Raw genomic sequence first — 288,358 nt, 5'->3', positions numbered from 1 at the left:
TAGAGAAGGGCATTGTAGGCAAAAGGGAAAAAATGTGGAAAAGTATATAGGAAGCAACATCAAATTTCAGGAAACTGCACACAATTCAATGTCTATCAATAATAACGATTACTACCATTTATCAAGTCCCTGCTTTATGCCAGGAATTGTATTAAATTCTCTTCAACAATTCAACGTGGTCCAGACTCTATACCACATCCATTTCTAAGAAATAACAGTCTGACTCCAGAAGTTTTGGAGAATGATGCAGATCTTTCCTGAAAGTATCTTTAAAGGAGAGACATGAGAGTTTTACATAGCACCTTATAGAGGGAACTTTTTCATTAAATCCTTTTAAATGGTTCTCTTATTCCACAGATCCCCAAACTAGGAAGCTACTAAATTCTCCTCATTCCCTCTCTGCTGCTGTCTCCCTACTATGCTGTCCTGGCCTCCATTTCCTGTCTCCCTGTGTCATTCTGGACACAGGCTGTCTCTGGTGAGTGTAGCGACCTGGACTCCTGCCATCTTCTGTCTGCTGATCCAGATGCCCCCAGAAGCACTGCAGGATCTCATGATTCCACATTCCCTGTGGACAATGGCTTTTTCTTGCTGAGAAAACAAGCTGAACCCTCACTCAGTTCTTCTGAGGGGAATCAGTCTATCACCCAGAATCTGCACAGCAAGAATGAGCTCCAGAGTTTCCACAATATGCAGAAGACTTATTCCTTTGAAGGTATAGTGGGTGTAGGTTCAGAGAAGAGAGGTTGTGATAATTTAAAAATATTTATTTAATATATTATTTAAAAATAATATATTTATTTCTATTATAAGTTACAATAGAGGTAATGATAGATTACATCTATCACCTATTGAATGTTATATGCTGAGCATCCGTCTCAGTATCTCATCTCCATGAGTTAATTCAGTTCTAACAAAAGTCCCGTGAGGTAGGTTCTATCCCCTTCTACATATGAGGAACCTGAGGCATAGCAAAGTTAAGTAATTTTCCCAAGGTCATACAACTCATGAGTGGCAAAGCTAGAATACAAACAAGCCAGCCTTGGTTCAGATTCTTTCCTCTTAGATATTCTGATACCTCATTTAATCCTCACAGGAAACCCTGGAGGTTAGTACTATTATCCCCATTTTCATTTTACAAATAAGAAAACTGAGCCTTCTTGAGACTCATCAACAGGGCCCACAATTAGTGAATGACTAGGATTCAAGGTCATATTTTTCCCTTTGCAAAGCCCACACATCTCTGATCAGTTTGAGGGCATATGATGCTAACCTGAGAACCATCCTGAGTTTAGGCTCAATGAGGAGTGGTATTACATATTATTAACGTCTTCCAGGCATGGCAGAAGAAGAACAAGAATTATGATGCATAGACTAGGTAAAGTATGATGAGGGAAGAGTGTGAAGAAATGGGCAAGCTACAGATTTTAATTATCTTATCCATCATATTAAGGAGTTTTTGTTTGATTTAAATGCAATGTTGAAGTCATTAAAAGGGTTTTATCTGGGGATTAAAGGTGTAGGTTATGTTTTAGAAAAATCCCGCAGGAGTAGGTTGATGTACTGACTTAGGTGTGTGCTGACTTGTTACATTTGTGGATGAGCAAGCCCAATAGTTCCTAGACCTGAAATAACTTGGAATTTTGCTGAGGTATGAACTGAAATCCAATACCATATGAAACTGAAATGGAAGTAACCAATAAGAAAGCCTGGAGTATATGAGTGCTGATTTACTGATCCTACCCACTATACTCACCTCAAGGATCTACACCCCCAGTCTTAGTACACACCCAAATCGTGTCATACCTGTAATAATGCAGTACTTTTGCTGATGTTTTTCCTAGTTCCAATAGCTCTTTGAGCCCATCCTACATTCCACAGTCATATTAGTCTTCCTGTAACTGTATTTAACTTAGAATAATAAGGCTGTAATTTTCATTGCAGCTCACAATTTTCAAATAATTCATACTTTCATTGTATGATTTTTGCCATATAACAATCCTGAGACACTCAGAAATAGTACATGGTTTAGTAAAAGTTTAGAAATGTTAAGTGGCAAATGGATCAAATAGCTAAGTTGTGATGGAGTCAAATAGAATCTATAGTTTATCTTGTAGGCATGGCATAATGATGGAAATATTCCATATCTTTATTGGTGTGCTACTTCCTCAAGCATGTAGATCTGTTGAAAGTCATTGCATTGTATTCTTTAAACAGATGTACTCTATCGAACATAAATTTGAATATCTCAATGAATTTCATTTTCAAAAGCAGTTCCATGTTTTTTTAACCTTAATCTGAAACTGTTTGGATTAAAATCTATTCTATCTTGGAATTTACTTACCAAAAATGAAACAAAATTAAAACACTTGCAAAGTTCTGCATTTTCTATAGCATTAAATTTAAAATTAAATGTTCTTCATATCTAGTCCCATATTACTTTTTCAGTCTAACTCCAACCTGTCCATCCTCTTCCACTCCCTATTTCTACCCCCATTACTCTCCTGCATAAACATTCTGCTGTATATAGCCAAGCTACTCCACTAGTCATTCTCCAAATCAAAATGAGTTCTCTGTGCTTTGGTCAGGTCAGGCTCTGCCTAGAGGAACTCCGCTCTCCCCTTCTTACACACTCAGATTGTTTATATACTATTTTCTTATTCCTATCCCTCATGATTCTTCTGATAGCCTTGCTTTAGTGATTATTCTTTCCATGAATCCATATAGTATTTATTGCCTTTTGCTAATTTGGCACTTAGCTCATTTCTTTGGCCATACATTTATTGAAAGCCTCCTATATATCAAGAAGTTTGTAAACATATACGTTTGCCCTTCCTTTTCCTGTCAATATAATTAGATCATAAGTTCTTCAGTCATATGAACAATGATATTCTTGGTATCCCCAATATATGTTAAACAATGGGTACCTACTTAACAGTGTATAAAATGGTGTGGAGAACATTGGACAGGGAACCAGAAAACCTATATTGTGGGCTCCAGTGGACTAGATGTGTGACTTGAGATATTTGTCAAACTTTCAAAAGTTGAATTTCCACATTTGTAAATGGGAAAAATATATTAACTATGCTACTCAGTTCTGAGAATCTAACGAAGTAATATATATGTAAGTGTGCTATAAATCATTGTGGACTTTATGAGTTAATGCAATTTTTAAATGATTCTTGGATATATTGTTGATGCTTTCTTTTTTAATAGTGGAATAGCTCATCCTCCATCTGGCTGTGTGTTCATTTGTGCAGTCTGTGGTGTAATCTTGTGTCAATCCTTTCTTCAACTTTTACTGCTTCTTTAGATGTTCAATAGATCAGTCATATGTTAAAGATAATTCACACATATTTATACACTGACTCATACATAATTTATCCCACAAAGCTGATACCCTATTATGCTCAATAACTTAATTTATGCAGTACATTTATGAATCCCCTTACTTCACCGATTCTAATTGATAGGAACGATCCTCCTAAGAATATTGCAAGGAATAGGGCAAAATTTAGATAACTGAGCACTTCTGCTTTCCAGTGGTAAAACTGCAATCTTCAAAGAAATTCAAAGAAGTTACCTAGGCCTAGCTAGCTCTGACCAAAGCTTCAGCAATACCACTATATATATATACGTGTATATATATATTATATATATATATACCACTATATATATATACGTGTGTGTATATATATATATATATAATTAATGAAAATGTTGACAGAATGGATGGGGTCCTCTTATGATTCTTTCTAATATGCATTTGTTTAATATAGATAATTGAATAAATATAGTAGTTTGTGAGTTTTGCTGAAAATAATTTTAACTTTTTTAGATTAAATATATTCTCATTTCATTTTAAAGCATAAAGTTATTGTATTCTACTCCTGAAACCAGTATTGCACTATGTTAATGAACTAGAATTTAAATAAAATTTTAAAAATAAAAAAATTAAAATAAGTATAAAGTTATTATAGACTTTACTAATGTGTACTAATTTTCAGGATACTCCAGGACATGTTATTTTCTTAGCTAAATTTCTGCTCTCAATCTATTTCTATTAACTTTCTCTTTTAAAAACACAGCATACATATTTGAATTTACAGAGTTCAGTTAGCTGTGCCACTCTTCTCCAATAGTGGTATGCAATAGTATGTGATACCACTACACATAGCACTCCAAGCTTAGCAGGTTATTCCACAACTTCATTCATTTGGTCCAGGTGAGTCAAACAAGTGGTCATTTGCTTGAAAAGATTCAAGTGACGGTGGGATGAAATAAAATTGTTTCACTGATGTGAACTGTTGACCAAGTAAAACCATCAAAGTGGTAGTCCTATGAATTGCCACATAAGACCAAGCAACACAGCCATACTTGCTAAAGAAACATGCTTCCCAAGAAGAACAGTAAGAAAATCCTCTCTATGCAGTCACAGGTCAGATACGGGACAATTCACTGTGCTCAATAAATCTGTGTGGGCTACAGAGAGGGCTTTCCTAGATAGGGAACACACTGGACCTGCAAAGAATACTTGTAGGGGGATGAAGTGTAACAGAGAAAAGAGAAAATACAGTACTCCACCAGTCAGGAGACCAGAATTGGATACTGACATGGCTGTTGACCAGTGGTGAGAATATGAGCAGTCCAATTGTCTCAGTTTTCTCACCCCCCACTTAAGAGTAATCACACTTGCCCTTCCCATCTCAGGGGCTGCTCTGACCCTCAAATGTGGTCATACACGTGAGAGAATGTTGAAAAATATAAAATACTATAAAGGTACAAAAAACATAATTTTCTGTTTCTGTCCCCTCACATAAATAGTGGATGGCATTGAGAACAAAGGATGTGCAAGAGCTGCTGAGCTCCTGGCACTTCAGATAAAAGATTTTTTGAGGGAGAAGAGATTTAAAATTTAGTTATAACTCCTCTTAAATTTAAACGTGTATTGAACAACGATATGTGCGCGTAGAACATTATGAAGACTCTTACAAGGAATAGAGGATGTAAAGGTGATTAGGTAGACCTCCTGTATTCAAACAAGCTTACAAACTAAGTGAAAGAAACACTGTGGATCTGGAGAGTTGCAAGTAAATTCTCTGAGACATTAGCACATGTCTTCAAAAAGCAAATGCTTCAAAAAGAAGACTTTTTGAGCAGTCTGAAGGATGAATAAGAGTTGGAGAAGTGGAAAAGGAACAAAGGAAATGATCATACTAAATAAAGGAACAGCATAAGCACAGGGATAGAAAGGTGAGTGGAAAGTTCACTGGAAGGATGACAAAGACAATGCTGAGACCTCAGATGCAAAGAGGAACTGTACAGAGAAATTCAGGACATTGGGGTGAGATTGGAGGCTCCTAAATACTTTCTTGTGTGCACTTGCCAATCAGACAAGCAAAACACCAATACTTTGGTCCAGATATTCTAATTCTAGAGTCCAGTCTTTCCACATTAAATCCTGCTGATGGAGCTACATATCTGACAGCTCTGGGGATGTCTGGCACCTCCCAACTTCCTAGGAAATGTTCAGAGCCAATGCATCCAAATTAGATATTACTTTCATCAAACTGCCATTAAGCTCAATAAAAGGTTGCCTTCAAGCTCTGTCATCCAACAAAACAAGTATCAAGCCAAAAATTACTTGTGAAGAGAATGTGAAAAAACTGGACTTGAAAACAATTTCCAAAAGCTTATTGCCTAAAAGCATTGAAGAAGTCCTTGGAAATTTTCTGAGAAGGCATTGTTTCCATACACATGTGATTGAATATCATGTGCATGCTGAAATTATGCAATAGAGACATGCTGCTGAAACGTAAAATTGAGATGCTTATTATCACTGTCAAATGGTTGCTGAGAATGTTTCACTTTACATTTACATTTACTAGCAACTTCAGATTTTTCTTCATAAACTTGGTTTAGTCCAAGTCTCTAAAACTAAAAATGGGTGAATCTCATTATATTTAAAATCAGTGTCACTTTTATTAAAGATATATGATTTGACCAGACCTCCATACATAGATCACTTCAACTTACTCAAAACTACTCATTTCCACCAAAAAACCTGCCTCTGCAACGTTCTTGCAGTATCAGTCATTTCTTCTCCAAACTGTATTTGTGAAAATTGTAAGACTATATTTATTCTTGAAAAGTTGTTTTTTTGCACCAGTAGTGTTACCCTACCAAACATGTTATCATATGAACTAATATATTTCCAGCTTTGACCTATGTTCTTAAGTGTATTCATTTGTATACAAGGATTATATTTCTTAAAACTTGATAGAAAAGAAATGATCCTCCTGAATCAAATCTATTGAAATTTCTTCAAAGCATAAAAAAGCCAATACTTCAACCACTTTTGACCTCAGTTCTAAGCTGCAAAACTATCTTCCTCATAAGTCTCAAAATGTCAGGATTTTCTAAAAATACTAAGAGTATAAACATCTAAACTTGAATTTTTCTTCACATATTAAATTTAGATACAGCTGACTCTTGAACAATATGGGGATTAGGGGAGCCAAACCTCCACGGAGTCTAACTTTTGACTCCCCCAAAATTTAACTACTAATAGCTTACTGTTGACAGGAAGCCTTACCAGTAATAATTAACATATATTTTGCATGTTATATTTATTATATCCTGTATTCTTACAATAAAATAAGCTAGAGAAAAGAAAACATTATTAAGAGAATCATTTAAAATATTGTAAAAAATCTGTGAATACACTACACCTAGCAGTACCCAATCTGTCTTTTGCTTCAAAAATGGACAGAATGGACCCAGGGGCACCACTTCTTCCAAATTCTAACCACTGTCCAACCTATTTTGTAGTGGCAAACTTTGGAACCATCTTATCAGCAATCCTCTGCCTCCAGGACCAGCCAACACCATTTTATAAGTTTCGCTCCTTATTGCTGATCAACCATGAGTTGCAGATTGGTCAGAATTATTCCACCAAAGTGGAGGTACCAACCACCTGATCTGTGGGCCTCCTACACCTACCTCTCTTTGGGCTCCTATTTTCACCATGGGGGTATGGCTCTGGAGGCGTGGGCTGCTTCTTTCCTGAGTCAGCCAAAGAGAAGCAGGAGGGCACCAAATGCTTCTTGAAGATGCAAAACCAGCCGGGCAGTCATGCCCTCTTTCAGGATGTGCAGAAGCTGTCCCTGGAGAAGAACCCGAACCAAGCCCTTTGTATCTGCAGGCCCTGGGTTATGACTGCGCAGACTTCCCCTTCTCTGTGACATCCGGGAAAGCCACTTCCTAGATGAGCAAGTGAAACTCATCAAGAATATAAGCAATTGCTTGACTAACCTCCACAGCCTGGCTGGCCACCTGTGTCAGGCTGGGTGAGGATCTCTTCAAAGCCTCACTCTTAAGCACAGCTGGAGCCTGCAGAAACCAGAGGCCCTTAAGCGGACCGTCTTCTTCCCCCTGGTGTCAGGACTTCTGCCTGAGCCTTTCCCTGCTGTCAGTAGGCAGCTCTGTCACCCCCCAAGAGCCCTCTCCCAAGTGGTAGACCAAACGGAAACAATAAAGTGTTTTGCAGAAAAAAAAAAATCTGTGGGTAAGTGGACATGAACAGATCCAGTGGTGTTGTTCAAACATCATCTGTAACTAAGAGATTTGATGTAGATTCTTATTCTTATCAGACCAAAAGGAGCATAGACATAGAACAAAGACAAATGGAAAAACAATGGTAAAATCAGAAATTTATACTGGTTCGCTGAGTTAAGGTCAACTAGGGTGTGATTGATAGGTAGTGAAAGGTCAGTTTAATCTGAAAATATTTTTGAGTGTTTTTCCAACCCACTCAAAAATTTATTTCTCAAAATTTATTAAGTGCCTTCTTTTTTATCAGACTCTCAAGATAGAGAATATCAGAGATGGTCACTGCTTCAAGGAAAATAGTCCCTGGAGTGGAAAGAGTAGCAGCCATGTTAATACATATGTTCACAGAGTATCAGAGATGATGAGGTGAAAGAATGGCTAGCAATGGAATAGTCAATTCTACCTGAGCAGTCAGAAAAAGCTTCATTGAAAGGCAACATAAAAGCATTCTTGGGACACCTGGGTGGCTCAGTCAGTTGAGCATCCGACTTTGGCTCAGGTCATGATCTCACAGCTCATGAGTTCAAGCCCTGCGTGGGGCTCTGTGCTGAGAGCTCAGAGCCTGGAGCCTGCTTCGGATTCTGTGTCTCCCTCTCTCTCTGCCCCTAACCCACTAGCATTCTGTCTCCTTCTCTCTCAAAAATAAATAAACATTAAAAAAAATTTTTTAAACATTCTTAAAGGATTAATAGGTGTTCATACTTTGAAAACTTTGAACTCTAGGGGAAATAGGACTATTAATTGTCCTGTTGCATAGAGCTAATTGTGTGCATTTGGCTTGTATAATTAAAATGGAATTTAATAAAAATCTCTATTTTTAGATATTTCACTATGCCACATTTCAAGTTCAAATTACTTTGTTGTATTCAAAAAGAAACTTAAGTTTAAACATTGATTCATAATTTAAACTGGTTTGGCTATGTAGGAAAAAGACTGGAAACATGATGTCAAGATTTCAGACCATAAACCATAAAATTTAGTTATTGATCCTTTACTACCAACTGAAATATTCCCCCAGTTCTTCTTACCTGCAAAGAACCACTGTGGGTCCCTTTATTGGACTGGACAAGCAGACTGAGGCCAGAGTTTACATTCTAGAGGGTTAAAGCTGGACTCATTGGTCCTGAGGGAGATGGCCAAGCATGAAGTGAATCATAGTCTTAACTAAAGTGTACACATACCATGAAGCCTAAGCCAGAAAACCAGGATCTGTCAACAAGTTAAAAAGGACAGGCTCAGGGTCAAAAGCAGTATACTAAGATAGTAGTAAATCGCCGGTTGTTTTAGACTGCCTTAAATGGAGCTGAAATGTCATCAACATTGTGCTTATGGTTAGAGTGTGTTGAACTAGTTTAAGATTAGAGAATTTGGTTGAACAGTTTTCTATAACATTTGTTTATCTAGTAAGGATTTTTTTTATTTCAATAACAACAACAACAACAACCTGTGGTATATAAGGCAAACAAAAATAGAATTTATTGAAAGAATGCTAGAGTAGCTATTTTTTTTTTCCTGTTTTATGTTTTTATTGTGGTTATAGGCTTTGATCAGCAAAACAGATATCTATAGTCACCATATTCTTGTTTGGTGACTTACACTAGGCTCTCTATGCATTTGCTTGTTGCTGTTTTTCTTGTTGCTTTTAATAAAGAATTAGCACTGAGACTCATTTACTTATCACAGTATCACAGTAAGCACTTAGTAAGATCAGTTATGACTATGATTATGATTTGAAAGTTTTCTCACACACAGAAAGCCAAACATTGAGGTTTTGAATAGTATGCGGAATTCTAGAGAGAGAATCAAAATTGGGTCCTATTTCAGGTTTTCAGTGCTGAGATCAACAAGCTTTGTAATGTACCTACTATATGTCAAGCATTGTGCTAGATATTTTTCTATGCCATTAATATCCATATTTTAATAATTAATTTACTCCTTACATGAAAATAACATAGGGATGATTAACAACTCAGTAAGTTGAAAAGAAAACACCTGGGAGAGGGGATAAAGTATTGATCATCATTTCTTGAATGACCAACTAACTGAATAAACATAGGACTGTGTATAGCTGTGCTCATTTACTTACACAACACACATTTAAAAAGCACCAATAATGCACTTTCCTAACCATGCTGCATAAATAAACCCTATCTCTCTCTCCCTTATCCTACTTTACTTTTTCTTCTTAGCACTCATTATCACCTGCCATACTGCATACTTATTTCTTATTGTGTCTTCCCTCACAAGACTGTAAGTTCCACGAGAGCCCAATCACCATTGGTTGTTTCCCCTGCACCAGGTACATAGTAAATGCTCAGTAAATTTTTTTTAATTTATTTTTATTCAATTTATTTAAACTTAAAAAAAAAAACAGTTTACCCATTTTTCCCTCCCCCCATCCCCCTTTTCTTGCATCCACTGATCTGTTTTCTGTATCTATGAGCTGGGGTTTTTGTTTTCTGTTTTTTCTTTTCTCTTCTTTTTTTGTTTTTTTTTTATCTCACATATACGTGAAATCATACAATATTTGTCTATCCTGTCAGACTTATTTCATTTGGCATAATGTTTTTGAGGTCCATCCATGTTGTTGTTCATTCTTGTTTATGACTGAATAATATTCCACTGTGCATGTATACCACAATTTCTTTATCTATTTATCCACCAATGGACACCTAGGTTGTTTCCATATCTTGACTGTTGTAAATAATGCTGCAATACAAAGTACAGATATCTTTTCAAATTAGTGTTTTTGGGTTTTGTTTTAAATTTACATCCAAAATAGTTAGCATATAGTGCAACAATGATTTCAGGAGTAGATTTCTTAGTGCCCCTTACCCATTTAGCCCATCCCCCCTCCCACATTCCCTCCAGGAACCCTCTGTTTGTTCTCCATATTTATGAGTATCTTCTGTTTTGTCCCCTCCCTGTTTTTATATTACTTTTGTTTCCCTTCCCTTATGTTCATTTGTTTTGTCTCTTAAAGTCCTCATATGAGTGAAGTCATATGATATTTGTCTTTCTCTGACTAATTTCACTTAGCATAATACCCTCCAGTTCCATACACATAGTTGCAAATGGCAAGATTCCATTCTTTTTGATTGCCAAGTAATACTCTGATATATATATATTTTATATATATATATATAAAATATATATATATATACACACACACATCTTTAACCATTCATCCGTTGGTGGACATTGGGGTCCTTTCCATACTTTGGCTATTGTTGATAGAGTTGCTATAAACATTGGGGGGGGGGTGTCCCTTCAACACAGCATACCTGAATCCCTTGGATAAATACCTAGTAGTGCAATTGCTGGTCATAGGTTTAGTTTTTTGAGGAACCTCCATATTGTTTTCCAGAGTGGCTGCACCAGCTTGCATTCCCTTTTGGGTTTTTTTGATAAACATTTAGAAGTGGAACTGCTGGATCATAAGGTAATTCTATTTTTAAGTTTTTGAAGAACATCCATACTGTTTTCCACCATAGTGGCTACACCAATTTACATTCCCACCAACGACGTTCACATCCTCACCAACACTTATTATTTCTTGTCTTTTTGATATTAGTCATTCTAACAACTATAAGGTGATATCTCATTATGGATTTGGGATTTTCATTTCCCTGATGATTAATGATACTGAGCACTTTTTAAGGTATCTGTTGGCTATCTGTGTGTCTGTTTTGGAAAAATGTCTATTCAGATCTTCAGCCTATTTTTCAATCGTTTGATTTTTTGTTGTTAAGTTATATGAGATCTTTATGTATTTTAGATATTAGCCCTTATCAGACATGTGATTTTCAAACATTTTCTCCCATTTAGTAGGTTGCCTTTTCATTTTGTTGATGGTGTCCTTTGCTATATAGAATCTGTCTAGCTTAATATAGTCCCACTTGTTTATTTTTGCCTTTGGTGCTTTTGGTGTCAGATTCAAAAACATCATTGCCAAGACCTGTGTCAAGGAGCTTACTGCCTATGTTTTCTTCTAGGAGCTTATGGTTTCAGAGCTTGCATTCAAGTCTTTAATCAATTTTGAGTTAATGTTTGTGTACAGCATAAGATAGTGGTTTAGTTTTGTTCTTCTGTATGTGGTGGTCCAATTTTCCCAGCAGCATTTATTGAAGAGACTGTCCTTTTTCCATTGTATATTCTTGACTCTTTTGTCATAAATTAAATTTTTTTTCAACGTTTTTTATTTATTTTTGGGACAGAGAGAGACAGAGCATGAACGGGGGAGGGGCAGAGAGAGAGGGAGACACAGAATCGGAAACAGGCTCCAGGCTCCGAGCCATCAGCCCAGAGCCTGACACGGGGCTCGAACTCACGGACCGCGAGATCGTGACCTGGCTGAAGTCGCACGCTTAACCAACTGCGCCACCCAGGCACCCCTCTTTTGTCATAAATTAATTGACCATGTATATGTGGGCTTATATTTGGGCTCTCTATTCTGTTTCACTGATCTATGTGCCAATACCATACTGTTTAATTACTAGAGCTTTGTAATATACTTTTAAAATCAGGGAGTGTGATGTTCCCAGCTTTGTTCTTTCTCAAGACAGTTTTGCTTATTTTGGGTATTTTATGGTTCCATAAATATTTTAGGAGTTTATTTTGTTTTTGTGAAAAATGCCAGTGGTACTTAGAAGAGATTGCGTTGAATCTATATATTGCTTTGGGTAGTATGGACACATTAACAATATTAAGTCTTCTAATCCATGAACACGGTATATCTTTCCATTTATTTGTGCCTTATTCAATTTTTTTTATTAATGTCTTGTAGTTTTCAATATATATTCAATATATACTATTAATAATATAACATTTTAATAATGTTACAATAAAAGGAAGAGCTGAATAACTAAGATTCATTATAAAGAGGCAACACATAGGTCTAGGCACCATGATAGAAAGGATTCATGAACTTGTAGAGTCTAAAGCACTCCTATCACCTTGATACAGTTCCACAGGTCAAGTGTCTTCTGCATCAGTAAACTGTGGCCAGTAGGTCAGAGTCATGTATCCAAAAGGAGAATGGATATGGGCTAAATAACCCTAAAAGGTGGCTACCATGTCTTCTCATAGCTAGTGATTGAATACAGATGTGAAGGTAACATTTGGTTATAGAGAAAAAGCCACATCCAAGCTCAAAATCAAGCAAATGAAGTAAATACTGTATAACACAGAACCTCTCAGATGATGAAGTTAAGCCAGTAGATTTCCCTTATCACTCTGCTTTTTTGAGGTCAGTATTTGCTTTAATGACTCCCTAAAACAAGCCAGTCTATAGCATTAGTTTATGCTATGTATGCAGTAGCATTATGAAGTCAGAAAATGGCATTGAGAGATACCTGGTTTTTCTGGATTCAAGTACCCAGAACAGTGCCTGCACAGAGAGGCACTTAGTATTTGTTGGATAACTTCAAAAAATAAAAAAAATAAAAAAAAAAAAACACTTTCTCTGGCAATTTATAACTTTCAGAGATTCCTAGAACACAACAGCCTTTTGATTGGACATTATTAGTAGTGAATACAACTATCTCAAGACAACCTTGCAATGGCTGGTACAAAATCAAATAAAGCTTATGATTGTCTACAGGAGTCTAAGTGCTCCTGGATGAGAAGCATATCAACTAAGAGGAAGCCAGGATATCTTCCAAGATCCAATAGAACCCCTAAGTCATAGGTTAAGATACTGCTCTATAGAGCAAGGAATCACTATAAAGTCAATTGCATGACAGTTTTATCCCTTATTATTATATTTCCCTTTGCCTAGGGCTTTATTCTAAAGGCATTCTTTTAGAAAATCCAATAAGATTATTAGTTCTATTTACTTCCTTTACTTGGCTGTAATACATATTTGGCTTTGTTCCTGTACTTTATCAGCAACTGGCCCTCGGGCACAAGAACTTGTATAGCATAACACAATAAATAGTGACCAGAATAAGCCAGGGCCTATAGGGCACAGCCAGTAAAAACTTAATAAACATCGAATTTTTGTTTCTGGACAGCCTCTCTTACAATGCCACAATTTAACTCTTAATATATCCTAAATAGAGAAAAATCCTCACTATTCTACAGAAAATTTGTTAGGGATACAAAAGAAGCTAAAGAAATTAAGCCACTTTTCTGCTATAAAAGAATAACAGCATCAAAATCAAAGGGAGCTATAGTAAGAGCTCAAAGCTTGAGCATTTACCAATATAAGCTTGAGCACATAAACCTTTTTTTCACCCAAGGTCAAATTTTTCCATTTGGAGAATCTCTTCTAGTTAAACTACTTTCAAAAATTGACTTAAGTAAAATAATGTACCTCTAGGGAAAAACTCTTTCATTTTGAACCCATGGTGTCTACCCAGAGGGAAGACAGTAATCAATTAGTCAATTTGTTAAGTTGCTTCCATATCCTCACTACTGCTCTTTTGAGTGCCCTCAAAGTTATTCTCCCAAAAGGCATAGGTGACTAGATAACTGTGGAACAGCATAGAATAGAACACTTTCCCCATGAGATATTTCTTAAAGGGGTTTTATGGTCATCTTCTTTATAATATGGGAATTCTAAAAACTCAAAAATGGAAGAAATGCTTTGACTATTAAAAGCCTTAATAAGTCATACAGTAAATAAACTCATTTGACCCAGCATTTTCCAAAGACATTGACTATGGAATTGTTTCTTATAGAGCATGTCCTGAGGAACATGGTGCATCCTTTGGAAAATGCCACTGTGGAGGACTGGGAGTACCTATTGGATGGCATACTGGTGGTGCTCTCCCTTAAATACATTGAGCGACAGTTTATCAACGAGTTACTTTTTAAAGCTATTGTCATGAATATGACTCCCTCTATCCCCATCCCACCAGGTCTGTTAGTATATCATGACTTAGAAATCAGCAAAATTTCAATTGGACAGTTGTAGTTTCTAGTGAAACTAAAACAGTTTCAATAGCATGTCCCCTCCTGAGAGATGCAGAATGTATATGGAGCTAGAAATCCCTTGTGATAACAGAAATATATGATTTGCTTCTTAGGAAAGTGAAAGAGACCAAGAGGATGTACAATCAATTTAATCAACTATACCCCACAGTTGGGGCCTATCAAGCACATTAGCAAAAAGCATAATTTAGAAAATGAACAAAGAGGAGGAAGGGACGGAGGAAGAAAGGGAGAAGGGAAATGAGAAGGAGATTTTAAAAAAGAAGCTGAAGAGAAAAGAAAAAGATCATTCCAAAGAAACCCATTGAGAAAACTTTTATTGGCTTGAATTTAGAAGAGTACATGTTTTGGCAATTGAGCATTTGGGACATTAAAAAGAGAGAGAGAGAGAGAGAGAGAGAGAGAAAGGTTTCATTCCCCAGGATTGAGAGAGTTATGGGTCCTTTCACCCTGGGAGACCTCAGTCCTGAAGTTCATTAACATTATGGAGGCTTTGGAACACTATTGAGGCTGAAGGAAACATTTCTACCCTGCAGTGATAATTACCCAATAAGGAGGTTAATTTACAGGAGGGATCAGACTAACAATGATAGCTTGAAGAAGGCTTTTAGTCAGAGTTATACATTTCTAACAAGTTCTGTACAGACTTTTGTGGGTTGCCCATCTGCAGAGTTACATGTCCCATATACATCTGAGTAACACCAAAACATTACACAACTATCCTAAATCACTTAGAGTCAAATAGAATCTTGCCCACTCCCACAACCCACATTCTATGTGGTAATCAGAAATAAAAGGGTATTTTTGGAGCACGCAGTCTGAGAAATGATTTTGGTTGTGACTTGCATTCTGCTCCTTTCATTCAAGATCCTGAGCCTTGACTTTAGGCACTTAGGGATGATTTCATGGGAATTCCCCAGACACAAGGCCACTAGGAGTTAGATTCCTGTATGCTCACTCTGACAGCATCTACAAAAATGTGTTTTTTATAACAATATACTTTATTATACCCATAATGACTTTTAATTCATGATTCGATCCATCAGCAATTTCTATTAGTTTTACCTTTAAAATATATTGTGTATCTAAATGCCTCCTACCATTCTAGTCTATATCACTATCATCTGTCCAGCAGACATCTACAATAACTTTCACTGATTTCTCTCATTCAGTTTTCCCACCATTCTTAGCCCACAGTCTATTTGTTGAATCATAAACTGGCCCCCATACATGGAGGACAAGGAGAGATCAAAGAAAGAGTAGACCACTCGGGATTGGTAGGTAGCAGACTTAATGAATAGGTTGTTAAAAATAAAACAACAGGAATGTGAGGGTGCTCTGGCTGTGACATCTGTCACCCCATTGATCACCAGGGTTGATTTTCAGCTGATCTGGCTGGCTGGGCAGGTGTTGCCTTCCTCCCTAACAGCTCCATGTCTGTCCCTCCAGAAGCTGCATGCTCACTTAAAGATGATGACCTTATAGAGGAGGACCCATTCTTCCATCAAGTGTATGTGAGTAGCTGTACTCCCCTGTTAGAATCTCCAAACAAGCTCTCAAGGTCCATTTGTAGGAGAATATAGGGTAGTCAAACTTCCAAGATTCCAGACATATCCAAATGAGGTGCTGCATGTGGCAGTCTGCATTTGTTAAACAACAACAACAACAACAATGAAAACCAAAAAAAGAAAGAAAGAAAAGAAAGAAAGAAAGAAAGAAAGAAGGAAAAGAAAAGAAAAGAAAAAAAAAAGAAAAGAAAAATAAACAACCTCAAAATGGAGTCATTTGCTCTGCCATGACAGCAAACCAATACTTAATAACAGTTTCAACCTCTCCTAGATGTGAACAGGAATGTGAACTTTTAACAGTCAATCTGAAATTTCCCAATCAACACTAGCGAGGTAATTTGCGTGATAAAAGCCCTAGCTTTCCCAGAAACAGATGCTCAGGTCTGAAACAATCCTTTCTTTTCTTGTGCTAATAACTTCTTTGGCCCACCCTCCTTCCCATAAAACCTTCCATTTCAGTACATTGCCTTGGAACATCTCTCTACTTGCTGGATGGGATGCTACCAGTTTCATGAATTGTTTGAAAAAACCCATTAGATATTTAAATTTACTCAGTTGAATTTTGGTTTTAACAAAGGGAATTTAGGAGGCTTGCTTGGATAGCCTCAAGATGAGTAGATTTCTATACCCACCCACCAAAATTTTTAAAGGTTTTATAGAAGTTTTAACTGGGTTCAGTCACATATGCCATCCAGATATTCTCAATAACACATTGTTCTCTCAAGGCTGTGTTTTGAAAATGGCTCTGACTGTGGGAATGGTGGCCGGAAAGTACATTCCAAAGACAAGTCTTCACAAACACTGAATTAGCAAATACTGAACCACTGTTCCTAGAGGAAAACAGGGTTAGGGTCTTGTGAGGACATGTGGACAAATGGTGGCCAAAAGTACATTCCAAAGACAAGTACATTCCGGGAAGCCTCTCATTGTCCAGATCCAGCTCAAGGTCAACCAGTGGTCATGTCCTCTAGATGACCTCCTCCAACACCATTCTCCAGGAAACAAACCAAATGGAGTTTTTATGTCCTATCTTCACTTTCTTTCAATGGTTTCCTATTACAATTAGAGTTAAACAAAACTGGAGTTTTTATGTCCTATCTCTTCACTTTCTTTCAATGCCTTCCTACTGCAATTAGAGTAAAACAAAATGCATTTTCATAGCCTGGAATATCCTAGCTCCTGCCTATTTCTTTGAATTAAACTCCTACACTGTCTCCCTTGCTCACTTCACTCTACCTACACTGGCCTTCACCTTATCTCTGTAGTACACCAAATTGATTCTCTTCCAAGATGTTTGCCCCAGTTGATCCCTCTGCCTGAATTACTCTTGTGTGCAGGTCTCCTTATAACTGCCTTCTTCTCATTTTTCATGTTCAAGTTCAAACTCATTTTCTCAGAGAGGCCTTCCCTGATTGTCACCACATCCACCCCTAGTCATCACTCTTATTTATCTTGTTATGTGTGTATTTTCAGACTGCTCAATTGGAATGTAAACTTCATGCATACAGGAATCTGGTCAGCTTATGCACTGATGTATTTTCAGTGTTTTCAACAGTGATTGACCCAAAGTAGGTCCTTTAAAAAAAAGTTTTCTTATATAGATGAATGAATGAAAAGATGCAATCTCTCTCCTTGCCCCCTCCTTATATGTGATTGACAGGGTTCTCAGCAATAATGAAGACTTCATGGAAGCCTATGAGTCAATAATGTGGTCTTGGGTATCAAAGTGAAGGGACTGTTCTGGGGAAAAAGGAGTAGTCACTGAAGGCAAACACAGAATGGATCCCAAGGATACTTTAGGTTATATATGTATTTAGTCTCTATAAGGTTTGCTCTATCGTGCTGGATTCTGTTCCATCCTCTTCTCTGCCGGTGGCATAATACATCACAACCACAACCAATCCTCTTTCCTTACATATTTGTGCAAATAGCACTACTTCTATTGTCATTATTTACTGAGTCATATGATATTATGTGCTGGAAACCATGCAAGGGGCATCAGGTACAAGTTTTATTCAATGCTCATAACCCTATAAGATAATACTAGTGTTGTCCACATTTTACAGATGAGGAAACTGAGACTCTGAGACTTAAGTAATCTGTCTGAGGTCACATAATTTAAGATTCAAATCCAGGTCTTCCTGACTCTAGAACCTGAGCTCTTAATTACTACACTTATTCCCTTCACAGCAATAAATATTCTTAAGTGATTACTTGAATAATAATTTGGTACAAAAAAGAAAAAAATAAAGTTTTATTTAACTGAGTTCCTTCCTTATGTTCACCAGTGGACTAGGTGGTGGAAATAAAAGGATGAATTGTCATGGTTCTTGCCATAAGTTATTTATGGTTTAAATAAAGAATCAGGCATATACACAAGAAGTATTTTACAGCATAGTACATGTCATAATAGTGGTAAGATGCCTACAACCAAATTATAGTAGTCCAGATTTAAAAGTTGCTTGGCATGATTAATGCTTGTGCAAAGTTTTTAAGCTGAATCTATCTTAAAACATGAACAAGTTTCATAGTGGTTAAGAGTCCAGACATAGGGAAAAGACAGATTGGTGTTGCTACAAATGTCAGCCAAGTAACATCTAATGACATATATTTCAAACCCCCATTAGACATCTTGCAGAAGACCACATGCTTTTCAAAATATCTGTGAACTTCTGGGAGCTTTACATGGTCAACCTCCAGCTCAGAATTTCTGCTCCTCTTAATTCTCTGTCTTCTTTCTTGAGCCTATTCCTTTATCTTAGTTTGGACACCTGCCCAAATCTAAAACTCTGCCTTGTCCCCACCCTCCTTTTCTACCCATCAGAACAAAATAAACCATGAAAACAATTTTATAGTTAAATGTTTGCTGAAGTTTTGTGAATCATGGTGAAGAAGTTATACCATCACGTTATACTGCAAACAAATTTAAATCATATAGAGTTGATTCTCATTGTTTGCAGTAGTTATATTCTACAAAGTCTCCACAAACAATAAATTAGCAAGTACTGAACCACTTCTTCTATGGGAAAACAGGGTTAGGCCCTATGTTTGAGTCTTTGGTTATAACATTTTCATCAACCAATCAATACTTACTCTGTTTTATGTGTGTTCTGTTGAAAGTCACCTTATTTAATATTATATTGCTGATTCATTAACATTGAACTCACAACTAACAACTCTATAACTCCTGCCTGAAAGCTTATCTAGCACATGTATTTTTTTCCATAAGGCATTATCACAGCCTTTTTGCACTTAGGAACACCAGATAGCACTTCAGCACTGGTGCTTGGGGCCCATTTTAAAGAGCAGAATTACAAACAAAAATGTAAAGAACATGACGTTAAAAATACTGCACAAAAAACACTTGTTTACCGTATGAGAGCTAGAACAAGGCAGCTGAGTAGCTCCTTGTTCATTGACCTCAGCTAGGAATATGCTAGTTCAATGATTCCATTTTTTTTTTGCTACCCTGGAATGTATGGGAATTACTGAAAAAGCACCACAAGTATTGATTTGGGGCTTACAAATAAATTTTACCAAGTAAGCAAGTTCACAAACACAGAATCTGCAAATAATTAATATCAACTGTATGAGACACTTCCTTACTAAAATGGCCACTAGCACTCGGTTGCTGGCTTTCTCCCCACACCTATCCCTGACTGCCTCCACCTCTTACCATCTTCCTGATTGATTTCACTCCCTTCAATTTCCCATCTTATTTTCTCATCCAGTTCCCCACATTACCACTTTGGATCTAAATTCTTGTCATTCGACTATGAGAAGTGGTATGTCCAAAGCTATCTTTGAAGACATACATCTAACAAATGATTACACGGAGCCAGCAATGACTCTGAGATTATAGTCTTTCCTATAATGTATCGTATCAGTTTGCTAGGGCTGCCGTAACAAAGTACCACACACTAGGTGGCTTAGAAAAACATAAATTTGTGTCTCACAGTTCTGGAGTCTAGAAGCCCACAATCAAGGTGCTGGCAGGGCCAGGCTCCCTCTGAAACCTGGGAGAAAGAATCTTTCCTTGCATCTTTCTAGCTCCTGGCGATTTGCCAGCAATTCTTGTCATTCTTTGGCTGGCAGCTTCAGCACATCAACCTCTGCCTCCATCATCAACTGGCATTTTCCCCACATGTGTCTGTGTCTCTGTATCTCTGGCAACTTTCCTTTGGAGTGGTTTTTGACTGAGTGAAGGGAGGCCAGTGAGACTAGTAGACTTTTGCAAGCTGGTGAATATTTTATCAAATTTCTGTAGTGACTGTGTATAGACAGTCAGGAGGCATTATACATTCCCCATACATTTTCAAGTATTATACATTCAGGATTAGTTTACTACTTTCTGCTCCATTGTCCCACTTGAGAATTGTTTTTCTATCTGACGGTGGGCCCTCATCAGAAGGTGAACAGAAGTAGAAAATATTTGTTAGAATCTCTCTTCAGCATGTGACCTATCCACTTCACTAAGAACTCTACTTCTCTCCAAAGGAGGGAGACTTGACAGCCAAATTTACAGTAACTGACACTCCTTGACCATATTTTATTGGACGAGGTGTGCACTAAGCAGGACCATTAACATTATCTTTCCCAGAAATTTGTTTTAATGAGATATAGATGCTAGTTTCTGCTAGTTAGTTAAATTAAGAACAGCTAAATTTGGCAGCTGTAAGGAAATTATATCCCCAGAGGACCAGAAATTGAAAAATCAAACAGACTTGAAAGGAGAAGCCAAGATGAGAGACCATGAATTCAACAAAAAGAAAGGTCAAGGCAGTGGCTACCCCTAATATAATACTGCATGTTAACTAACTGGAATTAAAATAAAAACTTTAAAAAAAAAGATAATGGCTATCTTGGAAGCTGCCAATTCATATTTCCATCCTACTGGAGTCTAAAGTGCACTCTCTACCACGTGTTCCATGGAACACAACTATGTACAAGTAACAAGCATTTCCTCCTGCTTTTTTGCACTAGCTTATTTGTCAACTAGTGCAAAAACTATTTTTTGCAATTAAGTAGCTTTCATTAAAATGAAATTCAGTTAGACTTTTCCATCACTTGTTGGGCTCCTGTTAAAGACAGTCGAGCTAACATGAGGGTGGCAGGAGAGAATTTTTAAATCTCAAGAAAAGTTATCTGGCCAGCAATGGTGATACATAAATGACTGAACTGCAATATTTTAAACATGTGAGAAATGAGATTATTCCTAACCATACATGATCAAACTGGCATAGGTACCTATCCATTTTTAGTGAAATATACACTCCCTGTTCAACAGCATTAATAAATTCAGGGTCAACTCTACATTTTAGTACACTGCAGATGGAGGGGTTAAGATGGCAGAGGAATAGGGAGACCTGAGGCTCGCCTGGAAAGAGCTGAAGAAAAAAACCACCATATCGTGGAAGTTAGGGACAGCAGGGAGTTGATTTAGGGTGCTGCTGATTGTGGAGAAAATGAGAAAGAGTGAAAGTGCAGGAATTGTAGTACTCTGCAATTAAAACTGATTCCTATGTGCCTGTGATACATTTCTATGTTTTTTCCCACAGTCTACCAACTTTTTACCTCCTACCAGAGGCTAGAATACCTTAAAACTCTTAACACAGAACCAGTTTAATAGTTCCATCCCAAATTCTATAATTTCACACCGGCGTTGAGCTTAATCTGTTTCACTTGTCATCACGTTTTGTTAAAACACAAACTTTGTGTTCTATTTATCATTGCCTTTTTTTTTATATAGTGACATTTTTAAGGTTTTCTAAAATTTTATGACAAATACGACACAGTTGCTCTGGAGCATTTTACCTTCGTAACACTCAGGTGCTGACAACTAAAATGCTGTAATCATGTTCCACAACTAAGATATTCCTTTGTTCATTTACACTCCAAATGTTGTTGAACATTTGCCAAAGGCAAAGTCTTTGTGAGACCATCGGTTCTGCTCCAAGAATCTTACAAATTAGGGGGTGCCTGGGTGTCTCGGTTAAGTGTCTGACCCTTGTTTTAGGCTCAGGTCATGATGTTCAGGTTTGTGAGATCCAACCCCATGTTGGGCTCTGCACTGACAGCATGGAGCCTGCTTGGGATTCTCTCTCCCTCTCTCTCTGCCCCTCCCCCACTTGTGCTGGCTCACTCTCTCTCAAAATAAATAAATAAACATGAAAAAATTAAAAAAGAATCTTACAACTTAGTAGGAAAGTTAAGAAATAAACACAAATTAATATAATTGAGCTAGAATACATAAGTAACTTAAGAGAGAACATTTAGAAATAAAGATAGTATTACTTCTGGATAAGTAGAAGTTCTTTTGTGAAAGAATACAATTGGAAATATGAGAAATTGAGAAAAGATAAAACTGGAAACAAGATAAACACTGGGGGAAAAAGTAGTAGAGATTTAGTTTCTTGACACTTTAAAAATTAAAATAAATATTTTCTTTTAAACACAGTTAAATATATATATTATATATTTACGGATCGCTTCAGTACTTTTAGTAATCCATCATTAAACAGCAAATTCCATGTTATTTTCACCTGAACTCAAGGTCTTCTCTAATGTAATCAAAAGTCTTCCCATCATCATAAGGCAATGCAGCTTCTTCATAGTCAACATATCCCTTTATTAGGGTTTGATGAACCTTTTGCTAGGCCTTGCAATTCCGTGACAATTTTGCAAAGCAAACAGCTACCTATCCTTTGTATGTCCTAGTCATGAATGAACCCCAGTGAATAGAATCCAGCATGAATCAAAATGTATTTATCAAAATAAAGTCTCATGGAAGAGAGGTATGCATTCCAATGAAAGACATTTGTTTTTACCCAAAGTATTGGGGAAAATCATTTAAGCTCAGGTAAGAATTCAATCAACATATCATTTCATGTGTATGTTATTTTCACATGACAAAGAATGATCTCACTTAATATTTTATAAGTCTGAACTGAATACTAGCAGAAAATCCAAGAAAGAGGATGGCTGAATCCCCAAATTTAAGATATATGAAATTAAACATTTTTTGCCTCACAAAATCTGCAATATTTGAGGGACCAAAAGAATGGTGTTCTCTGCATACTGAAACAAAGTCTGCCTTGATTTATAGGTAAACTCATAAGTCTGGAACTTAAACACCTTTGTTTCAGCAAGACTGGGGCTGTGATCCAGACCTGCAATGTAGGATTTTGCCATTGTTAACTGCACAAAGGCATCCAACTAAGAGGACAAGAGGGGGCTAACATTCAGCCTACAGGGCAGGTTCCTGACATGCTTCTGCAAAAAGCAACATGTTTTTCTAATTCACACAAAAGCATTTTCCTCTTATAAACCATGGCCCTAAAGGACTTCACCCACTCTGATGGAATGTTTTCCTAATTCCCATAGAGGCATGATATAGTCTCATATTGGCTTGGAAACAAATATCAAAGTAAAGTTATTTAAGGGATAATTTATTCCTACTAAGTGATAAAATATACTAAATATGAAGTGCTAATAATATAATGTCTAAAACATTTACTATGCACCTGGTACTCTACTAGTTGTTTTTATGCAATCTCATTAAACCCTTTCACAAATTTCATAAGGTAGATGTTATTCAAAGAACCCTCTTAAACATCTTTCACCTAAAGGACTCCCTACATTTATAGACATTCTCCACCCTCTCAAGAAAACATAATGAGCAATGCTCATCATATGCTGAAGACTTATATTTACCAGGCTATTCTTTAATACTAAAGATTACTGAAGAGTGTTCATTTCTTCATCCAAAGTTTGAGTTCCATGCTATGAAGAATCAATTGAGTTGGATCCTGAAACTTTTAAGGTCAGTTGTCATTATTTTGAAATTACGTTATTTAAATAATTTGTAAACCAAAAAGTTAGAAGTTCCTAAAGAAATAAAGTTGTTCTCTAGATTTTCTATAAACATTAAGTTAAATATTTGGGGAGCCAAATAAAATGAATTAGTAATCAGAACTGCTGTTGAACTGTGTTTACACAGTCACTGTTAAGTGCTAGGAACAATAAAAATTGAGAAAGACTGTGCTTCAAGTATCTAAGTTCTCACTAATTTTAAAGAAACTAAGACTAAGAGTCATAGAAGAAACATAATGGTGTGGTTTATGTCAGACCATACCAGTCTGATCAACAGATTTATACTAAAAGAATTTTTTTTATTCTTCAACAAACTATTGGCAAATGAGTATTTGTTTAAGTTATAATTAAAAGCTTAAGATTCGTATATATTACTTTTTATGATTAGCTTTTTAAGAGAGTTTCTACTGTATTATTAACAGTTCAGAGATGATGGCAATGGGTCAGCTTGTTATATAAGTTGCAAAAAATAAAAATAAGACATCACAACCAAAAGATGGACTGAAATCTTAGTCTCTACTTTTACTGAGTCTATATCCAGCCCTGAGACATATCTTAAGCTCTTGATGATTTGACCTCTGCTCAGATCTGCAGACTCATCTTTGCTAGCACCCCACTCATGTTCTAAACTGTAGCCTTGATAAATTGCCTTGTGTTTCCCAAATGCCCTATGTTCTATTATTCACTCTGACTTCTAAGCCTTTCACTTATCCTCCTATCTTAACTAGGGCATATGTTCTTTAAGCTCAAGTTCTCAAGTTCATCCTTGATATATGGTACCAAAACTAGTGCCTGGCATGTAATTGATGATCAGTATATATTTTCAGAAGGAAATCAGATACTCTGAGGGGATCTTAATTAATCTTTTCAAAAGATAGGAAAATCAGAGTGTCACCCATCAGATTATGAACTACAAGAATGCCAGGCTGGTAGCAAAACATAGTGCTAGATATCCATGATCTTATCTTGAAGATTTGCTGTATTTCAAGATCAATTGATATTCACATTTTAAAAATCTTTTTTTATCATTCTATGATTAATACATTTAAAATTTTAAAAGCAACATGCTGAAAAATGAGCTAAGACACTCAGAGAACAGCTTTTATATACTAAGCATTTTAAGATTTCAGTTTTACTACATGAGTCACATTATTTCAGACTCTACTAATTTAAAATGTATAATTATTCAGTCATAGACTAGGGTAAAATTTACCTTATAAATTTCAAGGATAAAAAAAATCAAGTTTCAAAACCAAAGAAGAGTATGGAAAAGAATAGCAGGGGAAATATTTATCTAATTTAAAAGAATTACTTAAAGCTCATTAGAAGCATTTATCTGCATAAAAGTAAATCAATAGTATAATTGCAATTCATTGTCTTCTGTTCTTTAAAGCTGTTTCTTTAGCAGGTTTTTTATGCAATTCTTTTTTAACCTAGATTAGGTACCTAAAAGTAATGAAGTTCATTTTTAAAAGCATAATTTTATATTTTGATCAATTCAAACTATCCTTCTATCTATTTCAAGCAGTTCTCAATCTTTTTTCCTAAAATAAATATAAGGGACAATCATTTATCTAATTATTTATTTATTCAATGAGCATTTATTAAGAGGATACTATTCTCCAAGTTCTTTCCTAAACACTGTGAATATAGCAAAGGATAAACAGATATGATTCATCTTCTCATGGTACTTATATGACCCTGGAGACACAGAAAATAAACAAATATTTGAAGAAGAGACAAGTGCTCTATGATGAAAATAAAAGAGTGTGATGTGACATGCAGTTATTTCAAATTGAATAATCAGAAAACATTTTTCAGAGGAGATATTTAAACTAAGACTGAGTATTGAGGAGAAACCAACCATTCAAAAAATCTATGAAAAGCATTATAGGCAGAGAAAATAGCTAGTCCAAGGTCCTGGACAGTGAGTAGAAAGGAGCTAATATGAGATAAGATCAGAGAGTTAGCAGGGATTGGATCATGTAGGGCTTTATAAGCTAAGAGTGTAGATTTTATTATAAGAGTAATTGTGTATCACTGGATATTTTTAAGGAGATAAGAGATAGAATGTGATCATGAAGGTTTTGTACATACTATGTAGAGATTGGTTTAGCAGAAGCACAGGTTGGATGGAGGGGAACAGAGTGGAAACAATGAAATTAGTTAAGAATCTATTCCAGTTGTCAACATGAGACAAAATAATAGCATTAGAGACTGAAAAGGGTAGGCGATTTTTGGACATTCTTAATGAAGAATCTATAGAACTTAAATATATTCATCAGAATTGAGGGAAAGAGAGGAACAAAGTTTGATTCTTTTGTTTTTGGGTTGAGATAATGAATGGTAATGGCATTCAGCCAGGTGGGAAAGACTGAGAACAAATAAGCTGGGATGGAAGATCAAGACCTTTGTTTTGAACACTTAATAAGTGAGATAGTTTACTAAATATCCAAATGGATAAGGTACAGAGAGTTGGTCCATGAGCCTAGATTTTAGAGAAGAGATGGAGGTGAAAATAATTGAGTTAGGATTCGCCAGCAGAGAGAACAAATTTAAAGCCATAAAACTGGATGATATTACCAAAGAAAAGAGTAAAGATTAAAAAACAAAAAACAAAAGAAGGAACAAAGCAAGCTTAAACAACAAGATATATAGCATGCCAGTATTTAAAGATTGTGCAAAGGCATTGAAAACAGCAAAAGAGATGCACAAGTAGTTGGGGAAAATGAAAGGCAACAAGATTTAGTACCACAGAAGTCAGAAGAAAAAAAAGTTTCAAGAGGAAGAAGTCATCTGCTCTATCAAATTTTTTTTGAAATCTAGTACAATAAAGTGAGAAGGGTGGACTGGACCACTGACTTTGGTAAAATTTTGGTTGTGAGAGACCATATGAAGAACTGTTTGAGTAGAGGGGTAGCCATGGAAATCTGATTATCCTAATTTGAGGGAAGGATGAAAGTGGAGAAATACAGAGTATATAAATGGATAACTTTGGAAAATTTTATATAGAAATAAGAACAACAAGATGAGATTACAGTTGAAATGTGATATGACCTCAAAAAAGCATTAAAATTGGTAATATTAAGGCATGTTTGGATACCAATGGTAATGTTCCAGTTAAAGACAGGTATCAGGGGCGCCTGGGTGGCGCAGTCGGTTAAGCGTCCGACTTCAGCCAGGTCACGATCTCGCGGTCCGTGAGTTCGAGCCCTGCGTCAGGCTCTGGGCTGATGGCTCAGAGCCTGGAGCCTGTTTCCGATTCTGTGTCTCCCTCTCTCTCTGCCCCTCCCCCGTTCATGCTCTGTCTCTCTCTGTCCCAAAAATAAATAAAAACGTTGAAAAAAAAAATTAAAAAAAAAAAAAAAAGACAGGTATCAACAATACAGAGAAGAATCAATTTAAAGACTAAAATTCTGGAAAATATCTGAGACTACCCAGAGCACATATAAAAGAGGTAGCTTTAGATTACAGCAGGGGTACTTCATACATTGTTACAGAAGGGAAGGAGAGGGTATGAATCAGACACAGATAAGTTGGTAAGACTGGTACTGAGGATAAAAGAGTTCCTTCCCAATTGTTTTTATTGCTGTTTTTTTTTCATGAAGTATGAGGCAGAATCATTTCTTAAGACTGGAGGAAGGACGTGGGGTATTTGAGGAAATGAGCTAAAGCTATAGAATGGTCACCTAAAGAGATGAAAATAGATTGCATTAGGGATACCAAGCAATATCAGGTGTCTACTTGGTTTTTGTGAACATGAATTTAAAGTTAAATATTGTGACACCTAGGCCACTCAGTTCAGCTAGATATCCAACTCTTGATTTTGGCTCCGGCAATGATCTCACAGTTCGTGGGGTCGAACCCCATGTCAGGTTCTGCAGACAGTGAGGGACATGCTTGGGATTATCTCTCTCCCTCTATCTCTCTGCCCCTCCTCTACTCATATGCCCCCCCCCCTCTCTCTCAAAATAAATAAACATTTTTTTGATGAATAAAATGAAATGTTTACAATCAATGCGGTATAAATTTAAAAAAGATCATAAGTGACTGTTATGAACAATTATATGCCAACAAATTGGAAAATCTGGAGGAAACAGATAAATTTCTAGATGTATACAATTTACCAAGATCAGTATCCAGAAGAAATAGAAAGCCTGAACAGACCAGTAACAAATAAGAAGATTGAATTGGTGACCAAAAGCCCTTCCCCCAAATCAGAATTGGATGCTGTCACAGGTGAATTCTAAAAAAACCATTTAAACAATACCAATCCTGAGGAAGATGGTGGCGTAGGAGGACCCTGGACTCACCACGCCCTGCTGATCACTTAGATTCCATCCACATCTGCCTAAATAACCTAGAAAACCGCCAGAAGACTAGCAGAACGACTCTCCAGAGCCAAGCGTAGACAAGAGGCCCACGGAAGAGGGTAGGAAGGGCGGAGAGGCGGTGCGTGCTACATGGACTGGCAGGAGGCAGCAGGGAGGTGGAGGGGCAGCCTGCCCGACAAGGCAGAGCCCCCGAGTCTGCCTCACAAAAGCAGAGGGGCCGGACTGTGTGAGTTCTGACAGCCAGCAGGAATTAACATCTGGACTGTTAAAAGTCAACAGCTCTGCTCTTGGAGAGTGGGGAGGGTGAGAGGACACCAGGAGGGAGAGTTGTTGAGCCCGGGAAGCCAGAGCTCAGCTCAGCAAGGGAACAAAAGTGTTGACAAGCACCATCTCCTTCTCCCATCCCCCAGCCAAAATTCCAAAGGGAACCAGTTCCCATCACCGAACTTGCTTTCACCGTGCAAACGCCCAACACCGTGCTTCTGTGGATCTATCCCTCTGATGGGTCTGCCTCTCTCCTGGTGCTGCACGGCCTCTCCCGCAGGGAACCACTGATGGCAAAGTGAGCTAACCCTGCCCCACCCACCCCTGTGCACCTTGCAGATCCACCAGATCCCATCGAAGCAGCACCACAAGCCTGGCAGTGTGCAAGTAGCTCGGACAGGGGCCACACCAGTACACTGTGAGTCCTGCCCCTGGGAGAGGGGAAGATAAGGTACACACCAGTCTGACTGTGGCCCCAGTGGTGGGCTGGGGACAGACATCGGGTCTGACTGCGGCCCCGCCCACCAACACAAGTTACTCCAGACAGCACAGGGGAAGTGCCCTGCAGTTCCGCGCCACTCTAGAGACTATCCAAAATGACGAACGAAAGAATTCTCCTCAAAAGAAACTCCAGGAAGTAGCGACAGCTAACGAATTGATCAAAAACGATTTAAGCAAAATAACGAACTATGAATTTAGAATAATAGTCACAAAGTTAATCACTGGGCTTGAAAAAAGTATAGAGGACAGCAGAGAATCTATTGCTACAGAGATTAAGGGACTAAGAAACAGTCATGAGGAGCTAAAAAGTGCTATAAATGAGGTGCAAAATAAAATGGAGGCAACCACAGCTCGGATTGAAGAGGCAGAGGAGAGAATAGGTGAATTAGAAGATAAAATTATGGAAAAAGGGGAGGCTGAGAAAAAAGAGAGATAAAAAATCCAGGAGTATGAGGGGAGAGTTAGAGAAGTAAGTGATGCAATCAAGCACAACAATATCTGTATAATAGGAATTCAAGAAGAGGAAGAGAGAGAAAGGGGCTGAAGGTGTACTTGAACAAATCATAGCTGAGAATTTCCCTGATCTGGGGAAGGAAAAAGGCATTGAAATCCAAGAGGCACAGAGAACTCCCTTCAGACGTAACTTGAATCGATCTTCTGCACGACATATCATAGTGAAACTGGCAAAATACAAGAATAAAGAGAAAATTCTGAAAGCAGCTAGGAATAAATAAGCTCTAACATATAAAGTGAGACCGATAAGACTAGTGACGGATCTATCTACTGAAACTTGGCAGGCCAGAAAGGAATGGCAGGAAATCTTCAATGTGATCAACAAGAAAATATGCAGCTGAGAATCCTTTTACCCAGCAAGTCTGTCATTCAGAATAGAAGGACAGATAAAGGTTTTCCCAAACAAACAAAAACTGAAGGAATTCATCACCACTAAACCAGCCCTACAAGAGATCCTAAGGGGGATTCTGTGAGTGAAATGTTGCAAGGACCACAAAGTACAAGAGACATCACTACAAGCATGAAACCTACAGACATCACAATGACTCTAAACCCATATGTTTCTATAATAACACTGAATGTAAATGGACTAAATGCGCCAACCAAAAGACATAGGGTATCAGAATGGATAAAAAAACAAGACCCATCTATTTGCTGTCTACAAGAGACTCATTTTAGACCTGAGGACACCTTCAGATTGAAAGTGAAGGGACGGAGAACTATCTATCATGCTACTGGAAGTCAAAAGAAAGCTGGAGTAGCCATACTTATATCAGACAAACTAGACTTTAAATGAAAGGCTGTAACAAGAGATGAAGAAGGGCATTATATAATAATTACAGGGTCTATCCATCAGGAAGAGCTAATTATAAATGTCTATGTACTGAATATGGAAGCCCCAAAATATATAAAACAATCACAAACATAAGCAACCTTATTGATAAGAATGTGGTAATTGCAGGGGACTTTTATACCCCACTTACAACAATGGATAGATCATCTAGACACAGGATCAATAAAGAAACAAGGGCCTTGACTGATACATTGGACCAGATGGACTTGACAGATCTATTTAGAACTCTGCATCCCAAAGCAACAGAATATACTTTCTTCTCAAGTGCACATGGAACATTCTCCAAGATACATCACATACTGGGTCACAAAACAGCCCTTCCTAAGTATACAAGAATTGAGATCATACCATGCATACTTTCAGACCACAATGCTATGAAGCTTGAAATCAACCACAGAAAAAGTCTGGAAAACCTCCAAAAGCATGGAGGTTAAAGGATACCCTACTAAAGAATGAATGGGTCAACCAGGCAATTAGAGAAGAAATTAAAAAATGAAACAAATGAAAATGAAAATACAACAATCCAAACGCTTTGGGATGCAGCGAAGGCAGTCCTGAAAGGAAAATACATTGCAATCCAGGCCTATCTCAAGAAACAAGAAAAATCCCAAATACCAAATCTAACAACACACCTAAAGAAAATAGAAGCAGAACAGCAAAGACACCCCAAACCCAGCAGAAGAAGAGAAATAATAAAGATCAGAGCAGAAATAAACAATATAGAATGTAAAAAAACTGTAGAGCAGATCAACGAAACCAAGAGTTGTTTTTTTGAAAAAATAAACAAAATTGATAAACCTCTAGCGAGGCTTCTCAAAAAGAAAAGGGAGATGACGCAAATAGATAAAATCATGAATGAAAATGGAATTATGACAACCAATCCCTCAGAAATACAAGCAACTATTAGGAAATACTATGAAAAATTATATGCCAACAAACAGGACAACCTGGAAGAAATGGACAAATTACTAAGCACCCACACACTTAAAAAACTCAAACAGAAAGAAATAGAAAACTTGAACAGACCCATAACCAGTGAAGAAATGGAATCAGTCATCAAAAATCTCCCAACAAATAAGAGTCCAGGACCAGATGGCTTCCCTGGAGAATTCTACCAGACATTTAAAGCAGAGATAATACCTATCCTTTTCTAGCTGTTCCAAAAAACAGAAAGGGAAGGAAAACTTCCAGACTCATTCTATGAAGCCAGCATTCCTTTGATTCCCAAACCAGACAGAGACCCAACAAAAAAAGATAACAATAGGCCAATATCCCTGATGAATATGGATGCAAAAATTCTGAGAGCTTTCCCCCTTAGATCTGAAACATGACAGGGATGTCCACTCTCACCACTGTTTTTTAACATAGCGTTGGAAGTGCTAGCATCAGCAATCAGATAACACAAGGAAATCAAAGGCATCAAAATTGGCAATGATGATGTCAAGCTTTCACTTTTTGCAGATGACATATTATACATGGAAAATCCAATAGACTCCACCAAAAGTCTACTAGAACTGATACATGAATTCAGCAAAGTCGCCGAATACAAAATCAGTGTACAGAAATCAGTTGCATTCTTATACACTAATAATGAAGCAACAGAAAGACAAATAAGGAAACTGATCCCATTCACAATTGCACCAAGCATAAAATACCTAGGAATAAATCTAACCAAAGATGTCAAATATCTGTATGCTGAAAACTATAGAAAGCTTATGAATGAAATTGAAGAAGTTATAAAGAAATGGAGAGACATTCCGTGCTCATGGATTAGAAGAATAAATATCGTTAAAATGTCAATACTACCCAAAGCTATCTACACATTCAATGAAATCCCAATCAAAATTGCACCAGCATTCATCTTGAAGCTAGAACAAGCAATCCTAAAATTTGTATGGAACCACGAAAAGACCCTGAATAGCCAAAGTAATTTTGAAGAAGACCAAAGCAGGAAGCATCACAATCTCAGACTTTAGCCTCAACTACAAAGCTGCAATCATCAAGACAGCATGGTATTGCCACAAAAACAGATACATAGACCAATGGACTAGAATAGAAACTCCAGAATTAGACCCACAAAAGTATAGCCAACTAATCTTTGACAAAGCAGGAAAGAATACCTAATGGAAAAAAGACAGTCTCTTTAACAAATGGTGCTGGGAGAGCTGGACAGCAACAGGCAGAAGAATGAAACTAGACCACTTTCTTACACCATTCACAAAAATAAACTCAAAATGGATAAAGGACCTGAATGTGAGACTGACCTCAGCCGCAGCAATTTCTTACTTGACACATCCCCAAAGGCAAGGGAATTAAAAGCAAAAATGAACTATTGGGACCTCATCAAGATAAAAAGCTTCTGCACTTCCAAGCAAACAATCAACAAAACTAAAAGGCAACCAACGGAATGGGAAAAGATATTTGCAAATGACATATCGGACAAAGGGCTAGTATCCAAAATCTATAAAGAGTTCACCAAACTCCACACCCGAAAAACAAATAATCCAGTGAAGAAATGGGCAGAAAACATGAATAGAGACTTCTCTAAAGAAGACATCCAGATGGCCAACAGGCACATGAAAAGATGCTCAACGTTGCTCCTTATCAGGGAAATACAAATCAAAACCACACTCAGATATCACCTCACGCCAGTCAGAGTGGCTAAAATGAACAAATCAGAAGACCATAGATGCTGGAGAGCATGTGGAGAATCGGAACCCTCTTGCACTGTTGGTGGGAATGCAAACTGGTGCAGCCACTCTGGAAAACAGTGTGGAGGTTCCTCAGAAAATTAGAAATAGATCTACCCTATGACCCAGCAATAGCACTGCTAGGAATTTACCCAAGGGATACAGGAGTACTGATGCACAGGGACACTTGTACCCCAATGTTTATGGCAGCAATTTCAACAATAGCCAAATTATGGAGAGAGCCTAAATGCCCATCAACTGATGAATGGATAAAGAAATTGTGGTTTATATACACAATGGAATACTACTCGGCAATGAGAAAGAATGAAATATGGCCTTTTGTAGCAACATGGATGGAACTGGAGAGTGTTATGCTAAGTGAAATAAGTCATACAGAGAAAGACAGATACCATGTTTTCACTCTTATGTGCATCCTGAGAAACTTAACAGAAGACCATGGGGGAGGGGAAGGGGAAAAAAAAGTTAGAGAGGGAGGGAGGCAAACCATAAGAGACTCTTAAAAAGTGAGAATAAACTGAAGGTTGACGGGGGGTGGGAGGGAGGGGAGTGTGGGTGATGGGTGTTGAGGAGGGCACCTGTTGGGATGAGCACTGGGTATTGTATGGAAACCAATTTGGCAATAAATTTCATATTAAAAATAAATAAATAAATAAATAAATAAATAAATAAATAGATAGATAAATAGATAAATAAATAAATATTGAAAAAAATAAAAATAAAGAACACCAATCCTTTTCAAACTCTTCCAAAAAATAGAAGAGAACACTCCAAACTCAGTTTGATGCCAACATTGCCTTGATAACAAAATTAGGCGAAGACACCACAAGAAAAGAAAACTACAAGCCAATAACCCAGATGAGTATAGATCCAAAACTTTAGCAAAGTACTAGCAAACCAAATTCAACAGCACATTAAAAAGATAATACATCATGACCAAGTGGGATTTATCCCTCAGATGCAAGAATGGTTCTACATGCATAAATCAATCATTGTGCTATATAACACATTAACAGAATAAAGGATAAAAAGCACATGATCATCACAGTAAGTGCAGAAAAGGCACTTCATGAAATTCACATGTTTTCATGATAAACACTCTTAACCAATTAAGTATAGAAGGAAATTACCTCAACACAATAAAGGCCATATATGAAAAGTCCACAGCTAATATTGAATAAATGAAAGCTTTTCCTCTAAGAACTGGAATAAGATAAGGATGCTCATCTTGCCACTTCTATTCAACATAATACTGGAAGTCCTACACAGAGCAATTAGGGAAGAAAAGGAAATAAAAGGAATTTAAGGAAGAAGTAAAATTATCTCTGCAGAGGACATCATCTTATGTGTAAAACCCCCAAATAATTCACAAAAAAACTGTTAAAACTAATAAATGAATTCAGTAAAGTTGCAGTGATTTCTTGAATGTAACACTAAAAGCACAGGAGACAAAGCAAAAATCAACAAGTAGAATAATGTCAAACTGAAAAGTTTCTGCACAGCAAAGGAAACAATCAAAAAATAAAAATGCTACCTACAATATGGGATAAATGTTTCTAAATCACATATTCAACAAAGGGTTAATATCCAAAATATATAAGGAACTCTTATAAAACAATAGTCAAGAAAAAAAAAGAAAAAAAAAAACAACACTAAATAATTGCATTTAAAAATGGGCAAAGGAGGGGCGCCTGGGTGGCTCAGTCGGTTAGGCGTCCGACTTCAGCTCAGGTCACGATCTCGCGGTCCGCGAGTTCGAGCCCCGCGTCGGGCTCTGGGCTGATGGCTCAGAGCCTGGAGCCTGCTTCCGATTCTGTGTCTCCCTCTCTCTCTGCCCCTCCCCCGTTCATGCTGTGTCTCTCTCTGTCTCAAAAATAAATAAACGTTAAAAAAAAAATTAAAAAAAAAATGGGCAAAGGAACTTAATACACTCTTCTCCAAAGAAGAGATACAAGAGGTCACCAGATATATAAAAAGGTGCTCAACATCACTAACCATCAGGGAAATTCAAATCAAAATTACAATAATATATCACCTCAACCATGTTAGGATGCCTTTTACAAAAAATACAAAACAACAACACTAACAAATGTTGGCAAGAGTGAGGAGAAGAGGAACCCTTGAGCTCCACTGGTAGAAATGTAAATTGGCACAGCCACTATGGAAATCAGTATGCAGGTTCCTCAAAACATTAAAAATAAAACTATCATATGACCCAGCAATCCCACTTCTGGGTATAGATCCAAAGTAATTTAATCAGGATCTCCAAGACATACCTTTACATCCACTGAAGCATTATTCACAATAGCCAAGACACTGAAGCAATCTAAATGTCCATCTATGGATGAATTTATATATGTGTAGATAGGTAGATAGATAGATAGATAGATAGATAGAAATATAGATATAGCATAGTGCTTATAGTTAACAATATTGTATTGCATACTTAAAAATATGCTGAAGATAGATCTTATGTCAAAGTTCTTATCACACGTAGTAGTAGTAATAATAATAATAATAATAATAGTAAGTGGGAAGAAACATTTGGAGATAAAGGATAGGTTATGGCATAGATAGATTACAGTGATGGTTTCATGGGTGTATACTTATGTCCAAACTCATCAAGTTGTACACATTAATTATGTAAAGTTTTTGTGTATCAAAAAATGAATTAATACTAAAAACAGTGAAATGCTTATCTTTTTTTTTCCAGAAACATTTGGCTCCTCTGGAGCAGGCACCAAGTAGACAACAATTTAAATGGGACTAGGTTTTTCTGGGAAAGTGCGAGCTGGCCAAATAGGAGCACTAAAATGTTTGTAAGGGAGTCATTTTTGGAGAGTCAATGTAAGATATAACCAATGTTCATTAACAAGAGAGGATATAGAACTTTAATTTTCAGATATTTGGATTTTAAAGACTTTTTCTCACGCTAGAAACTCACAAAATGTTGTATTTTCCCTTTCCAAGTAAATATACTTAAAAAAATAAACAAAATTCTCCATGTATTATCACCATCATTTCATTACATCAAAATAAAGACCAAAAGGTAGGAAGGATACAACCTTGAATGAAGGACAGCACTTCAAATTAAATTAATTTTCTGGAAAATTCACAATGTTGTTCTTATTTTCTGATTTTATCTCAGTGAAAATGTGCTCATGGACCACCACAGTGTCACTGACCTATATTGGCAATCATGGTGTACAGCATCGACATAGAGTAAAGAAGACCTGACCCTGGACCCTAGTTCTGACTACTATCAACAATATGATTTTGGGAAACTTGCAGACTTTTTGTGACTCTATGCAAAATGAGATATCTCATCTGTACACTGCAGGAATAAGCACTACTCACAGAGTTTTTATGAATATCACATTTGATCACATACGTAAATTGCCTTCTATAATGCCTGGATTGTATTAAGCAGTCTTTTATGATAGTTGTTGTTATTATTTTCCTCTTTTCCTTCTATGGAATTGCTATTAAAGATTTTTTTCTTCCTCATCTTCAGAGTCTCTTATTAAAGAAATCAGGCAAAAAATTCTAACTGACGTCAATTCTAGTTAAAGCAGCAAAGGTCTTTTATTATTAAGACAAAAGAGACTTAGGTAACATAGTATGGTAGCTATTTTATATTTGCTTCCAAAATGGTAATAACTCAATGTAATATTCAGTTAGAATTATATAATCCTAAATTTGGGTTATATCTCTTTTTTTAATAGACTTTATTTTGTAGTTATTTTTAAAAACAAAATAGTGCATATTTTTCTTTTAGTGTGTTAATTATAATTTATAATTTTAAATTTATAATTTATCCAAAGATAATAATTAGAAAATCTAAGAGCTGGTCTTTCACATATCAGTAAGAAGTCTAGTTGGTCCTAAGATAGATTTTGACATTCTCTTGAATAAAAGTCTTCAAAAGGTTTTCACAAAGTTAGAGTCAACCCAATATATACAAGAAATGTAAATATTAATTTGTTCATTTGAGGATGGAGATTAGAATATTTTATGTTGCCTTAGAATTGCAGCCAAATTCTGAAAGCTCACTCAAAAGTAAGTCACCAAACACATGCTACCAGGACCTACCCAACCATCACCCCTATGCAACCCCCTGTTTACCTACTCAACCAGAAGCCTAGGGAGTCTGATAAATTTCTCCAAGTAGTAGTTATCCACCAAGAGAAAGAATGCATTGGGAAGGAGATGCTTTCACAGCTGATTGAGGAGATGCTTTGAGAGAAACCATTCACAGAGACTCAGGTTGACTGCATGTATGGCTTTTTCTAATATCAAAATAGTGTGTCTTGTGTAACACCAACCAACTCTCTAATTCTCCAACAGCAACTGGGTGTTCAACAATTCAACTCAATTCTTGCAGTAACTGCCCAGTGCTAGCACAATCCCCCCTCACCCCCACTCCCAGGTTAAACTTAGTCTCATAAAACTGGCTTCACTTCAGATGCCAGCCCAAAATGGGAGTACCTTGGCTACTCACACTTCTGCCCAGCTGACTACAAATTTCAGGGTTGTCACAACTCCATCTTCAGGTTTGATAATTCAGTAGAATGACTTATAGAACTCAGGTAAGCACTTTACTTACAATTACTAGTCTATTATAAAAGATAACTTAGAAAAAGACAAATGGAAGAGATGCATAAGGCAAAGTTTGGGGCGGTGGGGGGGGCAAGCTTCCATGCCGACTCTGGGAGTACCACTTTCCCAGCACAGTGATGTATTCACCAACCTGGAAAGTTCCCTGACCCCATTATTAATAGTAAATGGAGGTTTCATTATATGGACACAATTAATTAAATCACTGGCAATTGATGATTGAACTCATTCTCTAGAGTCTTTCTGATCCACAGAAGTTAGGGAGTAGGTCTGACAGTTCTAACCCTCTAAACATGTGGTTGATTTTTGGGAGACAAAACTTCACCCTAAAGCTACATAGGGGTATACCAAAGCCATTAGCATATGAAGACAGTGGATTTCAAGGGGCTGTGTGCCAGGAACTGGAGAGAGAGACCAAATATTTATTACTTACTATACCACACTTATTATTTACTATATCAAGTAAAGGCAACTTGGCACCTTATCCCCCTTGGATGTTGGCTAGGCTGTATGACGTGATGACTGCCCTCATGTCACTTCCAGATAGAGGCAGAGAGAACAATAACAACAACAAAACAAAAAAAGCAGAGAGAACAAAGCTTGTGTTCTTTTAATATTTGTCAGAGACTTTCTTTGGGGGTGGGGGAAGCAAGAATTAACATAACTCATTTAAGGACAATGAATAGAATTTATTCTTCAATAAATTGGTTATTTATTCATTAAATATGTATATTTTTGAGTGCCCTTAAACCAAACACTGTTCTAGTTGTGCCAGACAGAGCTGCAAACAGGACAAAGACCCTGCTCTGTTTACGGAATGTATGTTGTGATGGAGGAGACACACAGGAGACAAGTAAGCTCATATATGTAATAGTTTCAAAGTAAGTGGTATATAGAAAAAGAGCAGGGGCACCTGGGTGGCTCAGCTAGTTAAGAGTCCAACTCTTGGTTTTGGCTCAGGTCATGATTTCACAGTTTTGTGAGTTCAAACCCCACATTGGGCTCTGCACTGACAGCATGGAGCCTACTTAGGATTCTCTCTCAATATCTCTCTTGTCTCTCTCTGCACGTCCACCACTTGCTGTCTCTGTCTCTCTCAAAATAAATACATAAACTTAAAAAAAAAAAAGAGGGATGCCTGGGTGGCTCTGTCGGTTAGGTGTACGACTTTGGCTCAGGTCGTGATCTCACAGCTGGTGGGTTTGAGCCCTGTGCTGGGCTCCGTGCTGACAGCTCAGAACCTAGAGCCTGGTTCAGATGCTCGGCCTCCCTCTCTCTGCTGCTTCCCTGCTCACACACACACTCTCTCTCTCTCTCAAAAATAAATAAACATTAAAAAATATTTTTTAAAGAAAAAGAGCAGGTAAGGGTACAGGGAGTTGGGGTAGTGGTGTGGGGTTATTTTAGAGAAGCCCTCATTGTGAAGATTATATCTGAGTAGAGATTTGAAGGAAATGTGGAAGCAAGACACAGGAAAATCCAGTGGACTTATTTTGCTATTTCTCAGAATGGAATGAATACAGACAGTTTAAAATAACTAAAGAAGAAATTCAGGTTATAATAATGATAGTCCAAAGTAGAAAAGGAGAATTTATATCATGTAATTATCTGATAAGCATGTCTTGTTTATATTTTACCAACAACCTTTCTTTGTGTAGCAATCTTCACAAAAATGAAGAAAACTCATATCCAGTCTTCTGACTCTCACACAGACTAATGCTTTACAAGAAAGTATTTTTTTTAAATCATGAAAACTGTATATTGCCTTCTAATCAATATGTGGAAATCAATGATCCAATGATACCTAATGAGATTTTAGGAATGTAATGCTTCTTCTAGTGTTTTAAATGTGAAAGTTTGAATTGTACAGATCAATAGACAATGATCTAAATGGCCCTATCTGGCAGGCAGGCAGGTATCGCCAAGGAAAAAAACTAGGCCTTGCAGACACTTGGTACAATCACTTCTTTCTTTAAAACCACAAAACAAATGCTCATCTTTCTGTAATATTTCTCTTATTTGAATTATATTCAGCTTGGGATTTGGTTTTTGATCCCTACCACACTTTCTGCACTTTAGAACAGGAACAGTGCTTTAATCATTGTTCCAATGATGAAACAATAAGTTCATGGTTAGGCTTCTGACTCTAAACCTTTATTTCCACCAATTCTTACATAAAGATAAACACAACCCTATACTGTTTTTCTTCTAACATTTTTTTTCTAATTTAATAATGTGCCTTCCTATATCAGAAAGTCTATACTTTTTGTTGTACCTGCATAGTATTTCATCGTGTGGCTGTACTTCCACTGTCATTAATAACTTTGTGCTTTGTGGTAGGCAGAATTCTAAGATGACCACCCATGACCCCCACTCTTATATAATCCCCCAGCCTTTGACTGTGGGAGGTACCTGTAAATATGATGGAAGGTCACTCCCATGATAAGGTTACGTTATATGGCACAGTTGGCCTTAAGAAAGAGATTATCCTAGGTAGGCCTGATCTAATTAGTTCTTAAAAGGGACCAGGCTCTTTCTGAAGAAAGGTATTCAAAGTAAGAGAAGATTCTCCAAGGTTGGTTTTCAGGATGGGGAAAGAAACATGACAAGCAATGTGGGCAATTTTCAGTAGCTGAGAGCAACCCACAGCCCACAGCCAGTAAGAAAATGGAGGCCTCAGTGCTTTAACTGCAAGAAACTGAATCCCACCAACAACCTGAAGGAGCTTGGTAGAAACCTCCAAGCTCCAGATGACAAGACAGTTTTGATTTCAACCTATGATGCCCTGAGAGGAGAATCCAGTTATGTCTTTGGCTGGCTTCTGACCTATAGAAACTGTGAGATAATAAATTGGTGGTGTTTTAAGCCTTTAAATTTGTAGTGATTTGTTACATGGCTCTTCTTTATCAGGTTTCCCCTGGTTATAATTACTAGATTACTTCTTTTCCATATAAACTTTTTAACATCAACTTCACAGTTCCAGAAAAATAAAATCAATGGTTCTCTGTTGAATTAATTTAGGGACAACTGACATCTTCCTTTAAGCATTTTTTTTAGATCTTAAACATTTATGTTTTAAGATTATCTTAATTCTTTCCATTTTTTATGACTACTTTTATTAAACAGGAAAATATTCACTGAGGTAAGTTGGATTTCCTGTTATTTAGCATAGGTTTCTTCCCAAAACAATTAGGCTTGGGCTTTCTAGCAGTTTCCCAGGGATGCCATAGAGCCACAAATTGGATGGCTTAAAAAAAGTAGACATTGCTGCACAGTTATGGAGGCTAGAAAGCCAAAATCAAAGTATCAGCGAAGTTGATTTCTTCCGAGGCTGTGAAGGTGAATTTGTTCCATACCCTTCTCCAAGCTTCTGATGGCTTCAGGCATTCCTTTGTTTATAGATGGCATTTTCCCTGTGTCTTCCCTGTATTTATGCCTATTGCTGGATTCAAATTTCGCCTTTTTATAAGGGCATAGCCATATTCGATAGCCCCACACTAGACCTCATTTTAACTTGATCATCTGCAAAGACCTTATTTCCCAGTAAGGCCACATTCACAGTCACTGGGAGTTAGGACTTCCACATCTTTTAGAGGCACAGCTTTCAACCCACAGTTGGCCTCTTCAGTGGTCCGTTTTTTTTTATGTTTATTTATTTTTGAAAGAGAGACAGAGAGTCGGGGGTGGGGTGCAGAGAGTGAGGGACACAGAATCTGAAGCAGGCTGCAGGTTAGACCTGTCAGCTGTCAGTACAGACCCCAGTGCCGGGTTAGAATTCAGGAACCATGAGAACATGACCTGAGCTGAAGTCTGACACTCAACTGAGCCACCCAGACACCCCTTCTTCAGCGGCTCTTACGGACAATAAGAACTCTAATAAAAAATATGGAGAGTGATTTTTTAAAAATCTTTTCTAGCTCTGCAACCTTATAACTAAGTAACTTGTGATTTTTGTAAAGCAAAGATAGTAAATATAATAAAATGTTAAGCTTTCCTAAGCCTGAGACTTCACAATTCTTAAATGATAAGTTCAGCTTAAAACTAAAAGGGTCATTCTTTTTAAAGAAATTTCTGATTCATCAGATTCTTAAGGAGAAAAAACAAACCAACTAAACTCAAAATCTGTCAACTATGAAGATATTTGAAATAAAAAAAACTTAATTTTACTTTATGGCATTACTTGAAATTTAGTTCGCATTTCAGAGGGAAGGTACACTTGAATTTTTATGAGTCCTCTCAGAGTTTAATGAGTTTTATTTCTTAAGTAAACCTTTATTGGAGGAAATTAAGATCTTACAAGATCTTAAATGGAGCAAAAGCTAAATCAAAAGCCAGTGGTGGGGAAGGTCGTAACCTTAGACACAATCGCTTAATCATTTGTTACCATATGTTGGAAATCCATTATACCTCAGCTTGCAGCCTTTGAGAGCACACTTAACCTGGGTCTGAAAGTAAGGAAAGACTTGTGTGCCTGGAAGTCAAATATTAGTCTGGATCAGATCTAATGTGACATTTACCATATAGATCTTCCTTGACTTAAAACGGGGTTACAATTAGAAAAAAACATCATAAGTTGAAAATATCCTAAGTCAAAAGTTCATTTAATGCACCTAACCTACTGACCATCAGAGCTTAGCCTCACCTATGTTAAATGTGCTCTGAACACTTACATTAGCCTACAGATGGGAAAAAATTATCTATCATAAAGACTATGCTATACTAAAGTGTTGAACATCTTTTGTAATTTATTCAATATTGGACTGAAAATGAAAAAAAAATGGTTGTATGGGTACACAATGTTCTTAAGTGTATCTGTTGTTTACCCTTGTGGTCGTGTGGCTGACTGGGGGTCATGAGGCTCACTGCCAGTGCCTAGCATCAAAGATCGCGAGTCCAGGAAAAGATGACAATTCAAAATTCAAAGGCTAGGTTTTGCCAAATACATATGGCTTTCACACCATTGTAAAGTCAAAAAATCATAAGTTGAATCATCATAGATCATTGTCTCTACTCTGTTATTTCCACCTCCTTATGTGTGTGTATGTGTGTGTGCACACATGCACACATTTGATAGTGACGAACATGGTAGTCAAGGTTTGAGGGAGGAGTGGAAAGAAGGAACGAAGTTGATCCAAATTCCATTTTTCCTCTTGTTAACTGTAATTCTACTCTTCTCCTCTGTATGCATGCATAATATCTTTGCTTTTTTTTTTTTTTTGTATTTGTGAGAACAATTGGCTAAATGCCATTGAAAATAGCCTTTTCTCTTTCTCCTTCCTTTCTTGCTTCTCACTCCAGCTTTGCCACTGTCTTCCACTATTGTATCAAGTGGCCTTGCCACTGGAGCTAGCAATCAGCAATGGAGACTATGCATACTGGAATCACCTCTATATTTAGAATATCACCCTGAATTCTACCCTTCATCTTTGGAAATGTAGCACCCTTAAAGCCATAAAAATCTAACCAACTCACTCAGCTCAGGAAAATCATCTATTGTTTGTTATAGTTGATGTTGATGTTCTTATTTTTATCTTTGCTTAGCTTTTATCTTTTCTTTTTCCTTTTCACATGAGTGGATTTGTAGAGTGTTGAGACAAAAAGAGGAGGAGAATCAAGATAGCCGGGGTGAGCAGGCTTCTTGATGGACAAACAGAAGGAGAGATGAGTGCTCAGATATCCTATCAAGGTCAGTCGACATAGAAGGATAGACTTTACTATATTCTTAGTGTAATTATAACATATCACAGCAAAGGAACCACAAGACCTCTGGTTAGGTCAAACCTCCACAGATAAGTAACCTGAGGACACAATCTTGCAAAGAGTGGCTGTTGAAGAGTTCACTGATTACTCCCAATACACATTCTTTCCTCCTTCCTTTTAGCAGTACATTTTGGTTTCATAGCTAGAGACTATATTTTGAAACTTCCTGAATTAGTTTTCTATTGCTGCCACAACAAATTTTCAAAATTTACCAGCTGAAAATAACACCCCTTAATATCGCACAGTTCTGTAGACAAGAAATGCCAGAGGATCCAGCTGAGTTATCAACTCAGGGCTGCACAAGGCTAAAATCAAGATGGTGGCTGGGCTGGGCTCTTACCTGGAGATTTCGAGAAAGAATCTGCTTCTAATCTCAGTAAAATTATTGGCAGAATTCAGTTCCTTCCTATTTTTAAAGTTGAGGTCTCTGTTTGCTTAATTATATAGCCTTTCATATTCAAATGAATAATGGCTCATTGAATCCGTCACACTAAATCTCTGACTTAACACCAGAGAAAGATCTCTGCTCCTGGAGTTATAGTAGGCCCAATCAGATAATGTAGGATAATCTACCTATCTTAAAGTTAGCTCATTAGTAATCTTAGTTACATCCCTTTTGGTATATAATTCAACATGTTCACTGGAGGAGGGCAAAAGTCATGGATGGCCAAATTCTGCCTACTACACTTCTCCTACAGTAGATGGCCATTACAGAGCCACCACTCTGCATAATACCAAGGGGCATCATACACATAAAATTCACTGCAAATGATGCCCCTTGGAGGTACACAACATGGGAGAAATACACTATATAACTAGGTTTTAGATAGTGGGATGTAAATGGAAATAATGTGTCTGACTTCCAATTATTTTAAATTTTATATTGAGAAAGAAAGAGAGTGAGTGAACAGAGGAGAAGGGAAGTGGGAGAGCCCAGCATGAGGATCAATCCCACGACCCTGAGATCATGAATTGAACTGAACTGAAATCAAGAGTTGGAAATTCAACAGACTGAGCCACCCAGGCAATTCCTGATTCTTTTAAACACAAAATATCTTGCCCTGTTCTTTTTCCTTCTCCTTTTTTTCTAACTTGAAAATGGCAATGTGAGCAATGTGGGAAGCTGTATATTAAAAATGACAAAGCCATCTTGTCATTCCTGAACATTCATCTATGACACATTAAGTAAAAAAGGAAAACAATTCTATCTTGTTTAAGTCACTGTATTTTATAGTTTTTTTTTTTAATAGTAGTTTAGCTTGCTAAGAGGTCGCAGAATTAGGATTAAAATCCAGGCCATTTAATTCCTAGTCAGGACTTTTTATTGCCATATTGTCTCTCTTTATTCACATATGTGTTTAGTTCTAAATACTGCCACTAATCATGGAACTTATTGTTTCAGGTTGCTTCTCATTTGGTAGGTCTTTCATCCTTTGGCCTCAAGTTCATTATTATCCTCTTATGTTCTCTAAAACTTCTGTAAGAGTCTGATATTGGGGAGAGATGGCAGGCCTGGATGGAATTGGAAAAGGCATGGTTAGGGTTGGTAATAATGAGGGTGAGTGACAAAGTTAGGTGAATCTGGCTTATGGAACACCTCAAGTCCCTTTATAAGAAGTCTTGGAGTAAAAAATGAGTTTCATTATTTATACAAATTCCTGAAAAGTGGTGGATAATTCCAGCACATAATAAAATGTATCATAATAAAGGGAAAGCAATAAATGTCATAGTAAATAGAAAAAAGTCAGCATGTCCATTTTTCATACAACATCAATATGAAGAGTAACTAAATAATTTATAGAAAAAAGCAGGTATCTAAAATTATGCATTCATAAAATAAAAAAAAAACCTTACTGACAATGCCTAATCAAGCACTAGATAGCATTTGTCTATATCCAATAGATCTATTTTTCTCCACCTTCTTCATTAAATGGCATTCAAAGTCTTTGTCATATTCCAGATTTAGCAATTTCATTCATCTTGGCAGCAGTGTGAGTATTGTTCTGGATGAAGCCTTCTCTAAGGAGAGAATGCAGCCAATGTCTGTGATCCCTTAGTCCTTTTCATTCTGGCTTATAACTTTCATCTTGACTCCAATTGCTTCAATGGCTCTGAGCCTCCCTGAAATATTACTGATGATTTTAGGCATTATTTCTATTTTTTTAAAAATTAACCCTCAGAAAACACATAAGTTCACAGAGTACAGTCTAAGACAACTTGCAGAGTACAATACCAAAAGCAACTGGGATTTTCCCAGCAGATGTTGGCTGGGAAATCACTTTGCATTGTACTGAGTACTTCTATATCAGGCTTTACCTTGACACTTAGAAGCACTTTTGAACCAACTAATGGATTACCGATAGTATAATCTCCACCCTGAAGAAAATTTCTTAGACATTTTAAACTGTATAATTGTATACAATTTATTCCTATTTATTAACAAAGGTGCTATTTTTTCACTCTATTCTCAAAAAGTATAAAATAATTATGTATAAACTGGGTTGCCAGTTGATCTGCCACAGATATTTGTTATTTGCTCTAGTGACAGCTGAGGAATGAAAGGTGGATGTTTAGGGAAGGTAAACGTGACATTACAAGCAGAGAGGAGACAATAAAAGTCAGCAGGGCCCCTGGAGATGGGCTCTTGATAACCTACATTGTCTTTTCCAAAATTACTAAGTATCTCTGCATCTGTTTCCTTGTATAAGACATCGGGAGCCAGTACCTCCCTCTCCATGTATATTTGAAGATAATATGAGGACACAATAGAAAGCCTCTAAACATAATTCTTGCAATTTAGTTGGCCTCCAAGCATGGTTCCCTCTCACTACTCCCACATACTCTTAGCCCTGATAGAGGAGACTCTAGCAAGGAACAGATTTGAAGAGTGAGATATTCTCTGGGTACAAATTCATTAAAAGCCTCTACTATCTGAAATTGCAGAGGTAGATAGGATCAGTATCCTCGGCCAAGCCACTCCCAGTTAATAGTTCCCTTTCTTAAAGGAGTATGTTATACCTAAGTTTACCCCATGTATTAATTTCCTCTGGCTCTGTAAAAATGAACCAGAAATTTAGTGGTTTAAAACAACACAAACTTGTTATTTCACAGTTTCCATGTGTCAGGTCGTCAGAGTATGGTTGGATGGGTAAGGAAGACCTTAGGGTCTTCCCAGGTTATAAGCAAAGAATCCTCTGGGTGTGTGTTCTCATCTGTAGTTTGCGGTCCTCTTCCAGGTTGTTGGAAGAATTCAGTTTCCTGAAGTTTTTGGACTGAGACCTCTTTCTTCATGGCTGTTGGTGGTGGGCCACTCTCTGTAACTAGAGGCCACTGTCAGGTCCTAGTAAAGCTGCCACAACATTGATACTTACTTCTTCAAAACAAGCAGAACCTTCTATAGTATGACCTAACCAAGAAAGTAATTGCCCTATTAGATTCTCACATCCCACCTACACTCAAGGGGACAGAATGAAGTAGGAAATTTAGGCCAATTTGTGGAAATCTTGGACACCATCGCAGAATTCTGTCTGCCATACTCAACCCATTTTGAAACAAGATAATCTGATTCTTAGAGTCAGGTAATACTGTCCCACTGAAAATACATAATCTAAACTACATCCATGCATGATTTCTTTCCTTTCTGTATCCTGTTTACCCTGCCCCTTACAGGTTTCTCCTGACACATTCCTTTAATAAGTCACTTGTACATGAATACTCATATAGGCTCTGTCCCTAGAGATCCCAAATAAAGACACCTTACATTCTTGTCTAGTTACATACTTTATAATGATTCTAATGTAAGTTCTGCATTTTTCTTTTGTCTTATTTATTTCTGAAAACTGTTCCACAAGAATTTTTAGATAATTTCATCAAGTTAAATTCTAATTGGAACTTGATTTTAATTACATTAAACCTACAATATAAGGTTAGACAAGCTGACATTTTGACAACATTCAGACTTACTAGAAATATGGCATATTGCTTCATTTACTCAAGAATTCTTTCATGCCTCTCAGTAAAATATCACATGAATTTCTTATTAAAGTTAGTGTATATGTTTTACATTAGTTGTTACTGTGAATTGAAATTTTTTACCATGATTATTTTACTTTATGTTTGTTGTTACTATAGAAGTGAGGGGGGTGCCTGGGTGGCTCAGTCGGTTAAGCATCTGACTCGATTTCAGCTCAGGTTATGATTTCACAATTCATGAGTTTGAGCCCTGCACCAGTCTCTTCACTGTCAGCACAGAGCCTGCTTGGGATTCTCTGTCTCTCTCTCCCTGCACCTCCCCTGCTTGCACTTTCTCTCTTGATCAAAAATAAACAGTTAAAAAAAAAGAAGCAGTGAACATTTTATCTTTATAAATGCTTTCAAAGACATATTTAGGAATAAAACCAATGCATTTTCAGATGATGCCAAGTAGAATTGCTAATATCTTAGGAATAGGTAAAGAACTGTAAGTTAACCAAAAGCAGATGGAAAGAAAATTAGGATCAAAACACAAGTGTGCACTGGGGCGCTTGGGTGGCTCAGTCAGTTAAGTGTCTGACTCTTGATTTCAGCTCAGGTCATGATCTCAGGATCATGAAATAGAGCTCTGCATCAGGCTCTGTGCTGACAGCATGGAGCCTGCTTGGGATTCTCTTTCTCTCTCTCCCTCTGCCCCTCCCCAGCTGGTGCAGGAACTCTCTCCTTCTCTCTCTCTCTCAAAAAGAAACAAACAAAACACAAAAGTGTGCACTGAATGATTTTTTATAAAAAAGACTATAAGGAAAGACATTACAGGATAAAACAAAAGAAGACAAAATGGGCTGAGATCATAGTAGCTCATAAGTTAAGCAGAAGCGGAAGCTGTATAATGCTCTCTGAAAACAAACAAACACTGGACAAGATGCTAGAATGTTAAAAAAGAAAAGGTCAAGCAAGGGCCTACAAATAGTCATCTTTCTTTATTCAGCACTAACTGGGCCCCTGTTATAATACTGCATTGTTGAAAGCCAATATTTCTACCCATAATATATTCTTTCATAGCAGTTTACTTTCTTTTACTAATTGTTTTGGAATCATCAAATCATAAACTGTTGGATCTACCTGACAACTTAGAGACTTCCTACTTTATCTTCCTTATTTAAAAAATAAGGAAGTTAAGCTCCAATTAGGTAAAGTTAAGCTCTAATTAGACAAAATTATTTTCCCTATGATTTCTCTTTTTAGTTAGAGGCATCAGAATTCATCCAAACCAGAAATCTAGGTCATCTTAAAATTCCTCTTCTTTTCATCCTATATCCAATCAGTGATCCAAGTGCCTTGTATTTTTGTATCCTGAGCATCTCACTAACTCATAGCCACTGAGGTAGTTCAAGTCCGCATCATTGCCTTCACTCTTTCATGCCACAAATATTTCTGTGCACCTTCTGCAGACACACACTGCTCCAGATGCTACAAATACAGTAGCAAAATTTTGTTCGTTTCTGTATTAGGTTCTCCTGTATTCCTGATTTTGATCCACTTTCAGTATGTTTACTGGAGATTGCTTTACAAAACACAAATCTTACTATGATTTGCCTTGCATGAAATTCTCAGTAGCTCACCACTACCATGTGGGATGAGCATGAACCCCATTAGCTTTCCTCGGTGTAATCCTTCCTCATGTTTCAGCTCCCTTTCCTGCTTTATGTACGTGTTTGTGGTCTGCCACCCCCCACAGATCCTGGGCTATTGCCACACAGAAATATTAACTTTTAACACAAACATGACAGGTAGTTTCATATTATGAAGTTAGAATGTGAGCCCCTATTTGTCTAGTATATTTGGGGAAAAGTGAAAATGCCTTGTCCTAATTCTGAGTCATCCCATTGGCTGTTGCTACTTTATGAGATATGGCTTCCCGCCTACACTCAGCTCTAACTCTGTCATTCACTCTGTGGCTGGGTACCACCTGATACTACAGGATGCTGTGTTCCTCTATGTAATGTTGCCACTGCAGTAATAACTGCACTGAAAATGATATGGGGACAGCCATTCCTTCCTTTATGTACCCATCCCTTAATTCTCCATAACAGTCACTACAAAAAGTCTTGTGTATGTAACAAACTTTATTGCAGTGTCCATAACTGGAATAGTTAAAATAAAGAGATAACAGGTTTAGAAGCTATGTATAATGGTTCCTAGTTTCTGAGGAAAAGGAATCCTTGATGCCTTTGTTCCTAGCCTTGCTTCCCAACCTGAAAGATTTTTCTCTTCTCTCCCTCTGAAAGAATTGGATTCTTCACTGTGCCCCGGGTAAGTATTCACCCCACCGTACCCCAGCCCTAGAGACACTGGCCCATCTGTAGTCATTGAAGTTGCTCCAGCTTTCAAACCATGAGGCCTTAGCTGTAGGGAGTACATCAGAAAAGCTCCAAGAAATGCGTTGGCCCATCATATGTATTCTTCTGTACAATCTGCATGGCAGTGTGAGATACCAGTATACCTCCTAAATCTTCCTGTAGGTTTGGGGTGAGTAACTGCTGAAACACACCCACCCACCCACACACACACACACACACACACACACACACATATATATACACATACATACATTTATACACACAGAGATACTTATATACCTACACACCCAGAAGCCTTTTATAACGGCATTGGAAATAATAGAATAAAACCACTTTAAGGCAAAATTTTTTTTCTATATGCAATGTATAAAGCCTGCTTTATATTCCCTGGCTACAATGTATATAGAGCTGAATGTTTTAATAAAGAAAAAAAATTTAGCTTCTTTTTACCTTCTTTTGGTAAGTCCCAGATAATGCCCAAAGGATTCTTGGATTTTTAAGAAGTGAACCATAATGATACCTTGACAAACACCAGAAGTACCACTGTATGCCCCTGTCCAGAAGAGAAAATAAAAAATAAATAAAAATAAAAAGAGAAGAGAAGAAAGAAGACAAGGAAAGAGAAGCTAGATATGTCAGAGTTAAAGAAATAAAAGGGATTGTCCTTTTATGTAAAATATTTTCATATGTCATTCCTCCTGCTGAAAATGCCACCTTTTTAAATAAAAAGGTTCAATTTGAAATGTCTTCTCTGTGATGCTTTCCCTTACTCCCCTGTAGAGCGAGCCAATAGTCTCCTCTGGGCTTCTCGTAATAACCTGCACTTACCTCTACTATACCTCTTAACACATTTCTATATATTTTTAATCTGTCTGTCCCATGCAGCCTGTGAGCTCTTATGAGGGCAAGAACTATGTTTTATTAATTCTTGTCTTCTAGCAGTTTGTCACAGTAGGTGCTTAATAAACGTTTTGTGAATAAATGAGAGAAGGAATAATTCCCCCCAATTATACCAGTTAATGACAGAGTAAATAGCAAAACTCAGACTTTCTGACTCCTAGTCTAGTATTTTTCACAATCATTATCTAACTGAATCTCCAAGTAACAGTTAATTTCCAAATTACAGGCTTGAAATCTAAGAGATTTAATGAATTTTTCAAGGTCACACTGATAATGTTGTGTCATTTCAGTCAGGATAGGTTAGGTTATGCTGTCTTAATAACCTCAAGATTGAAAGACCTAAAACAAAGGCTTGTTTGTTGTTCCTGCTACAGATCCACCGTAGGTTGGGGTTGGGGGGATCCATATCTTTATCCAAAGACAAAGTTTGGTAGAGCAGCCACAGTCTTGAACATTGCTTATGTCTGTGCTAAAGGGAAAAAAAAGTGTTCTGGAACAATACTAGCTATGCCCTGGAAGTAACACATGCTGCTTCTACTCACAAGTCAGTGAATAAAACTAGTCATATGACTATCTATAGATAGTCCCCACCCATCAAGAAGTAGATCACGAAATGCCATTCTGCCACGTTACTGGAAATGTAAATTGCTTAAGACTATTACCAGACTCACATGTAATAAATAGGTATACCACAGCTGTTGGAGTATAATTTTTATTTCCAGCCTAATATTCTCTCAACCAAGCAACTCCTCATTTTAGAAAAGATACAGTAGATACAGGATGAATTTTAAGAGGATTCAGCTAAGATAAAATAAATGTGAAGTAATTCAAGGAATTATACATTTTAGCTTAAAATCAAGATATGAATGAAAACTAGCTGTCTTCATCCACAGAGCAGGTGATTATAAGGAAAAACCATGACTAGTGCTAGTTGTTCTCAGGTCATTCAATATAGAGAAATGGGCTTAAAGTCAATTGTAAAAAGTTAAATTGGGTGATTTACACAAGTGTTATATTAAAATGTCATAACATACATACACACACACTTAAAAGGACATTGTAGTAGGAAAGCCTAGGATTCTAGGCCTAAGTTCATCACTAATTAGCAATGGGTCCTTGGGTCTTTTGTAGGCATATATCTTGCTGTATAAAATAAAAATTTGGAGAGATACATAAGGTTCCTTGCAACTTAAAATTATTTGGCCTATGTAAACTAACTTGTCATAATGCAGTTTGGAGTAACTACTATAGTCATTAGTGTGATAATAACTGCTAGAGCAAGTACATTCCCAAATTTCAATGGCTTAAAATAGTTTTATTTTTTACCTGCATAACAATATTCCTATTGGCAGAGACCTTTTTTCCACACTGTGATTCAGGGATGTATGTTCCTTCCATCTAGTGTCTTCATCATCCACTGGGGCCTCAGAGGTTTCTGCTTCTAGTCAGTAAAAGCAAGAAGAGTGGAGAGACCAAGCCCAGAAGTGGAACACATCACTTCTGCTCACTTTCTGTTGGGCAACCTTCTTATTGGTGAGAACACTTATTGGTGAGTCCCCTCTGGATGCAGAGGGGACTGGAAAAAGCAGTTCCTGGCTGGAGACTCCTCTCCCAGGACCTACTTCATGCTGTGAAAGTAGGGATTCAAATTTTTTCAGAGAACGTCTAGTTGTCTCTGCCACAGTCTTTCTTGACAGCTACCTTCTTCCTTTGTAGAATTAACCTCTCCTCTGTTGCTTACCTCGTACTCAGAATACCATTAGGGCACCACTACTTGGTTCCTTTATATGCTACATATTCAAGGGACCACTTTTTTTTCAGCCTTGCACTTCCCAGCACATAACCCTATACCAGGAACCGAGCAATTATTCAATAACAAATTTTGATCAAATTGATTTACTCAAAGCTCTCTCTGCCACCACTGTGGGGTCTATTTAGTTTTTTGTTTGTTTTCCCACAGTTAGGTGAGCTTGGGAAGCTATCTTAAATCTTTAATAATTTTGTTACAGAACTTTAGCAGAACCCAGTGATCCTACATAATTGTTAAGGGTGTTATACGAAAAAACATATACTAAGTGTCTAAATATGCATGATAAATCCCAGGCTTTCATTCTTCGCTAACAACAGCTCCTTTGTAAGTAGATGGCAGGAAAGGTTCTTCCTGATCTTAGGGCCAGGACTTGAAGTATTCTTTCATTCTTTCAGTTTATGTCTATAAACCTTGGTTTTTAAGTGAAAAAGGTATAAATCATAATACCTCTATAAGACAGAGTAAGTAGAATATGTAAGCTTAAAAGTATGTGCACCCTGAAAAACATTTACACTTTATAAAGAACATCTGAGAAGATTTTATAAGTAACAATGAAACATTTTGGGAAAATTAACTCTTGGGTCAAGTCTTATTTAGTCTGGATCAAATATGTAAATATATAATTTTATGTTTAATGTAGAATTCATTCATTTATCCAACAAACATTTATTAAGCACCTACTTTGGCTTGTTAACCTAGATTATTTAGGAAAAAAATCTCACCATTCATCCAAATCACCCGGATAATTATCAAATGCCCTATACTGGATATGCAGTAAGGTCCATGGGGAGTTTTTAATTATAGCTGGTAGCTCTCTAAGGATAAGAGCCCACAGCTACCCATTGCTTGAATTCCCAATAAATATTTAAGGAATAAATTACTATCAAAATAAATTATCTGCACAGTTTTTCAATCCATATTAAGATTTTTTATCTATGACAATGATGAAAGTTTACCAAAATCCAGTGATCCTGGAAAAGAGCAATTAAAAGAAAATTCTTTTGTGTTCCAGGCTTTACTGCAAAGAGACAACCTTCTCCATCTGAGTTTGGTAAAGACTCACAGATGCTCTCCTATGTGAGATGCTTTCTTACCTATGACAGGACCAGACAAAAACTCCCAATTCCTTTTTTTTTTTTTTTTTTTTTTTGCCTATTAATGATGAGCTGAAATGCTTCTCCTCACTGATCAATCAGAACAGATGCTTACAAATCAAAGTTATGTTAAACTTCCCTCCTTCCCCCCAAGCACCTGAATTTTGACCCACCCTCACCCTGAGCCAGATAAAACTCCTTAACAGTTCTGCCTGACAATAGGACCCTCAAGATAAAACATTCTTATCTACTCTTGAATTCCACCCTTTCATCCCATTTCCCCACATTTTTTTGGTTCTTTTTAGCCTTGTTTAATCCTCCCTATAAAAGAAGAACACTTTTTGTCTCATCTTGGAATGCTTACAGATCTTAGGTCCATTGCAATAGTCTCTGTGCCCCCATTATAATAGACCCTTTCTCCCCTTTTAATAATGTTTCCAAAACCTCTTCTTAGCTACTTCCAGATTTGTTTTTTTTAATTTGATACCTACTTTATAGAGAATTACCCCCCTCCATACAATCAGTACACAAATGTGAACTAAATCTCTATATACTAGATTCCTAACTTTATTTTTTTTAATCTGACCTGATAGGTACGGTTTTCTGATTCCTTGAAATGAAAATATTTATTAACATTCAAATGAATAAAGGCAAATATTTAGAACCTATATCAAATAAATGTGGTTTTGCAAATAGAGTTCTGGATTCTGTCTTGGGGTTTGGGGAGCACTAAAAGAAAGACTTCCTGGATGTTAGGGGCTACTCTTTTTAATACATAAATTTTCTTCCCAGAAGATTGAATACGTACTGCCATCTACTGGTAAACTCTGCAAAATCAAGTTAAGACAAATGGCACTACTTTCTTCTACAGAAGTATGTGAACGTATTTGTTGGATAGTCTTCTCAAATATATAGCATACTTAAAAACAAATAGTTACATTGTATATGCATTATTTGTTGACACACCATGTTTAAATACTCTTTTGTCTCAGATTTTCTCAAAAATATGTTAGTTGCCAAAACATTTTTAAATGATTCAGGGTTAAACATCCAAGCAAGTGTAATCACTGCATAAATTGTATAGAATAGCATAGTTTGGTATAGTATGGAGCTCTGACACACAACATGTGGTCTGCAGGCTGGCAGCCACAGTATCATGTAAAAGCTTGTAAGAAATTCAGAATCTTAGGTCTCTCCCAGACCCACTTAAAAAGAATCTGCATTTTAACAAAATCATTGAGTAGTACATATGCCCATTAAAATTTGAGAAGTGCTGGTATATTGTATAGAGTTTATAGATTACAAACAAAAACAACAAACCCTAGTCAGAAGCTCTTTTTAAAAAAAAAATAAAAGGGCAGCTCTCAAGATTTTTGTCATGGTCCTAGAATCATTTTTCATTTTTCAATCTTCAAATGGATTTCATCCTGCAATTAATTTTTTTTTGAATCACTGTAAGATCAATTGAAGCAGTCTTGAAATAAATTATACCTCTGTTAAAGAAAGACAATTAAAGAACAATACCCTCAAGCTATATGTTAATATTATACATTTGTGCATATTGAGATTCATTATTCTGTTCAGCATCATTGATGAGACTTTCCTTAAGATTAATTACTGACACAGCTATGCCAGCAGCCTCTCAAGAAGGTCAAGGGATAGATAGTCAAGGAAAAGATACAAACAAACCAAGGCTTTAGAGTTGAGAGTAAGATCACTTTGGACAGTAAATCACCCACACATGCACATACTCATGCACTGTAAGTCACATGCACATTCACAGACACACACTCACACGTACACACACACACACACACACACACACACACACATACATACAAGTGCACACTGATGATGAAACCCCAGCATCAACTTAACAGGCCTCAGAAACCAAACTTCAACAGCTTCCTGGCTTTTCACAGATCCCACAATACCTGTATTAGAAGGGAATGCCACTGCCTCAAGCAATTTCCTTTAGTGTGCAAGATGCCTCGTACTTGAAAAAGGAACACAGATAAAAGAGTACATTCTACAGAATAAAGGGCACAGTCTCAGTTTTTCATGAGTTATAATACTGTTTTCTTTTAAATTTGTTAAGACTTTCTTCATGGTCAATTTTTTATTTTTTTGTGTATGCTTGAAAACGTGCATTTTTTAGTTACTGAATGCTAACTAGATAAATGAATCAAAATAGTTGTTAATTGTTTGTATTTTTTATATCATAGTTTTTCTTTCTCTGTCTGATCCATCAATTAGTATATTAATTTCTCCCAGGATAATAATGAATTAAAAAATATAACTTGTCAGACAGGTTTTGTTTCCTATATTTTAAGTCCATTTTTACTACACTGTGTATATTTTCCTAAGAAATGTATTATTTTATAATTATATTGTGACCCTCTTCATTCTTAATAATATTTTTTCATCTTAATTTTATATGATTTAATACTACCTGCAGTAGGCCAAAATTCACAAGTTAAAGACACAGCCTGCTCCCAAGACAGCTTTGCCCTCACTTTAGACACTAGCCACAAATTCAGGGGTCCCTAGAGCTACCTTCACTTTGACTAGTTGGCTATTATTTTGAGCTTTCTTATATCACCCTCAAGTTCCATTACTCAATAGACTCACAGAACTTATTGAATGTGCTATAGTTCAAATTGCTTAAGATTCTCTCTCTCTCCCCTTGCCCCTTTCCCCTGCTCACAAACTCTCTCTCTCAAAAAAAAAAAAAAAAAAAAGTTCATAGAATGAAATATAGGTTTCTAAACATGAAGTGTTTGTTTGTCAACCTTTCAGCATTAAAGTATGACAATACTCAGATTACTACCAATGAGGGAAGCTCACTGAGTTTCAATGTCCAGATGTTTTATTGCAGCTTAAACTTGGTAGGCAATTGTGACTCAATCTCCAGCTATTCCTTGACTCTTCAGAGGTCAGGCTGCTATCATGTAGCTCAGAGCCTCAATCTTTAAGTCTCATGATTGGACTTTCCAGCATAGTCAGCTCTATCCTGAGTTACCTCATTAGCATAAACTATCATTTGTAGTCTAAGGGGTCCATGATGTATATTAAAGACATTTCAATTACTTGGAAAATTCCAAGTGTTTGGAGGCTACCTCACAGGAGCTGGGACAAAGGCCAGTCTTCTCTTTGAGAAGATTAATTTTTCACTACACAAATACTAATATGGCTACCCAAACTTTTTTTGGGGGGGGTTACAATTTGCCTGCAAAGCATAAAATAAAACAGTAGAAATATCTATACAGTTAAATAATCACAATAAATGTAAATGGATGAAACTCAGTAGCAAACAAAGTTTGTTATATTGGAACAAAATAATTTAGATATTTACTATTTGCAAGAGATAACCTAAATCATATGGACATATCATCAGATAAATTCAAATTAAAACCCCAGTGAGATACCACTACACAGCCACCAGGATCGGCAAAATTTAAAAGACTGATAATACCTAGAGTGTTAAGTTTATGGCACAACTAGAACTCTCCTATATCACTGGGGGAGTATAAATTGGTTCAATTACTTTGGGAAAAATGTCTGGCAATATATAAATAAGCTAGATATATGTATACCTTATGTCCCAAAATTCTGCTTCCATGGGTATATACCCAACAGAAATGTTTAATAAAGGGCATGTACAATAATGTTCACAGCAGCTTTATTCATGATAGCAAAAAATCTGAAAACCTAATGTTCATAAGGAGTCAAAATGGTATTTCACAGCAATGAGAAAGGACAAGTTACTCATGTAATGACAACATTGATAAATTTTATAAAATAATTCTGAGGGAATGAAGTCAGACACAAGAGTAAAACTTGTATGATTAAAATTAATATAAAAATTCAGGGTACCTGGGTGACTAAGTCAGTTGAGTGGCCAACTTCAACTCAGGTCATGATCTTGCAGTTTGTGAGTTCGAGCCTCATATCAGGCTCTGTGCTGGAAGCCTGCTTCAGGTTCTGTGTCTCCCTCTCTCTCTCTGTCCCTCCCTGGCTCTCTCTCTCTCTCTCTCTCTCCCACTCAAAAATAAACAAACATTTAAAAAAATCAATATAAAAAATTCAACAAAAAGCAAAATATATCTATGATGATAGAAATAAAATGGTTATTCTTAACGTGAGTACCATCTGAGGAGGGGCATGAAGAAGGCTTCTGGATTTCTAAAAATACTCTTCATCTTTATCTGAGCTGTGGATACATGACAGTACATATGTGAGTATACATGCAAAAATTATCAAGCTATACACTTACAATGTATGCATCTTTTGTTTGTCGTATTCAATAAAATAATAGTTATAAAGGTATAAGGATATAGAAAGATCTTGCAATTATTGGATAACAGTAACTCCTTTTCTTCTTGGAGTAGAATAGATGGCAAGACTTCTTCAATTAAAAAAAAAAAGAAAGGGGGTGCCTAGGCGGCTCAGTCGGTTTGGCGTCCAACTTCAACTCAGGTCATAATCTCACAGTTTGTGGGTTCAAGCCAAGCCTCAGGCTCTCTGCTTCAGATTCTGTGTCTCCCTCTCTCTCTGTGCCTCCCCTGCTCATGCTCTGTCTCTCTCTCTCAGAAATAAATAAACACTAAAAAAAAAAAGAAGAAGAAAGAAAGAAAGAAAGAAAGAAAGAAAGAAAGAAAGAAAAAATAAAGATATTTGCTTCCAGGGCAGCCTCACCTTCCAGCCTTCCAGTTTCACTCACCAATCTGTTTTAAATTCATGGACAGAAGATGATTTAAATTCATGGACAGAAGAATACAAGGCATTTGGTGGAAGGAAAATGAGCCTGAAACACAAGGAGAGATATTGACATTACCATCCTAAATTAATCTAAGTAAACAAAACATCTCAGAGCTTAGAATGAGAAAAGAAGATAAGGAAAAAGATAAGACATGAATAGAGGAGCCAATGTCAAATGCAAGAGTCCTATAAAGGAGAATTAGGAGAGCTAGCAAATCAATGCTCTGCTTTGGAATCAAGGTCTAGTTGTTTAACACAGTTTTATTCCTATAAATCAACAAAGTAATATGAGAAGACACCCTGAATGCTGACAGATATGTTGCTGACACTTTGGACTCATTTCATGTGGTAGAATGGCCTACTGGGAAACAGTTGCCTGTGGAAGACTAAGGTGGACTTCCCCTTCTAAACAACTCCACCATCTAGCCAATTCCCATATGTGTGTAGCTGGAATCTTCCTTTTTCTAGTTGTATTAGCTTTCTTGGGCTGCCATAACAAAGTATCACAATTGGGAAGGTCAAAAAAACAGTTGTTTTATTATGGAGCCCAGGAATCCCCAAATTAGGGTGTCAGGAGTGCCATGCTCCCTCCAAATGTGGTACTTTCTCCTACTTTCTGGTGGTTCCTTGTCTCATGACAACATAACTCTAATATTCACATGGTGCTCCCTATGTGCAGTGTCTCTGTGTCTAAATTTCCTTTTTTTTTTTTTAAATAAGGATACAGTCATGTTGGATTAGTCCTTCCCTAATGACTTCATTTTAACTTGATCATCTGCAAAGACTCTATTTCCAGATAAGGTCACATTCATGGGTGTTGGAGGTTAAGACTTCAACATCTTTTGGGAGGACACAATTCAACCTATAACACTAGTCTCCAATGTTGTTCATCTTAATACTAATGAACTTTTAATTGTCGAAGACCACGACCTCCTTCCTAGGATTTCCTTTGTGCTACATTTGTGGCAGGATTGAGATGACATCATTCATACCCACAAATAAATCCCCTGTTCATTCTCCTCTAGCAGTGTTTCAGCAATTGCTCATAAACTCTTAGAAAAGTGTCCTTGTCTAATATCAAGAGTTCTAAGGCTTCTAGAAGTCCAGGGATCCCACCATAGTATAGATATAGGTAAAATCTCTAGTCAATCCACATTACACAAAGCCAAGTGGAGAGATAAAATTGCAATGGTAATGTTTCTTCAACTGTCCACCTTATTCATCCCCTTTTCTATTACCTACCTTCCAGCCTCACTATCTTCTGCCTGGATTATTTTAATAACCTCCTAATGGGCTTCTTGCCTCCAATCTTGTCCCACTCAAACCCATTCTCCACTTTAGATCCAGAATGATCTTTCGAAATCACCCTTTCAATTACATCACTCCTCTCCTCAAAGCCCTATAATGGCTTACAACTGCTGTCAGGATAAGGTCCCAAGTTCTGATGCCTTTCAGGCCCTTATTTAAATGAATTTCAATTCTTTTTTTTTTTTTTTGTTATTTTTTTTTCAAAGAGAGAGACAGAGTATGAATGGGGGAGGGGCAGGGAGGGAGAGAGAGAGAGAGAGAGAGAGAGAGAATCTGAAGCAGTCTCCAGGCTCTGAGCTGACCCAGGGCTTGAACTCACAAATTGCGAGATCATGACCTGAGCCAAAGTCAGAGACTTAACTGACCGAATCACCCAGTTGCCCCTGAATTTCAATTCTCTACATTCACCCTGTTTCTCTGTCTTCAGATCATTGCTCTTAGTTTTGTTTCTGCCCAGAATACACTTTCCATATTGTCCCTTTATTTCATGTGGTTAACCCAACTGAGCTATTAATTCTTGCATAATACTTTCCTGACTCTCCAAAGGCTAGATTAGGTGCTGCCTTCCACTACCATAAAGTATTGCCACAGCATTCAGTGCTTAATTCTTATTGTAGCACTTACCACTCTATTATATTTACCTGTGTACCCTTCTGTTTTCCCAACTACTCTTTAAATTCCTTGAGGGCCAGCATCATACATTATCTTGTTTGCTGTTCTATTCTTAACACCTAGCAGTGCCCCCTTCACAGAGTAGGTACTTAGCAAGGCTTTTCTGAATGGGTAAATTAGTAAAATAACCAAATCTTTCAAAGGAAGATATTTATTTGGTCACTCCTGATATTTAATTCCTATCAACAGAACTGTCCCCAAGCTTATTTTAGAGAATAAACTTCACTAATCTCAATTCACTGGAATACGGCTCTCAAGTTACCAGATACCAAAAAAGTAACATTTTGTGTAAGGTAAACTCATGTTGGACTCCATCCCAATACCATTAGCTGCCGATGCCTCCAAAGCACCTCATTACAAGGTGGCCAGTCTTTAAAAGCTTGGACACCAAAGATGCATGACTAAAGTAGATGTCTCCCTCAGAAGGCAAACCTTCCCAGCACAAGAAATACTTCTGTGCTTTGCTTCAGAACACAGAAATGCCTCACATACACAGAAAACACATGAAAGACAACAGGTATTCTGAGATATTAAAAAAAATATATAGAATCGAGGCCTTTGTGCATAAAATAGAGCTCCTTAGTTTGGCAAATCAAGTTTAATTCACACACACACACACACACACACACACACAAATACACTATTCATTGGAAAGAAAAGTGTGAAAAATAAAAAAAAATAAAAAGAGGAGAGAAAAAGTCTGCACTTTAAAGGATCTTATTACTCTATCTTGTCAAACTAGAATCATGAAACTGCATAGTTTTCCACAACCTTTATGTCACCTTGCAAGAAGAAAATCAAAACAAAACAAAAAGCTAGTACATTTTTTTTGTAAAATAAAGAAGCACACATATGATAATTTGGCTTATCACAAAATGCAAATTTTGAATGCTTCAGAGAAATACAACATTGTTGTAGGCTAATGGGTTCTTCCTTGTAACTATACATCAGGACACCTATCAAAATCATGTCCAGTCAAGGGTTTGACATAGTTTCAAAGCCAGGCCATTAATCTGGTGACAGCACTCCATTAAAGTAACTCTGCAAATCATTTTATTGGAGGAGTGAAATATTGGAGAGAGAGTAGGACCCCTGTTTACTGTTGTTATTGACTGATTACAACATGATTGCTTGGGGACAAGCCAGTTGTTTGCATCCTGTAGAAAGATAACAAAGATAAAGAAACTCCCATTTGGAGCATTTCAGCTTTTTAAGGGGATACATTTCTCTTATTGACTCTCCACAGTAAATAGAAAGAAATCATGTTTTTCTATTTTAGGTGGGATGGAGAAGGGCAGATTTCATTTAACGTGTAATTAATATATACATTTTGTTCTATGAATAAACTGTATGTAAACTTCAACAGAATTCTGGATGCTTTGTTATCTAATATCCTTACTTTGTACATAACTAAAGTTAAATATTTGTTCCTCAAAATATATAGTTTAATTCCAGACATGGAACTGATTGTGAACTCAGGTTTGGCTGCTCACTGCTCAAAAATCAACACTCAAAAGAAAAGTGATGTTGGGAAAGGAAATATTATTTTATTCAGGAAGCTTGCAACCTGGAAAGATGGTAGACAAACATCTCAAAGACCATTTTCCCCTTCCAGGTGAAGTCAGAGAGTTTTAAAGGGGAAGACATGGAAAAAGGGAAGGGGGCTATGTGCAGGAGAAGCAGGTGCCCAGGTGGTTACTTGTATGTGGACATGACCCTGAACAGACTTGCTGGCATCATTGGCAGCTGTTTTCAATGTAGTCAGGCCTTATCTTCTGGGAAACTCTGGTCCTTCACTCCTCAAGGCCATTGGTCTGCAAATCTAAAGGAAAGTAGGATGGTTCTGCTGCAGGCCAAGGGATTTGGTCAGAAAGCAAGGAGTGCATAAGTTTGAACCAAGTTAACCCTTAAGACCAGTTAGAATGTTGCTACACTTCCTCAGATTTTGGTTTTCAATAGAGATATGACAATAACAGGTAGAAAAATATCAATCTAACTAGATGAACTGAACATCTCTAATGGTTGCATTTACCAGCTTTTTAATTTAATCTAAGTTTGACACTAGGAAAACTCATGAGATTTATTTGGGGCCATTCCTCTCAGGTACATACTCAATGCTGCATTATATAAGATAGCAGAGTGAAGGAAATAGCAAAGATAACTTAAAAATCAGTCCCTTCCCTAAACCTCTACTAACACATTTCACAAAGCAAGTACACTTCAAGTATTAATGATCAAGAAAATGGCCAAAAGATGAGTAGCTAAAGAGAAAAACAGAAACAAGGACCCTGGAAAATGTGTTAACTGTATGATTAATTCTCAAAATACTCCTTTATTAGGCAGAGTGGGGAAAAAGGACTGTTCCATGGAAGAAAATGCAGGCCCAGATTTCTCCTGCTTGGTGTAAGTAATATACACATAGATGTATAACATATTAAGAGATATAAACAGAGAATAAACACACCAGTTTCATGGGGCAGTGGAATAAAATATTAGTTCTGTAACTTTAGAAGGAGGCAGAAATTGGTTAAGCATCTTTCGTTCATTTATAAAATATCCCAATATCTATAGATACTATGCTAGGTTCAGGAACAGTGGTCGGTAAGACAGGTACAATACTGCCTTCATGAATTTATTAGGAAACACATAGTAAGTACATGACTAAAATTAATTAATCAATTAATTAGTTAATATCTTTAAAAGTCTGTCAGAAAATAAAGGATGATATGAAAACTCAAAACAAGGACCTAACTAAGTCTGAGAGAGAAGTATCCTCTGAGGAGGAAAATTTAAAGGTCACAAGAGAGTAATTCAATTTAACAAACATTTATTGACTATATGCTATTTGTAAGCTAACACATGTGGCATACACTTTTGTGTGTATAGTATTACACTTTGTGATAATAAAATGTGGTCATACAATGAAGCCATTCATAACTATAATAAGAAGTAGAAAGTGCTGTCACCTAAGAGAAGTACTGATAAGTTTTAGGAATATTAGACAAGAAATTCCTACTGCTTCATTGTCTTATAAGATTAGTTAAAGGAGGAAAGACATTCCATGCTCATGGATTGGAAGAACAAATATTGTTAAAATGTCTATACTACCCAAAGTGAAATACAGATTTTCACAGAATTAGAGAAAACAATCCTAAAATTTGTATGGAACCACAAAAGACTCCAAATAGCCAAAGCAATCTTGAAAAAGAAAAACAAAGCTAGACGAATCACACTTCTAGACTTCAAGTTATAATATAAAGCTGTAGTAATAAAAACAGTATGGTACTGGCACAAAAATAAACACACAGATCAACAGAACAGAATAGGAAACACAGAAGCAAGCCCACAAATACATGGCTTATTAATCTTTGACAAAAGAGGAAAGAATATGCAATGGAAAAAAATAGTCTTTTCAACAAATGGTGTTGGGTAAACTGGACAGTGACATGCAAAAGAATGAAACTAGACTACTTTCTTACACCATACACAAAAATACATTCAAAATAGGTTAAAGACCTAAATATGAGACCTAAAACCATAAAACCATAAAAATCCTAGAAGAGACCAGAGGCAGTAATCTCTTTGACATTAGTGATAGTAACATTTATCCAGATGTATCCTGAGGTAAGGGAAACAAAACAAACAAACAAACAAACAAGCAAACAAAAAGTGAAGTATTGGGACTACATCAAAATAAAATGCTTCTGCACAGCAAAAGAAACAATCAATAAAATATTTGCAAATAAGATATTTGCAAATGATATATCAGATAAAGGGTTAGTATCCAAAATATATAAAGTGATACAACCCAATACCCCAGAAATAAATAATCCAATTAAAAAATGGGCAGAAGACATAGACAGACATATCTCCAAAGACATACAGACAGCCAACAAGCACATGAAAAGATGCTCAATATCACTCATCATCAGGGAAATACAAACCAAAAGTACAATGAGATATCACCTCACACCTGTGAGAATGGCCTGTCAGAATGGCTAAAATCAACAACACAAGAAACAACAGGTATTTGCAAGGATGTGGAGAAAAAGGAACCTTCATGCACTGTTGGTGTGAATGCAAACTGGTAAAGTCACTGTGGAAAACACTATGTAGGGTCCTCAAAAAGTTAAAAATAAAGCTATCCTACAATCCAGTAATTGCACTACTGGGTATTTACCCAAAGAATACAAAAGCACTAATTCATGGGGTACATGCATCATGTTCATGCAGCATTGTTTCCAATAGCCAAACTATGGAAGTGGCCCAAGTGTCCATAAATGGATGAATGGATAAAGAAGATATGGTATATATATATATATATATATATATATATATATATATATATATGACATATTGTCATTTGCAAGAATATGGAAGGAACAAGAGGGTATAATGTTGTCATTCAGAGAAAGATAGATACCATGTGATTTTACTCACATGTAGAATTTAGGAAAAAAAAACAGGGGTTCCTGTGTGGCTCAGTCGGTTGAGCACCCGACTCATCTTCAGCTCAGGTCATGATCTCACAGTTCATGAGTTTGAGCCTTGGGTTGGGCTCTGTGCTAACAGCACACAGCCTGCTTGGGATTCTCTCACTCCCTCTCTCTCTCTGTTTTCTCAAAATAAATAAATAAAAAATAAATGAAAGAAATGAATAAAGGAAAAGAGAGAAAGAGAGGAAGAGAGAGAGAGAGAGAGACAAACCAAGAAACAGGCTCTTAATTACAGAGTACAAACTGAAGGTTATCAGATGGAAGGTGGGTGGAGACATGGGTCAAATAGGTGATAGGGATTAAAGAGCACACTTATCACAATGAGCACTGAAAAATGCACAAAATCATTGAATCACTATACTCTACACCTGAACTAACATAAAACTATGTTAACTATACTGAACATAAAATTAAAAATCTAATAAGAAATAATAACAGACAAAAGATTAATTAAAAGAAATTGAAAATAGACAGCAATCAGATTAACTGAATTACAGTGGTGAAAGGTATACCTCTCACTGACTTCCCATGACCAGGAAAGGACAACTAAGCCTGAGTGAACAGCTTGCATTCTGTATACAATAATGCCTCGCCCTAGGAAAAGTTCTCTCAACACATCTTCTAGGACCAAATCCTATAATAACATGAGAACAATTGTTCCAAGGGGCCTCCAGAGCTGAGCTTTCCAGTGGGCCATGGTGGTTATAGAGCTGTTAATTTGGGGCTACACAGTTCAAATTCTACTGGTTTCAAAGCTTCCATTTTATGTCTCCTTATTCAATAGGGCTAAATTAATATTATCCTTATGATCTGAGCTTTTATTTAGGAAAACTATTAGAAACCTGCCACTCCTTTTATTTTCCTTTATATCAGTAGAAATCCCGAGCCCCATATAAATCCAATAGTATTATGTGTATGAATGGTACTTCAATGAATGAGTCAACTGGTAATGAGTATACATGCAGAGCAGTATTGGCATTTAGGCAAGTTAATCTCAGTTAAGTGTTTGCTCCTTTCTTTAAGAAGAAATCCGAGTGGAGGGGAGTAGTTAAGATGGCAGAGAAGTAGGTTCTTCCTTGTCCCTCAAACACAGGTGTATTGAGGTCAGATTACTTACAAAACCCAGGAAATATATCTGTGAAACAGCAGAAAGATGTCCACAGTTGGAGAGAGACAGCTTGGCAGGACTGAGGTGCATGTATGTGAGTTGGGGGAGATAAAAAGGTGGAGCTATGACAGCAAGGGGACCCTTTCTGTGGAGACACAAAGGGAGACAAAGAGAAATGTGTTGTAAAAGTGCAGCATCAAGTTAGCACAAGAGGAATACCTCTCTGGGCCATGGACTAGGGAGTGAGAAGTACTGAGTGTCCCAGTTCTTTTTTTGCAAACAGCCTTTGGAACTGAAACTCCGAGGTTTTGGAAGTTTGTGACTTTATATGGAGCAGAGCCTTGGCACACACTCCTGGGGAGGAGGGAGCTGGCCCCAGAGTACATAGAATGTTGTAACGATCTCTGGGGCACACTGGGAAAGAAAAGTCCCCTTCCTGGAGCACTCTGGGAGGAGGGTTGATTGCCTCCCCAAAGACAAAAGACCCTGCAGGTGCCAGCCAAAGGCCTTTCATCAGCAGGGTGGAGAGGCTCTACTCCAGAGGAGAGGAGTAGATCTGTACCATGCAGGGTCCTTAAGACTGCAGGTTTTGAATCCCAGCCATGCACCAAGGAGAAGGCATGGGAAAACTGTGGTGCAGGGCAAGCTGACTGCCCTCACTAGTCTGTGAGGGCTGCCTGAACAGTGTGAGTTGAGATCCCCACTGGGGAGGAGAGATTGAGGTGATGCCATTATTCCCCCAACACCAACACAGTGGGACTTCAGAGAGCACAGTGGTCACCAGTGGAGGCAGAATACGCTTACACAAAACCCTGCCCCTCTGTGCCTGGAAACTGCTTATTTATTGGAGCAAGACTGACTGACCCAATGCAGTTGCCCTCTCCTCCAGACCAGCACAGCCACTACCCCCACCCCAGGCACCAACAGACAACTCTTCTTTTTTATTTTTTTCCTCCTTCTTATTTTTTTCTTTTGGAATCAGGCTCATAGTTTCTGATTCGTTTTTTGTCATTTCTTATTATATATATACAACTCTTATTATATATATTTGATCAGGCTTTTGTAATCTATTATTTTTCCTTCTTTTCTCTTCTGCTTTTTTTTTAAATTCTCTTTTTCCCTTTCTTTTTTCCTGGGATCAGCCTTATAGTTTTTGATTCGCTATTTGGTTTTCTTTTCTCCCCTCTTTTTAATTTTTTTTTATTTTTAAGGGGATCGGGGTTTCCTGACCTTTTTTTCCCCAGGGTTATTTCAACAAACAAATCCAAACGCATTTAGTAAAAGTTCCAAATTCTCTACAGCTGCAAGCAAGGAGGAGCTCTACAGAAGACTGAGCAAGTGGGATACAGCAGCAAAATATAACAGCAGAGTGCAACAGCATACACCAGAAACACATGCTGAAGTACCAGGCACTGGACCATGTATGACCCCTTGTAGTATAGCATGACTCTCAGGTACAGGGAACATAACAAGCTTTCAAAACATTCAAAAGACAGAAACTCACCCAGAATGACAAGATGGAGGGATTCTTTGAACAAGAAAGGTCAAGAAAATATTATAGCAAGAGACTTGCTCAAAACAGATATAAACAATATACCTGAACAAGAATTTAGAACAACAGTCATAAGACAAATAGCTGGGCTTGATAAAAGCATAGAAGACACCAGAGTAACCCTTGCTGCAAAGATCAAAGACCTAAGAACTAATCAGGAAGAATTAAAAAAAAAAAAAGCTATAGCTGAGATGCAAAAATAAACTAGATACAGTGACAGTGAGGATTGAAGAAGCAGAGTAGAAAATAGGTGAAATGAAGATAAATTTGTGGGAAATAAAGAAGCTGAAAAAAAGAGGGAAAGGAAACTATTAGATCATGAGGGGAGAATTAGAGAACTAAGTGGTTCCATGAAATGAAACAATATCTGTATCATAGGAGTCCCAGAATAAGAGTGAGAAATGGGGGCAGAAGGTATATTTGAATTATCCAGCAAGGCTGTCATTCAGAATAGAAAGAGAGATAAAGACTTTCCCAGATAGACAAAAACTAAAGGAGTTCATGACCACTAAACCAACCTGGCAAGAAACTCTAAGGGGGACTCTCTGAGTGGGAAGCAGCAAATACTACAAAGGACCAGAGAACGTCATCAGAAACATGAAATCTACAGATAGCACAATGGCACTAAATTCATATCTTTAAATAATCACTCTGAACATAATAGACTAAATGCCCCAATCAAAAGACATAAGGAATCAGAATGGATAAAAAAATAAGGCTCATCTATATGCCTCTTACAAGAGACTCATTTTAGATCTCAGGACACCTGCAGACTGAAAGTGAGGGAATGGAGAAGCATCTATCATGTTAATGGAGGTCAAAAGAAAACTGGAGTAGCTATACTTCTGTCAGACAAACTATATTTTAAAATAAAGACTATAACAAGAGATAAGGGCATTATATCATAATTAAGAGGTCTATCAAGAAGAGCTAACAATTGTAAATACTTACGCCCCAAACTTTGAGGAACCCAAATACATAAACTAATCACAAACATAAATAACTCATTGATAATACTACCATTATTGTAGGAGACTTTAGTACTCCACGTACAACAATGGACAGATCATCTAAGCAGAAAATCAACAAGGAAACAACAAGTCTGAATGACACACTGGGCCAGATAGACTTAACACATATATTCAGAATGTTTTATCCTAAAGCAGCAGAATACATATTCTTCTTGGATGCACATGGAACATTTTTCAGAATAGATCACATATTAGGTCACAAATTAGCCCTCAATATGTACAAAAAGATTGAGACCATACCATGCATATTTTCAGATCACAACATTATGAATTGAAATCAATCATAAGAAAAAATTTGGAAAGCTCTCAAATACATGAAGGTTAAAGAACACTCAACTAAAGAATGAATGGGTTAACCAGGAAATTAAAGAAGAAATTTAAAAATACATGGAAGCAAATAAAAATGAAAACGTGACATCCAAACCCTTTGGGATGCAGCAAAGGCAGTCCTAAGAGGAAAATACATTGCAATTCAGGCCTATCTCAATATTTGTGTATTGTATCCCGAATACACAACTTAACCCTATACCTAAAGGAGCTAGAAAAGGAGCAGCAAATAAAGCCCAAAGCCAGCAGAAGAAGGGAAATAATAAAGTTTCAAGCAGAAATAAATGATACAGAAACAAAAAAAAAAAAACCCAGTAGAACATATCAATGAAGCTAATAACTGTTTTTTTAAAGAATAAACAAAATTGATAAGACCCTAGCCAGACTTCTCAAAAAGAAAAGAGAGAACCCAAATAGATAAAATCACTAAAGAAAGAGGAGAGATCACAACCAACACCACAGAAATACAAACAATTATAAAAAAAATACTATGAAAAATTATATGCCCACAAACTGAACAATCTGGAAGATATGGAAAAATTCCTAGACACTCTCACACTACCAAAACTGAAACAGGAAGAAATAGAAAATTTGAACAGGCCCATAGCCAGCAAAGAAATTGAATTGATTATCAAAAATCTCACAACAAATAAGAGTCTTGGGCCAGATGGCTTCCCAGGGGATTCTACCAGACATTTAAAGAAGAGTTAATACCTATTCTCCTCAAACTGTTCCAAAAAATAGAAATGGAAGGAAAGCTTCAAACTCATTCTATGAAGCCAGAATTACCTTGATTCCAAAACCAGACAGAGGCTAAAAAGAATTATAGGCCAATATTCCTGATGAACCTGAGTGCAAAAATTTCCAGGTAAGATACTAGAGAATCAAATTCAATAGTACATTAAAAGGATTATTCACCATGATCAAATGGGATTTATTCCTGGGCCACAGGACTGGTTCAATACTTGTAAATTAATCAATGTGATACACCACATTAATAAAAGAAAAGATATGAACCATATGACCTTTTCAATAGATGCAGAAAAACCCTTTGACAAAATACAGCATGCTTTCTTGATAAAAAGTCTCAAGAAAGTAGCTATAGAAGGAACATTCCTTAACATTATAAAAGCCATATATGAAAGGCCCACAGCTAATATCATCCTCAATGGGGAAAAATGGAGAAACATGACAGGGATGTCCACTTTTGCCACTGTTGTTGAACATAGTACTGGAAGTTCTAGTCTCAGCAATCAGACAACAACAACAACAAAAATAAGAAAGAAGGCATCCAAATTAGCAATAAACAAGTCAAACATTCACTCTTTGCAGATGACATGATACTGTATGTGGAAAACCCAAAAGACTATCAAAAAACTGCTAAAGCTGATACATGAATTCAGCAAAGTTGCACAGCATAAAATCAACGTACAGAAATCTGTTGCATTTCTATACACTAATAATAAAGCAGCAAAAAGAGAGATCAAGGAGTTGTTCCCATTTACAATGGCACCAAAAACTATAAGATATGTGGGAATAAAACTAACCAAAGAGGCAAAAGATCTGTATGCTGAAAACTACAGAAAGCTTATGAAAGAAATTGAAGAAGACACAAAGAAATGGAAAAACATTCCATGCTCATGGATTAGAAGAACAAACATCATTAAAATGTGGATATTAACCAAAGCAATATACATATTCAATGCAATACCCATCAAAATACCAGCAGCATTCTTCACAGAGCTAGAACAAACAATCCTAAAATTTGTATGGAACCTAAAAAGACCCCAAATTAGGCAAAGCAATCTTGAAAAAGAAAATGAAAGCTGGAGGCATCACAATTCTTGACTTTAAGCTGTATTACAAAGCTATAATCATCAAGACAGTATGGTATTGGCACAAAATCAGACACATATACAAATGGAATAGAAGAGAGAACCCAGAAATGGATGCACAAATATATGGCCACCTAATCTTTGACAAAACAGGAAAGAATATCTAAAGGAAAAAAGACAGTCTCTTCAGCAAATGGACAGAGATGTGTAGGAGAATCAACCTGGACCACTTTCTTATACCATACACAAAAATAAACTCAAAATGCATGAAAGACCTAAATGTGAGACAGGAAACAATCAAAATCTTACAAGATAAAACAGGCAGCAACCTCTTTGACCTTGGCCACAGCAACTTCTTACTAGACATGTCTCCAGCATGGAAATAAGCAAAAATAAACTATTGGCACCTCATGAAGATAAAAAGTTTCTGTATAGGGAAGGAAACAATCAGCAAAAGTAAAAGGCAACCAATGGGATGGGAGATGATATTTGCAAATTATATATCAGATAAAGGGTGAGTATCCAAAGTCTGTAAAGAATTTACCCAACTCAATCCCCAAAAAGCAAATAATCCAGTGAAGAAATGGGCAAAAGACATGAACAGACATTTTTCCAAAGAAGACATCCAGATGGCTGACATAGGAAAAGATGCTAAACATCGCTTATCATCAGAAAAATACAAATAAAAACCACAATGAAATACCACCTCACAGTTGTTACAATAGCTAAAATGAACAACTCAGGCAACAACAAATGTTGGTGAGGATGCAGAGAAAGGAGAACACTTTTGCACTGCTGGTGGGAATGCAAACTGGTGCAGTCTCTCTGGAAAACAGTATGGATGTTCCTCAAAAATTAGAAGTTAAGCTACCCTATGATGCAGTAATTGCACTACTAGGTATTTACCCAAAGAACACAAAAATGCTGACTTGAGGGGGTGCATGCACCCCAATGTTTATAGCAGCACTATCAACAATAGTCAATTTATGGAAAGAGTACAAATATTCATTGCCTGATGAATGGATATAAAAGAGGGTGTGTGTGTGTGTGTGTGTGTGTGTGTGTGTCTGTGTGTGTGTGTGTGTGTCTGTGTGTGTTTAATGGAATATTACTCGGTGATGAAAAAGTATGAAATTTTGCCCTTTGCAACAACAGGGATGGAACTAGAGTGTATTATACTAAGAAAAATAAGTTATAGAAAGACAAATATAATTATTTAACTCATATGTGGAACTTAAGAAATAAAAGAGATGAACATAGGGGAAGGGAAGGAGACTCTCAAATACAGAGAATAAACTGAGGGTTGCTGGTGGGGTACTGGGTGGTGGGATGGACCAAATTGGTGATGGTCGTTAAGGAGGGCACTTTTCAACATGAGCACTGGGTTTTACTCCTGAAGCTATGCCAACACTGTATGTTAACTAACTTGAAATGGAAGGAAGGAAGGAAGGAAGGAAGGAAGGAAGGAAGGAAGGAAGAAATCTGAGTGCCTTCCTAGGTAGATGATAATGAAGATCCACCGCCCTCCTCTTACAATAACAAGCTCCCATTAATTAAATGCTTACTGTGTAGCAGACCCAGAGTAAATTGTTTAATAGTAAACGATTGAGTTTCCCAGTAAATCTATGAAGAATGCTATAATTATCTTACTGATGAGGATGAGGATGTTAGTTCACTTATTATCATTCAAAACATATTTTATACTGGCACATTTTCCAACTCTGGGAAGACACATCAGAGAGTTTTTTGTAAAGTACTGGAGGTTGGACCCAGGATTTGAACTCATAATCTTATCTATGATTCCATTATTCGCTCATTGTTAATAGTGGTTAATCTTCAAAACTTTCATGAAATTTCACTTTTAATTAAACTCTGACTTGCAAGTTCAGAGATAAGAGGAGAAAAGAGTTCTCTTCAGGTGAAATATGTTTGTTGGTATCCAAATCACATTTCTTACACCTACAGAGAATCCTACCTGCAGCCATGGGCCCCTATCCCCTGCTGTGCAGAGAATGTGCCATGCAAGTTATGGTCTATATGTGCACTTTTATTTTAAATTTAAAAGGATTTTTAAAGTGGCTAAATACTAAAAATCAAGTTAAAAACATGTTTTAGGTTTTTTTTTCTTTTAACCAATTCATCTGACTCAGTAGACATTTATTAATATTCTTATATCTCCTCTTTGCTGATTTCCTGGAAAGTAATTTCATTTTCTTTTTTTTTTATTTATTTACTTGCATCCAATATGGATAGTCCCACTCCCTAAATAGTTACATTAAATCTGTAAGAGTTACTCCTCTACTGATTCAATGATAACATGCCAGAGTTAAATAAGTTCACTATGACTTAAGGTACCAGAAACGTACAAAGTAGAAATGAACAAAGTAGAATCATTGGTATAAATCTTTCACTTCATTAAGGAACAAAAAGATATAATATATATGATGCAGTAGAGTCCACGAATGACTAATCTGATTTTTAGTTGCTCTTGTGATTGATAGCTGCAGAATCCCACCTTTCTTTTCTCTATTTGTGCACAATGTTCAAACAAATCAATTCTTTATTTATAGAATTTTTTTTCACAACTTTAAAACTGAGAGAAAAAACTAAATGTATATGCCACTGTGCTGTTGCTTTACCATTTAAAAATTTTTTTTTCAACGTTTTTTATTTATTTTGGGACAGAGAGAGACAGAGCATGAACGGGGGAGGGGCAGAGAGAGAGGGAGACACAGAATCGGAAACAGGCTCCAGGCTCCGAGCCATCAGCCCAGAGCCCGACGCGGGGCTCGAACTCACGGACCGCGAGATCATGACCTGGCTGAAGTCGGACGCTTAACCGACTGCGCCACCCAGGCGCCCCTGCTTTACCATCTTAAATACATGTTTTTCATTTGGAAATACTCAGCATTATGGGCTAAAACCTCTGTGGATATTTGGCGAATGATGCCAAAAGTCCAAGACAAATGAAACCTTTCTGTGTGATCCAGTTTTGCATACAATGGAGAGAAAAAAAATTATAGGAAAACAGATCATTATCTAAGTCTTGTATATTACTTGTAACAATAAGATTTGTGATTTTTTTAACTATACAAAAGATGCATTACTGTGTTTTTCTGAAAATGAAAAGTCCCATAGATACTTTTATAACTTCAAGTAGGACAATGTCATCTGAAAAAAAAATGTTCTTATGATAATTTCTAGCCTAGCCATTTAGCTAAGGTTGAAAGTGAACAATACAAGATATTTTTATGTTTATTGAAGTGCTGCCTTTTCACACATGAATTGATACAATTTACTTCATATTGCTTACCTGTTTTAGCTATTTATCATAGTTGGTCAATTCATTTCAAACACAAAAAGTGCTTTTCTCTCTCTGCTCATTTACAGTCTGGGAAACTTATAGATGGTATGAGACACAAGTTGATACAGTTGCTGCTGTTAACAACATCGGTCAATTGTCAACTGTGTGCACAGTATCAGATTGCATTAGGTACCCTGGAAACCTGTAAGAAGATGGATATTGTTTCTGCCCTCAATGAAAGTGCAGTCTAATGAAAATCATATAGCACACTTTTGGAAGCTTAAGATACACTAGAGAAACACATTACAAATATTTCAAGAGCTATAGGCTCAATTGTTAGGCTGATACATAGAAAAATGTCTCTATTTCTTTTGTTCAAAAAAACGTTCATTGGGATTCCATTCCTAATAACCAATAACATTAAGGACAACAGATCATGAAAGACAAAGATGGTTGGCAATGAAAGACTCAATCATCTATAATGATAACATGGTAGTGCAACTTTACAGAAAGCTTAATAAGCCCTGGAACTTTATACACATTGTCTCACTTAATCCTCATGATAACCCTACCCACAGAATTGTCCCCATATTCCACATGAAGTAACCACGGCTTAAAGAAAATCAGTAATTTATTCAGCTCATATAGCTAATAATGGCAGAACTGAACTTGAAAACAAAATGTTCTAACTCCAAATCCAAACTTTATTTCCACACCCAGTCTCTCAGGCCTCTTCACCAAGTCAGTCTAATTATCTGGATTATTTCTCCTTGCTACATTGCCTAAATCTACTCTCTGACTTCGGCCAATTATTATTATCTCCTCCTTCTTCCTGCTAGTCTTTCCCCCCTGTGCTAAACTGTGTGTGATCAATAACCACCACTTCCACCAGATACTGCAGCCTCTACCTTCTGCATGGGCACCAGCCCTGGGCACCTGTGCTTCTGGCTGGAGCACTCAGGGACTCGTCCAATCCTCCAGCTCTGCGTTTCTGGCCTTCTCTTCCTCGGCTCCTCCTAAACTCCCTTTACTCACCAAATACATTTTGAAGCTGAGACTGATACAATCCCCAGTCTATAAAACTCCTCTTTCTCACCTTTATTTGTATAGTTGCCATCAATTTTCAAGGGACAATTCAAGAGAAAGGGAAGGAGCATTAATCGAGCAGCTTCTGTGCCTGTGAACTAGCATTAACCAAGACAACCTCTGCCGGGTCTTTTGCATATTACTTGGTTTTATTTCCAGGAAATCTTTTAAGTTTATTTATTTTGAGAGAGAGAAAGAGAGAGTGTGTGTGCACACAAGTGGGGGGAGAGGCAGAAAGAGAGGGAGAGACAGAATCCCAACCATGTTCCCCACTGTCAGCACAGAGCCCATCATGGGGTTCCAACCCAAGAACCGTGAGATTATGACCTGAGCCAAAATCAAAAGTCGGACACTTGACTGAGCCACCCAGGTGCCCCTGTTTCCAGTAAATATTTAAAACTTAGGTAATTGCTCACTCTCCTGGGTGTTTATGGTATTTATTGATTCGATTTAACCAATGTTTGTCTAGTGCTCATTTTATATCAGGCACTGTGTGGGCTGCTGATTAGAAAATGATGAGAGGAAGGGTGACTGGGTGGCTTAGGCCGTTGAGCGTCCCGACTTTGGCTCAGGTCATGATCTCAGGGCTCGTGGGTCAAGCCCCACAATGGGTTCACTTCTGTCAGCGCAGAGCCCACTTCAGATTCTCTGTCCTCCTCTCTCTCTACCCCTCCCCTGCTCATGCTCTTTTCTCAATAATAAATAAAAACACTTTTTAAATTTTTGAAAAAAAGAAATGATGAGAGGAAAGGTCTCTAACCTCATGAGCTTCACAGCTATGAGAAGAAAGTCAACAGGCAAATATATCACTGTGTAATAAGAAATAATGACAGTTATGTATAGGGCCATTAGCACATATGGGAGGGACACCACACTCAGAAGGGAATAGGAAGGGTAGAGTGAGAGACAAAATTTTCCAAGAAAGTTATATGTAGGCGGTCTCTAAATTAGTAATATGGTAAGCCAAAGCATGTAGGTGGTGGGGCAGAACACTCTAGGCTAAGTGACACCATCTTCAGAATGGCTGTGTGTATGGGGTGGGGTGCCTGGGTGCCTCAGTTAAGCTCAGGTCATGATCTCATGGTTTGTCGGTTCGAGCCCCATGTCACGCTTTATGCTGACAGCTCAGAGCCTGGAACCTGCTTCAGATTCTGTGTCCACCTCTCTCTGTTCCTCTCCCACTTGCAGTCTCTCTCTCTGTCTCTCAAAGAAAAAAAAAAAAAAAGAAAACTCTTACGAATGGCTGTGTGTAATTGGAACACAGAGTGGTAAAGCCCAGATGGAAACAAGGTGGGAGGCAGAAGGAGAAAGGAAGTTTTAAGGGGCTCTCTGTGCCATGCAAAGTGCTTAGATTTTAATCTCAAGGCAGCTAGGAGGCATTAAGAATTTATTTTTTAGCTAAGCAGGTCTGGATTTATATTTAGGAAGAGGTATGGAGACAGAAAAGTTGGAAGAGGGTTTTAGGCAGATACATTGCAGTATATCCAGGGAAAAGATGACAAGGGTTTGAACTAGTGATAGCAAAAAGTACTTTGACTTAAGAGATAGATTTTAAATATTTTAAGGAAAGAGTTCATTCATTTTTAGATGAAGGGAAAGGGGGACTGTGGAGTAGTGGGATCCAGACTGATGCCTTGGTGTCTGCCTTGAACAGAAAGAATCAGGAAGAGTAGCTTTGGTGGGATGGAGAAGGGTGCAGCAGGTTATAGCTTGAGGTGCCTAGCAAGCTTCCAAATAGGGATACCCAGTATACATATGGGTATGAATCAGTTGGGAAGGATCACATGTTCTCTAGTATTGTATTTACCATTTCATGGGCACCTTTTACCTGACCAAGATTTTTTTTAATAATTATTTCTTTTTTAAATTTTAATTCCAATATAGCTAATATACAGTGTTATATTAGTTTCAGGTGTATAATATAGGGATTCAACAGCTCCATTCATTACCGGTGCTCATCACAAGTGCCCTCCTTAATCCTTATCAACTATTTCACACATCGCCCCATGCACTCCCCCCCCATACCAACTTTTTGTTTTGTTTTGTTTTGTTTTAATCCCTTGAGCAAAGAAGGTATTGTCTTACAATTCTTTGCGTTCATCACAGGCCAAGCACAATATATTTTGTATAAGTGGGAGCTCTGCAAAGATTTGTTTCTTGACAAATGGATTGACTGATTGCTATGGGTTGAGTCTCATACATATTAAGTGAGGTTGGATAAAGTTTGCCCCGGAAGGCTTTTATAGAGGTTTTATGTGGGAAGGTTAGAAGAGCAGCAGCATAGCACATTTATGTAAACCTTCTACTCTAAGTATTTATGTGTACCCTAAATACTTGGTATCCTGGAAACTATTACTTATATATTTTTGAGACTAAAGATTCTGCTGCACTCCATTTTAGCCCCAGTTAATTTCATGGTATATGGTAGGTATTCAACAAATACTTGTTGAATAAATGTACAAATTACAATCACCAAGTCACAGTTTATGTATCACAATCACTAGGTTATAGTTTATGTAAACAGTTATGTGCACAGTTTATATACTACAATTGTAAATCTTGAAAGCCCATATTTAATAACAGTTACGTTAAATAATAGATGGAGTTTATGTAATTTTTACCATCCAGTAATCACAAAGTATCTTTGTTTGCTATCTTTGTGATATATTTGTAGTTGGAGTCTGTCCCTTTATATCTGAGCAATTCTGCCTCCATCTGCTAGTGATACCAGATGGAGGAGAGGCAGGGAGACCAAGAGATTAATGAAGCAACTCATCAAGTTGTGCGAAAGGCAAAAATATATAAGAAAATAAAATCTGTTGAAATGCCCTTTCCAAAGAGTGATAGTTGCATATTGTATAAGTTTAAAGTTTCTGGAGAAAAAAAAAATAGAGGAAACTTCTGGAAGATAAAATTGCTAATGACTTATAAAGATGTCCATTTTGAAAAAACACAGGGTATCATCTCCCCAGTGTATATGTTACAACCTGGTAGCAAAGGACATTAACTCTTTCTGACCATAAGGGTGAAATTAACTACACTGGGGAGTACAGAGTCCATTAGTGAAAATGGTTCCCCAAGGCTCTTAGTTGGTGATGGACGCAGACACCATGAAATAAGGGTGCAAGCGGGGCGCCTGGGTGGCGCAGTCAGTTAAGCGTCCGACTTCAGCCAGGTCACGATCTCGCGGTCCGTGAGTTCGAGCCCCGCGTCAGGCTCTGGGCTGATGGCTCAGAGCCTGGAGCCTGTTTCCAATTCTGTGTCTCCCTCTCTCTCTGCCCCTCCCCCGTTCATGCTGTGTCTCTCTCTGTCCCAAAAATAAATAAACGTTGAAAAAAAAATTAAAAAAAAAAAAATAAGGGTGCAAGCTAGTTTAAAAAAAAAAGTTGGTACTTCCGAGCAGGGATATTACTTGTAATTTATACGAGGAATGAAAAGGCAAAATCAGGTGAATTCTGCTGGATCTTTCAATTCTTTGGAAAGCAGTAGTAAAAATGGGAGGTGGGGGGATCCCATACACAATATTTTAGGGTAGTACCATACCTCAGCCAGTGGGAAGCAAAAAGGAAAATGTCCCTCAAAGAATGCTCTAATGCAATAAGCTATATAATACAACCCACCATACAAAATATATTCCAGAAGAAATTAATTCATTTAAGATGGCAGTAACTTATAAAATTCCATGACAAAGAAATGATATTGGTAATATTACAAATAAAAAATATGGAATGAGAAGATATGTTTAAGTAACAATCATAAGAAATGAATAAATCTGCATATCAGCCCAAACAAATGTCATTAAGAAAGTAATCATGGAAACATATTTATTAGAATCAGCGGACTCTCTAAAGAAAATTCCTATGTGCTTGGCTCCTTCTAAGGCAAATGCCATGTAGACGTGTAACTGGCAGTCAAATTCTCCCTGGGCCTAACTTTACTTTTCTTTACATTAAATTTCTCAAGATCAATTTCTTGTTTTTGTTAAAAATATACCAATCCTAGTAAGAATTCTGAGTTCAAATTCTTTAGTGAGCCTGGCTGAGTGGGCAGAATATAAGATTTTTGATATGCAAATAATTTTATTCAGTAACAGTCACAATCAGGTCAGACCTGAAAAGAGATATAGGGGGGAAAAAAGCACAGAGTTAAGGTATGGTATTAGGGCTTTCTTGCTGGATATTTTAGGAACACATTCTTGCTTTTTTGCTTCTTATAGGAATTGGAGTCATTATGAATGATCTGTATTCAGATCACTATGTATCAGTCATCATGCTTATTAATAAATATATGTAGCTTAGATCTTAAGTTTTCATATCTGTGTAAAGATTAGAAAGGAAGTCTTCTTGTGGATGATTGGGCAAAGAGAGTGTCCAAATATTACCCATATTATAGGTAAGTACGGCTGTGCATGTACTCAAAACTTTTTATCTACTCCCCAGAATTTCCCAAAGCCCTTGTGTTAGGCATGTCCATGTGAAAGTTCTGGAAAAAAAGCCTGCAAACAGATGTGGCATATATCATTTCGGAGCCAACGCATTTAAGTGCTGTTGGACTACCTTCTTTCCACCGTGCTCTCTTTCTTGCTATAACAGACTTGGAGGCCATGTGTAACAGATGCTGAAGCTATAAAATGGTGGCACCTTCCTCAGTCCCACTGGACATGTAGTTTCAGTGAGAAATGAACTAAATTGGGATAAGCTGCTGAGATTCAAGCATCTGTTACTGTAGCTTGACAATTTCTGGATGTCAACCAGAGATTATCCTGAAATGATAGAGGAGGTGTTGATATGAAATATAGAGGTTATTAAATATCAGTTCAAACATTTCTTGACTTCTAGGAACCATGCATATCAATTCTGAAGTATTACTACATATTATACAAATTTAACATTCAGTTCCTACCTGGTTGGTGACCACCTCTATTCATGAGAAGATAAATGAAGGTTCTGTAGCTCCAATAGTGACATTTTCTCATGAATTCTTTCCATTCTCTTCAAGAGATTTCTAGTTTTCCAGGCTGCAGAAAAATCTAGAGTGAAGATAATGAGGATTAAGGTCAGTACCCCTTGTTTTTATAAGCCCTGAGGTGGCTAACTTCGTATCTATAATTTCAGATAGTTTTTCTAAAAAATGACTCTCCCAAGTTGAATAAACCTCAAGTCTCACAAAAATCTGAATCCAGTCCTACAAAGTCTTTCATATTACAACCTCTTAACCTCGCACTATCCATTAGTTTTTTTTTGTTTGTTTGTTTTGTTTTTAACCACTTATTTATCACACTCTCCAAAAGTAAACTAGATAAAAAGTCCTTCTGTTGTTAAGGCCTGGGAAATAATGTGTATTTTTCTCCTTTAGGCAAGTTAAACTCAAGAGACGTCTCTTGTGGTTGAGTGTCTGAGCCACTGCTTTTCCTATCTGTAGCCATTTTTAGTAGCTCTTATTTACACATACAGACTGGCACCTTTGTATTTACGTACACACGGAAACACATGCACACACCCATAGACTTATGAGTATACACAGGAAGTACATTTTATGATGTGTTGTGTTTTTTTCCATGTACTAGGATGATTTTGTAACAGAGAACTTTATTACATCTCAATATCAGGTGAATGAGGCCAATAGCTACAGATTTTCTGACATACAAGTCAGCCATTTTCATGAGGTCCAGCTCATCTCACAGGCATGTTGTAATCTGAGGGAAATTAGCTAACCACTTAAAAAAAACCTGTTCTGATGGGTTTTTTTGGAGTTCCAAGTCCCTGACCCTTCAAATAGAAGGAAACCAATGTCTGTATGATAACAGTGGCTTTCCTCTTTTCCAATGTATTTTACTTTGTGAATCATGAGGGTTGTATCATGACAGTGGCTGACACTTTCACAGGGAGACTGAGCTGCAATGTGTATTCTGGCTAGCAGAAGAGCAGCAGGAGGGGAGAGAAGAGGCCAGGAAAAGTATAGTTGATAATTATGCATGCAGGTAGTATGTGAGGAAATCTTTCCAAAGCTATGATAAAGTACTTCATTCTTTATTTAAACTCTCATAATCACTCTTCTTCTTTATCTAAAGAACCACATTTTTAGAAGAAGCAAAATTCTAAAAAAAAAAAGTCAGCTTTCAAGTTTGTTTTTTATCCCCTCTAAATGTGGGAAAGAAGGGAGAGTAGGAGGTTTGAAATTACTATAAATGGGGCTTTTAACCTAAAAGTTGATTCCTCAACAGAACAGTTGAGATAGTTAATTCAAAGTATAAAGCAGAAGATTGTTTTCTTCTTGAAATTTTAGTGGTACTGAATGCCTGTTTCTCAACTTTATCAGTCTGTTAAATATATTCATTAATATGTTGCCCTACACAGGTCAGAAAATTTTATAAGAACAAGTATCTTGAGAGGTAATCCTTTGTTCCTGAAACTATTTGAAGGAATAAATAGTATACTCAGAAAATTAAAAATATCCTTCTCTCTTGACTTTTCTTAGCACCAGGGATACAGAAATTAATAAAATACAGGGAATCTGCAGTCAAACAGATGGAACAGAATGTAATCAATCTGTTGTAATGCTATGTAGTAAGTATTATAATGGAGCCATGCACATAAGCAATGTGAAAACTCTTACAGAGCATGCTCCTTTGACTCTAGAAGGCCATTCAGAAATTCTGCTGGCAGAAAAGGCGATTAGGGCACACCAGGCGGAGGAATTTGAGAATTGTGAGTCGTCTGATATCTGGAAAATTGGAATTGGGAGTTTTGAAGGCAGGAGAGAGCTGGAAAAGTAGGAACTGGCAAAATGATTAAGGATTTTTTTTTTCCTATTAAGTGAAAGGATTTTGACTATCCTATAGGAATGGGAACCCAACTAAAGAGTAGATTTGCATTTTAGATTTACAGCTAGGAACAGAAAGACGGTGACACACATTTCTGACCCCAAGAATTTTATAAACTAACTGAGGAAAATAAACAAGTAGACAGATGATCAGGATATAAGGTAAGATGAATGTAAAAGGGCTGTACACAAAAACTACCATGACTGATGTTTAATTTGTGACTTTTGATTACCAGCCTCTGAGGCATCCCCTTCCAATTTCCCCCAAAAGTTAAAACATGACAACACTGAAAATGAATAATATTAATCATTTAACATAAATATAAATTAATATAATAATCTAGCATGTCTTATGGCTCTGGCACCATTCTGGGTGATTAAGACAAAAAGTCTATTGTGTCAATTTCAGAAATAATCATTTACATTTGAAAATTAAGGTCTATTGAAATGAACTAAGTGTATAAGAATTCTTATTCTTCTTACATGCAACTGAGAACATTGCTAGTGAGAGCACTAAAAGATACTCGCTGTAAGGATATTAGGTAACTTATGAATCAACAGGAAAAACTGGGAATCAGCTCAGTAAATGAGTAAAAACCAAAGGAGGCTAGGTAGCAAGAGTCCAGGCTGAGCAATGCCTCAGAAATTATCTTTTGGATTGCTAACACTGAAAATTTGCTGCTGCCACTATTGGACTCTTAATGCCACTGTGAATGACTTACTTGTCTCTGGTGCATCACTCTTACAGAATTAAAAGTACTAGCATGAGCATCAAATGGCTGACTATATGCCAGAAACTGGGGTGAAACTTATTTGATTCCTCTAAATTTTGTGTTGGGACATGAGTCCATATCTCAAAGCATGACTTGGCCAAAGGTTATTTCCCCAAGAAAGGGCATTCAGATGATTTAGAGACAAAAGCAAACATAAGAACCTGACAAATGTTCACCTACATCCTTTTTCTGATACCAACACTTCTTATTCCCACCAAAAGTGGCTCAATTCTAACATAAGTATTCTTTATAACAACCAGAAAAAGTATACATACAAATTTCTAAAGGAAATAATTCCAAGTCTCATTAGTTACTACATCCTACTTGGAGCCCAGGATTACTGTACAGTGTGCATTACTCTGTAGTTCTATAATGATATTACATTAATATTTTATATATAAGGACTAGGGGAAATGGAGAGGAAGGAAAGACATATTAATGAAACTATGCAAATATATTTGTGACACAACAATGAAAACAATATGGGTAGAGGTTATGATCTTTATTTTTGCATGCATAGTTGACTCTCAAACAATGTGGGAGTTAGAAGGACAGACCCCCTACAAAGTAAAAAAATCCCTGTATAACTTTTGACTCCCCCACAACTTAACTTCTAATAGCCTAGCACTGACCAGAAGCCTTACTGATAATATAAATAGTTGCTAACATAAACAGTTGATTAATACATATTTTGTATGTAATATATACTGTATTCTTATCATTAAGTAAGCTAGAGAAAAGAAAATGTTAAGAAAATCATAAGCGAGAATTCATTTGCAGTACTGTACTATAAACAATCTGTGTATAAATGGACCCACACAGTTGTAAACCATGTTGTTCAAAGGTCAACTGTATTTATAAGGCCATAGTTAGAATGTATGACTGCTTCCTATACCACCTATAAGTGTACCCTATGTCTTCAGCTAACACATCACTAAAACAGATAAGACAAATTTAGGATAAAACTGGTCACAAGAGGGTCGTCTGGGTGGCTCAGTTGGTTAAGCGTCTGACTTCAGCTCAGGTCACAATCTCATGGTTTGTGAGTTTGAGCCCTGTATTGGGCTCTGCACTGACAAGGCACTATCCTCAAAAAAAAAAAAAAATGACCACATAATCCAAAAATTCCACTTCTAGGTATTTATAATCAATCAATCAATCAATCAATCCATCATTATATCCAAGAAATATCCACACCACCATTTCCCTTGAGGCATTACTCACAATAGCCAATAACATGGAAATAACCTGAATGTGTAAGACATAGTTGATATATAGTTGATACCTCTTTCTCAGCATCAACATTTCAGAAGAAGCAGCTATTAGTTTCTTACAGCAACAGTACCAGAAGTTTTTACTGAATTTTTCCTCTGTTTGCCCCCTTTTTGTTTCATGCTGCCGAGATTTCTCCCATGCGTTAAGCTGGGAATCTCCAAACTTCCTTTGGTTAATAAGTCTCCATCAAGAGGAAACAGAGCATCGGAGAATATGAATAGAGTTCCAGTCATCTCTGGAACATCTCCATATAGTTCTATGTGTAGGGCTAAAGTTAATGAAAGACTACTGCAACATTTTACAAGCAGGAAGTTGTGTTTCTTGGGAATGAATGTTTGGGTAAACCTACCAGGTGAAATGTCCATATTTTCATTCTCAATGTTCGTTTCCTCACTATCCAGGAAAGCCAACAACACATATGCTGGTATTTTGTGATGACAGCACTCTTACTTTGGGTAGCAAGCTCTTTATTGACTAAATCACTATTAACTGATAGCCTGGCATAATTGGTTGGGTTACAAAGCCTTTATTTTAACATCATTGAATTTTCCTTTGGATAATATAAGGAACAAAACAGGTCTTTTTTTTTTTTTTTTTCCAAAACAGGTGTTTTTGATCACAGTACAAGCAGTGATTCAGGAACCCATGATGCTCTTTTCATCTTGTGGCTCAGCCATTTTTAGCATATGTTTTCCAAGGTGGCCAAAGAAGAGAAAGATCATAGGACAGTGCATGGTACACACCTAAGAGTTGGCAATCACTTTTACTCAGATTTCATTGGTCAAAATTCAGTCCTGTGCTCCAATTAACTGTGCAAGGGAGGCTGGGAAATATAGACTGTGTCCTAGAGAAACAGGAAATAGGTTTGGTGAAAAGCCAGACAGTCTCTGACACAGAGACTTTCTGCAAATAGAATTTATAGGGTTTCATATTTCATAAGATGTACTGGGGTAAGAGAAAGCAATAAAAAATATCTTCTAAACTTTTAATATGGAAAACCATTTAGATGGTAATGAATCTATGGACGTTTGGGAATATAGAAAAAGAAACAAGATTGAAGAGAGAGGAAATGGTAAATAAAAACACAGTGAATTCCACTTTAGTGTATGATTTAAAAAAATATTTTAGGTCTTCCAAGCCTAGCATGCTTTTGGAAATTTAGGAGGCATATTGTATACTTAAAGATATAACTTAGAGGTATAGATTTTTTATTCTTCAAAACAGTTAGTGGCAATAAAGGTCATTAGATTGACCTGGGACAGAGCTTAAATAGAAAAAGAGATAAAAAACAAAACAAAACAAAACATTGTGTGTAATATAATATCTGCCTTAGTACAAACTAATAGAAACACAGAGATGAGTATAAAAAGTTTTTGCTTCAAGAAGCTCACAGGTGGATAGATAGAAATGATCAAGGATATTATTGAGTGATAAAGGTTATAAAAGATAAATATGAAATGGGAAAATAAAGGAAGGTCAACATTCAACAAATTTTACTGATTGAATGTATAAATTATATCCAAATATATCATGCAAAAAAATTCTATTTCTTAATGGCATTTGTCTCTCAACTCTTACATAAAAAGGTGACAAATCCTCCTGTAATTACACAGAAAAGACTTCTGTCTCCATTACTACACATTTACCTTTATTAAGTGCATACTATGTGTAAGGCATCGTGTTGCGTTATGTGTTTTCTTCTCATTGAAGTCTCATAATAATATTATATGACAAGGATTGTTCTTTTCATTAAATTCACCAAAGATATGTATTGTTTCCAAATACAGAATGGAAAACTGGGGTAGCAGAGAGATTATCTAACTTGTCATGGGAACCTATATCTGTCATGCTTTTTACCACCTCACAGTATCTAGCTTTGTTCTTTTTGAAGAATAATTAGAAATATCAATATGACTTACTCATTAGTTATCTGCAAATTAACAGGAAAAGTGAGAGCTGGTGCCATGGAATTAAATAGACAGGTATATTTTACCAAAATTAGGAAAATAGTATAAGCATTTTTTGGCAGCCCAGCATAGAAGCACAAGTGAATAACTGCTGTTGTAAAATACTTAATATTTGCAAATTTACCATAGACTAATAAAATAAGAGAATTTTAAAAATAAACACTTAAAAATTTGCATATATAACTGATGAGTATTAAAGAGATATTAAAAAATTTTTTTTTAACATTTATTCATTTTTGAGACAGAGAGAGACAGAGCATGAATGGGGGAGGGTCAGAGAGAGAGGGAGACACAGAATCTGAAACAGGCTCCAGGCTCTGAGCTGTCAGCACAGAGCCCAACGCGGGGCTTGAACTCACGGACCATGAGATCATGACCTGAGCCGAAGTCAGACGCTCAACCGACTGAGCCACCCAGGTGCCCCAAATATTAAAGAGATATTTAAATGGCATTAGCTACATTGTATTAAGTGAGAATGTCAAAATAAATCTGAGGCATTTATTTTTCTAGAAAAATGAAAAACTATTGAAAATTAACTTAAATTTTACAAAAGATTTTATATCTTCTTATATCTCTATTTTTTCTAATTTTATACCTGAATATACATTAGGCTTAAAATTTATATATATATATATATATATATATATATATATATATATATATATACTAGTTCTGTATACTTTATAAACACAATTATATAACTATGTGTCTTTTGTCTCTGTCTCTCCTTTCTTCTCTCAAATATATGCAAAAGGCAAATACATCAGGTAAATGTACAAAAATCTTACAATCTCTAAGAAAACCAAAAAGAATGTTTAATTTCCCTTTTATATCTTATATTTTTTAAATTATTATAAGAATGTGAATCACTTATATAAGGTGAAACTTTTATTTTGAAGTAAAAAAATTCAGATACTGTTTTAACAAAATAAAGAAGATATAATTAAATATGTGAAAGTAGGTAATGAAACTAATGAAAGTACACAGTGTCTTAATAAAAGTCAGCAGCTGGGGCAGAAATTACCATGCCAGAGAAACTGAAAATAGCTTTAGGATTTCTATCCTTGGGATATGAAACAATATAAGTAATGCCTTTGCACTATTTCCTGCAATTAATGAAATAAGTTTTAATTGTTCCTTGGACATCTGGATATATAAGGCACCTTTGGGGGTGTCAAGTTAACTTGATTTAAATTAAATTATGATCAAGAAGAGAAATGCTTTATTCTGCATATTTTTAGAAGATTTATATACAAATACATCTTGTTACATACAGTATTTCTTCTTTAATAGTATTATTTCAAAGTCCTTTAACTAAATATAATAGCCATAATTCAAAGTGACCACAGATGTGGCATGGCATTGGTTCATTTTGTTGTTCCATTGGGAACTTTAAAGACTAAATTCTTTCTCACAAGCGCAACTTTTGTTTTAGCATCTTGAAATCTTTCACATGCTTTTTGAAAGATAATCATATCAATAACAAATTTTTCTTCACAGTGTTTTTTATATGTTTCTTGAGCCCTAAGAGGAAAAAAAGTAATAGAATGAGATATTTTTAAATGACTAAAAGTATAACATTTATTCAGGGTGTTAATATAAAAGTAGATGCCTTTAAAATAGACATATACAAATGGGAAAAAATTAGAACTCCACTTATTTCATAAAATTTTATTATATCAATAATATCCATAATTTATTCAATAATATGCATATCAGGCTAATGTTTCTAAGATTTCTCTTGGCTGTAACATAATTCCCATAAGCCCTGGTATAGATTCCCAAAAAAGCATCGAAATCAGACTATGCTCTGATTTGCAAAACTTTTACTGAAGGCTCACTAAATCCAAGCTTCTTCTAGGACTCCATTATGGACTGAATTGTGTCCCCATTTCCAACCCCCAAATTCATGTTGAAGTCCTAAACTCTAGTACCTTAGAATGTTTCCGTATTTGGAGATAGGGTCTTTAGAGGTAATTCAGTTTAAATGATATCATTCAGATGGTATTCCACTTTTCAGGCAGAAAGTAAAAGGGAAGAACATTTTGTTCACATATATTTGTTTAGATAGCACGAACAGCGAAAATAAAGGCAAAGATGACAGCATAGCTTGGCATGCTCTGAGAAGTGACAACACTCTAATTTCTGGGTCATGAAGTTCTGGGAAAGAGAACAGTGGAACAGATAAGCCTGGAGAAACAGACTTAGAGCAAGCAGATCATGGAACCCTTCATTTGTATTCAGATATACTCAGAAATCTGGACTTGACGAGAAGAAAGGCAAAGTCTACAAAGTCTGCCTTATTGACTATGTGATTTTTGCACAAGTTATTTAAGTTCTCTTTGCCTCAATTTCTTCATTTTTAAAAAGGGGATATCCAATTCACGGGGGTTAGTAAAAGACTAAATGAGTTAATACATATAAAATCCTTAGAACAGTGTGTCATTTAAGAATTCCTTTTTGTAAAAATTTTTAATGTTTGTTTGTTTATTTATTTATTTATTTATTTATTTTTAATTTTTTAAAATGTTTATTTATTCTTGAGAGAGAGAGACAGAGTGTGAGCAGGGGAAGGGCAGATAGAGAGGAAGACACAGAATCTGAAGCAGGCTCCAGGCTCTGAGCTGTCAGCACGAGACTAACGCAGGGCTCAAACTCAGAAACTGAGAGATCATGATCTGAGCTGAATTGAAGTTGGACGCTTAACTGACTGAGCCATCTAGGCACTCCAATGTTTATTTATTTTTGGAGAGAGACAGAGCACGAGCAGGGAAGGGGCAGACATAGGGAGACATAGAATCTGAAGCAAGATTCAGGCTCTGAGCTGTCAGCACAAGGCCCTATGCGGGGCTAGAACTCATAGACTGTGAGATCATGACCTGCCAAAATCAGATTCTTAACTGACTGAGCCATCCAGGTGCACTGATACTTAATAACTCCTTTTATTGGATAGATATTAGTGGTATTCGTCAGCATAGGAAACACAGGAAGAACAGCCAGATGAAGAGAAAGATTGGAATTCTCTTTTGGTAACGTTATGTTTAAGGAGCGTGGCTATCGATGTGGTAATGACCAAGAGCGAGAAGGAATGGCTTATGGTTTAAGAGAAAGGTAGTAAAGCTATTCTGCTTGGGATTGGGATCCAGATCTGCAGCTTATTGATTGCGTGATTTGGGGCAAATTATTTGAACTCTATCTGAATCATTTTCTTCATCTTTAAAAAGGGACAGACTAACTCATACGGTTTAGTAAGAAGTAAATAAGCAAATACATTTAAAATCCTTAGAGGTTGGGGCGCCTGGGTGGCGCAGTCGGTTAAGCGTCCGACTTCAGCCAGGTCACGATCTCGCGGTCCGTGAGTTCGAGCCCCGCGTCAGGCTCTGAGCTGATGGCTCGGAGCCTGGAGCCTGTTTCCGATTCTGTGTCTCCTTCTCTCGCTGCCCCTCCCCCATTCATGCTCTGTCTCTCTCTGTCCCAAAAATAAATAAACATTAAAATCCTTAGAGGAATGCCTGAATTTAATACTCCATGAAAATAGCTATAACTATTTTGAGTTTGGATCTCTGGAGAGTAGCTATATCTGGACAAGTAGCAGAGTAGAAGTCATGGCAAAAGAGACCTTGCAAATGTAATTAATAGTAGTAGTTAAGTATAATAAATGTATTAAATAGATAACAATTATAAACTATGGACAAAATGTAACAAAACAAAACAAAACAAAAACTATTAAAAAGCACTGAAGAGTAAGAGAAACATAATGACCTATTATATTTATATATACCAGGATCAAACAATTGGAAAGCAAAACTAAGAAAGAATTCTATTTACAATAGCATCAAAAAAATAAAAACAAACAAACACTTAGATGTAAGTTTAACAAAAGATATACAAGATGGGGGGGCACCTGGGTGGCTCAGTGGGTTAAGCATCTGACTTCGGCTCAGGTCATGATCTAATGGTTCCTGAGTTCAGGGCCCCGCCTCTGGCTCTGTGCGGACAGCTTAGAGCCCAGAGCCTGCTTCCGAGTCTCCCAATCTCTCTGCCCCTCCCCCTGCTCACGCACTCTTCTCTCTCTCAAAAATAAATAAACCTAAAAAGATTTTTTAAAAAGATGTACAAGGCTTATGCCTGAAAATAATAAAATATTGCTGAAAAAAGTAAAAATGATCTAAATTAATGTTAAGTTCTACCATTTCAAGGACTGGGAGACAATATTATCATGATGTCAATTCTCCCCAAATTTATCTATAGATTCAATGCAATCCCAATTAATATGTCAAGAGTCTTTTGCATAGAAATTAACATTTAAATTTGTCTTAAATAGAAAAAATGAAATATGGCCTTTTGTAGCAACGTGGATGGAACTGGAGAGTGTGATGCTAAGTGAAATAAGCCATACAGAGAAAGACAGATACCATATGGTTTCACTCTTATGTGGATCCTGAGAAACTTAACAGGAACCCATGGGGGAGGGGAAGGAAAAAAAAAAAAAAAGAGGTTAGAGTGGGAGAGAGCCAAAGCATAAGAGACTGTTAAAAACTGAGAACAAACTGAGGGTTGATGGGGGGTGGGAGGGAGGGGAGGGTGGGTGATGGGTATTGAGGAGGGCACCTTTTGGGATGAGCACTGGGTGTTGTATGGAAACCAATTTGTCAATAAATTTCATATATAAAAAAAAAATCTGGATTAAGGAAAAAAAATAAATAAATAAATTTGTCTTAAATATATAGAAGATTAAATTTAGATTAAAATTTATTTTAAATGTATTAAATTTAGGTACTTTGAATTTATTAAAATTTGAATTATATGGCAATGCAAAGGTCCTAGACTAACCAAAGCAAACTTGGGAAGGAACAACAAAGAGTTTGGATTTTTCTACTGCTGTATAACACATTACCATAAATGTATTGGCTGACAACAACCACCATTTTATTATCTCACGGTTTTCATGGATCAAAAGTCCAGGCACAGCATGGATCATCATCTGGGTTTTCTGCTTCGGTTCTCACAAGGCTGAAATCAAGGTGTCAGCCAGGGCTGTGGTTCTGATCCAGATTGTGAGGTCCTCTTTCCAAAATTGTTGGTTGTTGTCAGAATTCATTTCCTTCTCACTTTTCCACATAACCCCCTCCAGCTTCAAGTCAGCAATATCATATCAAATCCTTCTACTCTGAATCTCTCTTTCTTTTTTGTCCCTACATGTGAAGTCTCATGTGATGCACTGGACCCACCTGCATAATATAGGATAATTTCTCTATTTAAAGGTTGATGAATTAGTACTCTTAATTACATATGCAAAGTTCTTGTTGCCATGTATGTACTTTTGTGAGTAAAAGGAAAAATAGTAAGCAACTAAAGGAGCAGCTCAAGTTGGAGGCCATATAATTAATATTAGTGTAAATCTACAAATTAGTAATCTCTTTCAGCCATTTTAACCGGAATGCAAGAAGTAAAGATAGTTGGATTATTCCAAGGTGGCAGTTGGGGTAGTTAACATTGTGGAGGCAATGAAAGGACTTCAGAGAAACTGAATGAAATGGAGAAAAGAATAACTGATATGAACTCTGGATGATACACCAAAAATGAAAAGAAAAGAAGTCTATAAGGAAGTTTATTTGAGGGCTGAGTGTCACAATATATTTGAACAAGCGTGTAGTGAAAGTAACAGAAGAAAAGAATTGAAAAGACAGAATTACCCACAAACAAGTATACAAGAACTTAAAATTTAAGAGGTCGGGCAGTTCCAAGTGACAAGGAGGCTTTTACATGTCTATGGAAATGAGTTTACAGGTTGTTGAAATCCAAAAATGTTTGTTAGGCAACTGGGAGGTTTGTTCTTATGAATTTGGAAGTTCACTGTGATTATAGCTGAAGTTGGATGGAGAAAAGCCTTACAAACCAGAATATAAACACACAGTGAATGAAGAGCGTAGTCTAGGAGGTAAACTGATGACCAAACAAAAGACCTTATGTGCCAGGTCTTCCATGCTAATTGATACTCTACTGGACCCTGTTGTTCTGTCCTGAACAGTATCATCACTTTTTTAGAGTGTGAACAAGAATATTTTAGAAAGCTCATGACCAGCTTTTACCTGATATATAATAAATTCTTTCATTTCAATGTCTCTTTTTCATTCACTCTTAAATACCCTTGGGGGCATTTTATCAACTTTCTAAACTAGAGCTGTATGGTTTCGCTTTCTTTTTTCATTCATCCTCATTCCACAGCAGGATCAGAAACTGCATTCTCAGTAATGACTTCACCAGTTATTGAGATTCATCAAAATGCTTTTAGGTCAAGTGGTTTGATACTCTAGTGAAGAATCAACCAAGAGAAAAAGAGCCAAAAAACCGCTTAAGTCTCTAGAAAGATTTTACTTTTTTGACTCACAGCTCTTTTCTGCATGTTGATACAAAATCTTCACTTAGAAACATTTATAATAAAACTCAGTAATGCCTTTTAGGACATATTACCTACATAACCAGAACATTGCCTTATTCTTGTATGTTTTCAAGGATAAGGATAATATCTTTGCAGCAGCTTGCAAGAGAAGATAATTCAGTTAAGATACATTAGGAAGCTCATTTGACTCTGTATCCTCTACAAATTAATGATGGCCAGACATTCAATTTACTCTGATAAAACTAAGCTGATTGAATTTCTGTAACACTGATTTGTACTAGGTTTGTATTTTGACATACCAGTTTTCATTCTCTTTCCAAAATATATTTTTTATTATAATTATAAAAATTTCCAAAAATCATACACACACACACACACACACACACACACACACACACAGAGTATACATTAAGGAAAATGTTTTTAAATTTTGGAAGAGAAAAATATGAAATATTTTTCATACCTAAAAAGGTATGTAAAGAACCTCAGTAATAGTTCAAAAATTGCTTATAACTAGGAAAAAGCTAGTTATGCTCCTATCTAGCACAAACTATTTTTAAATTTTATTTATTTATTTAGAGAGAGGGATAAAGAGAGGGGAGAGAGAGAGAGAGAGAACACGAGCGGGTGAGGGTCAAAGAGAGAAGGAGAGGGAAAGAATCTTAGACTGTCTGCCAGCACAGAGCTCAAAGCAGGGCTCCAAATCATGAACTGTGAGGTCATGATCTGAGCTGAAATCAAGAGCCTGATGTTTAACTTGCTGAGCCACCCAGACACCCCATGGTTTTTAATTATGGCAGTTAAAAACGTAAATGATTTATTTATTCTATAACTGGAAGTTGTACCTTTCAATCCCTTTCACCTATTTCACCCCTCCCCCAACCGACCTTCCCTCTGGCAACACAGAGATGAAAAATACAGCATCAGGAATACAGTCAATACTATTGTAATAATGTTATACGATGACAGAAGGTAACTACATTTAAGGTGGTGAGCAATGAGTAATTTATAGAATTGTCAAATCACTATGCTGTATACCTGAAACTAATATGGCTTTGTATGTAAACTATACTCCAATAATATTTTTTTAAATGTAGATGAAATAAGCAGCTATATGGATCTCTAAGTATTTCTAGACAAGCCTTAAACATGTGTATTTACATTGTTGGGACAGTTAAAATGTCACCAGGATAAAACTGTGACTGATAAGCTTCAATCTAATATCAGATGAAATTGTGTGAAAGACTTTGAAAGAGTAAAAAAACAAAAATTACTGGGAATCCTGTCTGGTGCGCCCTTCAGAGTTATCTGTACCTTTCAATCTCTTTGATCTATTTTACAACTTTATAAGTTGAATAAAACTATGAGTAATACAGATGATTCTTGTCTATAAAGTATAAGTGAATTTTGTCCAATGGAGTTATAATTGATTATTGCCAGTGGATAATGACTAAATTTATTGTGGCATTCCTGATTGCCTTTACATATACACGCTCTTAGAACTGTCATTTGAACTGGTTATAACATCTTACTGGTTCTTTAATGAGTTAAATAAAATCTTTGATGTGTTTATTTTATATTTGAGTAACAGTTTTACATTCTAAAAAAATATCCTTTGTAAAGAAGATGTGGTATATATACAATGGAATATTATTCATCCATAAGAAGAAGGAAATCTTGCTATTTGCAACAACATGGATGGACTTGAGGACACTATACTAAGTAAAATAAGTCAGAAAGACAAATATTACATGATCTCACCTATATGTGGAATCTAAACAAGCAAACAAACAGAGCTCACAGATATAGAGAACACATTGGTGCTTGCCCGAGGTAGGGGATGGGGAGTGGGTAAAACGTTAGGGGTCAAAGGTACAAACTTCTAGTTATAAAATAAGTAAGTTATGTTATGTAATGTACAGCATGGTGACTATAGTTAATAATACTTGTATTGCATATTTAAAAGTTGCTGAAAAATTAATCTTAAAAGTTCTCATCACAAGAAAAACAATTGTAATTATGTGTGGTGACAGATGTTAACTAGATTTAGTGTGATTATTTTGCAATATATACAACTATTTTTTTAAATTTTTTTTTTCAACGTTTATTTATTTTTGGGACAGAGAGAGACAGAGCATGAACGGGGGAGGGGCAGAGAGAGAGGGAGACACAGAATCGGAAACAGGCTCCAGGCTCCGAGCCATCAGCCCAGAGCCTGATGCGGGGCTCGAACTCACGGACCGCGAGATCGTGACCTGGCTGAAGTCGGACGCTTAACCGACTGCGCCACCCAAGCGCCCCTATATACAACTATTAAAACATGGTGTACACCTGAAACTAATAGAATGATATATGCTAATTATACCTCAACAAAAAGATCCTTTGAAAATTAATAAAGCTTAAATTTACTAAATATAGCTTAATATATTTTGAATCAATACTAATTTTCAGAGCCTTTGCACAAAATCATCATGAAACAATTTTTAAAAATTTTGCATTTGTTTGAGACTTCTTTGTCCAAAATGTATTCTGAGAATTAGTGTTCTAAGGCATTTCTTAAAAAGCAGGGTCTGGAGATGGCGGCGTAGGAGGACGCTGGGCTCACCGTGCGTCCTGCTGATCACTTAGATTCCACCTACACCTGCCTAAATAACCCAGAAAACAGCCAGAGGATTAGCAGAACGGAGTCACCGGAGCCAAGTGCAGACGAGAGGCCCACGGAAGAGGGTAGGAAGGGCGGCGAGGCGGCGCGCGCTCCACGGACTGGAGGGAGGGAGCCGGGGCGGAGGGGCGGCTCGCCAGCCAAGCAGAGCCCCCGAGCCCGGCTTGCAAAAGCGGAGGGGCCTGACGGACTGTGTTCCGACAGCAAGCGCGACTTAGCGTCTGGGAGGTCATAAGTTAACAGCTCTGCTCGGAAAGCAGGAAGGCTGGAGGACAAAGGGAGGGTGAGCTGCGGAGCCCCCGGACGACAGAGCTCAGTTTGGCGGGGAACAAAGGCGCTCGCCAGCGCCATCTCCCCCGCCCATCCCCCAGCCAAAACCCCAAAGGGAACCGGTTGCGGCCAGGGAAATTGCTCGCTCCACGCAAACACCCAACTCTGTGCTTCTGCGGAGCCAAACCTCCTGAGCCAAACCTGCGGATCTGACTCCCTCCGGCTGCCACAGGGCCCCTCCTGAAGTGGATCACCTAAGGAGAAGCGAGCTAAGCCTGCCCCCCCTGCTGCCGTGCACCTTGCCTTCCCACCCCAGCTAATACGCCAGATCCCCAGCATCACAAGCCTGGCAGTGTGCAAGTAGCCCAGACGGGCCACGCCACCCCACAGTGAATCCCGCCCCTAGGAGAGGGGAAGAGAAGGCACACACCAGTCTGACTGTGGCCCCAGGTGGGCTGGGGGCAGACATCAGGACTGACTGCGGCCCCGCCCACCAACTCCAGTTATACACCACAGCACAGGGGAAGTGCCCTGCAGGTCCTCACCACACCAGGGACTATCCAAAATGACCAAGCGGAAGAATTCCCCTCAGAAGAATCTCCAGGAAATAACAACAGCTAATGAGCTGATCAAAAAGGATTTAAATAATATAACAGAAAGTGAATTTAGAATAATAGTCATAAAATTAATTGCTGGGCTTGAAAACAGTATACAGGACAGCAGAGAATCTCTTGCTACAGAGATCAAGGGACTAAGGAACAGTCACGAGGAGCTGAAAAACGCTTTAAATGAAATGCAAAACAAAATGCAAACCACCATGGCTCGGATGGAAGAGGCAGAGGAGAGAATAGGTGAACTAGAAGATAAAGTTATGGAAAAAGAGGAAGCTGAGAAAAAGATAAAAAAATCCAGGAGTATGAGGGGAAAATTAGAGAACTAAGTGATACACTAAAAAGAAATAATCTACGCATAATTGGTATCCCAGAGGAGGAAGAGAGAGGGAAAGGTGCTGAAGGGGTACTTGAAGAAATCATAGCTGAGAACTTCCCTGAACTGGGGAAGGAAAAAGGCATTGAAATCCAAGAGGCACAGAGAACTCCCTTCAGACGTAACGTGAATCGATCTTCTGCACGACGTATCATAGTGAAACTGGCAAAATACAAGGATAAAGAGAAAATTCTGAAAGCAGCAAGGGGTAAACGTGCCCTCACATATAAAGGGAGACCTATAAGACTCGTGACTGATCTCTCTTTTGAAACTTGGCAGGCCAGAAAGAATTGGCACGAGATTTTCAGGGTGCTAGACAGCAAAAATATGCAGCCGAGAATCCTTTATCCAGCAAGTCTGTCATTTAGAATAGAAGGAGAGATAAAGGTCTTCCCAAACAAACAAAAACTGAAGGAATTTGTCACCACTAAACCAGCCCTACAAGAGATCCTAAGGGGGACCCTGTGAGACAAAGTACCAGAGACGTCACTACAAGCATAAAACATGCAGACATCACAATGACTCTAAACCCGTATCTTTCTATAATAACACTGAATGTAAATGGACTAAATGCGCCAACCAAAAGACATAGGGTATCAGAATGGATAAAAAAACAAGACCCATCTATTTGCTGTCTACAAGAGACTCATTTTAGACCTGAGGACACCTTTAGATTCAGAGTGAGGGGATGGAGAACTATTTATCATGCTACTGGAAGCCAAAAGAAAGCTGGAGTAGCCATACTTATATCAGACAAACTAGACTTTAAATTAAAGGCTGTAACAAGAGATGAAGAAGGACATTATATAATAGTTACAGGGTCTATCCATCAGGAAGAGCTAACAATTATAAATGTCTATGCGCCGAATACCGGAGCCCCCAAATATATAAAACAATTACTCATAAACAGAAGCAACCTTATTGATAAGAATGTGGTAATTGCTGGGGACTTTAACACCCCACTTACAGAAATGGATAGATCATCTAGACACACGGTCAATAAAGAAACAAGGGCCCTGAATGAGACATTGGATCAGATGGACTTGACAGATATATATAGAACTCTGCATCCCAAAGCAACAGAATATACTTTCTTCTCGAGTGCACATGGAACATTCTCCAAGATAGATCATATACTGGGTCACAAAACAGCCCTTCATAAGTTTACAAGAATTGAAATTATACCATGCATACTTTCAGACCACAATGCTATGAAGCTTGAAATCAACCACGGGAAAAAGTCTGGAAAACCTCCAAAAGCATGGAGGTTAAAGAACACCCTACTAACGAATGAGTGGGTCAACCAGGCAATTAGAGAAGAAATCAAAAAATATATGGAAACAAACGAAAATGAAAATACAACAATCCAAACGCTTTGGGACGCAGCGAAAGCAGTCCTGAGAGGAAAATATATTGCAATCCAGGCCTATCTCAAGAAACAAGAAAAATCCCAAATACAAAATCTAACAGCACACCTAAAGGAAATAGAAGCAGAACAGCAAAGGCAGCCTAAACCCAGCAGAAGATGAGAAATAATAAAGATCAGAGCAGAAATAAACAATATAGAATCTAAAAAAACTGTAGAGCAGATCAACGAAACCAGAGTTGGTTTTTTGAAAAAATAAACAAAATTGACAAACCTCTAGCCAGGCTTCTCAAAAAGAAAAGGGAGATGACCCAAATAGATAAAATCATGAATGAAAATGGAATTATTACAACCAATCCCTCAGAGATACAAACAATTATCAGGGAATACTATGAAAAATTATATGCCAACAAATTGGACAACCTGGAAGAAATGGACAAATTCCTGAACACCCACACTATTCCAAAACTCAATCAGGAGGAAATAGAAAGCTTGAACAGACCCATAACCAGCGAAGAAATTGAATCGGTTATCAAAAATCTCCCAACAAATAAGAGTCCAGGACCAGATGGCTTCCCAGGGGAGTTCTACCAGACATTTAAAGCAGAGATAATACCTATCCTTCTCAAGCTATTCCAAGAAATAGAAAGGGAAGGAAAACTTCCAGACTCATTCTATGAAGCCAGTATTACTTTGATTCCTAAACCAGACAGAGACCCAGTAAAAAAAAGAGAACTACAGGCCAATATCCCTGATGAATATGGATGCAAAAATTCTCAATAAGATACTAGCAAATCGAATTCAACAGCATATAAAAAGAATTATTCACCATGATCAAGTGGGATTCATTCCTGGGATGCAGGGCTGGTTCAACATTCGCAAATCAATCAACGTGATACATCACATTAACAAAAAAAAAGAGAAGAACCATATGATCCTGTCAATCGATGCAGAAAAGGCCTTTGACAAAATCCAGCACCCTTTCTTAATAAAAACCCTTGAGAAAATCGGGATAGAAGGAACATACTTAAAGATCATAAAAGCCATTTATGAAAAGCCCACAGCTAACATCATCCTCAACGGGGAAAAACTGAGAGCTTTTTCCCTGAGATCAGGAACACGACAGGGATGCCCACTCTCACCGCTGTTGTTTAACATAGTGCTGGAAGTTCTAGCATCAGCAATCAGACAACAAAAGGAAATCAAAGGCATCAAAATTGGCAAAGATGAAGTCAAGCTCTCGCTTTTTGCAGATGACATGATATTATACATGGAAAATCCGATAGACTCCACCAAAAGTCTGCTAGAACTGATACATGAATTCAGCAAAGTTGCAGGATACAAAATCAATGTACAGAAATCAGTTGCATTCTTATACACTAACAATGAAGCAACAGAAAGACAAAGAAACTGATCCCATTCACAATTGCACCAAGAAGCATAAAATACCTAGGAATAAATCTAACCAAAGATTTAAAGGATCTGTATGCTGAAAACAATAGAAAGCTTATGAAGGTAATTGAAGAAGATTTAAAGAAATGGAAAGACATTCCCTGCTCATGGATTGGAAAAATAAATATTGTCAAAATGTCAATACTACCCAAAGCTATCTACACATTCAATGCAATCCCAATCAAAATTGCACCAGCATTCTTCTCGAAATTAGAACAAGCAATCCTAAAATTCATATGGAACCACAAAAGGCCCCGAATAGCCAAAGGAATTTTGAAGAAGAAGACCAAAGCAGGAGGCATCACAATCCCAGACTTTAGCCTCTACTACAAAGCTGTCATCATCAAGACAGCATGGTATTGGCACAAAAACAGACACACAGACCAATGGAATAGAATAGAAACCCCAGAACTAGACCCACAAACGTATGGCCAACTCATCTTTGACAAAGCAGGAAAGAACATCCAATGGAAAAAAGACAGCCTCTTTAACAAATGGTGCTGGGAGAACTGGACAGCAACATGCAGAAGGTTGAAACTAGACCACTTTCTCACACCATTTACAAAAATAAACTCAAAATGGATAAAGGACCTAAATGTGAGACAGGAAACCATCAGAACCTTAGAGGAGAAAGCAGGAAAAGACCTCTCTGACCTCAGCCGTAGCAATCTCTTACTCGACACATCCCCAAAGGCAAGGGAATTAAAAGCAAAAGTGAATTACTGGGACCTTATGAAGATAAAAAGCTTCTGCACAGCAAAGGAAACAACCAACAAAACTAAAAGGCAACCAACGGAATGGGAAAAGATATTTGCAAATGACATATCGGACAAAGGGCTAGTATCTAAAATCTATAAAGAGCTCACCAAACTCCACACCCGAAAAACAAATAACCCAGTGAAGAAATGGGCAGAAAACATGAATAGACATTTCTCTAAAGAAGACATCCAGATGGCCAACAGGCACATGAAAAGATGTTCAGCGTCGCTCCTTATCAGGGAAATACAAATCAAAACCACACTCAGGTATCACCTCACGCCAGTCAGAGTGGCCAAAATGAACAAATCAGGAGACTATAGATGCTGGAGAGGATGTGGAGAAACGGGAACCCTCTTGCACTGTTGGTGGGAATGCAAATTGGTGCAGCCGCTCTGGAAAGCAGTGTGGAGGTTCCTCAGAAAATTAAAAATAGACCTACCCTATGACCCAGCAATAGCACTGCTAGGAATTTATCCAAGGGATACAGGAGTACTGATGCATAGGGGCACTTGTACCCCAATGTTCATAGCAGCACTCTCAACAATAGCCAAAATATGGAAAGAGCCTAAATGTCCATCAACTGATGAATGGATAAAGAAATTGTGGTATATATACACAATGGAATACTATGTGGCAATGAGAAAAAATGAAATATGGCCTTTTGTAGCAACGTGGATGGAACTGGAGAGTGTGATGCTAAGTGAAATAAGCCAAACAGAGAAAGACAGATACCATATGGTTTCACTCTTATGTGGATCCTGAGAAACTTAACAGGAACCCATGGGGGAGGGGAAGGAAAAAAAAAAAAAGAAGTTAGAGTGGGAGAGAGCCAAAGCATAAGAGACTGTTAAAAACTGAGAACAAACTGAGGGTTGATGGGGGGTGGGAGGGAGGGGAAGGTGGGTGATGGGTATTGAGGAGGGCACCTTTTGGGATGAGCACTGGGTGTTGTATGGAAACCAATTTGTCAATAAATTTCATATATATATATATATATAAAAAAGCAGGGTCTGTGGTAAAACGCATGTTTAAAATGCAATTTTTTTTTTCCTGGTAGTATTCCTAATGGTCTTTGACATGTGACTATCCACTGAGCTTTACAGGCCATTTCTAATCCAATTTAATGTGTCTTAAGCAATTGTACTTTCAACCAGTCTCCTTCATAAACCTCTGCTGTAAGTAGAACAGTATTCACTACATCCTTCCTCTCCCCCCACATTTCCTATTCTGAGCTCTCCAATTTTGCTCATCCATTCTGCCAATAATAATTTCCTCTCAGCTTTCTTCTTTTCCAAATTCAAATTCACAGTTGTAATTTTCCTACTTCTATGTTTTGTAATGATTCAAATATACGCTTATATTTGCCATCGAACTGTGGGTTCTTAGAGGATCAAGTATATGTTATTAATTTTTGTATGAGTGTAGGGAAGAACTGAAATGAATTAACACTTTGATGTTTAGTTATGCCTTCTCTTTGAAGGTATCTTAGATTACTCTCATCTGTTTATTACCTACCATTTAACTGGAAATTTTAATTTTGTCCTTTGATAGTTTTTATATTATTGTTTGTATTATTATTTAACTCTGGAAGTCTTATTGCCTGATGACTTATCTCCCACCTAGATTTTCAGTTTCTTGGGGCCAAATAATCTTTATGTCCCCACATCACCTGACATCTTCAACAGCTGAAAGTGAATTACCATGTGAATAATTCTAACTGAAGGTAAGTATTCCTCAGTAGAAATGCCAATGATCACAGAGAGAAAGAAAAAAATGTGTACGAAAAATTTATTATCATGAAATAAGAACTTGTTCTTAGATATGTATTTTAATAGCTAGTGAAGCTATTCTCAAAACTTGGTTAATTATATTTTTCGTATATATTTAATAATTCTGGCTACATATCTTCACTATACAAGCACTTTGAAAAAAATATCCATTATTTCTCATTGCAATGGCTTAAGTATTAATAAGTGTACTTAGTACTTAAGCTATTGGTGTAGGTATAGTAAAATTTGCCATGCCCCACAGGCTCTAGTATATGACTTAAATGGACTTACATACAACCATTACTAATTTAAAAACTGGGTTTCAAATTTTTTTTACCTATTTTCTTCAATAAATAATTATGCAATAATTTTGGAAGCTAAGCATTGTACTAGACACTGAAATGGAAAGATAGACCAAATTAGCTTATAAAGGACTTTACAAGCTAACCTGATATAGGCTGTCTTGGGATAATTGCTATAACTGAGATTTAAATAAAGTGTTCTGAAAGAACTGCCAAATGAAAAGGATTAATTCAGACTGGAAGAGCAGTTGGGGAAGGGTTAAAAGTGAAGATACTATTTCAGTTGGTTACTAAAAGATGAATAATAAAAGGATGAATTTTGTCAGTGGTTGTACAGTTCATACACTGCATGATGGGAACAAATAGGGGCGAAACACAGCCACACTCAGCAAGCATCAGCCACTAGTGATGTTGTCTCCCTGGAGAAACAATAATAAGTATCTTATCCTCACCAATCTGAGCACTCCAAAGCATTCTAATTTGCATAACAGAGGCTTGTGTTGCATAATGATATGTAGATAGCACTAACATTGTGGGCTGGTAGTACCCTTTCAGAGTGCATATTTGAAAAAAAAAGGGGATAGTATTAGTAAGGTCACTGGAATAAGAAACTCCAAATCTGAGTAGGGAGTAGAGAATAATTTAATCCATTAGGAGCAAATCCAGAGTGCTGTTAGGGGAAGAGAGAGGAAGCTATGGCAAAAAATTTAGTGAGATGAGTCTGGATAAACTGGAACAAAGCATGATGTCTGAAATGCCACTTAGATTAGATTTTATACTGTGGACAATTGCAAGGTGTCAATATACACAAGTAGGAAGTAACATGATCAGAACTAATTTTTTTTAAATATGAAATTTATTGTCAAATTGGTTTCCATACAACACCCAGTGCTCATCCCAACAGACGCCCTCCTCAATACCCATCACCCGCCCTCCCCTCCCTCCCACCCCCCATCAACTCTCAGTTTTTTCTCAGTTTTTAAAAAGAAAAAGAAAAAAAAAGAAAAAAGGGAAAAAGAAAAAAATAATAAAAAAGGCTAGAGAGGGAGGGAGCCAAAACAAAAACAAAAGATCAGAACTAAATTTTAAAGACAGTTGAGGCTTGTAGGCTGGAGAACCGCTATGGGTTGAGGAAAGGAAGTCTGGAGAATGGAGATGGAACTTTCACCTGGAAGGATAAAAGGTGAATTCTTAGAGTGATTATGACAGTGTGCATTAGAATGGGAAAAGCGGGATCTAAAAGGATCAGTTTGAGACTCCCTTTAGCAGAAAAATGATTAAGGAAACATACTGGATATTGGTGATGAGAGAGACTGAGTTGTAAAAGACACTGAGGTTTCTAGCACTGTCAAGAGGCTAATGATGATGCCATTTATGATAAGAAAAACCATTGTTTGAGAAGCAGGTTTTACTGGATAAGGGTGGAGGTGGGATGAGATACAGTCGTTTTATTGTCTCATCTTTGTTGTAGTTTCTATTTTTTCAAAGAGAATATATCATGTTGTAAACAAAGTACTGTTTATTAGATCTCAGCACTTAGTATGCAATATTCACATGTAATGGAGTTAAAAGTTTCTATAATATCAAGACTGTACTTACCTAATTTCCTTCATTTGTTTAAGTAAATTCTTTTGATATTTTTCCATTTCTAGTTTTTGCTGAACAATCAGACTTTTCTCTTGTAAGACAGCCTGATTCTTCCTCAATCTGTCCATTTTAATCATTCCTTTGCATAAAAGAGTGCGCTCATTACTTATGTTTTGAATTAATAAACGGTCTTCAGCCTTTTGTTTTTTTTCTTTCAGAAACCGAGCTCTCCTCTCTTTAACTTTTTCAAGGTAATTGAATCTGTCCTGCCAAAGTTGTTGTAAACCATTCCGAATTGTCTCATTATCTTTTGCAATTAGTTTTTGTGCAGCATTTTTTTTCTTATTTAAGTTTTCTTGAACAGCTAAGCTAACTCTTTCCTGGGCAACTTGTGCCAGAGTTACAGCTGTTATTTTTTTTTTATGGCTTTCCTGCTTCTTTTGTTCTGAATAACATTTATCAATATCACAAAGTGTTCGGAGTTTTATACCAGTTCTGTGTGTTGTAAAAAACTCTTTTCTTACATTACCCTTCAACAGCATGTCCTTTTTTGTAATTTCTGGTTTTTGATGAGTGGTAGAAAATGGCTGGACATATGTAGGAAAATAATCTTGCTCCTTTTCTTTCAATAATGCAGCATACTTGAGTGAACCTGAAGTATGTATGGGTAGTTTGAACACTGATATCCTAAAGCTGGCATCCAATTCTTTACCTTCAGTTTCATCTTCAGATTCCTTCTGACCTACACCACAGGGAAGACAAATATAATACATTATGTAAGTGCTAAGCACAGTTTATTTTCTGTCCCTATTATTTTGAAAGCTACATTAATAAAGTTGACAAGAACCTGTCATTGGCTTTATTAAGAAACATTTTTCCCTACTGATGTTCTTTTTAAACTTGTGTTTTAATAGTGATTTTGGAGAGGGAAATCACTATTGAAACCATTTAACATAAAAATGCACTGATTCCTGTATTTCCTACATTATCTCTCACAATTACTTAACTTGCAATAACTCAATAGCAGTATCTTATCTTACATTTAGTACTTCACCATGCATATTATTTTTAGATATATTTATTATCTCATATTGCAAAGGAATTTGTAATCCATTTTACCATATTTGTCTTAATTCTGGTGGGAACTAATAGCTGCCATTAACATTGCTTTTTCTTATATTTGACACATGAATCCCTCAGCCTCCTTTGCTATTATGTGTGGTGATGAGACTAAGTCCTCTACAGTGAAATATGGGCAGAAGTGATATGTGTCATTTCCAGCTCAAGGCTATTAAGAAACAAATATATCTTTTCTATATTTTCTTTCTTTTTCCGACTCACTGTACAGAGATAAGAATAAGGCCCTAGAAGATGGTGAATCCACAAGGTGGAAAGTCCCTGGCTCCCAGGATCACTGCTTGAAAAACTACTCACTGGCCAGGATTAGTCAAACTTGGACTCATATAAACTAGAAATAAATGGCAATTATGTTTGAGTCAATATATATTTCTGGGTCTATTTGTTATTATAGCCAACCTAACTAATATAATAGCTTGAATCACATTATTGTTCACATATTTATTTTCTGACAAACCTATTTATGAATTCAGTATCAGGTGGCAAATACAGGTTAGAAAAAAGTTATGCTTATTAGTCTTAGAAAAAAGATGTTTTCCATATTTGACTAATTCCCTCTATTAAAATTACATCTCTACTAACCGTAGTCTACAAAGATTTTAGTTTTTCTAATAGAAAATTCTCTTAAAGTCTTTATATGTCAAATGCAAATCTGATGGTGGAGGTTTTACGGAAGTTGAGGTGATCATAAAGAAGGTAGGACCTGTGGTCTAGGCAGGCAGTAGGGAAGAAGCAAATAGGCATGATTTTCATTAGAGGCCATAAGAACGTCAACATCAGAAAAGGAAGCAGAGGTGAAAATGAAGTAGAAAATCAAGTCTAGCAAATAAAAAAGGTAATTCACCAGAATACAAAGTCATCCAGGGGAGCCTGGGTGGCTCAGTCAGTTGAGACTATGACTTTGGCTCAGGTCATGATCTCACAGTTTGTGAGTTCGAGCCCCAAGTCGGGCTCTATGCTGACAGTTCAGAGCCTGGAGCCTGCTTAGAATTCTGTGTCTCCCTCTCTCTCTGCCCCTCTGCCCCTCCCCCACTCATGCTCTGTCTCTCTCTCTCTCTCTCTCTCTCTGTCTCTCTCAAAAATTCATAAATATTTCAAAACAATTTTTTTAATTAAAAGAAAAAAAGTTTGGGTCCAAAGCAAGGCACTAGATACAAAGGGACAAAACCCAGAATTTCAGTTGTAAAGTAAATAGGGTATGGTCTGGGCAACTACCTAGAAAAAGTACTCTCTTGTGTTATTTCATTTTATGTATAAATCCTGGCATGAGAAAGCTGGCCAAGAATAAAAGACCAAGGATAGAAAATACAAACTAATAAATTAAAGTTCTGGTTATTAATTTCAATTCATATGGGGGACTGGGATTTTTCCCCCCATACCATCAAAATATGTTCCAACACCAATTGGGTGTCCTGAAATTCAACTCAAATATGACAACATCTACCTGGAGACAGGATCACATCCCACAGGTTAAAGGTTCAGTCCTAAAAGAATCCCTATCATCTTCAGATGCCAATAAGTCCACGTTATCACCCGTGCTTCTGACCAACTGGCTATATAGATTGGAGGTTCCACGAACCTCCTCTGGGTTCAATTTGCTAGAGTGGCTCAAAGAATTCAGAGAAACATTTTACTTACTATATTATTGGTTTATGGTAAAAGGATGTAACAACTCACCAGCAGCCAAACAGAAGAGATACATAGGGGAAGGTATGGGAAAAGGGCACAAAGCTTCCATGCTCCTTCTCCAAGCACATCACTGTACAAATCTCCACGTGTTCACCAACATGGAAGCTCTCAGAACCCAGTCCTTTGGGGTTTTTATGAAGGCTTCATTACATAGGCATGGTTGATTCAATCATTGGCCATTGAGGATTGAATTTGATCTCCCTCCCCTCTCCTCTTTCCAGAGGTTGAGGGTTGGGACTAAAATTTCCAAACCTCTAACCATGTGGTTGGTTCTCCTAACAACCAGCCTCATCCTTGGGTGTGATCTAAAAATCACCTCACTAAGCTCAGCTTCTTTAATTATAGTTTTGTAGGTGAAAAGCTCAACTTGACTAAGATGAATAAATATGTTGGTACTACCTACTATGAGCTAGAATCTTCAAAAAATGAAGACAGTGATGGCTCAAGAAACCTTATAGTATAGTAGTGGAGGCAAATAAGTAAAGCAGATTTCTTCAAAATATTGTGGCAAATGTTAAGATAAAAGTATGTATACACAGGAAGTGTTGAAAACATAGAAGAAAGACACTTCACCCTATCTGGGTTAGGGTAGGCAGTTGTCAGCAAAACTGCTCTGGAGAAGATAACAGCTGGGTTAGTTTTAAGAAGAGTATTTGTTTTACACTTGTAATACTATAAGGCCCACCTTTTGCGTATATGGGAAAATTCAATTAATTTGCAAAGGTGTGGGCAAGAGAATAGGAAACAAGGCATTCCCAGGGGATGGGAGGAGAGTCACAATCAAAGATGCAGAAGTGAAAAAAAGAAAAAATATGTGAAATTTTGTTTTATAAAATATAAAGTCAGAAGCTATCATAAGCAGTTAGTTGCTACAGATGTCTAGCAAACAGGTAGGTAAATGAGCTGAATCTAAATGATGTAAGAGAGGGCATATCTGGAGACAAATATTTGGAGCCAATAACACAGAGATTTTTAGGTAAAACTATAAGCATAGTCAAGAGATAAAAGAGAAGTAAGGATGAAACATTGGGTAAATTTATTTTTTAGTTTTTAAATGTTTATTTATTTTTGAGGTGGTGGGGGTAGTGATCAGGGAGGGGAGGAGAGAGGGACACAGAGGATCTGAAGCTGGTAGGGAGAGGATTGATGTGGGGCTCAAGCTCACGAACTGTGAGATCATGACCTGAGCAGAAGTCTTAGGCTTAACTGTAGTCTGTGCCACCCAGGCATTCCAGGGAAAATCAGTTTAATATGTACATACAGGTAAGCCAAAAAAAAAAAAAAAACACATCTGTGGCTATAGTTTCTTCACATGTGAGCTTCCAAAGAAATCATTATATGTAAAGAGCCTTGGTATACGTATACACCCATTTGCCCGTTTTTACCTATCGTCTGGTGAAATTTATTAACAGTGACTTCTTTCAGTCTCAGAAGCAATCCAATTTGGAAGATAAATTATACAGTCAACTTAGCTATAGGGACATTACCAAACAACAGACAAGAAGTAGGAGAGTTAACACTGTGCTGTCTGCATTGTCTTATGTTACATTAATATCTTAGTGCAATGCCCAAGACTTGGTAGTTATAAAATAAATGATTTTGTTCATACATAGGTTATGAGATCCTCAAGGCTCTATGAAAGTTAAGACAATGCTGGTTTTGTTCACTACTTTATACTAAGCACTTAGCAGAATGTTTGGTGGATGACAGGTTTTCAACAAATAGGTGTCTAATGAATACTTTTTCTACAGACAGCTAAGCCAATTCAGAGATACTCTTCATTTTGGGTGCTGGGTTGCTAATTTTAAATTTATACTTTCATCTTTTGTACCCTTACTTTTTATATTATTCCCTTTAAGAACCCTATACGTCAAATATAATAGTCACAACTTCTGAATAAGACTTAGATACTTCTACTTCTTATCTTTGGCTCATGCTATCCCCTCTTATTTGAAAGGTTCCATTTGCATCACCATCTATAAAAAGATTATTCATCTTGGGGCACCTGGGTGGCTCAGTCAGTTAGGCATCTGATTTTGGATTTTGGCTCAGGTCATGATCTCAGGGTTCGTGAGTTCAAGCCCAGCATCAGGCTCTGAGTTAGAGGGTGGAGCCTATTTGGGGTTCTCCTGCTCTCGCTCTCTCTCTCAAAAATAAATAAACTTAAAGATATTTTTAAAAGATCATGCATATTGAATAACATAAATACTGCCATTTATTGAACCCTTTCCATGTGGTAGTTACTAGGCTTACTTCTTTACATATATATTTAACATTTATTCAATATTGATAACCTTCTAAGGTAGATGTTATCGACCACAAATCATAACAATACAGCTAATATATGCTGAGTTTTTGCTATGTGTCACATTGTTCTGCATCCTTTAAGTTATCTCATTTAGTTTCCTTAACAATCTTAGAGTTAAGTACTGTACTATTTTTCATCCCCATCTATCAGATAAAAAAACTGAGTCTTAAAGAAATAGCCAATATGTTGGAGTAAGATCCTAACATACAGGTGATGTCCAACAACAAAACAAAGAACAAATACCTAAGAACTCTGGAGAATAAACAAAAAACAAATAAAATGTGACCCGTTAAAAACATCAATATTCTTATAACAGAACCCAAAGTATATAACATTTGTGATGCCCACCATATGAGCCAAAAAACATAATATGAATGAAAAGTATATCATGAAGGGTATCACTTCATATAAAATACAGAAATCATGCAACCATGTAGGCCATTTAGACTCTTCCTTTCTGTATTTTATGTGAAGTAGTATAATATTAAGTAGACTGTGCAAAGTTAGATTTATATTATAATTTTTAGAGAAAATAAATATATAATGCAAAGAGGTCCAACTAAAAATCCAAAGGAAAAATTAAAATAGATAATAAAAATATTTGAATAAACAAAAAGAAGATAAGTAAAGAGAAAAAGAGGAACAAAAAACCGAGCACAGAAGACAAATAATAAAATGATACTAATCTAATAGGATAAGTGTCTTTAAAAGAAGAGACACCAAAGAGCTTACTTTCTCCGTCTCTCCATGCACACATGTACTAAAAAACGGTCATGTGAACACACACACAGCAAGATGGTTGCCATCTACAAGCCAGAAATCTCACCAGAAATCAACCATGTTCACACCCTGATCTTGACTTCCAGTCTTCAGAACTGAGAGAAAATGAATCTCTGTTTAAGCCACTCAGTGTGTGGTATTTTGTTATGGAGGCTTGATCAGACTAATACCCTCTCTTTTGAACTTCTAAGAACCATTCCCCAACTGGTCTATATCCCTTAATGGCTATTAGCAGAAGGCCTCAGTTCCTTCCCTGTAGGCTTTGAAAAGAACTGCTTGGTGTAAGTATAAATTCCTTCTGACAAGGCAGCTAACTTCCCCCAGAGTAAGTAATCTGCCTGAAAGAGCCCAGAGCAGGGCACAATATCTTTTGTGATAGTCTTGTGAGACACACACCATTTCTTCCGCCATATTCTGTTATATGTAAATCACTAAATCCTCTCCACAAAGAGGAGAATTAGGCTCCACTTTTTTGAAATGAAGTGTCAAAGGATTTGTGAACATATTTTAAAATCATTGTATCTGATATAAAGATTTTATATTAGGGTGCCTGGGTGGCTCAGTCAGTTAAGCATCTGACTCTTGATTTTGGCTCTGGTCATGATCTCACAGTTCCTGGGATACAGATTCATGCTGACAGTGCAGGGATTCTATCTCTGCCACTCCCCATGCACATGGGCACACATTCTCTCTCAAAAATAAACTTAAAAAAAAAAAGGATTTATGTTCATGGAAATAAAGCTCAGGCTCATCAAACATTTATAAAGTCATTATTTAAAAGTTTTATATAAATTTAATGTTTGATATTTTATTTTAAAATATGTATCCTAGAGGTGCCCAGGTGGTTCAGTCGGTTAACCACGTGACTTGATTTCAGTTCAGGTCATGATCTCACAGTCCTGAAATAGAGCCCTGTGTGGGGCTCTGTGCTGGTGACATGCAGCCTGCTTGGGATTCTCTCTCTCTCTCTCTCTCTCTCTCTCTCTCTCTCTCTCTCTCTCTCTCCCCCTCTCTCTTTCTCTCTCTGCCCCTCCCCTGTTCCCACTCTTTCTCTTAAAAAAACAATTATACCCTATTGTTAATGCTATAATTAAATAACATAAATGTAATATAATTATTCTTTTTCTCTAGATTACAAACTGTTTTTTAACCTAACAGACTTCACAAATATTATTATTATTGATTTGTGCCATGACTGGAAAAATTTGGAAGCACTGTCTTAATAGCAGTGGGATAAAACTTACTCATAGAGTTTATAGAGAAGTCTGCTTATGGTGTAGCTGCCCATCTTAACTCCTGGGTAAATTTTAATTTTTGGAGAATAGAGAATATGTCTTCTATATCTTTGTGTCCTCCACTACAGTAAGCATAGTATTTTGCATTTTTGGAATTCAATTTTAAAAATTCAACTATTTATTAAATATGAATATTTCTACTCAAAACTAGAATATATGTACTTATGGGGTGCCTGCGTGGCTCAGTCGGTTAAGTGTCCCACTTTGGCTGAGGTCATGATCTCACGGTTCATGAGTTCGAGCCCCACATCGAGCTCTGTGCTGACAGCTCAGAGCCTGGAGCTTGCTTCATATTCTGGGTCTCCATCTCTCTCTGCCCCTCCCCAACTCGCACTCTGTCTCTCTCTCTCAAAAATAAAAAAAATAAACATTTAAAAAAGTAAAAAAAAAAATAGAATACATGTTGTACTTCTAAATATATTATTTTTTCTCAAACAGTTGTATTTTATGAGGAAGTCAAAGTCTCACTGAAACTAATGTAATATTGTGTACCAATTACACTTCAATTAAAAAAAAGAGTCCCATTATAAGATTTAGGTATAGCAGATAACCAATTTGAAATTACTGATAATACTTCTTTTCTTACCTCATTAACTTATTTTTCCTTCCTTTTCCCTTACTCTGACACCTTTTATCAGATTATTATCCTATAGTCTTTTTGTTTTGCTTTTCCCATATCTTACTTGAAAATTGCATTGAGAATCTTTATTAGATCTGGCTGACAGCATTAAGGGTCAAAACAGTGACTATATTAAGGTAGGAGTTTAAAAAGTTAACTTTTTATACACACAAGTATAAGGTCTAATGTGCAACAGCTTTGTGTCAGTTACATTTTTCCTGCCACTCTTGCATTATTATAAGAAAAGAAAAAAATAATCACAAAAGCCACTCATATAAAGTTCAAGTCTGTGAAGTAGACTGGTGATCTGATACATAAGCAGCTTCAATATGATACAGAGTGGCTCAATAACCAGTAAAAACTTTTCAGTAACAATAGGCCCCCAAGTGGCATTCATATTCGTGAATTAGGGAATTGACAATAAATATAATCCAAAAGAGCTGAAGGTCATCTATCTATACATGCAAGGCAAAAGGTAATGCAAATGACATCACCTTTGGATGTAAGGGCATTGACATAGAGTAATGCAAACTGTCAAATCATAGTTCAGATAGAAAAAGAAAAATGTGACATGAGGTAGTTTGGATACTGCATCTCTTACCCAAACTTACCATAGGAAAATGCCTAGAGATAGAATAATGCATATTCTCCAAACATTGCTTGACATTGCAATGGAATTAGCCCTTTACCTAAATGACTGAGTCATATAAGAAAATAGTTTATAGAATTCTATTTAATATTCTCCTCTTCTATAGCAATATATATATATTTTGATTTTCAGAAAAAAATTTAGAATTGTCTACTTGAATTGTAGGCTTAGAAATAATTACTTAGTTGGTCACTGATTTAAAGAGTAGTCAGAACACTGAAAAAAATGAGGTATTAAAGTAGCTTCTATTTGCACATTTAGTCTGAAAGAGCAGAACAGGGTATCAGAATATCTGAAAATTGGGTACACACACAGGTGTTCTCAGAAACCCTTGGTTGAATTCTTAATATATCAGAAGCCCTTTAACACTCACCATAAATTAATGATTCTTATTGCCTCCTGCCTGTAAAAAGAGATGTTTAACAAATTGTAACTATTAAGCAAATAACAAGAAAATCTGAAACACCTCCCATGCAACATTCATCCTAGCTTTTAAAAAAAAATGTTGCTACCAAAAACCAGAAAGGGATCCGTCCATTAAATAACCTTTGAGTAAAATAATGGAGCCATGATTGCATGTCATGTCTGCCAATGATTTCTGTCCCAAAATATGTTATACATAGTCTGAAGATCTCCACTATTAGAAAGAGAAGCATCACTGAAAGGAAATCTTTAGTATCTAACATGTACTCCTCTCCCTAAAACTGGCTCAGAATCCAAATATGCTCAGAAGTTTTCTGTTTCTTATTATTTTCTTGTTTTTCTGTTTCTTAAGCAGAGGGTTGAAAGGAGTGTACATAAACACAAAATGATGAAATGCTGTTTAATACTATTTTGGTAGATAATAAAGAAGCATAAAAATAACCTTTTGGTAGGTCTCTGTCTTGGTGTCTTAAAGTGTCTAACTCAGTAGTTATATTACAAGAATATAGTCTGTCACATTGTTGTTTAGCATTATTTTCTTTCAACCTGAATAACTCTCTTGAGCATTTCTTATAAGGCAGGTCTAGGGCAACAAACTCCCATAGCTAATATCATACTCATTGGTGAAAAACTGAAAGCTTTTTCTCTAATATCAAGAATAAATCAAAGATGCCACTCCTGTTCAACATAGTACTGGAGGTCCTAGGAGAAGTCATTAGACAAGAAAAATAAATAAAAGGCATTCAGTTCAGAAAGGAAGAAATAAAATTATCCTTATTTGTGGAAGACGTGATCTTATATCTAGAAAACTTTAAAGAATCCCCCTACCAACTGGGTTAGAACTAATAAATTTAGTAAATTTGCTAGATATAAAAATCAACATATGAAAATTGATTACTTTTCTAGAAGCTAACAATAAACTATCTGCAAAAGATATCAAGAAAACAATCCCATTTATAATACCATCAAAATAATTACTTAGGAATAAATTTAACCAAGAAAGTGAGAGACTATACACTAAAAACATTAAGATACTGACGAAAGAAAATGAGGAAGACACAAACAAATAGAAAGGTAACTTGTGTTCAAGGGACTGGAAGAATTAATATTGTTAAAATGCCCATACTACCCAAAACAATCTACAAATTAAATGCAACCTTATCAGAATCCCAAAGGCATTTTTTATAGAAACAGGAAAAAAATTTTTACAATTCACATGGAATCACAAAAGGCCACAAATAGTTACATCTATCTTGAGTAAAGACAAAACTAGAGGCATAACATAACTCTTCCTGATTTCAAAATATATTACAATGCTACAGTAATCAAAACAGGAAGATACTACCATAAAGAAAATATTGACCAGTGGAACAGAATAGAAAGCCCAGAAATAAATTCAAATACATACCACATACAGCCACCTGCATTTTGACAAAGTGCCAAAAAAAAACACAATAGGGAAAGGATAATATTTTCAACAAGTTGTTCTGGGAAAACTGGGTGTCTACAGGGAAAAGCATGAAATTGGAACCTTTTCACATACTGACACCAAAAAATCACTCAAAATGGATTAAAAACTTAAATGTAAGGCCTAAAACTATAAAACTCCTAGAAGAAAATATAGGGGAAGAACTTCATGACATTGGTCTTGACAATAATTTCACGGATATAACAGCAAAAGCATAGGAAACAAAGCAAAAGTACACAAGTGGGACTACATCAAACTAAAAAGCTTCTGCACAGCAAACAATCAACAGAAGAAAAATGCAATCTACAGAATGGGAGAAAATATTTGCAAACCACATATCTGATAAAGGGTTAACCTCCAAAATAGATAAGAAATTCCTTTAATTCAATAATAAAAAATAATACTGGTATTTAAAAAAATTTAAGTAGACTAAAGACTTTAATAGACATTTCCCCAAAGAAGACATGTGAATGGCCAACAGATATATGAAAAAATGTTCAATGTCACTAATCATCAGGAAAATGTATGTCAAGACCACAATGGGATATCACTTCACACCTGTCAAGATGGCTATTTAAAAAATACAAGATGACAAATGTTGGTGAGAATGTGGAGAAATTGGAAGCCCTGCACTCTGTTGGTGGCAATACAAAATGGTGTAGACACCATGGAAAACATCATGAAAATTACTTAAAATATTAAAAATAGAACTACCATTTGATCTAGTAATCCTACTTGTGGGTATTGATAAAAAATAATTGAAATCAAGATCTTGAAGAGATATTACATAAACAACAGCCAAGGTGTGAAAACAACCTAAATGTCCATCAACAAATGAATGGATAAAGAAAATGTGACAGAGACACATAATGGAATACACTTAGTATTAAAAAAGAAGGATATTTTGAAATCAGGAGACAACATAAATGAGCTTTGAGGACATTATATAAAGTGAAATAAACCAGTCACAGAAAGACAAATGCTGCATGATTCCATTTACATGAGGTATCTAAAATAGTCAAATTCATAGAATCAGAGTAGAATATTTTTGCCAAGGTCTGGGGGAGAGTAACTGGGAAGATACTAATTAATTGGCATAGTTTCAGTTAAGCAAGATGAATGAGCTCTAGAGAGCTGCTTGTAGTACACCATTGTACCTGTAGTCAACAATATTGTATTGCACAATTAAATTTTGTTATGAGGGTAGATCTCATGTTAGGTGTTCTTACCACAATAAAATAAAAGTACACAGTTAGGACTAAGCCACAAAATGCATGCCTCTCCTCCTTGAATTTAACAAATGTCTACAATGCAAATAATGATGACAGATAGATTTCCTCACTTCCACTTTCACATTTTTATTTTACATTTTTTTCTTCAGTTGAAAGATGCAGAGACTGAAAGATATTGTCAAATTTCAGTTCAGTGATTAGAGTAGCCAGAAAAGCTAGACCTTAAGTATTACTTAACTAACTCCCTTTGAGTAATTCTTGTAATATCAACCTAATTTTATGACAATTTCCAATGATACAAGCTTCAAAGTAGATATCAATAAGTAGAAATGTCAGAAGTTTCACTGAACCTTCAGAGACTATATATAGTCTACGATAAAATAGATATTTAGGATTTTTAATTGCTACTTGTGGTCATATTAGAGTTCATTTTTCTCTTTTCCTCACTCCTAAATTATTGATTCCTATTTCATTTCAATTGTAATTCATCCTGGTATATTAATGATTCTTCTATTTTAATTTCTTTTTAGATAATGTACCTAGTATGTCTAAGATTCTGTGAGCATTTATCCAGTCTCAGATCTCAAATCTCAATTTCAGTGTTTTATTAATGTAATAGACACCAATTTCCCCCAATGGCAGCTACTTAAAATTACATATGGTCTCGGTGAACAATGGAATAGCTTCTAACTTCCTAGAATCATTTTGATTTATTCATCTATTAATTCATCTATCTATCCATCCTTCCATACACTCATTCATATTTTAGTAGCTTGCAAATTCAACTGAAATTCAGGAATCACAACTGTGCAATTTATTATTAAAACTCCATCTAGTTCTTAATTTTTCCTCTCAATTTTATTTTCCTTTTTAATCGTTTGAGAATTACTTGGTTTCTATGGATACTAACAATTTCTCTCTAATACAAACATGTTTTCTTTGCTAACCATAGCATATATAACAAATATAATACATGTAAAAATGTATACATAACATTGAACATTTGCTATGTGAAAGGCACTTTTGTACACAAGGTACTATGAAAGGCATGATCTCAGGTCTCATGGAACTTTTATTCTAGTGGTAAAAGATAAGACAACAAATTCATAAATATAAAAATATCAAACAGTAATAAATGCTCTGTCTGGGTAAAATGGCACTGAGTCTAGTAATTATACTGGACAGATAAGAAATATTTTTAAAAAATTAAATTTCATCTCAAATCTGAAAGATAAGAAGAAATAAGCAGTAGGGAATTTGGGGAGGAGGGAGAATTTTCCAGGAGAAATGAGAAGCTACTGCAAAGATACTAGTCAAGAACACATTTGGCCTTGTTAAGCATACAGAGAGAAAGCCATTTTTTGTTGGAACCCAGTGAACAAAAGGAGGGGGGTGTGAGGAGTGGTTAGAGAGGTAAGACAGAATCCAGATTACATGTGGCATCGCAGGCCACACACACACACACACACACACACACACACAGTTTAGATTTTATTCTGAAATTTAGAGTTTTTTAAATAGGGTAGTAATATGATACATGATTTTACTATGAGGAAAATGGATTTGAATGTGGATCCAAGAGTGTAAGGAGAGAAACTGGTTTAAATGCTACTATAGAGGCCCAAGCAAGATTTGATGGTAGGTAGGGCTAGAGTAAAAGCAATGAAATTGCACAGTAGTAGAAAGATTTGGAATATGTTTAGATGCAAAGCCAAAAAGCCTTGCTGATAAATTAGATCACAGAGGGGGAAAAAACAACAACACACAATCAAGGATGAATGTTAGCATTTTGGCTTGAGGACCTAGTTGGATGGTGATATCATTTGTTGTGATAAAGAATACTGGAAGAAAATCAGATTTCATGAACTAGATTAAATATATATATATTGACTATTTTTGAAGTTTATAGCTTTCATATTCAAACATGTTAATATTTCACTAATATGTCATATTTAAATTCTTTATCTTAAAAAATAATTTTAATTTTTCATTAATACAATGCATTTAAAACTGTATTACCCTAGGAGCTCATGGGTGGCTCAGTCAGTTAACTGTCTGACTGGGTCAGGTCATGATCTCATAGTTTGTGGGTTCAAGCCCCACATCAGGCTCTGTGCTGACAGCTCAGAGCCTAGAGCCTGCTTCAGATTCTGTGTCTCCCTCTCTCTCTTCCCCTTCCCCACTCACACTCTGTCTCTCTTTGTCTCTCAAAAAATAAATAAACATTAACAAAATTTTAATAAAAAATATTATCCTAAATAAAATAATTTTGAACTATTTGTTTCTATTTACATGATTACTAATAATACTCTGGTTAAAAAAAAATGAGGAAACTGATACCTTTGTATATTTTTTATTAATAACACCAGATAATTTTGAGGCATAGCCATAATTTCCACAAACTGAATTCTTCAATACAAAGGCAACAGAATTAATTCTTTCAGATGTAGTTTATTCTATGAAAGAAATGTGTTTGCAAAAAACCCCAAATTATCCTTATATTTGTACTTTATATAAACTTCTCATTTAAGAGCAAAATAACTAGGCTATGTTGTAATTCACTTATTTTAAATTATCTCAACAGATAGTTTTAATTGTCACATGAAACTTTCAGAAGTCAGGAACACAGAGGCCACTACCATTTGTGTTCAACAGAGCTTGTTTGGTTCTCCTAAATATATTACAGATTTATGAGCCATCTGTGGGGAAATAAACGGTCTATTTTAAAATCAGTGCAGATATGATCTGAATGTTCACAAATGGGTCTGAAGCAGTTGCTCTCTTCAGCAAAACTGTCTGACACCTTAGCACTAGCAGATGGCCTTGTGTGGTAAATAGGCTTTGAGGCAGCTTTGAGTTCAGGTAAAGCAAAGAATATGAGGAAAAGGAAAAATAAAGTAAATACAAAATGAGAGAGTAGTGACATCAACTCTGTCATGCACTGAGTTTTCCCTGATTTGTTAGGCACATAAATGTCATTGAAATTATGGTCATAGAGGAGACATTTTCTTCTTTTGAGATTAATTTTCTTACTAACAATACAAAAAGTTCTGAGGTCTTCCTCTAACCCATCCCATTTACATATACACACATACTGTGCTATAAATGGCCTGAGATATGAGCCAAGATCACCACAGTTTATAAAAAAAAAATCATACATTCATATGTAACAGAACATATTGGCGATGGATTCTAATAGGATAGAAAGTTAAGAGAAGCAGACAAATTATTTCCCCACGTAATACCATTAATTAGACATTCTGTGTGAAAATGTTATCCAGGAACATATTTCTCTATAGTCACGTGGGAAAAATTATAATGCATTACGTGTTAACCATGAAACCCTAAAATAAAAAAAGAAAATTAAACACAAAAGCAGTAAAACTGATAGTTATAAGTACCTTTCACATTAACATGTAAAATACTCAAAACACTGTTACTTAATCATCAACTGGCTAGGTTACTTACAAATAGTGGTTTCAATTGCAATGAAAGGGCTCTTGTTAGTGACAGCAACATTTCAAATGAATATCCCCATTGTTGACATCCAGCATGCTTTAAAAATGTTACATGTGATTTTTTTCAAGATCTTTATTGAGACATATTTAACATATCATAAAAATTAACTATCAAACCATTAAAGTATACAGTGCAATGGTTCTAAAACACTCAGAGTTGTGCAACCATCACCACGATCTAGGTTTACAAATTTTTCATTCCACAAAAAAGAAATGCTATAGCCATTATAGTCAATCTATATTCCCCAACCTCCACCACCTCCTTAACCCTATGCAACTGCTAATCTTCCTTCCATCTCTACAGATTTATGTATTCTGAACATTTATTATAAATGGAGTCATATGGTATGTGGTCTTTTATAATAAGTTCCATTATTTTAAGGAAGTCAATTTCAGCTTTATGATTTCCTCTCTCTTTTAAGGTTGCCTTTTATACAGTTCTCTTCCACGTCCACCTTCACCTGTTCCACCATAGTTAAACTCATCTGATTAATTTTAGATGAACAAAATATTCAAACCAAATCTGCCTGGTCATAAACAGAGAAAAACAAATTAACTTATGTCTGGGCAAATGTGGCTTAGTATTAAGGTCAAACTTCCTACAGGTTCCTGAATAACTATGATTTGGTGTTTTGATGATTATATTATTTTACTTTACCCAGGATTTCTGTAACCTTTTAAAGAATATGATGCCTCAGTCTTTCTCCTCCAATGTCAGGATCTTAATTTTAAGAACTGAACTTCTCAAGCTGATATCCTAGGGTCAAACCTATGTGTTCAACTTAGACCACCCTGGCTACACAAATTATACCAGTCCAATGTCTATTGAAACAATGCTTTGCCTATACCATTCTGTTGTTCTTAAGTCACTATTGGATAGTGATTAGAAGTATAAAACTATGAGCAAAATCAGTTGGATTTCTGAAATAGCATATTTAGGCACTTCAGAAAGTAACATTAAGCCACTTATTTAACTCCACAAGGCTGCAGTTTCTTCATCTATGAAATGGAAGAATGAAAATGCCTACCTTATAAATTAACTGAGAGAGCTGAGGGGAAGATGAGTGGCATGTAGTATGATTTTTTTTAATCTAGATATTATTATCTTGTTTATCAGTTTCATTTTGAACTCTACAAATTCTCATTTGTAGAAATTCTCATTTGTTGAAATTAAGTATCACACTCCTAAATAACCAACTGGTCAAAGAGAAAATCACAAATGATGTTAGAAAATACTATAAGATTAATGAAAACAATAAGAAATTATACGGTTCAGCTAAAGCAGTGCTCAGAAGGAAATTTTTTTTTTTTTTTTTTTTTTTTAAATTTTTTTTTTCAACGTTTATTTATTTTTGGGACAGAGAGAGACAGAGCATGAACGGGGGAGGGGCAGAGAGAGAGGGAGACACAGCATCGGAAACAGGCTCCAGGCTCCGAGCCATCAGCCCAGAGCCTGACGCGGGGCTCGAACTCACGGACTGCGAGATCGTGACCTGGCTGAAGTCGGACGCTTAACCGACTGCGCCACCCAGGCGCCCCCAGAAGGAAATTTATACCTATGAACACCTACACTCAAAATGAAAATCTCAAATAGATAAACTAACCTAACACCTTAAGAAACTAGTAAAAGAAGTCAAATCTAAATCCAACACAAACAGAAGAAAGATAAAAGTAAAGATGAAAGCAGAAACAAATCAAAGTGGAAACAGAAAAACAATAGAGAAAATCAATAACATTAGTTGTTTTTTTTCAACAGATTAACAAAATTTAGAAATCTTTAGATAAATCTCCCAACAAAAAGGAGAGAGAGGACTTGAGTTACCAGAATCAGAAATGAAAGAGGAGCCATGACTACCAAATTCAAGGAAATAAAAATGAGTATAAGGAATACAATAAACAATATGCCAACAAATTAGATCATTTAGATGAAATGAACAAATTCCTAAGACACAAACTGCCCTACTGACCTAAGAATATAAAATATTAATATATGATAAACATAAAATATTAATAATACTATAACAAATAAAAATTGAATTAATAATTTAATTTTTCCCCACAAATAAAACCCTAGGTCCAAATGGTATATTAGTTTCCTGTATTTTATAAAGCTTGCCACAAACTTGTTAGCTTAAAACAACAAAAGAATATTATTTCATAGTTCTGGAAGCCATTAATTCAACATTACTTTCACTGAGCTGAAATTAAGATGTCAGCAGGGCTGCACTCCCTTCAGAAGCTCTGAGAGATAATTAGTTTATTGCCTCTTTCAGCTTCTATTGGCTGCCAGCATTCCTTTGCTTGAGGCGATATCATTTCTATCTGTCTCCTTCTTCACATTTCCTTTCTCTCTTCTATGTGTGTATAAGTAGAATCTCACTCTATTACTTTTTTTATAAGGACACTTATGATAGCATTTAGAGACTTTAGAGAAATCCGGGATTATCTCATCTCAAGATTCTTAACTTAATCACATCTGAAAAGACCCTTTTCCGCATAAGGTAACACTTACAGATTCCAGTGATCTATTTGGGAACACCATTAAAACAACTACAGAGGACTCTACTGATGAATTATACCAAAATTTAAGGAATTTATACCAATTCTTTATAAACTATTCCAAAAAAAAATGGGAGGAAGCATTTTTCCAACTCATTCTGAGGTTAGTGTTACCCTGATACCAAAACCAAAGATGACAAAAAAAAAATCTACAGACCAAAATCTCTTATGAATGTACATACAGTTTTGGTAGTTTGTATGTTTTTAGGAATTTATCCACTTTTTTCAGATTGTCCAATTTGTTGGCATATAACTTCTCATAATATTCTCTCTTGTTTGTATTTATGTGGTGTTGGTTATCATCTCTCCTCCCTCATTTGCGATTTTATTTATTTGGGTCCTTTCTCTTTTCTTCTTGATAAATCTGGCTAGTGGTTTATCAACTTTGTTAATTCTTTCAAAGAACCTGTTCTTAGATTCGTTGACCTGTTTTACTGGATTGTGTGTGTGTGTGTGTGTGTGTGTGTGTGTGTGTGTGTGTTTCTATATCACTTATTTCTTCTCTAATCTTTATTTTCCCTTTTCTGCTTCCCTAGGCTTTATTTGCTGTTCCTTTTCTAGCTCCTTTAGGTGTAATGTTAGGTTGTGTATTTGAGACATTTCTTACTTCTTGATGTAGGCCTGTACTGCTATATACACTTCTCTCTTGTGACTGCCTTTGCTGTATCTCAAAGGTTCTGGACTGTCAGGTTTTCATCTTCATTTACCTCAATGTATTTATTTTATTTCTTCTTTAATTTCCTGGTTAATACATTCATTCTTTAGTAGGCTGTTATTTAACCTCCATATATTTGTAGTCTTTCCAATTTTTTTCTTATGGTTGACTGCAAGTTTCATAGCCTTGTAGTCAGAAAATATGCATGGTATGATCTCAAACTTTTGTACTTGTTGAGGGCTGATTTGTGACCAAGTATGTGATCTATTCTGGAGAATATTCTATGTGTACTCAAAAAGAATGTGTATTCTGTTGCTTTAGGATGAAATGTTCTGAAAATATCTGTTAAATCCATCTGGTCCAGTGTGTCATATAAAGCCATTGTTTCCTTGATGATTTTCTGCTTAGATAATCTATCCATTGTTGTAAGTGGGGTGTAAAGTCCCCTACTATTATTGTATTATCAATGAGTTCCTTTATGTTTGTTATTAATTGACTTATATATTTGGCTTCTGTCAAGTTGGGGGCATATATATTTACAATTGTTATACTTTCTTGTTGGATAGATCCCTTTGTTATGAGAATAGTACCTTTCTTTCTGTCTTGTTACAATCTTTGATTTAAAATCTGGTGTGTCAGAGATAAGCATTGCTACTTTGGCTTTCTTTTGATCTCTTTTAGTAAGATAGATGGTTCTCCATTCCCTCACTTTCAATCTAGAGGTGTCTTTACATATAAAATGACATATCTATGCTATATGCTTGCAGGCAGCATACAGATGGGTCTTGTTTTTTTTTTCCATCATTCTGCCTTATGTCTTTTGATTAGAACATTTAGTCCATTTACATTCATTGTGATTATTGATAGATACTAATTTAGTACCATTTTATGATTTGTTTTGTTTCTGTTTCTGGAGATTTTACCTGTTCCCTTCTAACCTTGGACACTTTTGGTCTTTTGTTCCCAAAGAGTCCCCTTTAATATTTCTTCCAAGGCTGGAACTTCTTCCAAGTTCCACGAACTCCTTAGATTTTATTTGTCTGGGAAACTCTTTATATCTCCTTCTATTCTGAATGAAAGCCTTGCTAAATAAAGTATTCTTGGCTGCATATTTTCCTCATTCATTACATTGAATATATCATGCCACACCCTTCAGGTATGCCAGGTATCTGTGGAGAGATCTCCTGCTAACCTGATTTGTCTTTCCTTGTATATTAGGAATTTCTTTCCCCCTACTGTCAGAATTCTTATCTATTTTGCAAATTTTACAATATATCTTGGTGTTAACTGGTTTTTGTTGGTTTTCATAGGAGTTCTCTGTGCTTCCTGGATTTAGATGTATGTTTCTTTCCCCAGATTAAGGAAGTTTTCAGCTACAATCTCCTCAAATAAACTTTCTGTCCCTTCTCCCCTCTCTTCTTCTGCAACTCCTTTGATACAAATGTTATGTAGTTGCTGAATTCCCTAAATCTACATTCATGATTCAATATTTTTCTTTCCTTCTTCTCAGCTTCATTATTTTCCATAATTTTATCTCTATACCACTTAGTCATTCCTCTGATTCTTCCATCCCTGTGATCATTATATCCAGTTGGCTTTGAATCTTTGTTATAGCATTTTCTATTTTGGCCTGGCTAGATTTTAGGTCTTTTATCTCTGAAGTAAGTGTCTGGTTTCTTCTATGATTTTCTTAAGCACAGCTAGTATACTTATGATTATTTTTTTTTTAATTCTGGCTTAGGCATATTACTTATATCTATTTTGATTAGCTCCCTTGTCATAAATTCTTCTTGTTCTTTCTTTTGGGATGAAACAGGAAGAAATAGAAATTTTGAAGATCTATAACCAGCAAAGAAATTGAATCAATAATCAAAACTCTTCCAACAAACAAAAGTCCAGGGATAGATGGCTTTCCAAGGGAATTCTGGCAGATATTTAAAAAAGAGTTAATATATATTCTTCTCAAACTGTTCTAAAAAATAAAAATCGAAGAAAAACTTTAAACTCATTCCATGAGGTCAGTATTACCTTGATTCCAGATCCAGACAAAGACCCCTCTAAAAAGAGGAATTAGAGGTCAATATCCCTGATGAACATGGATGCAAAAATTCTCGACAAAATACTAGCAAATCAAATCCAACAGAATATTAAAAGAATTATCCACCATGACCAAGTGGGATTTATTACTGGGCTGCAGGGCTGGTTTAATATTTGCAAATCAATTAATGTGATACTCCAAATTAATAAAATAAATGATGAGAACCATATGATCCCCTCAATAGATGGTGAAAAGGCATATGACGAAATACAGTATCCATTCTTTGTAAAAATCCTCAACAAAGTAGGGATAGAGGGAACATACCTCAACATCATAAAGGCCATATACCAAAGACCCCCACTGCTAATGTTATTTTCAATGGGGAAAAACAGCTTTAACTCTCCAGTCAGGAAGAAGACAGGGATGTCCACTCTCACCATTGTTATTTAACATAGTACTGGAAGTCCTAGCCTCAGCAATCAGACAACAAAAAGAAATAAAAGGCATCCAAATCAGGAAGGTAGGAGTCAAACTTTCACTATTCACAGACAACACTCTATGTAGAAAACTCGAAAGACTCCATTAAAAACTTGCTAGAACTGACACACAAATCCATCAAAGTTGCAGGATATAAAATCAATGTACAAAAATCTGTTGCATTTCCATATACTAATAATGAAGCAGCAGAAAGATAAATCAAGGAATCAATACCATTTATAAGTGTGCCAAAATCCATAAGATACCTAGGAATAAACCTAATGAAAGAAGTAAAAAATCTATACTCTGAAAACTATAGAATATTTATGAAAGAAATTGAAGATGACACAAAGAAATGGAAAAACATTCCATGCTCATGGATTGGAAGGACAAATATTGTTAAAATGTCTACATTACCAAAAGCAATCTACACATTTAATGCAATCTCTATAAAATACCATGAACATTTTTCATAGAACCAAAAGAAATAATTCTAAAATTTGTATGGAACCACAAAAGACCCTGAATAGGCAAATCAATCTTGAAAAAGAAATAACAAAGCTGGAGGCATCATAATTCAAGATTTTAAGCTATATTACAAAGCTATAGAGATTAAGACAGCATGGTACTATAACAAAAACAGACACACAGATCAATGAAACAGAATAGAAAACCCAGAAATGAACCCACAACTACATGGTCAACTAATCTTTGACAAAGCAGGAAAGAATATTCAATGTAAAAAAGAATGTCTTTCAACAAATGGTGTTGGGAAAACTGGACAGAAACATGCAGAAGAATGAAACTGGACCAACTTTCTTCTACCAAACACAAAAATAAATTCAAAATGGATGAAAAACCTCAATGAGAGATAGTAAACTATCAAAATCCTAGAGGAGAACACAAGTGACAACCTCTTTGACCTCAGCCGTAGCAACTTCTTACTAGACATGTTTCTGGAGGTAAGGGAAACAAAAGCAAAAGTAGACTATTGGGATTTTATCAAGATAAAAAGCTTCTGCACATCAAAGGAAACAATCAGCAAAACTAAAAGGCAGCCTATGGAATGGGAGAAGATATTTGCAAATGACATATCTGCTAAAGGGTTAGTATCCAAAATGTATAAAGAACTTATCAACCTCAATACCCCAAAAAGAAATAACCCAGTTAAGAAATGGGCAGAAGACATGAATATATACTTTTCCAAAGAAGGCATCCATATGTGTAACAGAAACATGAAAAGATACTCAACATCACTGATTATAAGGGAAATACAAATCGAAACCAAACTGTGACAAATACCTACCACCTCATATCTGTCAGAATGGCTAAAATTAACAACACGGGAAACAACAAATGTTGGCAAGGATGTAGAGAAAGAGGAACCTTCATACTTAGTTGGTAGGAATGCAAACTGGTGCAGTCACTCTGGAAAACAGCATGGAGGCTCCTCAAAAAGTTAAAAATAGAACTACCCTAAGACCCAGTAAGAGTACTACTAAGTATTTACCTAAATGATAAAAAAAATACTGATTTGAAAGGTTACATGCACCCTGATGTTTACAGTAGCATTATTAACAATAGCCAAATTACAGAAAGAGTCCAAATGTCCATCAACTAATGAATAAAGAAAATGTATGTATGTGTGTACACACACACACACACACACACACACACACACACACACAATGAAATACTCATCCCTATAAAAGAATCTATAAAAAATGAAATCTTGTCATTTGTAGTGACATGGATGGAACTAGAGTATATTATGCAAAATGAAAAAGTCAGAGAAAGACAAATATCATACAATTTCACTCATATGTGGAATTTAAGAAACAAAACATGAACATAGGGGAAGGGGAAAAAGAGAGGGAAGCAAACCATAAGAGAATAGAGAACTGAGGGTTCATGGAGGGGAGGTAGGCAGGGGATGGCTAAGTGGGTGATGGGTAATAAAGATGGCACTTATTGTGTTGAGCACTGAGTATTACATATAAGTGATGAATCACTAAATTCTACTTCTGAAACCAATATTACACTATATGTTAACTAACTAGAATTTAAATAAAAAGTTGAAAAAGTATATTAAAAATTCCTTTTATCAAAGAAAAGAATATAAATATAAAACTGCTTAACAAAATACTAGTGACCTGAATTTAGACACATAATCAAGTATTTATACATCATGACTAAGTTGAAAATATCCCAGGATTGCATGGTTAACATCCAAAAATTAATGCAGTATACCTAATCAATAGAATAAAGGACAAAAACTACTTATCTCAATAGAAGGAGAAAATTAGTTGATAAATTCCAGAACCTGTCATGACTCAACAAATTCAGAATAGAAAGAACTACTTCAATCTGATAAAGAGTATCTACAAAAATCCCATATCAAACATCATACTTAATAACGAATGCTTTCTCCTTAAGGTTAGGAACAAGGCAAAAATGTCTCTTCTTACCACTTCTTTTCAAAATTGTACTGTAATTTCTAGCCAAAAAGTTCTTGCACTTCAGCAAGAAAAAGATATAAAAAGCATTATATTACTAAGGGAGAAGCAAAATCTGTCAATTTGTAAATGAGGTGATGTTCCCCATAGAAAATCTAAATAATACAATAAAAACTATTAAAACTAATAAGTTCAGCAAAACTTGTAGGATAAATGATATATATCAACTTAAAAATAAATTATATTTCTACACATTAGCAATAAGCAATTCACAAAGAATTTAAGGAAACAATTCCATTTATAATAGCATCAAAAAGAGTAAAATCTTTACGAATAAGTTTAGTAAAAGAAGTACAAGACTTGAATACTGAAACCAAAAAAGAAAAAAAAGAAAAGAAAAAAAAAACCTGTTGAAATAAATATCTAAATAAAGAGACAGAACACTATATTCTTGGATTGGAAGACTTAAAATTGTTAGAATAACAAATGCTACCCAAAGAAATCTATAGAGTCAAACTATACCTATTAAAACCCCAATGAACTTTTTCAAAGAAATGAAAAGCTGATTTCAAAATGTACGTGAAATTGTAAGAGATCCAAATAGCTAAACCATCTTGAAAAGTAAAAGATTGGAGGACTCATATTTCTTTATTTGAAAACTTTCTACAAAGCTACAGTAACTAAGACAGAGTGAAACTGGCCTACAGAAAAGACATTTGCATCAGTGTAATAGAATTGAGAGTCCAGAAATAAGCCCATATATGGTCAAAAGATTTTTGACAAGAGTGCCAAGAAAATTCATTGAGGAAAAAATAGTCTTTTCAACAATCGTGTTGGACCAACTAAATATCTCATTCAAAAGAATAATGTTGGACCACCCACCCCATCACACAAAATGCAAAAGTAAATTCAAATGGATCATAAACCTAAATTTATGGAATAAATCTATAAATCTCTTAAAAGAAAACATAGGAGTAATTCTTCATAACTTTGCCTTAGGCAATGATTTCTTAGATATGATATCAAAAGTACAAGCCAATAATTCTAAAAGTAGGTGGGAAGGGGAGCAAGAATATGGAAGGGAGAGAGAGAAAAGAGAGGGAAAAAGAAAGCTTGGACATCAAAATTAAAGACAAACAGGGGTGTCTGCCTGGGAGGCTCAGTCGGTTAAGTGTCTGACTTTGGCTCAGGTCAAGATCTCACGGCTTGAGTCTGGACCCCACCTCTGACTCCACAGCCTGGAGCCTGCTTTGGATTCTGTGTCTCCCTCTCTCTCTGCCCCTTCCCCACTCACACTCTATCTTAAAAATAAACATAATTTTTTTTTAATTAAAGACAAAAAACTTTGTGCTTCAAAGGACACAATTAGGATAGTGACAAGACAACTCACAGCATGATAGAAAATATCTGCAAATCACATATCTGCTAAGAGGCTTGTATCTAGAATACATAAACCCCTTACAAGTCAATAATCAAAAGAAAAAAATATCTGCTATAAAATGCTAAAGTATTTCAATATAAATTAATCAGAAGAAGATATAGAAATAGCCAATAAGCGCATAAAAAGATGCTTGTCTGGAGTGCCTGGGTGGCTCAGTTGGTTAAGTGTCTGACTTCAGCTCAGGTCATGATCTCATGGTTTGTGAGTTCAGACCCCATATTGGGCTCTGCGCTGACAGTTCGAAGCCTGGAGCCTGCTTCAGATTCTGTGTCTCCTTCTCTCTCTACCTCTTTCCTGCTCACCCTCTCTGTCTCTCTCAAAAAAATAAATAAACATTAAAAAATATTAAAAAAAAAGATGCTTGTCTAACAGGTCATCAAGGGAATGTAAATAAAAACTCAGTGAGATTCCATTTCACACCAACTTGTATGGCTATAATAAAAAGGACAATACCAAGTGTTGGTGAGAATTAGAAGAAATGGGAATCCTCAGTCATTGCTGATTTCCATATATTCCTGGTTATAAAATGATACAGCCACTTTTTAAAAAATTTGATAGTTTTTCAAAATGCTAAACATAGAGTTACCATATGATCCATCAATTCCACTCCTCGCTGTATACCCAAGTGAATTAAATCAATGTGTCCACATAATAACTTGTATATTTAAAAAGTACATTTATAATAGCCCAAATATTGGAAAAAATTGTGTTATGAGTATATAATAAATTTTATTCATCCATAAAGAGGAATGGAATACTGAAACATTTTGCAACATACATGATCATTGCCTAGATTATGCTAATGAAAGAAAACAGACACAAAAGACTTCATATTTTATGATTATACTTATAGGAAATGTCCAGAATAGATGAATCCACAGAGACATAAGGTAGGTTTATAGTTACCAGTGATTAAGAAGAATCAGGAACAGAAAGTTATTTCTGGTGAGTACCAGTTTTCTTTTAGTGGCGATTAAAATGATCTTGAATTAGGCAGTCATAATGGTTGCATTGCCCTGTGATTAAAAATTACTAAAAAGAACTGAATTTTACACCTTTGGGGGGTGTATGTGTTTTTTAATTAATAAATTTTATCTTTTTGAGCAGTTTTAGGTTCATAGCAAAATTGACTGGAAAGTACATAGTGTTCGCATATATCCTCTGCCCCAACATAAACATCCCTGTCCTTGACATTGACATTTCCCACTAAGGTGGTAAATTCCTTACAATCAATGAACATCATCATTCAAAGTCCATACTATACATTTGGGTCTGCCCTTGGTATTGCACATTTTTGGGTTTGGACAAACTAATGAAATGTATCAGTCATTAGTATATCATACAAAATAGTTTCACTGCCCCCAAAATCTGTGCTTCACCTATTCATTTCTCCTGGCTTCTTAACATTTGGCAACCACTAATTTTTTCTGTTCCTATAGTTTTATCTTTTCCAGAATGTCATATAGTTGGAATTATACAGTATGTGTGTAGCCTTTTCAGATTGGCTTCTTATACTTAACAATATGTATTTAAGTTTCCTCCATGTCTTTTCATGACTCGATGGCTCATTAACATTTAGTGCTGAATAATATTCCATTGTACAGATATACCCAGTTTATCCATTCCCCTACTAAGGACACCTTGGTGATTTCCAAGATTTTGGCAATTGTGAATAAAGCTGCTATAAATATCCACATTCAAGTTTGTGTGTGGACATAACTTTTCAAATCCTTTGAGTAAATACCAAAATGTGTGATTATAGGATCATATGGTAAGACTATTTTTTTTTTTGTAAGAAACTGTCAGACTGTTTTCCAAGTTGGCTGTACCATTTTTCATTCATGCCAACAATGAATGAGAGTTCCTGTTGCTCCACATGCTCACGAGCATTTGATGTTATAAGTGTTTTGGATTTTGGTAATTGGTGTATGGAGGTATTTCATTTTAATTTGCATTTCTGCAATGACATATGATGCAAAGCATGTTTTCATATGCTTATTTACCATCTGCATGTCTTCTTTGGTGAGATATTAAGTCTTTGACTCATTTTTTAAACAGTTTGTTTTTCTTTTATTGTTAAGTTTTATGTTTAAAAAAATATTTTGGATAGTAGCCTCTTATCAGATTTGTCTTTGATAAATATTTTGTCCCAGTCTGTGACTTGTATTTAATTCTTTTAACATTGTCTTTCACAGCCCTCCAACTGTGTACTTCTCTAATATTTTGTTGACTATTCTGGGGATTTGCCTCTTCATATAAAAGTTAGAATCAGTTTGCCAATATGCACAAAGTAACCTGCTGAGATCATGACTGGATTGTATTGAATCTGTAGATCAATTTGGGATCTTGATAATATTGTATCTTCCTATCAATAAACATGGAATATGTCTCCATTTATTTAGTTCTTTGACTTTTTTTTTTTGCATCAGCTAGGACCTCCAAGATGATGGTTTTTTCCTCCTGCATTTGATCATGTTATCTGTAATGTTTTATTTCTTCCTTTCACATCTGCCTCTTATTTCCTTTTCTTGCATTATTACAATAGCTAGGAATTCTGGTATGATGTTGAAAAGCAGTGGTGAGCGGGACACCCTTACCTTACTTCTGATCTTTACAGGACAGTTTCTAGTTTCTCATTATTAAGTGTGAAGTTAGCTATAGATTTTTGTGTTCTTTCCCAAATTGAGAAAGTTCCCCTCTATTACTAAAGATTTTATCATGAATATGTGTTGAATTTTGTCAAATGATTTTTCTGCATCTATTGCTATTTTTCTTAGCCAGTTATATCTTAGCCTTAGTAATTTTCTTTTTAGCCTGTTGATGTAATGGATTATGTTAATTGATTTTTGAATGTTGAACCAGGTTTGTATAACTGGCATAGATCATGGTTATATTTCTTTTGGTACATCTTTGGATTAAATTTGAGAATATTTTGTTGAAAATTTTTACATCTATGTTCATGAGATATATTGGCATATAGTTTTCTTTCCTTTTAATGTCTTTTTCTGGTTTTCTTATTAATTTTGTCCTTGCAGAATGAGTTCAGAAGTATTCCCTTTGTTTCCATCTTTTGAAAGAGACTATACAGAATTGGTAGATTTCTTCCTTTAAATGTTTGGTAGAATTGACCACTATACCTATCTAGGTCTGTTCCAAAACTTCTGATTTAGAAGCTTATTAATTATTGATTTAATTTCTTTAGATACAAGCCTATTAGGTTGTCTACTTGTTGTGTGAATTTTGGCAGAACTGTGTCTTTCAGGAATTGATCCATTTCATCTTGGTTGTCAAATTTGTGGTCTTAGAGTTGCTTAGAGTATCCATTTATTATCATTTTAATGTCCATGGCCTCTGAACTGATACCCCTCTTTAATTATATAAACCATGCCCTCCCTCTTTTTCTTAATTAGACTTCCGTGAGATTTGTCACTTTCATATATATTTTCAAAGAACCAATTTTTTGTTTTGCTGATTTTATTTCCTGTTTTCAATTTCATTAATTTCTGCTCTTATTTTTGTGCTTACTTTGGATTTGTCTTATTTTCCTTTAAGATGGGAACCTAGATTATAGCTTTTAGATCTTTCTCTGCTAGGGGTGCCTGGGTGGCTCAGTCGGTTAAGTGTCTAAGTGTCCAGTTTCAGCTCAGGTCATGATCTCATGGTTCGTGGGTTCGAGCCCTGCTCAGGCTCTGTGCTGACAGCTTGGAGCCTGGATCCTGCTTCAGATTCTGTGTCTCCCTCTCTCTCTGCACCTATCCTGCTCACTCTCTGTCTCTCTCAAAAATAAATAAACATTAAAAAAATTAAAAATAAATAAATAAATTCCTGGTCTAAAAATTACAACACACATGCTGTATTTGAGTCTGGTTCTGATGTCTGCCCTGTCTCCTCAAGTTGTGTTTTTTGCCGTTTAGTATGTCTTATAATTCTTTTCTTGATAGTGTCATGATGTAGGGGGAAAACACATTGCTATAAATAGGTTTTCATAAATGTGGTGGTAAGGTGTGGAGAATGGGAAGTATTCTGTGACCCTATGATTAGTTCTCAGTCTTTTAGTGAGATTGAGCCTCTAGACCGTGAACCTCACACATACTTTCAGTTACCTCCCACCTTAGGTGGTATGGGAATGCTAGACAGAACTTGGTATTTCCCTTCTTCCACGTGGAAAGCTAAAACTGCCTTTGGTTAACTGCTCTTTTTCTCTCTCTGGTAAAAGCCCAGTAGTTTAGATTGGTAATATAGCTTCTCCTGAATGCAGACCTTGTTAAGAACAGACTGCTTTTGCATATTTCAAAATGATTCCTTTTACTCTCTTTCAGAAGCAGAAACTATACTTCTCTAATATTCACTGTGAGAACCTAGTAAATCGCTAGGAGGTAAAACTTGAAAATGTGCCCACCCAGCCCTTATGACCAGGTCCCCTTGTAGTTTTTCTCTCAGACTTGCCCACACTGAGCCTCTAGCAATTTGTCAATAATACTCAGGTTTTCCTACTCTGGCACTGATTCCTATGGAGGTTTCTGCTCTTGGGTTTCTGTTCTGATAAGTTGTTATTCTATTTACCTGCTGGGCTCTTCAATTTGGGGGCCATAAGTTTGTCCTGTGACCTAAATTCTCCAATATATATAAGAAGAGTTGCTGATTTTTAAGTTTTTTTCAGCTTTTTACTTATCAGGATGTAGTAGCAATTTCTAATCGTCTTTCATGCCAGACTGAATGCCTTGTTCATTTTTCCTATTATTTTTAATTTTTTGATTGAATAATGTCTATAGATTTATCTTCAAGTTTGATGATTTTTTCTTCTGCCAGCTCCAATCTATTGTTGATATGTCTAGTGATTTTTTTTTATTTTAAATGCTGCATTTTTGAAGTACAAAATTTCCATTTGTTTTTATTTTATAGTATCTATCTCTTCATTGATACTTCCTATTTGATGAGACATTACCATCATACCTTTTATTTAAGCATGATTTACTTTAGTTTTTTTAACAGATTTAGAACAACAGCTTTTAAGTGTCTGTATGCTAAGTCTACCATGTGGGCCTTGTGGTAGGCTGAATAACAGCCCCCATACGTGTCTACATTTTATGTTCAGAAAATGTAAATGTTACCTGAAATGTAAAGAAGGGTCTTTGCAGATATGTTAAAATTTTATGATGAGCTAATTAACTTGGATTATTTCAGAGGGTCTGATATAATCACAACAGTCCAAGGGATGCAGGATGAGCCAGCATCCATGAAGAAACGTAATGAAACCAAAAAACAAAAGTTACAGCTATTGGGCCATTAGTCAAGAAATGTCAGCCACCAGGAGTTGGAAGAGGCAACAATGAATTCTCCCCTAGTAACTCTGAAATCTATTTCCCCCTTAGTATATGTCCCTGCTCAGATCCATTCCACCACCACTCCCAACCCCTTCTACCTTTTTTATCTTTTAGTTTGGCTATCTACCAAGTTCAGCCCCTGGTTCATCACAAACCACTTATTTATTTTTGTGTGTGTTTGTTTTATTTTTAAGAAAGAGAAGAGAGAATAGGGGAGGGGTAGAGAGAGAGAGGGAGAGACAGAATCCCAAGCAGGTTCTGTGCTGTCAGCACAGAACCTGTCGTGTGGCTCATTCTCACAAACCACGACTTGAGCCGAAATCAAGGGTTGGACTCTTAACTGGCTGAGCCACCCGGGTGCCCCAAGCACAGGCCATTTATTGGTCAAACACTGTTCTTTATTCCCCTTATCCAGTTAGGGTTTTTACCTTTTCCTGCTGGGTGTTTGTGCATGTATGTGGAGGCTGCTATCACAGTTCAGAGGTTTTATGTTTTTGCTCCATGTTAAGCGAGGGACTGGTAGGTTGGAAGTGGCCTATCGAATCATTTTTGAGAGGATGTAGCCTTGGGCATGCACAGAGTCTTCTACACTACCAGAGATGTGTGTAAATTCGTAAGCCTGGCTTCTTAGAAACTAATCCTGAGTCAAAGAAGCTTGCTGTTCTGCCAGTGTTTAGTTTGAGGTTTTACTTAAGTCCCTTGTACCAGTGACATTTCTATACTACGGTAATAGATCTGTGTGTGGATTAGAAATATTTTTAAATCTGTCCCCTATCCTGTGTGATTTCCCTGAATGGCTAAAACCTAGCACACGTGCATAGATTTTTGATCCTCAAGGTTGACAGCAATCCCAGGAGGGTTCTTTACTGTCACTTCCTCTGATCTCTCTGTTAAACTTCTAGTCATTCTGTCATTTCACTTGTTGCTACTAATATCATGGAAATGTCAGCACCACTAAAATCTTTGCTGGAGAACAGTACCACAGGGCAGGCCTGAGTTCCAATACTTGGGTTACTTTGGCTTACAAGGCTTTGGTTAGCCAACCTTACTGTTCTTCACTCACTACACACCAGGTTCATAGGTCTTCATTTTGAACTCCCAACATGTGAAGGTGTTTCTAACTTATGGCTTTGTCTGACATACTCTTTCTTATAATTTTCACATGAATCATTCCTTTTCATTACCGAACAAATAATATCTCTTCAGAATTGACCTTATCTGTCTAAAGTATCTGTCAGAATTGACCTTATCTGTCTCCCTTTATATAAAGAAGGCTGTGTTGCCTAAAGTACTCCATCACCCTTCCATTTTTCTATGTTTTATTCATAGTACTTACCACCATTTAAAATTACTTTGTCTATTCACTTGTTTGTTGCCTATAGTCCTGCTTTGGAATGTAAACCCCATGAAATCAGGGAGTTTGATTCTGTAGTCAGAGCACACATCAATTTCTTATTCACTGAATCCGTTTGCGCCTTTAAAAATATTGAGAACCTCTGGGCAACTGAGTGGCTCAGTCAGGTAAGCAGCCAACTCTTGATATTGGCTCAGGTCATATCTCATGGTTTGTGAGTTCGAGCCCCACATCAGGCTCTGTGTTCACAGGGCAGAGCCTGCTTTGGATCATCTATCTCCCTCATTCTGCTCCTTCCCCGCTTGTCTCTCTGTCTCTCAAAAATAAATAAATGTAAATAAATAAATAAATAAATAAATAAATAAATAAATAATTGAGAATCTCAAAGAGTCTTTTTGGAGGGAAGGTGAATTATATTTATTGATTTTTACAATAAAATAAGTTAAAACTGAGAATTTTTAAAATGTTTATTCGTTTAAGAATAAAATTATAAACTCATTACATGTTAACATCAGTGATTCCATCATCACAAAATATATAGAATCTGGAAAATTCTACTTTCTACCTATAAGAGAATAAAAGTGTAAAAGACAAATATTGCCATTATATTATAAAAATAAACTTTGTGAACCTCTTGAAAGAACTGCTAACCTACAGTGCCTGATATAAGAGTAGCAACAAAAAACAATGTATTTACAATCAAAGAATTACAAACTATACAAAATAGTTGGCACTACAGAGAATTTTCAATATAATCCATCCAATTAATTTTATCACCTTCTTCATATAACAATCTCAGCAAATGCTAGTCCAGCTTCTGTTTGCATACCTTCACTTAAGATGTCACTAATTCTTGAAGTAGCCCATTGTAATTTTGAGCTTCTCTAATTTTAAGAAAGTTGTTAGTCTCTCCTTGCTTGCTTCCAATTCCCCTTAGCATCATAATTATACTTCCCTAAATAAGCTTTAGTTGGTTATGATGTTTTGTTTTTTTCAATGTTTAGTTTTGAGAGAGAGAAAGAGTGAGAATGGGGGAAGGACAAAGAGAGATGGAGACACAGAAACTGAAGCAGGTTCCAGGCTCTGAGCTGTCAGAACAAAGCCTGACATGGGGCTTGAACTCACAAACCACAAGATCATGACCTGAGCTGAAGTCTGATGCTTAACCAACTGAGCCACCCAGGCACCCCGGTTATGATGTTTTTAAAGAGTGAATCATAATCTGAATACCAGGTACTAAGAGAGGCGCCATTAGAATAAAATAATAGGCTTTTATTTCATTCTAGATGCCATAATTCATGAAACTAAAGTTCCATTGGCCATTGAAAAGCTACAAAATACACGGTTATGTGATAATAAAATTGGGGTCAGCTGAAAGACTAAGTGTATTTCATATGAAATTGCTTTAATTCATGTATCCTTCAGTCTGTTATTTTTTATTTTTTAAATTTTCTAATTTTTTTAACGTTTATTCATTTTTGAGAGATAGAGACAGATGTGAGTGGGGGGAGGGTCAGAGAGAGGGGGAGACACAGAATCCAAAGCAAGTTCCAGGCTCTGAGCTGTCAGCACAGAGCCCAACACGGGGCTCGAACTCACAAACTCTGAGACATGACCTGAGAAGTTGGATGCTTAACCGACTGAGCCACCCAGGCACCTCTCAGTCTGTTTTTAATTTTTTTTATGTTTATTTATTTTTGAGAGAGTGAGACAGAGCACGAGTGGGGGAGGGGCAGAGAGAGGAGAGAGAATTCTCAGTCCGTTTTTAAAGTTATTTTGTAAGTGACAGATTTATACTTATTCTTTATTAGAAACATCTCTTATTCATGTGCCTATATAGAGTTTTTATAATGAGGAATAATTGACAAATGTAATTAATATATGTCTAAAGTGCACAAGGTGATGATTTGATGTACATATTCATTGTAAAATATCAATATCAAAATAATTAACACCTTTATTACCTCACATAGTTAATTCTTATTCTTGTATAAAATGTTGTTTTCTTGGAATGAGCTCATTGTTTCTGTCTCAATATTTATATCCTAGACTTTCCTTATATATTAACTAAATCTCTTAGCCTCATGAAATATATAGTCATTTTGTTTGCATTTTATTCTAGGTCTTTTCTAAAAATATTGAAATAAAGAGAGTAGTACAAAAATATTTCATTAAAATCTTAACTTCAAGTTAATACTGATTAATTTATAATTGTTAAGTATTAGAAGAAAAACAAAATATACTCATGTCTAAATATTTTCCATTTTATCCAAAAAGTTATTATAAGGATCTCTTAAATTCAAAAATATTCCTAAAATCAAGATAGACTGGACAGATATTATCTATCTAAATTATTATTTTGACATCAATAATAATGGAATCAGATCTATTTGACATTAATTTGTACTTAGCAATCCCCTAGAGGCTTCATGTTTACCTCTTCTCTTTGTAAATTTCTCAGTAAAACCACAGAGCAAAGTTTCATAAATTTCAGGCCTATGGGTATATGAGATTTAACAACAATGAAAATAACAATAGCAGCTAACATTTATTGAACAGTTATACATGCTAGTCATTTTACTCCATTACTGTATGTGCTAAGGCTTTCAGCAAGTGCTACACATGAATTTTTCATTTATTAATTGATTTTTAAAAATTTTATGTTTATTTTATTTTTGAAAGAGAGAGAGAGACAGAGTGTGAGTGGGGGAAAGGTGGAGAGAGAGGGAGACACAGAATCTGAAGCAGGCTCCAGGCTTTGAGCTGTCAGCACTGAGCCCTACGCAGGGTTCAAACTAACGAACCCTGAAGTCATGACCTGAGCCAAAGTCGGACGCTTAACCAACTGAGCCACCCAGGTGCCCCATAATTTTATTTACTTAAACAAAATTTTTTAACATTTATTTATTTTTGAGAGACAGAGAGAGACAAAGTGCAAGCAGGGCAGGGGCAGAGAGAGGGAGATACAGAATCTGAAGCAGGCTCCAGGCTCTGAGCTGTCAGCACAGAGCCCGACGTGGGGCTCAAACCCATGAACCATGAGATCATGACATGAGCTGGAATCAGATGCTTAACTGATTGAGCCACCCAGGTGCCCCTCATTTAATTTTTATAGTATACTTGTGGAATACCCTTATATTATGCCCTTTGACAAAAAAAAATCACTATGGTTAATATAATTAACACTAGCGGTCACAATAGACATAACTTATAATGGTTAACATAACAAATAACAAACTTTGATTTCTTGCTCATACAAATTTAAAGTGGATAGAGCATCCCTCCTCCGTAGTGTAGTCAACCTGTCTGAAACATAATCTCTCCACAGATTGATGCAAAAAAAGTGAGGGAATGATGTGCTTAACTACCTTAGACCCAAAGTGACACACTTACTTCGTATCACAATCTGTTGACCAGAACTAAATTACGTGGCCCCAATCAAACTTGAGGGAAATTGGGAAATGTACAGAAACAAGTGAAATATTTTGCCACAGGTGCCCAAAGATATTTGATCCCCTTTTTCTTAAACATGGAACACACTTCTGAATTGAGACAATGGAAAGTCCCATCAAGTCCAGAATCTCACAACGTGTACAACAGTCTCCTAATCAGCTTGGGATAGGGTTTTAGTTTAAAGACTAATGAATTAAAAAGACAAGTAAGTCATCTACCTCCTACTCCATCCGTGTATACACATATTGAGTGTACAAAGTTGGAATTAGGAAAAATCAACTACAAACGGGAAGAATGGAAGGCACACACTAATCACAGGTTCACTCTGTGAAGTTCTCCTATTTCAACTGTGGATTCCTGGATTAGTCCTGGATTAGTCACTGATTCTACTTTTTAGGAGGACTTCTGTCTTCTAGAAGTTCTTACTTTTTCGTTATCTCCTTGGCCATATCTGAGGTGGGAGAACTGCCTATCTTAGAGGCTACAAAAGCTATCTCATTATAATTCTTACTTGCTAAAGACTGGGGACTTAAGAGTATATTTAAGTCTTACATGGTCAAAGGAATTTCAGAAAGATTTTCTGGCAATTCCCTTCCATAAAAAAGTTCCATAAAAACTTCGGGGTTATCAGAGTTCTCATCTATTTTCTTCTGTCAGTTCCATGTGCCAGTAATCACATTCAAAATTCTTTTGGAGTCATATGTAGTGCTTAGATCGTTTTTTTTTTTTTTCTTACTTTCTTCCAATCTCTCTTGCTCTAGCAATTTAATCGAAATTACTATAAAGCTACCTACAACAATAGGTGGGAAGCCTACACACCTAATCTAAACTCTGTCCTGAGTCATTTTCAATTAACAGGTTTGGGCCTTTGTCTCAAAGTCCTATTAAAATTCATGTTTTACTATCTGGGATTATAGAAGCAGGCAACTTTTCTGAAGATGAAAGGCTCTAAATTTCTGAACTCTTCATTCTTTTGTTTTTCCTTGAAAACCAGCTGCTTTGCTGAGCTCTTCTTTTCTATAGGGCAACTTGCCAAAAATCCAGTACAACCAACACAGAATCAATACTCTTGTTTTTCAACTTCTTCCCCTAGAGCCACTAGCTATATACACTGTTTGCCTTCCAAGTTATCACAGGGAAATGCTTTGCTGTTACAAAAATTGGACCCACATTTGGACTGGAAATGAACATTAGTTTTCTCATCTGATCACTGAGACCATATTTAAGGTTTTTGTTATGGTACCAATTTCTGCATTTAACAGCATAATTAATCTTAACTTCTATCATATATAAACCCTGAAATCTCAGTAGTTTAGCACAGTAAAGACTTATCTATTTCTCTCGTAAGAACCAATGTGTCAGTATAACTTTGCAGATATGCTAATGGCACAAATGGCCTCCAAGATCTACTTGGCAGGGGAAGAGAATGACGTCCTTAATTGCTTTCATTCTTAAGTGATGTTTCAATTTTGCTCATAATCAAATGGATAGAAATTATCATATAATTCCTACCTTACTATACAGGAAACTAGGCAAAACATAAATGGAATATACAGCATTGTTGCTTAGAATCATAAAATAAATCCAAGGCTCCTGGGTGGCTTAGTCGGTTAATTGTCTAATTCTTGGTTTTGTCTCAGGTCATAATCTCATGGTTCATGAGATCAAGCCCCACATCGGGCTCTGTGCTGACAGCCCAGAGCCTGCTTGGGATTCCCTCTGCCTCTCCCCTACTCGTTCTCTCTCTCTCTCTCAAAATAAATAAACATTTAAAAAAACAAAATAAATCCAAATGTATTAGACTTAAAAGATTATCTTCTTTGCAACAAGTTGTACTTATTTTTATTTGCATTTAACATTCTCTCTCTCTGTTCTTGGTAATAAGGATATTAAAAATCCTTTTTATAAAATCTGAGCTATCATACTGATATAAAATCATACTGATTTTTTGTTTGCTTTTAATTTTAAATCTGGCAACAAAGATTTCTAGTTTTGTATATATGAGTATGCTCTAATTGTTCATCTGAAGTAATTTAGTTGATACAATTTTATATCCTGGGCTAAAATTCAGTCATTCCTGCAAACAATTTAGGAGAAAGGAAAAGGAAAAAAAAAAAAAGCACTGTTAAAATTGCCTAAAGCACAAGTGGATTGAAATCAGCAAGATATGATAAATTGGATGAATTTGAAAGAAAAATGTTAGAGGCAGAAAATGTAATGTGTTTCAATGGAAACCATAAAATCTGCTTTAGAGTCTTCATTTCAGACTTATAAGTGGATTTAGAGCAAGACAAAGTACATAATGAGGTAAAATAACTAAAGATCGTATAAATCTGATCACAGGCACTTTGATATAATGACCCTCAAATAATTAACCCTTTGACCTTATATTCTGAATAGGAAATAGCATTTTTATTCTCAGAAATATCTTTTATATTACAGCTGGCACTTTTTATAAAAGATATGAATTTACTTCTTCATAAATATATCTAAAGTATAAATGTTGTCCTGAAATAATTGTAGAGGATTGGTCCATCTTCCAGGTATACTTACTACAAAGAGTTATTATTTTTTTTAATGTTAAATTATTTATTTGAGAGAGATAGGGAGGGGCATAAAGGGAGAAAGAGAATCCCAAGCACACTCTATGCTCAGTGTAGCCAAATATAGGGCTTAATCTCACAATCCTGAGATCATGACCTGAGCTAAAATCAAGAATTGGATGCTTACCTGAGTCACCCAGGTGCTCTGTTTACTACAAAGAGTTAAAAAAAAAAAAACACCACTAACATAGTACATACTTTTACAGTTGAAACGGCTGTCTGGTATACCATATCCTTCTTGTATAAATCAAGAAATTTACACGTTTAATTTCTAGCACTGAAAAAAATCCCTCAGAATATAAAATAGAATAGGCTTTCAAGAAGCAGCATGTATCTGACCTACAGCAATATGTCATTTTCTTAAAGAGAAAATAAAACATTTGGTTAGGAACTATAAAATAAAAACCGGAAGGAATCATAGGTTTAACTTAAGTTAAAGATGAAGTAACTATTTATTTTAAGCTAATAATAAAACAAAATTTTGGATAATATTAACAACAAAGCAATCAACAGTTAAGCTGTCATATATAATTTGATTGATTTATTTGACAACGTAAATGAAACAATGTAATACTTATCCTTAGTCACAAGTTGAAGATAGGGCTTTTTATTTTCTTAATTTTATAGAAGTTCCACTGAAACATTTAATATCATGTTTATCACTTAATATGCTAGCTTCATGAGGGTAGGCTTTTATATGCCTTGTTTATTGTTGGATTTTGAATGTCTAGAGCTAATAAAAATATATATGTAGTAACAACCTAAAATGTAGTAAAAATAAGTAGAATGAAATAGTCTAAATTTCAAAACCTGTCGTAATGGTACGAGGAAGGAGGTAAAGTGTCTAGACAGTGACCCATTATTAGTTTATAAAGCGGATGCTCATAGTAAAGGAAAGAAGCCAGGCAATGTAATCTACTCCCCACATTGACAGAAACTCCAGAAAACACGGGCAAATGATAACTTCTAGGAGGAAGAGATCTTATCTATTTAATGCCTTTAGCAGGATGGTGCCTACCTAAAGGATTATTTATATTAAATAAACCAAAAATATTTAGGTTAATGCTTTTCAGAGAATGTCATATAAACTATATAACTCTCTGAAAAACAAAACAAATATTTCATAATGTAAAGACTTGCCTCTCTGTGGGAGGTAAACCCATAAACCTCACTAAAGATATTCTACTTTGCTGGGCCATAGTTGCATTTTTTTCAAGGGAAGGAAGAATTGAAAAGCCACCTTTGATGTTTCAGATTTCTCCCTGCTTTATTTAAGCCTCTTCATTATTTGGATCCTTGAAATTATTAGTAAAGTTTGACACTGGGATAAGATCTCTGATTTGTATGAGTCTAATTTGAGAATCTATTCATGTTAAATTGGCTTATGGAGAAAAGAAAGTGAGGACAGCACATAACTTGCATAATCACATAAAATTGGGACATGTTTAAGACTAAGGGGCCCTATTATAAATTATTACACCAGGAAAACAGCACTAATTGAGACTCTGAAGGATAAACCTGAGACATATATATGGTCATAGTGTAAATAGCCCTGGGTCCTTCATTTATTAGTTATTTGTTTTTCTGACAAATATTTTAAAGTTTTGCCTATTTGAAATGTCCTGGTGAGACAGTGAATGGGTAAATATGGCTCCATGTAGGACCTGCAATACTCCGTAATATATGAATTATGAATTATTCTAGGTGACCTTATAGTAACAATATAAAGATCAGAAAAAACATATCATGACATAATTATATGCTGTTTTTTTTTAAGTTTAGTTTGAAAGAGAGAGCGCACACACACGTGAGTTGGGGAGGGACAGGGAGAGAGAGGGAGAGAGAGAATCCCAAGCAGGCTCCACTCTGTCAGCCCTGATTCTGATGTAGGGCTTGATTTCATGAACCATGAAATAATGACCTGAGCCAAAATCAAGAGTCAGACACTGAACCGACTGAGCCACCCAGGGACCCCTATATGCTATTTTTAATTAAATACATAAAATTATATAGTATTGCTATGGACAACTCATTTATCCACATTATATTTATCTTCATGAATACTAGTATTTAAGAATGATATCTGAAAGTTGAAGTTATGGTAACAGATGATATGAATAGCACTCAGACTAATTTATATTCTTTTGGAATCAGTGAACATTACATATGTCTCAAAGGAATCATACGCAGTGCCTAGGGCTTAGGAGTTGCTCAAGGTATGAAGATATAAAAACACACAGAATGTGTAATTGATATCAGAACCATTACCTATTAGGGTAGCCTTTTTCTGGAGATTTTGGAGGCAGCATAAACACTTAATTGTAAGCTAAATTATGTGATTCTTGTTTTTATAAGGTAATTTGAGGACCATGAATAGGCCTTAGTGGATCTATGTACCCCTTGAAATTATAAATCAAATGAATGTGGGTGCATATCTGCATTTTAGGGAAAAAGATAGGTTAATTATTTTATCACATTATTAAATTTCCTCAGATTTGGATTTGTGACCAAAGGGAAAAAGAAAAAAAGATTAAGAATCAGAGAAATGGTATCTAGGGGATAGGTTCTCCTAGCAATAAGCCATATTATAAGGCGATAATTGCTCACATTCATGATCTTGTTAATGAAGACATTTCTGGCCTGTTAGGAGCTCGGTACTGCTTAGCTGACTATACCACATTGAAAAATATTAACATGTAGCCATTCATTCAAATTCTCTTTACCTTAAAAGAAGAGAGGAGTAATTGCCTAATTGCTTTTACCAACTTTCTCTCCTTGTTAACAACCTATAATTTGTAAACTTTCTGATATCCAGGATTAACTTTGGGTATAAGTTTTGATTATTCAAATATTCTAATCATAATGTTCTTTTGTATATTATATATCAATTATCAATTTTCAAATTATAAAAATAAGATATTCATAACACTAAAAATGTCATTGGACCATAATTTAAGAGTTCTTTTATTCAGAAGGTTGATCTGTTTCTTTCAGTGTCATGAGGTTATTACAAAAATGAAGACCATAGTTCAAAAAAATAAAATTTGGCAATGTCTTCACTTCTTTACTTCTATTTGCTTTTACCTTTGCCAGCCTGGTTCTTTTCTCTGCCACTTTGCTGAACTTGGTCTTTTTCAAGTTCACCACTGACTTCTCATGTTCAAATTCAAATATATACTGTTTTGCTCTTTTATTCTAAGACTTTTCTGCTAGCATTCAATACAGTTGAATTCTTTTTATTTTAATACTTTTTAATGTTTATTTATTTACTTGAGAGAGAGAAGAGAACACACAACTTGGGGGAGGGACAGAGAGAGAGAGGGAGAGAGAGAATTCCAAACAGGCTCTGAGCTGGCAGAGTCCGATGCAGGGATTGATCCCACAAAGTATGAGATCATTGAGATCATATAAGAGCTGAAATCAAGAGTCAACGTTCAACCAACTGAGTCATGCAGGCACCCCTCTTTTTATTTTAAGTTAGTTTCAACACTTAGTACATGTATATATTTTTAAAGTAAAAAGTATTATAAGGCATAAGATTTTTTAAAAATTCTCACTAATAAAGACTATAAAAATAAGACAACTAAATCGTGACCAGAAGTAGTACACAGCTATTTAAATCACAAAGCTTGAAATAGAAATTCACATTTACAGAAAGAAGTTCCATATTCTTTTTTTTTTTTTTAATTTTTTTTTTTCAACGTTTTTTATTTATTTTTTTGGGACAGAGAGAGACAGAGCATGAACGGGGGAGGGGCAGAGAGAGAGGGAGACACAGAATCGGAAACAGGCTCCAGGCTCCGAGCCATCAGCCCAGAGCCTGACGCGGGGCTCGAACTCACGGACCGCGAGATCGTGACCTGGCTGAAGTCGGACGCTTAACCGACTGCGCCACCCAGGCGCCCCAAGAAGTTCCATATTCTTATTAAAAATATTTAAGACATCTTATTTGGGAATTTTAGTTATGTATTATGTGTATACACACACACACACATGAAGTTTCATATTATGTTATATACATATATATTTCATATTTACTTCACAGATATTATATATATGTATATTCCCTAATATGCTATATTTTTATCATAATTGTATAACATAAAGAAATACACTATAAAAAAGTATGACATTTTTACCAGGTCCCATGTAGATTCTCCCTAAACCATACATTTTGCCTTAATGTGCTATAAACATTTTATCATTTTAAACATGTGTCATGATTTGAATAAGGTTGAGAAACACTGCCCTATAAGCTGGCAGATTTACTGTTCATTGAATAACTGTTCTCTCAAGTGCACATACCTATTCTATAAATACTTGTTGAAAAATTAAGGAATAAAAAGGTAAAATCTGTAATTAGCTATATATAGGGTATAGGGAGATTTCATTGAATCCTAGTTGACTCCATAGTAAGGCATCAATTGTTACACTTACAAGAGTAGAACAAGGAATTATTACCATCTGTTTGCTTACTTGTCATGCAATCTACTTCTTTTGGATAAAGGTAGAATTCATTTACATATTGATTGACGATCTCTTAACAATACTTCCTGTGGGCACAATACTCTGCCAGATATTATGAAAGACAGAGAGAATTTTTTTAAAAAGTCACTGTTATTAAGGAATTCATATTTTGGCAAGAAGAAGTTTGCCAAAACAACCATAACAAAAGGTAAAAACAAACAGAGTGTTATGGATGCATAAGACCAAGGCATTAACTGTGATTATTGGGGACCTCAAAAGTTTACTGGAGAAAAACAAATGCAATTATGGTATTGCAGAATAAGTGAGTTTCAAGAGCCAAAAATGGATGCACTTCCAGGTGGAAGAAAAAAAATTAGCAAAACAGTTATATATTCTTGGAATGATAAGTAGTAGTGTATAACTAGAACACAACCTTTGTAAAGAGGGAGACATACTGAGAAATGAGGCTACAAAATAATCCAAAACCAGATATACAAGTACCTGAAAGCCACACCAAAAAGTTTATTCTATAGGCAGTGATCCTTCTTTTGTTTTTAAATTGGAACAAGGAAATCATAAAACAGATATGATGTTTTGAAATGATGTATTGGTAGCAAGATCATATGGAAATCTATTGGGATAATTTGGGAAAGAAAAAATTAGTATGACAATATGGCCTACCGATGGTAGACTGCAATATAGGTAGATTCTCTAAGGATTTGAAGAATAACGGATTTGAAAACTCGGTAACATGACACCAAATGACAGTGTTACTTCTGGAGCTTGGTGGTCTTTGCCAGAGAACTTATCACTTCTCCTCTTACTGAACTTAGCTGAATTATAACACGAGGGTCTGGAATTGGCAATTTCCCAATAGCTATTATCAAACAGAACCACATATTCCTGGAAATATGACCTCACAGGCTAAAATAAAACTCCATCAAGAGAAAGATAACAAGCTGAACAACATGTGCTATTGGAAGTATAATTAGTTAAAATGTTAGGTAGGTATATGATAGAAATAGTAAAATGGATGCCACTAAAGAATAATTCATGAGTTTAAAGATCAAGTTGAGGTATTCTCCCAAAATAAGTCTGGAAAGGATAAAGAGATAGAAAAGAAAAAAGAAAAAAAAAAGAAATGTTTAAAGATATGGAGAACAGAAGTAAAAGCATTCAGGATCTTGGTGTTCCAGAAGGAGAGAAAACATGTGAAGAAATAATGGAAGGTATGCCAAATACAAATGAGCAAAAGCAGGGAGAAAAAAACAAACAAACACCTACATATACATATCATAATATACATATTAAGGATGCCAAAGATAAACAAATTTAAAAGTTTCTAAAAGGATAGAATTAAATGACATGAGATGTCTCAACAGCAATACTAAATTCATGAAAACAATAAAGTAATAGTTTCTGAACACTGAATGAAAATAATTTTGAACAATCACTTTAAAATTTAACTAATTGTTCAAATGGGAAGGTAAAAAATATTCTTCAGGATAAAAGCTCAAAGAAGGTATTCTACTATAGCTTCACAGAAACCTTCTGAAGGAAAGTGAGATGAAATGAGATGAGAATCTAGGAGATGAATCTAGGAGATGCTGCAAAGGATATGGAAAGTAATGCTGACCAAATAACAAGGTAAGATTTGCTGTTTCTTAAAAAAAAAATCTCAAACCAAATAAACAGAAGGAGTATGTATATGATGATGCCATTAAAACCTAGATGATAGGAGGACTACATCCTGGAAAAGAAAAATGACATACAACTGGCAAAACATGAATATGTCCATAGATAAATTAATATTATTGCATCAATGTTAACTTCCTGGTTTTAATGACTGTACAATGATTACATATGATGATAATATTTGGGGAACGGGTAAAGGACATTCAGGAATAATTTGTAATCCTTGTGCCATTTTTTGTAATTAAAAATTATTTCAAAATAAAAAAATCCAAGAGAAGGGAAATATAGATACCAATTATGAAGAAACAAGAAAGAAGAAAACAAAGAGTGGAACTGGAAAAAAAAGTGTAAGATAGAAATAGGCCCAACTATCTCAGTAAATATAATACATATAATGGAGCTAATTAAGCGGGTCCAGCTATTTGCTATTTTCATGATGAACATATACAGCAAAAAGTCGAAAGTAAAAGCATGGAAAACATATTAGGAAAATTTTAACTAAAATATAGCTGGTGCAGCTATACTAGTATCAGACAAAATAAAGCATGAGGAAAGCACTATTAGAGATACAGAAAGTAAATACCTAATGATAAAAGGTTCAATTCACCAAGAATGTGTAATAATTATAATCATAGAGATAGTTAATAAAATTACCTTAAAATATAAAAAACAGAATTTGATAGAATTAGGGAGAAGCAAACAAATCCACCATTATAGGGGAATATTTTGATAATTTTCTCTTAATTCTTGGTTAAGTAGACAAAAGGAAAATTAGTAATAATAGAATACCCTACTCTATTCAAAATCAGAATATTTGCCAGCACCTGGGTGGCTCAGTCAGTTAAGTGTCTGACTTTGGCTCAGGTCACGATCTCACAGTCTGTGGGTTTGAGCTCAGCTCAGAGACTGGAGCCTGCTTCGGATTCTGTGTCTCACTCTCTCTCTGCCCCTCCCCAGCTCATATTCTGTCTCTCTCTCTGTCTCACAAAAATAAAAAAAAATGTTAAAAAAATTGAAACATCAGAATACTTGAATAACAATGAAAAACTTGATCTAATGGACTTACGCATTTATCATAAGTAGATTTTAACATCACCAAAGAATAGGTAGAAGCCACAACTGCAAATAATTCTCCTTACGAAAATCATGATATTAAAGGAAGCTGCTGCTTATGGGACTGTCACAGCACTTTTAACCACCAAGTACTCCCAGCATTACTCATCTTTCAATTTAGAGGAAATGAATAAGTAGTCCAGAAAGGGTCTACATCTCAAACACAGTGTTATTACCTAATATTAACTAAATGGCAGAAGGAAGAGACCCCCAAACTTCATAATCTTCCAAAATGAGACTTGTTGAGCCCATTTTTTGAGTATGGTTAGAGAAAGAAATTATACTGATCATTCTAAAAGGAAAAATGATATATTGAAGGAAGGACAAATGCTGCTAATAGCACAAGGTGTTTCTCATCCTTTATGAGTCTGACTATATGCTATTATGTAAAAATTGGTGAAATGGATTAAGATGATCCTAAATATAAAAATTCAATGATTGAAAAGTAACAGAAAATACTGCTCAGTAGAAAAAACAAAGGCAGTTTTTAATACTGAATTGATAAAAATTTATGCCCCTCCCCAAATCTTTTCAAGAACATCAGTACAATTTCTGGCTGCTTTAAAAATTAACCATTTGATTAAAGCAAGTATAAAGTAATTGGCTATGATTTAAATAAGAGAAATATGGGAAAATGTTATTTTTACTCTATTTCTTCTAATTATATTGATTTAAGATAAGTAAGATAGTCTTCAATTTCTATGACTTTTTAACAACAGAAATATTAAAAATAAATGGGAAATAATAGAATTTTATATGAAATGGGTGGTTCCACAATATTTTGAATGACAGAGGGAATGGCAGAGTTTATTAGATTACATAGATTCAGATAGCTTAATCTAATACAACCATATTCCCATGCACATAATTTAATTATTACATAAACATTTACAGTTCTCAGGAGGCATCATTGTGAAACAAAAAGGACACTAGACTTCGAATGAGGAAACAGAACCTAGAAATAGTACCAGCTCTGTCACTTTAGGATTTTGTGACCTTTTATAAATTATCTTAGCTCTTTAAACTCACTTTCCTCATTGTAAAACATAAATAATAAATTAAATTGAATGTTACAGTGTGACATTATCTAGCAGTGGGATGGCAAACACATTTTAATTTTCACAATACATTGATCGTGGCTGCACAAAACATTCACTTGAAAGGGAAGTCAATCAGTACTATGATTTATGAATGATGTTTTCCAAGGGTTCAGTCATCCCTTGCCTGGAACAGGATAGGTATCCCAAAACTCCCCTACTTCTTCCTTTTTTCCTTCCTACTTTTCCTTCCTCCTACATATTCAACATAAAATATGGCTCAATTTAAAGTCAGCTCAATTTAAAGAATCAATATAGACTTCACATTAAACAAAAATATTTAAATAACTTAAACAACTGTCTTTTTTCTTTGCTCCCTCTTTGTACCCCAGTACCATGACCAAAAAGGAAAAAAAAATTCAAAGACAATGAGAAAGACAGTATCAGTGACACCAAATATCATTTGGAAGCTAGAAGCACATAGATAAAAGGAAACTGACAACCAGACACTACGAAGTTGAAATTTAAGATTTGATGTGGACAAGCAAAGAAATCTGATTCACAATACAGAACACTAAAAAGGTAGGGAATTTGAAACATGGTTTAAAAAATTGTTTGGAAGGCATAATTAGATCAACTGATCCTTTGACTAGCACACAGGTGACTCTTTCATCCATTGGCCCTTAAAGGAGAATAAAAGATTCACTCTCTGGGGAAGTTAAACCAGAAAAATTATGGACTCAAAAATACCAAATACAAATAAGGATGGGGTATGACTAAAAATTAAGAGATGAGAAGAAAGGCTTCATATCAAGTTGAGAATAACAGCAGTTACTCACAATATAGCCAAAGAGTCCTGGGGGAAAAATATTGAAGACAGAGAAATACAACAGAAAATCTAAGTCCCCAGAATGAAGCTAGGAAGAGACGCTTTGAGAAATTAAACATTTAAATGAACCTGGGGAAAACTGGAAGAAAACCATATACACACTAACCCAGACAGGATGCATGCCCAGAAAAGACCTAAGAAGTTACTAAGACTTTATCCTGAACTGATCTTAAGGCTCAGGGGTTTGTTAAATAGTGAAAGTGTTCCATGCAAGTCTGCAAAGATGGAAAGAAGTAGCTATTTTACAAATGTTTAATTTGCAACAAAAAAAAATCACAATGCAGAGAAAAAAAGAGATAAACAAGGCTTACTTAAAGGAACAAAATAAATCCCCAGAAACTGTCCCTGTACACACATATCAGACTTACTAGACAAAAACTTATTTACTTATTTATTTATTTATAGATTTTTATTTTAATCCTCGTATAGTTAACATACAGTGTTATATTAGTTCAGGTGTACAATATAGTGATTCAACCATTTTATACATTACTTGGTGCTCATCAAGATAAGTGTACTCTTAATCCCCTTCACCTATCCCACCCATCCTTCCATCCACCTCCTCCTCTGGTAACCATCAGTTTTTTTCTCTATAGATAAGAGTCTTTTTATGGTTTGTTTCATTTTTTATTTGTTCATGTGTTTTGTTTCTTAAATTCCACAAATAAGTGAAACCATTGGTATTTGTCTTTCTGTGACTGATTTATTTTGCTTAGCATTATTCTCTCTAGCTCCATCCATGTTGTTGCAAATGGCAAGATTTCATTCCTTTTTTATGGCAGAGTAATATTCCATTGTATGTATATGTGTGTGTGTGTGTGTGTGTGTCTGTGTGTGTGTGTGTGTGTGTGTGTGTGTACTCTTTATCCATCTACCTATCAGCAGACACTTGGGCTTATTCCATAATTTGGTTATTGGAAATAGTGCTGCGATAAACATTGGGCTGCATATACCTTGTCAACTTAGTGTTTTCATATTCTTTGGGTAAATACCCAATAGTGGAATTCCTGGATGATATTATAGTTCTATTTTTAATTTTTGAGGAAACTCCATTCTGTTTTCTAAAGTGGCTGCATTAGTTTACATTTTCACCAACAGTGCACAGAGTTTCTTTTCTCTATGTCCTCTCCAACACTTGTTCCTTGTATTCTTGATTTTAGCCATGCTGAAAAGTGTGAGGTTATATTTCATTGCGGTTTTGATTTGTATTTCCCCAATAACTAGTGATGTTTCGCATGTTTTCATGTTAGACAAAGACTAAAACAATTGTTTTAAATATGCTCAAAGAGACAAAGGAAAACATGGGCAAATAACTAAGGCAAATAAGGGAAACAATATATAAACAAAATAAGAATATCAACAAAGAGATAAAAATTATTGAAAAGAATTAAACAGAAATTTTTAAAAAGAAAAATAAATAAAATAACTGAATTGAAAAAATCACTAGCAGTTCAACAGCAAAAGTAAACAACAAGAAAAAATCAGCAAAGTTAAAGACAGATCTTTTGAAATCATTGACTCTGGGAACAAAAAGAAAACAGGGTGAAGAAAAGTGAACAGGGAATAAGGAGCTTATGGGATACTATCAAATGTATTAAAATATGCATTTTGGGAATCCCATAAGGAAAAGAGAGTAAGGAATAGATAAGTTATTTGAAGAAACATTAGCTGAACCTCCCAAATTTGAGGAGACACATGCATTTATAAATCAAAACGCTCTATAAATGCCAAACAAGATAAACAAAATGAGATCCACACTGAGAGACCTTATAAAGAAAATGTGAAAAGACAAAGAAAAATCTTGAAAGCCATAAGAGAAAAGTGACTCATCAGATACTCAACACATACACATTGAAAGGGATTTTCAGTAAGATAATTAGCAGATATGTCAGCAGAAACTTTGCATGCCAGAAGGCAGCAGAAGGATATACTTAAAGTACTGAAATTAGGACAAAAATTTGTCAACTGAGAATTCTATACTTAGTAAAACTCTCTGTGATAGTTAATTTTACATGGCAACTTGGTTAAACCATGGTACCCAGATATTTGGCTATATATATCATATATCATATATATATTACTTAAAGTTTATTTATTTTAAGAGAAAGAGATAGAGGGAGGGAGGGAGGGAGGGAGAGAGAGAGAGAGAGAATGAGTAGGGAAGGGGCAGAGAGAGAGAGAATCTCAAGCAGACTCCATGCTGAGGGAAGGAGCAGAGAGAGAGAATCTCCAAGCAGCCTGATGTGGGGCTTGAATCCATGAACCATGACATCATGACCTGAACTAAAATCAAGAGTCAGATGCTCAACCATCTGAGCCACTCAGGCACCCCTATAAAGTTATATTTTAGATGAGATTAATATTTAATCCAGTAGACCTTGAGTAGAGACAAATAAGGGCATTATATAATAAAAGGGTCAATTAACTGAGAAGATATAATAATTATAAACACATCCACCAAACATCAGAAGAATAAAATAAATAATACAAACATGTACAGATTGAAGGCAGAAATAAATGTTTCTACAGTAATAGTAGTACACTTCAATACCTCAATTTTCAATATAGGATAGAACAACCAGAAAGATTAATAAGTAAGCAGAGGACTTGAACAACATTGTAGATAAAATTGGACCTAACAGACATTTTTTTTTCAACGTTTATTTATTTTTGGGACAGAGAGAGACAGAGCATGAACAGGGGAGGGGCAGAGAGAGAGGGAGACACAGAATCGGAAACAGGCTCCAGGCTCTGAGCCATCAGCCCAGAGCCTGACGCGGGGCTCGAACTCACGGAGCGCGAGATCGTGACCTGGCTGAAGTCGGACGCTTAACCGACTGCGCCACCCAGGCGCCCTGGACCTAACAGACATATATAAAACACTACCAATAATAGAAGAAAATACATTTTTATCAAGTGCACATGGAATATTATCTAGGATATGCAATATATCAGGCTATAAAACTAATCTTAATACATTTAAAAATGCTGAAATTATATTTTCTAATCACAAAGGAATGAAAGTAGAAATCAATTAACATAAGGAAAACTGGAAAATTCACAAGTATGTAGAAATTAAATGGCACACTCTTCAATAGACAATAAGATAAAAAAGAAATCACAATGGAAATTATAAGATATCTTGAGACAAATGAAAATGAAACACAATATGCTAAAACTTCTAGGATGCATCCAAATCAGTGCCAAGATGCAAGTGTATGGATATAAATGATTACATTATAAAAGAAAAACAGTCTCAAATAAACAATCTAAATTTACATTTTACGGAACTGGTAAAAGAATAAACTAAACTAAGCTAGGAAGAAGGAAAATTATAATTATCAGAAAGGAGATAAACAGAGTTATAAAAACAGCAGAAAAAGTCAGTGAAAACAAGATATAGCTCTTCAAAAATATAAACAAAATGGACAAAACTTTAGCTAGAAAGGCTAAGAAGAAAAAAGGGTCAAATAACTAAAATCAGAAGGGAAAGCAGGTACGTTACTATGATTTTACAAAATTAGAAAGGATTATAAAAATACTGAAAATAAATATACACAAATAAATTGTATAACTTAGATGACATAGACAAATTCCTATAAATACACAATCTACCAACACTGAATCATGAAGAAAAAAAATCTGAATACATCTATAACTCATAAGGAGATTTAATTAGTAATTGAAAACTCCCCAACAAATAAAGTAAAAGACCAGATGATTTTAGTAGGCAAGAAGTAACAACAATCCTTCTCTAACTCTTCCAAAAAACTGAAAAGGAGGGAATACCTCCTTACTCCCCTGAGGCTACATTATCCTGATACTCAAGCCAAAGACACTACAAGAAAAGAAAACCAATACCCTTTATGAATACTAATGCAAAATCCTCTACAAAACTACTAACAAACTCAATTAAGTAGCATATTAAAAAGATTATACATCAGGATCAAGTGAGATTTATTCCTGGAATGCAGGAAATGGTACAACATATGAAAATCAATCAACATAATACACATTAACAGAATGTAGGAAAAAACAAAATGACCCCTCTCAATCAATGCAGAAAAATATTTTGACAAAATTTCAACAAACTTTGATGATAAAAACACTAAAAGAAAACCAAAGAATAGACAGAAACTACCTGAACACAATAAAAGACATAAAACACACACACACACACACACACACACACAGACACACACACACACACACACACACACACAATATCCTACAATGGTAAAACACTGAAATTTTCTTCTCTAACATCATGAATAAGACAAATGCCCACTTTTGCACTTGTATTTAATATAGTTCTGGAAGTCCCAGCCAGAGCTAGGCCAGAAATTTAGGCAAGAAAACTAAAAGACATGAAAACTGGAAAGGAAGAAGTAAAATTATTTGTTGATACAGAACATGATCTTACATGTAGAAAACTGGGAAGATCACACAGACTCATACAGACACACACACACACACACACACACACACACACAACCCTATCAGAATTACAAATTCAACAAAGTTACAGGATACAAAAACCAACACACAAGTATCATTTGTGTTTCTATATATTAACAATGAGGGATCCAAAAAGGAAATTAAAAAAATAATTTCATTTATAATAGTATGAAGAAGAATAAAATACTTAGAATAAATTTAACTAATGATGCGAAAGACTTGTACGCTGAAACCTACAATATGTTGCTGAAAGAAATTAAAGATGACACAAATAAATGGAAAAAACATCCCATGTTTGTGCACTGGAAGACATAACATTGCTAAACTACTACTCAAAGTAATCTATAAATTCAATCAACTCCTTATAAAAATCCCAATGGCATTTTAGCAGAAATAGAAAAATCCATCCTAAAATTCATACAAAATTTCAAGAGACCCCAAAGAGTCAACACAATCCTAAAAAAGAAGAAAGTTACAGTTCTCATACCTCATCATTTTGAAACTTATTACAAAGCTAGAGTAATCACACCAGTGTGGTTCTGATATAAAGACAGACATATGGGCTACCTGGGTGGCTCAGTCGGTTAAGCAACCGACTTCAGCTCAGGTCATTATCTCACGGTTTGTGAGTGTGTGTCCCACTTGGGGCTCTGCGCTGACAGCTCAAAGTCTGGGGTCTGCTTCACATTCTGTTTCCTTCTCTGCCCCTCCCCTTTTTGTGTTCTCTCTCTCTTAAAAATAAATAAATAGGGGCACCTGGGTGGCGCAGTCGGTTAAGCGTCCGACTTCAGCCAGGTCACGATCTCGCGCTCCGTGAGTTCGAGCCCCGCGTCAGGCTCTGGGCTGATGGCTCAGAGCCTGGAGCCTGCTTCCGATTCTGTGTCTCCCTCTCTCTCTGCCCCTCCCCCATTCATGCTCTGTCTCTCTCTGTCCCAAAAATAAATAAACATTGAAAAAAAAATAAAAAATAAAATAAATAAAAATAAAAATACATAAACAAAAAAAATAAAAGATAGACATATACATCAATGGAATAGAATAGAAGCTCAGAAGTAAACTCTTGCATATACAATCAAATGATTTTCAAAATGGATATCAAGATTATTCAATACTCTTCTCAACAAATGGAATTCAGAAAACTGGATTCCATGTGCAAAAGGTAAAGTTGGACTCTACATAATATATAAAAATTAACCCCAAATGGATAAAAAACTTTTGTGCATGAAGGTACTATCAACAATGTAAAAAGGCAACCCATAGAACAGGAGAAATGTGTGTGTGTGTGTGTGTGTGTGTGTGTATACATATATATGTATATATATATGATGTATATATGTATACATCATACATAGGTGTATGTATATGTGTGTATATATATATACATGTGTGTATACATCATACATATGTGTATGTATATGTGTGTATATATATACATATATATGTATATATATACATCATATATATATACATATATATATATATATATATATGTCTAGAATATACAAACAAATTCTACAATTCAACAGCAACAAAAGAGCAAACAATACAAATAGGCAATGGACAACAAAGGACTTGAATAAACATTTCTACAAAGAAGATATACCAATAAGCACATGAAAATATGCTCAGCTTCACTAATCTAATCATTAGAGAAATGCAAAACAAAAGCACAATGAGATATGACCTCACACCCTCTAGGATGGCTACCATAGAAGAAGAAGAAGGAGGAGGAGAAGGAAGGGGGTAGGAGGAGGAAGCAATAAGGAAATGGGGGAGGAGTGGGGAAGGAACAGCAAAAAAGGAAAGAAAATAACAAGTATTGGCTAGGATGTGAAGAAATTAGAGACCTGTGCACTGTTTCTGGGAATGCAGAATGGTACAACAGCTGTAGAAAACAGTATGGTAGTATTTTAAAAAGTTAAAATTACCATATGATCCAGCAATTCCACTTCTGGGTGTATACTGAAACCAATGGAAATCAGCATCTCAAAGAAATATCTGTACACCCATACTCATAGCAGCAGTATTTACAACAGCTAAAATACAGAAGCAGCCCAAGTGTCAATTAACAGATGAAAGGATAAGCAAAAGGTATCTACATATAGTTGACCTTTGCACAAGGCAGGGGTTAGGGGCACCACCCCCCTGCACAGTTCAAATTCCATGTATAACTTTTGGCTTCCCAAAAACTTAACCTATAATAGCCTGCTATTGGACCAAAAGCCTCACTAATAACGTAGTCAATTAACACACATTTTGTATGTTGTATGTATTATATACTGTATTCTTATAACAAAGTAAGCTAGAGAAAAAAATTATAAGGAAGAGAAAACACATTTATAGTACTAGTATTCGTATAAAAAAAAACTCTGTGTATACGTGAACCTGCACAATTGAAGACTATGTTGTTCAAAGGTCAACTGTAATGGAATACTCATTTAACTTTAAAAAGAAAACAAAATAGGGGCACCTGGGTGGCTCAGTTGGTTGAGTGCCCGGCTTTGGCTCCAGTCATGATCTCACGGTTCGTGGGTTCGAGCCCTGAGTCTGGCTCTGTGCTGACAGCTCAGATCCTGGAGCCTGCTTCAGATTCTGTGCCTCCCTCTCTCTCTCTATCCCTTCCCTGCTCATACTCTGTCTCTCAAAAATAAATAAACATTAAAATAATTAAAAAAAAGAAAAAATAATGACATGCTTCAACATAAATCAACATTAAAGACATTATGCTAAGTAAAAGAAGTTAGTCACAAAAGGACAAATATTGTATGATTCCATTTATATAAGATAGCTAGAGTAATCAAATTCTACAGACAGAATTGGAATAGTGCTTTCCAGAGGTTGTGGGTGGGGGAGAATTGGGAGTTAGTGTTTAATGGGCATATAGTTTCAATTGAAGAAGGAAGATGAAAAGGTCCCTGATGTTTGCACAACAGTATAAACATACTTAATGTACAGTTAGAAATGTTTAAAAGGGTTAGGCTTTATGTTTTATATATATATATACATATATATATGTATATATATATATATGTATATATATATATAATCATAAAAAAATACAAGAGAAATACCCAGAACTGAGAGATATAAATTTTTACATTGAATTGCTACAATAAATTGAATCAAAAAACAATTTGGCCAAGCAAGCAAACAAATATCTAGAGACAAATCACTGTGAAATTGCAGAATACCTGGTATAAAAAGAAAATGCTAGGGGTGCTTGGGTGGCTCAGTTAAGCGTCCGACTTCAGTTCAGGTCATGATCTCACAGTCAGTGAGTTCGAGCCCCAAATCAGCCTTTTCACTCGCAGTGAAGAGCCTGCTTTGGATTCTCCCCCTCCCTCTCTCTCTTCCCCTCCCCCTCTCAAAAATAAATAAACATTAAAAAAAAAAGAAAATGCTAAAAGTTTCGAGTCAGAAGAGAAAAACAATAAATAGATGTTCATAAATATCAGGCTGAGAACTAACTGGAAATAGACTTCTTAAAGGAAACACTGGAAGTTAGGACACACTAAAGCAATTCTGAAAAAATTCTGAAAGAAGCTCTACACAGTCAAATCATCAACCAAACATAAGTGTAGCATAAAGACATATTTAGGCTTTCAAGGATTTAAAAATTTTACCTCCTGTATATATTTCCTCAGTAAACTAGTAGAGAAGGCTCTGTATTAAAATAAGAAAATAAGCCAGGAAAAAACAAGATATTAGAGAGTTCTGGAAATTAGAGTCCCAACATAGCATGGTCACAAATAAATTCTCAGGCCCACAGTTGAACAGATGTACTAAGATGGATGATGTAAGAGCAGGTTTAGAGAGCAAGCAGTCCTGATTGATTCAGCAAAAGGAAAGACTCAAGCAAATTTATCATGAATACACACACACACACACACACACACACACACACACACACACACACTATGAGTGCTGGTTTGAATGGTGAGATTTTCAAAAAAGTTTTCAAAAAAAATAATATAAAAAAGCAAACATATCCTAATACATTGTTTGGCTCAGCCATGAGCAATATGTATATAGGCTGAATAATTAAAACATTAAACATTAATTAACCCCCAAATAGTGATGATAAGTGTGTGTGTTAGGGAGATTTTATAAGAGAATTAAATCTCCATCTCTCACAGTGGAAATTTGTAAACAGTATCTAAAACTTAAAAAAAAAAAAAGCAGAATAAGCATGTTACTTGGAAATATAAAACAGCAGAAAAGTCAGTTAAAATCATTAGAGGATATTGTCTTGGGTACCAGGAAGAATATATGGTATATGAGACTACAACTTTTCCATTATTTCATTTCATTTATAAATCTAGGAGTTAAATAACTGGATACAAATCAATAAAAATACAGAGCTTTATGAAATATATAAAGTACAATGGATACTAATATAAAGTATTTATAATGTGTTAATATATACAATAATATTAATTATGATGGAAACTAATGGATAATTGATGAAATAACAAATAAAGCCACTGACACATAAGGCAGAGATAGACCAGTTCATATATAAAGAAAATAAAAGGGAATAAAGACACCATCATGAGTTTTTAAAAAGAGAAAGATTTGAATATTTAAGAATTAAAAGGCTAGAGAAAGAGAGAAATGGGTATAAAGTTTCAGTCATACAAGATGAAAAAGTTCTAGAGATCTGCTGTGCAACGTTATGACTATGGTTAATGATATTAAGAGGGTAGGTCTCGTGGTAAATATTTTTATCACAATAATTTTAAAAAGGTTTAAGAGAAACCTTGTGGAAATTGATAACAATTTCAAATAATTTCATAAAGATTATTATATGATTTTTCTGTGAAAGACAGAGGTAAAGAAAAGAATGTCATCTGGCCATAACAAAATTACATCAGAAAAAATTCTGTAGAAACAACAACAAAAAAAGTACACATTTGACAACCAAAATCTTATTAACATAAAATTTATTTTTATTGACAAATATAATTATGTTCAAAGCCTGAAGGAAATTAAATATCATTATTTAATTGAAATGATTTATATTAATTAATCTGATACTTGACAGATTTCCTGGAAGAAGAACCATGCTGACCTAGCCATTCTGCAACAAAGCTATCAATTTCATATGGTTCTTGCTAATACCTATTTCTCTTAATTCCCACCTTACACTCCCAGTTCTTAATATCCATGAAACAACTTTCTGAATATGTATATTTAAAAATATTAAACAAGGGGCGCCTGGGTGGCGCAGTCGGTTAAGCGTCCGACTTCAGCCAGGTCACGATCTCGCGGTCCGTGAGTTCGAGCCCCGCGTCAGGCTCTGGGCTGATGGCTCAGAGCCTGGAGCCTGTTTCCGATTCTGTGTCTCCCTCTCTCTCTGCTCCTCCCCCGTTCATGCTCTGTCTCTCTCTGTCCCAAAAATAAATAAAAAACGTTGAAAAAAAATAAAAAATAAAAAAAAATAAAAATATTAAACGAGATATGGAGATTTTATCTAGAAGTCTAAACATGTATTTCATGGGTATATTTACAGTTCAAAATTAACATGCCCAATTTCTAATGAATTTACTCTTCATCAAAATATGTTCACACATAGAATCTAAAAATTCATGTAACTAACCTTTTTGAATGAGATGTCTTGATGTTTTTGATTTTTTACCAATTTCTTTTGTTTTTAATTCATATAATATAGAGGAAACATGTTTTCTCTGTTCTCTAGAACTTTTTAAATCAACATGAGAAAGTATATTCTGTGGAAAAAAATAAAAACAATGACAACCATAATAATATCTATTACATACATTTTAAAAACTCTCACATTTATTATACATTACCATGAGTGATCTTATTTTTTTAAAAAACAACAAAAAACTGTAAGATAGGCAAATTGAGGAAAATATGAAAAGAGTTCCATTGTGTATGATTTTGATAAATTGTCTATTAATAGTAATGATATACTTTGAACCATGCTCAAAAGGAGGTTGAGGGAAAAGGGGATATGTCAGGAGGGTGCCATGACAAAACAAAACACAGAGGGGAAGATAAAAAATAACAAAGAGAAGCAAAATGGTGTTGCCCAGAAAGCCTGAAGGGAGATTTAGATTAAGAAAGGGTAGGGGCACCTGGGTGGCTCAGTCAATAAAGTGTCAGATTTCAGCTCAGGTAGCTAGCTATTCCACGGTTCATGGGTTCAAGCCCCATGTTGGGCTCTGAGCTGGGCTCTGAGCTGAAAGCTTGGAGCCTGCTTTGGATTCTGTCTCCCTCTCTGTCTGCCTCTCCCCCACTGTGCTCTGTCTCTTTCTTTCTCAAGGGTAGACAGAACTATTTTACAGATACTAAAAATACTAAGGAAGAAGGAGAAATGGGACCAAAATTATCACAAGTCTTAAAAGTACAAATGGATTTGGTATGTGTAGAAAGAATAACAAATAGAATGTTAAAAGGGAGTTTCATGGGGAGTTGGGGCACTTTCAGATGTAAACTATGCAATGTCTATAAATTGGTTGGGAATGTTTTAATAAGTAATACTGTGTTATTGGCCTTTGTCTTCACAGTCTATCCACCAGTGATACAGAGGATTCACCAGACCACCAGAAACCCAAGATCTTTCAAAATTTATCATCTCTGTCTTACTCCCTCTACATGGTTTCTATCTTCAAGGTTTACTCATGAGTCAAGGTAGCTCCTAGAGCTCCAAACACCATGTCTGTATTTCAGTCAGCAAGATGGAGGAAAGGGTAAAATGACAAAAGGACATTGGCCATGGGTCTTAAGGTAATTTCCCAGAGGTCTTTCCAATAACTTCTGTTTATATCTTACAGGGAGGATAAGCAATGCAGTCTTTTTGCTAGGTAATGTTCTGCCTAGAATAAAATTTAGGGTTGATTATCAAGAAAGAAAAGGAGAGATATTGGTAGGAACCGCAGTCTGCCACAGAGTAAAGACCAGAATTTGGGAGGGAATATACATTTGTATTTTAAGAAACCTTCCCAAGATATCATGCTTTCCTTAATGAATTCCACTGGCCTAAATTCCGAAGACTCTCAAATATATATTTTCAGATAGTACTCCTTTCTGAGATGTTTGTTTTTTATGTAGTACTCATTACTAACCATAAGTCGTGTTCTTTCACCCTGGAAAATCTCACAGATATCTCATATTCAATATAACTTAAGTCCTTTCTTTCCTCCGAATCTGTTAATTATTATATCTAGTTTTGGTGAATAGCACCACCTTCATCCAAGAAGAGGAGAGTCACATAAACTCTCTAATATGTGACAGCAGATAGAGTTTTGAAATAAAAAGCTCATTATCATATTTCCCCTACTTTGACCTATCCACTTGTGCAAATATCCTTTATTCTACAATTTAGAAGAGAAACTTGGATATGGGTCTTGGTACTCTATATTTACAGTTTTCTGCCAAAATTCCTATACAGCACAAAATAGATGTTATATTAAAATTGCTTTCTTAAGTTTGTCAAGAATAATTATAACAACACAATATCAACACATTATCAAAATATAACATTATTTTAAGTAATGTTGCTTCTATTTTCATTTGGGTTCCTTTCTTCCTATTAAACAAAGTATACAAAAATAATATAGGCAACTGTTTTGCCATCAGATATGTTATAATCAACTCTAAATGCTTTTTCAACCTCAAATTCATCTATCAGTCCTCTTCAATTAGTCCTCTGCATCATCAATTTTCACTTTTCTTACTTCTATAAATTTTGCTCTATTTTCATAACTTGTATCTCCCTACTAACAATGCAATTCATTGTATGTTAAAAATCACCTCAAATTTTGTTTCAATATAAATGGACCCTTTAGAATGCAAGGACATGTTCAGCAATCTGTTTCTAATAATACATATTTATTTGGCTTCCCCTGAAAGAATAAGTAAATTTTTAAAATAAGTGCATATCTGTCAGATCTGAATAGCCAATCTCTATCACAAAAAAGTCAATGTATAGAATCATGATATTTAAAAATTAGATTACATAGATATTTAAAATATAAATTTTCCATATTTGTATTCTATTTAAAAATTAAATGCATAGCTAGTTAGTTCCTTTCAAAAATATATTTTCTTTAGCTCTCCCAGTTATCATTTTTCATATATCCACATGTCACTGCTTGTCATCATTTAAAATAATTTTATCTTCCTTGGCTTTTATAAAAGAATCCATGACAAAGCCTCCATACATGATAGTGGAACACATCTAGGAAGATGCATCTAAAGTCCTAAGTGAACTGAGGCTTACACAAGCTGCCAAGGTAAAGAAAGTGCGCTTTTCTGTGTACATACTTCAAGAAGGAAAAGAAAGGATATGCCCACTTATTGATATTCAAACTCATGGAGAAGGTTAAAGTTATCAGAAGACTGGGGATAATCTAATAAATACCGTGTTTTCAATAACATAAAGTATTAACAGTTTAATGCTAGTATAACAGTTTCTATTAACTGAAGTACCTTAAACCTAACACTGGTCCTCAATAATTTTAGAAATACTTTTGAGGATCTTTGGTGGCATTTGGAAGAGGGATAATCACCAGGGAGCAGTATAAGTTGACAACTGATTACATTAGGTATAATTTCATTTTTAACAGGGTCAAAATTAATTCAAGTCAAACATACTTGGCATGATAAACCTGCATTTTAGTAATACGGTTGAGAAACATTTTCACAACTTTGGAAGGCAACATGATTAGATGGAGATCAGAGATGTTAAGTCATCAAATGAAGAAGAGTAAGGATTAATACAATGATACAACCTGAAGTGAGATCTCTAATATCTTACACAGATGTGTTCTTAGCCCTATCATGATCAACATTTATACAAATGATTTGAATAATAATGAAGGAAATGTTTATGAAATTTTTAGGTGAGGTGGCGACAGAACAAAATCAGTTAACACCAGACACAAGTTTTAAATATTATCAGTAGAATGGAGTAATAGATCAAATTAAACATGACGTATAATAGAAATAAATATTACAGTTGGGCAAAATGCATTTAATCACTGCAATACATAAAGTGATTTAAAGTCATAAGTGATAATAGGATACAATATTTTAGTTAAGAGTAAATTAAGAGTACATTGTGTGATGACTTTATGCTATATTAAGCATTTTATCTCGAATGAAGAAAATCACAGATCACAAATTTCTGATCAGAACCACAGTTGAAGCACTGTGTCAGGTCAGGGTAACATATTTTCAGATGAGGATAGATAACCTGGAATGTGAAAAGAGAGCAGACTACCTACTGAATTAGTTTTAAAGTAAGCCCTATATACATAAGCCATATTTAAATCCAGAGTAGAAAAAAGGCAACAAAGAGAGATTCAGGCTTCTTACCTCCCCAGATTGCCATCTCCCTCATCTTATAAAATGATAGCATTCTCTTGTTCAAACCTTTGTGGTTTGAACAGAATTTTTTCTCTATTTTTTCCTTCTTTCTGAAACTCTGTATCTAAGCCATCGGCAAATCTTGTCAATTCTCCTTCCTAAATGTATTTCAAATCTGTCTACTTCTCTTTATTTTCACATTACTTGTTTAGTGTAAGCTTTAATCATCCTTTCCAGCCACAAATGGCCTTCTGTTGATTTCTGCCTTCACCCTGGCTCTTACAAGATTCATTCACATTTATCAAAAGATAAATCTGATATTTATTTTAGCTTTAAATCCCCTAATAGTTGTCCAAAGTGCCCAGTCATTACTGTAAACTGCAAAACCCAGCAAAATATGGCCCTGAACCACAAAGCCAAATTCATCTCATGCTACCCTTGACTTTGTTAATCATACTCCTGCAACATTGGATTTCATGCAGTCAGTCCCTTGAACTCCACTCAAATAAAACAAGTTACTCCAAGCCTCAGGTCACTGTGCAAGTTCTTTGCTTTATCTAGAACACTCTCCTATATTTTGCATGGCTAGCCTCTTATCCTTCAGGTCTTAACATTATTGGAAAAACATTCTGTGAAAATCTTATGAGAAGTAGGCTTTCTCCTATTATTCTCTATCTCAGCAATCTATTTATTTTATTTAAAACATTTATCACAACTTTGTTTGATTCCTTTGGTTACAACTTGGTTTTTGTTTTGTTTGGTTTTTGCTTTTGTTTTTTCCTAGAATCTAGTTCATCAGGGCAAGAACTCTATGCTTGCTTTCTTTACTTAGCGTCAAGAATGGCCCCTGGCACTCAGCAAATACTCAATAATTACATGCTAAATGTGTAATGAATAGTACCAAAGAGAAGTACTAGAAGGAATGAGTGGAGGTTTAGGAACTTTGGTTCAATATACTATAAAATGAAACTCCCTTTTATGGAGTGAGTCCAACAACCAGACATAATTTAAAAATAAATTCCTAGCTTGTATTTTTTAAAGAACTATATCCCAAGTAACATTTTTCAATATTCCGTCTTTTAATCCTGAAATCTCCATAATCTACAGTTACTCCAATGCTTTTTACTCAGCAACTCTTTTACAACTCTCTCATTCCCTTATTTATCATGTACATCAAACTAAACTGTTAGTTTTCTAGAGTCTCTTCTACTTTATGATTCCTCAATATGTAACACTTACAAAAAGCATAAACATAACCATCTGGTAAGAATAATTATACATCTACTTGGATACATCTCTCTACCTATTCTGTTGTTCTACATCACAATAAGCCAGAGGACCAAAATGGCAATGAAAGAGCTTTCCTTTGACAGTATTGAGTAGAGAAGCTAAGAAAAAATAATCTATAATAGATATGGAAGCAGAGAGAGACTTGTGTATATTTACTAAATCTCATCCAATTATAATAAGAAAAGAATCTCAGAATATTACTGAAAATTGGAATAGATTAATGGAGAGCTACGGAGCTCCCTATAATTGACAAACTAAATAAGTACATCCTTGTAAAATATCAGATGGATAATTATATCAGATGTTTATTTTCCCCAAAAGAGATGATAATTTCTCATTTAAAAATTGAGGAGTGGTGACAGTGATAATTTTCTCCACTTTCTGGACCAAGGGTAAATATTTTATACTAAACTCTTTTGTCTCTGAAAATTATGATTCATTTTCAATCCTTAATGGTTTAAGTTTCCAACTTAGCTTAGTTGGTATTCTGAAGATTGTAGTTTTGTTTTCACATTATGTATTATGCACCAAAGCAGATTGTTAAGAGAGACTCATTATTATACTATATATCTACTCCTATACTATCTATACTATTCTATAATTGATCAAGCATTTTTGCTTTGTCTATATCATACATATAGTTCATTGTAAGTAGGTTCCATTTCAAGGATGATACCAAAAACCTCTTTAGAATCACAATGAAGTCACTAATCCTTTGATGTCCTACCCCATTGTCTGTTGTTTTTGTTCCCTTTCCTCTTCCCAGCTAAGACATCATCTTTAAAAGTGCTAATCCAAATCTTGGGTTTTCCATATAATATTCAAAGGAGTAACTTTAGGAATATGCTAAAATCCAAACTAAAAAAAAGGTGTCCTCTTTTGTCTGAATGAAAAACTGTTAACTCGTGTTTGGCTACATTGCCTCTCATTACGTTACTTAGCAAGCAACTCTACCACAGGGGAGGCTAATATACAGAGATCCATTACGGCAGGTGCCACTTGAACTCTGCTTTCAAGAATAAGTGCTGGTTAACATGAAATAAAATCCATGGAAAAGGGGGAATTACTTAAAATAAAGCTTTATGAGAAAAGTTATTTTTTAAGATATTCCCCTAGAAGCAACTGGCCGGTTTAACTGCTGTTTGAAAAATGCTACTATCTTGTTTTTGTTCCCAGTCTTACTTCATCTTAACAAAGAAGACTAGAAATGGTAATACTCTTGATACATGAAGAGGAGAATTTACAAAGGATGACCTGGATAAACAAATACAGGACACACAGTAGATACAGAAAGAAGTGTGACATTTCTCTTCTATACAAAAAGTAGCCATGAGAAATGAAGGTGGCTGAATATTATATTTTGCTGCAAATGTCCAGTTAAAGAACACCAGGGAAAAAAAGCATAATAGAAAGGTATGCTCCCTCAGTTGAAGAATGGTTAAGGGGTAAGGTCTATTCTTACCAAGATTAGAGGTGCCAATGTGTAAATTACCGAGGCCCATCCTGACTGCTTCATTACAGTGGCTACTTGGTAGTAGCAGTGGTCAAATCTAGTAAACAGATGCTGCAAACCTCCATGAAATTTTAGAATAGGTTATAATTTCAAGTTGAGAGAACACAGTGCTAGTTCATTAGTAATAATTGGTATGAGGTAAAGTAAAGGGCATGAAAAATTTCAGAGTATATGGATTTATGTTTCCCTAAAAATTTCTCCAGAAATTTATTTCACGAATTATTATTTATAAGACAATGCAATTCTATTCAGTCTAATTTTTCACTAATATATTGATTACAGTGTCTAATAGCCAATATCATATATAGTAATAATTGAGAATAATTCTGTATCTGGTTTACCTAAAGACCACATTTTTAAAAAAACGGTAACTCTACATAATCAATATTATTTTATTTATAACTTTCAAAGCACTTATTACATTCTACCTTATATCACAGTTAAATACAATTCTCACCCCTAGAAGAAATTATTCCCTCTGAGTACTGGATCTGTGGTTTACTTATCTCGATATCCCTGCACCATTTTGATTGGATTCTTCAACCTCTGTTGCAATAGCAACTCACAAATAACAAAAAAGGATTGAGAAATTTGATTAGTTTACTCAACATATATGTATTGAGTGCCAACTATATCCATGGCACTATGCTAGGCATCAGTACACTTATTTTGTGAATATTTAAATTCTAGACTTCTCAAAATATTTCATAATTTAATGATTAATATTCTATGTAGATGTGGAAAACATAAGAAGCAAGATAAAGACTTGGAAGTGGGAAAAATTTTGTTTCCAAAAAAAATATGGTTTGATTAAGCTGAAACTGAAGGTATCTACAGAAAGAGAAAAACAGAAAGAGAGAGATAGTTGAGAATATAGACTTAATGCTAAACTATTCCTATTAAAAATCTGCATTTTATTAAACCTCATGTGTTAACTTAGTTGGTTACAATATTTTTAACTAGCTAATCTAATCATTTTGAAATGAAGAGAGACATAGTATGTATTAGCAATATAAATTAATACTGCTTAAGTAATCACCAAATGAGACAAGTTCATATGGTAGTGTAAAATTTATTTTCTCATTTTTCCTTAAATGTTTATTTATTTTGAGAAAGAGATAAAGAGAGAGCAAGGGAGGGGCAGAGGGAGAGGGAGAAAGAGAATCCCAAGCAGGCTCTGCACTGACAATGGGGCTTGATCCCACAAACCATGACATTATGACCTAAGCTTAAACCAAGAGTCATATGCTTAACCAACTGAGCCACCAAGCCCTACTGTGGTGTAAAATTTAATGATGGGCAACAAGACAGATTTTTTCTAAAGAAAAAATACAACTTTTCCTTACTAGTAACATACATAGCTCAAGAGTCTATATTTCTATGTATATTTAACAATGTCCACATTTATCAAAAGAGGAGAAAGAACAACAGATAGGGTCTATCAACGTTTTACTGATGTTTAGGTTGCCCTTCTTTACCCTAAAGACCTTAGGCAAATTCAGCATTTTAGACACTTTATATGTCTTAAAATGGGGTTTAGGATCTGAGGAAGGGGTTAGAGTCATAAAAAAACCCTCACCTCAATAAATTAATAGTATCCATATATATAATTATGTTTCTAAGTAAAGCATATTATAACCAACTTAAATATGCTTTATACATACATACTGCTAAACTGTCAAAGTTAATTCATTGGATAATTTAATTAATTCAGTTGGATAATATTTTCTAAAACTAAGGTTTTAGCCTCCTGCAACTGGGAGTAATGTACTCATTTGGGGGTTTAGAGTATTAGTAAATGTTGCTTCACTTAAGCTTTTTGTTTTGTTTTGTTTTGTTTTACAATACTAACGACTAACTAATGACTATATGTATATATATATATATATATATATATATATATATATATATATATACACACAGAAAGCACTCAGTAAGTGCTTTCACTGACTGACCCGGGGTAGCTAGCCCAAAAGTTCTATAGCCCCATTACAAATTGCAGTCTGTCTGAGGTCACAGAGTATTCAGCACAACTTCTTTAACAACCTCAGTCCTACTGCTCTTACTAGAAATGTTTCAGCCATGGTCCAGAGTTTATTTACGTGAGGTCCAAAATTCCTGTGGCTAAATAAAATGACTCAAAACTGTAGTCACCAAAACTTTCAAAGATACAAGCAGGCTTATTTTAGGTTCCTAAGGTATCAAAACAGGTATTGTCAGAATCCTTATATTTCATTTAATGAAGATTTAAATATAAAGAAATGTCTGCAATTTACTATGAGTACCTCTAGGCTTTCCTGGTGACTATTGTCAGCAAACACCCATGCTTAAATGGAATATCTCTAAAAGTATCTTAAATAGATCAGAGAGCAGCAGTGTGATTCAATAAGCTAATATTTTTTAAGTCATGGAACCTAAAATTTGTTTTAAGAAAATTCAGTTATGTCAATTTCTAGATGAATCATAAATCACAAATTTTTGTCATTCAAAGCATAGACCAATATTGAAATACATTGAAATTGCCACTCTCTGTTACCTTGAACAAATAAAAATTCATTCTAAGTAAGTGATAAAGAATGGTAATTTTATTGGTTTTGTTATCTTTTTTTTTATTAGAAAAGGATGGACAGCTTGAAAAGTTCTGAATTATCAGTCTTTGTAAAGCAGAAATTTTTATGATGGTACATTTCACTGGATTTAAAAATGGTAATATTAACTTTCTTGTATGAGGAAGTAAATAATTTCATGAACATTTTTATGCAAGTTTCAAACTGTTAAAATATGCTGGCTTGGATGAATTACCAAGTGTATTTCTCTTTTCAACTTTACACTTATCTTGTGAGTACAGCTGATATCCTTAGTGTCCAATCGGAGACAGGTTTTCATCCTGTTGTCCGGGAATGATGTGCACAATTCCTTTTGACACTGATGAGAGTGAATACATAAATCCATCCCACTTCAGTGAAAATTGACCCATAATTTTTTTTTACCCTGAAGAAAAATACAGTGATAAAGTTTAAAGATGGAAAAAATAGTTCAGCTTTTGAGGTGTACCATTAGTTAATGATACTTAGCAAATATTACATTTTGCCTTGAGGACAATGAGCTCCATATTGGTTTTTAGGTGCTCATGAATTCTCATAATCATGGTTCTATGTGGTAGCAACAAACCTAAAAGTATGAATGATAGGTTTTCATATTTCAATGAATTCAAAAGTTAAAACTAAAAAGGAAAGACATGCTTTTTATATATTTTCTCCTACCACTACTCTCCACTAAGATGTTTCTTAAGAAATGAGTATATGCATTTCCTATAAAAGTATTTGATAGTTAACAATATACCCTATTTCCCACATAAAGACTACGCCCTGGTTTTGAAAAGTATGGATCTTGCAAGAAACTGTAATATTGTGTTTGAACTAGTGTTTTCAAGATTTATCAGCATTCCTAAGATTTGGGGGAAAAAATTACTTGGCATAGTGAATCCAATCAGTTGCCCCTACGCCAAGTACCCCACTTCTAATTGTATCAAAAATAAAATGCTATAAAATGTTAAGGATATCCATTTTCATTTTCTTTATAATCCATTAAAATTGACTCATAATTTATGTATATAATTTATTTTTAGTTTGTTTACATAATCAGCCTATAGCATTTCTGGAATAATGAATTTTATAATAATGACCACAGAATGGAGTAACCCCTTTAACCTTCTTTATCTTTGAAAGGTATTCTAAGTTCTAGTATAACAGGACTGGCAAGAAAATCTTTTTGTTTTTTTTTACATAGTTCATAACTTTGTGTGATCTTTTTGCACTTCTTATTTTTTGACTTGCATCTTATTTTCATCTATCTTCTTACAATGATACCCTTATTTCTTTCTTTAGTTTATTTAAGGAAATAAACTAAAATGGCTCCATGAGTTATAAATTATGACTCAAAATAATATCAGTAGAGTTTAGATTATACTTGTTTTAAAAGCAACAGATAGTATTTTAAATCAGTATTTGTTAAGTGCCTCTTATGTGCATATTGCTATGCTAGGTAAAGGGTGACAAAAAAAATAAAACACAACCTGCCATAAAGTGATTTATATTCCTAAAGACATTCACATAAAAGTCACTTTCAAAAGAAGCAGTGTATAAGTAAATTTAAATAGAAACATACATAAGAAAAATATTAGTAAAAATATTGCAGCTAAATCAGAGAATCTGATTTCCCCTAATAATGAAAAAGACCAAATCTTGGTTCTGGGACATTATCAGGGACTTTATTCTTTTATTTGATGCTGCAAACTGAAGCGCAGAGGGAAACAGATAAAGAAGTACAATTCTGGGAATAATAGCATTCTTTAAAAAGAAGTAAAGAGATTCCAGGAAAGAGGTTTTGGCCTTGGTGCCAAGAATTTAAGGTTCTTGAAGAAAAAAAAGGCATTTTTGTGCCTACTTTGAGACAGAAACCTTCTGATGGCATATTGTAGAAAGAAGGAAATGTGCTGGAATGGAGGTGAATTAGGGGAAGGACACAAAACAATGCTTTCATATATTAGCTCTATCTATGGAAGAGACTTTGCCTTCAGTAAATGGCTAATTCATAACAGCCAAGATCAAACACAGTTAATTTTAATACTGGAATTTCTCACAATGTGCAGCAATGGTTCTGTTTTGAAGAAAAAGCTGCTGGTTAGGTATGCTGTGTTTCTACAATCACTCTTTCCCTCCTTTGGAGCTACTAAATCCCCAACATACAGACTCCACTCTCCTTCCAATTCTAGAGCCTAAGATAGGAGAAAATTAGCCTCTCTGGACCAATACTTAGAGTTCCCTTATTAATTTACCTTTGCTCATAGACTGATCCATAATTCTGGTAATTATTTTTTTATCTCCTCTTTCAGCTGTCATCACTCTATCTGCCTTTGCAATGTTTCTTAGTTCTAATTTGACATCTGCCTTGGGCCATTTCTCAAGCTTTCATTCTAGCAATCCAGTCTTTGATACTGGTTTTCTTCTTAAGCAGTCTGTTAGCATAGTGTCTAGGCTTTGATACCTGAGGACAGACTTCACAAGTACCAGCTTTCAGTGACCAATTTCAACATTCCTAAGCTTTTCATACCAGTTGGTCAACTGTTGGTAGCCATGTGACAATGAATAGAGTTCACAGTACTCATTGGATGTGGGGCTACCTACCAAACTGACCCTTCTTTACTAGTTCCTAGAACCATAACCATTCTGTGTCTCCTGTACTGGTACAGTGGTCAAGTCCAAATTTTTTCTTAACCTAACCAGTTTTACTTTAATTAATGTACCTTTTCTAGTGAATACCAAGAAAAAAATGTAGAAGTTTCAATTTGAATGATATTTTTAAAATTGTGAATGTCATCAGAACGTTGAGCTGATTGTAAAGCATCTTGAAGAAACTGGGAACATGAATTAGGCAGAAAATAGATGATGCTTAATTTACATAAGGAAAACATCAAGCAAGGAGACTGGAGAATGAGCCAGCTGAAGTACACTGTTTATAATACAATAATGAGGGGAAAAAAAACATTGAAAAGATTGAATGAAATAAAATTCTAAAAGGCTCATCTACTACCAAAAGCTACAGCTTCTATTATGATCTTTCATCTTTCATCTGGAAACCTTCCTACATTTTCTTGTCATCTGTCTGTCATATTTCACTATCGGGAAAACTTCAGGCTGATGGGTATAAGATTTCATTCTTTACTCTCTTCTTTATATCATAAATTAAACAATTAAATAATCATCCTAATGTTTGGTCACCCACTATCCTATACAAAGTTTGAATAACAAATGTAACTTGTTAATTCTAAGTAATTTCACAGGTATAACTGCACATAAGATATTAAGTTGTACAGAGAGACTACTCCTTGCCAAATAATCATTTTCAGCACTCAAGTGAAAATTAAAATGTCCATTAACAGTCCTACCAAACTTTGCTTTCCACAATTCCTCTCATAAATCTCTTAGTATAGTTAGGATAGTTTCCTTTCCATTTCACACATCTGCCAAGCTAATTCTCACCTCCACAGCTTTGTTCATTATATTTTTTCAATGTTACCCTTGATCTTTTCTTTTTGACATCCAATATTTTATGTTTCACCACACATCTGATGCTTAATTACACACACATATTGGCCATGATTCTATTGCCTCATCTAAACAACACATTCCTAAAGAACAAACAAACAAACATAAAAACAAAAACAAATCTCTCCACTCTTCATTTCCCTATAGCTTGCTGAGGTGGCGGGGTGGGGGGGAAGCATAAAGAACATTAAACTTGGAATTTAAAATCGAGCTTTAACACTCCTAAAAAGTATCTATATTGATATTTATATGTATACAATTATTATGTATCTACTGCCTTTAAAGTATGCAGGCAAAGCTGATTTTATGATTATAAAGCTCATGAAATCTACACTACCCCATATGGTTTATCAGTGGGATATATCAAGTGTTCTACGAATGGAAAAATCCTCAATTGTTTCTAAGGACTTTTAGTAGTCTTTCCATTTGTCAACTCTCAGAAAATTTCTCTCCATATCAGATTTTCTATCAAAACATGAATCTTAAAATTACAAATTTTCAAAAATTTGGAGGTAAATAATATATCATTTGTACACATGGGATGAGTTTGCATGTTAATTTTTAATTTGAGTATAATGATATAAAACACAAATTTTAGGATAATAGATTTCAATCTTAATTATAACGCAATAATCAAACTATACTATTGAAGATTCTTAGGATATTAGACTTTTTTCTTCAGTAACCTATTTTAATAACAAAAACTTTGCAATGCCAAAGTGATTATGTGGGATAGACCTACAGATCAACAGAATAGAGTCCAGAAATAAACCCCTGAATTTGGTTGAGTTCTGACAAGAGGACCAAGATATTTCAATAGATGTATGAGGGGTTTTTTTTATTATTATTATTTAAAAAAAATGGTGCTGTACAACTTGATATTCACATATAAAGGATTTATGTTGGATTCCTAATTCATACTATATAAAAATTAACTCAAAGTGAATTGTAGGCCTAATATAACAGCTAAAATTATGAAATTCTTATGAAAAAATATAGAAATAAACCTTTAAGACTTTGGTTTAGATAACTGTTTCTTAGGTGTGATATTCAAAATATAAGTGATTGAGGAAAAAAAAGAGATGAATTGGATTTTATCAAAATTAAAAGCTTTGATGTTTCAAAGGATACCATTGAAAAAGTCAGACAACCTATATAATGGGAAAATATTTTCAAGTCATATATGTTATGAGATTTGTATCGAGAATATATAAGGAAAAAAAGAATATATAAGGAATTCTTACAACTCAACAATAAAAAGAACCTACTTATTATAAAATGATGAAAGTAGTTGAATAGTTCTCCAAAGAAGATATACAAATGACCAATAAATACAAGAAAAGATCCTCAGCATCATTAGTTATTGGGAAATGCAAGTTAAAACCACAGTGAAGTACCACTTCATACCCACCAAGCTGGTTATAATAAAAAAAAGACAGATAATAACAAGTGTTGGTGAGGATTTGGAGAAATTAGAACTCTCATACATTGATGATGTGAATACAAAATGGTGCAGCTGCTGCAGAAGTAAACAATTTGGTACTTCCTCAAAAAGTAAAACATAGAATTACCTAATCATCTTCCTGTAACTCCACTGCTAGGTACATGCCCAATAAAACTGAGAAGTATGTCCACCCAAATATTCCCATATGGATGTTCATAGCTGCACTATTAATAATAGCTATAAACTGGAAGCAACACAATTAGTGAATAGATTACAAAATGTGGCATAATCATATAATATTATTCAGCCATAAATATGAATGAAATACTGATACATGTTACAACATGGATAAATCTTGGGAAAATTATGCTAAGTGAAAGAAGCCAGAGACAAAAGATCACATATTTTATTATTCAATCTATATTAAATGCCCAGAATAAGCAAATTCATAGAGATAGAAAATAGATTAATGGTTTCCAGGGCCCATAAGGACTACTGCTAATGGTATGGGATTTCTTTTGGAGTTATGAAAATGTTCTGGAATTAATAATAGTAATGATAGCAAAAGTCTGTAAATAAATATACTAAAAACCACTGAATCGAATACTTTAAAAGGATTAACTTTGTCTTATGCAAATTATGTCTCACTAGAGATATTATAAAAAAAACATTGTGGAGTTGACAATGTAGTTTCAGTAGTGCTTGTCAGAGTTATAATGAAATGTCAAAGATGTGAAGTGTCCAAAATAATTAATATAATGAAAAGAGATTGAGAAAAATCATTAAAAATTTTCAGGTGATTTTAGGATTCAAGGTTTTTGTTTGTGTTAATGTTTATTTATTTTTGAGAGAGAGAGAGAGACAGAGTGTGAGTGGAGGAGGGGCAGAGAGAGAAGGAAATCCACAATCTGAAGCAGGCTCCAGGCTCTGAGATGTAAGCACAGAGCCCGACGTGGGGCTTGAATTCACTAACTGTGAGATCATGACCTGAGCCGAAGTCAAAAGCTTAACCTATTGAGCCACCCAGGCACCCCAGGATTCAAGTTTTTAAAAAATTGTAACTTTTTAGTGTTAATAATAACTCAACAATGTAAGCAAAAAGCCAAATACATACACAAGTTAATTTTTTAGCATTTGACAAAATTGAAGCAGAAAATAACTGAAGTGTGCAAAACAACACATTTATCATCAGTTAACTATCCAGAAATTTCATTTGAAATTATTAACAAGATTTTAATATATTTCCCTCTTTTTGAATCCTTACTATGTATTATTTAGCAGTATCTATGGAGTCATAAAACATAAAAGTTTCAAAAAAACTTTTCAAAAAAACTGGGATATAATGCAATATCATGTAAAAAGAATACTGACAATTATTAGACAATTGATGTTCCCTAAAAGACAGACTATTGCCAAATCTCAAAACCAATATAAAACATATAGACTGCTCATGGTAGTGGTAGGAAGAAGAAACACTGTGTTTCATACCTTAAAATTTAAAATCAATGTATAAAATAAAATAGATTTGCGATTTAAAATACACTTTTTTCAAAAAAAAAAAAAAAGGAATATGGTTACTAGGTCAAAGGAAACCGCTGCTAGTTATTAAATAATAGAAAGAAAATATGGAGAGTCAAAAAATCCACATCCAGGATTGAAAGAATATAAATTTGGATCAATTCTGAAATTCAGAAAAGACAGATGAAACATTTTTTATTAAGTCTTTGAAAACCAGGAAGGATTTATCAAGAAAATTATAATTTATCAGGTCAAAATTTAAAAGAAGGCAGGATCCCAGAAAGATAAGCCCCAACACTCAAAACTGCTTTTGTTCTGAGAATATCTGTAGATCAGGAAGAAACAATTTATAAACTAAACTACACATCTGATGGCTCAAAAGGTCAGGAATCAAAATTCCAAGCCTATGCCCACCCAAGGAGAGGATACTGCTGATATTCAAAATCAAAAGGCTACACCATGAGATATAAGCGAACAGCCCTAAACTAAAATAAAACCTGGATAGTCCATAAAATCTCAAGTTTTGCTCTTTCAGGTGGAATGATATTGATGGCAATCCTTAGTGCCTGGTGAAAGCAAATGAAAATAATTGAAGGAAATAAATGTAAGCCAGTTTCCTGCTTGGTATAAAATTAGGCTTCCCCTTTGAGTTAGTTGCCCAAAAAGATTGAGAAACTCTGAATAATGAAGAGAGCTACGCTGAAGAGTGCCAGGTAGATTTCTTGCCTCTCCATGAAATAATTCAGGCAGAAATACTCATTTTGGTCCTTGGAAGTGTGGACACATGTCTTTTTACACAGAGCAAAAGATTACTGCCAAACTGTATATTTTTAAAAAAAGGGAGTCAATGACTATATTCTCAGTGTTCCTAACTAATTCTAGAGGGTCAGGGTAGCATGCAGATATGTTATGATTATGTATACAGATGGAGTTATGATTATGAAAAATAATATTTTCAATAATAGAAAAGATTGACACCTCATTGAGGAATATTAATAATAAACTTTTATTTACATCTGTATTTATATTTGTCCTATGACTCCTAGGAGATTATCTATTGTATATTATTGATATTAAATCCCTCATGTATGGAAATGGGACAAACAGAACTGATATCTCTAAGCAGATGTTAAAATATGCCAATAAAGTTATCATCTGGCATAATTTATAAGGGCCTCATTACAACTCTTTCTTAATTTCTATCTCTCTTAGCTTTAAATTATTTAATTTTCCTTAACTCAATGCACAAAGTATTTGTTGAGCAATACTATCAGCACTTAATAATTTCTGTCTCTTTACCTTTTCCAGATGTATTATGATATTTGGTGAATCTCTGCTTGTTTCTCTTTTTCCTACTGATCTTGGCAATTCCCAAAGTTCTCACTTCAGATTATGTATTATACTAGTAGTGCTCATTTGCTGCTTTTTAAAATTAATTCTGCAATTCCTTGGTTTCAAATCTTTCCTACCTATATCTATGGCACTAAGCATAATAATAAATGGTAACATGTTGGTTTTTCCAGAAATGAGATACCAAGACAGAGTTAAGTGTGCAAAACTTTTATTGGGAGGTAACACCTACTAAGGGAAAATGGAGGAAGTAGATTAATCAGAAAAGTCAAACTTTCTGCCAACCACCCTGGAGCTCCAGAGCAAAGTCTGTCTGAAAGTCTCACACTGAGCAGAAATGACCAGGTGCTTGCAAACATGCCTTACTCAATAATTGCCTGGAGTTTGCCTAAAGAAAATAGTGTGACCTCAACTTGAAAGCAGAGGTGGACCCTGAAAGAAACTAAATGCTGAAGCTCTCAGCTAATGACACTTCTTGCATCTGAGCAACCACAAATGGTAATATTATCCTTGTATGTTTCTGTCCTAATCTTATTCATTTACTTCCAAGTGTTCTCTCTTTAGTCCCAATAAAATCTTGATTACAGGGGACATGTTTTATTTACTTTATTTTTGTCAGTGATGAGCAGAGAATCTGATACTTAAAAACACACAACAAATACCTGCAAAACTATTAAATGGCTAAATTTCGCCCCTTAAGTACTGATGAGGTCATTAAGCTATGGTGTCACTTTTAAGCCATCATTATTACTTCTTTGGACCCCAAAAGAGGGCTGAATTAAGCTTAAGTTAAATTACCCTTACCCTTAGGCAGCCCTAGTATATGCCCTTATATACTCTTCTAATATCTCATAATTCCACTTACCACTAAAAGCCACTATTTCCCAGAAGTCTTGATACTCAGGACAACTCTGTCTCCTTTGGTGAGACCCATTAAATGTTGGCAATCGGCTTCCTGGATTCGAATTTGTATACTCCTCTCCTCTCAGTTCCACACTTTATACAATTGGTCCCTATCCAGTGAATTTTTCCTAGTTCTTCCCTCTCTCCTTACAAGTTCCAGCATAGCACTTGCTTGATTACCATTTTTAAGGCTTTAGAGTTTGTTTTAGTACTAAGGATGTTGTAAATATTCAAAAAAGACCCATTGGAAATAAACTGAATTGCTGATAGAACCCTAAAATGACAGATAATAACAAAGGGTAATTTGTAAACAATGTCATCACAAAGCTTGTTAGAATTACACAAATTGCAACATTTCAGAAACACATTGAAAATAAAGGCCCGGTGCCTGGGTGGCTCGGTCTGTTAAGCATTAGACTTCAGCTCAGGTCATAGTCTTGCGGTTTGTGGGTTTGAGCCCCATGTTGCGCTCTGTGCTGATGCTCAGAGCTGGAGCCTGCTTTGGATTCTGTATCTCCCCCTCTCTGCCTTTCCCCTACTCGCGCTCTGTCTCTCTCTCTCTCAAAAATAAACATTAAAAAAAATGTCAGTTTCCAGTATAAGAAAGCATTCTTATTATACAAAACAATGAAATTTAAAAATAAAATATCTACCCGTAAGTTTCTTTTTAACCCTCCACATAATTAAAACAAGGTGACCAAAATCACATCTCCTGAATCTGATAGATCAACCCTCTCTGTATTGTCTTAGTATCACTTACTGTTAAACAAGACAGAGAGGGAAAAACTAAATTCAATATTTCTTGGCTTGTAATATGGAGATGATTATTCTCTTTCCCTACCCTCAGACTGACCTTAATTTAAAGTAGGTGTATGTGCACGTGTGTTGTGCACGCATTGAACACACACACACACATACACACACACACACACACACACACACACAAACAATCCTCAAATATGATTAGTTACTTGGATTTATAAAATCAGGGCAAACTCACCCTGCCATGCAAGCTGTGCTCTGTACAATCTCAGGGAATATCCTCTATATAGAGTCTGATGTAAATGTACTTATATACTGTACAGAAGCCCTGCTTAAAGTGAACCCTTCTCTTTTTCTTACTCACATAGGCCATGTGATAAATCATCTCACCTTTTTAATAGTAAAAAGGGAGCTACAGCTCACCAAAGATATACATCTAGATGGCAGGTAAACTTACGAAAATATGTTCAGCACCATATGTCATTAGGGAATTGCAAATTAAAGCAATAAGACATTAGTAAATATCCATTAGAATAGCCAAAATCTAGAACACTGATACCACCAAATGCTAGAAATACAGGGAGCAACAGAACTCTCATTTATTGCTAGTAGGAATGCAAAATGGTATAGCCACGTTGGAAGATAGTTTGGCAGCTTTTTTACAAAACTAAATATACTCTTACCATATGATCCAGTAATCATGCTCCCTTGTATTTACCTAAGCAACCTGAAAATTTATGTCCACACAAAATCTGCACATGGATGATTATAGAAACTTTGTTCATAACTGCCAAAACTTGGAAGCAACCAAGATGTCCTTCAATAGGTGAATGGATAAGTTGTAATACATCCAGACAATGAAATATTGTTCACTCTAAAAGGAAATGAGTTATTAAGCCATGAAGAGATGGAGCAATCTTAAATGCATATTGCTAAGTGTTAGAAGCCAATCTGAAAAGTCTCTGTGTATCTTTAGGAAAATGTATTTAATAATGGAACAGGTTCATAGGAGGACTGTATTTGAAAACATTTTGTTCTATTTTGTTTTACAAAAATAGTGTTCAATATGGCATGTATATAGCTCCATCAGTATTAGTTATGAGAAAAATAAATTTTTGGAATCAAGGAAAAAAAATCAATAAAAATATTCTAAAATTCAACCAAACCAGCATTTCTAAAGCAAATTTTACTTTAGTATAGACGACTGCCATATTAGATTACTTCCAATGTTTCCAGGAACCACACAATGTCACAAAGGAATATGAAATATGAACAGTCAATGTATTAAAAGTGGTTCTTTAAATTTTTTTTAATGTTTATTCATTTTTTGACAGAAAGAGAGAGAGAGAGACAGAGCATGAGTGGGGGAGGGGCAGAGAGAGAGTGAGACACAGAATCTGAAGCAGGCTCCAGGCTCTGAGCTGTCAGCACAGAGCCCGACGTGGGGCTCGAACCCACAGACCACGAGATCATGACCTGAGCCGAAGTCGGACGCTCAACCGACTGAGCCACCCAGGCACCCCTAAAAGTGGTTCTAAGTAAGAGATCCCTTCCAGAGAAACTGGGTTGGATTGCCTTATTGATCCTTCTCCTCATTGTGTTCCTAATTAGGAAGAATATATGCACCCACTCCAGAAAATGAGTGAAGACAAAGGGTATGACATTCCAAACTTCATGCTTCAAGAAGGCAAGGTGTTATTGAAGTTCTAAGAAAAAACAATTAGATCATGTATCTAGGAGGTAGGCTGTCAAAGATCGGTATCTACAAGATAGACTTGTTCTTACTTTCCATGAGGTTGGAAGAGTTAAGGTTCCTGGCAATCACTCTTTTTTTACCTTTTAGATGTTTTCCCTCCTTCCTAACAACATATGACTAAACCACTTAAGGAAGCTTCAGATGTGAAGGTGCGGGAGCAGGAGGAAAGGAAGCAACTAGGCTGCCTCTGAGATAAATATGTAGCAAATCGCTTTCCTCTCCTCTGAATCTCTTTCCTTTTGGCTACAATGGGTGTGACTTTCTTTCATATTATAGCTATTCTAAAATTCATCTTTGCAATATAGGAAATAAGAGAAATAATACCACAAAGCCAACAAAGCATAAATAATGAAGAATATCTCATACTCTAGCCCAGGTTACTAAAGTTTTGCAATGGAATTTCAGGCAAATCCAGTTAGAAACTGTTTTGTTCGGGGCACCTGGGTGGCTCATTCACTTAAGTGTCCAACTCTTGATTTCAGCTCAGGTCATGAACTCACAGTTCCTGAGGTCGAGCCCCACTTTGAGCCCCACATCCTAACAAGCCCCTTGAAGAGCCCCATGTCAGGCTCTGCACTGAAAGCATGGAGTCTTTTTGGGATTCTCTCTCTTCCTCTCTGTCTGCCCCTCACCCTTCTCTCTCTCTCTCTCTCTCTCTCTCTCTCTCTCTCAAAATAAATAAATAAGCATTAAAAAAAAGAAACTGCTCTGTTTGCTATTACTCCCTATACATACATTTTCAGTAACCTAATTCAGTTACCTCAGTAACCTTTGAGGAAAAGGGTTGACTATGCCAAAGCAAATTTCAAACATTTTTGGGTGTCCCAGCAAAATCCATCACAATAGGATCTAAATTTCCCTAAAATCCATTATAATAATATGTTTCCCTAAAACTTGATCTCATTGACCACCATAGGTCTGTATTTCTGTCGGCCAATTCTTCAAGAGGAACGGCCACCTTTTGACTGTGAGCTATCGATAAATAATGTCTCTAGCAATTGTTCCAGAACCTCAATTTCCTCTGATCCACTTTTTTTTTTTTAATCAGAGTCCTTACTCATGAATCTTGGCTTTTGGTTCTATATCTCCTTTAACAGCTTAAGTGTGCACCTTAAATGCTGGCTTTGCAGCATAGCATTTCCTAAATAAATGTAACTTGAACTCACTCTTCTGGTTCTCTCCATTTTAGGTTACCATGAATACAGGAAGTTTTATGCTTTTTGGACCAAGCACATTTCAGCCTCAAACAGAAGAAAAACAGACATTAGTTACTTATCTAATTACTAAAACTTGAATTCCACTCTTGACTGATCCTTTCCATTATTCTGCTCACAGCATTTTTTAAAAATGAACTCCCAGTATTAAATACTGTTATTTTATTACCTCCTCTCTTTTCCCTACTTCTTAATCTTTTTAAAGTTTCTTGGATCCTAGGTTCTCTTAAGCACTCTATGGCATCACTTGTTCTTACTATAGTTTCTACTTGACCAATTGCCAAGTCACTAATGACAAAATACAAAAATAACAGAATAGTACACCACATAAGTGAGCTGAAGAGACTACAAAAGAAGCCACCAGAAGATGGAACAACAATTTTACACAGAAGAAGTAAAGATTCAAAGATGAATCTTATGATTAAGGATCATTTCAATTACTCTAAGAAATTGAGCTGAAGACAACTTCTATAAGGTCTTATGAATAGTAGCTATAAACAGTGCAAAATCATCAGACAATGTACATATTTATAGACTATGAAAGAATAGTTCTTAATAACATTAATTGTGATGTGGTTAGCAAAATTATCAATAATATTAACAGCTTTAGAAAACTCCTTATAATGAATATATATCCCCAAATTTCTTAACATTTAAAATACTTCCAAAGACCTGACAATGATATATTCTATGTAACTTCACAGATATTAAATAAAATACCTCTACAATATGAATATTTAATTCCTGTTTATGCACATAGTCATTTGCCATAATATAATACATATCCATGTATGTATATTAGATTTTGCATATGGATATATGACTATGTGTATATACATATATCTGTACATGAGTGTGCAAGTACTTTATAAATATATATCCAAATTGGTTATATACAACATTCAATGAAAGTCTCCTCTGCATAAAGCACCTAAAAAAGCATGTGACATGCCTGAAACCAGTGAGTTTATATTCTATATAGAGGGCCAAAAGACACTTCATATGAACTTTATACCTTTATAAAGCATCTCATCTAGAGCAAATGAATATAGTCGGCACTGTGTGCTACTAAGGAAAAAGTTTTGAATAGGATATATTGGCCTTTTAAATCTATATTTTCATTCAATGGATAATTTCTGTGGGTTTTAAGGGCTTGAAGATATTCCTCTGCTACTTCTAAAACACATGCCCTCAATAACACTGAAATCAGACAAATGACAGTCTGCACCTTTTGTAGTCTTTTCTAATCATGTTAATAAAATGGAAGTATTTATAGTGCAAGTTACTTAGAAACAGGTCTACAAGTGAAGGGGTTTATTTATCACAAACAGTGCATTACACATTATTATAAGTTTGATCTAGTAATTATACTAGAATGTCAAGTCTTCATTTCTACCATTATTTAATGTCAAAAAAAAAAAACTTCTAAAGATAAAAAAAAAAGTTTGTGCTTTTTTGCACAAACTCTGGTGTCAGAAGACCTGGAGTTAAGTCTTAGCAATGTCACTCAAATGTGTGGCTTTTGGTAAGTTAGTTAACCTGTAAAAGCCTTAGTTTTCCTCTTTATAAAAATGACATGAAAACACCTATCTTACAGTGCTGTGGAGAATAAATTACAGAACACATGCAAAATATCTAGCAGAGCACCTGACAGCAGTAGGCAGTCAATAAATAAGTTTCTATTTCCGATGTGTCCTCAAAGCAAGACATAATTTATCATAAACACTGAATGAATATTATACTACATATAGTATCATTAGTTTTCAATAAACTAAATATTTCTTTGTTTTCAACTGCTATGAAGATATTTTACATTACTATTAATAACTATTTGCAGTAGGTGATATGAGAAAATATATACGCAAGGCATAAAATTACAAAATGGTTGTGATAAGAATAATGTACCACAAAATTATATTTGTACTTTGTTATCATATGACTTTTCTTACATCAAGAAAACCTCAAGCAGAATATTAACAATATAATGAGAATATTTAAAAGGGAATGAAGAAACTTTTACTATTGATACATAAATTACAACTATAGTATCTTAAATAAAAATATTTAAAGGTAAGTAATAAACTAACCATACTTACATGTTTCCAATGTGTAAGTTTTCCTGTTCTATTAGTTTCAGGCTGAAGAAAGAGATGCTTAAAGAGACTGTCTTCATATCCTTTAGGTATAAAAGTCCACTTTGTTTCACATTCACCAATAAATTTCTCCTGATGCTTTTTATGCAACAAGGGGCTGAATATAAGAGTGGGTTGGGGGGGGGGCGGGGAGGAAATTGTCATTTAGTTTTTTTGCCACTAAAAAAAAAAGAAAGAAAACTACTCATGAATTCACTTACATCTTTAGAAAACATGCTGCTAAATTTAATGTAATATTTGTTTTCATATTAATACTACATAAAAAACTAGGCACTAAAGTTTACTCATCATCATTCATCAAGGGATGAATGGGTGCTGAGAAATCTCTGGTGATATGGATCCACAAACAGTTCTGTACTCATGTCTGGCTATGTATTTTATAATATAATGGCAAGGAGAACATGACAAAGTTATCTACAGAAATATAAGGTAACCATTATGAACTCTTTTTATTATTCTTCTCCAGTAAAGAAGTAACTCTATCTCCATCTATAAAAATTACTCTAGAGCAGTACTGTCCAACATAATACAATGTATGCCATCAAATAATTTTAAGTTTTCTATTAGTCACAGTAAAAAATGTAAAAGAAAAAGAGGAGATTAATTTTGTTTAAACCAATATGTCCAAAATATTATCTGATAAATGGCATCAACAAACTAATATAAAACTTAATTGTAAAATACTAAATATTTCCCCTGTAAGATCAAAAACAAGGGAAGAATGTCCTCTCTCACCCAACCTACTCATCATTGCACTGGAAGTCCTAGTCAGTCTAATAAGGCAATAAAAAGAAAACCATAGACCAATCTCAGCTTTGAATACAGATGCAAAAATTCTAAATATTAATGAAAAGATCCAGCAATACAAGGAAAGAATAAGAACAATATGATCAACTATTACAAAGCTCATTATATAGGCAAATTAATGGAAGAAACATGTCTGTGTATACAAACAGATGCAGAAAAGGTATTAGACAAAATTTAACAGCCAATCTTTAAAATTTTTGCAAGAGAGGATATCAAAGTACACTACTTCAATATCATGGAGACAATTTACCAAAAAATCAGTAACATTTATTCTATTTGATGAAATTGTAAAGTCATTTGAATTAAAATGATGGACGAAGTAGGAAGTTTACAGTTACCATTATTATTAATTAGCAGAGGTAAAACAAAACTAAAAGGAAAGCATTTTTTTTCCATTTTTCAAATTTTTAAAGTGAGCTCCATCTATTCATTTCTTCATGCAAAATACTTTCATTGATGATCTACAAATTAGGGTAAAATATATTAAGAGAATAAAACGTATAATGGCTTAAATAATGTAAAAGTTAACTTTGCTCTATTGATGACTAGAGTAAGTTGGTGGCGCAGCTCTGCTCTGCTAAAGTCATTCAACCTTCCCTCACCACTATCAGAGACACTGTCGGCAACCCACACATCCAATATGTTACTTCAGCCCCTGGAAGTGAAAAACATGAAGACAAAGGGATACAACTATCATTTAAGAACTTCAAGCAGCACTTGTACTAATTACTTCTGCTTACTTACAAATGTAACAAGTCAAGAAAACACAGGATCCCTTCCCCAGCTGGTCCCAGTTGAGGCCTACAGTAGCATTCCAAGAAATACCATAGCCTGGATCCATGTTTTAGAGAATCTATTCCAAGCAAGAATGTCTGGGAGATCTTGGACTTCCTTCCTCCTCTCAGAATTCACTTATAAGGCAGAAGCTCTAACCCAGGTGCAATAGGTAGAGAATACTGGAACCCTGAGAGCCCTTGCCCTCAGCAAGTGATAAACAATTAAAAGGAGCGGGTACCTCCAGGAGAGTAGCAAGCTAAACTGTAAACCATCTTGAGATTTACCAGAGAGAACCAGGAGAGGGGACAGCTAAGAAAAGCCCTTCTGGGATCTGAACAAACTGTAAAACCTGGCCTCAAAGATTACTTTTATAAAGAACCCACTTTTAAAAGATCACACTATGGAACAATTTATTTTCCAGGGAATTTCTGAAAACAATAGAGTAGTCAGCTGGCAACTAATGAAAGCTAGTAATAGTTGTGACATCAAAGGAGTTCAGAATGGCTTAACAGAGAAATCAGAAAAAGAGACAATCAAGGCAAGCCCTACTAAAATCACTGTCATGCCAATGGTGACCGCACCTGGCTAAAGGTTTGCCCTCTAAGGAGAAATATCAGAGGCTCCACAGTGCAAGGGAAATAAAATTTACTAAAATGGTTTACCCAAGTTATTAAACAAATAAATAAGGCCTGGGTGAGATGTTCAGTAACAAGGGTGGTTACAATATACTATTTAAAATGTCCAGTTTTGGGGCGCCTGGGTGGCTCAGTCAGTTAAGCGTCCGACCTCAGCTCAGGTCATGATCTCACAGTCCGTGGGTTCGAGCCCTGCATTGGGCTTTGTGCTGGCAGCTCGGAGCCTGGAGCCTGCTTCCGATTCTGTGTCTCCCTCTCTCTCTCTGCCCCTCCCCTGCTCATGCTCTGTCTCTCTCTGTCTCAAAAATAAATAAACGTTATAAAAAAAATTAAAAAATAAAAATAAATAAATAAAATAAAATAAAATAAAATAAAATGTCCAGTTTTGGGGGCACCTGGGTGGCTCAGTTAGTTAAGCATCTGACTTTGGCAAAGGTCATGATCTCACGGTTTTGTGGGTTCGAGCCCTGCATCAGGCTCTGTGCTGACACCTCAGAGCCTGGAGCCTACTTCGGATTCTGTGTTTCCCTTTCTCTCTGCCTCTCCCCTGCTCACACTCCATTTCTCTCTCTCTCTCTCTCTCTCTCTCTCTCTCTCTCTCTCTCAAAAATAAACATTAGAAATTTTTTTAAATGTCGTTTTCAACAAAAACTTATGAGACAGGCAAAGAAAAACAAAAGTGTAACCAAAGAGTAGGCCTTTGAAACTGCCTTTAAAAGGGTACAAATGACAAACAATACAGATAAACACTTCAAGGCAACTATTATAAATATGTTTAAAGGAAATAAGCCTCAAATAAGCAAAGAAATGTATAATGATAAGGCTTTTTCAAATAGAGATTATTAATAAAGACACAGAAATTATAAAACAGAACTAAATGGAAATTCTGCAGTTGAAAAGTATAGTAACTGAAAGTTTTGCTAGAGTGGTTCAACAGACTTTAATTGGAAAAAGGAAAAAAGTCAGAAAACTTGAAGAGATAAAGATTATGCTGATAAACAGAAAATAATGAAGACAGATGAACAGACCCACAAAGAAATGTGGAGTACAATTAAGTCCATCAACATATGAATAATGGGAGATAGAAGAGGAAAATGAGAAAAAACACAGGAAAAAAATATTAGAAGTGTTAAAACATTCTGAAATCTGATGTAAAACATTAATCTATACATCCAAGAGCTAAAAAAAAAAAAACCTAAAAGTACAATAAACACATTATAAACACATCCACACACATCATAGTAAAATAGTAGAAATGCAAAAACAAAGGAAAAAAGAAAACACAAAGGGAAAATCCTGAAAACAGCAGAAGAAAAAGGACTAGTCATGCACAAGGGAACCTGAATAAGATTAACTGCTGACTTCTCAGCAGAAACAATTGAGGTCAACAAGCACTACTATGACACAAAGTACTAAAGAGAGGAGGAAAAAATCTTTCAAACAAGAATTTTATATACATATAAATGTATTCATACATATGTAAATATAAGTGACAGATGTCATTCTTGACTTTGTTCTCCCACGCAAGAACGACTAACAACTATTCATGGACAAAACACCATTGAGAGAATCCTAGAACAAAAGGAAAAGCTGAATCACATCTCCCAATATACCACAAAGACCACGACAGAATGTGTTAGAAAGGTAAAAGGAGTGGCTATATGTGAACAGCAATCCTTTTCCTTTAGACCAGTGCAGCACCACACTGAGAGGTCTCCCCTGAGCCTACCAGCTCTTTCAGTGGGTAAGAGAGCCCAGGGGTAACATCCAGCCCCTGTAGTGTTTGTGGGTCACTTTGTGGAAGCCCCTACTCTGGTCTTACCCTATGGGGATTACAGGGGAGTCTGTGGTGCTCAACTACTGGGAATCTGATTGTGACAAAGCAGGGTGGGACCAGCACTGGAATCCTGACAGACTGAATTCCTACCTGCAGAGCCCAAATGGTAGTCCCAAACAATGTTTTTGCTCATTTGCAGAATCAAGTCAGTGGCACAATATGCTGGCAGGGTACAGGTTTGCCTCATTTAGGCAGTCAGTCAGACAAGGAGGTTTGCCGGCCCTGGAGGCTGGTACGCTCATGCCAAAGAGCTAAGTCATAGCCCCACCACTTTAGAGCATGGCTCCTGGCATCATCTGGCAGTAAGGGAACACTAGCAAGCTGAGAGGTATATGAGCAGAGCTGATCACCCCCAGAGTAAATGTAGCACCCAGTATAGATAGTTTCCCTGCTTTGCCCAATTAAGGGAATTAATTCATAGCTTCTCTACTGCTCACTGTAGTTCCTGGCCTCTCCCAATGGGAAAGCCTATTTAGAAAAATTGAGGAGTTGTCTAAGGTGGGTCCACGCACAGGAGGGCAGTCATAACCCATATGCTGCAAAGCATGATTCCTGCCCACCCCACCCCCCCCCCCGACAGGAAGGGATGGTGAGAATACTCAGAAGCCTCTCTGTGACCTAGCAAAAACAAGGGGCAGGCAGGTAATGCTGACTGACCCCTGAGGAAAGTGAGTAGTCCTGTTCAGCCAGGGAACTTGCAGTGTGGGGCAGTTTGGGGCCACAAAGAGCCTTACTTCTTTGGAGCTGCTTCTCCCACTACACCTGGGCAAGGAAATTAATTTCTGGTACCACTCATTGCTGAATACAGGCTTCAGCCTGCCCAACCACAGAATCTTACCAGAGCACACAAGAAGCTGTGTAGCCCACCCCATAGCTTTACTTATAGTGGCACATGAATAGAGAATAGAGCTCATGACTTTCCTTGTCTGCAGAGCAAAACTGGAAGCCTCACCTGACTAGGATATTCACTCACACTCTTGCCTGATTTAGATCCCCAAATAACGAGATGGGCAGGTCCTGACTCCTATTCTACTGTCCTGCTAGGGCAGAGGAACTAATTCAAACTACTGCAGAGTATACTACCAAATCCCAACCAACTAGTAAATCTAACCAGAGCCTGATCCAGGCAACCACAGAGCCTACATTACAATCTCACTTGGGCAGGAAACAAACCCAGCAGTTCTGTCTAGCTCTTCTAAGCCAGTGGTACACCCTCAGAGCTAGAATAGTTGCCTCCCCCAAAATAGACCCTAAGAGCAGTCACCACACCCAGTCCAGCTGCCTAGGGACAGTCCAAAGACATTATCAGCAGTCATATCCAGACACCCAGTCTGAGCTGTCTAGGGAAGTTTCTCTGTCAAAGTGAATCTATAAAGTCTGGAAAAGGAGACTGTTTAACCAAATGTGCAGATACCAACATAAGGAATGAAAGATGACAAAAATCAAGTAAATATAACACCACCACAGAAACTAGCAAAGCTCCAATAACTGGCCCTAAAGAAATTGGGATCTATGACCTGTCAGACAAACCATTCTGAGTTATCCTCTTGAACAGCTTTTAAATGGTATACATGCAGACTCACTCACCCCAGGGCGCAATGCAGAAGTGGTCCTTTGGAAACCGCCCAGACTTCTGGTGGAAGAGACTCATTTCCTAATTCTAAAACACTGGGTCTGAGGGGCAGGGACCTATTGGATTACTCTCCAGTATCAGAGGCTAGTGGATGACCTCTTCCTGCACGCCCCCTCCCTTGCTAAAGCTGAAAGATGCCATCTTTCCCCAACCCCTTTTCCTGTGATGTCACCCTTAATGCTTCTTTTCTTTCCTTTTTCTTCTTTTCTATTTCTTTCCTTTTTTTGGTGGATGCCATCTTTGTACTTCCTTTCTACTGCATTCCAGAACACCAGTATATCCCAGAGGGCAGCTTCTACACATATCTGGTGCTCCAGTTTTTATATCTAGTGACATGGTTTTTATAGCTGCCACCTAATGGATGTCCCTTGATCACCTGGCTATGGAGATAAAGGTGGACCTGAGTTCTTAGGTCCCATGAGACTATAACAATTGAAGAGAAAGTTCTTGGCAGACTACAAATCCCAGGGCATTGAACAGATAGCACACTGAAACACACTGCCCATCTTTCTAAACAAGAGGCTATTTCCTTTTCCAGGAGATTTGGCCTGAGGGGCAGGTTTCTGGTTTAGCACAATTATAGGAACACCTTTAGAAGTCCTGAGAGAATTAAGGGCAGTGGATATAATCTTTGCACTCTCCCTCTGCTTTAGTTCAGTTAGCTTTAGTTTAGTTTAGTTTGGTTAGTTTAGTTAGTTTAGTTAGTATCTTCCAGAAAGGAGCATATACCCTTTTCTGGTGCCCTAATTTTTGCAGTTGCTTTCAGGGGGCATCTCTATATTGACTGGTTCTCATAACCTGTAGGGCTTATACTCATGGGTCCCACAGGAATGTAACAAATGGAGTAAAAGCTCTTAAACAGTACCACACCCATATCACAGCACAAAGCAACAGATACAGGAGTTCAATCTTTCTGTTAAAGAGACCTATTAGCTTCAGGCTATATAGATTCAGCCTGAAGGGCAGTCTTCTAATTAAAGACAATTTAAGGATTGACTGTAAACATTTCTTGAGACCTGGAGGAAGGATACCAACTTCATGCCACTCCCTCCACCATGCTCTACCAGTGCACTAGCATCTCTCAAAGTAAGCTTTCATACAAGTCCCTTATTCCTTGATGCCTTGGTTTCTATGGCTGCTGCCCAGGGGACACCCTTTGATCACCAGGATCTGGTGGCTGGGGGTTGGGAGACGAGCTTGTATTCCTGGGTCTCAAGAGACTATAACAATCAGAGAGACAATTCTTGGCAGATTAGAATCCACAGAACACTACACAGATAACAGACAGAAACACATCCCCAGACTTTTTGTAAAAGAGACTTACTTGCTAGTCATGGAGTTTCAGACATAAGGGCAGATTGTAGGCTTGGCACACATCTAAAGGCCATGGAAGCTCTCTCAGGGAATACAGGTTAGGTATGCCATCTTTGCCTTCTCCCTCTGACTCACTACAACTTACATGTATCTCCCAGAAAGGAACTTGTATATTCATCTAGAGTCAATATTGTTGCCAGTGCTACCAGGGAATATGTCCAGATCACCAGGCTCAAGGGCTTAGCAGAACTTATGACTGCAGTACATAGTATAGTATATATTTGCGTTCTTTAAAAGCTACTGTCTGAGTGGCACCTGGGTAGCTCAGTAGGTTAAGCATCTGACTCTTGATTTTAGCTCAGGTCATAATCTCACAGTTTATGAGTTCGAACCCTACATCTGGCTCTGCACTAGCAGCATGGAGCAAGCCTGCTTGGAATTCTTTCTTTCTCTCCCTCTCTCTCTGTCCCTCCCCTACTCATTCTCTCTCTCTCTCTCTCTCTCTCTCTCTCTCTCTCTCTCTCTCTCAAAATAAATAAATAAACACTAAAAAAAAAAAAATTAAAAGCTGCTGCCTGAGGGTCTGACTTCCAATCAGCCTGAACCTAGGTGTTGAATGAAATTCTCCCCTTTTGGACACTGACTGTTCTTGGCACACACTCAACTACTGGAAACTACATAAAATAGGCTCTTTGAACAATCACAAAGGTGTGAAAGACAACCAAGAGCTAGGGCAGGGTTGAAAAATAAGGTTCGTATCTCACACAAGACCAATCCTCCAAGACAAGAAGAGGTAGCTATTTCATCTAATATGTAGAAACCAATACAGGGAGTCAAGCAAAATATAGAAACAGGAATATGTTCCAAATGAAAGAATAAGATAAAACATTGGAGCGTAGGAGAGGAAACATTAATAAAATGGAGACAAATAATTTACCTGACAAAGTTCAGAGAATTGGTCACAAAGAGGCTAATCAAACTCAGGAGAAAAAATGGATTAACATGGTGAGAACTTCAACAAATAGAAAATATAAGAAAGTTCCAATCAGAAGAATTCAGTAACTACACCGAAAATATACTAAAGGGATTCAATAACTGACCAGATGAAGCAGAAGAAAGGATCAGTGAATTCAAACACAGGGCAGAGGAACTCATCTAATCAGAGCAGCAAAAAGAAAAGAATGAAAAAAAAGTAAGTACAGATTCAAGAATTTATGGGACAATGTCAAGCAGACAAACATTTACATTATAGAAGTCTCATAAGAATGAAGAAAGAAAGGGGCAGTAATGATATTTGAAGAAGTAATGGTTGAAACTTCCCTAATCTGGAAAAGGAAATATCCAGGTCCAGGAGACACATAGAATTCCAACTAAGATGAAATCAAAGAGACCCACACCAAGACACATTATAATAAAAATGTCAAGGCTAAAAACCTTGAAGAATTTGAAGAAGCAGGTTTTTAAAAGCAGCAAGAGTGAAACAACCTGTTATGTTCAAGGAAGCCCCCATAACATTATCAGCAGATCTTTCAGCAGAAACTTTGCAGGCCAGAGGGAGTGGTATGATATACTCAAAGTGCTAAAAGTAGAAAATTCTCAGTCAGAATAGTCTAACCAGAATACATCATTCAGAACTGAAAGAGAAATAGATAATTTTCCAGAGAAGCAAAAGCTAAAGGCGTCCATCACGACTAAACTTGCCTTACAAAAAATGTCAAAGGTATCTGCAGGCCAGAGGGAGTGGTATGATATACTCAAAGTGCCAAAAGTAGAAAATTCTCAGTCAGAATACTCTAACCAGAATACATCATTCAGAACTGAAAGAGAAATAGATAATTTTCCAGAGAAGCAAAAGCTAGAGGAGTCCATCACCACTAAACTTGCCTTGCAAAAAATGTCAAAGGTATTATTTTATGCTGAAAGAAAGGACATTCATTAGCGACAACAAAAAACAATAAAAACATGAAAGTACTGCTCTTACTGGTAAAGGTAAATGTATAGAAATGGCAGTAGATTAATCACTTATATAGCTAATATGAAGGTTAAAAGATAAAAGAAGTAAAAGTAATAGTAACTACATGAATTAGTTAAGGAATGCATAAGATAAAAATGTAAAACATGATAACAAAAACAGTGTGTAGGGGGAGAAGGGTAAAAATGTAGAAACTTAAAATTCTTTGAAACTTACGTAATCAACTAAAAAATAAGTTATTTTAAGTTGTTATATTTAAGCCTCCTGGTAGCCACTAAGCAAAACCTCTAAGGGATAAACAAAAGATAATGACAAAGAAACCTAAGCATATCACAAGAGAAAGTCACCACACCACAAAGGAACAGAGCAAGAAAAAAAAAATAATCAGAACTACAAATCAAAACAAAACAGAAAAACCTACAAAAACAATTAACAAAATGTCAGTAAGTACTTTAAAGAGAGCACTTGTTGGGATGAGCACTGGGTATGTTATATGTAAGTGATAAATCACTAAATTCTACTCCTGAAATCATTATTACACTATATGTTAACTAACTTGGATTTAAGTAAAAATTTTAAAAATTAAAAATAAATGAATAAAAGCAAAGTTTTATTCCAAAAACATATTTATTTATTTATTTATTTATTTATTTATTTATTTATTTAAATGTAAATGCACTGAATTCTCCAAAAGACATAGAATAGTAGAATGGATTTTTTTTTTAAAGACAAATCTATATACTGCCTATAAGAAACTTACTTCAGATGATACAAGATTGAAGGTGAGGGGATGAAAAAGGTAATCTATGAATACCAAGATATTCAAATGCAAACAAAGAGAAAGCTGGGGAAACTATATTTATATCAGACAAAATAGACTTTAAAACCTACTGTAGTGAGACACAAAGAAAGGCATTCTATAATGATAAAGAAGTCAATCCAAGAAGAAGATATATCATTTGTAAATATTTATGTACCCAACATAAAAGAACCTAAATAAATAAAACACATGTTAACAGACCTAAAGGGAGAAAGAGCAAAACAATAATAGTAAAGGACTTCCATACCTCCAGTACACCAATAAATAAATCATCCAGACAGAAAATCAATAAGAAAACATCAACCTTAAATAAAATGTTAGGCCAGATGAACTTAACAGATGTATGTAGAACATTCCATTCAAAAGAAATACAATGCACACTTGTCTCAAATGCACATAGAACATTCTCCAAAATAAATCATATATTAGGCCACAATAGAAGTCATAACAAATTTAGAAGATTGAAATCATATCAAGTATCTTTTCCAATGACAATGGTATAAAATTAGAAATAAATTACAAGAAGGAAACTGGAAAATTCACAAATATATAGACACTAAACAACATGCTACTGAACAAACAATGGGTCAATGAAGAAATAAAAAATAAAGTTAAAAATATATAGAGTCAAAATAAAATGGATATACAATATACCAAGACTATGGGATACAGCAAAGGCAGTTCTAAGAGAAAAGTTCTTAACAATAAATGCTTACCTCAGAAAACAAAAAATAAAAATCTCAAATAAACTAAGCATGCACTTCAAAGAACTAGAAAAATAAGTACAAAAGAACCCCAAATAGTAAAAGGAAGGAAATAACAAAGATCAGAGCAGAAATGAATGAAACACAGACTAAAAAGACAATAGAAAGGATCAGTGAAACCAAGAGCTGTTTCTTTGAAAACACAAATAAAACTGACAAAACTTTAGGTAGACTCATCAAGAAAAAAAGAGAGAGTACTCAGATAAAATCAGAAATGAAAGAGGTGTTATGAACGATACCACAGAAATACTAAACGTGGTAACAGACTACTACATTTAAAGACTAACAAATAGGTAAGCCAAGAATAAATGGATACATTCAAAGCAACATACAACCTTCCATGACTGAATCTTGAAGAAACAGAACATTTGAACATACCAATCACTAGTAGGCAGAATTTGATTTAGTAATTTTAAAACTCCATACACACAGAAGTTCAAGGCAAGATGGCTTCACTGGAAACTTATACCAAACATTCAAAGTCGAATTAATACGAACCCATCTCAAACTCTTCCAAAAAAGAAAAGAAGAAAGAAAGAAAGAAAGAAAGAAAGAAAGAAAGAAAGAAAGAAACACTTCCAAACTCTACCAAACTCTATAAAGCCAGCATTATCCTGATACCAAAACCAGATAAGGACATCACAAGAAAAAAAAAAATTACAGGCCAATATCCCTGAGGAACATATATGCAAAATCCTCAACAAATTATTAGCGAACTGAATTCAACAACACATTAACAAGATTGGACACCATGATCAAGTGGGATTTATTCCAGGATTGTAAGTATGGCTCAACATCTGTAAATCAATCCAAATGATACACAACATTAATAAAACAAAGGCCAAAAGTCATATGATCATCTGAATAGATGCAGAAAAAAAAATTCACAAAATTCAAAATCCATTTATGATAAAAATTCTCAACAGAGTGGGTATAGAGGAAATGTACCTCAACATAATAAGGGTCATATATGACGAGCCTACAGCTAACATCATATACTTGATGTTGAAAAGCTGAAAGCTTTTCCTCTAAGATCAAGAACATGACAAGGATACCCATTTTTGTCACCTTTATTCAACATAATAGTGGAAGTCTTATCTAGAGAAATTTGGCAAGAAAAAGACACAAAAAGCATTCAAATTAGAAAGGAAAAAAAAGAAAACTGTCACTGTTTGCATACAACATTATATTATATATAGGAAACCCTAAATACTTCATCAAAAAACTGTTAGAATAAATGAATTCAGTAGAGCTGAAGGACACAAGACCCATATACAAAAATCTATTGTGTTTCTGTACAATAATAACAATCAGAAAGATAAATTAAGGACACCATCCCATTTACAATCACATCAAAAAGAGTAAAATATGAGGCATAAGCTTAAACAAAAAGGGGAAAAACCTGCACATTAAAACTGTAAGATATTAATGAAAGAAACTATAAAAGACTCAAAGAAATGAAAAGATATTCTTTGTTCATGGACTGGAAGAATTAATATTGTTAAAATGTCCATACTACCCAAAGCAATCTACATATTCAGTGCAACCCCTATCAAAATATCAATGGCAGAACTAGAACAAACAATTGCAAAATTTGGGCGAAACTATAAAAGATCCTAAATAATCAAAGAAATCTTGACAGAGAAGACGAAAGCTGGAGGCATCAGGCGTGCTGATTTCAAACTGCATTATAAAGCTATAGTAATCAAGAATATGGTACTGGCATTAAGTATACACATAGGTTGATGGAAAAGAATAGCCCAGAAATAATGTTGGTATATATGGTCAGTTATTTTACAAAAAGGGAACCAAGAATATATGATGGTGAAAGGACAGTCTCTTCAATAAATGCTGAAAAAACTGAACAGCAACATGGAAAATAATGAAATTGGAGCACTATTTTACACAAAACACAAAAATTAAATCAAAATGGATTAAATACTAGAATATAAGTACTGAAACCATAAAATTCCTGGGAGAAAACCTAAGTGGCAAGCTCCTTGAAATGGTTCTTGGTTTATAATATTTTAATGATAGTGTCAAATTCATTTACAACCCTAGTTTAAAACTTAAAAAGGAATATAGTAAAAGTAACCATAACTTTTACTAATGTGTTATTAGTTGTTCAATATAAAAATATATAAATTGTAACATAAATAATCTAAATGTGAGGAGAAGTAAAAGTATAAAACTTAGAAGTTCTATGGAAGTTAAGTTGCTATGTGTTTAAACAAGGTGTTATAGTTTTAAGATATTTTATGTAAGCCTCATGGTAACCATGAGGAAAACACCTGTAGTAACTACAGTAGAGAACATGATAAAGAAATCAGATCATACTGATGCCAAAAGACATCAAACTTCAGAAAAAGACAGCAGGTAGGAAAAAAGGAATAATGGATCTACAAAACAACTATAAAACAAAATGGCAGTGGTAAGCCCTTGGCAGTAGTAAGTCCTTATCAATAATTAGTTTAACATAACTGGCTTAAATCCTGCATTCAAAAGATATAGAATAGACACAAAAAGCACAAGATCCAACAATATGCTGCCTATAAGAGACTCATTTTAGCCTTAAAAACACACATAGCCTGAGAGTAAAGGGATGGAAAAGATACTCCAAGCAAATAACAACAATAAAAAGTGGCTATACCTATGTCAAACTAAACAGTCTTTAAACTAAAAATGTTATGAAGAGACAAAGAAGGTCATTATATCATGATAAAGGAATCAATAAATCAAAAATATATATCAACTGGAAATACTTCCCAAAATTAGAGCCTTAATACATAAAACAAAACCTCGCAGAGTTAAAAGGAGAAATAAACAATACAATAAGAGTTGGGGCATTAAAACCCCACTCTCAACAATAGATAGATCAATTCAGATGGAGAATCAGTAAGGAAACAGTGAATTTGAACAATATTAGAGACCAAATGGACTTAACAGACAAATACAGAATTTTCTATTTGACAACAGTAGAATATATATTCTCCTCTTGTGCACCTAAAATATTTTCTAGGACAGACCATATGTTAGGCCACAAAACAAGTCTTAGCAAATTCAATAAGATTGAAATCATACCAAGTAACTACTTTCACTACAATGGTATGACTCACAAAAGCACGATTGGAAAATAATAAATACATTAGAAAGTAAACAACATTCTATGAACAACCAATGGTTCAAAGAAAGTTAAAGGAAAATTTTTAAAAAGTATCTTAAGAGAAATCATAATGGAAACACAACCTATCAAAACTTATGGGATGCAGCAAAAACAGTTCTAAGAGAAGTTCATAGCAATAAATGCCTATCTTAAGAAGCAAGAATGGTCTCTAATAAACTATCTAACTCTACATCTTTTTTTTTTAAGTTTTCTAATGTTTATTTATTTTGAGAGAGAGGAGGAGAGAGAGGGAGGGAGAAGGGGAAAGAGAGAGAGAGCGAGCATGAGCAGAGGAGGAGCAGAGAAAGAGGAAGAGAGAGAATCCCAGCAGAGAGAATCTGCACTAACAGTGTGGGGCTGGACCCCACAAACCTTGAAATCATGACCTTAGCTGAAATCAAGAGTTGGACTGAGCCACCCAGGCACCCATACCTAACTCTACATTTTCAGGAGCTATAAAAAGAAGAGCAAAGTGAGCCATGGGTAAAAATGATAAAGATTAGAGCAGAAATAAATGAAATAGAGAACAGGAAAACAATAGAAAAGATAACCAACTAAGAGTTGGTTCTTTGAAAAGATAAATAAAATTGACAAACCTTTAGCTACAAAAAAAAAAAAAAAAAAAAAACAAGGAAAAAAAGAGAGAGGACCCAAATCAACAAAATTATAAATGTAAAAAGGGACATTACAACTAATACCACAGAAATACCAAAAGGACTATAAGAGACTACTATGAACAACTATTTGCCAACTAAGTGGACAACCTGGAAGTAATGGAGGAATTCTTAGAAACATACAAACTACCAAGAATGAATCAGAAAAACACAGAAAGTCTGAATATACCCATTACTAATCACAAGATATAATCAGTAATCAAAAATCTTCCAAAGAAGAAAACACCACAACCAGATATCTTTCCTGGTCAATTTTATCAAAACTTTCTTTAAAATACTTTTTAGGTCTTTGTTTTATTTTGAGAGAGACAGAGTGCAAGCAGGGGGAGCGGCAGAGAGAGAGGGAGACACATAATCTGAAGCAGGCTCCAGGCTCTGAGCTGTCAGCACAGAGCCTGACACAGGGCTTGAACTCACGGACTGTGAGATCATGACCTGAGCTGAAGTTGGACGCTTGACCGACTGAGCTACCCAGGTGTCCCAAATTTTATCAAATATTTAAAGAAGAATCAACACAAATTCTTCTAAAACCAGATAGTAACTTGAATCCGTAGGAAAAAATGAAGGGAACTAGAAATGCGATAAATTGGACTGTTAATATAACAAATACAACGAATATATATTTGTTCTTTTTCACTTAGCTCCTTTAAAGTACAAAACATTTTATAAAGTGATTATATAATAATGTACTGTTGTGTTTGTAACATACATAGATGTAATATGTATAACAGTAATAACACAAAAAGGAGGAAAGGAAATACACATAGATAGAAATAACATTTTATATATCACTAGACAATCTCATATATAACTAAAGCAAATAAGTTAATGTATATATTTTAAGCCCTAGGGGAGGGGTAAAAGAATAACTAAATATATACAATTAAAACATCATTAAAGGAATGGGGAAGAAGCAATAACTAAATGTATACAATTAAAACATCATTAAAGGAATGTAAACATTACATTATAAACTACTTAATGAAACAAAAGTAGTAATGGAGGGAGAGAGGGACAAAAAGATATGAAACCTATCTGTGAACATTGTGAGTGTTTAGGTTTTTTTAAAATCATCTTGTGTTCTGATATTTTATTTTATTTTGTTCTTGATATTTTAATTATTAAATATACATGACTATTTTATAGATAATTTTAATTTTTAATACATTTCCTTTTTTAAAAGATACTTTCTTATTGAATGATTTGTTTTTTTCTTGTGATAGCATGGACTTATTTTATTTTATTTTTTATAGCAGATAAACTAGATTTTTAAATTTTTTTTTAGTTTAGTAACATTTTATTTATTTATTTATTTATTTATTTATTTACTTACTTATTATTTTAATATGAAATTCAATGCAAACCCAATCAAAATTGCACCAGCATTCTTCTCGAAACTAGAACAAGCAATCCTAAAATTTGTATGGAATCACAAAAGACCACGAATAGCCAAAGTAATTTTGAAGAAGAAGACCAAAGCAGGAGGCATCACAATCCCAGACTTTAGCCTCTACTACAAAGCTGTCATCATCAAGACAGCATGGTATTGGCACAAAAACAGACACATAGACCAATGGAATAGAATAGAAACCCCAGAACTAGACCCACAAACGTATGGCCAACTAATCTTTGACAAAGCAGGAAAGAATATCCAGAGGAAAAAAGACAGTCTCTTTAACAAATGGTGCTGGGAGAACTGGACAGCAACATGCAGAAGAATGAAACTAGAACACTTTCTTACACCATTCACAAAAATAAACTCAAAATGGATGAAGGACCTGAATGTGAGACAGGAAACCATCAAAACCCTAGAGGAGAAAGCAGGGAAAAACCTCTCTGACTTCAGCTGCAGCAATTTCTTACTTGACACATCCCCAAAGGCAAGGGAATGATTTGTTTTTATAATAATTGATAGGAGGTACATCCGCAGACTAAGAAGAGGTGCAAATTACTTCCACAACCTGTTGATATTAAAACTTAATTTCCTAAGTCAGTCAAAGATAAATATCATATGATTTCACTCATATGTGGAATTTAAGAAACAAAATGGATGAGTATAAGGTAAGGGAAGCAAAAATAAGATAAAAACAGAGAGGGAGACAAACATAGTAGACTCTTAAATACGGAGAACAAACTGAGGATTGCTGGAAGGATGTTGGATGGGCAGATGGGCTAAATACGTGATGGGCATTAAGGAGGGCACTTGTTGGGATGAGCACTAGGTGTTATATGTAAGAGATGAATTACTAAATTCTATTCTTAAAATCATTATTACAGTATATTTTAACTAACTTGGATTAAAAAAAATCTTTTATTAAAAAAAAAAGAACTTAATTTCCTTCCATCAGTTATTTGTCCATTTACTTCTTCATTTACAACTCAAGCATGTATTCTTCAAAGCACACTTCCTGACTCTGGGGATATGTTCAAAAATTCCAAAGTTCCTGTTCTTTTTTTTTTAAGTTTATTTATTTTTAGATGGGGATGGGGCAGAGAAAGGGAGAGAGAATCCCAAGCAGGCTCTATGCTGTCAGTGCAGAGCCTGAGGTGGGGCTCAATCTGATCCATGAGATCACCACCTAAGCCGAAACCAAGAGTCAGACACTTAACCAACTAAGCCACCCAGGTATCTCCCCAAAGTTCCTGGTCTTAATGGAACTTACACTAGAGCAACTTCTTGTTGGGAGATTCTTTTTCACTCATTAACATGGATTACAAGAAAAAAAAATCAACTAAAAATTAATTTTAAAGAGATCACTTATTTCATCTCAAAAACATTTGATTAATACTTTCATTCCATTTTATTTTTACCTAAGAACCTGTAAATAATATTGTAATTAGTAACTGGCTTCTTATTGAACTACTGGCCAAATATCTGAATTATCTAGTTTTATTAAAAATTAAAACTCTCCTTAGAAAATAGCAAATAGCTCATGAGTTTTAAAAAATGGGGTGGTTGTAAAAATTAGGTTGTTTGTAATAAATGAATTCATTAATTCATTAAGATTCCTGTTGGACAGTGTGAGACAGTATAGATCTCAAGGAGTCAAAGGATCATGGGGAAGGGTAGTCCTGAATGCTCCATGCAGGAATTCACACTGACTTAATTTTTTTAAGAATAATGCTAAAATGTGAAAATAAAAAGGTTAGAGCAAACACTAGAGTTTAACTTCAGGGTCATAAACCCAGTGAAACTGTAAGCAAATTTTATTTGATTATGCATGTAAAAATCATACTGCGAATAGTGCCCACAGCTTTTATTGAATTCTCAAAGGAATCTGTGACCCCCTACTCCCCAAATTAAAACTTAGGACAAACACTGAAAGAAAGATGAGTAGAGAAATAAAATAGTATAAAAGAGGAATAAAAATAAATAATAAAAAGAACAAGAAAAGACAAGTCTCAAATATTTAAAAGGCATGAATCAGCAAGATAACAGAGGAAGAAGTCCTGGGTCCTCCCTTACCCCCACAAAACTACCAATTTAGTAACAATTCACACACAAATTTCTAGTGTGAGAAATCTACAAACTAAGTGAAAGCCTCCTGCATCCTGGGCAAACACGAAACAAGACTACTCATTCAAGCAAGAAAGGAGATTCAGAACATCCTCTCTCCAGAATCTTTACTTGTGGCATAGTATGTTCAGCAAGAGAAGCCGTAGCTCCCAACTTCTCTCAGGGAAGGAAAATAGTTGGTTCATATATCCAGTGCTCCCAACTCTTCAGAGGGGACTCCCCAGAGGACTGGCTTCTGTTTTGCCTATCTCAGAGTCTAGCCAGCCACCTGAGGAAAATGGAGACAGTGGCTTTGACTGGTAAATGCCCCAACTTCCTCTCCCTGGCTCAGCAGGGAGAAACCACAGTTGCCGACAATACCACTTTTCTCGGGGCTGCCCCAAAGGACTGGCTTCTGACTTGCCTATACTCAAGTGCTGACAAGACCTGGCATAACCTTTCTGTCTAGGGACTAGTGAGAACAGAGACAAAGATTTGGGCTGGCAGTCACCATATATCCCATTCCAGTTCTGCACAGAGCAAGTAAACAAAATCTCTAGCTCTCAGCTTCTCCTTGGGAAGAGTAATAGTTGGACATCTAGTGATCCAACTTTTCTGAGGATATCTGAGGAACTGGCTTCAGTTGCACTTGTCCCAGTACACTAATGAGACCTGGTGTACTCTAGGAACTTGGGCGAATACGGAGAACACAGAAAGCAGGCTGAATTATTATGAAGGTTGGGAGGCCACCAGAAACACTGCCAGGCTGATTGGTGAGGGTATTCTCCTGTATGAGGTCTTGCTATAATAATTGGGAGATGTGCCTACTTTGTCAAAGGTGCAAAAAGCAACACAGAATCAAGGAAAATGAAGAATCAGGCAAGGATGTTTCAAACAAAGGAGTAAGAAACTCCAAAAACTGACCTTTATGAAAGAAGATATAAGTTACCTGATGCAGAATTCAAGATAAATGTCATAAAGATGTTCACTGAGGACAAAAGAATAATACAGGAGCAGAATGAGAATTTCAACACAGAGATATGAGGAAAAAAAAAAAAAACAGCACCAAACAGAAATCATGGAGCTAAAGAACACAAAAACTGAACTGAAAAATTTCACTAGAGTGGTTCAAATATAGACTACATCAAACAGAAGACAAGATCAGCAAACTCAAAGACAAGTCATTGAAAGTAATTCCGTAAGAGGAACAAAAACAAAAAGAATAAAAAAGAGTGAAGAAAGCTTCAGGGAGTTACGAAGTACCAACAAACGGACTAAAATATGCGTTATAGAGGTCCCAGGAGGAGAAAAGAGAGAAAGGACTAGAAAGTGTGTTCAAAGAAATAATGGCTGAAAACTTCCTAAATCTAGGAAAGAAAATGGACACCTAGAGCTAAGAAGCCCAATTAGAGTCAAAGAAGTAAAACTGTCCCTTTTTGCAGACAATATGATCTTATATATAAACCATCCTCAAGACTCTATTTAAAAAAATGTTAGAACTAACAAACACATTCAGTAAAGTTGCAGGATACAAAATCAACATGATTTTTCTATACACTAATGATAAAAATCACTTCTCGGCCTTTTGGCTAAGATCAGGTGTATACACTAATGACAAACTATCTAAAAATGAAATTAGGAACACAATCCCACTTACAACTGCAGCAAAAGGAGTAAAAACCAGAAATCAGCTTAACTGAGGAGATGAAATACCTCTATATCAAAACTTAAAATATTGATGAAAAACAAGTACCATATGATTTCATTCATATGTGGAATTTAAGAAACAAAACAAACAAGCAAAGGGAGAAAGAAGGAGAGAGGGGTAAGCCAAGAAACACTCTTAACTATACAAAACAACCTGATGGTTACCAGAAGGGAGGTGGATGGGGGATGGGTTAAATAGGTGATGGGTACTGAGGAGCACATTTGTGATAAGCACCCGGTGTTGTATAGAATTACTGAATCACTATATTGTCCACCTGAAACTAATATTACACTGTACATTAACTAATTTAAGTAAAAACTTAAAAATAAAATCATAAATGAAAAAAACAAAACAAAACATGGATGAAAGAAATTAAAGAAGACACAAATGGATTTATGTTTATGGGCTGGAAGATTAATATTAAAATGTCCATATTATCCAAAGTGATTTATAGATTCAATACATCCTTATCAATGTACCAATGGATTTTTCACAGAAATACAAAAAAAAGAATTCATATGGAACCATAAAAGATCACAAATAGCCACATCAATCTTGAAAAATAATAATAAGGCACTGGAGGCATCACACTTTCTGATTTCAAAATATACTACAAAGCTATAGCAATAAAAACAGCAGAGTAGTTGAATATGAGAAAAACAACAATAGAACAGTATAGAGAGAGACTAGAAGCAAATTCACACATACACAGTCAATTGATCTTTAATAAGGATTTCAAGAACACACAATGGACAAAGAAGAGTTTCTTCAAAAAATGGTGCTGGGAAAACTGAATATCCACATGTGAAAGAATGGAATTGGAACCTTAGGTCACACTATACATAAAAAGTCAACTCAAAATATTTTAAAGATTTCAGTGTGAGACCTGAAACTGTAAAATTCCTAGAACAAAACAGAGGAAAAGGTTTCATGACATTAGTCTTGGCAATGATTTCACAGACCAAAAGTACAGGCAACAAAAGCAAAAATAGACAAGTGAGACTATGTTAAATTAAAAGGATTCTACACAACAAAGGAAACAACCAAGTGAGTGAAAAGGCAACTTACTGAATGGGAGAAAACATTTGTGAAACATCTATCTGATAAGCAGTTAATTTCCAAAGTATATGCAGAATTCTTATAACTCAAGAGTAAAAAGTAAAAAACAAACAAAAAACACAAAACAACAATAAAAACTAATAACCATATATTAAAAATGGGCTGAGGACTTGAAAAGAGAGTTCTCCAAAGAAGACATACAAATGGCCAATAGATGTATGAAAAATTTCTCAACATCTCTAAGGATCAGAGAAATGCAAATCAAAAGCACAATGAGATATCACCTCACATCTTTCAGGATTGGTATTATTATATAAAAAAAAACCAAACAAGTATTGGAAAGGATGTGGAGTAAATGAAACCCTACACATCACTGGTGAGGTAAAAAATAGTGCAGCCACTATGAAAACAGTATGGTAGTTTCTCAAAAAATGAAAAATAGATCTACCATATGATCCAGCAATTTCACTTTTGGGTATTTACCAAAAAGAAGTGAAATCAGGATCTCAAAAAGAACTTGAGATATGTAGTTTTACTCCCATATTCATTGTGGCACTGCTCAGAATAGCCAAGGTATGGAAACAAATGTCCACTGCCACATGAATGGATTAAAACATGTGGTATATATGCACGACAGAATATCAATCAGCCTTTTAAAAAAGCAAATTCTGCAATATGCAACAACATGGATGAATCTTGAGGACATTACGTTAACTAAATATAACCATCACAGAAAGACAAATACTGCATGATTTCGCTTATATGATTCATTCTGTCCTTTTATAACTCTGTAAAAGTGGGATCACATATTAAAGAATACTATAATGGCTTGAAATTTGGAGACTAGAAAGAAAGCTAATATAAGGGTCTTTTGTTTCTAAGATGAAGACATATATTCACTAGATCAAATGCTCCTCCCCACTGAACAAAGGGCTAGGTAACAACTTTAGTGGGATTTTAGAAAAAAAATTGATATTTCTCTGTGGTATTGAATAACAACATAAATTGTTAATTATTAATTATTAATTCACAATTCAACGCACAAGCATTATCAATAAAATTATAGAATGATTGTTTAAAAATTAATTTTTACCTATCAAAGTTTGCTATAAATTATGGGTTCAATAAAAAATATTGGGAAGCATCAAAATTCAAAGGAATTGTCAATCACCGTAATTTTTCAATGAGAAAGAACATACATACTTTTAGAATGCTTTCAAAGTATCTACAATATGTCATTTGCAAATATCTTTTCCCATTCCGTTGGTTGCCTTTTAGTTTTGTTGATTGTTTCCTTTGCAGTGCAGAAGCTTTTTATCTTCATGAGGTCCCAATAGTTCATTTTTGCTTTTCATTCCCTTGCCTTTGGGGATGTGTCAAGCAAGAAATTGCTGCAGCTGAGGTCAGAGAGGTTTTTTCCAGCTTTCTCCTCTAGGGTTTTGATGGTTTCGGACAAAGGTCTAGTATCCACAATCTATAAAGAGCTCACCAAACTCCACACCCGAAAAACAAATAATACAGTGAAGAAATGGGCAGAAAACATGAATAGACACTTCTCGAAAGACATCCAGATGGCCAACAGCCACATGAAAAGATGCTCAACGTCGCTCCTCATCAGGGAAATACAAATCAAAACCACACTCAGATACCACCTCATGCCAGCCAGTCAGAGTAGCTAAAATGAACAAATTAGGAGACTATAGATGCTGGAGAGGATGTGGAGAAATGGGATCTCTCTTGCACTGTTGGTGGGAAAGCAAATTGGTGCAGCCGCTCTGGAAAAAAGTGTGGAGGTTCCTCAAAAAATTAAAAATAGATCTATCCTGTGACCCAGCAATAACACTGCTAGGAATTTACCCAAGGGATACAGGGGTGCTGATGCATAGAGGCACTTGTACCCCAATGTTTATAGCGGCACTCTCAATAATAGCCGAATTATGGACAGAGCCTAAATGTCCATCAACTGATGAATGGATAAAGAAATTGTGGTTTATATACACAATGGAATAGTATGTGGCATGAGAAAGAATGAAATATGGCCTTTTGTAGCAACATGGATGGAACTGGAGACTGTTATGCTAAGTGAAATAAGTCATACGGAGAAAGACAGACACCATATGTTTCACTCTTATGTGGATCCTGAGAAACTTAACAGAAGACCATGGGGAGAGGAAGAAAAAAAAAAAAGAGGTTAGAGAGGGAGGGAAACAAACCATAAGAGACTCTTAAAAACTGAGAACAAACTGAGGGTTGATGGGGGGTAGGAGGGAGGGGAGTGTGGGTGATGGATATTGAGGAGGGCACCTGTTGGGATGAACACTGAGTATTATATGGAAACCAATTTGACAATAAATTTCATATTAAAAAAAAAAACCTTGGTGCAACTTGAAAACCTAAATAAATAAATAAAAACAACAAAAATGAAAAAAATATCTATAAAACATTATCTTCAAAGGGCTTTAAATTCACACATTAATAAAAAATTTTAGGGGCGCCTGGGTGGCTCAGTCGGTTAAGCGGCCGACTTCGGCTCAGGTCATGATCTCGCGGTCTGTGAGTTCGAGCCCTGCGTCAGGCTCTGTGCTGACAGCTCAGAGCCTGGAGCCTGTTTCAGATTCTGTGTCTCCCTCTCTCTGACCCTCCCCCATTCATGCTCTGTCTCTTTCTGTCTCAAAAATAAACATTAAAAAAAATTAAAAAAAAATTTTAAGCAACTACATAATATTAAAGTTTTATAATAATACAAATGTACCATTAATAAGTTATAAAATATACAAGCAAGAAGAGAAAATCTTGTAATTCAAAGTTACTAATTTAAGACAGTGAAGCTGTTCTGTTATGTAGTCTTTAGCTCTACTTGTTACCAAAAGATAATGACTAGTTGCAATGTAGTTCTACCTTTCAGTTCTCTTCCATTGTAAAACAAAGAAAGGTATATCAAATTGTTAAAAAATAATCATTACAATCAGTTAAAACATATATTTTTAACATGGTGTTCAATAGAGAAATAGTTATGGTTTTGTTCAGAAAGATAACCAATTTTGCTATCACCAATTAGAAAACAAGCCATCCTTTTCCCATCAAATTAAAGTATTATTTTTATCATACTTAAATATCTCCTATATACACAGATCATTTTAGAACTCTTTATTCTGTTCACCTAATTTCTCTATCATATGTCAATATGAACAAATATTGATTATAAGAGCTTGAGAGTAATTTTATTTTCCTCAGGAACTTAAAAAGCAAATTTTCCAGTGTTTCTACAAAACCAGTCTTTTAATTAAAATCACTTTAAGTTAAAAATATGAACTTGGAGGGGCGCCTGAGTGGCTCAGTCGGTTGAGCAGCCAACTTCGGCTTAGGTCATGATCTCAAGGTTCTTGAGTTTGAGACCCTCGTAGGGCTCTGTGCTGACAGCACAGAGCCTGGAGTGTGTTTCAGATTCTGTGTCCCCCTCTGTCTCCACCCCACCCTGCTTGTGCACTGCCTCTGTCTTTCAAAAATGAATAAACATAAAAAAATTTAAATAAAAATAAATAAAAAATGAACTTGGAAAGGAGATCATTTGTATTATAATGAATTCCTACCTTAAAACATGGTTAATAATTAATATTTGTTTCTATATATTTTATATCCAGTCATCAGCCAAATTAATTTATTAATTCTATTAGTCTCTATGGTTTACCGTTATGTATAAATACATCACATAAAAACATGATTTCTTTATTTTCGGAAATAAAACCCTTTCAATATTATTTTATGATATAAACTTGAAATTCCAAACAATGTTAAAATTTGGTATTTTTACTGCATTAACATTTCAAAATTTAGTATGATGGTCTTCAGTAAATAGTCCAGTCCTATACTATTCTTACTTTAATTATACATGGTTGCTGAATTTCATTAAATTAATTTTTAGGCCCTTATTAGTATGCCTCCATTTTTTCCTTTAACTTAAAATACACTGCCTACATATGGTCCCCTCATTCCTGGAATAAACCCTATTTGGTCATGATCTATTAAACTTCTCATGTATTTTTGGACATTATGATTCATTAATGTTTAATTTTTGTATCTACACATATTCCTGATATTGGGTGATAATTTTCATTTTCATTATTCTATCATGTGTTAGAAAACAAGAGTATACAAGCCTTATAAAATGACTGGTATTTTAAAATTTTCCTCTGAGAAAGAATCGTTTATATACATAATATTGCTAAAGATTAAACAGAATTCAGTGATAAAACCATCTAGGCACAGTGTCTTTAAAAATGGTACTCCTTGAAAAACAATTTGAGAAGATGGTGGAGTAGATTCCACCTACACCTTCCTAAATAACCCAGAAAACCGCCAGAAGACTAGCAGAACGGAGTCTCGGGAGCCAAGCACAGACAAGAGACCCACAGAAGAGGGTAGGAAGGGTGGAGAGGTGGTGCGTTCCAGGGACTGGCGGGAGGGAGCCGGGGCGGAGGGGTGGCCCAACGGCCAAGCAGAGCCCCCGAGTCTGGCTTGCAAAGGGGAGGGGCCGGACGGAGTGTGTTCCGACAGCAAGCGGGACTTGACATCTGGAATGTTATAAGCTAACAGCTCAGCTGGAGAACGGGAGGGCTGGAGGACAATGAGAGGGAGAGTTGCTGAGCCCCGGGACAACAGAGCTCAGCTTGGTGGGGAAAAAGGCGCTGGCCAGTGCCATCTCCCTTGCCCATCCCCCAGCCAAAATCCCAAAGGGAACCAGTTCCTGCCAGGGAACTTGCTTGCACCTCACAAACACCCAATGCTGTGCTTCTGCGGATCCATCCCTCCAGCGGGTCTGACTCCCTCCTGGTGCCGCAGGGCCCCTCCCGAAGCAGCAGATCCCTGAAGGAAAAGTGAGGTGAGCCTGCCCCTCCCACCCCTGTGCACCTTGCCAATCCACTGCAGCTAATATGCCAGATCCCCAGCACAACCTGGCAGTGTGCAAGCAGCCCAGATGGGCCAGCCACCCCACAGTGAATCCCGACCCTAGGAGAGGGGAAGAGAAGGCACACACCAGTCTGACTTTGGCCCCAGTGGTGGGCTGGGGGCAGACATCAGGTCTGACTGCGGCCCCGCCCACCAACTCAAGTATTCAAGACAGCATAGGGGAAGTGCCCCGCAGTCCCTCACCACTCCAAGGACTATCCAAAATGATGAAACAAAGAATTCCCCTCAGAAAAACGTCCAGGAAATAACAACAGCTAACGAACAGATCAAACATGATTTAAACAATATAACAGAAACTGAATTTAGAATAATAGTCATAAAATTAATCGCTGGGCTTGAAAACAGTATAAAGGACAGCAGAGAATCTCTTGCTACAGAGATCAAGGAACTAAGGAACAGTCAGGAGAAGCTAAAAAATGCTATCAATGAACTGCAAAATAAAATGGAGACAACTACGGCTTGTACTGAAGAGGCAGAGGAGAGAATAGGTGAACTAGAAGATAAAATTATGGAAAAAGAAGAAGCTGAGAAAAAGAGAGATAAAAAAATCCAGGAGTATGAGGGGAAAATTAGAGAACTAAGTGATACACTAAAAAGAAATAATATACGCATAATTGGTATCCCAGAGGAGGAAGAGAGAGGGAAAGGTGCTGAAGGGGTACTTGAAGAAATTATAGCTGAGAACTTCCCTGAACTGGGGAAGGAAAAAGGCATTGAAATCCAAGAGGCACAGAGAACTCCCTTCAGACGTAACTTGAATCGATCTTCTGCACGACATATCATAGTGAAACTGGCAAAATACAAGGATAAAGAGAAAATTCTGAAAGCAGCAAGGGGCAAACGTGCCCTCACATATAAAGGGAGACCTATAAGACTCATGACTGATCTCTCTTTTGAAACTTGGCAGGCCAGAAAGGAATGGCAGGAGATTTTCAATGTGATGAAGAGAAAAAATATGCAGCCGAGAATCCTTTATCCAGCAAGTCTGTCATTCAGAATAGAAGAAGTGATAAAGGTCTTCCCAAACAAACAAAAACTGAAGGAATTTGTCACCACTAAACCAGCCTCACAAGAGATCCTAAGGGGGATCCTGTGAGACAAAGTACCAGAGACATCGCTACAAGCATGAAACCTACAGACATCACAATGACTCTAAACTCGTATCTTTCTATAATAACACTGAATGTAAATGGACTAAATGCGCCAACCAAAAGACATAGGGTATCAGAATGGATAAAAAAACAAGACCCATCTATTTGCTGTCTACAAGAGACTCATTTTAGACCTGAGGACACTTTCAGATTGAGAGTGAGGGGATAGAGAACTATTTATCATGCCACTGGAAGTCAAAAGAAAGCTGGAGTAGCCATACTTATATGAGACAAACTAGACTTTAAATTAAAGGCTGTAACAAGAGATGAAGAAGGGCATTATATAATAATTACAGGGTCTATCCATCAGGAAGAGCTAACAATTATAAATGTCTGTGCGCAGAATACAGGAGCCCCCAAATATATAAAACAATTACTCAAAAACATAAGCAACCTTATTGATAAGAATGTGGTAATTGCAGGGGACTTTAACACTCCACTTACAGAAATGGATAGATCATCTAGACACATGGTCAATAAAGAAACAAGGGCCCTGAAAGATACATTGGATCATATGGACTTGACAGATATATTTAGAACTCTGCATCCCAAAGCAACAGAACATACTTTCTTCTCAAGTGCACATGGAACATTCTCCAAGATAGATCACATACTGGGTCACAAAACAGCCCTTCATAAGTATACAAGAATTGAAATCATACCATGCATACTTTCAGACCACAATGCTATGAAGCTTGAAATCAACCATGGGAAAAAGTCTGGAAAACCTCCAAAAGCATGAAAGTTAAAGAACACCCTACTAAAGAATGAATGGGTCAACCAGGCAATTAGAGAAGAAATCAAAAAATATATGGGAACAAATGAAAATGAAAATACAACAATGCAAATGCTTTGGGATGCAGCGAAGGCAGTCATGAGAGGAAAATACATTGCAATCCAGGCCTATCTCAAGAAACAAGAAAAATCCCAAATACAAAATCTAACAGCACACCTAAAGGAAATAGAAGCAGAACAGCAAAGACAGTCTAAATCCAGCAGAAGAAGAGAAATAATAAAGATCAGAGCAGAAATAAACAATATAGAATCTAAAAAAACGGTAGAGCAGATCAACGAAACCAAGAGTTGGTTTTTTGAAAAAATAAACAAAATTGATAAACCTCTAGCCAGGCTTCTCAAAAAGAAAAGGGAGATGACCCAAATAGATAAAATCATGAATGAAAATGGAATTATTACAACCAGTCCCTCAGAGATACAAGCAATTATCAGGGAATACTATGAAAAATTATATGCCAACAAACTGGACAACCTGGAAGCAATGGACAAATTCCTGAACACCCACACTCTTCCAAAACTCAATCAGGAGGAAATAGAAAGCTTGAACAGACCCATAAACAGCGAAGAAATTGAATCAGTCATAAAAAATCTCCGAACAAATAAGAGTCCAGGACCAGATGGCTTCCCAGGGGAGTTCTACCAGACGTTTAAAGCAGAGATAATACCTATCCTTCTCAAGCTATTCCAAGAAATAGAAAGGGAAGGAAAACTTCCAGACTCATTCTATGAAGCCAGTATTACTTTGATTCCTAAACCAGACAGACCCAGTAAAAAAAGAGAACTATAGGCCAATATCCCTGATGAATATGGATGCAAAAATTCTCAATAAGATACTAGCAAATCGAATTCAACAGCATATAAAAAGAATTATCACCATGATCAAGTGGGATTCATTCCTGGGATGCAGGGCTGGTTCAACATTCGCAAATCAATCAACGTGATACATCACATTAATAAAAGATAAGAACCATATGATCCTGTCAATCGATGAAGAAAAGGCCTTTGACAAAATTCAGCACCCTTTCTTAATAAAAACCCTCAAGAAATTCGGGATAGAAGGAACATACTTAAACATCATAAAAGCCATTTATGAAAAGCCCACAGCTAACATCATCCTCAATGGGGAAAAACTGAGAGGTTTTTCCCTGAGATCAGGAACACGACAGGGATGTCCACTCTCACCACTGTTGTTTAACATACTGTTGGAAATTCTAGCATCAGCAATCAGACAACAAAAGGAATTCAAAGGCATCAAAATTGGCAAAGATGAAGTCAAGCTTTCACTTTTTGCAGATGACATGATATTATACATGGAAAATCCGATAGACTCCACCAAAAGTCTGCTAGAACTGATACATGAATTCAGCAAGGTTGCAGGATACAAAATCAATGTACAGAAATCAGTTGCATTCTTACACACTAATAATGAAGCAATAGAAAGACAAATAAAGAAACTGATCCCATTCACAATTGCACCAAGAAGCATAAAATACCTAGGAATAAATCTAACCAAAGATGTAAAAGATCTGTATGCTGAAAACTATAGAAAGCTTATGAAGGAAATTGAAGAAGATATAAAGAAATGGAAAAACATTCTGTGCTCATGGATTGGAAAAATAAATATTGTCAAAATGTCAATACTACCCAAAGCTATCTACACATTCAATGCAATCCCAATCAAAATTGCACCAGCATTCTTCTCGAAACTAGAACAAGCAATCCTAAAATTCATATGGAACCACAAAAGGCCCCAAATAGCCAAAGGAATTTTGAAGAAGATGACCAAGGCAGGAGGCATCACAATCCCAGACTTTAGCCTCTACTACAAAGCTGTCATCATCAAGACAGCATGGTATTGGCACAAAAACAGACACATAGACCAATGGAATAGAATAGAAACCCCAGAACTAGACCCACAAACGTATGGCCAACTAATCTTTGACAAAGCAGGAAAGAACATCCAATGGAAAAAAGACAGTCTCTTTAACAAATGGTGCTGGGAGAACTGGACAGCAACATGCAGAAGACTGAAACTAGAACACTTTCTCACACCATTCACAAAAATAAACTCAAAATGGATAAAGGACCTGAATGTGAGACAGGAAACCATCAAAACCCTAGAGGAGAAAGCAGGAAGAGACCTCTCTGACCTCAGCCGCAGCAATTTCTTACTTGACACATCCCCAAAGGCAAGGGAATTAAAAGCAAAAATGAACTACTGGGACCTTATGAAGATAAAAAGCTTCTGCACAGCAAAGGAAACAACCAACAAAACTAAAAGGCAACCAATGGAATGGGAAAAGACATTTGCAAATGAGATATCGGACAAAGGGCTAGTATCCACAATCTATAAAGAGCTCACCAAACTCCACACCCGAAAAACAATAACCCAGTAAAGAAATGGGCAGAAAACATGAATAGACATTTCTCTAAAGAAGACATCCAGTTGGCCAACAGCCACATGAAAAGATGCTCAATGTCGCTCCTCATCAGGGAAATACAAATCAAAACCACACTCAGATATCACCTCACGCCAGTCAGAGTGGCCAAAATGAACAAATCAGGAGACTATAGATGCTGGAGAGGATGTGAAGAAACGGGAACCTTCCTGCACTGTTGGTGGGAATGCAAATTGGTGCAGCCACTCTGGAAAAAAGTGTGGAGGTTCCTCAAAAAATTAAAAATAGACCTACCCTATGACCCAGCAATAGCACTGCTAGGAATTTACCCAAAGGATACAGGAGTACTGATGCATAGGGGCACTTGTACCCCAATGTTTATAGCAGCACTTTCAACAATAGCCAAATTATGGAGAGAGCCTAAATGTCCACCAAGTGATGAATGGATAAAGAAATTGTGGTTTACATACACAATGGAGTACTACATGGTAATGAGAAAGAATGAAATATGGCCCTTTGTAGCAACATGGATGGAACTGGAGAGTGTTATGCTAAGTGAAATAAGCCATACAGAGAAAGACAGATTTCATATGGTTTCACTCCTATGTGGATCCTGAGAAACTTAACAGAAACCCACGGGGGAGGGGAAGGAAAAAAAAAAGAGGTTAGAGTGGAAGAGAGCTAAAGCATAAGAGACTCTTAAAAACTGAGAACAACCTGAGGGTTGATGGGGGGGTGGGAGGGAGGGCAGGGTGGGTGATGGGTATTGAGGAGAGCACCTTTTGGGATGAGCACTGGGTGTTGTATGGAAACCAACTTGACAATAAACTTCATATACTGGAAAAAATTTTTTTTTAATTTAAAAAAAAATAAAAAATGGTACTTCTTTATTCTACTGTTTATTGGCCTGCAGAGATATTATATTCTTCTTGGGTCAAAATTGATAGTTTGTATTTGCGTAGGTATCACTCTGTTCTAGTACATAGCGCCTCCCAACCTCTTTCATGTCATGGCACACAAAGCAAACTATATCGTTTATTAGTGAAAACAAAGCAACTTCCGTCTGGGAAATAACCTGCCAAAATGTCCAAAGGATTATTGCTGCCCCAGGCTTTCCTTGATGGCTCACCTGTAACTCCTCGTGGGAGTATCAATACATCACAGGAAACCAGTTGAGAAGTTATTCTAGATTTTAAAATTTCAGGGTTTCACATATTAGTCATTTATATATATATATTTTACTTTATTTGTAATTGTGGAGATGTCTCCTTTATTTATTGATAAATAAAGACTTGAGAGAATTTCTTCCTAGCAGAGCTGCTTTATAAGAAATTGCAAAGGACATTTTTTTAGGTAGAAGAACTGACAGCACACAATAACTCAAACTTACATGAAGAAATAAAAGCAACAGTAATTCCAATTATATAAGTAATTATAAAAGAAAGTAAAAATGCATTTTATCTTTTTTTAATGTTTATTTATTTATTTATTTTGAGAGAGAGAGAGAAAGAGAGAGAGAGCATGATCAGAGGAGGGACAGAGACAGACAGATAGACAGACAGACAGACACAGAACACAAAACAGGCTCCAGGCTCTAAGCTGTTAGCACAGAGCCTGATGTGGGGCTCAGACCCACAGAACTGTGAAATCATGACCTGAGCTGAAGTTGGATGCTTAACCAACTGAGGTATCCAGGTGCCCCTCTTCTCTTATCTTCTTAAAGATGTTTGTGTATATATATAATACATAATATAATATATAAAGACAATATACACATATATAAACATATAAAGTGAAAAGCACAGAGAAAGGGAAAGGACATAGGAGCTATATAAAAGCAAGGAAGATTCCACTTTAAGAAACATGGGGAAGAAAAGAGTGCAGCAAACCCATAGCAGGCAGAATGAAAGGAAATAAAGATCAGAGCGGAAATCAGTGAAGCAGAAAAAAAATAGAGAATCAATGAAATTAATACTTGATTCCTTGTAAATACCACGAAAAAAGAGGCAGATCTCTAGCAAGGCTGACTAAGAAAAAAAAGAGAAGTCATAAATTACTAAAATAAAAAAATAAAAGTGACTATTTTACTATTGACCTCACAGAAATTAAAAGTATCCTAACAGAATGAATACTAGGAATGGCATTACACCAAAAATGAGGCCATTTAGATGAACTGGAAAAAATTCCCCAGAAGACACAAATTACCAAAACTAGCTTAAAAAGAAACAGAAAATCTAAATAGAACTCTCACAGTGGGGGAAATAAAAACTAAATTAGTAATTTACCCAAATTTTATCCTAAACCCCTTCAAGAAAACAAAAAACTAAATCAGTAATTTAAAATATTGCCATGAAGGAAAGCCCAGGCCAAGATGGCTTCATTAGTGGATTCTACCAAACACTTAAAGAAATAAAATCCTTCACAAACTCGTCCAAAAAAATAGAGGAGGAAACACTTCCCCCTATATTTTAGGATTCTAAGGAGTTTTGCCAGCAAGCCAGATGGCGGCTTTTTTTTTTTTTTTAAGGAATGTAAAATTCTTTGTAATATAAGGTTTCCATGGTAAAGGCATTTCCTTTAACAGAATTACCCTAGAAGAAGGAAGAAAGAGTACTTTTTAAAATTATAGAATCTAGCTCCCTTGCCAAATCTGTTATCAGAAAGATAATAATTTTAATAGAAAATAGTGAACTGTGGAATCACAGGAATCCTAATACCTTCTAAGAACTAACATTTGTAAAGTGCTGATATCCATCAATTACTGCTGAGCACTGAACAGTTCATCCTCACAACTGTCCCTACTTCATGAGGCTCAAGGAGGGTCAACTCACTCAAGGGCCAAAGGTTGGAGCAAGGGCAGGCCAGGTCTCCTTACTCCTGGTCAGAGTGCTTCTCATCCCACTCAGAGATCTATTAACACATCAGTAGGCATCTTCCCAGGGGAGTTATGGCACTCTGGGGGAAGCTTATCAGCAATTTCAAAAATAAGGAATTGCGTAGACATCTGAAAAGAATAAATATCTAATTCAATATATGTTAGAAATGGCAAAAATTCTCAGGATTCTTGGTTATGTGGTTGGCACTATTTATTATTTTGAGGATTAATGAGTTCTATCTACTTTCTCACTCACCACTCACAATTTTTGCTTTCGCTTCGGTTATTCTAATCTTTTCCTAAAGAGGTATGCTAGGAAGCCTGTTCTTAGTATTTTCTTTTTTAATTTTAAGTATAAAATTCCCTTATCCTGTTTTCATTCTTTTCTCTTCACCACCATTCAACAGAAGCTAAGGTTGAAGAGGGAAACCACTTCATCTCATTTTCACACTCCAACAGTATGAAACAGTTGGGAAAGGAATGGACCCTTATTACTTTATGCTAAAATTCTAAATTAAGTTTATTGTTTCACTGTCTGTGAAAGATGTCTTAAGTATTTTTTTAAATATAAAATTTACATCTGTATTTTTTCATTTATGATTGTTTTCTTTTTTTAACATTTTTAATGTTTATTCATTTTTGAGAGAGAGAGAGAGAGAGAGAGAGAGAGAGGGGCAGAAAGAGAGGGAGACAGAATCTGAAGCAGGCTCCAGTCTCTGAGCTGTCATCACAGAGCCCGACAGAGGGCTTGAAACCCCAGACCATGAGATCATGACCTGAACCAAAGTCGGATGCTTAACCATCTGAGACACCCAGGCACCCCATGATTTTGTTTTCAATTGTCAGTACCTAAGAGCTAGAAGGACTTTATAATTATCTGCATAAAAATGACACATTTAATAGACCATATATCTAGCATAATCATAGGAGAAAAATGATCACAAATTCAAAAATCTCCTGTGTTTACAATTTATTTATCCACTCCTATCTGATTCATAATACTTTATTTTAACTAAACAAAACAACAAAAGTTCATGTACTATTTGATACATCAGGTTTCACACAATCAACAACTTTGAATGAACTATAAAAATATATATGTAAGATCTTAACAACTGTGGAATTTTGATTGCTATTAAAAAACTAGAACTTGACTTCAACCTATCAAAGAAGGAAGGAGGGAGGGAGAAAGTGGGAGGGAAAAGGAAGATGGAGGGAGTGAATGAATAAGGTTTGAACACTCTTCATGTAATCCCTTAAACCAAAATCTTTAATGACACTGTGTGCTTTTTCAATTTTTTAAATTATTTTAATAGATTTTATATTTTAAAGCAGTATTAGGTTCACAGCAAAGTTGAAAGACATAGAGATTTCCTGTACAACCCCTATTCCTACATATGCATAACCTCCCTCAATATCAACATCCCCCACAAGAATAATATATCTGTTACAACTGGTGAACCTATACTGTCATATCATTACCCCTCAAAGACCATATTTTATATTAGGATTCACTCTGGTGTGTACAATCTGTGAGTTGGACAAATATATAATGACATGTATCCATCATTATGTAACATAAATAGTATTTCATTGCCCTGAAAAATCCTTTATGCCCTACCTATTCACTCCTCCCTCCCCAACCTTGACACCAGCTGATATTTTTACTATCTCTGTAGTTTTGTCTTTTCCAAAATGTCATATAGTTGGAATCATATAATATGTATCCTTTTGAATTATTTCACTTAGAAATATACATTTATGTTCCCTCCATGTATTTTCATGGCTTGATGACTCATTTCTTCTCGCTAATGAAATTATCCCATTGTCTGAATGTACCATATTGTTTATTCATCCCTTCACCTACTAAAGGATATCATGGTTTCTTCCAGTTTTTCGCAATTATGAATAAAGCTTCTATAAATGGCCATGTCAAGTTTTTGTGTAGACATAAGTTTACAACTGCTTTGGGTAAATACAAGGAGCATGGTTGCTGTAACCTAAGGCAAGAATATGTTAGTATTGAGTTTCACTGATTCATGCTCTAATTTGTATTATTAATTCTTACTTTAGATTTACTTTGATCTTCTTCTTCTACTTTCCTAAAGTGGTAACTTAGATGATTGTTTTTAGGTCTTTCTTCATTTCCAATATCTGTATTTAGTGCTATAAATATCCCTCTAAGCTGTGCTTTCACTACATCCCATAAATTTTGGTAAGTTGCTTTCATTTTCACTTAGTTCAAGATACTATAAAATTTCCCTTGAAACTTCTTCTTTGACCCATGTGCTGTTTAGAAGTATTAGAAACTGTTTAATCTCTAAGTAATTTGGGATTTTCTAGCTATAATTCTGTTATTGATGTAGTTTGTATTGAGAGTAGTTGTATTCCATTGTGTCTGACAGTAGATATTAAATGATTCCTAGTCTTTTAAGGTTTTTAACGTTGTGTTTTATGGCTAGTATCAGTCTATTTTTCTGAATGCACCATGGTGAGCTTGAGATGAATGTGGATTCCACTGTTGTTCCATAAAATGGTCTATAAATGCCCATTATATCCAGTTGGTGAAATTGTTGAGGACAACTACGCCCTTACTGATTTTCTGCCTGCTTGATCTATTTCTGATAGGCAGGTATTGATGTCTTCATCTATTTCTCTTTTGTAGTTCTAGCACATATTTTGATGCTCTGTCATTTGTTGCATACACATTAAGGATAGTTATATCTTCTTGGAACATTTACCCTAGTTTTGTTATGTAATTCCCTCTTTATCTTGATAACTTACTATGAAATGTTCTCTGTCCAAAATTAATATAGCTACTCCAGCATTCCTTTGATTAGTATTAGCATGGTATACCTTTCTCCATACATTTACTTTTTTTTTTTTAATGTTTATTTATTTTTCAGAGAGAAAGAGAGAGAGAGAGAAAGCACAAGCAGGGGAGAGGCACACACACACAGAGAGACCAAGAATCTGAAGTAGGATCTGTGCTGTCAGCACAAAGCCCAACATGGGGCTCGAACCCACGAACCATGAGATCATGACCCGAGTTGAAGTCAGACATTCAACCGAGCCACCTAGGTGCCTTTCCATCCATTTACTTTTAATATATACATGCCTTTATACTTATGGCAGCTTTTGGTAGACAATATATAGTTGGGTCTTGTTTTTCAATCCACTCTGACAATCTCTGTATTTTCATTGGTACATTTATTAGACCACCAGTAATCAAAGTAATTAATGATATATTGGGATTCATATTTACCATATTTCTTACTTTATTTATTGCCCTTGTTCTTGTTCCTACCTTTGTCTTCACTCTTCCTCTTTTTTGATTTTAACTGAGCATTTCATGATTTCATTTTCTTTGCTTGCTTAAAAATTGGTTACACTTTTTTCTTGTTATTTTGTTTAGTAGCTACCCTAGAGTTGGCAACATGTATTTACAATTAACCTAAGTCTAATTTCAAATAATACTATATTGATTAATGTATACAAATCATTATATATTATTTTGAATAAACATTGTCTGTTAGATTAAGAAAAAAATAAGTTATTTTACCTTCACTTATTCTTTTCTCAATGCTCTTCCTTTAGATATGTTTCTAACCTATATCATTTTCCTTCTAAAAACTTTTTTAAACATTTCTTACAGGTCAGGTCTAATGGCAACAAATTCCCCCAGTTTTTGTTTGTCTGAGAAAGTCTTTATTTTCCTTCACTTTTTAAGGATAATTCTGTAGCATACAGAATTCAAGGTTGGTGGTTTTCTCTCTCAACACTTTGAATATTTCACTCCACTCTTGCTTTCATGGTTTCTAAGGAAAAGTCAGACATAATTCTTTGCTCTTCTTTTTTTTTAAATTTTTCCAAATGTTTATTTATTTTTGAGAGAGACACACAGAGTGAAAGCAAGGGAGGGGTGGAGAGGGAGACACAGAATCCGAAACAGGCTCCAGGCTCTGAGCTGTCAGCACAGAGCCCATGCAGGGCTCGAACTCATGAGCTGTGAGATCATGACCTGAGCTGAAGTCATATGCCCAACTGACTGAGCCACCTAGGCACCCCTCTTTGCTCTTCCATAGTAAGGTGGTTTTATCTTCTGACTTTTCTATGAATTTTTAATTTGTTGTGATTTTTCTGTTGTGTGAATGTGATATGCTTAGGTGTAGGTTTTCTGGCATTTATCCTGCTTGGTATTCTGATTTTCCTGGATCTATGGTTTGGTGTCTGACAATAATTGGGAGAAATTATCCACTGTACTTGTTTCAAATATTTCTTCTGTTCCTTTATTTCTTTTGCTTCTGGGATTCTCTCTACATGTATTTTATACCTTTTCTAGTTGTCCCCATATTTATTGTATGTTACATCGTAGTTTTCTTCAATCTTATTTTGCTTTTTAGTTTTGAGGCTTCTATAGAGATATGCTTAATCTCAGAGATTCTTTCCTCATGCATATCTAGTCTTAAATAAATAATGCTAAATTATTTTGGCAAAATCTTGGGTACATTCTGTTGCTCTGTAAAAAATTTGCCTAGTCCATTACAACTACTGTTTTTCACTATTAAAGAAGCAGCATATAACTTAATAGTAGTTTTATTATTTAATCCTAGAGACAGTAACTGAGAATTATTATCTAAAGGAAGAAGTAAGTACTATTGAAAAATATTGCTTCTCAAGTTCTTAGTTACAGTATTAAATGAGATAATGAGATACACATATTCCTCAGGAAGTTTTAAAGCTCAACTTTAAGCATGACCTCCTGAAATTATTCTTTGCCCTTCCACAAACAAAATTAATTACATCTCTTCTCAATCCCCCAAGGAAATGCTTCATTGTAATGAGATAGTCTGACTTTTTAAAACAGACTGTCCTCTGAATTAAGGAATCAAAACCTATAGGTCATAGATACAAAGTTGGCTGTTGGAATAGCTTGAATTTAAATGCCACATGCTGCATGTGATTTCTTTTGAATTATATATTTTCAAAGATAATTGTTTCTGAAATGGCCACAAATGCTTGCTTATGAGAGTCAGAACTGTACTCATCTGAATAAATAAAAGGAGGCAGACAATGGTGATCCTGCTTTGATAGCTTAAACCATCAGGGCACGCACCAAGGCCATGCTGATGTTATTACACTTCCTGACCCTGCTCGTGGATATGCTGTCCCTGCCCCAAATGTAGGAAGACTCACCCACATGATGTTGGAATGAGTCTATTTACCTGTCTATGCCATTAGTCTGCTACTGAGTTTAATGAGGATAAAAAGAAGACAATAAAACTCACTAGTGTGTATATGTAGAATCCCATTCACTTTGAAAGAAAACAAACATACAAAATATTTTGCTTCTTGTACCACTTCTGAAAATGGAAAACTAATTTCTAAAAAGACTCAATATAGCAGTCCATTTTTCTATCCTCAGTTTCAATGGAATTAAGACATCTTATATAGTACAATTAAAATTATTCTGCATAAACTTGAAATGAAGAAAATAAATTCAGTGTAAATGTGAAAACTTAAGTAGAGCTATTATTCAACTCAGTAAGATGAACATAAGACCAGACACAATCCATTGATATTAAATTACTAAAATTATTTACCTAATCATAAAATGTTATTGATCTTTTAGTAATATTCTAATAAAGATGATTTATGGTTAGCAAACAGTAGAAAAAGCACATTTGTGATCCAAAACAGCATTAAACTAAGTAAATGTAATTTTAAAGCTGCAAACTTTAGATAACATTGGCTTAAATATATACTTTGTTTTTACACATTATGATTAATGATCCCCACCTTATATAAAGCTAGATACTATTTAAATTGTCTATATCTGGCAAATTTGCCTTACTAAATTTTTTTCAAAAGAATTTTGACCTAAATTTATCATTTAAAATAAGATTTACTCTGAAAAACACTTGTGCTACTGCTATCTTCAATATACCTAGTTTTTACTGTAGGAATGAAAAACCATTCTTTTTGGCTTATAAGCCATATCTGGTTCTGTCTGCCTATAGGCTTCAGTTTGCCCAACTGCGACCTGTGTTACATTCTAAGATATACATATATGTCCAAACACGTGCGCGCGCGTGCATGAGCACACATTTGCACGTGCGCGCGTGCACACACAAACACACACACTCACTTCCGTTCTACCTTAGAGACTTCTGGGGCAGAATGGAAAACAAATGCACATATACATATCTAGATATAGACACATATATACATATACAAACATGACTGTAAATGAAAGGAATATTATTTCCCCAGGATTTTAGCAAGTGGTAGCAGAATAATAGAAGTGTCTTATTTAGTTCTGATTCATAAGATATAGACTTGAGTATCTATAATTTACTAGCTTTATAACCTCAGGAAAGTCATTTACAGGATTGTTTATAGGATTAGATGAGGTAGACTACATAAAATGTTTGGCACATCATGCCAAACAAACACTTGAATTCATGTCTACTGACTCTTGTCCACTGCCAACTTTGGATAACATCAAAAAAATTCACAGTAGTTAATGATATTTGGCTACAGAAACAATTTTATTTTTAATAACTGAAAAAGGGGGCACGAGGAAGTTTTTAATAAGAATTGCCTAATGGCTAATAAAAATTAAAAAGCAAATTTGATTTGATACATTTAATCTCTAAATCTTCCATGTTTCTTATAGTACAAACAAAAAAATTAAACTCTTTATAACAAGACTTTTTTCCGTTTTGATATACTCATTTTCTTTGAGCAACCATCAAAAATTCTAAAATCACTGATGATAAAAGCTGTAAGGCATTACTTAAACCCAGATAATTTGATATTTGATAATAACATAAGTTGCTATGTGACCATCAGAGAAGAAATAATAATTTTATGTCAAAATGCTAGCTATTTCAGGAGAGTTTTCCAATATCCAACATAATGTCCAGAAAAGAAAGTAAAAGTATCAGGAATCTTAAAAATTTAATAAATAATGAATGCATAATTGATATACAAATAAAATATATGTGATATACTTTCAACAAAATAAGCATCTACTTCCGAGTGAATCAAAGTTACAAAATGCTTTTCTCAAGAAAAACTTGCTCAAAATTGGGCAAGAGCAATTAACTTCACTTTATTTTTAGTGTTTGAGTAATTTCAACATTGAAAATATGTGACAATGGCTATAATCAAACTGGTTAAGGTATTGTACATGTAGCAACTGTTTATTACAACTTACAACCCTTAAAAATAAAGTTAAAAAATGAAGTTACATACAAGAGAGCTATACTTGAAATATTTTGCTAATTTTATACTAGTTATAATTAAATCAAGCCCCTACAGATAATTTGTTTACTACTCAATAATTCAACAAATACATCTCTAATAAACATACTTATCAACTAATAGCTTTTGGCTGCATGAAACAAAACCCCAAAGTTAGGTGAAGCACAAATGAGTAGTGACTGGTTTCCAAAACTGAAAAATCTAGGCATGGCTTGTCTGGGGCTAAGTCCCATTCCTCTGGGGTTCTCTTGGCTCACCCTTTTCCCATATGTCAAACCAGGCAAAATGTTACAAAAATGGGCCAAAAAAAAAAAAAAAAAAAAAAGGACTATAGCAATCATCCAGGAGAAAGAGAATAGAGGATACATGATTACCAAACCAAACCAAACTAAACCAAAGCCCTGTACCTCATGCTTACTTGAACCAAACCCAAATTAATCCTTCTGGCCAGGGAACTAGTATAGACTGGCTAGTATAAACCTATCAATCCCTCTGACAAGAGACACAAATTTTTTTCTGACTGGCTCAGAGCAATCTAGTCCCACCCCTACACCTGAGTGTTTGATTTATCCTACTTTTCACAACAGTGAGGTATAACATAGGTGTTACTGATACAACAAAAATGTCTATTAAAATCTATCTCTTTGGGTATCAACATCAATATCACTTTCCTTCTCATACATGTACATGCAAAATTGGCAATGTGTAGATGACACATATGCGCCCCTACTTCAAAAAGGGAGAATCCAAAAAACATATCGAATCCAGATCTAAGTTCATGACCTATGGTAATTCATGGTTCAAGAAATCTGGATAAATATCAATTACCTATCCTCAACCAACCTACGAATACATAATGTAGAGTAAAAAGCAGAATGACCACAGAGATATATAAAGTGGACACTAGTGCACAATACAGAGCACATCCTGCCAAACAAAAGGCAGGAAGGTTCCTGCTTGGGTGGTCCTGTGTTACCTGGTCAGTGAACCTGCGAGCATTTCATTGGGCTTTCTTGGAGGTACTCCCTTGTATTCTACCCTCTCCCTGAGTTGAACAGTCGTAAGGATGTCTGTATAGGAGATGTTTCTGTAGCAGACTATGTCCTGACAATCTGTAATACTAAATATGCCAAAGGGCTTAGGAAAATCAACATTTTTAGAGAAGCTTTAGATTTATCTGGCCATTCAATTCCCTTAAACACTTAGTAAGCAATCTGTATTTTTACTGGCCACCCCCTAAAACAAGCAAATCTTTGAAAGTGCGGGAAAAACAAAACAAAACAAAACAAAAAACAAAAACCAACAAAACATTATTATTATGCTCTGCCCTCCCTGCAGGATTCAGTTTAATAACTGTATCTTCATTTGGGCTCTGACTAGGCTTCCACTAATATTTCATAAGGTACTATCACTGACTGAATTGGAGGCTTTACTTTCCTAGTGATGTTTACTATCTCTTAAGTCAAGCAGAGAATACTTAATAGTAGGTTTTAATTTCTTCTAGCAGCTTACCTTTCTATCTTTCCAAATCCTAACTTCAGTTTGGGGTAAATAAATCATCTTTTCTACTTGACAGACTCCCAAATTAACAACATTTCATGAAACTGAATTATGGATCAGTTATAAATCTATAAATCACTATAGATTTGCCCTTTTTAGCAAAATCATATTTCCTCCTCTCACTGCTTTCATTTATACTCATTTCAACTAATTATGTGTCTTTCCTAAAATAATCCACTATAGACCATAAGAAGCAATCAAATCACATCAATATCTGGCATTTTTCCTACTAATCTAACTTCATTCTCTGCAGGCAAAAGCCAATGTATAATATAAATAAACAGCTCAACAAACTATTTCTTAACACTGTAAAAATGATTACCAATGTCCTTGCCTAGGATAACAGGTTCCTTCTTCTTCATGATTCTCCTCTACCCCAGTTTATCAATTCCACACTGTGAAGTCTATTCTTTATAGTGTCCACTTCTTTTTAAACACAACAGGTTCAAAATGGTTTAAATATCAAAAGGTTAAGTTCAGGGTAGGGTAGAATTCAGAGTTTATTCAGGATTCTAAAACAATTTCTTTAGGACATTTCAGTCATGTAAACCAATGTATCCCTTTTATTGTTTACAGTAGTTTGTCTTGGATATTCTTTTATTTCTTCTACTTCTATTAAGATAATCAAAATAATCCTAATAAAACATACAGCCTGATATAAGAAATTACTCATCTGGGTGTGAAGTATGTCATCAATCAACCCAAATCATACTGCACATAATGAGGAACACTTAAATGTACAGGAGGCAAGCAAAACTGCTGATGACACAAAGGACAACTGGTTTTATTTATATAATCTTTTATTCTTTGAATATTAAAAAAACGTTTTTAATGTTTATTTTTGAGAGAGAGAGAGACAGAGTACGAGCAGGGGAGGGACAGACAGAGAGGGAGACACAGAATCTTAAGCAGGCTCCAGGTTCTGAGCTGTCAGCACAGAGCCCAATGCAGGGCTCGAACCCATGAACCGCAAAATCATGACCTGAGCCAAAGTCAGACACTTCACCTACTGAGCCACCCAGGTGCCCCTTTATTCTCTGAATCTTATCAATTATATAATATTTAATAATTGATGATTAACACTGTAGAATTATCAATAATTGATTTGTCTAAGTTTATTTTTAATATTAAGAAACACTTTATTCAAATTTAAGAATATAGATGATATAAGAGTGGATGCTTGGTAAGATCCTTTTTATTTTAACTAGAGTGTAAAGAGGTAAAATTCGTGGCAATTATCTTTCTCATAAACATATACCTTAATTCAGAAATCTAGATCAATTTATGTAATCAATTTTATCATTTCTCACTTCATAAAAACCCAAGTTATAAATTTAATTTCCTAAGTATGACTGATACCCTGACCAATATTCTTGTTAAAAACATGAAAAAAAATATGGATAAAATATAATTCATGGGTGAGGAAAAAATATGTATGTATTCCTTAGAATCTAAACCCAAATTAAAGCAACAATCCAAAAATAAAATCAGGGGCTTTGAATCCATCTTTCAGCCTTAGGGCATTTACTTCACTCAGATAATCTGGACCTTTGGTATTATGGATAGCCTTGAGTACACAAGTAGAGGAGAGTGTAAGGTCTGATCAGAATGGAGATTATACAGAGAAACATTCCCAAAATCCAGGATCCAATGGAATGCACCTCCAGTGTAAAGGTGAGTTATAATAACCACTGACATCACTATTCTCCTCACTCTACAAGTTGTCAGAGGAAGAAAATTGCTTTCTTAGACTTAGCTTGTCCCTGGATAAAAGAAACTGATAAGATGCCAAGTATAGATACTGAATAAGCAAGTGTGAGATATAGGTAAAATTCATAAGATGTGTTAAGTATAGATAGAAATGAAGCTAGTAACCTGGAAAACTCACTAGACAGAATAGATGAAACAGGTGTATACACATACTGGTTGATATAAAGGATGAAATGAGTATTATTTATAGATAGAAAGGTATCAGAGAATGAAGTAACATCTTAAAAAATTCACAGAGCATTGATCACATCATCTCCAGATGGACAGCTATGTCTCCCACCAAATCAAGCATCCATCAGCAACCTAATATGACCCCAAGCATGCTATGCTCAAAACATGCAAGTAAAATTCAAAACTGCTTAGTAGGTTATCAGTTACTCTATACCTATGGTGAGGCACACTTGTTCCTGCATCTCTCTAATAAATCAAGAGTGTGTTGGCTCCATCCAGAATACTTTCTGACTGCTGAAGACCCTCACTCATCCTTAATTCTGATCCTTTACCACCAATCATCATCAGTGAGGCCTGATAGAACAGAGTGAGAGACAAAACATAGGAATTTTGCCTAACACAGTATTCAGATAGTGTGGTCATTTCACTCCACTTTTACCCCCATCTTTCTCCTTTATTTCTTACTCTATGTTTTAAGTAAATTAAATAAACTATGATTCAAACAGATTAATTTGGTCTGGGAGGCATTCTATTCTGTTACTTGTGAAATAGCCTACTGGGTAGCTTAGTTGGAGGCTATCATAGCATCTAGGTAATTTCCTACCAATACAGCTGGTGATGAAAATGAAATGCAACTAATAAAATTCATCCTATGTGTACAAAAACTCTCAATAAAATATTAGCAAATCAAATCCAACAACACATTAAAAAAAATCATTCACCACAATCAAGTGGGATTTACTTCTGCGTTGCAAGTGTTGTTCAATATTCACAAATTGATCAATGTAATACACTGCATTAATAAAAGAAAGGATTAGAACCATGTGATAATTTCAATACAGGCAGAAAAAGCATTTAACAAAATACGACACCCATTCATGATAAAAAATCCTCAAAAAGTAGGTTTAGACTGAGAATACTTTCAATATAATAAAGGCCATATATGAAAATCCTACAGCTAAGATCCTCGATGGGAAAAATTGAGAGCTTTTCCTCTATAGTCAGGAACAAGACAGGGATGTCCACTCTCACCACTATTAGTTAACATATTACAGGCAGTCCCAGCCATAGCAACCAGAAAACAAAAAGAAATAAAAGGCATCCAAATCTGCAAGGAAGAAGTCAAACTTTCACTATTTTCAGATGGCATGATACTCTATATAGAAAACCCAAAAGACTCCACCAAAAACCTGCCAGAACTGATAAATAAATTCAGGGGGCACCTGGGTAGCTCAGTTGGTTAAGCATCTGACTTCAGCTCATATTGTGACCTTGCTGTTTGTGAGTTTGAGCCCTGTGTCGGGCTCTGTACTGACAGCTCAGGGCCTGCAGCCTGCTTCAGATTCTGTGTCTCCCTCTCTCCCTGCCCCTCCCATGCTCATGCTCTGCTTCTGTCTCTCAACAATAAATAAATGTTAAATTTTTTAAAATTAAATAAATAAATTCAGTAAAGTCACAGGATATAAAATCAACATACAGAAATAAAGAATAAGCAGAAAGAGAAATCAAGGAATCAATCTCATTTACAACTGCACCAAAAACAATAAGGTAGGAATAAACCTAATAGAAATAAAACCTAATAGGAATAAACCTAACCGAAGAGGTGAAAGACCTGTACTCTGAAAACTATAAAACACTTGTGACAGAAACTGATAAGTGACACAAACAAATGGAAAGACATTGCATGCTCATGGATCTAAAGAACAAATATTGTTAAAATGTTTACACTAACCAAAGCAATCTACACACTTAATGCAATCCCTATGAAGATACCACCAGTATTTTTCACAGATCTAGAACAAACAAACCTAAAATGTGTATGCAGCCACAAAAAGATCCTGCATAGCCAAATCAACCTTGAATAAAAAAGCAAATCTGGAGGCATCACAATTCTGGACTTGAAGTTATATTAAAAAGCTGTAGTGATCAAAACAGTATGGTACTGGTACAAAAAGAGACATATAGATCAATGGGACAGAATAGAAAACTCAGAAATGAATCCCCAACTATTTGGTCAATTAATCTTCGACAGAACAGGAAAGAATATGCAATGAGAAAAAGGGTCTTCAATAAATGCTGTTGGTAATACTGGACAGCTACATGCAGAAGAATGAAACTGGATCACTTTCTTACACCATACACAAAAATAAACTGAAAATGGATTAAAGACCTAAATGTGAGACCTGCAACCATAAAAACCCTAAAGGAGAACACAGGCATAAACTCTTTGATACCAACAGTAGCAAATTCTTACTAGGTATGTCTCCTGGGCCAAGAGAAACAAAAGCAAAAATAAACTATTGGGATTTCATCAAAATAAAAATCTTCTGCAGAACAAAACAAACAATCAACAAAACTAAAAGACAACCTATGGAATAGGAGAAAATGTTTTCACATGACATATTCAGTAAAGGTTCAGAATCCAAAACATAAAGAACTTCATAAAGAACTTAAAAAACTCAACACCCCAAAAATGAATAATCCAATTAAAAATGGGCAGGAGACATTTACCCAAAGATGACATACAGACACAGGAAAAGATGCTGTCTTACTCATCTCAGGGAAATGCAAATCAAAAGTACAATGAGATATCACCTTACACCTGTCAAGAATGGCTAAAATCAACAACACAAGAAACAACAGGTGTTGGCGAGGATGTGGAGAAAAAGGAGCCCTTATGCACTATTGGTGGGAATGCGAACTGGTGCAACCACTCTGGAAAACAGTATGAAGTTTCCTCAAAAAGCTAAAAATACAACTACCCTACAATCTAGTAATTTGCACTACTGGGAATTTATCCAAAGAACACAAAAATACTAATTCAAAGGGATATGTGCACCCTGATATTTATAGCAGCATATTATCTACATTTGCCAAGTTATGGGAACAGCCTAAATGTCTACTGATTGATGAATGGATAAAGAAGATATATATATATATATATATATATATATATATATATATATATACACACACACACACACACACACACACACACACACACACACACACTGGAATGCTATTCAGCCATAAAAATTAATTAAATCTTGGCATTTGCAACAACATGGATGGAGCTAGAGAATATCATGCTAAGTGAAATAAGTCAGTCAGAAGAAGAAAAATACCATATAATTTCATCCATATGCAGAAGTTAAGAAACAAAATATTTTGATGAGGTCCTAGTAGTTCATTTTTGCTTTTGTTTCCATTGCCTGTGGAGACGTGTTGAGTAAGAAGTTGCTGTGGCCAAGATCAAAGAGGTTTTGCCTGCTTTATCCTAGAGGATTTTGATGGCTTCGTGTCTTACGTTGAGGTCTTTCATCAATTTTGAGTTTATTTTTGGGTATGGTATAAGAAAGTAGTCCAGGTTCATTTTTCTGCATGTCGCTGTCCAGTTTTCCCAGCACCACTTGCTGAAGAGACTGTCTTTATTCCATTGGATATTCTTTCCTGCTTCATCAAAGATTAGTTGGCCATACGTTTGTGGCTCCATTTCTGGGTTCTCTATTCTGTTCCATTGATCTGAGTGTCTGTTCTTGTGCCAGTACCATACTGTCTTGATGATTACAGCTTTGTAGTATAGCTTGAAGTCTGGGATTGTGATGCCTCCTGATTTGGTTTTCTTTTTAAAGATTGCTTTGGCTATTCAGGGTCTTTTCTGGTTCCATATAAATTTTAGGATTATTTGTTCTAGCTCTGTGAAGAATGCTGGTGTTACTTTGATAGGGATTGCATTGAATATGTAGATTGTTTTGGGTAGTATTGACATTTTAACAATATTTGTTCTTCCTATCCAGGAGCATGGAATCTTTCTTTCCATTTTCTTGTGTCTTCTTCAATTTCTTTCATAAATTTTCTACAGTTTTCAGTGTATAGATTTTTCACCTCTTTGGTTAGATTTATTCCTAGGTATTTTATGTAAATGGGATGGAATCCTTGATTTCGCTTTCTGTCACTTCATTGTTGGTGTATAGGAATGCAACTGATTTCTGTGCAAAAGCAAAAATGAACTACTGGGACCTCATCAAAATAAAAAGCTTCTGCACAGCGAGGGAAACAATCAGCAAAACTAAAAGGCAACCGACTTGGGGCGCCTGGGTGGCACAGTCGGTTAAGCGTCCGACTTCAGCCAGGTCACGATCTCGCGGTCCAGGAGTTCGAGCCCCGCGTCAGGCTCTGGGCTGATGGCTCGGAGCCTGGAGCCTGTTTCCAATTCTGTGTCTCCCTCTCTCTCTGCCCCTCCCCTGTTCATGCTCTGTCTCTCTCTGTCCCCAAAATAAATAAACGTTGAAAAAAAAATTAAAAAAAAAAAAAAAAAAAAGGCAACCGACAGAATGGGAGAAGATATTTGCAAATGACATATCAGATAAAGGGTTAGTATCCAAAATCTATAAAGAAGTTATCAAACTCAACATCCAAAAAAACAAATAATCCAGGAAAGGAATGGGCAAAAGACATGAATAGACACTTCTCCAAGGAAGACATCCAGATGGCCAACCGACACATGAAAAAATGCTCAAGATCACTCATCATCAGGGAAATACAAATCAAAACCACAATGAGGTACCACCTTACACCTGTCAAAATGGCTAACATGAACAACTCAGGCAACAACAGATGTTGGCGAGGATGTGGACAAAGAGGATCTCTTTTGCATTGTTGGTGGTAATTCAAGCTGGTGCATCCACCCTGGAAAATAGTACGGAGGTTCCTCAAAAAACTAAAAATAGAACTACCCTACAATCCAGCAGTTGCACTACTAGGCATTTATCCATGGGATGTAGGTGTGCTGTTTTGAAAGGACACATGCACCCCCATGTTTATAGCAGCACTATCAACAATAGTCAAAGTATGGAAAGAGCCCAAATGTCCATCGATGGATGAATGGATAAAGAAGAAGTGGTATATAGATAAAATGGAGCATTACTCAGCAATCAAAAAGAATGAAATCTTGCCATTTGCAACTACGTGGATGGAACTGGAGGGTATTATGCTAAGTGAAATTAGTCACTCAGAGAAAGACACAAATCATATGACTTCACTCATATGAAGACTTTAAGAGACGAAACAGATAAACATAAGGGAAGGGAAACAAAAATAATATAAAAACAGGGAGTGGGACAAAACAGAAGAGACTCAAATATGGAGAACAAACTGAGGGTTACTGGAGGGATTGTGGGAAGGGGGATGGGCTAAATGGGTAGGGGCATTATGGAATCTACTCCTGAAATCATTGTTTCACTATATGCTAACTAATTTGGATGTAAATTTTAAAAAATAAAAAATAATAAAAAAAAACAGTTCTAATTCTGGATGGGACTAAAGTGGGTAACCCAGAGCACATAACTTTTCTTTCTCTCTGGAGATAAGAATAGTATCTACTTCATAAATTTAAAATTAAATGAGATTATACATGCAAAGAACATGTTAGTCACTGAAAATTACTGTGGTATTTTTCATCATGACCATCTCTGCTACCACCAGTACTATAGTACTTCCAACATTTTTATTGTGAGCTCAAAAAATTTATCATTCTTATAACTTTTTCACTATTTCAGCTATGAGCATGATTCATATAGCTAGCTGGATTATTTGTGTTTTTTTTCTTCTGACATTGTATAATAAATTTTATTACCCTCCCCCCCAAAAAACAAAATAGACAAAGGGGAAAAAAGAGAGAGACAGAGACAGAGAGAGAGAGAAAAAAAAAAAACAACAAAAACAAGAAACAGACTTAACTATAGAGAACACACTGATGGTTACCAGAGGGGAGGTAGGTAGAGGGATGGGTTAAATAGGAAATGGAGATTATGGAGTATACTTGTGAGGAGCACTGGGTGTTATAGGTAAGTGATGAATCACTAAATTCTACTCATGAAATCAATATTATAGTATATGTTAACTAACTAGAATTTAAATTAAAAGTTGAAATAAAAAACTAAAAAAAGAAGTCATCCTAAGTGAGTTATAAGAGTAATAAGATCATTCTTCATAAGTGATCTTTAAAATCAAAACAATATTTAAGAGTCCCAACCAAGATAACTACTAAAATGTATTCATAATATATAAAGAAAAGATAAACAAAAGAAAATAAAACCAGACTAAAACTCAACAGAGGCCTGTTTATCCTCCCCAGTAAGAGCTTGGAATCCATAGGAACAAAACTTCAGCCAAGAGTATTTCCAAATACAGAAATATTAGTCTGTGACCATGACCTCTGCTGTGGTCAACCTGTTAATACACTTAGATACCACCATTGCAAAGAGATAATTTCATATAAGAAGAATGTTTTGGAGAGGTTATCAATAACCTGATGACTAGAAATCATCCAGAACTGATAAAGGAGAAACCAATTCCTAGATGCATAAAGTCTGCAAATCTTAAGTTGGATAATAAAAAGGAATAGATTCTGACAAGTGTCAAAGTAAACACCTTCAGAAAGTGGAGATACCTTAGGTTTACATGTAGTAAGAGAAAAAATAAAGATAACCTATAGGGGAACAAGTAGCCTGATAGTTTACTTTTCAACAACAACAATGAAAGCCAAAAAAGATAAAAATACATTCAATGAATCAATAGAAAATATCTACCAGCCTAAAATTACATGCCCAACAAAAGTATATTGCAAGTATTAGAGGGAAAAATCTCCCCAAACTCTCTCTTAACCTGCATTCCTTTATTTTGTTTGTTTTAGTCTACAGGTACAGAGGCATTAATCAACATCTAATGATCCTTGGCTGTCCTTTCAACTCTAAGTAAAACATATTAAATATTTCTCTATATTTGAGTAATTACCAACTAAATTTTTTTAAGTTTTTAAATTTAATTCCAGTAAACATACAGTGTTATATTAGTTTCAGGTATACAATACAGTGATTCAACAATTCTGTACTTTGTTCAGTGTTCCTCATGATAAGTGTACTTTTTAATCCCTGTTAGCTACTTCACACATTCTCCCCTCTCCTTGGCTGTGGTAACCATCAGTCTGTTCTCTATGGTTAAGAGTCTGTTTCTTGGTGTGTCTCCTCTTTATTTTTTTTCCTTTGTTCATTTGTTTTGTTTCTTAAATTCCACATATGAGTGAAATTATATGGTATTTATCTTTCTCTGACTTATTTTACTTAGCATAATACTCTTTAGCTCCATCCATGTTGTTTCAAATGGCAAGATTTTGTTCTTTTTAGCTGAATAATATTCATTTTACATTTATATAACATCTTCTTTACCTGAAACTTTATTGAATATGTCATGTGCAAATATCGTCTCCCATTTCGTAGGTTGTCTTTCAGTTTTGTTGATTGTTTTGTTGTGCAGAAGATTTTTATTTGATGAAGTCCCAATAGTTTATTTTTGCTTTTGTTTCCCTTGACTCAGAAGACATATCTAGAAAAATGTTGCTAAGGCCAATGTTAGAGACAATACTACCTGAGCTCGCTTCTAGGATGTTTTATCGATGCAGGTCTCACATTTAGGTCTTTAATCTACTTTCAATTTATCTTTGTGTATGATGTAAGGAAGTGATCCAGTTTCATTTTTTGTTTTTATGTAGATGTCCAATATTGTCAACAGCATTTGTTGAAGACGCTGTCTTTTTCCCATTGCATATTCTTTCCTGCTCTGTCAAAGATTAATTGACCATATAGTTCTGGGTTCATTTCTGCGTCTTCTGTTCCATTGATTTAGGTGTCTGTTTTTGTGCCCGTACCACACTTTTTTGATTACTATAGCTTTGTAGTATAACTTGAAGTCTGGATTATGATACCTCCAACTCTATTTTTCAAGAATGTTTGACTACTTGGGGTCTTTTTTGGCTTGATCTGCTTGTACGTCTGTCACCCCATTGATCACAGGGTTGATTCAGCTGATCTGGGTGGCTAGGCAAGTACTCCCCTCCTCCCTCACTGCTTGCTCCATATGCATGCCTCCCAAAGCTGTATGCTAGGAGAAAGGATGATTTATTCTGATAGAGAAGGACTGTTATTTGGTCAAGGGTAAATGAACAGCTGTGTTCCCTTGCTAGAACCTCCAAACAAGCTCTCAACTAAGTTTGATGTGGGGTGATCTGATTGCGGTTTCATTGGAAGAACCCCAACTGTCAGGATTTTATCTTGAGATGGCAGTTTCTCCAGAAAGAAGTATTTAATCTCCATACCAGAGAATAAAAGACTACTATTTTGTAGATAAGGTAACTGGAAATCTCATAAAATTTTAACAAATTCCTACAGTTTTGTTAAAATACACCCCACCATAAAATATCCCAGGTCTGTAGTGTAAGGAGTGTTTAATTTAACCTCTCCAGAGAATAGAGTGGAGATGAGGGACTAACTGGAGAAGAGAATGTCAGCTGTCCAGCAGTTCAGCATCAAGTAGGAAAGTTTGATTCTAAAACTGAGATTCAATAAATGCTCTTATTTGTAGCAGCACTTATGCTTCTACTTATACAGGTTCCTAGCATCTTTCATTCCCAACAAACCTGGGTTCTGAGGTATCAATCAGCCTTACTCTTGGGCTATCAGGAGAGGCTACATAGCAGAGGTTGGCAAACTTCTTCTTAAAGAGCCAGACAACAACTTGGGACCAGATTTTTTTTGCAGAGTCACAGGCCTGGACTTCTTGGAATACTGACTCTTCAAATATGAAAAAGAAAACTTTTGCCTAATTTAAGCCATCATTTTGGGAGTTCTCTATTACTGAGAACTGAATCCAATTATGACTAAAACATACAAATACATAGTTTGTTCTCTTACATAAATTATCAAATTAGATAAAGCTTTCAGGAAACGATAATATAATAGTGATGATTATGACTCTCCTTATCTTGCTCCCAGTCTGAATAGGATCACATATTATTTTCAAATATATATAAATGAATTTAATCATATTTACTGAGAAATAGAATCTAGGTATTTTAAATGTTATATATAATGAACCCTGACTTCTGCTAAAGTCCAATTTATTGCAACCATGGTATTCAGACAGCTCCTACTTTAATACTACATATTTAAAAAGTTTATAACCATACAATTCATACAATCATAATAGATTTTTCTTAGAAAACAAGATTAAATCTGTCTTTTTGAAAACATCATCCCTATACTTGACACTTTTTTCTATTTCAAATACTATCTGTATATAGTTTACATAAACTAATAGTGTTCCATACATATACTATTTCCATATGCTATGTCAGATATTATTCAACGATTTTAAATTACCCTTAACTCTTTTGATACTTAAAAATTCAAGTCCCTCTATTTCTTTCTTAATGTGAATGTAGGATACTTCATTTTTGTACCCCCTTATATTTTTAATCAACAAATTGAGCTAATACATATCACCTAAAATACAGAAGTCACAGAAATTTGGTTAGGAATAGTTGGTGAATCTATATTGCTGGCAAAGCTGTTTTATAAGGGCACCCAGGGATAAAAGCAGACATGACAGTTAGAAAAGATTTTTAATTTTCTATAACAATATTACATAACAGGGTATCCCCAGGAAATCCAAAATGTGAAAGAATGGGGAAAAAAACAAATGACATCTATAAGACCACTGTGGTATTAGCAATTATGCAGGAGGAAACAGATAAAAGCAATCAGGCATCTGATAGTTAGGAATAAAACAAAAAAGTGAAAACATTCCCTGGAAAGCTTAGAGAGAGAATTTAAAAACAGAGCCTAAATCCTGGGAGGGGTTTTGCATATTCCAATACTGTGTGAATACAAGGGATCCTTGGTAGGACTGGAAGGGTCTGGAGTATTCTGGGTCTATGAACTCCAGAAGTAGCCAATGCTCCCCTCTAGGTCAAAGCCCAAAATTTAGAAGAAACTCCTTGAAGACAGAATCAAAACTGGAGAGAAAAAGAGAGAGAAAACAACTCCACGTTAAAAAGGAGGTGCTGTGGACCATAGTCTGAGAACTCAGAAAGTAAGCCATGATATTTTCAGAAACTACACATAGGTCCACACACATACAACAAACAAACAAAACAGAAATTACGTTAGAACTTAAAGGAAAGTTTCTTCTTAAAGTTCAAAAAAAACTATTTTGTCATAAAAAGGGCAATACAAAAGGATCACAATCTAATCCTATACAGTTATTATACAGCAAAAAGAAGAAGACAGAGAAGGAGGAGGAGGGGAAGGGGAGGAGAAGGGGGAGGAGGAGGAGGGGAAGGGGAGGAGAAGGGAGAGGAGAAGGGGGAGGAGGAGGAGGAGGGGGAGGAGGAGGAGGAGGAGGAAAAGCACTGCCACCACCACCACCAAATAATATCACTAAGGACAATAAAGCAAGCCAGACAGTGAAGCCTACAACAAAAATAAAAACTATAACCTATTATTTCAAAATAAACTTAAATCCAGTTCTGCATATAAGGAACTTGGAAATTTCCATTTTGTCCTAACAACTAAAAAGCTAAAAAGACTGAAAAACCGATGATTCTTCTTAGATACCTAAGAGAGTTGGAGAACACAGGGCAAACTGCTGCCCCAGGATTGGAGAGACAGACAGGCGAATATAAGTCATTACACTTACTTAAGGAAAGAGTCACAAGAGGAAACTGCCATTGAAACCAGTCCTGGGGTAGTGAAACCTGAACTGTCATTGATGAAGTGCTGGAGGCTGCATGTACAACTCTTGAGAGTTAAAAACTCCAGGGAAGGTGTGCCTTGGTGGCTCAGTCAGTTAAGCATCTGACTCTTGATTTCAGCTCAGGTCATAATCTCAGGGTTGTGAGATAGAGCCCTGCATTGAGCTCTGCACTGACAGCAAAATGCCTGCTTGGGATTCTTTCTCTCCATCTCCCTCTGCCCCTCCCCTGCTCGCTGGATCTCTCTCTCTCTCTCTCTCTCTCTCTCCCTCCCTCCCTCCCTCCCTCTCTCAAAATAAATAAACTTCAAAAAAAAAAAAAACACCAGGTGTTTGCAGTCATAAGAGGGCTGCCACAATATTGTGGCATTTACCTCTAAGAGTCCAATCAGGTTCCCACAGTAGATACCAGAGAAAAATCTCCTTATGCTTCCAGAAAAGGGAAGGGAAAGAAACCATTTTGAAACATACCAGAATACTCTGTTCTTAACAAAGCTTGCTCCCAGATAAAATTATTTAACCAGAGCCTAACTTGCTGTGGTATTATAAGAGCCTAACTGATCTGCAAGAAAGGAAAACTCAAATCCAATCCACTCCAGCAATCCAGTCACACATAGGGGATGAGGGGGGAGAAAAAAACAAAAACTCTTGCGAAGTTCACAGTCCATAAGCATAGACTCATTAAAAGATTGAGACTTAATCACAGTACTAAAGATACCCTCATCCACACCATAAAATTAAGGCCTATTTACAATTGTTCTTTTTACCCAATATATCATGTCTAGGTATCAGGAAAAAAATTACAAGGAATATCAAAAGGGGAAAAAACCCACAATTTGAAGAGACCAAGCAATCATCAGAAATATGTGTCAGGGATGTTGGGATTATCAGACCAGAACTTAAAACAACTATAAATAATATGCTAAAAGCTTTAAAGTATACAGCATATAAAAACAGATAAGAAACGTGAGCAGAGAGATGTAAATCCTAAGAAAGAATCAAAAAATAAATGCTACAGATCAAAAACAGTGTAACAGAAATGATGAATGTTCATGATGGGCTTGTTAGTAGCCTGGACATGGCTGAACAGCAACTTTCTGACCAAGAGGTCAATGAAAATTTTTCAAAAGGAAAAGGAAAAGATACCAAAGACTGAGAAAAGCAGAACAGAACATCCAAAGTCTATAGGACAATAAAAGTATAGTAATGTATGATGGGAATATCAGAAAGAGAAGAAAGGGATAAATGAAAAGGAGAAATATTTGAAACAAAAATGGTGAAAAGTTTCCCTGAATTAATGTCAGTCATCAAACCATATATCCAGGTGACTCATAGACAACAAAGCAGAAAAAATGTAAAAAATTCACTGAGGCATATTATTTTTAAACTACAGAAAATCAGAGATAAAGCAAAAAATATCTAAATATTTTTGTGTGTGAGAGAGAGAGAAAGCATGTGCACACAAGCGGGAAAGGGGCAGAAAGAGGGGACAGAGGATCCAAGGGCTCCTGCTGACAGGAGAGAACCCATGCAGGGCTTGAACTCCAAAATGGCTCAAATTCGAAAACAGGGCTCGAACTCACAAATCGGGAGATCATGACCTAAGCCAAAGCAGGATGCTTAACCGAATGAGCCACTAAGGTGCCCCAAAGCAAACAGTCTTGATAGATGTAAAAAGATAAGAATTATATAGGTCTTTTCCACAAAAATTATGCAAGAAGAAAATGAAGTAAAGTGTTTACTATTGGAAGAAAAAAGAAAGAAAGAAAGAAAACACCAACCCAGAATTCTTTTCACTATGAAATTACCCTTCAAGGTGAAGGAAAAATAAAGACTTTTTCAGACAAACAAAAACTAAGGAAATTTGTTGCTAGTACCTGCCTTGCAACAAATGTTAAAAGAGGTTCTTTAGAAAGAAGAAAAAAAAATAGGTCATTACCTTGAACCTATAAAAATTAAGGAAGAGCACCAATGAAGGAATAAAGGAAGCTAAAATTAAACTTTTATTTGTCTTTAAAAAAAAAAAACCTTTAGTTTTCTTATTCTTTTTTTTTTTAATTTTTTTTCAACGTTTATTTATTTTTGGGACAGAGAGAGACAGAGCATGAACGGGGGAGGGGTAGAGAAAGAGGGAGACACAGAATCGGAAACAGGCTCTAGGCTCTGAGCCATCAGCCCAGAGCCCAACGCGGGGCTCGAACTCACGGACCGCGAGATCGTGACCTGGCTGAAGTCGGACGCTTAACCGACTGCGCCACCCAGGCGCCCCTTTCTTATTGTTAATTGATCTAACAGATAACATTTCAGACAACATTTTGTTCAAAATAATACCAATAATATATTCACTTATGTAGATATTTATATGTACGTACACACACAAATTATATATATGTATATAGATATATATCTAATGTATGCTTTATATATGGGTAAAATGAAAGAAATGATACAAGGGACAGGAGGAAGGAATTAGGATTGTTTTGTTATTATAAGGTATTATAAGGTACTAACACTACCTGTGAAGTACTATAGTATCATTTGAAAATGGGCTTGATTTGCAAAAACATGATTGGAACTAGAGTGTATTATGCTAAACGAAATCAGTCAGAGAAAGACAAATATCATATGACTTAACTCATATGTGGAATTTAAGATACAAAACAGATGAACTAAAGGAAGGGAAGAAAAATAAAATAAAAACAGGGAGAGAGACAAACCATAAGAGACTCTTAAATACAGAGAACAAACTGAGGGTTGCTGGAGGGGTTTTGGGTAGGGGGAAGGGTTAAATTGGCAAGGGGCATTAATCCCTTGGGATGTTGAGATGAGCAGTAGGCATTATAGGTAAGTGATGAATCACTAAAATTCTGTTCCTGAAATCATTATTACAATATATGTTAACTAGCTTGGATGGAAATTTTAAAAATAATAATAAAAATAATTTGAAAAAAATGAAAGTGGGCTTGGGTTATCTGCAAATTTATATTGCAAACTCTAGGGCAAACCTTAAAAAAGTCAACAAAAATTTTTAAAAAGGAAGGAGTATAACTGATATGCTAAGAAAGAAGAGAAAATGAAATAACAGAAAATAATTAAAACTACAACAGGCAGAAAAAGAGTAAAAAACAAAATAGGAACAAAGAACAATGACAACAAACAGAAAAAAGTAATGAATATGGTAATAAATTAATCTAGGTGTATCAATAATCACTATAAATGTCAATAGTCTAAATGCACAAATTTAAAAGACAGATATTGTCAGAGTGTATTAAAAAAACACAACTATATGTTGTCTAAAATATAATAGATTAAAAGTAGAGTACTAGAGAAATTTGTACCTTACTAACACTAATTAAAAGAAAGCAGGAGTAGCTATATTAACTTCCAAAAAAGGACTTCCAAGCAAGGAAAGTTGTCAGGGTCTTGCATAATAATAAAGCGGTAAAATTTCCAAGAAGATATCACAGTGCTTAACATGTATGTGCCTAATGAGCATATGAAACTAAGTGAGGCAAAAACTAATAGAATTGCAAAGGGAAACAGATTAGTCCACTATCATAGGGGGACAACTCTCTATCGGAAATGGACAGCTACAATAGGCAGAAAATCAGTACAAATATAGCTGAACTAAATGGCACCATCAATCAACAAGATATAACCTGACAGTAAAATACATATTTATTTAGGCTCACATCGGACATTCACCTAGACCACATTTCTGGTCTATTAAACTAGACCACATTCTGGTCTATTCTGGTTCAAAAACATACCTTAACAAACTTAAAACAAATAAATCATACAATGTCTGTCTCAGATCACAAAAGAACGAAATTAGACATTAATAATAGAAAGATAGGTCACCTGGGTAGCTCAGTAGGTTAAGCTTCCAACTCTTGGTTTCAGCTCAGGTCATGAACTCATGGTTTGTGAATTCTAGCCCTGCCATCGGGCTCTGTGCTGACAGTGTGGAGACTGCTTGGAATTCTTTATTTTCCTTTCTCTCTATCCCTCCCCACTCGCTCTCTCTGTCTCTCTCTCTCAAAATAAATAAACTTAAAATTTTTTTTTAATTAACAGAAAGATACCTGGAAATTTTCAAGATACAGGGAGAAAAATGACATACTTTTAAATAATGTAAGGGTCAGAGAAGAAATCTTCAGGGAAATTTTAAGACATTTTGAACTAAAAATGAAAACACAACTTATCAAAATTTGTGGAATGCAGTGATAGTAGTACTTAGAGTGAAATGTATAGCATTGGCAGCATATGTTAAAAAAGAAGAACAAAAAGCAAAAAAGCAGTAATCTCAGCTTCCACCTTATGAAACTAGAAAAAAAAAGGCAAATTAAACTCAAAGTAGAACGAATGAAAGGAAAAGAAGGAAAGAAGGAAAAGAAATGAAAATTAGAGGAGGGTCACCCAGATGGCTCAGTTGGTTAAGTGAGAGACTATTGATTTTGGCTCAGATTCAAGCCCCCCCAGGTCAGGTTCCATACTGACAACAGGGAGCTGGCTTGGAATTCTCTCTCTCCCTTCTCTCTGCCCTTCCCCAGATAGTGTGTGCTCTCTCTTACTCAAAATGAATAAATAAAAAAAAGAAAAAGAAATTATATGAATTCTCTACAATTTCTTCTAGTGGATAGGAACAGTCTCCCTAACTCTTCTATAAAGCCAGCTGCACTAATATGAAAAGTAGACAAAGACATACAAGAAAAAGCCACAGACCAATATCATGCAGAAACATAGATGTAAACATTTTAAATGAAATACTAGCAAATCAAATCCAACAACATATAAAAGGAATCATACACTACTACACAAATGGATTTATCCCTGGTATGCAAGGCTGGTTAAACATTCAAAAATCAATTCATTAAATCCATTAAATAAACAGGGAAAGAAAGAAAGAAAGAAAGAAAGAAAGAAAGAAAGAAAGAAAGAAAAGAAAAGAAAAAGAAAGAAAGAAAAAGAGGGAGGGAGGAAAGGAGGAAGGGAAGAAAGGAGGGAGGGAAGGAAACAATCAGATGATCCTAATCAATAGATGCAGAAAAAACATTTAACAAAATTCAATACCTATTCATGATAAAAATTCTCAGAAAGATAGGAATAAAGGAGAATACCCTCAACATGTTAAAAATAGTATCTACCATTGGGACACCTGGGTGGCTCAATAGGTTAAGTGTCTGACTTCAGCTTAGGTCATGATCTCACAGTTCATGAGTTCAAGCCCCACATCGGGCTCTGTGCTGACAGCTCAGAGCCTGGAGCCTGCTTTAGATTCTGTGTCTCCTTCTCTCTGCCCTCTCCTGCTTGAGCTCTCTCTGTCTGTCTGTCTCTCTCTCTCTCTCTCTCTCTCTCAAAAATAAATAAAACATAAAAATAAATAAATAAATAAATAAATAAATAAATAAATAAATAAATAAATAAAATATCTACCAAAAATCTTTACTGCTGATATCATACTTAAAAATGCAAAACTAGAAGCTTTCTCACTAAGATGAGGTCCAAGGTAAGGATGACCTCTCACCACTCCTTTTCAACATTTGTACTGGAAGTTCTAGCTAATACAACAAGACAAGAAAAGAATATTGAAGGTATATAGACTGAAAAGGAAAAAAATTGCCTTTCTTTGTGAATGATTGTCTACATAGAAAATCTAAAAAAAAAAAACCTGACAAATAAACAAACAAATAAAAAAACAAACAAACAAAAAACCCTCCAGGCACTAAATAGCAATTATAGCAAGGTTGAAAAATACAAGGTTAATGCACAAAATTCAATCACTTTCTGATGTACCAACAATGAAAGAGCAAAACATAATACCATACATTAGCACCCCTGAAAATTAAGTATTTAGGTTCAAATCTAATAAATATGTATAAGATCTATTTGAGGAAAACTACATACAAAATTCTGATGAACAAAATCAAAGAAGAATTAAATAAATGAGAGATTTAATGTTTCATAGAAAGGAAGAGTCACTATTGTCAAGATTTTAGTTCTTCCCAATTTATCTATAGGTTCAATGCAAGCTCAATCAAAATCCCAGTAGATTATTTTGTGGATAGCGACACACTGATCTTAAAGCTTCCACTGAAAGGCATAAAGAACCCAGACTCAGTAATACAACATGGAAGAACAAAATTGAAGGACTGACATTACCCAACTTCAAGATTACTAAAAAGCTACAGTAATCAAGACATGGAGGTATTAGCAAAAGAACAGATAAATAGATCAATGGAACAGAACAGAGACCTCAGAAATAAACATATATAAATAGAATCAACTAACATTGACAAAGGAACAAAGACAATACAACGCAACAAAGACAGCCTCATCAAGAAATACGCTGGAACATCCATTTGCAAAAAATAAATAAACGAATCTAGATACAAACCTCATTACTTCTTTCTTGAAAATAATCAAAATGGATCTGTGACCTAAATGTAAAATTCAAAGCTATAAAACTCTTACAAGATATAACATTGGCGAAAAACTAGATTACCTTGGATATGACAAAGACTTTTTAGATGCAACACCAAAGACACAATCTATGAGAAAAAAATTGATAAGCTTGATTTCCTTAAAATTAAAAACTTCTGCTCTGCAAAAGACAAAGTCAAGAGAATGAGAAGACAAACTATAGATTAGGAGAAACTATTTTCAAAAGACATACTTAATAAAGAACTGTTTTCCAAAATTAACAAAGAATTCTTAAAATTCAACAGTAAGAAAACAATACAGTTTAAAAAAGGGTCATATACCTTAAGTAACATCTCACCAAAGAAGGTATACAGATAGAAAATAAACATATGGGGGACACCTGGGTGGCTCAATTGGATAAGCAACTGACTTCAGCTCAGGTCATGATCTCAGGGTTGGTGGGTTCAAGCCCCACATCAGGCTCTGCACTGACAGCTAGAGCCTGGAACCTGCTTTGGATTCTGATCTCCCTCTCTCTCTGTCCCTCCCTTGTTCACGCTCTGTCTCTCTCTCTCAAAAATAAATAAACATTTAAAAATAATAATAAAACACTTTCTTTAGAAAATAAACATATGAAAATGCAAATCAAATCAGTAGATATCATATGCAAATAAGTAGAATGCAAATTAAAATAACAATGAGATACCACTACACATCTATTAAAATAGCCAAAATCTGAAACAATGACAATACCAAATAGTGGCAAGGAAGCAATGAACCAGAAACCCTCATTCACTGCTGGTGGGTATTCAAAATGATACAGTCACTTTGAAAAGAGTTTGGCAGTTTCTTATAAAACTAAATAAATTTTTCCATACAGTCCAGCAATCATGTTCCTTGTATTTATCCAAAGGTGTTGAAAACTTAGGTCCACACAAAAACCTGTACATGGATGTTTATAGCAGCTTTATTCATAATTGTCAAAATTTGAAAGTAACCAATATGCTCTTCAGAAGGGGAATGGATAAAAAACAGGTACATACAGGGGCGCCTGGGTGGCGCTGTCGGTTAAGCGTCCGACTTCAGCCAGGTCACGATCTCGCGGTCCGTGAGTTCGAGCCCCGCGTCAGGCTCTGGGCTGATGGCTCAGAGCCTGGAGCCTGTTTCCGATTCTGTGTCTCCCTCTCTCTCTGCCCCTCCCCCGTTCATGCTCTGTCTCTCTCTGTCCCAAAAATAAATAAACGTTGAAAAAAAAAAAAAAAAACAGGTACATACAGACAATGGGATATTATTCAGCTCTAAAAATAAATGAGCTTATCAAGCCATGAAAACACATGGAGAAACCTTAAATGCATGTTACTAAGTGAAAGTCAATTTGAAATGTCTACATATTGTATGACTGCAACCATATGATATTCTAGAATAGGCAAATCCATGGAGACAATAAAAAATCAGGGCGTCCAGGGGTTAGAGGTGGAAAGAGAAATGAACAGGAAGAGGAAAAGAATTTTTGGAGGCAGAGAAAATACACTATATAATTCAATAATGATAACGCATACCATTATACATGTGTCCAAGCCACAGAATATATAACACAGAGTATATTCTAATGTAAACTATGGGCTTTGGGGTATCACTACGTGTCAATTTAAGTTCATCAGTTTTAACAAAGGTACCACAGTCTGATGGGGAAAGTTTATAATGGGAGAGGCTATAAATGAGTAGAGGTTGGGAGTATATTAGAAATCTCTGTACCTTCTGTTTAATATTGATATGTAACTTAAACTGCTCCAAAATAAAATAAAGTCTTATTTTTAAAAAATATAAACTAAAAGGTATGAAGAAAATGATAAAAGGCATACAAGACCACATAAACTAGAAGTAGACAAGTTTAGAAATACAATGATAAGATTCAGAAAAGAACCAGAATGCTGAAATTCATTTTAGAAATAAATACTAAACTAGAAGGAGCATAATAAACAGAAGATGCCTTAAGGGAGAAATAAAAGATGAAAATAGATATTTTAAAATTGAAAGGAAATTAAATTATTAGAAAAGGAGCTAATAATATACTATGATAACACTAAGTACCTATTCAACAATTATTTTAAATATACATCTCCAGAATAAATACAAAAAATATCTTCAATATATTTTAACTTTATTAAATACGTTCTCAGTTGAAAGTAGTTTATGTATAGCAATTCTAAACTGTTTGTGTCCACTGGAATTAAGCTAATGAGCAAAATTACTGATAATGTTGGCAACCAAAAGTCACATGTGGAAGGAAAGTACAGAAAGTATAGAAAGTAGAGAGAAGTACAGAACCCCCTTCTTGGATTAGCATTAGAGGTGTCAGTATGAATTCATGACGTGAAAGATAAACCATTTCCTATTCTGTCTGCCAAAATGGCCTAGGAAACATGACACTCTAGTAACAATGAACATATCCAATTCCCAGATACTTGTTTCCAAAAACAATTCCCTACTAAAAAGACTGGGGTTCTTCAGAAAACATAGAAAAGTAAAGAGCACAGAATTTGGAATAGGTTAAACAATAGAACTTGACATGTGAAAATTTCCATGCATAATTTCATTTCTTTTTTTTTAAATTTAAGCTAGTTGATACACAGTGTAGTCTTGGTTGCAGGAGTAGAACCCAGTGATTTATCTCTTACATATGATACCCAATGCTCATCCCTAAATGTGCCCTCCATGATGTCCATCATCTATTTAACACATCCCTCCACCCTTCTCTGATCCAGCACCCCTCAGTTTGTTCTCTGTATTTAAGAGTCTCTTACAAAATAAAAAGCTTCTACACAGTGAAGGAAACAGCCAACAAAACTAAAAGGCAACCAATGGAATAGAAGATATTTGCAAATGACATATCAGATAAAGGGTTAGTATCCAAAATCTATAAAGAACTTACCAAACTCAACACCCCCCCCAAAAAAAAACAAATAATCCAGTGGAGAAAAGGGCAGAAGACATGAACAGACACTTTTCCAAAGAAGACACAGACACATAAAAAGACGCTCAACATCACTCATCATCAGGGAAAAACAAATCAAAACCACAATGTGATACCACCTCACACCTGTCAGAATGGCTAAAATGAATAAGTCAGGAAACAGATGTCAGCAAGGATGCAGAGAAAGGGGGACACTTTTGTTGGTGGGATGCAAACTGGTACAACCACTCTGGATAACAGTATGGAGGTTCCTCAAAAAATTAAAAATGGAACTATCCTATGACCCAGCAACTGCACTACGAGGTATTTATCCAAAGGATACAAAAATGCTGATTTGAAGGGATTCATGCACCCCAATGTTTACAGCAGCACTGTCAACAATAGCCAACTTATGGAAAGAGACCAAATGTCCATCAACTGATGAATGGATTCAGAAGATGTGGGGTGTGTGTGTATGTGTGTGTGTACACAACGCACCCAGCAATCAAAAAGAATGAAATCTTGCCATTTGCAACAGTGTGGACGAACTAGAGTGTATTACGCTAAGTGAAAGAAGTCAGTCACAGAAAGAAAAATAAATGATTTCACGCATACACGGAATTAAAGAAACAACAGATAAACATAAGGGAAGGGAAGGAAAAATAAGATAAAAACAGAGAGGGAGGAAAATCATTTGTTTATAACTAAACACAAATGTCCAACACATAACAGCTGTCTGCCATTGGAAACAGATCCTTCCCTTCCCCACTCCACATCCCAGATACAGGGATATTTGTGGGAACCAGCACAGCCTAAACACTCTTCACCTAGCTTGCTGACAGCGTGCCCTGCTCCTGTGCTCTTCTGCAGACCCACGTCTCCAGCCCAGCTTCAGCAGGAATTTTCTGAGGTGACTGCAGGTCCCCTCCTAGAGTAGACTAGCCCAGACCTTGCTAACACTGCATACTTCATCCTTGCACTCCCTTGCAGACCCTCCCCATCCAATATACCCTTGGCAGGAGTGCACCCAAAGCACTGCCACAACTCGGCACTGCACAAACAAATCTGACAGGGATCAGCATCACCTGAAAGTGACTATTGCCCAAGGGAGAGGGGAAGAAAGTAACACACACCAGTTCAACTGCAGCCCCAGCAGTGGGATGGAGACAGACATCTAATCTGACTTTGGGCCCCACCCACCAATGAAAGCTTCTCAGGGGACAACACAGGGAAAGTGCCCTGCAGTTTAATGCTCCCACAGTTCTGACAATTGCCTGGTCTGATTCAATTCAAATACAAGATGGCTCCAACAACATAAGACCAAATCCTGCTCCAAACAAGCAAAGAGAGCCATTGAAGATGACTGAACTGAAGGCAACAAAGGACCAAATCCTGCTCCATACAGGCAAAGAGAGCCACTGCAGATGACTGAACTGAAGGCAAATGTGGCTCACGCAAAACAGTAGGGTGCATACCATACACATAGGAGACACCCCTGAAGTGCCAAGTTCTAGTGAACAGCGGACATTGCACTCTAGGGCACTATATGACCTCTTCTTCATAAGGCCACTACTTTCAAATGTAGGATATGTGGCTGACTTTCCTAACATAGAAATACACATAGAAAATTAGACAAAAGGAAGAGACAGAGGAATATGTCTCAAATGAAAGAACAGGACAGGACAAAATCACAGCAAAAGAGCTAAATGAAATGGATATAAGCAATATTCTTGATAGAGAATTTAAAGTAGTGGTCATAAAGATACTCAATGGACTTGAGAAAAGAGTGGAGGACCTCGGTGAGACCCTCAACAGACGGGGGGGAAAAGTGTACAAATGAAGAAATCTATAACTGAAATTAAAAATACACTAGATGGAATAAATACTAGAGGAACCAGAAAAAGGGATTGGTGACTTTGAGGACAGAGTAATGAAAGCAATCAAGCTGAACAGAAAAGAGGAAAAAAATTTTTAAATGAAAACAGACTAAGGGGAATCAGCAACACCATCAAGTATACTAACCTTCACATTATAGGATCTCAGCAAAAGAAAAGACAGAAAAAGGGGTAGAAAATTTATTTAAAGAAATAATAGCTGAAAAAATCCCAAATCTGGTGAAGGAAACAAAAATCCAGATCCAGGAAGCACAGAGAGCCCCCAACAAAATCAACCCAAGGAGGTGTCTACATAGTAATTAAAATGGCAAAAAGTAGAGATAGAGAATTTTAAAAGCAGCAAGAGAAAAGAAAATAGTTACATACAAGGGAAACCCCACAAAGCTATTAAGCTGATTTTTTTTTTTCAGCAGAAACTTTGCTGGCTAGAAGGGAGTGTTATGATATATTCAAAGTGCTAAAAGAAAAAAATCTACAACCAAGAATACTCTATGCAGTAAGGCTATCATTTAGAATAGAAAGAGGGATAAAGAGTATCCCAGGCAAACAAAAGTTAAAGAAATTCATCACCACTAAACAAGCTTTATAAGAAATGTTAAAGGGGACTCTTTTAGTGGAACGACATAAGCAAGAGTAAGAAAAGTAGGAACAACAAAAGCAGTAAAATTAAATATATCTATAAAAATCAGTCAAGCAATTCACAAAATAAAAGGAGGTAAAGTAAGGCAACATATATCTAAAAAGTGAGAGGGGGGAGGAGTAAAAATTTCGTGCTTTTAAAATGGTTTTGAAATTAAGCAATCATCAACTTAATATACACTACCTACTAGTAACTTCAAACACAAATCAAAAAATGGTCATAGATATACAAAAATAAATAAAGAGAAAGGCATCCAGGTATATCACTAAAGGAATCCAGGTATATCACTAAAAATAAGCCAATAAACTTATAAAAGAGAGCAAGAGACAAACAGAAGAGAACTACAAAAAAGAACCATAAAACATTTAACACCAGGTCAATAACTACATACTTATCAATAATTACTTTGAATATAAATGGACTAATCAATCAAAAGGCATATGGTAACAGAATGGATAAATAAGCAAGACCCAACTATATCATTTCAGGCCCAAAGATAAAGCCAGATTAAAAGTGAAGGGATGGAAAAGCATTTATCATACAAATGGAAGTGAAAAGAAAGCTGCAGTGGCAATACAATGGACAAAATATACTTTAAATCAAGGGCTGTAACAAGAGACAAGGACACTATATAATCATAAAGGAAACAATCCAACAAGAAGATACAATAATTTAAATATTTATGCACCCAACATGCAGGCACTCAAATACATAAAAGGCTAATAACAAACATAAAGGAAGAAATCAATAATAATACAATAATAGCAGGGGACTTTAATACCTCACTTATATCAATGGATAGATCACCAATAGAAAATCAACAAGAATCATTCAGTGGCTTTGAATGACACATTGGGCCACATGAATCTAACAGATACATTCAGAACATTCTATCCTAAAACAGCAGAATACATAGTCTTTCCAAGTGCACCCAGAACAGTCTCCAGAAGAGATCACATGTTAGTCTACAAAACAAGTCTCGACTTATTCAAAAAGACTGAAGCCATACCATGTATCTTTCTGACCACAACACTATGAAACTATAAAATACCTCAAAGAGAAAGAAAAATCTAAAATAAACAACATAATCTTACACCTAAAGGAGGTAGAGAAAAAGAAAAAAAAAACAAGTAGAAGGAAATATTGAAAATTAGAACAGAAATAAATGAAATAGAAACTTAAAAAAAATAGAACAGATCAATGAAACTAAGAACTGACTCTTTGAAAAGATGGACAAAATTGATAAATGTTAGCCAGACTCATGTGAGCAAGAGAGAAAGAGAGAGAGAAGGATTCAAATAAACAAAATTAGAAATGAAAGAGGAGACATAATAACTGACACCACAGAAATACAAAGGATTTTAGGGGAAAATTATGAAAAATTATATGCCAACAAATTGGGACAATCTAGAAGAAATAAATAAATTCTTAGAATCATACAATTTCCCAAAACTGAATCAGGAAGAATTAGAAATTTTGAAGAGGATTACCAAGAATGAAATTGAATTGCTAATCAGAAAACTACCAACAAACAAAAGTCCAAGATTTCACCAGTGAATTCTACTCTACATGTAAAGAAGAGTTAATAGCTATTCTTCACAAACTATTCCAATATATAGAAGAGGAAGGAAAATCTCCAAATTCATTCTATGAAACCAACATTACCTTGATACCAAAGCCAGATAAAAACATCACAAAAAAGAGAACTACAGGTAAATCCTCAACAAAATATTAGCAACTGAATCCAACAATACCTTAGAAAAAAAATTAATCACACCATCAAGTGGGATTTATTCCCAGGATGCAAGAGTTGTTCAATATTCACAATTTAGTCAATTGATAAATCACATCAACAAGAGAAAGGATAAAAAACACATGATCATTTCACTAGATACAGAAAAAGCATTTGACAAAGTATGACATCAACTCATGAAAAAGACCCTCAACAAAGTAGGTGCAGAGGAAATATGCCTCAACATAATAAGTGGCATAAAATAAAAACCCATAGCTAATATCTTACTGAATGGTGCAAATCTGAGAGATTTCCCCCTAAGATCAGGAACAGGACAAGGATGTCCACTTTCACCACTTTTATTCAGCATAGTACTGGAAGTCCTAGCCACAGCAATCAAACATGAAAAATCAACAAAAGCCATCCAAATTGGTAAGGAGGAAGTAAAACTTTCTCTTTTTTACAGATGACATGATACTATATATAGAAAATGCTAAAGACTCAATCAAAAACCTACTAGAACTGATCAATAAATTCAATAAGGTCACAGGATACAAAACCAATATTCAGGAATCCATTGGATTCCTATACCCTAACAATGCGATAGTAGAATGAGAAATTAAGAAAACAATCCCATTTACAATTGCACCACAAATAGTAAAATATCTAGCAATAAACTTAACAAAGGAAGTGAAAGACCTGTACTCTGAAAACTATAAAATACTGGTGAAAGAAACTGAAGATGACACAAACAAATGTAAAGATAATCCATGCTCATGGATTGGGGAAACAAATATTGTCAACCGACGGAATGGGGAAAGATATTTGCAAATGACGTATCAGACAAACGGCTAGTATCCAAAACCTATAAAGAACTCACCAAACTCCACACCCAAAAAACAAATAATCTAGTGAAGAAATGGGAAGAAGATACGAATAGACACTTCTCTAAAGAAGACATCCAGATGGCCAACAGCCACATGAAAAGATGCTCAACATCACTCCTTATCAGGGAAATACAAATCAAAACCACACTCAGATATCACCTCACGCCAGTCAGAGTGGCTAAAATGAACAAATCAGGAGACTACAGATGCTGGAGAGGATGTGGAGAAATAGGAACCCTCTTGCACTGCTGGTGGGAATGCAAACTGGTGCAGCCACTCTGGAAAACAGTGTGGAGGTTCCTCAAAAAATTAAAAATAGATCTACCCTATAACCCAGCAAAAACACTGCTAGGAAGTTACCCAAGGGATACAGAAGTGCTAATGCATAGGGGCACTTGTACCCCAATGTTTATAGCAGCACTTTCAACAATAGCCAAAGTATGGAGAGAGCCTAAATGTCCATCAACTGATGAATGGATAAAGAAGTTGTGGTTTATACATACAATGGAATACTACGTGGCAATGAGAAGGAATGAAATATGGCTCTTTGTAGCAATGTGGATGGAACTGGAGAGTGCGATGCTAAGTGAAATAAGTCATACAGAGAAAGACAGATACCATATGTTTTCACTCTTATGTGGATCCTGAGAAACTTAACAGAAACCCGTGGGGGAGGGAAAGGGGAAAAAAAGTTAGAGACGGAGGGAGGCAAACCATAAGAGACTCTTAAAAACTGAGAATAAACTGAGGGTTGATGGGGGGTGGGAGGGAGGGGAAAGTGGGTGATGGGCATTGAGGAGGGCACCTGTTGGGATGAGCACTGGGTGTTGTATGGAAACCCAATTTGACAGTAAATTTCATATTAAAAAAATGTCCATACCACCCAAAGCAATCTACAGATTTAATGCAATCCCTATCAAAATACAGACAGCATTTTTTACAGAACTAAAACAAACAACCCTAAAATTTGTACAGAACCACAAAAGACCCTGAAAAGCCAGAGCAATCTTGAAAAAGAACAACACTGGAAGTATCACAATCCCAGATTTCAAGATATACTGTAAAGCTGTAGTCATCAAAACAGTATAGTTTTGACACAGAAATAGAGGGATCAGTGGGTTATAACTGAGAGCCTAGAAATAAACCCACAATTAAATGGTCAAGTAAAATTCAACAAAGCATAAAAGGATATGCAATGGGAAAAAGACAGTCTCTTCAACAAATGGTGTTGGGAAAACTGGACCACTTTCTTATACACAAAAATAAATTCCAAGTGCATAAAGACCTAAATATTAGGCCTGAAACCATAAAAATCCTAGAAGAGAGTATAGGAAGTAATGTCTCTGACATTGGCCATAGCAACATTTTTCTAGATCTGTCCTCTGAGGCAAGGGAAACAAAAGCAAAATAAACCATTGTGACTTCATCAAAATAAAAATCTTCTCCAAAGCAAAGGCAACAATCAACAAAGCCAAAAGACAACCTACTGAATGGGAGAAGATATTTGCAAGTGACATATCTGGTAAAGGTGTAGTACCCAAAATATATAAAGAACTTAAGCTATTCATCATCCAAAAAAACCCCAAATAATTCAATTAAAAATGGGCAGAAGACATGAACAGACATTTCTCCAAAGAAGACATACAGATGGCCAACAAACACATAAAAAGACACACAATATGACTCATTGTCAGTGAAATGCAAATCAAAACTACAATGAAATATCACCTCAAACCTGTCAGAATGACTAACATCAAAAACATCAGAAACAAATATTGGCAAAGATGTGGAGAAAAAGGAACCCTCATGTACTGTTGGTGGGAATGCAACCTAGTGCAGCCACTGCAGAAAACACTATGGAAGTTCTTCTAAAAATTAAAATTAGAATTAACACGTGATCCAATAATCACACTACTATTTACCCTGAGTGTGAAAACACTAATTTGAAAAGATATATATGCACTCCTATGTTTACTGCATCATTATTTACAATAGCCAAATTATGGAAGCAGCCAAAGTGTCTATTGATAGACGAATGGATAAAATAAAAGTAAAAAGTACACGTACACACACACACACAATTACTCAGCCATGAAATTTTGCCTTCTACAGAGCAGCATGGATGGATCTGGAGGGTATAATGCTAAGCGAAATAAGCCAGTCAGAGAAAGACAAATACCATTATGTTTTCAGTCATATGTAGAATTTAAGAAACAAAACAAATGAACAAAAAAAAAAAAAAAAAAAAAAAAAAAAGAGAGACAGAGAGAGAGACAAACCAAGAAACAGACTCTTAACTGTTCAGAGCAAACTGATGGTTACCAGAGGGAACTTAAGTTGGGTGGATAAATGGGTAAAATAAGTGCAAGAGATTAAGAGTACACTTATCATGATGAGCACTGAGTAGTTTGTGGAAGGACTGAATCACTGTGTTGTGCACCTGAAACTGATATCTTATGTTAATTATACTGGATTAAAATTAAAAATAAATAAATAAATAAAAAGTATATCTCCTTTGCACTGTATCATCCCTATTAGAAGCACCATCACTTTAAAATAGCATTAATCAGGGGAGCCTGGGTGGCTCAGTCGGTTAAGCGGCCGACTTCGGCTCAGGTCATGATCTCGCGGTCTGTGAGTTCGAGCCCCGCGTCGGGCTCTGTGCTGATAGCTCAGAGCCTGGAGCCTGTTTCAGATTCTGTGTCTCCCTCTCTCTGACCCTCCCCCGTTCATGCTCTGTCTCTCTCTGTCTCAAAAATAAATAAACGTTAAAAAAAAAATAAATAAATAAAATAGCATTAATCATAACAGTTTTCTAAATTCAGGCAGTATATGATATTTCAAGGATGTATATAAAATTTCAAGCAGTTTAAGTGAACAGTTTCCAAGCAAAGTGCAAAGTATTTGGCTATGGTGAGATACCTCTCATAGCTAGAAATAGACATATGATAGGACTAATCACTTGTACCTTTAGGTTGGGGGAATCCATAGGCACTTCTCAGAGTAGCTTTGCATGTTTCCCACTTCCTTTCTGTTTTCATTTTCCCATAGATGAATCCAGACCTACTTTTCTGATTCTAGTTTTCACAATCCATTTATTTATGTATTTATCAACTGTGCAAAGTATGTTTTGAACACCTAACATATGTCAAGCACTCTGTTATATGCTAGAGATTCAGAATGTACAGTACATCTGGAGATATAGATAATTATATAGACAACTGCAATATAGCATGGTAAGTGCTAGTGATAATGACAGTATGTTATGAACATTGTAGGGGCAAATATCCCAGCCATTTGCCCTAAAAAAAACTAGGAGCAATTGAAGGATTTTAAGTTGGTGAATCAAATCAGATTTATATTTTTGGAAGATTACTATGCATATGCTGTCATAAATGTAATTAAAAGGGAGCAAGAATCAAAAAAAGAAAAGATACAGAGTATGTTTCCCATGGAATCAAATAATGCAGAGAGCACAGATATAACAACAGTGATGATATTTAAAATATAGCAGCTAGTAAGATTGAGCTATGCTTTATATTCATGATTTTAATTCCCACAAGCAAAGAGTGAAATAAGTCCTGCTTTTAGCCCCTGCTCTCTACCATTCGACATATGAGGAAACTCAGGCTCAGAGCAGTTAAGTAAGGGGACTAATGGAACATCATTTTAAAGAGAAAAATAATCAAAATCAGTCTGCCTTGAACCACTGTGATCTATTACCATTACTGAAATCTCTTTCCACAAAGCTCATTCAAACTCTGTTCACACATACTAAATTTTCAGAAATTGTTTCCATGCACAAGGTTTTTATCTCATGCTACATGAGTATTAGAGGAAATCTTGATCTAAGAGAGAAAAACTCAATCTGGGGGCATAAAGACAGGTCCCTTTCATTAGACACTTATTTCATGTAAAATGCATACTAAATTTAAATGGAACATGAGATAGAAAAAATATGTACCTATCAGTAACTGCCTAAAAACTTTCCCACATCTTTTATTCCAAATCATTTTATGTGCCCCCACTTTTGAGCCCACTCTCTCTTTGACTTGGTTTGAAGAGTAAATGGAACTTCTTCCTCAGAAGAAGGAAGTTATGGTCAGATTTGCTACTTGTCCCTCATACTTACCTCTTTATCAGCGCTATTGCCCTTTGATTTAGCACATTCAGGCTAATGCAGGAGAACATTCTCTCAGCCTCACCAGAGAATGTTGAATATCATTTCAGTGGAACTTTCTAATTTTGCTTTCTCAGGCCATGCCCACTGCCCAACTCAAGAACTATTTAATCCTGCCTATTTTTCAGGGCCAAATTTCATTTCTGTCTTCTGAACTCTGCATTTAGCATCTGGAGAGTAAACTATATGAGAATGTTCCTTTATTTTTTTCATATGTTTGATGTTTGGAATAACTAATACAAATAAGTTGACAGTAGAGTATCCTATCTGATCTCCCCAATTAAAATGCTGAGAGATGTTTGCAAGAAAAGTTTTCCTCTGTTTGCAAATGCCAGCCATTGGAAAGGAATACAGGAAATGAAGAGAGAGGAAAAGACAGCTAACTAAAGGGTATGTAGATTGAGGTGGTAGCAGATGTTTCAGAAAAATTATCTTCACATCCCCTCAAAATATGAAATCTTCATGTTTCATGATTTATATTTCTATTGTATCCCATTATATAGTATATGGCTTATATTTCTATTACATCCCATTATATGAGAGAAATTTAATATGTTTTTGACTGAAATATTTAAGTTTAATAAAAAGAAAACTAGCAGAATTACTCCAACAATGATTAATAAAAACCCAATTGATTAGCTGTTTATATGGTAAATTTAAAATAAAAAGTAAAATTATCAATTTTTATTATGCTAAATATTATAATATTACTACAGAGTATATGGTATTTTCTCCAAAACAAGTTCTAATAGTCAATAAAATACTATTTTGATAGAGAATACAAACATATATATTATTAAAAAATTGACTTATCACTGACTTTATTATCTTATTTTAATATTCAAATAGTAAAGAAAACATACCTCATTTTTTTTCTAACCAAGAAACCACGTATCCATCTTTGAACAATCAAAACTGGTGAATTATGAGCCAGAATTTCATTAATTTTTGAAACAATATATTTGATATTATTAATTTCATCACCATAGGTTGATCCCTGTATAAAGAAAATACATTTAATATTTATATTTCATGTAAGAATTTCCAAGGGATATTTTAAAGTTGGTAGTCTAATAATATAAACTATTAAAATGTTCACAAGTGTCTTGTAGGTATAATAGTAAATAATAAATACATTTTCATATCTATTTCAATAGATCATAAGATCAAGAGTTAGTAGAACAAAATAATTTCAATCTTCTATACAAAATGCAAGACCCATGATGATAAATGTCTCCATTCTAGATTCTTTTTTCCAATCTGATATCATAAGTATAAAATTTTTACTATAATCAAGTTGGTCTTTAAAAGGTGGTGGCAAGAATAGGTATTCAATGAAAGTCTAAAACTATTCTGTGGATTCACATAGGAAACTGACAGATGTTGGATTCACAGAATAATTTACAGTACTTCAAAATTTAGTTGCAGCTTAACTAGAATATTGGACACTTTTATTAGGATATAGCTCATCCCCTGAAGAAAAATATTCTATACTGTCTTTAAAGAAATTATCTTTAAGGTCTCTGTTCCTGCAAAATTTTAGATTTCGGATTATACACTCCCTATATCCTTATTGATCATTTAAAATTTTAGATTTCGGATTATACACTCCCTATATCCTTATTGATCATTTGACTAGTTAGAAATAAAGCTACTTTACTTATGTCTTAAATGTAAGGATTATATACTAAAAACCTAAAACTTATATTGTTTTTAAGGCACCTACCCTGAAAATTATCAACCTAATCACTTCATGTCCCCTTTTCTGCCTATACATTCAATCAGCTATGTACTGCCAGGAAAAAAAAAATCACAAAACATTGCAGATTAGTGCTACTTCAAATTTATATTTACAATATTCGTTGCTACTTATCAAATGCTTTACTTGGCCCTGGCTCACTTCCATTCCCAACAGGAGATACTGCAAACATTCTGTACTCTTCTCAATACTCTTTAAGCCTTTTCCCTAGAACTCCCTAAATACCTTTCCCAGACGAAACAGGGCCATCAGGTCTGAAATCCATCAACTAACCCTCCTCCATTCCTTAAATTTAATTATACTCCCATTTATCTATATCCCTATGTATTCTGAATAGAAGTGCCTTCTACTTAGTCTTAAAACAAGAAGTATATCCCTTCCTATCCAAGACAGGCACTCCATTGCTGTTAAGTCCCATCTATCTCTGTTTCACTATTACTTATCTTCTACTGGCACAATCCCTTTACCTATTAATATGATGTAGCCTCTCCCATCTTTAAAATTCATTAATTCAAATGAACTAAAAATTAATTAAAATAAATTAAACTTTAAAATGCAACCATAGAAATAATCATACACATCCCAACCCTCCATCTTTTGTATTTAAGTTTCATTAAGAGCCTAAATTCTTGGGGTGCCTGGGTAGTTTAGTTGGTTAAGTGTCCAACTTTGGCTCAGGTCATGATCTCACAGTTCATGAGTTTGAGCCCCAAGTCAGGATCTGTGGTGACAGCTCCGAGCCTGGAGCCTATCTTCGTTTCTGTGTCTCTCCCTCTTTTTGCCCCTCCCCCACTCACACTCTGTCTCTCTGTCTCTCAAAAATAAATATTGAAAAATATATTTAAAAAGCCTAAATTCTTGGATCAGAATTCCATATTTGCTGTACCTACCTTCTCCTTTCTTGTACCTCAATCTACTGGATTTTACCTCTACCAATGCACCCGATACTTTTTCTTACATTGATTGGATATTCCTCCTCGAAACACTACCCTTGGCTTCTATACAACACTCTTCTTAGTTTTCCTAGAACTCTGTTTACTTTGGACTTTTTAAAGACCTATCCATTCATTGGTCTAATTTCACACTGAAAGGATTCTCTCATTGTGTTTTCTCGAGTGAACACACTCTCTAGATGGTTGTATCCAATTCATAGCTTCAATATATATCTATGTGCTAATGACTTTCAGATTTCTAGCTCTAGGACTGAACTGTCTACAGAGCTATAGAACAATATGATCAAACTGATATCCAGTTAACTTCAGCTTTCCCAAACATGAATTTTCCTTTTTGAACTGCCTTCTTATATGCTTTTAGTAAATGGCACTAGTGCCCATAGTTACCCAACTCAGAAAGCCTGGAACTACCCTAAGCTCTCTTTTCTCTTATGCTTCTTTATACCCAAATGCTGCTAGATCCCATATATTCAACATCCCAATATCTACCTGACTTCTCCCTTTTCTTCTAATCTCTGCCATTGCTTTACTTCATGTCTTTATCACTTAACTTACTAAAAATGTCTTGACATCTGAAATAATCCCCATTCCCCCACTCCCTTTGAACCACAATAAGCACTATTGCTAGAGTGAACTTTCTAAAATGCAAATCTGATCATTTGGCATCCTTGCTTCATATATTTCACTGGCACATCACTGAAAGCACACAAAATCCTTGATTTAGTATCTTCTCACCTCAATCTCACCTCCCTTCGCCATACATAAGATACCTTCCAAAATGGCAATATCCAACCACTTATACCCCTGAAAATTACATAATAATCAAACCTCAATGCTTTTTACAGGTACCATTCCAGTTTCTTGACTGCCTTTCTCAATTACTTGTCTCACTATCTTAGTCTTTTGGAGATTCAATTCTTTCCTCCAAAAAGACTTTATTGACATTGATCTGAGTTCAATATCCTTCTATAATATTATCTTGTGCAGCAACTCATTTGTCACACTTGACAATGTTGAATTTTACCTGAGCCCTGTGATCCTAGAAAACAGAAAAGGTTAAGGAATTTCCTCACCCAGTCCTTTCAGAAAATGGTTTACTCCAAAAAAGCACCCTTCCCCCATATTATTACTTAGATAGCATCCATGGATGCCCCTCTAGTGTACCTATGACACGGCCCTGACACAGACTCTCTAAATTCTCACTTGCCTTTTAATGATTAAACTATTTTGTCCCCACTAACCAATCTTTGGCTAAGATCCTCTCTGTCCCCTAGGTTTCTGAACTTTTCCCACCTTCAGCCTGAGCCACCACATAACCCTCTCTTAACAGCTCTTCCTGAAATAGGCAACTCTCAAGGTAAAACATTCTTTGATTTACAGTCAGATCATGCCACTCTCCTTCATCCTACTTATCCACACCAGTTCTTTCCAGTCTTATTTACTCCTCCCAATAAAAGAAAAAAACCTTTGATTAACCTTAAAGACGTTTGCAGATCACTGATCAACTAGAGTATTCCCCCTATTGCACCAGCCCCTTTCCCTCCCTTGCAATAATCCTTTTGAATAAAGTCTCTCCTAAGTCCTGATTTGTTTTTTATTGATGAGTTTATGCTACATACAATTATTGATCTTCCCCACTTGCAATATAACTCACTAAGTTTAAGAAATCTTTCTTTATCCTATATCTCTAAGACAAAGTAAACTACTAGTCCATAACTAGCATTCAATTATTAGTTGACTATTAAATCATTATGTAATAGCAACTTATACATTGTCATATTTGTTCTCCAAGCTTAATTTGGTATTATCAACCTATTTTTGTAATTCAATTCTTGTCTGGCTGCAATAACATCATATTCCTAATTTTTCTACCTTTTAAATTTTTATTTCTCAGTATGTTTGGCTGGTTTCTTTTCTTCTTCAAACTATTTAAATGTTGGTATAATTTAGGCTTGCTTTTGTTTTTCACCTCTCTGCTAATTCTCCTTGAATGATCACCTTCCTTTCTACATCTTACCATCTCACATATGCTGATTATCCACATAGCTATAACCCCTATTAGGAATTACCTCTTAAATTACAAAACTATAAAATTCCAATTCTATTTCTCTACTTACATGTCAAAAACTGAAATAATTATCTCACCCATTTCAAAACATCCCCAATCCATACCTCATACTGCATTACATATATAGTCACTGAAATTATTCTTCACCTTTTCATCTAAATAATAAACCCACACTCCTCCCTTCCCCTTACCATCTAATAAATTCACTGATTTCTATCAAAACAGTATCTCTTCAATCTGTTCCCTATAATCCATACCCTCTAATAATTTAAGAAATCAGTTGTTATAAACCAGGGCCCAGTCCTCACTGATTTCTTTATACTGAATTTGCCTCCACTCCAAAATTACAGAATACATGATGATTTTTCTAGTATGAAAATTGGATCATGCTACATTGTTAAATATTTCCCCAAGATCTTACAAGATAAAGCCATCTCCCTAGTATTACACATTACACCCGTTGTTATAATACTCCTGTTTTTGTAACGATATGCCCAACTATGTCTTCTAAACTATAAGAACACTAAGTTACTTGTTGTCAGTTGATTATGCCAAGCTCTAGACTCACCCCTGTGCCTTTGCAAATGTTTTTCACTTTGCTTCACATGCTCTACACTTGCCAACACCTCAACTTGCCTAATGATATATTAAAACATCTCATCTGAAGTAGACTTTTGCTTTTTCCTTCTTCCATGACTAGAGAGCTGAACTTCAACAATTTTTAAAGAAAATACATGTTGTTCTTTCCCAACTTTGCTCCATACTAAGATTCATGACATTATATACATATACATATATATATATATGTATATATATATATACATATACATTATATACATATATATGTGTATATATATACATATATACATATATTATATATATATATATATAGAGAGAGAGAGAGAGAGAGAGAGAGATATCTTTGATTATTGCTTCTCATTTTGCTTTATTTTCTCTACTAAAATTCCTATTTATGTATAGTAGATATCCTGGAACTTACCTCCATGGTTATTTTTTTCTCATCATTTTCATGTATATATTCTTAATTTGTTAAAGCTATTCTGTCAAAGGCCATCTTTCTCCTACTGAGTTAATTATTAGCTTGTCAACTACTCCAGTTAAGTTATGTGGCTGAGACTCATCTCCTTTCTGAAGCTCCTGACTGCCCTATCACAAAGGAGTCCTACCTCATTATCAGTGTACTATTCATTGTAACCCTGCCTGTTAAAGAGAAAACCACAGGCTCAAGATAGAGTCACTTGTGCCAAGCCAAGTTACCAAACTAGGGCTTAATACCTAATCTAATTATAGTTTTGGCCTCCCCCAGAAATGTAGACTTAACCAATCAGGAATTTTCTGGTCAGCACCAATGAGGTAATCTGTCACATGGGCCCTCTCCATATCCCAAAGGAAGATGAGGTAAATCTACCTAATAAGACCCGCTGCCTGCTCTTCTACCTATGGAATGGTGATATTACCTGGAACAATGCTTTCTCTTTGCTAATAACTTCTTTGCCCCACATTCCTTCCTATAAAAACCTTCCATTTTGTTCAACTCCCCTTTGGAACTCCTCCATACTTGCTAAATGGGATGCTGCCTGATTCATGAATCACTTAGGAAAGCCGATTAGATCTTCAAATACACCCAGTTGAATTTTGTCTTTTAACAAGCCTCTACATGAAATTTATTCTGTGACTTGTAACAGTGGATCCTATCTGCCACTGTTCCACTATTACCCATGGCAAATACAAGGACTTACAGAGTCTCCTCTACTTCACATAGTTTTCTTATATGTATGAAGAATGGCATAAAGCCAAGCTGAGCTAGTTTCTACCTTTGACTTGGTCTCAGTCCCATCTTCATTATACCTGAAAAACAATCTTCACTATGATTAAAAGCACGTCCATGAAGCAGTCTTCTATTTAAATGTTATCCTTTGTCGGTTACTAGAATAGATGTGATTTCCTCTAATCTTTGTTTCTTTATTCATTGCATTTGGGCTCATGGCATATGTATGAGTGTGCGTGTGTGTGCATGTATGTGTCTTCACGGTAGCAAAATATGCCACCCCAAAATATCACTGTAAGAGTTCAACACATATCTCACCAAAATGTGCCCCTGTGGTATACTGATTATTTTGAGCAGTAATCAAAAGCAGGGAGAGGCTTTGCCCAAATATCTAATTAAGGACAGATCCTTTAAAAGGCATTCAATTGCTATAAATTCAGTCCCCAGGAGTTTCATCAACAAAGGAGAGAAACTCTTACCACAAGAGAGTAGATTAGGAGAAAAGAGTAGGAGAGGGTACCACACCCAAAACTTTGTCATTAACTCCCACCTATTCTTTTAAGGACCCATTTAGCTTTCCTAAAAATCATTTACTCTCTCTCAAGTGGTCTACACCATCCCCCTCCCCCTTCTCTATTAAGACGGTACTGAAGCATGAAGTCTAAGCTATCTCAGCGAGTTACTCATTTTTCCCTGGCTATCTCCCATGTATAAATGAGAGATACACATGTTAGTAAATTTGTTTTTCTCTTGTTAACTGAATTTTATTACAAATAAAATTTGTAATTGAACTCTGCCATGGAGGTGGAGTTCATAAGTAACAAGGGAATTTAGATGACTAGGCTTAAAAGTGGTCCTGATCAGATGCTATAGTTGTCACCAGCAGAGAACCATTAAGCTCACACTATAGTTTACAGCAGAGTTCCGCTTCCTGCCAAAGCATGAATAATTCTTTCTCTTTAAAGAGATAAAGCGGGCAGGGTTAGTGTCCTTGCCAGAGAACAAAGAGCCTCTAGACAATAAGCTTTCTGATGTTCTAAAACAATTCTCTTATAAAATGCCAATGAAGATATCACTGCAAACTTGTACAAATGCCATAAGCCATTTGATATCTGAGGACAAATGGACATATCCTGTTTCTAAGGGAGTGTAATGCATCTCCTTCACTAGAGGACTGATGGCTCTAGAGGAAAAACTGGGTTTAAATTCCATTTCTACCTCTTACTGGGGTAAGTAACCTGTCTCACCTGTTCATCATCTTTAAAATAAAGATAAGGATGGTACTACCTCATTGGGTTCTTGTGAAGGAATATTTGTAGAGCACTTAAAACAAAGGCTCAAACATTTCAAGCATCCAAACAATGTTACCTGCCAAGAGTTTTACAGTCATACTTAAGGTGATACAGTGTTTTAGAGTTCACAAAGGATTTCTATACACCTTATTTGATACACACACACACACAAAAATTAGTCTAAAGGAATTTACTAAGCAATTTATCCAAACTAACACAATGTAAAGTTATGAAATCAATAAATTAACTATGAAAGACAATGAGCACTAATATTTTCAGTCTAATAAAGGGAATTAAAGTATTACAGTAAAAGTTTGGCAAAGAACAACATATGCTTAGGCAAAAAAAAATTCAACAATCAAGAAAACAGATGGTACAATACTGAAATATCAATACTCCACAGCTTGCTATTGTAAACCTGGGATGAAAATGTTGCTAACTCTGGTATAAACCATAATGAAGCATTTCAAAAGAAGAGTAAGGACTTTTATATGACTCACATGGAAAAGAGTACTTTGTGTTCTAACAGGAAGAGTAGTTTAAAAAATAAATTCCAAAATTATATTCTATTCCTTTATAATTATACAAAAAATAATACCAATTATTTTGATATTCTAAATATATTCAGATTTACTTAAATTTGTTTTTTTATCCTATTCCCATATTTTTATTTATTCTATATGTATCTGATCCCCAAGGTCTATCTTTTTTTATTCCATTTGTGATTTTTCCCATCAGAATTTCCTAATTTGGCACATACTTTCCCAACGTATTTGAAAAATGTAAATCATACTAATCCCACAAGTATTGATTGTAAAAAGAACAAACCCACACAGTTTTTATCTTTTTACCTCATAAAAAATCATATCATGATGGGGTTTGGGAGTAATGGTGGCGCTCAGACCCAATGCCAAGAAAGAATCCTTGAAGACACACATCTTTGGTGCAAAACGGTGATTTTATTAAAGCACATGACCTGTGGGCAGGAAGAGCTACACTGGGGTTGTGAAGAGTGACTGCTTATATACTGTGGAGTTGAGGTAGAGTCAAGAAGTTTCTCAAAGGGATTTCCATATGCTAAAGAAGACTTACAGATTACTAGAGGCCTAGTTATTGTCAAGCTAAGGCTATTTTTCCCTCTAGCAAAATATTAACATGAAGATAGTAGGGAGTTCCTGGAGACTAGGCTATTGAGATATTTGTAAACTGATGGAGACTTTATCAGTTTAACCATTTGTTTTCCTCTCTCCTTTGTTCTTGGGCAGCTGGGAGTGCCTGAGGAATATCACACATATCCCATCTGGGGATGGGGGGTGGTTTGCGGGCGTCAGCTTGCCTTATGCTCCCTCATCATATCATACACATGATATACTCACTTTAATAATCACATGAAAATGGAAATCTAGTGTGAAACTCTTCACACTAAGATTTTTATTATTTTAAATCAGTATTTCTTAGGATTACTTGGTAAACATTTTAGAAACACTCTTCAAATAACATTTAGAATCATAATAACAGTGTGGAAATTTCAGGGAAGAAGAAAAGCAAATAGAAAAAAAACCTACTAAATTTCCACCAAATTAACTATTATCAGTTTTTAAATATTCATTTCCAAATACTTTCCGACTCTAACTTTTTCATGCATCGAACAGACTGTTTTACAGAGAAATAAAAACTTCTAATTTTATCATTTTTTCCTTTTTAAAGATTATGCTTTTTGTGTCAGGTCTCAGAATGCTTTTCCTATTCGTAGATCCCCAAAATTTCCTTAAATTTTTTTCTTCCTAGAAGTTGTATAGTTTTACGTTGTACATTTAACTCCCTGATCCATTTTGAGTTCATTTTTTTTTTTAATTTTTTTTTTCAACGTTTATTTATTTTTGGGACAGAGAGAGACAGAGCATGAACGGGGGAGGGGCAGAGAGAGAGGGAGACACAGAATCGGAAACAGGCTCCAGGCTCCGAGCCATCAGCCCAGAGCCCGACGCGGGGCTCGAACTCACGGACCGCGAGATCGTGACCTGGCTGAAGTCGGACGCTTAACCGACTGCGCCACCCAGGCACCCCTTTTTTTTTTTTTTAATTTTTTTTTTTTTGAGTTCATTTTTGTATGAAGTGTGAAACTTAGGTTGAGGCTTGTGTTATGTGTGTGTGTGTGTGTGTGTGTGTGTGTGTGTGTGTACCCAATTACTCCAGCAACGTTTATTGAAAGGTTATATTTTGTCCATCAAATTACTTATACATTTGTCAAAATTTGGCTGAACATATTGTATGAACCTATTTTTAGGTTTTCTGATCTGTCCCATTGATCTATGCCTCACCAATACCATTCAATCTTAGTTACTGTAGCTAAGCTAAGTTACTCTAGTTTCCACCCCTGGAATAAGCACCATTTGCTCATAGAATATAGTTATTTTCATACATTGCTGAATTCTATTTGCTAACATTTTGTTAAAGATTTTTATGCTTCTTTTCATGAGGAATGCTGACTGATCTGCAATTTTCTTGGTTTTGGTATCAAGCTACTATTAACTTTACAAAATAAATGGCAAAGTGTTCCTTTTTATTTTCTAGAAGAAACAGAATAAAATATTAAATGTTTGGAAGAATTCTCCAGTGAAAGTATCTGGGATTGAAGATTTCTTTTTCTTTCTTTTTTTTTTTTTTTTGAGTTTTAAAGTTATGAACTCAATTTCCTTCATAGAGGACTATTCAAAATTATCTATTTCATAATGGATGAGTTCTGTTTTTTGTTTTTTGGCATAAAATGGTTTATTCATCTAAACTGTCAAGTTTGTGTGTATAGATAGCGTTTTTGTAGTATTCTCTTCTTTTGATGTCTGCAAGGTCTGTAGTGATATCCCTTGTTTTGTTGGTAATTTGTGTCTTCTCTCTTTTCTTCTATGTCAGTCTTGCCAGAGGTTTGTCAATTTTACTGATATTTCAAAGAATCAGATCTTTGTTTTACTAATTTTTTTTTTTTTGGTTTTTTAGTTCACTGACATCTGTTCCTCTCTATATCACTTCCTTCCTTTTGCTTACTTTGGGTTTATTTTACTTTTGTTTTTCCAGGTTCTTGAGGGGGGGATCTTAGACTATTAAGTTGAGGATTTTCCTTTTGTCCCAATATGCATTTAGAGCTATAAAGTTCCCTCTCAGCATTGCTTTAGCTGTGTCCCACAAATTTTGGTAGATTGTATTTTTAACTTTTTTTTTCTCTTGAGACTGTATTTTGAACTATAGATTTATTAGAAGTGTGCTGCTTAGTTTCCAACTGTTTGAGGAATTTCCTCTTATCTTTCTATAATCAGAGAACACACCCTGTATGATTTTAATTCTTTTAAATTTGTTGAGGTTTGCTCCATGAAACAGGAAAATACCTACATATGATTGGACACACAAAAAGTATGTCTATCCTGCTACTGCTGTGTGGAGTGTTCTATAAATATCAGTTAGATTTTGTTAGTTGATAGGATTGTGGAGTTTTCCAAGATCTAGTTGCTCTAATTGTTGACAGAGGAATTTTGATGTCCCCAAATATAATCATGTATTTATCTATTTCTCATTTCACTTTTATCAATTTCTGTTTCACAAATTTGTACTTCTGTTGTTGGTGCATTCACATTTAAGGTTACTGTCTTCTTGGTGGTTTGGACTTTTTATCATTATATAATGTCCTTGACTATGATAACTGTCTTTGCTCTTAAGATTAATTTATCCGATATTAAGATAACCAGTCAGTCCTATTTTACTTTGGTTACCTTTGGTATGATAAATCTTTCTCCATTCTTTTATTTTCAATGTGCCTATATCATTATATTTTAAATTTCTTGTAGACAACATGCAGTTGGATCATATTTTTAAATCAACTTTGCCAATATCTGTCTTTTAATTAGTGCATTTAGGCCATTTAAGTTTAATATACATTTCAGTGTAATTACTGATAGAATAGGACTTAAGTCTGGCATTTTATTTTACATCATTTTGTGTTTTCTGTTTGTTTTCTCCATTTTTTATCTCTTTTCTTATTCTTACTTTCCTACTAAAGAATTTGAGAACTCCTTTTATATGTATCTATAGTGTTTTTTGTGCATTTTTTTTTTTTTAAGAGAGAGAGCATGAGCCAGAGAGAGTGGCAAAGGGAGAGACAGAATCTTAAGCAGGCTCCACATCTAGCATGGAGCCTGGGGGGCGGATTGGGGGGCGGCGAGTGCTTGATCCCTTCACTGTGAAATCATGACTTAAGCCAAAATCAAGAGCCAATCAACTGAGTCACCCAGGAGCATCTGTGCATTCTTTTTTAGAGCTTTCTTATACACACACACATACATACACACACACAATCACAGTCAAATGATGTCAACAATTTACCTGTTCAAGTGAGGTATAGAAGCTGTACCTTCCTTTACAGCTCTCCCTTTTTAACAATTTTCTTTCTAAGTTTTTTTAATGTTTATTAATTTTGAGAGAGAGAGAGAGAGAGAGAGAGAGAGAGAGAAGAGTGAGAGTTTGGGGGTGGGGGCAGGCAGAGAGAGAGGATGACAGAGAATCCAAAACAGGATCTGCACTGTCAGTGCAGAGCCCAACTAGGGGCTGGAACTTGAAATCTCAAGATCATGACCTAAGCCGAAGTTGAGTGCTTAATCAACTGAGCCATCAAGGCACCCGTCCCCTTTTAAAAATTTTCTAAAGTATTTCCTATACATATATTTAGAATATTAGACAGTGTTATGATTTATTAGATATATGATTTGCCAATATATTCTCCAATTTTGTCAGTTGCCTTTCATTTTGTTGATAGTTTCCTTTGCTGTGCAGCTTTTTAGTTTGATGAAGTCACACTTACTTGCTTTTGCTTTTATTACCTTTACTTTTGGTGTCAAATCCAAAAAAAAAAAAAAAAATCACTGCCAAGACTGATTTCAAGGAACTCATTTCCTGGTTTTTTTCCAGTTTTACGGTTTCAGAGCTTAGTTTCAAGTTTTTAATCAATTTTAAGTTAATTTTGTGTATGGTACATATAAGGGTCCAGTTTTTCCCAAGACTATTAAAATGAAGAGACTGTCCCCTTTCCATGTTGTATATTCTTGGCTCCATTGTTGTAAATTAATTGACCATATATTCGTTGGCGTACTTCTGGACTCTATATGGTTTCACTGATTTGTGTGTCTGTTTTTATTCCAATACCATACTATTTTGATTACTATACCTTTGTAATATAGTTTAAAATCAAGAGACATGATGCTTCCAGCTGTGATCTTCTTTCTCAATATTGCTTTTGACATTTGGGTTCTTGTAAGGTCCTATATGATTTTTTTTCAATTTTTGTGAAAAACGTCATTGGAATTTTGATAGAGGTTGCACTGAATATGAAGAATGTTTTGGGTAGTATGGACATTTCAACAATTCTTCCAATTGATGAACATCAATTATCTTTCATCTATTTGTGTCATCTCCAATTTGTTTCATCCATGGCTTATAGTTTTCAAAGTACAGGTTTTTCACATTGTTAAATTAAATTTATTCCTAGGTATTTCATCCTTTTTGATGCAACTATAAATAGAATTGTTTTCTTAATTTCTATTTCTGATAGTTTATTGTGGTTTACAGAAATGCAAATGATTTTTGTATATTTATCTTGTATCCAACTTTAGTAAACTCACTTATTACTTATTAGCTCTAAGAGTTTTGGTGGAGTCTTTAAGGTTTTCTATATACATCATGCCTTCTGCAGTCAGTTTTACCATTTCCTTTCTGATTTGTATGACTTTTATTTATTTTTCTTGCCTAATTGGTCTGACTAGGATTTCCAATACTATGGTAAATAAAATTAGTACGAGTGTGTACCCTTGACTTGTTCTTGATCTAAAGGAAAACATTTTAGCTTTTCATTGTTGAGTCAGATGTTAACTTATTACATGTTGGCTTGCCATATATTGCCTTTATTATGTTGAGGTATGCGTTCCTTGTGTGCCAAATTCTACATTAAGGCTAATATAAAGGTTTTTGCTTTATTCTACTTAATATATATTGGCTTGCATTTTACTTTTACTTTTTCTGTATTATCTCAATTTTTGGACTTGATCTTACTATAGCCACATTGATTTTGGTTTTTACACATAATAAATTTATAATTATTTTATTTACTTACAATCACACCACATTTGTAAATATAAATATATAGAAATTTTTATAAATATACTCTTACTTTTGACACTGTAATGATTTTTTGTATGTCATATAGGCTATATTTTTATTCTTTTTTATTTAAAAAATATAAATTTTACAAACATTATTTAATCTACATGATTTATTAAGTCAAGCATAAATGCACTGTTAAATTTATTTGGTTGTTATATTTAGGCATTTTTATTTTTCTTTTGATACTTACAGTAGAATTAAGAGTAAAAAATGCATGCTAAATAATTGATCTAAAAATCTCTACCTTAAAGTAGGAGCTAAGATGACAGAGTAGTAGGAGGATCCTAGACTTGTCTCATTTCTCCAACACAGTTAGGTAAGTATCATATCATTGTGAGTACCCAAAAAATCAATCTGAGAACTGACACAACAAACTGCACAACTAGAGAGAGAGAAGAGGCCACATCGTGGGAGGCAGGAGTTGCAAAGACATGATTTAGGGGACAAAAAGATTGTGGGTGCTGCTGAGGGGACGAAGCCCTGGTCACAGAGAGAGGTAAGAGAGAGAGTAAAGCACACAGGGGATCACACACACACACACACAAAACACCTTCCCAAAGCCACTGACTGGGAAACCGAGAGGGCCTGATTTTCCTGAGTTTTTATAACCAGCAGGGCTCAAAGACTGGAGTTTTAGAGTTCAGACACAGGGAGTGGCTGGGTGTGGATCCCTGAGGGCACTGCAGTTCTCCTGTTGAGGAGGGCAGATAGTCTGGGGGCAGATGGTGCAATCTGAGGACCCCCTGGGACCGACTGGGAGAGACATCCCCCCCTTCTTGGAGTGCATCTGAAAGAGGTGGCATTGACTCTCTGGGGGAAGGAGAGGGAGGGTGCCATTTCCCCTGCCTGACCTTCAGCATAGGCACTGAAACACCTGCTAAGGGTGGCTAATCTGGACACTGTCTTTTTGCTGCACTTTACTCCAAACTACATGCCCCTGTGCTTTGGTAAGACTGCCTTTCTGGGATGATCCTGCATCAGTCCCAGCACATTGAGACCCTCTTCCAGAGGACCAGCATGAGTCTCTGCCACACCAGGTCCTTAAAGATTGGAATTTTAAACCTCAGCCAGCCTGGCTGGGATAGAGCCCAAGGTGCACTGCACTGCTGGGTAGGCAGGTGGCCTAGACACAGTGTGAAGGCAATGATCTGAGGGAGACCTGAGAGGCATGAGGGGGAGAGTCTTTGTTCTTCTGGGAAGGCTACTTGGACAGGGCTGGGTGCAAACTCCCCTCTCTGTGGACTAGGGAGTAGGCTGGTCCCATTTCATACCCCCCTCCCCCATCTCCCAGCATAAACTAACTTCAGTAAGCAGCACAGTGCCAACACTGGCAACCTAAACTACTTACACCAAGCCTTGTCCCCCTGGGCTCTACTGGTGCTGCTCTTCTCCAGCAGGTGTCCTGAGAATTAGAGCAGTGGGTCATTCGCCCAGAAGACCAGCACAAATCCCCCACATGCACCATGTCTACTGACCATAGAGTTCTACAAAGCTTCAGCTCTACTAGAAATAGCATCAGTTCTCTTTTACCAAGCAAAATGGAGCACACCTAGTTAAAACTCACCACACTCTGGCCAACGTCCAAACAGTCCCCATTGCAGGCAAAAGGAAACTGCAGAGTACTGACCAAAGGAAAGAACAGCCAAAACACAACAGAGTACACACAGCATACACCAGAGACACTTCCAGAAGCACCAGGCCCTGGACAGTATAAGATCTCTTCTTCATAAAGCCATTACTCTCAGGAGCATGAAACATAACAGGCTTTCCTAACACCGAGAAAACAGAGACCTAGACAAAATGCCAAGATGGAGGAATTCATCCCAAAAGAAAGAACAAGAAAAGGTCACAGTCAGGGATCAAATCAAAACAGATATAACTAATATGCCTGATCCACAATTTAAAGCCACACTCATAAGGATACAAACTAGGCTTGAGAAAAGCATAGAAGACACTAGGGAGTCCCTTACCACAGAGATAAAAGACCTAAAAATTAGTCATGCCAAAATGAAAAATGCAATAACCGAGATTTGAAACCAACTGGATGTAATTAACACAAGAATGGAAGAAGCAAAGAAGCGATAGAGAAGACAGAATTGTGGAAAACAATGAAGCTTAAGAGAAGAGGGAAAAAAAAATCTTGGATCACAAATGTAGACACAGGGAACTCAGTGACTCCATAAACCATTATAACATTCATATCATAGGAGTCCCAGAAGAAGAAGAGAGGGAAAAGAGGCAGAAGGTTTATTTGAGGAAACTAGAGCTGAAAATTTCCATAATCTGGAAAAGGAAGGAGATATCAAAATCCAGGAAGTACAGAGAACTCACACCAAAGTCAACAAAAGCAAGCCAGCACTAAGACATACTGTAGTTAAATTTGCAAAATATAGTGATAAAGAAAAAATTCCTAAAATCAGCAAGACAAAAGAAGTCCTTAACTTATAAGGGAAGACAAATAAGGTTAGCAGCAGATTGCTCCACAGAAACCTGGTAGGCAAGAAGGGAGTGGCATGATATATTCATTGTGCTGAATGGGGAAAATCTGCAGCCAAAAATACTCTATCCAGCACAGTTATCATTCAGAATAGCAAAGAGAAAGTTTCATGACAAACAAAACTAAAGGAGTTTGTGGCCACTAAACCAGCTTTGCAAAAAGGGACCCTTTGAGTGGGAAATAAAGACCAAAAGCAACAAAGACTAGAAAGTAACAGAGAAAAAGTCCAGAAACAACAATAAAGCAAGTTAATACAATGACACTAAATTCATATCTACCAATAATTACTCTAAATGTAAATGGACTAAATGCTCCAATCAAAAGACATAGGACGTCAGAATGGATTAAAAAAAAATAAGACCCATCTATATGCTGCATTCAACAAATTCATTTTGCACCAAAGAAAACTGTAGATTTTTTTTTCTTTTCTTTTTCACCTTCAGATTGAGAGTGAGAGGACAGAGAAATATTTTACCATGCAAATAGATGTCATTAGAAAGCTGGAGTGACAATACTTACATCAGACAAACTAGATTTTAAACTGAAGACTATAACAAGACATGGAGAAGGGCAATGAATCATAATAAAGGTGTCTTTCCAACAAGAAGAACTAAAAATTATTAATATTTATACCCCCATCTTGAAGGCACCTAAATATATAAAACAATTAATAACAAACATAAAGAAACTCATTGATAATAATACAATATTAGTAAGGGATGTTAACAACCTACTTACAGCAATGTACAGATCATCTAAGCATAAATCAACAGAAAACAATAGCTTTGAATAATATACTGGACCAGATGGGACTTAACAGGTACATTCAGAACATTTCCTCCCAAGCAACAGAATACACATTCTTTTCAAGTGCACATGGGACATTCTCCACAACAGATCATATACTATGTCACAAATCAGACCTTAGCAAGTACAAAAAGATTAGAATCATGCCATGCATATTTTATGACCACAATGCTATGAAATCTTAAGTCAATCACAAGAAAAAATTTGGAAAGATCCCAAATACATGAAGACTAAAGAACATCCTACTAAAGAATGAATAGGCCAACCAAGAAGTTAAATAAGAAAGAAAAAAATACATGGAAACAAATGAAAATGAAACACAATGATCCAAAACCTCTAAGATGCAGCAATAGTGGTCATAAGAGAGAAATAAATAGCAATACAGGACTATCTCAAGAAGCAAGAAAAATCAAATACACAACCTAACCTTACACCTAAATGGCCTAGAAAAATAACTAGCCCAAAGCCAGCAGAAAAAGGGAAATAATAAAGATTAGAGCAGAAATAAATAATATAGAAACAAAAACCCAGTAGAACAGATAAATGAAACCAGGAACTGGTTCTTTAAAAGAATTAACAAAATTGATAAACCCCTAGTCAGGTTTATCAAAAAGAAAAAAGAAATGACCCAAATAAATAAAATCACTAATGACAGAGGTGAAATCACATTCAATACCACAGGAATACAAACAACTAGAGAAGAATATTATGAAACATTATATGCCAACAAAGTGGACAATCTGGAAGAAATGGATAAATTCCTAGAAACACAAACTACCAAAACTGAAACAGGAAGAAATAGAAAACTTGAACACACCAATAGCCAGCAAAGAAATTGAATCAGTAATCAAAAATCTCTCAAACAAAAGTCCAGGGCCAGATGGCTTCACATGGGAATTCTACCTATTCCCCTGTGAGTTATTATCAATTTTTCTCAAACTATTCCAAAAAATAGAAATTGAAGACAACCAAACTCATTCTACAAAGTCAGCATTACCTTGATTCCAAAGCCAAAGACCCAAGTGAAAAAGAGAATTATAGGCCAATAACCCTAATGAACATGAATGCAAAAATTCCCAAAAAAATACTAGCAAAATGAATCTAATAGTACATTAAAAGAATCATTAACCAAAATCAAGTGGAATTTATTCCTGGGTTGAAAGGGTGGTTCAATATTTGCAAATCAATCAATGTGATATACCACAGTAATTAAAAAAAAAAAAAACATACGATTCTCTCAACAGATGCAAAAAAGCACTTGACAATGTACAGCATTCATTCTTGATAAAAACCCTCAACAAAGTAGGATAGAGGGAACATACCTCAACATCATGAAGGCCATATGTGAAAGACCCACAGCTAATAATCATCCTCAATGGGTAAAAATGGAGAGCTTTTCCTCGATGGTCAGGAATAAGACAGGGATGTCTACTCTCACCACTGTTATTTAACATAGTACTAGAAGTACTCACATCAGCAATTAGATAACAAAAAGAAATAAAAGGCATCCAAATCAGCAAGGAAGAAGTCAAACTTTCACTGTCTGCATATGACATGATTCTACTCTACGTAGAAAACCCAAATGACTCCACAAAAAAATCACCAGAGTTTGATACACCAGAACTGAATTCAGTTAAGTTGCAGAATACAAAATCAATGTACAGAATTCTGCTGCATTTCTACACACTAATAGTGAAGCAGAAGAAAGAGAAATCAAGGAATTGATCCCATTTACAATTACACCAAAACCATAAGATACCTAGTAATAAACCTCACCCAAGAGGTAAAAGATCTGTACTCTGAAAACTATATACCACTGATGAAAGAAATTGAAGACAACACAAAGAAATGGAAAAACATCCCATGCTCATGGATTGGAAGAATATTATGAAAATGTCTATACTACCCAAAGCAATCTATACATTTAATGCAATCTCTGTCAAAATACCACCAATATTTTTCACAGAGCTAGAAGAAACAATCCTAACATTTGTATGGAACCACAGAAGATACTGAATAGCCAAGCAATCCTGAAAAGGAAAAACAAAGCTGGAAGCATCACAATTTTAGACATCAAATTATATTACCAACCTATAGTGATTAAGACAGTATGGTACTGGCAGAAAAACAGACACACAGATCAATGGAACATAACAGAAAACCTAGAAATGGACCCACAACTATATGGCCAACTAATCTTTGACAAAGCAGGAAAGAGTATCCAATGGAAAAAAGACAGTCTTTTCAACAAATGGTGTTGAGGAAACTGGACAGCAAAATGCAGGATGAAACTGGACAACTTTCTCATACCATACACAAAAATAAATTCAAAATGTATAAAGACCTAAACATGAGACCTTAAACCATCAAAATCCTAGAATAGAACACAGGCAGTAGCCTCTTTGACATTGGCTGAAGCAACTTCTTACAATGCACTGGTTCTGATGAGCACTGGGTGTTGTATGTTAAGTGATGAATCACTAAATTCTATACCTGAAAGTAATATTACACTGTATGTTAACTGAGATTTAAATAAAAACTTGAAACTAACAAAAAAAAATCTCTACCTTGAAATATTCTGTACTGCATTTTTAATGCATTTTTCACTGTGCAACAAAAAGTATTAAGTGCCTTCCAAAAATTTCTTCCTTTCTTCCTTATTAATAGAACCTTGGTTTTGTTTAACAAATAAATGTGCCTAGATAAAAATACTCATCAAGCCAGATTTCCTTCTAGTTAGAGGTAGCCATGTGATCTAGTTCTGATGGTAGAAGGCTTTCAGGTGGGACACCGGGTGGAGCTATTATTTTCAGACTTAGCTGACATATGCCTTTAGTTCCTACCAATCCCTTCCTTTTGACCTAAGTCTTGACAGAAGAAACTCATGGTCTTTGAGGGAATCCACTCACTAAATAGCAGAGCAAGATGCTAGAATAAACCTTGGTCCTTCATAATTTCCTTGAGAAACTACACAGAACTATCTGAACTTTTTGTTACATGAGAAAAAAATCCCTTTTTAGTTAGGTTTCTATCACATAAAGACAAACACAATCTGAATTCATAGCATTGGTTTCTTGCCCAGATCACTCCCATCTTAAAAATGTTTTATGTATATATAATGATTAAAAAATATAAATCCCCTCATTATATGCTTTTAGATAACTAACACTTCAAATTTCTAGTTTCATTTCATATAGTAAAGAAGAATATACGCTTTCCCTTTTTCAAATTGTAAGTATTTTCCAAGTAAACCCAAAAAACAAAGTTCTACAAATCATTATATGTCAAAATTAAGGACAGACAGAGTCATTCTAGTTTTATTGTCTTATAAGACACAAGTTTTAATCACGTTACTAATTTGTTTAAGAATTAATAAATTCAGGGCGCCTGGGTGGCTCAGTTGGTTGAGCGTCCGACATGGGCTTAGGTCATGATCTCACGGTTTGTGAGTTCGAGCCCCGCGTGGGGCTCTGTGCTGACTGCTCAGAATCTGGAGCCTGCTTCAGATTCTGTGTCTCCCTCTCTCTCTGCCCCTTCCCTGCTCTTACTCTGTCTCTCAAAAATGAATAAACGTTAAAAAAAATTTTAAAAAAGAATTAATAAATTCGTTTCTGCATTAATGCCCTCCTGATAAAAGAATAACACTTATTGAAAAAGATCATGTGATCTTTATAAGATTCTTTATTTTCAATTTTCATAGTGTTTTTACACTCAGTAAGTGCAAAGAAATGTTTTGAAATATATATTTCCAACATTACTAAATAAATTTATATCCTCATAGATTGTCATTCAAGTGTTTTATATTGCTATAAATTAAATAATATCTTTCAATAATCAAAGAATAATAAAAACAATATTGCTTATAGCAGAAATAATGAATAAAAATGTATCAGTAAACTGAAAAACTATCATTCAAACATATTTCTTTAAATCTCTGCAACAAAATTCTGCCCCATAATTTGGTGTATCCATAGCTCTTTCAGGCTTACTCCATTTGTGATGCTTTCCATTCATGTTTTCTAGACGGTGTTTTTATTTTTGTTTCCAATTATTCTATTTCTGGTATTTTCAATCTTTTTTTTAATGCTTATTTATTTTTGAGAGAGCGCATGCACATGAGTGGGGGAGGGGCAGAGAGACTGAGGCGGGGGGGGGGGGGGGAGCCACAGAATCTGAAGCAGGCTCCAGACTCTGAGCTGTCAACACAGGACCTGATGTGGGGCTCGAACCACGAACTGCAAGAGCATGACCTGAGCTGAAGTCAGATGCTTAGCCAGCTGTGCCAACCAGGTGCCCCTCAATCTCTTTTTTTTAATTAAAATCCATTTCCCTCAGCTTAAAAATATGTGGAAGTTAGTATAATCTCACTTTTAAAAACCTCTCCCATTAGTCCTATTTCTGGCAGTTAAAGCATTATCTTTCCTCTGTCCAAAATTTTCCTGGAAAAGTTTCTATACTTAGCAATTACATATTAACCCATTACAATTCCATATCCATTCCTGTAAGTTACTGAAATTCCAAAGATGCAACCTCTTCAACAAAAGGTTTTCAAACTAGTTCTGTATCCATAATGTTCCTTGACCTTTTAAAACATCCTTCATTTTTTTAAAAAAAAATTTTAATGTTTTTCATTTATTTTTGAGACAGAGAGAGACAGAGCATGAGCAGGAGAGAGAGAGGGAGACACAGAATCCGAACCAGGCTCCAGGCTCTGAGCTGTCAGCACAGAGCGTGACGAGGGGCTTGAACTCACCGACTGCGAGATCATGACCTGACCTGAAGTCAGATGCCCAACCAACTGAGCCACCCAGGCACCCCAAACATCCTTCATTTTTAAATCATTCTTTTCTCTTCACCTAAGTGATAATAAGCCATATCTCTGTTTTTCCTTCTACCTCCTGGAATTAATTTTCTGTTATCCTCATTGGTCCCCCTTCTTTCTAACCATAAAGGGAAACTGCCCCAATGCTTTGTCCTTCGGTTTTCATACTGATTCCTTTATTTTCCTGTGACAGCTTGGCTTCGGTCATGCCCTCAAACAAATGACTACTGAATTTACATCTTAGACCTGGAACACTATTTCTGAATTCCAGTTCTTCATTTCCAATGCCTGGTTAATATCTCCATACCAATATCCTGCCTCAATAAACATGACCAAATTTAACTTTCTAACAAAACTCTTTGAATGCCACCATTTCTGTACACTAAGTTACTTTTTGTCTCAGTTACCCAAGTTCAAAATACCAAAAGAGTATTTTCTCACTTCTTATTCTTATCTGCCCATATTTGGTCAGTTAAAAAAAACCCTGTCAAATCTTTGCACTGTCTATACTTTGTGATACAATGTTGATTGTAGGACTATGGAACCAAGACAGATTTGAAATCCCAGCTTCATGACTGACTAGATGTCTGGTATTGGGTAAAGTCTTAAACCTTACTATATTTCATTTTCTGCTGTGAAATAATAATATCTCCCCATAACAAATAATATGATGAAGAACAAATATTTTTCAGGAAGTCCCTCCCTATCTAGCCCAAGCCTCCATACTTTTTGTCCTATATTACTCTATTTTCTTTAGAAATTAACAATATCTAGCATCCTATGCTGGGTTTGTTTTTGTTTTTGTTTTTTAGCCTACATGTTTATTTCCTGGGCCTTCCCACTGAACTTTATGAAAGCAGAACATCTGTCATTATTATTTACTACCCAGTCCAGAATAATCTCTCTCACATATTAGGCAATCAATACATATTTGGTAAAGGAGTGAAGGAATAAAATATATAAAGTGTCTATAACAATGACTTTTACTGAGTGTCTGTCCTCTTCTTTACAATGTCTTCTATTTTCTTTGCCACTACTGTTCACTTGAATCAACCCTAATCACATCATTTCTGGCCTATAATAGTTTCTCTGCCCTCACCTGTCTCCTAACCCCCCTTAATCTGCTAGCAAAATACTGGATTAATCTCCTTTAAAAAAATTTGTCAATAACATTTATTCATAGAGCACCAACTATGATAGAACCACTCTAATTTTCTCCTCAAATAACTTCAATAGATCTTCACTGCATTCATTAAGAAATCTAAACTCCTTAGTATTCCTCCAATCTTCTTTTCATACCCCCACTAACTTCCTATTAATTGCTTAAATGAACATCAGTCATTTTGATTGTCCTTAAAAAAGACAAGTATGTTCCCACCTTTGATTATACCATACCATCCAACTAGAATATATAAATGAAATTCTTCTTTTAGGACCCAGGTTAAAACAACCATAATTAAACACTGCAGCACTTTTTATTTCTCTAAAATTTTTAACTGTTATTACAAAATCATTAATATACTCATAAATGTTTATAAAGAATTTATGCAGTTACAAAGTTTTCTAACTTCCTAATCTCATGCATAATCACTGTTCATTGTTTATATATCCTTCCAAATGTGATCACTTCAAATGATTTTCTGTTCTTCAATTGTCAATACATATATATGTATATTTAGAAATACTTACAACATTTTACAAATACTATTCTGCAACATACTTTTTTATTTCCTGTATCTCGGTACTTGAGCTTTCTAACACCTGCAGAGCTCACCCCTTTTTCTGAATTCTTACCTGATTTATTTGTTCTAATATTCATGTCATGAAGCATGTTTTTTAAATATTTTTATTCACCAATTTAAGTATTTTGTAATCTCCAACTAGATATAATTTCCTAATCACTTGTTTCAGCATTTTAAAAATCAAGATATAATGATGATTTAGTGCAGGTCACCAAATTAATTGTTTAAGAATTTAATAGTTTTATCCACTTCCATTAATATTCCAAATTGTTCTTTAAAGCATTGGGGGGGGGGCAGGAAACTACTTCCCAAAGGAATCTCTCAAATATGGAAACCTGAAAATTAGAGATTCACTTTCATTAAAAACAAATTTTTGAATCAACAAAAAGCTTCTAGAATTAAGAAATGAGAATAGCAAGGTGGCAGAATATAAGATTAAATTAAAATATCAATGTATTTCTATATATTAGTAACAAATAATCCAAAAATGAATTTAAGAACTCCATTCACAATATTGCCAAAATAAATAAAATACACAGAAATAATTTTTTTAATAAATAATACTTAGAGAATGGAAGAAGATCTAAATGAATTGAGAGTTCACATTCAAGAATGAGAATACTCACTATTGTAAAGATGGCAATCTCCACAAATTGATTTATAAATTCAATGAAATTTTTACCACTATTCCAGCAGGAATCATTGCAGAAATTGACAACCTGATCCTAAAATTCATTTGTAAATGCAAGGGACCCTGAATAGCCAAAGCAATATTGAAAAAGAAGAGTAAAGTTGGAGGACTCACACTTCCCTATTTCAAAACTTAACTACAAAGCTACAATAATCAAGAATGTGTGATACTGGCCTAAGGACAGATACACAGACCATTGGAATATAATCATTCAGAGTCCAGAAATTAACCCTTACCTTTTCATGGCTAACTGATTTCTGACAAAGATATCACAAACAATTCACCAGGGAAAGAATAATCTTGTCAACATATGGGGCTGGTATAATTGAATATCTACACGCAAAAAAAATGAACTTGGACCCTTACTTCATACCATGCATAAAAATTCACTGAAAATGAAACATAGGTCTCGATTTCAGAGCTAAAATTATTAAACTTCTAGGAGAAAACATAGAAAAATTTAGTGACCATAGAGAGATTTCTTAGACACAACATCAAAAGCATGATCCTTAAAAGAAAAAAATCATAACCTGGATGGCTTAAAACTCAAAAATTTTCTGCTCCAAAAGAGACCATTAACAAGATGGAAAATTCGCTGAGAGAAAAATCTTTGCAATACATATATCTAATAAAGGACTTATACCCATATATCTACGCTTACAACTCAATAATAAGACAAACAACTCACTTGCAAGATGAGGAAAAAATTGGTATAGACATTTGATGAAAGAAAGTATATGCATAGTTAATAAGCAGAGAAAAATGTTTGTCATCATGACTCATAAGGGAAAAAATTAAAACCAAAAAAAAATATACCACTTTATATCTACTAGAATGTCTATAGCGTAAAACAAAAAAACACTAAGTGTTTGCAAGTACATAAAGAAACTAGAACCCTCCCACATTTGTGGTTTCTACTTTTTATTTTTTATTTTATTTTTTTTGTGGTTTCTACTTTTTAGAAAGCAATTTAGTTTCTTACCAAATTATGCATACACCTACCATACCTACCAGTAATTGCACTGCTAAGAATCTCCCGAAGAAAAATGAAAACATACGTCTACACAAAGACATGTAAGTAGGTGTTCATAGCAGCATCATTCATAATAGCAAAAACTGAAAATAATCTAAATGTCTATCAACTGGTGAATGGACAAAAAAAATGTAGTGTATTCATATAATGGAAAATCACTCAGCAATCAAAAGGAACAAACTATGCATATATGCTACAACATAAATGAGCCTCCACCACATCACACTAAGTGAATGAAGGCAGATCCATACGACTACATATTGTATAGTTTGATTCACATAAAATGTTTAGAGAAGCAAATTTAAAGAAACAGAAGCCAGATCAACAGTACCTAAGACTGCAGGAGGAAGTTGAGATTAACTGTGAATGAGAAAGAGGGAAACTTTTGGAGTGGTGGAAATTTCTAACAGTGGATTGTGGAGATGGCTATACAGCACTATCAATTTACCAAAATAATTAAATCATACATATAAAAAGGGAATTTTATAGTATATAAGCTATATGTCCTTAGAGCTATCAAAACATAACAGGGACCAAAAATATTTCTCTATAATTTGATATTTTTATGCTCAGCAATTTTTATGCAGTAGGCATACAAGCTTCTACAAATCCTCAGATATAAGACATTACTAATGTACTAACTAGTTTATCACATTTTAGATAAATGATACAGTATATATTAGTTTATATGATTTAGGTATAGAATCTAGAAGCTAAAATTTTACTTCCACAAATTTATTCAAAATGAAACTCTAATGAATCCAATTACCTTTTTAAAAAAATATTTTTTAAGTCTTTTTATTTATTTTTGAGAGAGAGACAGAGTGTGAGTGGGGGAGGGGCAGAAAGAAAGGGAGACGCAGAATCTTTGAAGCAGATTCTAGGCTCTGAACTGTCAGCACAGAGCTCGACGCGGGGCTTGAACTCACGAACTGTGAGAGCATCACCTGAGCTGAAGTCAGATGCTTAAATGACTGTGCCACCCAGGAGCCCTTCAATTACCTTTTTCAAAGCAGGGCAGAAATTAAAGAAAAGTCGGTGGTTATATGCTCTAAATCTTTCAGGAAGATGCCAGTTCTGAATTATCTCTTCATCAGAAATCACATGATGATCCAGTGCTTTGAGAGGCCATATACTGTTGACAAGAACATGTCTATATCCTTTTTTAAGGCTCACTGGACAATCAAACATAGTGAGGGCAATTAGACTTGGACAGGCAGATAACATACATATATTCTTTAACTTTGCAAACCCATTGTCATGAAGATAGAGGAGTTTTAGTTTCTTCAGTCCACTCCAAAATTTGGTATCTGGTAGACTCTTTATCTGAAATATTATCAATAATAACATCTTAAATACAAATGTTAATTTTCTATAAATTGCATGGAAAACGGAAAAATATTAAACATCTTCTAAAACTCAGTATTTTTCTTTTTTTTTTTTAATTTTTTTTTCAACGTTTAATTATTTTTGGGACAGAGAGAGACAGAGCATGAACGGGGGAGGGGCAGAGAGAGAGGGAGACACAGAATCGGAAACAGGCTCCAGGCTCCGAGCCATCAGCCCAGATCCTGACGCGGGGCTCGAACTCACGGACCCCGAGATCGTGACCTGGCTAAAGTCGGACGCTTAACCGACTGCGCCACCCAGGCGCCCCATAAAACTCAGTATTTTTCAAAATGGCAAATTTCTCATTAATAAGCCAAAAACGAATCTCTAGTTTTCCAGTGGTGACTGGAGTAAAAAAAAAACATAATACATTGTTCCTCTGGACTAGGTTATCATTATTAGTATAATTAAAAGAATGGACATATATACTTTGTTCAGTAAAAATTTCTTTGTAGTAGGCCAATTCTAAACTTTTCTAAAGTACTTTACTGATGTAAAGAATTAGTGTGATATACCCCATTAACAAAATAAGGGATAAAAATCATATGATCATCTCAATAGAGAAAAGGCATTTGACAAAATTCAACATTAATTCATAATAAAAACTCTCAGCAAAGTAGATACAGAGAATATACCTCAATATCATAAAAGCCATATATGACAAGCTACAGCTAACATCATATGCAATGGTGAAAACTGAAAGCTTTTCCTCTAAGATCAGGAACAAGACAAGGATGCCCACTCTTGCCACTTTTATTCAACACAGTATTAGAAGTCCCAGCTAGAATAATTGGGCAAGAAAAAGAAACAAATGGCATGCAAAACCAAAAAGGAAGAAACAAAACTGTTACCATTTGCAGACAACATATTATATACAGAAAACCCTAAGACTCCACCAAAAAATTCTTACAACTGATAAATGAATTCAGTAAAGTTGTAGGATACAAATTCAGTATACAAACATCTGTTGCATTTCTATATACTAATAATAAGCTATCAGAAAGAGGAATTAAGAAAACAATCCCATTTACAACCGCATCAAAAAGAATAAAATGCCTGAATGAGTTTAAACAAGGAGGTGAAAGATCTGGACACTGAAAACAATGACAAATGTATGAAATAAATTGAATAAGAGAAAAATAAATGGAAAGATATTCCAAGCTCATGGACTGAGAGAATAATGTTGTTAAAATAATATTGCCCAATGTAATCTACATATTCAGTGTAATCCCTTCTAAATTTCAAAGGCATTTTTCACAGAAATAGAAAAAGACTCCCAAAATGTGTATGGAAACACAGAAGACCCTGAATAGTCAAAGCAATCCTGAAAGAGAATAAAGCAGGATGCATCCTGCTCCCTGATTTTAAACTATATTATGAACCTATAGTGATCAAAACAGTATAGTATTGGCATAAAAACACACAGATCGGGGCGCCTGGGTGGCGCAGTCGGTTAAGCGTCCGACTTCAGCCAGGTCACGATCTCGCGGTCCGTGAGTTCGAGCCCCGCGTCGGGCTCTGGGCTGATGGCTCAGAGCCTGGAGCCTGGTTTTCGATTCTGTGTCTCCCTCTCTCTCTGCCCCTCCCCCGTTCATGCTCTGTCTCTCTCTGTCCCAAAAATAAATAAACGTTGAAAAAAAAAAAAAACACACAGATCAATGTAACAGAATAGAAAAACCAGAAATAAACCCATGCATAGATGATCAATTGATTTATGATGGTGTCAGGAATACACAATGGGGAAAGGGCAGTCTCTTCAAGAGGCCATACACAAGAGCCTGTAATCTTCTCTGTATCATTCTAATTTTAGACTACGTACTGCTGAAGCGAACACAAGGGCAGTCTCTTCAATAAGTGGTGTTGGGAAAACCAGATAGCAACAGGCAACAAAACAAAACAAAACAGAAAAAAAAAGAAACCAGACTACTATCTTACACTATATACAAAAATTAGCTCAAAATGGATTAAGGGCTTAACCTAAGACCTGAAACTATAAAAATCTGAAAACAAAACACAGGCAGTAAACTTCTTCACAATAGTCTGGGTAATGATTTTTGGATTTGACACCAAAAGCAAAGGACACAAAGGCAAAAATATATCAAGTAAAAATATATCAAACTAAGAAGCTTCTGTACTGCAAAGAAAACCATCAATAAAATGAAAAGGCAAGCCAGTAAATGGAAGAAAGTATTTGCAAATTGTATGTGTAATAAGGGAATAATATCCAAAATATATAAAGAACTCATACAACTCTATAGAAAAAATAAAATCCAATTAAAAAATGGACAGTGAATCTGAATACTTATTTTCTAAAGAAGACATCCAGATAGATGGCCAACATGGTACATGAAGGGATGCTCACTGTCTCTAATCATCAGGGAAACACAAATCAAAACCACAAGGAGATACCACTTCATATCTGTTAGGATGCCTTTTATCCAAATGACAAAAAATAACAAGTGCTGGCAAGGATGTGGAAAAAAGGAAACCCTTATGCACTGTTACAGGAATGTAAATTGGTACAACCACTGTGGAAAACAGTATGGAGGTTTCTTAAAAAAACTAAAACTAAAACTGCTATATGATCCAACAATTCCACTTCTCAATATTTATCTGAAGACTAGGAAAATACTACCTCAAAAAGATATATATACCCTCAATATTCATTGCAGCATTATTTACAATAGTCAAGACACGGAAGCAGCCTAAGTGATATATATATATATCTCAAGTCATTATGTTGTATGCCTGAACTTAATATGTTATATGTCAATTATGTCATTAAAAAAATTTAAAAGTCCAAATAATTTTTAATGCAGGCTATTAAGAAGTAAAATATACCAAATCACAAAGTATTTACATATTTCTAATTCAAAAATTTTGCTTAAATTTAAATTTTTTTAAAAGTAGTCTCTACACCAATGTGAAGCTCAAACTCATGACACCAAGATCAAGAGTTGCATGGTCTATGGACTGAGTCAGCCAGATGCCCCTTAAATTTTGTATTTTTATATATTTTATTTAGTTTTAAATTTTTATTTACATTTTATGTAAAAGACTGAAATACTGTAGATAGGTAACATACGTGTTTTTAAACATCAATTTCATTTATACACAAATATCTAAAATGCTATTGCTTACCTGATTTCCATGGAGATCAAGTTTGACTAATCTTATACAACTTTGAAGTGGATGAATATCTGTGATAAAATTGTTTGAGAAGATGCATACTCTCAGAGAGATACAGGATTGCAAATTTTCCATAGATTTTAAATGAAGGCCACTGAACTTCACAAAAACAAAATCTTTCTGATCTTCTATCATGTTGTCATTATAGTGACTCCATTCTTCATGACTGGTTAGTTCTTTTGTGATTGTTCCATGAAACATCTAGGCAAAATGGGAAATTGCTTAGAAAAGTTTTTTCAACTTCCAAAAATAAATTTGAAAACAAAAAATATTTGCTAATAGATAGAATAAAACGGGTAGAAAAGTTAAAATTAAAAAATCTAACTTGTAAGTGGAATCCAAAAACATTAAAAAAAAACAATAAAGAAACAAAAAGAAGAATCAGACCTACAAATATAGAGAACTTATGGTTGCCAGGCAGGAGGAGGGTGCACAAAATGGGTATTATAAATTTCTGTTATAAATTTCTTAAAGAAACAATTTACAATCACATTACTTATTTCTATGTTCAATTCAACTAGGCAGTTAAAATCTGGAATTCTATTAGTTTTAAAATAAGACTTATTTATCTAAAATTCCTGTATCAAAGCTTTTTAAAGTAATTTTACATAGTATTTCTTATATATTTGAAATTTCCCTTACTCTGGGTAATTTAAGCTTTTACAAAACACAGTTACCCAGTGATAGTTTAAAAGGGAATAACTGAGCTCAAGTGGCCTGAGAGCATTTAGTCAGATTAACCACCTTCCCTATTGGAAGAATCTTTCTACCATGTGAAGGTAAACTAGGTAGGCATAATCCAAATGAAAATAAATGTGAAAATCTAGATAAACCCTTGCACTCATTCAAGAGATTAGTTCCTTTTTATATTCTGACCAAGGCCTACAACTATAATTAAATTCTAAGTACCATCTAAGAAATTAAACAAAATGCAGATTCCTAGGCCCCATATCATATTTATGTTATCAGTCTCTGGGCTGAGAGTCAAGGAATCTGTAATTGAGCACATTCCTGGGTAAGTCATGGACACATTGAGAAAGAATAAAGACCCTGATATAAAATAAACAGATACGAACGAATCTTTATAAACTTACCAAGCTCTATAGGTCTAAGTGATTTTTTAAAATTATTAATAGACTTTATTTTTTGGAGCTGTTTTAGGTTTACAGAAAAACTTAAAGT

General features: G+C 35.5%; 1 protein-coding gene across 1 annotated transcript; it reads right to left on the bottom strand.

Annotated features, from left to right (window-relative positions):
- Window positions 1-87,357: 87,357 nt before the first annotated feature.
- Window positions 87,358-287,377, bottom strand: LRRIQ3 (leucine rich repeats and IQ motif containing 3). Its single transcript, XM_047082700.1, has 7 exons — window positions 287,129-287,377; window positions 283,601-283,924; window positions 257,808-257,941; window positions 183,974-184,127; window positions 160,284-160,413; window positions 103,560-104,289; window positions 87,358-87,514 (listed from the first exon to the last, which is right to left on the bottom strand). The coding sequence occupies exons 1-7, from the start codon at window positions 287,375-287,377 to the stop codon at window positions 87,358-87,360; spliced, it is 1,878 nt and encodes a 625-aa protein (XP_046938656.1).
- Between the last annotated feature and the right edge of the window lie 981 nt (window positions 287,378-288,358).

The sequence above is a fragment of the Lynx rufus genome, unplaced genomic scaffold (assembly GCF_022079265.1).
Source record: "Lynx rufus isolate CCGP_SWC_20201006 ecotype Redwood Valley unplaced genomic scaffold, mLynRuf1.p SCAF_2, whole genome shotgun sequence".
In the NCBI taxonomy this organism is placed as follows: Eukaryota; Metazoa; Chordata; class Mammalia; order Carnivora; family Felidae; genus Lynx; species Lynx rufus.
The sequence above is the reverse complement of the archived record's forward strand: the minus strand, read 5'-3'. Positions and strand labels throughout refer to the sequence as shown.

What these genes read in the sequence shown, in the direction of transcription:
- LRRIQ3 (XM_047082700.1), bottom strand. Translation starts at nt 287,377, where the DNA reads ATGTTTCATGGAACAATCACAAAAGAACTAACCAGTCATGAAGAATGG. An exon ending in TCTGCCCTGCTTTGAAAAAG is followed by an intron (nt 257,942 to 283,600) that starts GTAATTGAAGGG and finishes TTCTTTATACAG; the next exon opens with GGATCAACCTATGGTGATGA. An exon ending in AAGACATCTCATTCAAAAAG is followed by an intron (nt 104,290 to 160,283) that starts GTTAGTTACATG and finishes CCTGTGGTGTAG; the next exon opens with GTCAGAAGGAATCTGAAGAT.